General features: G+C 45.2%; 6 protein-coding genes and 2 long non-coding RNA genes across 29 annotated transcripts; 5 read left to right on the forward strand and 3 right to left on the reverse strand.

The window, feature by feature from the left end:
• Nucleotides 1-839: 839 nt before the first annotated feature.
• On the reverse strand, nucleotides 840-9,206 carry UBE2B (ubiquitin conjugating enzyme E2 B). Its single transcript, XM_055812737.1, has 6 exons — nucleotides 9,042-9,206; nucleotides 5,475-5,555; nucleotides 4,725-4,750; nucleotides 3,583-3,672; nucleotides 2,221-2,309; nucleotides 840-1,410 (listed from the first exon to the last, which is right to left on the reverse strand). Exons 1-6 carry the CDS (start codon nucleotides 9,083-9,085, stop codon nucleotides 1,282-1,284), a joined length of 459 nt encoding a protein of 152 aa, XP_055668712.1. The 5' UTR covers nucleotides 9,086-9,206; the 3' UTR covers nucleotides 840-1,281.
• Nucleotides 9,207-13,238: 4,032 nt separating this feature from the next.
• On the reverse strand, nucleotides 13,239-36,809 carry LOC106112818 (uncharacterized). 6 transcript variants are annotated; one of them, XR_008748393.1, is made up of 6 exons: nucleotides 35,833-36,680; nucleotides 32,415-32,486; nucleotides 30,982-31,131; nucleotides 18,419-18,816; nucleotides 16,010-16,106; nucleotides 13,239-14,683 (listed from the first exon to the last, which is right to left on the reverse strand). It is a non-coding gene; the product is annotated as an uncharacterized LOC106112818 (long non-coding RNA). The 6 variants fall into 6 exon arrangements; XR_008748392.1 differs by lacking the exon at nucleotides 16,010-16,106 and having other exon boundaries at nucleotides 35,833-36,677; XR_008748390.1 differs by lacking the exons at nucleotides 13,239-14,683; nucleotides 16,010-16,106 and adding an exon at nucleotides 36,722-36,809 and having other exon boundaries at nucleotides 18,002-18,816; nucleotides 35,833-36,068.
• A 73-nt stretch (nucleotides 36,810-36,882) lies between these two features.
• On the forward strand, nucleotides 36,883-53,477 carry PPP2CA (protein phosphatase 2 catalytic subunit alpha). The gene is made up of 7 exons (XM_055811809.1): nucleotides 36,883-37,207; nucleotides 49,465-49,674; nucleotides 50,179-50,352; nucleotides 50,544-50,633; nucleotides 50,953-51,114; nucleotides 51,880-51,998; nucleotides 52,734-53,477. The coding sequence occupies exons 1-7, from the start codon at nucleotides 37,106-37,108 to the stop codon at nucleotides 52,804-52,806; spliced, it is 930 nt and encodes a 309-aa protein (XP_055667784.1). The 5' UTR covers nucleotides 36,883-37,105; the 3' UTR covers nucleotides 52,807-53,477.
• A 6,472-nt stretch (nucleotides 53,478-59,949) lies between these two features.
• Nucleotides 59,950-75,364, forward strand: SKP1 (S-phase kinase associated protein 1). Of its 4 annotated transcripts, XM_055811428.1 has the most exons (7): nucleotides 64,823-64,975; nucleotides 67,647-67,743; nucleotides 70,241-70,314; nucleotides 71,504-71,647; nucleotides 72,299-72,439; nucleotides 73,221-73,282; nucleotides 75,156-75,364. In XM_055811428.1, exons 2-6 carry the CDS (start codon nucleotides 67,647-67,649, stop codon nucleotides 73,254-73,256), a joined length of 492 nt encoding a protein of 163 aa, XP_055667403.1. In that variant the 5' UTR covers nucleotides 64,823-64,975; the 3' UTR covers nucleotides 73,257-73,282; nucleotides 75,156-75,364. The 4 variants fall into 4 exon arrangements, with proteins under 4 accessions (XP_055667407.1, XP_055667403.1, XP_055667402.1 ...); XM_055811432.1 differs by lacking the exons at nucleotides 64,823-64,975; nucleotides 75,156-75,364 and adding an exon at nucleotides 59,950-59,971 and having other exon boundaries at nucleotides 73,221-74,473; XM_055811427.1 differs by lacking the exon at nucleotides 75,156-75,364 and having other exon boundaries at nucleotides 64,824-64,975; nucleotides 73,221-74,473.
• Nucleotides 75,365-76,219: 855 nt separating this feature from the next.
• Nucleotides 76,220-149,975, reverse strand: TCF7 (transcription factor 7). Of its 8 annotated transcripts, none has more exons than XM_055811426.1 (11): nucleotides 149,501-149,975; nucleotides 149,336-149,402; nucleotides 148,857-148,963; nucleotides 98,810-98,942; nucleotides 95,598-95,688; nucleotides 89,865-89,975; nucleotides 89,436-89,598; nucleotides 89,115-89,222; nucleotides 85,843-85,891; nucleotides 83,942-84,014; nucleotides 76,220-80,059 (listed from the first exon to the last, which is right to left on the reverse strand). In XM_055811426.1, the coding sequence occupies exons 1-11, from the start codon at nucleotides 149,696-149,698 to the stop codon at nucleotides 79,759-79,761; spliced, it is 1,401 nt and encodes a 466-aa protein (XP_055667401.1). In that variant the 5' UTR covers nucleotides 149,699-149,975; the 3' UTR covers nucleotides 76,220-79,758. The 8 variants fall into 8 exon arrangements, with proteins under 8 accessions (XP_055667401.1, XP_055667397.1, XP_055667399.1 ...); XM_055811422.1 differs by lacking the exon at nucleotides 83,942-84,014 and adding an exon at nucleotides 91,960-92,046 and having other exon boundaries at nucleotides 76,220-79,922; nucleotides 148,857-148,966; XM_055811424.1 differs by lacking the exon at nucleotides 83,942-84,014 and adding an exon at nucleotides 91,960-92,046 and having other exon boundaries at nucleotides 76,424-76,549; nucleotides 148,857-148,966.
• Nucleotides 149,976-156,590: 6,615 nt separating this feature from the next.
• Nucleotides 156,591-190,031, forward strand: LOC114013686 (uncharacterized). Of its 5 annotated transcripts, XR_008748608.1 has the most exons (6): nucleotides 156,591-157,020; nucleotides 160,235-160,310; nucleotides 178,258-178,457; nucleotides 179,403-179,510; nucleotides 188,395-188,467; nucleotides 189,791-190,031. It is a non-coding gene; the product is annotated as an uncharacterized LOC114013686 (long non-coding RNA). The 5 variants fall into 5 exon arrangements; XR_008748604.1 differs by lacking the exon at nucleotides 156,591-157,020 and having other exon boundaries at nucleotides 160,078-160,310; XR_008748605.1 differs by lacking the exons at nucleotides 156,591-157,020; nucleotides 160,235-160,310 and adding an exon at nucleotides 176,846-177,193.
• Nucleotides 190,032-223,299: 33,268 nt separating this feature from the next.
• On the forward strand, nucleotides 223,300-239,400 carry VDAC1 (voltage dependent anion channel 1). 3 transcript variants are annotated; one of them, XM_055812564.1, is made up of 9 exons: nucleotides 223,300-223,440; nucleotides 230,111-230,180; nucleotides 230,739-230,788; nucleotides 231,590-231,742; nucleotides 231,834-231,886; nucleotides 233,608-233,835; nucleotides 236,927-237,077; nucleotides 237,547-237,604; nucleotides 238,424-239,400. In XM_055812564.1, exons 2-9 carry the CDS (start codon nucleotides 230,114-230,116, stop codon nucleotides 238,513-238,515), a joined length of 852 nt encoding a protein of 283 aa, XP_055668539.1. In that variant the 5' UTR covers nucleotides 223,300-223,440; nucleotides 230,111-230,113; the 3' UTR covers nucleotides 238,516-239,400. The 3 variants fall into 3 exon arrangements, with proteins under 3 accessions (XP_055668539.1, XP_027650153.1, XP_055668538.1); XM_055812563.1 differs by lacking the exon at nucleotides 223,300-223,440 and adding an exon at nucleotides 226,308-226,488; XM_027794352.2 differs by lacking the exons at nucleotides 223,300-223,440; nucleotides 237,547-237,604; nucleotides 238,424-239,400 and adding exons at nucleotides 225,873-226,049; nucleotides 235,654-235,786 and having other exon boundaries at nucleotides 236,927-237,064.
• A 1,146-nt stretch (nucleotides 239,401-240,546) lies between these two features.
• Nucleotides 240,547-247,728, forward strand: C8H5orf15 (chromosome 8 C5orf15 homolog). The gene is made up of 3 exons (XM_055812787.1): nucleotides 240,547-240,697; nucleotides 243,728-244,362; nucleotides 246,155-247,728. Exons 1-3 carry the CDS (start codon nucleotides 240,598-240,600, stop codon nucleotides 246,284-246,286), a joined length of 867 nt encoding a protein of 288 aa, XP_055668762.1. The 5' UTR covers nucleotides 240,547-240,597; the 3' UTR covers nucleotides 246,287-247,728.
• Nucleotides 247,729-285,351: the final 37,623 nt, after the last annotated feature.

Raw genomic sequence — 285,351 nt, forward strand, 5'->3', positions numbered from 1 at the left:
ACATTTTCTCTTCTAGCTGAAATAAACTTCCACTGATTTTCAGGCAATGCTGAGCTGTATTTTGGTACAGGGATTGGGGTTTTAATACATATGTAATGCTGGTTGGAATTATGACAAAGGGATTACAATTCTGCTGCTGGGAGGAAAAGGAGAAAAAAAAAAAAAAAAAAAAGGGCCTAAATCTTTACTCTAGTTATCCAGCCTGGTTTACAGAATACAGTAAGAAATTACCACATCAACACTTACAGAAACAAGACCAAACTTCTTTAAAACTGGCAATTTAAGAGTACGTGGAACTGTTGTGAACAGACACAAGACCTGACCACGTGGTGCACAGAGCCAAGTTTGCTGCCATTGGTTATTAATTCTTTCCCTACCCCCAAGGGAAACTAATGGGACACCTCTTTAATTATTAGAAGATATTAAAAACAGTATTACAGTATCAGTATGTGAATATAGGACAGATTTAGATGACAGCATTTCACAACTTGGTAAAATACAATCTCCCTAAAAAAATAAGTTATCAGAATACATCATCATTAAGCCTGGTCACCCAGGTCCCGTTTGCAACTCTGTCGCTGGTTTAAAGTGGGACTTTTAGCAAAACCGTTACATCTGTTTCCCCATTTGTAAGTTGGCAGCTACCAATACTTCTCTTCCTCATACAACTGAGGACACAAAGAATCAAGTTAAGCCCTGGTGCAGAAGCAAATATCCAGTAAAGACAGCTACATCATAGGTTAACTTCTGTTTGTAAAGTGCATGGTATCATCAGCATGTACCAAGAGGAAAAATGGAGTAAAAATGAGCCCTTTGAAAGAGATAGAGTGAAAGCAGAATGTCTTGCACTAAGGTTATGTATTTAACAGTTTTACATGAAATATTTATATATAAAAACTTTGTTAAGTGCTTTTCTCCAATTTAAAAATCTAAAGAATTCAAAAATAAGGCATTCAATATTTGAAAAAGTACAGATTTACAAAATGTGTATATTCTGTCATGAAAACTCCACACCAACATTATACACTTGGGAAAAAAAATACAAACAGGATATATTACAAATTTATGTAGCAATAACTTAGTTCATACCATGCAATAAAAAGTACGTTAATCGAGATACACAAGCTTTTAAGTTTCCTAAACTGGAGGGCTTAATTTTGTTTGCAAATGAGTTTTTATGCAAATTCTTAGAACTGTGGCACTTGAAATTTCTGGTAGCCTTTCTATTGAGAGTTAAATTGTACGTCATGATTATGAGGATGGAGAGTAACAAAGCAGCTGTTACGAATCATTCCAACTTTGTTCAACAATAGCTGAAACTCTTTTCTCATATTCACGTTTGTTCTCCTGATAAAGTTGTGCCGCCTGACTGTTTGCTGGACTGTTTGGATTAGGTTCATCAAGCAGAGACTGCAAAAAGGGGAAAACAAAACATGAGACAAACCAACACCTTTTAAATCATGGAAAAATCAACCTACAACTTTCAAATACTGTGTTTCAGGAGGCACACATGACTCAGAAGAGCCCAACTGAAAAAAAACAACAGTTAAACTCATGGTTAGGCACCCATAATTACACCACTGAACCTCAAATTATACACTGTGAAGCAGTAGCACTGCATACACTTCGAGGTTCTCAAACCTCACAGGTACACCGTCATTTGTACCAGTTAGCAGTATGATGGTAATTGATTATTTGGCAATTACACTACTATTGTCATTCAGGACTGAAGAGGGGCTTAAGATGCCTCCTACAGAACTTCACTATAGACAAATAAAAACAATCACACAGGAGAAAAGAAAATATGCATTTTTGCTGAGCCACGCCATTTTTACTTATTCCAAGTAAATTAGGTTTTAGCAGTACTGTCTCCCCGAGGACTTCAGTGGGCAAGGCTTCAGGATAAAGGTTAGTGTTTCAAACACTAGGCAAATTTCTACCATCTGATGTCCTGTCTTGACTAAAAAAAGAGTTAAAAAGGAACCCAAACCAGTAACTTTTCCTGCAAGAAATACCTAACAGCAGTTTTGTAGCTCAAAATTAGTCATTACATCAGACAACACCTTAGCCTTTATTTGATCAGAAAAATTACTGCTTAGCTCACAAGTATTTGAAGTCCCCTTTGATACAGTTACCTGGTTAGCCCCATCACCGAGCTGTGTATTCTGGAAGAGAGACTAACAACAACAGAATTATTTGCTAAAAGAGATGTGAAGTTACCTGAATTGAAGTTAAAATAGATGAAACATCGTATGTTGGACTCCAGCGATTCTGAAGAATATCTAAACATATGCTACCATCCGCATAAACTGCAAATACAACAGATATTTGGAAACAATCAGATTTATTTTATAGTTTGTTCATTACATACTGTTCAAGGCAGATTTACCATTCCAATTCAGTCTATGCTTAAATTAATGCTTTAGGGAAGAAGACAGCAGTTACGCTTCACAATCTTCCGTCATATGACACCTTGTATTTTGAAGATGTATTACTGGAAGTAACAACACTTAAGAGGAAAAGGAGGAAGGTCTAATGATGATGGCATTAGCACAGGAACTGGTAGACTTGATTCTTGCTCCTCTTGTGTGACTGGCCCCTATGCACACAGTGGAGAGCATGCTCCCAGAGAGCAGCGAGACATTTACTGCGGGAGCAGAATCCACTGCGCCAGCTGAGGATCTCACAGCTATCACACACTCCACAGCAGGAGTTCTTGCCCTCTTTTCACATACTCTATGCTCACTATGAGACACACCAAGACAGGTAAGAAAAAATACTGGAAAGTGTGCTTGAAACACTGCTTCTGTCTGGATACCTACCAGTTGTCTTAATATAGCCTGTGTGAAACAAACTCACCACTCAAACTCCGAAACCCTTGTCTTCAGGCTTGTTTGTACCAATAAACCCCAACAGATTACTAGCAGAGGCACACTGCCCTGCACATTACGTGACATATTGCTACAGAGGGGCTTGGAAAAGCAAAAGGCATGGTTTGTGTTTTCTGCATGCAAGAATAACTGAATAAAACCTATCAAGTGCTGGAGCAGGAACCACAGCACTTTCTCATCACTGAGTTGGGGTCAGCCCTCCTCGCACTTCCCTACGGCTGGTTATTCTCACCTTCTTCCTTGTGCTAGCACAGGCTGGTACAGGGAACCAAATGAAGGCATGGACTTGGCTGAAATCTCATCTGACAGAAATAAATAACATCTGGCTTGATCACTTCCCTGCTCCGATTCACAATGTGGCTGCGCATACACAATTGCTGTTAAATGGAAGAGGGCAGGAATCTGCAACCAGAATTGCCTCTTTAAGCCAACCTAAGTGCAGCTGCTGCTGAAAATGCTCACAGGCTTTGCTACTGAGGCTATCTATCGATTAGAAAGAGACAGATAGCTGCTTCCTAATAGCATCATAATTCTTAATTTTTCATCAAGCAGTTGCTGTCCCAGACATCTACTTAGGAGGCAGCAATGAAGAGAGATTGAGAGCTGTTAAGCATTCTGGAGCTTCACAGAACACATGACCACACCACAGTATTTAATGGGTATTATGCCTAAAACAAAATGATTTACTCACCATTTGGATGGAACATTTTTGATAAAAACCTAACAGTTGGAGGCTTATTTGGGTATTCTTCGGAAAATTCTATTACTAGTTTAAAAGTACCTGTCCAAACAAAAACAAATACAATCAGATTAACTGACAACAAAAGAACACCTCCAGAAATATATACAACATAGGTTAACCTATGTGCTTCGTGATCAGTATTTCTTCTCACCATTGTATAAGCTAACAACACTGAGTCTGGTTTCTTTTCATGTATTTCAAGCGGTAATGGAACTACTACTTAGTGACAGTAATAAACCCAACAGCAACAGCTAGGTAGAAGCTCGGAGACTCACTGTGTACATGGCAAGGACAGCTAGATCCAGCACCAATTGTCCCACTGCCCTCCCCCTTTTCTGTGACCCAACACGATGGTTGGTGACTTTAAGGTGTTTCATTAATTTGGCACTGCAGTGCCAGCAAAGAAACACTGGAATTTCATAATCAGCAATCTCAGTCTTTGGAGTTCATGACTGATTCACTGAAAACCTTTATTATGGATCAGTGAATAATTTACTGTAACTCCTCCAACCCAACACAGAGGAAAACCCCATCTGCTGCCAATTACTGCAATAATACTATAATTATTAAACTCATTATTCCTCATATGCCTAAGGGAGGTTCATTACACACTAACTTTCATGTTTATGTACAAATTCGGTATTGCCTCCCCCTCACTGAGTTCTATATTCAGAACAAGTCAAGATTTTTCACCTGTTCTTCATTAGGAGAATGGAGATGAATCAAACATGCCACACAGATGAAACCAGCAAAGCACACTGTCTTGCTGAGCTTAGCTATGGAGATGTGAAAACACATCTGGCACCATTAGACCAACTTCCCCCATTAAAAGCTCTAGCGTATATGTATAAACAAGTCTTGATATAAGCATTGCTTTGTAGCTTTCTAACCAACCACCAACCACTATGACAAGACACTGCGTACATCAATAGACGTATTTTTATAGCCAACAAGACCTTACTCCTTCACTTGCTTGCTTGGTTTGTTCCAAATTATATACAGATAACGTCTATTATTTTTTCAAAACAGAACAATGTTAATACTGGCAAGATTTGTTATAGTGACAGAGAATATAAAAGTTAGCGGCTTACCATCCTCAAAAGGCGTCCCTTCTGGCCTGAAAGGTTTTAAAAATAAACTCCAGTTAAAAACGATCACTACCTACTTCTAAACAAGCACAATACATTTAGATCTTCTTCCTCATCCTCCCCAAGACACAAGCAGAGGCGACAATTTAAATATTTAGGCAAGTATCCAGAGGCAACCTCCGAGAGCTTTGTTGTGCCTAGGACACTTTCCCATAGTCAATCTGCTAGTCAAGATACCTACTTTATCATCATCTCAAATGATACATACACCATTATGCGACTAGATTAGAATTAACGAGCAAATTACTAGCAAGCATACTTCAGTTTTACGAAAGGATACAAAGCCAGTTCCTGTTCTGTAGGACTTCTAATGTTAACTTTCTAGACAGAACCTGTACCTCATTCCACTGGGAATCAATCCAATCACCGCTAATACATCTGGATTTAATGGCCAAGAACATGCAGCTCTTAGGTTCTTTAGAGAGGAAACCTGTTTTTTCGTAACTCCTACACAGCCTAACCTATTTATTCAGCCATTAAGCAAGCTTTATTCAACAAAAAAGATGAACAAATGTTAATTTTTTCTTTCCTATGCATTCTACATTACTCCTGAAAACACTGCAACAGTACACTTGGTCATGTTTCTAAGTTTGCTGACTTTACGTACACAAAAGAAGAGAATAACTGTAAAAACAAAACCCAGGTTTATTTAGTCCTTTGATACAGGATTTTATAGTCATCACAAATGCTTACCCAAATATAACTGCATTCCATTGCATTATGTTGTTCTCAGATGGTGCACCACTGACACCCACAGGAGGGTCTTCTTGCAATCTAAGAATTACAAACATAGAATGACAAGCCTTACATAATTATACTTGCAGGTGGAAGTATTCAATTTAACAGTAATATCCATATTTTGTAAATATTTTATCACTCTAAATCAGAGAATACACAAAGCATTACACACATTATCAATACTCCAAAAGACAAACCTACAAGACAACACACACCAAGATTTTCTCATGTATTATACCAACACACTACAATGGCCCAACAGGTTACATTAAGTGTGCAGGGAGCAAAGCATTAAGGGCAAGAATACTTTGAAGCACCATGTACAGCTGAGATTTACGGTACTATGTAGTGAACTATGAAAGAGCAACTGCTGCTGGCTGCCACCAATGAAGACAAGAACAAACTGCAGCCACAAACAGGAGCCAAAAACCAGCCAGTGAGACTTACACAGCACACTTGCTGGGACTAAGCACAAGTGACTGTCAGTGCAGCTTTTCATGCATTCCCAGATCTGTGTGCATGATGTGGCTAAATTTGGTATAAGCCTATTTTGACTGGCAAGCTGATTGCTTAAAAGGGAACAAGGGGAAAAACTGTATAGTGCTTCTTCTTACCAGTTCAACAAATGTGTTTATCTCTAAAGTAATCATGGAAGCATTTTTAATTCTTTTTAGTTACTTAATCCTTAGACTAGGCAAAGGCACGCTCACTGAAAACCACATAAACTTGGGCCACACAGAAATATGTATCGCAACCGGAGAACAGGATCCAGTTACTTTCCTTCTGCCCATGGTTCTGTACACCAGTGTTTCTGCTGAAGATCACATAAGACCCTGAACAATGGTCAGCAAGCCCTCATCACCTGATGAGCATTTTCCTGGTCAAACCTCTTCAGTGGCAGCTCCTACCCACCTCACCTACTTGGCCTCTCGAGTTATGCAAGAATAAAGAACCTGCCCCCAGTGACTGCCCTTGCTTCAAAAGCAATCCTTCAGTGTCAACATGAGGCTTGATCACAGTACGCTTACGAATGAGTCGCTACCAAAAGCCCTGCAGACCAAGGGACAAATTCTAACTGAACATCAGCGTGTACATGGAGGTTTGTTCAGAGCTGACACTGGTATACAGCCAGTAAACTCTCCTGCATTTGCACTGCCCAAGTCTGTGATAAGCCTGCATGCATACGTGGATGCTGAGCAATGGCACTGCCCCACAGAGGCAGCCCAGGAGCAGGGCTTGCTGTTTACAGCTCAGATCCCTTCTGAACTCTGTGTTTACACCCTCGCTCTCCAAGCACACGCAGTTCAGACAGCTTAGTATCAACAGCATAAACCACCTACTATTTTGGTCAGGGAGAACAGGAACATGACAGCCAGGCTGCAGGCCAACAATAATGCCTAAGCATTCAGCCTGACAAGTGCATCTGAGAGATGGCTTTGGTTTTTAGATCAATTTAAAAGCTCATGTGCACCCTACTGTCAAAGGGTCTAACTACAGAAAGGTTGTGGCAAGGACTGGAAATTAGACTGATCCAAAAAATGCCTGGAAGTCTTAAATAGCTTGGGAAAATGCAGCATTTGTACCCCCTTTTTAAGAGGAAAAAAAACCCAAAACAATCTAACCAAAATGAAACAAAAAAAAACCCCAAACAAACTAATTTTTTCTATTGGTTTAGTCAAACAAATTCAAGGAGATACAAAATCTGTTGAACTATTCTCTTTGCAATTGCTCTTGACAATCACAGCATGCAAAAGAAGTTTATATTTAACAAAGTGAATCACAGCTCACAGCACACAGTCTGCTGAGGTAGAAGTAACATAAGGCTAAACAAATATATAACAGTGGGAAAGAGAAGAATAAAAACTGACATGAAGAAGTTACGTAAGTTTGGGGGTATCAAAGTTGTTGCATATTTGATACATACATTTGATTACTTTGTGTTTACTTGGTTATACTTTTCCACAGCTTTAAAATCTTTACTCCACCTTAAATTTCAAAATTATTAAACCAGTTATTCTAAGATTATAAAATCATAAAACCCACATCTGGCTGCAGTCTTGAAATATTACTTAGTCCCTCACCCTGAAAAAAAATCACTGGTTCACGTCATCTGTGTAACTGGATACAATAAAAAGGACTGAATATCCTGTTTTGATTTGAACAGCAATCAAGCAACACCCGCTTAGCTAACACCAACACCCGAGTACAAGAGAAGCAGGCTCCACATCTCAAACACACGCAACTGTTTGTAGATCCACAGATCAGCCTCTTACCACTGTAGTTTTACATGCAGTCATGTAAAGCAACTACAATACATGTCAACTGTTTCCTGATGTATTTTCAGGTACTGGTATAACATAGCTACGCTAAAAAAAAGAGATGCTATCAAAGCTGACTCACTTCCAACAACTTATGAGCGACTACAGTCCAGTGAAACAATATGACATATTCTAAAGCTAACAGAAGATCCCCCCACCTTCTTCCACACTCTCTTAAATGCGTCTACATGTTAGACTGGAAATAAATTATTCTAGAGCCTGTGGTTCAGCCATTAATGTTTAAAAGAGCGCAACTAATAACTGCTTCTTTAGCAGTTTGTATTATACAGAAGATGCCTCATGACTGAAAGCTTTAGACAGAATAGCATGTGCATAAAAACATTAAAGGGCGTTTTGTTTATTGCATACAGACAAATTAAGCGTTCTCTAATTCTTTGGGCTTCATTTTTTAACGTCTGTCCCGAATACTCATTTTCGGAGACACCGTCGACCCAACAAGCCTCCAACACACCTACATTCTGCCTGCTCGCTTCAGCAGACTGGGCCAAACCCCTTCGGTGTGCCAGAGCTCGGCTGAGGCGGGGGGCGCAGGAAGCAGGGCACAAACAGCCAGCCCCAATCCGCTCCGCACCGCCGGGCACCCCAGGGCAAGGGCACCCCGAGGCACCGGCCCCCAGCCCGGCCTGCCCCGCGACCCGGGCCCTCCCCAGCAGCGGGGGCTGCCCCTGCCTCAAGGCACCGCTTCAACTTCTATCCTCAGACGCCCCCAGCCGTCGGCGCAGGGGCGAGGCGGGCGGCCGGTGCCGCGGCGCCCGGCACAAACAAAGCCGGCCCTGCCCGGCAGGACCCCGGCGCTCACCCCGGCAGCCGCAGGGGCGGCCGCCCCGCAGGGCTCTTCCCTCCCCCGCTGCCCCGAAGCGAAGGGCGAAGCCGCCGGCTCGGAGCGCGCCCCTGCCCGCGGCACCCCCCGGGGGAGGGGGCTCCGGGCCAGCCCCCGTCCCTCAGCACAAAGGGACGCCCCGGGAATCGCCGCCCCCGCCACAGCTGCCCACGGCTCCCCCCTCGCCAGGGCTGGCCCGGCCCGTGCAAGCCCGAGCCGCGGTTCCACAAACTGCCGGGTCAGGCCCGCGGCCGGGCGGCTCTGCCCGGGCAGCCGCCGCGGTGCCTCCTCCGCTGCCAGCCAGCCCGTGTCACGTAGGGGCCCGGTGCCTGCAGGCCCCGTACCGGCGGGGGCCTCGCTCACCTCTTGAAGTCGCGCATCAGCCTGCGCCGCGCCGGAGTGGACATGATCGCCGCGGGGGGGGAAATAAAAAAAAAAAAAAAAAAAAAAAAAAAAAAGTCCGCGGCCGCGGCGCCGCCACCTCCCTCCGCGCCTGCACAAACAACCCGCAATGGCGTCTCCCTCCGCGGGGGGCGGGCTGCGCCGCTGGGCCGGCCGACGTCGCGGGCGGCAAGGGGGGGACGGAGGGACGGCCCGGCCCGACCCAGCCCGGCGCGGGGGTGGGCGCCTGCGCGCAGCTCCGCGCCCGCGGAGCCCCCCACCGGTGCCCCGGGTTGCCTCCGCGCTTAAAGGCGTTTTGGGGGAGCCAGCGGGATCGGCCACCGCAGTGCCCGGCTTCGCTGGTCTGTCACCAGAACTGCCTCACCCCCGTGGAAGACAGATTTAATATTTTTTTTAATTACCGTTTGGGGCTTAAAGCAAGCAGATTTTAGCGACGGAGAAGCAGCAAGCTCAGCTTTTAATTTGGAGCTGCTGAAGAACCGTGAACCGGCTCAAGGAGCAGGGCGCCTGCAGCGCGGAGCATCCCAGGCCAGGGGTCCGAGGGCTGGCACGGCCTTGCGGACAAATGAGCACATGGATATTGCCAGAAATCATTTTAGGAAAAACATTCGTACCCACTGGCTTCTGCTCTATGGGAGGGTAGCGGGGAACCAGGGAAGCGGTTTGGTTTTCTAATACCATTACTCCAACGGCCTAGAGCAGACCTCTTTGAAGTCATGACCTAATTCTTACATGGCGCCTCAGAACTCAGCCCTGGAGCTTGGGTTTGCCTGGTGACATGTGCCCCCTTGCTTTTCTTTCACATGATTTTAAGGAGGTCAGAACACCCTGAGACTCATAATGAAGGGACAGATATAAACATCTTCATCCTCTGCCCATTTCTTTTGCCTCCGGCTACCCATGTGCTTAACAAGCATCGATCCTGGTTTAATTAGCACAAAGCTCCTAACTGCTTTTTTGCCAAAGCTGGTGCCAAGCACGTGCTGTGGCTGCTCCGCTGACATGGATTATTTTAGAAGTGACTGACCTGAGCACTGCTCGGAATCAATACCCCACACGGGTCAGGATTTTACTCCACAAGGACTTACGCTCTGCACACTTTTTAACCCAATGTCCCATCTCGGTGAAAATACTCAGACACTCAAAGCAAGATACAAGCATAGGAATCCACACAAAGCCTGATGCTGCAAGGGAGTGAGCTTTTCAAAGAGGCTTGGTAATAAGAAACTATCATTCCCCAGCCACTAAAACACTATTCCCTGCACTAGCGCAAAATGGATCCTGCCAAGCAATCCTCTTCTGGATTTTCCTCCTCCCCCCATCACACAGACGTTTTGATTTTACATTCCACTGCTGCTCCTCTAGCTTTATACAGTTTATATTTAGCCCCAGCTAATTTGTAAGGAAGAAAGCAGACCGCAAAAAAACAAGTGCAAGCTTGGACCTGTATAAATAATTAACATCGGTCTAGCACCATTACTTGTTTCACTCTTACCATGTGCTCTGCTGCAATGGCCCCAGCAGAGCAGCAAGAGCATCCACTACCCAAAGGCAGCTCTCCAGCCCCTGAACCCCCCGTCACTCCTAACGTACCCCACACTCAGAGCTCCACGCAGGGCAACAGTCATGGCCTGCACAGGGGAACAACAACAAAAAAAAACCCCAAACGAGCTAAATCTGAAATCCTGTCTTGTTTCCACCTGGCTTGGAAACTTTTTCAACACTATCTCAACAGTGACAGTGTTCAGTCTCCTCTAACACCATCAAGAAACGGTGTTATGACGTTACCTAATAAAATGTTTTCTTTTTAATCCTAGCTGCCTGTTACACAGGTGTGGCCAGGAGTCTTATTAATAAATTGAAAGCTTTATTTTTTTTCCTATAAAGAACCAGCTGCGTTTCTGCTCTGTTGATTGTACAGCACATGTAGGTTTTTAAATGAAGTTAACTATATCCCAAGCTGGTTTCAAAAAAACAGCCCCAACTAACAATAGAGAGGCTCTACCCTTGCTAAGGTAGTTTAATAGGTCTCAAATCTGCACTAAATAACCATCATAGCATTATATCTGCTGATAATTATTTCCAGTACTTCCTTGCTCCATGAATTTAAATGCATCACTGCCAGTACTGTTCAATTTCACTACAGGCATTTCAGTTTAAAAGTTTTCAATTTATCATATACTTGTAACCCACCGACTTCCAGAGCCAGGTGGAAACTACAATTTCAGAACTAAACTTTTTCATTGGGTGTCTGGAGAAAGTTTTTTTCTGTGCAACCGTTAAAACTATCCACTGTAACAAGTGCTTCAAAAAATGGGAAAAAATCCTTACAGTGTGCAGTCTAGAGCATGAATGTTTTTCTTCTACCAACTTCTTGAATAGTACTGAAATAGATACAATTTCATATCTATTATATGAATTAAGAAAAATAGATAGTTCCTGATCAGAAAGCTGTTTTGAGTTCCATGTTTCTCCCAACTTTTTTTCCCAAAAAATGATAGTTAATAGGGGATTACATTAAATGAAAATCACATTTTCCAGCATAGTCATTCTATATAAATCTTGAGTAAATATTACATATTTGTGTAGCATTTTGCAAAAATGAAATGTTTCTAAGGTAGATTTGTCCCATCATAAAATGAGAAGCTTGAGAACTAACAGTGAAAGCAAACTACTTGCCTCTCTGTTAAAACAATCCATTCTTCCAATAACTTTTTTTTTCTTTTTCAGGTCAGTCTCTCATTTTGCAGTGGCCTCTGGGAAGAGTTATCTGTACCAACATCAGCCAAGCCCAAGACTCCAAAGTTAGGGAAACCAGTAAGCCAAGTCACCTGTTAGAAACTGGTTTTGTTCTCTTTCATTCCAGTGGCCACTGAGGAGCAACATGAGGAGACTCTGCCATGCCAAGTGCCATGCCATGCCATGCTGTTCTTCAGGAGAGATGATCCTTCTTCCCAAAGCAGCCAGGAACAAAATATCATGGTTAGTATTCTCATACCAAATCCAAAACACAGCACTGTACCAGCTGCTAGGAAGATTAACTCTCCCAGCCAAAACTCTCCCAGACACAAAGGTAACCCAGAAGGTCATGTGGCAAAGAAATGATTGATTTGCTCATCCTTTACTTCAATATTGGAGCAGGTGAGCAGAGCCATAGTAAAAAGGAGAATGGAGTTTGTTTAACCCACACAGCAGCAGAGGTAGGAGCAGCCTCTGCACCCGCACAGCCTATTTCTTTAGGAATACTACCTCAGTGTACTCCGACTCCCAGCCCATCTTCCAGACTCCCTGAGCCCCCCCCCCCCCGCACAGCACTGCCTCCACCCCAGTGCAAGTTTTCAAGAAAAACACATCTTGGAAAAAAAATCCCTGTATGGACCTGCTCAACCTACCCTCTTATTTTACCAGGAAATTATTAAAGATTCTCCTTTGACTGTACTTGTGAGGTGTGCCCTTATTTACCGAAGGGCACCAACCTACAGGAACCATGAGCACAACGGTGCTCCCACACGGCCTCCCTCTCCCCTCTGAACCAGCTGGCCATGCGGTATGTGACACTTGTTCCAAGCGCCCCCACTTCTCCACAGGCTGAACGCTGCCACCTGCTGCAGGATTTTCCAAAACTTAAAGGAATTCCCTCAAATTTTATGCGTGTATCCATTTACAGCTGCAAAGCCGTGAGCTGGGGGATGGCAGCTGTGCCTCTGGGGGCAGTAGCTACCCCTCCGCCAGCCCGGCGATGCCCTCTGGGCGGCAGCACAGCCCCTGTGGGACTCACACCACACTCCCTCGCCCCGCTGCGCGCCCGCCGGCGGGAAACGCCCTCTGAGGGGACGCGAGGCGCAGACCGCCCCGCCGTGCGTCTGACGTCACCGCGGCCCCGCCCCGCCCGTTGCCGTGGCAGCGGGGCCTGGCGGCGCGGTCCGGCGGGCTGAGGCCAGCTCCTGTGCCCGGTGCCTGGCCCGCTTCGCCCGTCATCCCCCCGGAGCAGCGCCCTCCGCAAAAAGCGGGTGCTGAGGGCCGCTCCTCCGCAGCCCCCGGGACACCGGGCCGAGCCCGCCGCGCCGCAGGCCCGTGGCAGAACCACCATTGAGCCGGTCCTGGAACAGTGCGGCAGCCCAACTCCCTGGGCCCTCCCGCGTGCGCCGGTCACACCTGTTTTTTCTAGAAGATGGGGCCGTATTTATTTAATTTTAAATTTTCATTCCGCATTTGAAGTGGTATGCATTTAAAGGTGGGCGTTGGAGAAGCCTCTAGGAATGTGTATGAGTGTAAAGCTGGTTCTTGTCTGTCGCTGTGTATGTTTAAACACAGCTGGGCTGAGGGGCTGGGAGCCTCCGGGACTTGCAGAAACGTTTAGGATGGTGTGAGTGCTGCTGTCTGCAGGTGTTACTCCTCTTCAAACACCATCTGTAAGTACATGTGTGAAGAACTGTGTGCCTCAAATGAAATAAAAATTTTGTCCTTCCATGAAGAAATAAAACCAAATGATGATGTACAAAATCCTTGACAAAGTGGGAGGGGAAGTTCAGGAACAGCAGTGAAGTGCAAGCGTAAAGACAGGGGACAGACAGCAGACATTAAAATATTGCATGAGAAATCAGAAAAATCTGTCAAGCACAACAAGAGATGTAAAGTTTCTACAGGCTAGCATCTTTAAATGTGTGAAACAAAGCAGAAATGGCTTCAGAATTAGACCTGCAGGGTTTCCAGGGTATGTGGTGACCTGTAGGCTGCTTTGTGCACACAACAGCATGAAAACAATTGTTTCTTCAATGGTTTGATGTCAAATTAAAATAAACATTTAAAATTTGGATACGACGTTTGAAAATTACATTGGCAAAATCAGTCTGGATTTAAACTAAGCAGTGGAAGAATATGTATGGGTTCTGGTGAGTTACTATTTATCCTGCGTGGGTGTTGCTGTGGGTGCTTCTGGACCAGAGCTCTTGCCTCTTCTCAGCTGCATCAGGCCACGGGAGAGGGAAAGCAGAACTGGCTTCCCCTGCTGCGGCTCCAACACAAAGGTCAGCGCTGTGGCTCACTGTGTCCTGTCCCAGCTTCCCCAGGTGGCCTTTTCTGTCAGCTGTGGATTACCTCACTCTGCTTTGGCTCTCTTCCCCTGATCCCCAGTGCACATTGGCCACAAAAGGGGTGGTGTACTTATTATACCAGTTCTGTGTCATCCCTAAACAGAAGAGGGATCATCTACAAATACTTCCTCGTAAAGATATTTCAGCATTGTTATAGTGCAGTGGGGAGATCTCCCCTAAAAGCTCCGTGCTAATATTCGAGTTTAGACCTAAGTCCATTAAAATCCTGCAAGAATTTTAATCTGGATGTAGGTCATGTTGGATTTTCCTCTAGCCAGGTCACTGGTTTAATTGGACTTCTGCAAAGTATGGGTACAATAACTTGTAGTCAGACTACAAGGTTATAAATTTGGATTATTACTTTTATTCTGTATATTCAGCCCACTTCCACTCTATGTTAGTAAGACATAATGGCACATTTTGCCACATGGGTTCCTCGACTTCTCTGGAAGTTACTGTACGTGGAGGCCTTACATCTAAATGCAGACTGATGTCCTGGGTCTCGGTGGCCTTAAGGAGATGTGGTATACAGAGTGTAGCCCCCAGGTAAAAAAAAAAAAAAAAAAAGGGAAGAAAAAAAGGTAGTTAAAAGGACAGATACTTTTGTACTGAGTTAAAAATAGCTTTGGTTTTAACTTTAAGCTGCTTCAAAATACCAACAGATAGTAATGTAAAAATTAAACAGTAAATGCACCTCAATGTGAAATAGTACATGTTTTAAATGTGATTCTTTTCATATGTCAGTTCTTATCTATGATTTATTAGTATAAGTAAAACACATCCAAGAGGATATTTTTAAAGCTAATGAAAAGAGCTGTTAATTTTTTTGCTGTATTCCTGGCTCAGCAGTGTTCATAGCCTGGAGAGTACTTTATCCAGCCCATTGTGTTACTACCTTAGCAGCTTTCTTCCCTGCTGTTGCAACAGCTTGCTTATCCTTCCCTGCTCCCACCTTGTCCTTCATGCTGTCTCATCTCTTTTAATCACTTTTGGTTTGTCCAGCTGTTGATGGGTGGGATGCTGTGCAGAAGTCTGTAGTGTACTGTGCAGAAATCCTGCTCTCTTTTGCACATCACCCACATTAAGCAGTTGCTAATTGTAGTAGGATCAGGACATTGATGACTTTGGGAAATGAGGGCACTGTGTGCCTCACAGAGTCAATTCTGAAGTAACAGGAGTTTTTTTTTTCAGTCCATGCTTTCATGCCTTGAGAACTTCTAAAGCAAACAGAACCTGCTTCTTATAAACTGTTTGGGGTTTTTTTTTTTCCTTTTTCTTTTTTTTCCTTTCCTTTGTTATACACCGTGATCTCACCTGAGATTATTTTGTTAACACAAAGTGGAATTACTATGTGATTTTCATTTTGCTTAAACGAGAGCTACCCCTGATGGTGTTTATACCTATTATGTGGTTACACGATGGTACAGGGCTCCTGAACTGGCTTTAAAAGATCTCACATGTGGAAAATATACGTGGGGCTTTTTTCTGGGGCAGGTGTGGCATCTGTAATTCAGCTGTTATAGGAGAAGCAGTCTCCTGCACATGAACTTCTGCACGCAATGCAACATTAGCAAAAGGAATATAATCATATAAAATAATTATATAAAAGCTAAATTAAAACAGTGACATATAATGTGCCTACATATAAGGTCAAAGATAGCCATTGCACTCTGGTTCGTGATTCAGTGAAAGCAGGGCAAGGTTTATCTTTAAAAACAGCACTGTTACTGCATAAATCAAACAGATCATTTGTAATTTTTTCATAAATCTCTAGAAGATGTTCCTAGGTAACCTGTGCCTGTTTGCCCTGCAGATGATTTTCCATATTATCCATACCAAAAATGTCCAGTAGTGTTGGCACTGAGCCCCTGTGTCAGTGGCAAGGGCTGTCTGAAGAGCTCCAAGGACCAGTGCAAGAGAAGATGCTGTAAAACTGAGGGAAGAAAGATCCACATGGAACTTTGGAGGTGTAGCACACATGGTTAAGAACATGGTAACTTGGAAGTTTTACCAAGTGTGTAATTCCCACTAAAGATTTTATTCTGTATTTTATAAAATTCTGTTATTGTCCCCCTACTATTATGAAATTCTGTAGAAGAGGTTTGGAACAGCAGAGGAGTGATAATTCCTGTCTGTATGCCCTCCTTCATGCTCTTAGGTATTGATTGCTGTTATTCTTAGTATTAACAGTACACTGCAGTAGTTATTCTGGCAGTGTTGAACTATAAACATGGAGGTAAATAGCTTTTTAACAAGCCAGGATAATTCCTTTATTCTGAAACCTCAAATACAATTTACAGAGCAGAATAAGTCAGCGGGAAGGACCTGCTTTTACATATCCTTCTCTGAGAGGAAGCACAGAGAGGAATACAGCAGTGTTCCATAGCTGGATTCATTTCAGTTTTGAAGATAGCAGGCTTTTTGGTGAGGGATTTTTAATGTATTTTAGCCATCCCCATGTGGATACAAGAATAAGAATACGGTATACAATCTTTATATCTGTTTTAAGCAGCTGATTTATTATCTGTTCATAATGTCCTTTTTGTCAAGCAGCCGGATACCTCTTCTTCAGAGTATTTTATAGAGCCCAGGATTTTCAGGAACGGTAGTTCCTGAAGTCCAGCTCCTAAAAATGCAAGGAAAAGGTTTCCCCAGCTCACTGCCTTACTGGAGTTGCCTTTTCCTGTTAGAAACCCCATTTTCTGTTAGAAACCCCATTGAGTTACAGTATGTCACCCTAACTCACATGAGGAGTTCAGTGGGTTTAATTGGGATGGCCATGCATGAAGAAAGTGGCACATCAGAAATCGGTAATTAGAGAAGTTGGGATTCTCAGAAATGCCAAGGAGATTCAGACATGTAAGTGCCAGTCCACAGTCTCCTAAGTGTTTAATTTAAATTCACTTATGTTATGATTACTATATTCACTGAGATGCAGTTGCAGATATTAATTTTTTTTTAAAAAAAAGTGTTCTATTCAGACATTGAATCTTGCTTCCCCTGATGTCAGTGGGAACGGGAATGGATTTAGGTTTTGGCATTTCCATTAAGCAGAATCAAAAATCCAATAGGCAATTTCCTGTCATAAAAAGATCTGAGAGAGCAGATGGAAGAAGAATAATCTAATTGAGATGCATTTTCTTTTTTATTAGCTTGCTCTATATAATTTTTAAGAGCATACCTAAAATGTCTTCTTGCCCAAAGAGAGCTTGTTCATTAAGCCTTAAAATAAATGGCAAGCAAAAAGCTCTTTTACAAATGCAGAATGCTAGTGGTGATACCAGGCATTTCTAATAACCTATTAACACCAGGAAAACTCAAACAAAAAGTGTGAAGCGCTCTGCTGAGTAAAGACCAGGGAAGCTTTCACCAGCAGCAGGCTTTTCTGACTCATTCTTTCTTTGGCAATAGAAAACGCAGTTGCTGGAGGGAAATGAAGGATCTCATTCATTCGTGGGGGACAGGGAAGAGTAAAGACCAGGGGCCAAGCCTTCCTCTCACGGCTGAATTACAGCATTGGAGAGCGTTACTCCTTCCTTCTCTGGTTCTGTTATGCCCTTCCAAACCTCTGACAGTTGTAGTGGGAAATGTGTGTAAAACTCCAGTCACTGAATTTGTTGATGATGGGTTGACTTTGTGTTACAGATGTATTTTCAGAAGGTGTTGAGTTATGACAACTAAGTTTAATACTTCAAATGAAATGGAGCTTGGAAGTGTATGACAGAAGAAAGGGAAAGGAGTTTATCCACTAGGCTACTTTGATTCCTCTGAAGTCTTTATAACCCTTCAAAATCCTTTCAGAAACATTTCAAGAGCTTCCAGGAGGGCTGATTTTATTTTTTCTTAGTGTGTTTATTTGGGTTTCTTTTAGGTTTCCCATGTTTAAGATTAATCACACAGAGACAGCATAAAGGGATGTTATTCAGAAGTGGCCACCATTATCCAGCTGTGGTAGCTGGAAGTGAAATGGAAATGGAGGGACAGAGGTTGTTCTTTGAGAATAAGACAGGAAGTCAGTGTCATCCTATGCATTTAGAGGGGCATTAGTACATCTATTTCAGACATCCAATTTATTTTTTTTCGGTTAGAAGCACCTGTTTTTCATCTCAACAACCAATGAAGAGAAGCAGAGATTCTCAGAAAATGCTTCACATCACCCCAGTTAGGCAATAATTAAACTCTTAAATCAGATGTTCAAAACTGCTTATGGAAGAACGTCTCTATTTATGGGGATAGGGATCCTACCTTTCTCACCCTGGCGCTTTAATTTAAGAAGCTCCAGGCAGGCAGTCTTAAAAGTCAGGTGATATCCCTCAGGTATGCAGAAGAGGGACGTGTGAATGTGGATACAGTAGAATCAGCTCTGGAAACACTGCTGGCAGGAAGCCTGAATCCACCTGGGCTGGGCTGCAAACCTGTTGTATCTTCTGGTATGTTCAGGGAAGACATTACATGTTGGAGGAAGAGATGCTTCATTTTCCTGGCTGGCCAGAAGATCTAAGTTGATGATCTTATGGTACCTGTCTCTTGTTTCCTATTCCATGCTCAAAAACTGCATGACTGTAAGAACTTCAGGCTCTGTTTGTGCACATGAATCACATCCACAGAAGCATAAAGGGTAGGGCAGCATGCATAAATGCAATCTGGAAATAAAGATATAAGGACAAATCATTGGTTGTAGAGAGAATAAGGCAGCATGGGAAGTGAAAAAGCCTTGAGTTGCCACAGCTACCCTGATAGTCCATTCATAACCCCTATCTAACAAATCAGAGGAGTATTTTGGGCCAGTCCTCAGCCAGCAGTGCTCCTAAAGGGAATATTTTCTCCGGTATAATTTAGGTAAAACTCTGGGGCCCTTACCTACCCTAGAACTGGGAACTAAAATAATACCTCACCTTCCACCCACCCGCTGTGCCAATTCAGAAAGATGAGCCAAAAATTGTGAACTAGGTTACACAGCAACAGAATAAGATCCAGACATCCTAGATGTTACTGAAGTAGGTGCAATGACAAAAAAATTATGAGATAATTTGAGAACAGACACCAAATAGAACTAGATGAAAAGATTCTTAATAACCTAATGATCTGAATTTATGAATAATCTAATTATATGAACAAAGTCATAACTATGCACACTCTGGTAAACTAGTCACACCTGTAGACTGCAAACTGCCCTTGGTTTGTGTGTGTGTGCGCAGCAAAGTAGAGATATTTAGAGGAGCCTGAATATATCCTAAAAAGTCCCTAAAAGTCTCTGTCTCCCTAAAGTTCCATAAGAGCTCTCACAAAATGTTAATTATATGTTCTCCTACACAAGAATGAACTCAGAGACACCGGCCAAGTCTTTGCTGTGCTGAGCCTGCTCCTCAAGAGGCAAAAATTTATCACTGGATCTGGTCCTTTGCACAGTGAGGAGAAATGACACAGTGAACAGTGAAGAAAAAACATTTTGCTGCCACTCATACAGAGGCTGAGTAAAGCAAACTGTCAAAATAGCAGAAAACATGCAATAACCTTTTAATGCATAAAGAAAAGCCAATGGGTTATGGTAGCTTAGGAAATGCGATTTTTAGTTTTTAACTTGGTGAACGTTTGGCTTGGCCACAAAGAGGTTTTTACAAGAACCTCCATACAGCACTTTGTATAGTAAATTAAAAAAATGCTTAATATTTTTCTTTATGACATACTGAGGGCATCATGGTGTGATAACAGCACAAAGCATTGCTTTAGAGTGATTTCTCTAAAAATGACTGTTCACTCGGTCCGTGCTGTGCTGAGCCCGGCAGCCAGCAGGTGTGGCTGTGGAGCCTTTTGAAATCCACCGGATCTCTTCCATCGGTCCAGAGGCTGTGGAGAGATGTCATCACTGTCCCCCTTCTTACAAGGACATTCTAACAAGCTATGTGTTTGCCTTCACCCTCAGAAATCTCAAGGTAACTGCACACACGAGTGCCGTATGGACGGATGTCTTTTACACAGACGTAGTGTCAGTATCTTTTGTTGCCAAGGACTTGAAACTATCAGTTGCGTCCTTTACTGACAAGCTCCATTTTTAATGTATACAGCTGGTATTCTCCTTGGAACTACTCCGGAGGTATTTGGCTCTCTGAGTTGTTAAATAACAGATTATCTTTAGATGCCAGCATATAATTTTCAGAGAAAATATTCTTTAATACAACTTAAAAGATCATTTCACTTCTTGCTATGAGATTCCTACCAGAGCTGAAAGCCAAGTTCTTACAAGAAAGAAAATTAAATTCTCCTTCAAAGCACAAAGAGAATAACAAAGAACTACTAAAAAGGTGAGAAGTGCTGTTTTAAACGCCTGTCAGAATGGTCTAGGATTTGGGAAGGTGAGAACTGCTTTTCTTAAAATATTTATTGCTGCATAGAACTGTTACTGTAATTACAACACACTGATGCTGGATTAGCTATGTCTTCATGGGGTTGAATCTCATCAGTATCAGTGCAGTGAAAAACTGAATGTTGATTTTGAGTGAGAAGTATTTCCGAAATTAAATAGAACAAAGTTAGCAGATTCTTAATCTGGTGTCTTCTCTTTTGGTATTTTAAATTGGACTTCAATCCAGTGGTTCATTTGTATTTAACAGAACAACTGAGCACACATTCAACTACAAGTGCTTTGGAGTCAAGCATGTACACACCGACTTTCATAGCAGGATGACCAAACTGTAGTTTAATGCCACTGCTGAACTGGAGACTACACACCTGTAGCTAGAATAAGTGCAGGGAGAGGAAAGGCATGTAGGATCCAACCTCAGAAACTTCACATGTTGATACCTCCCTACTTTTCCTGTCTAATGGTGTTAGTATTTTACAGGAGGTTTTAAACGCCAGCACCAAAAACTTCACTTGTTAAGGATCTCCAGCTAGGGAGTATGGGACATCCTTTGGGGGTTTGTGCATTATTACAGAACATTTCTCTGGCAGATGGTCATCTGCCGTTTTGTTCCAGGTATGTTAGGAAACAGTGAACTGAGTGCTCTGTTTGATGTTTTGTCATAGTTTCCAAAAATAAAAGAAAGTAAATGAAGATTGTACAAAACCAGTCACTATTGTGGAGTCAGCAATTGCTGAGCCCACTTACACTTGGAATAACAGCCAGTAAAAAAAACAACAAAACTTGGCTCATAGAAATTTCCTGAACTGGAACAGCCAACAGGATTATTTTTAGTTCAGGTTTTTTCATGTAAAGGGAAAACAGTCGGCAGATGAAAAACAGTTTGAACAAAAGGTATTTTTTTATCTGCTAAACTTTAAATAATGGATTTTTACAGGGTATAATTTCTCAGCTACCTCTGTTTCTTACGTTTTCCAGCCCCAGCATCATTAACAAAAATAAAGCTAGTGTGGAAAAGTGAGAAGGGACGTTTTAGCCAAAAGCTGGTTTTGGTGTACTTTCACAGTGATGTGAGAAAATCCTAGAGTTAGTGGTCCACCATTGCCCAGGAAACCCCTTTACTTCTAAGCAGTGGCGATAGGCTGTAGGTTGGTGGACAGGATGACAGGCATGAAGGATTTAAAAATATTTATTTAATGCTTTTTATTGTTAAATATCTAACTTTTAAATATTCACTGTGAAATTATCTTTTTAGACTTCATAGAGTCTAATTTTGTATCTGTAATTCTGTAAAATTAGAAGCCAGATTTAACTTTTGCTGTAGCCTTTTATCCCAACAACTAAACATGTTTCATCTGCATGTGTTCTGAAACTTTATTTCAAAATTGTTTCAAAACAAGTATTCAGTACAGCTTGATGAATGTTTATTTTGGCAGCAGCTCTGCTTTCTGCAGCCCAAAGTCATGTTGTTTGTTTCCAGTTCCACATCTTTCCCTAGGCTGTGCTGGCATAATTGCATATGGGGTTGCGGAGTCAACCTGGTCAAGGACTTAATCTGGACTAAAATAACCTGACCAAAGATGGCTATTTTGAACTTGGATCCCTTTCCTGCATGACAGCCTCATCAAGATGTGGTGGCATCACTGAGACAGTAGCAGGGGAAGGGAAGGCTGAGAGGGGCACAAGGAAAAGAGGGGCTGCTTCACCCAGGACACGAAACTGCAGCCTTCGCTTTACCAACTGAAAACCCCTACGATGACTAAGAAAAAAAAAAGAAAAAACGAAAAAAAGAAAAGTAATTGCATAGCTATGATACTGTAGTTATGTTTTAATTATGTTTCTCTAAACTGAGTGTACTATGAATTAATGGCATGCTACAGGGATTAGTATACAAAGATAACATATGAGGAATCTGCATAATAATGTAAGATTAAGGAAAACATGCAAACATGCATTTCTGGGAGGAAGATCTACTTAAAGAATATAAATTACATACAAGAAAACCTAACAGAAAATTCATAGTATTTTATACTTATCTTGCTGTTCTCTGTTACCAGCCTTGACTGATGATGGCTTTGCAGCAAGATGAACAGTTACTCATTAACAGCCTCATTCAAGAGGTATCAGTATCCCTGACTCTTTGTATTCCCTGGGTGCGAACTGGGGATAAATTACCTGCAGAGGCAGTAAAAGAAGCTGGAACTAGAAAAATACCTATGGAGGCGAGCTAAGCTGCCGTTCCACATGTTGAACTGAAGCTGGTAGGAGTCTGGGTTATACAGAAACTGTATTATTTGGACTACATGGAAAGTACTGTTGAGGCTCTCTTGTCCATCCTGGCTTTTTTTGGGAGAAGCAACTTCTGCTTAATCATTACATTATCTGGTATTGAGAAGTGTCTGTAAAGTATTTGAAGAATCTTGCTGAGCAGCAAAGCTAATGCAACAAGGAAACTGGAAGAATTCATGAGCTGTGAAGTCTAGAAGCCTTTGTTTATTATAGGAATTAGGAAGCAAATTCCAGTTCTTATTGTGATAACCTTTCCTGTTTATTGTCACGTATATAAAATTTTTCATAGCTTTCTTCTGTTGTGTTTTCCAGGCGGTCACGGTCGTTGCTAGGAAAAAAGTACAAATTCCCTAACATAGATAGTAGGACATGGTAGAAAGCTATGAAAGGTCTGGAATGTAAAAAAAAATATTTGATTAAAAGAGCGCTATTGTTATGCTTAAGTTTTAAATAAATATTTCTTTTATGTTGTGGCTTTATAGCATGGTAACTATTTAAATTCAGCAATTACGGTATAAAATCTTGAAATACGAACAAAGTTTTGGATAACATTTCATGGCAACAAAATGTCACACTATCAAAATTAGGACAATTTGGGCACATCTTCATGTCTTCCTATTTAGTCTTGCATTGTTTATTAAAACTTAAGCATGAGAATAGCACAGCCCTTCTGATTTTGCTCTCTGACTTGTGATTTGCTGTCAGCCTGTTTGTGCAGGAGCGATGTCCCTGCTGTGGCAGGATTAATAAAGCATTGACTGACAGATACTAACTGTACCAGCTGGTTTATGGGTTAGCACGTGTGGGTGTGAAAAAGCCACACTAGCCCTCTGAAGAAAGCAGATTTACAATAGATAAACCTTTAATGACATCACTGGGGTGTGACCAAACTTTAGAATGCTTCATAAATTTGTTAGTATTTGTAAAGTGTATATCCTACATATGGCTCGTCCTTGCCATCACTCGGCTAGTACAGCTCCATGCTCTGCGCTCAAATACTGGGACAGTTAGAAGAGATTATATTGAGATTTAGATGCTAGGCTATTTTTAAAATCTCTTCCTCTCCTAATGTGTTTTCCCATATAATCCTATCTAAAAATGTATTTTGAGGTTAAGTAGGGAACTGGGGGCTTAAAGTCACCAAATCCAGAAAAAGCTTACAGGGGCTAGGGGTTAGTTAGAGCTCAGAAAAGCAGATTTCATTCACTACATCCCAGCTCAGGAGATGGAACAACATACCTTGGAGATCCCAGAAAGAAAAAGAATATCTACGAGGGTCAAAATAAAAAAATTGTGAAAGGGAGGCAGAGCTCGCAAATTTTCCAAGAACACGTAATTAAATATTGTCCATTAAAAATAGCCAACTAGATCTGACACTAGCCTAGAAGACATCTGGATTGTGTTCCTTCCTTGCTGTGCTGCTGGCTGAGATGGTTTGGGGTAAATAATCTCATTCTTGAACAAGTCAGATTCCTCATCTGTGAACTGGTATTGACTTTGCAAAGCCCACTGAGAGCTACTGATAGACAATGCTATTCTAGGGTTGGTATTAAACTGGTTGAATTCTTTTAGAAATGTGCGCAGTTTTTTCAGATACAAACAATTATCAGGTTTTAGAAGGGTGGTCAGAGAAGACCAGATAAAACAATTTATCTCTGCTGTTAAATGTTTTGCCCCTGGAAAATTAGTAATTATCTGCCTATATGCTGTAATGCCTCCTGCCACTCTGTGGAGTTAGCAAATATAACACTACTGAAAAAGGAAATCATAACACAAGCAGGAACCTCCTTTCTGGAAAAACACTGGGGAAAAAAAGGTGCTCCTGTAAATAATATGGAAATAACTACTGAATTCAGAAATATCTATTGCACTTCATGCTTCAGCTGAAAGCATGTCCAGATGGCGGCACCACCAGCCATGGGGTATGTAAGAAGATCTAGCACAGGCAGACCAACCACGCAGCCATCACTTTCTATCTACTTGTTTTTAATTTTTTTCTGCAGAGGATATTAAAATCATTAAGTATTTTATTGCATATATGGATAAATGTTTAAGAAACAGATCAGTTCCTCAACTGCAGAAGTGTATTTTCCAAGTGAAAAAGACTGATTGTCAGAGAGTGTGTTAGACAAAGCTTATATTAAGTGTTACTTTTGCTTCAAACAGATTTCCTTTACTGTTAGTTGTGGGGTGTTACTGATAATAAAAGTTGTACTTCTTAAACCTCTATTCAATGGCATTCTTTAGACTTAATGGAGAAGAAGTTGCGCCAGCCGTTGAAACAAAATAGTTATTTTCCTAGTGTATGTATTTTGGACTCATTGGTTAATTCTTTCCTTTGTTCTGCTGCATAGAAAGCTTATGCAGACTGTGATGAGACAAAATTACATCAGATATACAAACATCTTCTCAAAATTCAGAACTCGAATTTTCCCTTGAGACACTTGAATACAGCTGCTAATTATCTCATAGAATGCGTTTTGCTGCAATTAGAAGAGCACATGATGCCAAAGGAGAAACTGCTCAGTAACACCATAGGCTTTACTTCAACTGCATGAATGTTTCTCTGAACCAGAAGTCCCTACCTTTTGAAGGGGAGGAAGGATAAGCTAATAGTTAAAGTTGAGAAGCGAGAAACAGCCAGTGCAGGAGCCATTCCTCCACTGAGAGCTTACAGAGGAAGTATAGTGAAAGTTTTCCTTCCCTAGCAAGAGGAAACAGGGAGGAGAGAGTGATACATTTCATCTCATGCAGCAGTAGGCAAAGACTTAAGCACCACATGTCAGGTTCCCTGGCAAAACCCATTGCCATTAAAGCAATGTTCTGCTTTGTTCCGAGAGAGGTGGGATGTGTTATATTCTCAAACTATTAACCATCCTGTTTTTCATTTCCATATACCAAGTAGAGAAGCTTCAGTATGTCTGAAAAGGAGTTTCAGTAGTTGAATGAATGCTGCAAATTTGAAAACCTGAGATCAATATGTGCAGTTAATAAATGTATTATTCTTTAAGTCCCAGAAGCAAATGCAGCATTACTGAAGACGGAAACAATTTTGTTGATATCACTGGAGTTGAACACACTTAAGACAGAATGAAACATAAATGCCCACATAATCCTCTGTGACCTCTCAATTATTCCCACGCAGCGTAACAGTGATTTCACAGATTACACTGGAGGGAAGTGTAATTTAAACTTTCTATGGAATGTGTGCTCATCCCTTTAACTTTCTTATGCAGTAGTCTTATTGAGGCAAGTTAATCTGTAGTGTATTTTAGCTGGAGGAAGGGCTGCAGCAGAAACACTTAGGCCCATTGCGACTCTTTCTGTTCTTTCTAGTACTATTTTCCATAATGATTTCATCTCTATCCCAGTGTCCGATTACTAGAGGAATAGCCTTTGTATGCAGAAAACAATGTATTGATTGCTAGCCATGGTGGAGCTGCGTGAGAGACGAGTATTATGTATCTACAGCTGGAGCTTGCTGGAGTAAAGAATCACTAGTACAAAACATTTGCTGTAACTTTCCATGGATAAAAACCATTTCAATAATAAAACACAGGGTTTCCAAAATGTAGCTTAGACAAGTTTCACTCAAATGTTTACAGTTAAGTATAAATATTTTCTGAGATTTAGGAAAACCTAGCAGTGTCCACTGCTGCTTATAAAATTTCACGCCTCTGCTTTTGGATTTTCTTTCTCTATCTTAACTATAGTAATTAAAACCCCTGTCTCAACAGAAACAAGGAAGTTTGTTCTCTGAACTTTTGAAATTGGTTGCCATCTGAAGAGTAGCATCTTTGTTCCTGGAACTAGCAGAACATTCATTGCTTTTACCAGTGGATTGTCTGCCTTAAGTCTACCCCCGAAATCATGTCAAACACAACCCCTCTTGTGACACCAATACTAGACCACCTAGCTTGTGCTTGTTCCTGTCTACTCTTTTTTAAACATATGCAGTCTGATTACATTGTCCCCCTTTGGCATTACATAAAATCCACAGGTGTATAGTCAAAAAAAGATTGACTTTAGGGTGGCATGTGAAATATACTGGCACGAAGAAACACCCTTTTTTAACAGGGTTGGTCATATGATTGGTATTTGGCAGAGAGTCACACCATGACTCAGTGAAATCTTTTAACAGTGAAGGTTCTCATATAGTAAACATTCCCAAGCACTAGACTGTATAGTTTTATTTCACTGAAGTAAAATCCCATTATATTAAATTATAATGTGGAGACATTCTCTACATTAATTTAATGGATGCAGCTCTTCAAGTTCTCACCATCTGTTCCACCCTTTAATTACAAAAACAAAAAAGTACAATTCTCAATTCCATCATAAAGAAAAAAAGAAAAGAGGACTAGAAGTGATTTGGACGCACAGGTATGTATTATACTCAGACTGCCAGCATCTGTCACATACACCGTTTCACTTGACAGTAAGTTGTACTTTGCTGGTAGCACACCTACTTTAAAAATATGTATTGGTAGTTTTAAGTGGATAAATTGTTAGTCATTCCTGCACCTACAAGTCTTATTGTCCAGAACTGTCGTTCTGATTTCATCTTAGATATAGCTGATTTTCAGGATAAGTGAAATTACCTTAATGCCTAGAAGCCACTGAACACTGCAGAATCTTTTGGGGCAAAAGAGGGTACAGAAATGCAGTGAAAACCCACATTATAAATATCCTTTGTCAGTATTTTTTAGAGAGGCTATCCTCTCTAAAAGGGATTTTTTCTTCTTCTGGATGATATGTAGAAAGCATTTACATTTAAAACAGATGGACAAAATGCAAATTTTTGCATTCGGTAACACTGCCCAGAAGCTTTTTCATTCACAGACATAAGAAAATAATGAGCTTGCTCACCTAATAATTATGACTTTTCTGTTAAAGGTATATTTTTAAGAAAACTGTGTTTAAGTCTAAAAAATCTGCTCATTTAACTAGCAAAATTAATAGTAGCTGTAATACTTTACAGAAGGAGAAGCGGGAGTTGAAATGGCCCTGAAAATCTTTAAACAGATAGAAGAAACATCTCCTGTCTCCAGATCTGTTCACCAGCCCATGGCGCCTCCTGTTATACTGGTTTAATAGTACAGAGTAAGAGCAAGAGTTATTTTCTTGAACACAGAAGTGTATTAAATAGTCGCATAAAACCAGAAGAACTTGTTTTGAAAGAAGTCAGCCCTATCTCAAGGCTACTATAATGTACACACCTTTATTGTGGAAATTCTTTCATTTGGTGTATAATCTACATGAGTAATTCTTGATAGATTTTAGTACATTGCCTGACTGTGTCCAGTTGGACACTGTCAAAAAATTAGAGCAGTAGTAGCTATACCAATAAAGTTTTTTGGTCTACTATGAGTATGAATTATTTACTGCTGTAATAAGACAACATTTTTTAAGGGAAGTGTAACTATAGTCAGGACAGACCGGGCAATTTATGAAAAGGTACACTGAGTGACTTTATCTAGAAACAGCTGCAACAGAAGAATGGTAGGTTTCACACTTAAGCTGTTGAGGCTAATTTGTATTATAGCTTTGGTGCCTTGAAGGTGCTGTTTCTGAAATAAACATTCTTCTGAGGAAGCTGAGCCAGGCTTTTGTAAGATTATTTTTGATACTAAAATGTGAATCAAAATTAAACTTGCTGTGCAGTGTCCCAAAGCACTGGGCCAGTAATTCTGTGACAGAGAGCTCCCTTGTGAAGCTGAAAAGCTCCTCCCTCTCATTCGGCACAACTGAGATCAGCTACTGTTGTAATAGACCTCACATCGCCTCTTTACTCATTCAGTCCTGTAACAAATATACATTCATTACAGAACTGAAAAATTCTAATTGCTCAAGTTAATGACAGTTTTCTGAAACCAGTTCTTCTCTCTGATAATACACCCAATACAATTATTTAATTATGGAGTAATTTTTCATCCAATAACAACAGTCATAATTTCATTGATCTTTTCAGTTTGTAATCTGAGGAGGAAAACCACACTGGTGAAGTGTACAAATTAACATTATACTTGTACTAGATACGCAGTCCTGCAGGAAAGTCTCTGTGTACCACAGCAGCAAGCAAGGTTAGTTCCAGCCCCTGTCTTTGAACACATAGAGACTGACGGCTTTTGAATGCACTGCCCACCTGTGAGTGAAATTCAGCTAACACAGCTCAAGTTCAGTGGGCACTTGGGCAGCCCAGCACAAGCCCAGCAAACTTTAAGGATTTATTGGCTTGGGCTTCTAACAGCTGTGTGCATGTAACATCTGTATGACAGACATGCAATACAATATAGCTCACTCTGGAGCCAGTACTAGGAGTGTGTCACCTTGCCTGTGAACGCACTCAATAGCTACCACTAATGCTACATAGGTCAAAAAGGAAGTTAGATGCTCTGTCAATAAGATTTCGGTTCCAGCTGAAATGTTGGGACTTCTGGCATTACCATCTACCAGTGAAATTAACCGGTCACTCTTCACGGTCATTTCTCATTCTTTTGCCAAAAGCAAGATTTTTATTACTAATTTATAATAGTGTATTTTTTATTTTCATTATATTTATCTTATACACAGCCTCAGGGAGAAAAGAAAAGCCTCTCAGTTTTGCTTTTGACATTTCCAGAGCTTATGAGGTGTTGTGGATCATTTGGCTAAATCTGATCCAGTGAGGCTGAAAACGGGGAAGAAAGGAAGTTATGCACAGGAAAAGGGATAGAGGAGAAGAATGGCCATCAGGAAGAACGATGCCAGCTTTGATGCAAAGAAGATGTCAATCAAGGAAGAAGGAGGTCACAGCATGCAATGAAACAGGAGATGAAAAAAATAAAAAGTATTGTGCAAATAGAAGAGATCAAGGCTTGTGATCACCGGGATTGCTGTGGAGCTTGTTACAGCTGAAGGGGGGTATCTAACGTCCTCAGGATTGACCACTGCCTCTTCCCAACTATTTTTCATCCTTCCCAAGTCATACAAGTTTGATGGATATGATGAGGAAAGGTGGGGAAAGTCAGGGCTGGGAGGATAAATAGTCTTAGTCCGTGGAAACAGACAGTACTTTGCCTATGAACACAGTGTTACTAATGAGGAAGCTCAGCTTTATCAAGCTGAGGAAACTCAGGTTTATCAAGTGTAGTTCCATCCACCTGGGGATATTCTCTGTCCAAGTAATTTACCATTGTTATTTCATTTTGCATGTTTATATATTTACTGTTATTACACTCACAACTATTTTGACTGTCATTGAGTTGGCATGACTAGTAGTTTCTGCTTAGGCAATATAGGATTACCAAAGATGCTTATGCTCAGGACGAAGGTATGCTGACAACACAGGACTTTATAATGCCAAAGCTGAGGCAGTCATGCATTTTTATTTTCATGAATGTTAAACTGACTGTCAAGGTTTCCTCAAAAAAGAAGAGACAGTTCCATCCAGGCTCTGTATAACCCAGCTACAGTAGTGCAAATAATTTCAGGTTGCTACAGCATGTTCTTCCACTCCACCCTTAAAATAAGGCTTTTGGTGAGAACACTGTTATGTAAGGTTGCGAACAAGATTTGGAACAATAATAATTATCCAACTTGCCACCTATTTTTAATACCTAAGATGGAAAGCACTGAAATTCTGAATGATAATATTCAAAGAGCAAAGCACAGCAGTGAATCCATCTATTACAATGAAATCTGATTCAGTATTAGGATAAAAATAAGGTCAGGTTATTATTTGTAACTAGCTATTACTAATAATACACTTGTTAACCACAGTGAAGTGAAATCATGATCTAAGAATAAGTGTGCCTGTGCAGTGAATATCGTGGTTCTCCTTTGTCCTTTAGTACATACACAAATAGATTTCAAAAGAAATTTTCCTTCCTCGATCTCTCTATTCAGAGGATGCATTTAAGTGGTGGCCAGGACACAGCACTGCTTGGAACTGAGCTTGAGGGCTAATGCTGAGCTAGAGGGCAAGGCAGCAGTTCAGCTAAGCCATCTTTAGCAGGTTGTGTGTAGCAGTTTTGTCATGCAAGACATCTGTAACATCTCCAAAGCAATATGGATATTATATTAACACACTTCCAGAACTTACGGGCACATGCCAACTGGGTTCAGGCTTCCTTCACTACAAGATACTGGCAGTGCTATGAAGGAACCATGTATTTACCTGGCAGGAAAGCATGGGATGAATAAGTCACATTTTCTTGCTGCAGTCCTTTTTTGCTGTCTTTCTATAGCTTAACTCTCTAGTTGCTTGGCCCAGATGAAGGTCATTAGGACAGTAACTTTGACATAGTATTAACTGAAGAGTATACATCTGGAAAAAAAATAATGCAGTAATTATAAGATGCAGAAAATCTCATTCATTCGCTTAAATAAATAGGCTACAGAATGGCTATGTCAGTTGGGGGTTGCCTGGCTTCAGTGTAACAGGATCTCCAGGACAAGACAAGAAGAGACACAGAATTACCTAAAGGTAAAAGTCCTACTTATTGGTTGAACCGCACTGTGTGCTACTTTACAAGGGCACAGTTAAAGAGCAGAAATTCTATGATAAGCATGGCAAAACGTCTTGGAGAGCTCAGGCTTAATATCCTTAAGTCTTCAGGTATGGCACTCAGTCCTCCTGGATTTATAGGCATTTAATAGGATTGCAGTCCTGTTCCAAGGAAAACGATCCTCATTACGGCCCTGAAGCCTCTCCCAGTTACATTAGCCAGCTGCTTTTTTTTGGATTAGTTACTGCATTTTGCCCTAAGTCTATGCACCAAGATGACGAGAGAAAATACACCCTGCAGATGTTTTAGCCATAATTCAGCTGTCACATTGTGTTTGAGATTTCACAGAAGTGAGGAGTGCAGCCCCTTGATAAGATGTTATGACTTGAAAAAAAAAACCCCACATATCTTCAAGTCCCACATTTTTCAGATTCCTAAAGCCAACCATCTGAAAGCCAGGAACAGTGGTTTCTCCGTAGTATGCTGGCATGAAAAGCAAAGATATATATCTATCCTATGTTTAACCCAGGAACAATTATGTAGGAATTGTCTGTACAAGGCATGTGGGATGTGCCAAGTTTATGCCACTTATTAAAAAAACCCACTTTGGATCATATTATCTCCATGACAACTGCTTGTATGTATTAATAATTTGTTGTGTCCTTAAATGTAGCTTATGGAAAGGACTGAACAACGGGAGAGCTTTTCCAAAGTACTTGTAACCTGAGCTATGCTGATGGGAGCACCACACCAGCAATCAGCAAGCCTAAAGCCGCCTAGCACAAGCTTAGCAGGACATCTCACAGACGCTTACGTTATTTATTTAAAAGGAAGGAATTTAAGCATTTGCCCAAGTATCTATTGAACTGGGGTCTCTACTCTCTTGACTCTAAATGCGCCTGTCATGTTTGGAAAGTTAGTTAACTTTAGTATCTGTTTCCTCAACGGGGCTGAAAGCATGTATTTGTCCATCTGGCCACGTTAGTGGTAGTATTTGTCCTGGCAGCGGTAGTATTTGTCAAGTGCTCTAAAGATTAAAACTGTTAGATGATACATAACATTTTCAGAACTGAGGAGGAATATGGCCATGTGCTATACTTACTTCACCAGTGCTCCTGCCCAGCCAGCTGGGCGACAAATGCACAAGCTGAAAACAGCATTCACTGCCACACTCCTGCGGGGAGAGGACACAAAATAGTTGCAAAATATTAAAACCTCAATGTTTGAGATTGAGCACTCTTTTCCTAGCTTTTTAAAGATTCTCGACTATGAAATATCTGTATCCATAGTGATTTGAAAATGTGATTTTCAGTTACTTTGTAACTTCTTCTTTCAATAAGCCTGTACACTTCCTGCTTTCTCTACACAACCAGAGTGAATTATGAACTAGTAAATTTCAAGTAATATGTTTTGTGGTTTGTGAGGTGATTAATAATGAGATTCCACCCTTTACAGAAGCCATTTGTCAGCAGCCCTCTGTTGATAGTGGTATTACTGATGTCACTAATTTTGTCAGTGGAATGAATCAAATACACAGAAATAATATTTTTTCATGCTGATTTAAACACGAATACCTGACATAAATAGCTTGTCTTCTAGTTCCCATCTTTTGCAATCATTCTCCTAAAGATCACGGGATCTACTGGACTGAATGGGACTATAAAGACACAAAACATGCTATAGTTTGTCTCAGTGGCCAGTATCTGATTATGCAAGAGATTACATGATGTGTACTTCTGACTTCATCTGATCATGAAAACTCCCCTTTCCTCATAGGGGCAGTTGACTTCTATACTGAAGCACCAATGTCTATACTCTTTGCTTACAAAAAAAAGGCAGCTCTACATCAAAAAGTGGCAACTCATTATTACAATATTGTATAGCCTTTTAATCCTGCATTTAGTATTAAAACACCATAGCAACAGACATTTCACACATGCATTGGCAGATAATTTAGAACCGGTAAAATATTCAGAGAGAGATAAGTGTGAAGAAAACTAATATACGTGTTCCTTACTCTACAATGCTTAATCAACACTACATTCACATAGTTGTACAATGCGCAGCAATATAAATCTGCATAGCTTAAACACTGACTGATGTGTCATACTATGATGGAAATCGTGGTGCTGCGGTAACCGATAAGATTATTGCAATTGCTAACACACACATCAATGAGTTTGAGATCCATTTAAGACTGTTACATAAATTAGTTGGCACTATAGATGGTTTTGCGAAAAAGCTGAGAATCCTACCAACTCCATGAGTGTAAACATTAAGTACAGTCAGCTTGACTAGTTAACCTTTTCAAGGAATACCATACATACAAACACCTGTCACTGACTCTAGTGTAAGGATCATGTACAGCAGTACAAACCACCCTTGACTCATCATGGCAGTCACACCCAGTCGATCTCCTTAGTTACAAACCACACACACAAAAGCGTGGCTTACATTCACATACTAAATACAAAGTATTATTACTGCCATCTCACAGTTCACAGTTTAATCTCACTGTATATCTGACATACTGACAAACCCCCAACTTGTGCAACAGAGCAGGTATTCTTTCATTATTTCCTTCTCCTTTGAAGGCTCAGATAACTATCGAAGAAAGAAGAGAAAAGCAGCCATGATTCTCTAAACTATTGATTACGACTCTCAAGTAGGAGGGAGGAATGAGATCTGATTTCTGATTCACATACAGACTATTCAAAACAACATGAGGATAAAATACAGAGCTAATGCTTAGGATGGAGATAGAAACCAAAATTTCGCCCTTCTCTGTGTGTGTACATAACTGAAGCCTGAATTTCCTGTGCAGAGTCCTGAATTCTCTCCTAGTCAATGACAAGGCTTCAGCTGCAAGCAGGCAGTGCTTAATCACCTACCCCTTCCAAAATGACATTTGTCCTGGCAGTTAAGAACTACAACTGAGTCTATTTAAACAAAAAGGGTTCCTTTCTTAGGTGAGCACTTCAGCACTATCCTGACCCAAGGGTGGGTTTGGGAACCATCACAACTGCTCTGAAGACAGCAGCAATTGTTATTGTAATCTGTAAGGAGCCCTGTCTAATCCACACTAGCTGTGCTTTCCCCACACCTATCAGATAAAACATCACAGGACTCTGATTGTAGTTTTATAAGCAAATAAGTCAGGTTAAGTTTCCTGCTGCTGCTGAGGTTTTGCTTCTCCTCTCACTCCATCTTTTCTATAGCAGAAACAGGGACGGGTGCAGGCAATGCAGTCCTGCCCTGTTTCAAGCACACGCTCTTTTCTCAGCTGGATCCACTGTCCGCACAGAGAGGCCAAGAGTTACAGTGATCACCCAAAGCAAGGCCCTGCTTTCAGCTGAAGGCTGGACTAGCCTGCCTCCGCAGCTCCCTCCTCACCCAGCCCCTTCTCTGAGCCTGACCTCACGCACCCCTTGCCATGCCACCTCAAAACATTTGTATATCCATGTGAAGAAGTGGACAAGGGTACAGATGCAGCAAAGAACACTATTTTTCAAGTACAAAGGTTTTTTTGAACACTCATTTTTGCTGGCAACAGAGGGGGAATAATGTTGAGAGGGGGCTGCCACCAGTGCCAGCCTAGAGCAGAGACCACCTTGTTCTGGGTCACAGTTAGACTCTGACAAGGTGCTGAAGCACTCTCTTCTCTCGAGAGTAAGGCGTAGAGTAGCAAAATTGCAGGTTCAGATCATTCTGAATGTTGTGGGAAGTAAAAAATAACGGTAATTAGCTACTTTCTGTAGACAGAAGCATAATTAACAGTAAGGTTGACACCATGAGTTCAAAGATGTAACCTACTCAAGTTTCATCAAGAATTTCACTATCTCTATGGAAAACTGAGCTAAATGTGGTCTTAAAACATCTGACTATGCCAGGTCAACGGTTATTATGGAAAATAAACTTCAGCTGGGCAAGTTACACGAGAGATGATGTTTTGCTTCGTGTTCTTTGCATTTATTTATTCAAGACTATTTTGGGAGTACTAAGGAAGATGTGTTACAAAGTAAATTCTTGAAACCAATAATTCTCCCATGAACACTTTTCTTTCTACAACTTTAAGCACAAAACTAAGACCTACATAAAACCAGAAAAAACATGCTTGCGGAAAAATCAAAGCACCTGGGTTAGGTCATTCAAACAAAGTAACATCTAGAAGGAGAGTATGACACCAAGAAACCAAGACTGACCTACGGAAGCAAACATTCTTTTCCCCTTGCTCACTACGTAATTGTTAATTTGCTTCAATAGTAGGCCAAGAATGTAACAATTTAGACTCTGTATTAGGCAAACTCTGAGCAAGACAATTAACACCTATTATCTAGGAAAAGTCCTTGTTCATTTGGTAATTTCAACAGGGCACATTTTGTCCAAATTTTGACCCATTTAAATGAAAGCGCGTTTTTGTAATTGATCATTTCATGTCTTTCGGAAGTTACTCAAGGGAAATCCTGCATTGACTAGTACTTCTATAATTTAAGATGCAAATCACAGTAAAATACACAAACCATTACAGATCACAGATGCATGTCTTTCATTCCTTTTCATTGCATCTTATTTGTCTCTCTCTCACTGACATATTTTCCTTTAGGTAGAAAGGAATTGTGCGAGGACACTGAGGCAGCTAAGGCCCATCACCAGTTTGCTGAAAGCTTATGCTGTGCCTCACTTACTCCTTTTCTCTTAAAAGGTTATAATACATCATCTTCCAAGAAGCGTTTAAAACAATTCATAACAATTTAACCTGAAAGAGAAGAAATGCAACACAGTCTTTTTAATGTAAGCACTATGTAGTGGTACAAACAAGAGAATGTTTAATGGTCACGCTTGGCCTGAAAAGACGTATTCCTAAGCACCCAACCCTGCGCTGCTTTGATCCCGAAGGGTCAGGGCACCGCGCTCAGGGTTACAGGGAAAAAATCCCGTCAGCCCGGACGAAGCCATGCCCAGCAGCCCCCCGCCGTGCCCGTGCGCCCAGAGTAGACAGCGGGGGCGGCCCGCCCCACTGCCCTCACGGCCCTCCCAGGCCGCAGGGGCTGGCGCCGCCATGCCGGGCCAGCGGCCCCCTCACAGCAGCGCCCCTCGCTCCCGCCTCGGCTGCGGGCGGGGCCGCGCCGGCCCCACCAAGCGGAGCCCCCTGAGAGCGGCACCAGCCCCCAGCAGCACCGCTCGCCTCACACACCACAGGCCCAGCGGGCTGCCGAGGCCAGCCGTCCCCCACCACGGCCAGGACGCGGCACCGCGCCTCACCCGCCGGGCGGGAAAGCCGCATCCCGGCAGCGCCGCTACGCGCCTGCGCCGGTAGCCCCTCACCCCGCGGCGCGAGCACCATCCTCACGCTCACGCCCCCGCCCCCGCCCCCGCCGCTTTGTGCCGCGCGGCGCCGCGCAGGCGCACTCGCGTCTCGGCACCGTCCCACCGCTCGCCGTCCCGCCGGCCGGGCTGGTCCCGCCGCGCCGCGCGCCGCGCGCAGCTGCAGCCCCGCCCAGCGCCCGCGCATGCGCCGCCACCGCCCCCCGTGGCGTCTCCCCCCCTCCCCGTAGTGGAAGCCGAGGCGGTGACGTCAGGAGCGGCGGCCATTACACGGTCTGGTGCGAGGCAGCGGGCGGCAGAGCTGCAGCAGCGGAGGGCGCCGCGCCGGCCGCCCCACTCGCAGCGCTCAGGGCCGCTTCCGCACTCGCCCGCCCGTCCTGCCGCGTCGCGGCCGCTGTCGTTGGGAGCGCGGATCGCAGGGGCCTCCGGGGTGGTGCGGCGGCAGCCGGTGAGGCGGGGGAGAGCGGGATGGAGGAGAAGGTCTTCACCAAGGAGCTCGACCAGTGGGTGGAGCAGCTCAACGAGTGCAAGCAGCTCTCCGAGGGGCAGGTGAAGAGCCTCTGCGAGAAGGTGAGGGGCGGCGAGCGGGCGGCGGCGGGGCCGCTCCCTGCCGGCGAGTGAGGGGCGGAGGGTGGGGGCCCGGGGCCGGGGCGCTGCGGAGAGGCGGCGCCCGGCGGGGGCTGCCCGCGGGGCCCAGGCGGCCTCTCGGTGGGAAGGCGGGCGCCCGGGAAGGTGCTGCCGGGCGGGGGAGGCGCCTCTCGCCCGGCCGGCGAGACGGGCGGGCCGCGGGATGAGGTGCCGGGACCTGGCGGGCGGCGCCGCGGGGCTGGCTGGCGCCCGAGCCGCCGGCGGGGGTAGCGGGGCCGGGGCGCCGGGCGAGCCGCGGCCCCTCCGCGGGCGGATCCGCGCCCCCTCTCGCTGCGCTGGGTGCCTGGCTCCGCCTCCCGCCTTTTCATCGCCTCCTAAAATGGCGCCGCGGCCGGGATTGTCGGGAGAGACCCCCAGCGGGGCCGCTATCCCGGGGACGCGGCGGGCGGGCGGCCCCGGCCCTTCCCCGCCGCCTTTCCCTCCCTGGGGCCGGGGGAGCTGTGCCCGCCGCAGGGTCGCGGCCGCCCGTCCTGTGCGGGGGGTCGCGAGTGAATCAACGCGACGCGCTCTCATGATACGGCTGAAATGTTAAAGCAGTCCAAAAAGTGTAAGTTATTACAATGAAAATAAAAGCTCAGGGTAATCGGTAGAAGATTACACGGGGTGAAGAGCTGCTGCTTGAATGTTACGGCTTTGATTTTTCATTTCTCATATAAATAAGCACAGATGCATTTATAATCAACGAAAAGGTAGGTTGCCTTTAGAACTTCGGTTTCTGTGAATAAGATTCTGGGTTTCAGGAAATTCACAGGATAGACAGTTGAGATCCCATGCCACCAGCTATTTTTGTGATAGTGGATTGAAAATGTTTAGAGTACTGTGTTGATTGAGACATCTATAGTTTAGGAAGGTCTCAAAATCAGCCCAGGATAGATTGCCTTCTGGAAATTGAAGGAAAAATTTGCCCTAGTAGCATCCAGCTGCATTTTGCAATTGGTTTCTAATTCTGGATGTAACTTAATAGCTGAGCGGTTTTTTTGGTTACTAGAGGTTTTCTGTATTCCTGCGTTTATAGACTGAAGGAAGTAATATTTGTGGACTGTTCGGGGACTGGAAATTGAAGAATATGGGAAGTTATTGATATACTGGCTTCTAAAGAAGCCTGCGTACCTGCCACGAGAAGTAATTAGACTATTTTAAATTTGGCATCATGCCTTCAAATACTACAGCACTTTGTTTTGGAAGCAAATTGTTTCCAGAGGACTGTCCATGAACTTTATTAAAGAACTTCCAGTGTGTTTTGGTGAGGCGGGTGCTTAGGGTGAGTGCAAATTTTAGTTCACTGATATTTCAGTAACTTAAAATTGTTACCATTTGATACAGTCTGTGTATTTTAAACTGTGTTGCAAGCAAGTGGCAATGTCACTGCCTGACTGTTTTTCATGTGGCTGTCTAAATGACAGCGGTCCAGCTTCTTCCTTGTATTACTTTGTTGGAGAGGTGAGCGTTCCACTCACCATCATTTATAAACTGGTGCTGATGCAGGGTCCTGAATACCATGTGAGTGTGGGTGTTTTGTAAGGTTGCATGGTAACTTGCAGGAGCATGAGGAATGTACAAAAAGCTTTCAGTTTACTGGGAGTTTAGATAGGTGAGTAGGCATACCACTAGAAATTCCTTACAGAAGATACTGTAGTCTCAGTCATCACTGTTGTGCAAGATGATATTTTCATTTTTTCCCAGTGAGGAATGGAAATGAGCTGCGTTTCTGGATGTGTGATGCTCGTCACCAAAATAATGGTAGAGAAAACGAAAGGTCACAGAAAGTTGTGTGTCTAACTGCTGTGTTTTGAGATGAGAGACCACAAGAATGCGTGAGAGAAGTCTACCTGAAAAATACCATTTAGCAGCAACCTCAAGCTGGGTGGATATGAGCCAGCTCCAGACCAACAGTAGTATTTTTCTGGGTAGCACGATACTGTGCTTGAGCAGAAATTCCCTTTCTGGCTGATCTGCGGTCAGCACTTCACGGAGTACAGCCTCGTAGCTGTTTATGTTAACAAAAAATGATTTGTGCTGGTAACTACAGGTGGATTTACTGGGACTCCCTGCTAAGAGTAGTTAAGAGTTTCTGCATGGTTGCTGATGCAAGGAATTGGAAGTAGGCCCCCTGAAGTCGAGTTTTCCATAAAGTTGTCTCGGCCCCATCAAGTGAGAAGCTGTGTTAGTGGAAGCATTAGTTGAATTCTGTGTCTTCCTGCTGAGAGGGCAGCGTTTGCTTTAGTGTGTTTCCGTGCTTCCAGCACTGATTCTCAGAAACTTTGCAGAGTTGTGCTTCGTGTTCCGATTGTCTTGAGTAGTTTCGTGGACATAATCACACCCAAAGGTTATGTTTTTCTGTAAATAGCTTAATGTGTTAAGGACAGTGTGAAATATAGCTATTGTTCCTAATGACAGATAAAGACCCTACTTAGGTATAAACTGTCATTCTTCACCACACTGAGTTGTAACTAGGGCTAGTTAAAATAAAGAAATAAATAAAAATATCTTTGCGAGGGCTTTCCCCCCATAATACTATCTGATTGGATGATCTTCCTGACTGGTATTTCTTGATCTGCTGGGACATCATGTGTGCAGACTGGTGCCTGTCTAATAAGAATAAGCCTAAGGGCTCTCTTGTATTTCAGTATTGATACCTAAAGAACAAACCAGCTATTTACAAACATGATAATTAAGTGTGGCCATTCCTGCATCCCAGTTAACTTTCTTAGTGCATCCAACATTGTGCCTAGTTACCTGGGTGATGGTGGTGGTTAACAGGCCAGAAATGTCTTCTAAGTCTAGGAATAATTTGTAACCATGAATAATACATAATGCTTTCACTGATGATTTGAAAATATAGGAGCCTCTGAGTGGCAGTTAAGTTATTCTAGGCTTAATATGTGCTATTTTATGGCACACTGGTTATGTGACCAATTGTGTGTGCTTTGCTTAAGGATTTGGTAAGCGTAATTTTTGAAGACGTGGTCAAAATGTACACCATATAGTCACTGTTACGTATCCCTAGTGTTTGTCCTGTTAATGATGAATTATTGACTGTTGTCTGTGAACAGAGGAGAGGAAGTCCTTTATTGTCAGGTGAGGGTTTTTCCACTGGCCATTTTGAATGAAAGGATGCTGTTTTGGAGTAATGTTCTTTTCCATGTTTGTGTGAAGGTAGAGGGAAATGATCTTGTCTCCTCACTGGTGTATAAATACCCTTTATCACAGGAGGTGGAGGTGTGGTGCATTGCTCAGGAAGGTGGGATGACAGTCTAAAAATGTTACAAAAGAATGAGTTGAGTTTGTGGATAGAGTCTCCATTGGTTATTTCAGAAGGTATCCTTTTTTAAACCGTGTGAAGGGCTGATGCTGGTAAAGGCACTTGAGAAACCTTGTTTCAAGCCTTGTCTCCTGCAGCTTTTGATCTGTAACAATGATCTTGGTTACATTTGTGTTTTGATTTGTCATCACTGCTAATCTATAATTATGTTTCCAGGCCATACTGATCTCTGCTATGTACCTTGTTAATGGTGTGTTTTTCTAAATTTTTTTTCCTGTTGCAGAACTTTCACCTTTGTTTAACACCGGATCTTCCAAATCACATTTTCTGAGACTAATTGCAGATGACAACTAACCAAACATGCATGTACCTACTGCAACCATTTGAGCTGCTTGTACTCTCATTCAGCTTACATTAAGCGTCTTAGTTCGGGGAAGGCAGTATGCTACTGATGAAGCGTCCTTTTGGGTTAAACCCCTGTCCCTGTAATCAAAGTTCAGTTCCTGTCATGCACAGGACTGGCAAGTTTTGTGGATCTCACTCCTGTGTTTTAAGCTATTACTGCCCTGAGATGTTGCCCCGTCACTTTTCAGACACAGGCACATGTTGTCTCTGTATCCTCTGCTGTTGGGGAGTTACTTTTCTTCAATTATTTTTGGCCAGAAGTGAATATTTTAAACTGTTCCCAGCTGCATCTGCAAGGGCTTTTCCATAAACTAGCTTTTTGCATTCCTGTATCTTTGCATGCAGCCATCACATACAACTAGTCTTCAGACTAAGTGATTGTAAAAATGAATGTTCCTGTCTGAACTTGCGGTAAGTCAACTGAAAAAACCTGCTTCAACAGAAATCCCTGCTAGCGAGAGTTTCTGTGTGGTGGGCTGTGTATTGGACACATTCTGTGTCCCTGCACACCTATCCCCGGCAGAAGAGGAAGGAACATGGGTCTGGAAGGTGCAGTGTTTTAGTTCTTTCTTACTACTGCATTGGCTTCTGGATTCACTAACCAGGGAACCCTTGAACTACTGCCAGCTTCGATTGTTCCAGGGGCTGTGGGAGACGAGAAGATGGTTTAGGACTCCTTTGCTGCTTTGTTGAATGTACCCAGGGATCGAGCCATTGATGGTGCGTACAGTTACACCTTCCATCTCTGAAGAGTTACAGGTGTATTGTGAAAAGCTTTTTGTGACATTTTAATAATGGTTTTAGATTATTCTGGAATACTTACACAAAAAAAAAAAAATCCTTTCACTCCTAGTGTTATGTGGGTTTTTTTTGGTGATGGTTGGTAACATAAAATGGAAATTGTCTCTTTACACAAAATGCACTTGAAGCATCTACCTTCCTAGCCTTCTCATCTAGTTCTGATAATATTTATAGCATTTTGACGTGCATATGAGAATTAAGTCTTGCATGTGAGCATGAGCAGCTTTCTAATTTTTTTCAATTCTAGGAAATTCCGTAAAATTGAGTTGTGCTGGCAGTTAGCCATTCAGGTTTTCTTTTTTCAATTACGTTAGTTGTGATCGGATAGGAATGAAAGATTTTGTGTGTGTGTGTGTTGTTTTAAAAGCTATTTTGGGCATAGCTTAAGATAACAGAAGTGAGCACTCGTAAGTCGGACAAGTTCCTACTTGAGTTCTACCAATTTAAGGCTCAGGACATAGATGAGGCTGTAGATTGATGTCCTCTTCCAAATCTACCTGTGGTGAGGCTGTTGCCTCCTTAGATCTGATGACAGTGCTGCTCTGTGATTGCTCCCTAGCCATTTTCAGTTAGTCATCTGGGTTGCCTTAAACAGGGTAATAACCTAACCTGTCTGGCTGTGTCTGGCACGAGTTAAGGAGGCCCTGTACAAAAGGCTGTGTGAAGGGAATCAAAGGAGCAGTGACTGAATTTCCATCCTTGCTTAGGGACTCTTAAACACTACACCTACATTTAGTAACGCAGTTCTTGCCCTCTGTTCCTTTTCTTTAGGTGGTGTGTTAAGCTGGAAAAACAGCTTATTCCTGGCTAAAGAATAAATACTGGAGCTCAGTAATCAGGTTTCCAATATTTCTGCTGGGTGTATTGAAAATACCTTCCAATATAGGTCTTACATGCTTTTGATTTTGAATTATACTTCTTGAGTTTTGAGACATGTGCCTCACCCCATCCTCCAACAGGTATCCTGACCGTACCTTTAACGTGACTGTATGTAGCTGTGGTTGGAGTTACTTGAGCAAAAGAGTTAAAAAACCTTCTGAGTTTACTGCATGAAGCTGGACTTACAGATATTGGGCACAAATAGCTGGGGAATAGCTTTAGCCTCTTTCTTTTTTAATGACTGAATGATAGAATGCGGCTTGTCTACAGACAGGACTGAAGGCCATTTCTGTATATGTGGTCAGCTTCATGCATTACTGCTGTTGCAGTGTTTTTCAGAACTCCATCTAGAGAGGAAGGCATCAGGATTTCTTCAGCTATTTGGCCTCCTGTATTTTTTAAAAAAGACTTCTAGACTTTTTTTTACTTTTAATTTATAGTTAAAGACATGAAGGTCTTTTGTATGAAGCAAAATAATGACATTGAGTTCCTTCAGAGGAGCCCCTTTCTATTCTCATTTTCCATCTGATCTTGTCAAGCACTGATACTTAAATAGTAGTTCCCCTTTCCTTATCCCAAATCTGCCTCTGGGGGAAAGAAAACTCCTTTCAGTTATGCTGAGTATGCAAGACTGCTAATGATTTTTCCAAACTGAAGCATTGAGGGGACTATCAAGACTGCAAATGGTGTCAGTCATTACTTTGTAATACAAAGGAATAGAGGGTTATTTGGCAAAAGTTTACTGCCTGCATGCTTTCTTGTAGACCTTCTAGGATTTGCATGAGAAAAAGGAAGGTGGTTGTGTCATTTAATCTTGCATGCAGTACTGGCATTAGTATTGGTCTTTTGGTTGGCTAACATCTTGTGTTTAACTGTCCTCTTCTAACCAAACAAATTACTGGAAGAGTAAGGGCCCAGTTGTTGCTGAATTGCAGAGCAGTGAAGAAGGGTACTTTGTGTGTTTTGAGAGTACAAAGCAGATCATATTTTATGGTTTTTTGGCTACTTAATTGCCTGTTCTTGTTCTCTAACGAATACATCAGTGTATATGACAAATACTGTCAGTGATAACATCAGCTACTAAACTTTTTATAGCTAATTTGGTGCACTTTGAATTGAAATGATACTTTTAAGTTAATTTGTTAGTTCTGTTCACCCTGTCCCAAGAAAATTAAGGGCTACGAATGTAGTGACCACATCATGACACCCATGTTCCCAGGAGCTACACTGTGATTCTCTGACCAGGTATGCCTTGTTTTCCTTCACTGACTTTGAAACCTTCAGTATCACTGGTAGTGAAAGAGCTTAGAAATAGAAGCGTAGGCACTAGTCATGAAACCAGAGAAAGCAGATTGGTTATCTTCTGTTTCAGTCCTGGGAAAAGAGTATTTTTCTGCTGTGGCTGCTTCTGTGTGGATGGAAATCCTGGTTTTACATACTTCAGAATACTAAATAATTAAATGTCAATGAGGAGCTTTGTGTTTTAATTTTGTTCCTACTTATACATTCATATTGAACTCCTTAGTGGATTCTGAAGTGCAGCATAAATCAGTTTCCCATTTGTGTTATATGTAATCTGACTGCTGTTGTACCTTCTTCACAGAAGGGTGATATTGGAAGCCTCATTTCTCTAGTTTGTTTAAAATGTCAGACAGCGAATGAAAATACAGTTTGCCCTAAAAATGGTGAGCCCATCTTTTGTCTGAACATGTACTCTTCCCTCAGCAAGTAAGGGATGGGGGGAACCCTTAAACTGAAAGAAACAAATGTATTCCCTCTGCAGAAGACTTGCTGACTGTAATGGATGACTTTGCTTGGAATCTCTTCCAGGCCACGATATTTGGCCAGGCCAGCTAAAACCAGTGTTCATCCCAATTAGCTGGTCATTGTGCCTTTAGTCATATCCTGTGCATCTTGATGACAGGAAGTTAGGGGTGTGGTTGAAGTCTTCAATTTCGTCAGAATATCTTTATGGTAACTACAATTACCTTTTTTCCTTTTTTTTTTTTTCCCTCCCTTGGTTACAGTGGATGCTTCTTAACGCACACTTTACTAGACAGCATGGTGGGTTGCAGGTGTGAATTCTGGTCTGCCAAGAATGACACGTTACCATCTGCAACCATGACTTTGGAGCCATGTTGTCTAATGAAAATAATGGTTGTGTTTCCTTTACTGAGTTAGTGGTAATCTTTTGATAAGTGCTTTATAGCAGTGGTTTGCTGCTGTGCAGCAGTTTCAAGCATTGATCTACAATTCTACAAAGCCATAGTGATGTTTACTGCCTTTTTTTTTTTTTTTTTTTTTATGTGCCCCAGAATTTTTCAGGGTAGCTACTTGGTTTGAGTTGTCAGAGCTCCTGCTAGAATGTATGGACCTAAGAAGGAGTAGGAGAAATTGAGAAATACCTGGTATGTTCTAGAAACACAAAGGAATTTGGGTACAGATTAATTCAGAGGATTTTTTAGAAATGGACTACTTGAAATTAATTCTGTGAGGCGAGGGTGATCATGTACTCTCCTCATGAGGGAAACTTGCTTGTCCTTAGCGTAGAGTGAGTTGAGAAAGAGAACGGATGGATTATAGCCTTTACGGGACTTGACTCTGAGCCTTAAACTGTGGCATATAGGATAAAAACATGCAGGGAACAAGGGAAATAGGAGATGCCTCTGGGTACAAACAACCCCTGCATCTCATTAAACAAAATTGTGAAGATCTAAAAATCGTATGGTCGTACAATTTAATTCTTATCCCTGACTGTTCATCATAAAACACAGTTTACACTTGTATCTCACATTGTCTCAAAACAATGAAGCTAATCTTTGTATTTTAAGAACAGTGTTTTGCACAAAAGATGCCTTTTGTAAACAAAGGCAACAAAACAGTGCTTTACTGTTCATCTGGCCGTTTAGAAGATGTGCAGCAGTCCAGGAATGTTTTAATTCTTAAATACTAGGTTGCATTTTTATGCAGTGCTACTTGCTTTACAATAAAGTGAAAAATTGTTGGTTTCTTGTGTGTTGAAACAAATACTGGTTTTATTCTTGTCTTTTGGGTGTTCTGGGATTGTACAAGTTGCCTCTTTCCAGCGAAATGGATGAGTAAGGCAATATTTCATGTATCAAATAGGAATGAATGCCAGTCACTATGACTAAGCTGAAGTGTATTTTATGTGTGCTGGTTTTAACTTTGAGGTTGCTTTAAGTAAAATTTGTGCCTTTCCACCTCAGCACTTGTACATGACAGTATTTTACTTGGTGGTTCTTACGCTCTTCTTGTGCAACTAGGTCTTACAGCTACATGTTTTCTCTGCATTAGACTTTACTGGTGTTTGGCTGTAAAATTAGCATTTATCAATTTGAAGTAGTGGGTTCTTTTCAGTCTTAATCTGTATCTGTTATCACTTTGAAACCCAAGAGTGTGTAATGCTGAAAAAATAGTTAAGCTGATTTGGAGACAGGGTCTTATAACTGTAATGTAGTAGGCTGTTGATAGCAAGCTTTTGCTGAAGTTAATCTACTTCAAATCTTAGAATACCACCACAAGTTAAACTTTTTGTCATGTGGGGTACTTACAGGGACTGAAGGCATAGATGTTCAGGGTTGTCTTAATATTAAGAATCGGTAAGAACTGGAAAAAAGACTGAAAAACAAAAGCACTAATAAGTGTTCAGAAAAATGTTTTTCAGAATTGCATAATTGTTTATCCTGGTGATAGGCAATGAAACCTGGCTCTTTCAAAACGTTGATGTCAAAATACTACAGAGTGTTGCACTATTATCCTTTGAATAAATAGGTCGCTGGGTTTTGGAAGTACAAGGAGTCTGGTGTGTGTGTGTCTCTTCTTGGTTCTCCTTCATCAGGTGATTTGCCCAAGGAGGACTCTTGTCTTCTGCTGAAAAATGCTTTACTGCTTCCTTTCCATGAGGAAGTGTAGGAGAGCTGCTGGTGGGAAATCCAGTTTGTGGGGGGCAGAGGATGGACTGGGAGGGAGTTGTATGACGTGGCTGAGCAAGTAGCATCATTGTGGATCTCAGGGAAAGGATCAACAAAAAGGGAGTGGAACCAGATGAGGTTACACATGGTGGTGGGTAGTGCAGTACAAAGTTAGGGTCACGGGTACTTCAGTAATAGTGTTAGTGATAGCTTGCCATTGTGAAATTGTAGCATTGCACATACTGTTGTCTTGCCAACTTGCGTTTTTGTTATATTACAGAATATTAAAACTTTTTGCTTTACCCTTTTATAAGAATGCATTTAATGTGGAAATTTGGGTATGGTTGATGGACTGGGGACCATGGGTTGGTGGCTTGTTTTCAGGGTGTTACTGTTTCCACTTTCAGCTCTGCTGAACCTCTTCTGTAGCAGGAAGTACACTGCTTAAGCAGTTCAGTATATGCCACTGTTAATGCTATGGGACATGGTAAGACTGTAAATGGACTAAGCAGTTCATAATGCAGTATTTCACAAAACCTGTTTCAGAATGTGGAAATACTGAAATCCTTGCAACAGCATTCCTCCATTGCAGGATTTAAATAGAGATTGCTGTTTTGCAAGTTGACCTGGAACAGTCTTTTTCCATCAGAGTAGCTGTTTGACTTATCTAGGTGTTTGGTCATGTGCATATTATCTGAGTGATTTAATATTTCAAAAACTGAGGAAGCAACAGCTCTGATGCTGAGAACTATGCCATTTTAATCTCAGTCAGCATAAACGTTGCATACCTTTGATGAAAAATAAATGGTGTGTTCTTTGTGCAGTGCTTCCATTGTGTTAAGAAAATATGGTGGTAGAAAGCATTCTAATAAAAGGAGTACGTCATTTTGTATCGAAGCACTATAAGCATCTGTAACGTTTCCTGTCAAAAGGAGAATTAATATGGCTAATGCTTCAGAGTTTAACAGTGTATTAAGAGGCTAAGTCTGTTAAAACACCTTCAAAACATCCGGTGAGCTTCACTGCATTAAAATGAATGTAAGTCAGGCTATCTTAAAATAAATCTACACTTTTAGCGTCTACCACAAGCCAGCAATGACCTATCTTTAGTACTAGGCACAGCATGAGTGGAAACTGTCATATGAGATTGACTTTTGATGTAAATATGTCTGCAGAATGATTTAACTCTGTTGCTCATGCTGTAATATCTAAAGCTCTGTGTTGTGCAGGGTGCTCAACCACAATGGCATTTTTGCAGTTCTTGCTGGTGTTGAATGAAATGTTGGATTTCATGAGTCTCCATCATTAAACTATGTGTTGCTGGCACTTTCCTTCTATGAAGCAGTGACCGTGGTGGTTAGCCTGGACAATGTGCAGCAGCAGTGAGACACCACTTTTGGGGGTGGGAGTGTCAGTCAGTCTCCTGCTAATGGCTTCATGAATAGGGTGGAAACTTGGACACAGCAGCATGTTTCTTAATAGTTCGGTTCATGTCAATACCCAATATTTAATGTACTGTTTAGATTTAAATTCAAATCTTTTCTTTCCTAATCTTTTAAAATATGATGCTCTTCAGATTATGATGATTTTTTTCTAGCTTCTCAAACTACTACTTTGCTGAGCAGAAGCCCCCAAAAATGAGTATTCTGCTTTAGTTGTCAGGTTAGGTTTGAGAAAGTTAAGAAAGTGACCCTAAAATGAACACAGTGTTGCACTTCTGTCTGTGTCTCATGCTGGTGTGTGCTTCAGAGTTTTTTTGGATTGTGTGGCCTGTGCATAGGTGGTATTTAGTGCTGTTTCTGCAAGTCTTGTAGACACACTGGGTTATAAAATACAGGACAGTTTTTATATATTCTCTTGTTGTTCTGGGAATGAGGTAAAAAGGGATCCTTTCTGAATAGGAACGTTAGCAGTTGAAAGGCATGGAAATCTTTGTAGATGGGAATTTGTAAACTTGTTACTATATATATTTTTAATACCCTCTTGATTTAGAAAATTATTGTGGCACATGTTTGGTGACTATTCTGAGAACAAATTGTAACAACTGGCAGTGTGATGGCAGTAAGGAATTCTTGCGTTATTTCAAAATCATCTTTCTAATGCTGTTTTTAGCTTGTGCTTCTTCATGTACATTGCCTTTTCCTGCAACTTTAATGTATACAGTTTTTGGAAAAAAATGGTGGTGTCAGAGATGTTTTCCCTACTTTAGTTTATAAAGACACGACTCGGCGTTACTCATGTACTTAAACAGAAAACTTGTTCAGGAAGCTTCTGCAGGTAATCCACCTGCTCTGCAGTGGCTGGTACCACTGGATGTTAGTTACGTTCTTGCTTCTGCTTCATGTAGAACCTTTGCCATTGCATTCAAAGATGTATGTATAGATGGGTGGCAAACAGTCTTCTGAAGCAAGGTGTCTGCAGTGTAGAGCACCCTGGGCGCTGATATGGCTGTGCTCACCTCCCAGAGGGAGAGTGTTAGTTTTGGCCATGCCTGAATTCAGGCTTTTGAAGGGTTGGAGATAAGACATTAACATGATTTTTAATTTTAATTTTTCCAAATACTTGTGAACGTCTTCAGTTCCAGCAGTGATAATTGCTGGTTTATGCTTCACAGAACCGTTATTGTAGAAAGTCTGATGTTTTTCTTATGCTGGAAATTAATTCTGAAATACCCTCCTCAAGGAGGGGGAAAAAACCACCAAACCAAATTTTTGTTACTAATACAGGGTTGCATAAAGCAAAATCTTATTTTAAGTAAAGATAATGTTTATCTCAAGCACTTCAGACAAGCAGGGGACAGGAGTTCATAAAGAGAGCAGGTAGTAGAGAGCTGGAAGTGGTAGAGCGTACTTTGACTGTTCATAGACAAATTGACAATTTATATGTGTTTTGTTTTATAGGCTAAAGAAATTTTGACAAAAGAATCTAATGTACAAGAAGTGCGATGTCCAGTCACAGTCTGTGGAGATGTCCACGGACAATTTCACGACCTCATGGAACTTTTCAGAATTGGAGGCAAATCACCAGACACAAACTATTTGTTTATGGGGGACTATGTTGACAGAGGCTATTATTCAGTCGAAACAGTCACATTGCTTGTAGCTCTTAAGGTAACTTTTCTTCTCAGCTGTATAGTTCTGTATGAAATGCATATAATTACTATCCTGACTACACTTAATATCTGTTATGATTTGCACTACATTGGTGTTCTAGGTACAAAAACTGAAACGTTGGCATAGTTTTCGAAGATACTTCTGAAAAAATCAAATGTTCATATGCAAGCCTAATTTTTTTCTTAAATGAGTGCTGTATTTATTTGCTACCTGCCGAAGTAGTGGTATTTAAGAATTTGCTTGTAGATATCAGTTTGATGCAGGGGTGTAGTGAAGTTCACTAGGAATGATGAATAAAATTTGTAATTAATTTCAAAATTATTTGGCAGCTGAAGATTTGGCTGAATTATCCCTTCTTTTCTCAAAGGTTATAATGGAATCTTCATCTTGAAAAGTGTTTGGTATTTATTGACATGTGAAGGGGGGGTGAGGGGTGCAAACTCTGTTTTTTAGGAAGACATACATATTTTAATGCCTCTAAAATAAACTGTTAATGTTTAGGTCCGTTACCGTGAACGTATCACAATTCTTCGAGGGAACCATGAAAGCAGGCAAATCACACAAGTATATGGTTTCTATGATGAATGTTTAAGAAAATATGGAAATGCAAATGTTTGGAAATACTTTACAGACCTTTTTGATTACTTGCCTCTAACTGCCTTGGTGGATGGCCAGGTACGTTAATATTTGACAAAGTTAAATGTTACTAGTTGTAAAGGAAGCTATTAAAACTATACTATCAGCTCTTGGCTTTAAAGGAATCTTTTGCAGATTTTCTCCTAATCATTTACACTAGAAAATTACAATTGCACTCTTACAATTAATGTAAATGAATGAGATAAACTTCATCTATTTAACTCTTCCAGATTTTCTGTCTACATGGTGGCCTCTCTCCATCGATAGATACACTGGATCACATCAGAGCACTTGATCGCTTGCAGGAAGTTCCCCATGAGGTACTGAAAAATAATTTTCTAAACTCATGGGATTCATGATTCAGCATGTATATGGGGACTTTGAGTACACAGACCGAAAATGAAATTCAAACCAACTTAGCAATATGAAAGTGTCTGTCTTCCTGTTCTCGTTTAGTTCTTTGAAGGCAAATAAGGGGCATGTGCTTGCCTAAAGACAGACGAGTTTGGGGGTTTTTTAAGTCTTAAAAGACGTGCTGCAACAAGTTGTGCAGGGGTGGCTTATGTGCAGGTTTTCTGTGGTTTTGTTTGGTTTTGGTTTTTTTGCGTTCTGTTTCCGAAACATCTACATCTCTTCTAGGGTCCAATGTGTGACTTGCTATGGTCAGATCCAGATGATCGTGGTGGCTGGGGAATTTCTCCTCGAGGTGCAGGTTATACATTTGGACAGGATATTTCAGAAACCTTTAACCATGCTAATGGCCTTACGTTGGTTTCAAGAGCTCATCAGTTGGTAATGGAGGTAAGCAGGATAGCCTGTGCCTTTAAACTTTTGATTGTATAGTTGGTCCATTAATACCGTACTCTGCATGTCAGAGAGGTGCATATGCTGCTGTGACAACTCATGATCCAGCTGAGAGTGTTCCAGAAACTCTGACAGTGTTCATGTGCTACTAAAGGAGATTCTCAGTTTGACAGTAGAGTAACCTTTATTTTGGCCTATTTTCTGAAAATTTACAGTCATGTTCCAAAACAGACTTCAGTAGTGGATGTGGTACTGCATTTCTGTGTAGGTAAAAGGGTTCTTAAACGTAAATGCTGAGGCCCTCGGTAAGGAAATGCACATAAATGCTTGTGCTTTGAAAAAAAGATGTATTTTTCCTTTTTACCTTGGATGACTGTTTTTGGTTCGTAGTCTCTAGTTATCCCTGGCAGTTAAGATTTCTAAATGTATGCCTTGATTCTGGTTTTGGCAAGCACAGCTGAAGGTTTAGAATAGATTGTGTACTGCTGAAGTGCCATTTTAATTTTTTAATGCTAATGCAATGGACAATTCTTGCTGGTTTTCTTAATAAATATCTTTAGCTCATGCTTACTAGTAAGCAACACATGAAGGCCAGAATTCCTTTTTACCCTTTTTCTCTCAAGAAGACAAAGATACAGCCTTAATCTTACTTAAAATGACACTACAAATGTCACTTAGGGTTTTGTGCATTACTAGTCAGATGTTTATATGGGGTACAACAAATTAACTTGGTTGTCATAAGTTTTTTTTTCCCTTTTTCAGGGGTACAACTGGTGCCATGATCGGAATGTAGTAACGATTTTCAGCGCTCCAAACTATTGTTACCGTTGTGGCAACCAGGCTGCAATTATGGAACTTGATGATACTCTAAAATACTCCTTGTAAGTATGTTTAAAAATGAGAACTGCATTACTTATGATTTTAAGATAACTGCTGTAGCAAGATCCCACTTAATTACCACGTTAAGGTATGGGGGGTTTCCCCCTATATGCTTTTGGGAGGTGAAGTGAATGTTGGAATTGTTGGGTTAGTTGCATCTAAAATCTTGCAGTCAAATATCTGGAGCAGTTGTTGCATTCAACCAAGATGACTCCTCGGTTTTGTTTTGTGTAATGAGTTTAATGAAATACTGTAGAGGTATGTGATTTCAGAGTAGGAGTACTGTCACGTCTGAGATACTGCCCTCCTATCAGTCTAGGGCAAGAAACTTGGAATCTTTGAATTCTTCAGATATTAGGTTGTCTGCTTTTTTATATGGGATTTCTAATTAACTACCTCAGCAGCAACTTTACTAGTAAATGAGGCAAAAGCATTGTGTAAACTGCTCCCTTTCACAGTTACTGGAGACTTTATCTCTCTAAAATATGCTAAAGTTTGACCAGTTTGAGTCTTAAAGCTAAGGTTAATTTCTCTCCAGTTCTTCACAGTAACCGTAAGAGAAGTTTAAAATATGGGGGTTATAAATACCTGCTAGGAGGAGTGGAAGAAGTTGAATGCTCGTTCTAGAAGACTTTAATTGTACCTGTGTTAAGACTGCTGCTGCTGCGCTTCACATATAAAACATACTTGCATGTAAATGGGACTCGTGTAGTTTCATTAATGTCTGTGCTTTTCAGTTTGCAGTTTGATCCAGCACCGCGCAGAGGTGAACCGCATGTGACTCGTCGCACCCCAGACTACTTCCTGTAAAGAGATTTTAGACCTGTACAGTATTGCCATGAACCATATGTTGACCTGAAGAAAATGGGAAGAGCAACAGTAACTCCAAAGTGTCAGAAAATATTTAACATTCAAACTTGTTTTCACATGGACCAAAAGACGTGCCATATTCAAATACAAAGCCTCTTGTCGTCAACAACTGTGACCACTTTAGAATGAATCAGTTCATTGCATGCTGAAGCAACATTGTTGGTCAAGAAACCAGTTTCTGGCATAGCGCTATTTGTAGTTACTTTTGCTTTCTCTGAGAGACTGCAAATAATAAGATGTAGACATTAACACCTCGTGAATACATTTAACTTTCCATTTAGCTATAGCTTTATTCAGCATGACTGTAGATAAGGGTAGCAGCAAACAATCATTGAAGCTTAAAGAACATTTTTAAAATAAGTACCAAGGCCTCATATTTGTTCTGAAACTGTTTGTTTGTTTTATTTTCAGGGAATACTGTTTAATTTAATTGTATTGATTTTTTTTTTTGTCTGCACTCAGTTCCCTCTTCCACTCTTTGCCCTACCATATTGTCCCTTGTAATTGTCCAAGGATAGTGAATTACTTTGAACAGAACTGTTTTTTTCTGTAAAACAATGTTACTGCAGGACAGAGCTGCAGTGTTTTTCATAATAAACTTGTGAACTAAGTATGGAAAAATGTCAAATCCTAATTGCATCACAGGTCAACTTTGGTTTAATAAACTAACGTGTAGCTGGATGGGTTTTAGAAATTTGCATAGAATTTTCCACCTTAAATAACTAAAACTGAAGTGATTGGAGGTGTGCTGGAAAACTGATCCTTTGAGTTCTGTCCCAGGGAGATGCTTGGTCTTATGTCGTCATGCAGCTGAGGACAGACCTTACTGATACTAATGTGTTACTCTCTTTCCCTCTTGGTGCTTTACTGAAATATTTAAAAATGGAAGAATACAGGACCACTTGGTTGAGTGAGCGTGGCTTTTCTTCAAGTGTAAATCTAATTTTGAGTTATTTACAATGTAGGTGCTAATACTTAAAATCATTTTCTGAAAAACTAAGAATAAAACCAGTTTTCTAAATATTAAAGGAAATAACTTGAAATTTAGTGCTATGTGTATTGCCCAAGCTTCCATTCTGAAAAATACTGGTATTTTATGTTAACTTATGTTAAAATATTTCCTTTCTACTGACTTGTTTCAGAATTTGAATCCCAATTTGATTCTGTTGTTCAAAACAAATTCAAATTTTATGCCTTCTTAAGGCTTGTGCTTGAAATTTCCTGGGCATATCTTGAAAAGACGTACCTGGCTGTTGCTTTAATAGAGGACTCTTAATATTCATATTGTTTAAGAGACTTTAAATTCCTTGGGCACAATGTAGATTCTGCAACAACATGGAGGATTTTTATTTTTTTACACTGCTTGCTTCTAAGGGAAAATACAGATATTTTGCAGATGTCTATCCTACCTGGAGGCTTAGACCTAGACATGTTTTCGGGGGCTTTCTTGCTTTTCTGCTGGAGGACTGCTTAATTCTCCAACTGGCAAAGAAGGTGCTGCATTTCACCAAGCATTACTTCATCCCTTTTCTGAAAGGCTTAAGTGGTGCCTTTTTTTTTTTTCTTCAGCAAAAATTCAGACTTGTCCTGTAGGTTGGATTCCAAATGGTTTCTGGAGAGCATTCAGTCTTCTGCAGTTTGATCTCCTACAGGAAGAAGCGCATACCAAAAATAAGTGCATCTGAAGTGTCTTTTTTTAGTATCTCGGGAACTTTTGCTTTGATCACTATTAAGAAAAAATAATCCTTTGCTGTAGAGAGTAGCTCCCTTCAAATTCCTTTCTCTCTAAATGTTTTTGTAGATAGAACTTTGTGCCTTAATTGACACCATTCCTTCAAGAGTAATGACTTCACCCTATTTTCTGTTTTCTGCTACTTTAATTGGTGTGACTCATCTGCTCTGGGGGGAGCAGCCTGTTCATTTGTTCAGTGTCTGTACACAAATACAAGCAGTTGTTACTAAAGTCGGTGGAAAATGTTGAAAGTCACTCCAGCTTTTGCACTTTACCCCATAATTGTGCTGACTGGCCATTTGAAGATTTCATTGAGGATATCATGTTGCGAACAAAAAATTGTTACTTTGATGGAGATTGGCCACCAGCAGTACTAACCAGCTAAAGGCATGTTTGGAAGATTCAAGAGGAGAAAGAAAACTTCAGATATAATTACTGTCTGATTCATTGGTAGCTGATTGATTGGTTCATGTGAGCAAAAACTTCCTTTGCTGCAGACTGCAAGGATGCTGACCACAGAGCGATGAGCATGATTAGGATTTGTACTTGCTTTGGAGATGAGCGTTGATGTTTCCTCCTTCACTACAGAGACTGGTGAATTCCATAAAATGTGAAATAGGAGTAGCGGGGAATGCCATGTTGTGGCAATTCAGTGTTTTTTAAGCAGGAAAATTTAACCAGTTTTTAGTGAGGAGGGCGACGTTGGGGTTTTAAGTTGTCAGAAGGCAGCCATGAATGAAACCGGACATTTTTGTATGAACTGCTCTAAACACTTCCTCTTTTTCTTCTGTTTCTCACAATCTGGGTAGCTGGTAGAATCCTGTTGTTGGATAGATGGGAGAGGGTTTTGAGCTTACCAAATTTCATTTTACTTCAGTCACACTTAATGAGGACCTGTCATTTAGCTATTTCTCTGAATTTGCTTATCAGACAGAGGCAAGCACCCGTCATTTGTGGAGGCCTGTCCTTCTGAACTAAGGCATCATTATGTCAAAAATGAGACGAAATTACACTCGTACACAGGGAAATATTCAATAACTGCTTTTGAAAGGAAAAATGGGACATTTGAAGTACACAGATTTGCCAGGGGTTTTTTTTCCCCTTTTTGCACTCTAAACCTTTTTTCTGCCAGTTCCCATCCTATGCTGTATCTCCCTCCTGTGGCCCCCTCTGCCAGTTGCCTTCCAGGCAGCCGTCCCGGTGAGCTGCCCTGCTCAGAGCCCCGGAGCTCCCTCGGTGAGTGACGGGGAGTGCTGTGGGCATCAAGGGACCTTTTCTCCAAGATAAACCAGCGTGTGTGTTTGTCCTTGTGCCCGTGTCAGATTGTTTCCAGCTGCTGACATTTGCATACGTGTTCAGTATCCCTGCTTCGAGTGCCCGGGCAGCATTACAGATTTTAGATCTGGTAATAGCCTGGAAGGATACTTGACGCACAGGCAAGTGCAGAGAGACAGAGCTGGTTACCTCGCTCTTCCCCGGGTGTCCGGATGGTAACACGATAAATTCTGCCTTGGGGAGGGGAAAAGGTGGTGAGTGGACATTGCTGCCGAAAGCTTTGACATTTCCTCTGCCTATGTTTCAGGCTGGTTAGTTTCAAAAGTCCATCTGGACATGTTAGTAGAGAAAAGATTTCTGAGACTTACTGATGCCTGCCAGTCCACGGTTCCACATTCTGCATGAGGGGATTTTTTTTCTTTTTTTTTATAGTATGACTGAAAGTCATTTCCATAAAAGAATTGTGCGTTAAGAGCCTGGGACAAAGTCTTCGGCAATTTAGAAACACGACCTGAATCTTAATGGTAAAAGATTTTGTCACGTACAAACCAGGACTGACTGGTACACAAGTGCTAGCTTTTGGCTTTATTTTGGCCCTTTTTTCATAGTTGAATAAACCCATTCCTCTGTTTTTCCCCCCTCTCACCCCTTAATTTCCTTAGTAACACTGGAGCGCGGTTCCTGCTATCGGAGCCGTGACCTGAGGAGCAAAAGGGAGCTGAAGGATAAATGTGCTTGTTCCTGTGGCAAAAATGCTCTGTAAGAAGAAGCAAGCATGATCAAATCACAATTTTGAATTTCAAATTAAATGCTGCTCCAAATTCAATTAATTGAAGGTGTGGCTCCACTCTCACCACTTCCTTATGCACCTGTCAGACACTCATTTATAACTCTTTAATTGTTTCTTGTTTGGTCTGTATGCTGAGAACTCATGGAAACTCAAGATACGTTTTAGGGGGTTTTGCATAGTTAAAGGAAAGTTTTACATGAGAGAAATAGCTTTTTAGTATTAACGTGGGTTTTGCAACCATATGCATAGTTTATACGAGCTTAGATTTTGGAGCAAAATGTTTGCAAGCCATGGTTTTTGAAGTGTAGAGTGCGTAGGGTGTCCTCTGTATGCTACAGTGGTCACTGCACGGAGTATCGGTTCTGTGCAAGTTCCAGGAGAAGGTTGGAAACAGCTAAAGTATCAAGTGAAAATTGCACGGGACTGTAGAGATCTTGCAGTACCCATGAATACACTAAAAAAGCCCTGCAGAGTAAGCAGTTCATGAGTCAGCCTACTGTGGTTTTTAAAAAAGTTATTTTGGTGCTCTAATTCATTTGGCTGTACTCCTTTTGGATGAGAATAAAGGCGAGCTGCTCTCTTGAGCGAGGGACCAGAGTTCTTTGGCATATATACAGGAAAAAAAGGCTGAAACAACACATTTGGTTTTAAATTAAGCAGTGCTCTGTGTTTTAGCTTTTTAAAACCTGTGCTGTGGCTTAAAAGCTTTACTCTTTAAGATGGGTTGAACTACAGCTCCTGATCTTTTAATTACCGTATGGTGAACAGAAGTGCTTTTGGATGAAGATTAAATTGATTGCTGTTGTATAAAACAATCACTAATAGTACCTAAATGCTACATATAAATAAACATATAAAACCAGGCTGGACATGCAGCTTTTAAAATAGGAGGGCACTGTAGGACTGGAACAGGTTAACCAGCAAGGCTGCAGAATATTTCGTCTTGGAAGTTTTCAGGACTGGGCTAGGAAAAGCCACAGCTGAGCTGTGCTGGTGCTGGTGTTCATTCACGGGGGAGACTGAGGTCCCTTCCAGACGATGTTTCGGTCTTGAAAACAGCACCTTGCGGGGTTACGGCACACGAGGCTCGGGATTGGTGGATATCCTGTTAGCTTCTTCATCAAACGGCTGTCAAGGCTTTGGTTGTGGTTTGCAGAACATCAACTGAAAAATATAGTGGGGATGTTCCAGTAGCTGCAAACCAGTATCGGTTCCTTTCATCTGGCCTTGCCAATGGCTGCATTGTGCCACCTTCTGCCGCCCTGGGACTGGTGATGGAAGAGGAGCTGTGTCATTAGGGGTGAGCATCCTGGATAAAAATCTGTAGGCAGGTGCTTCTGATGAGAAGACTGCTCATTTTGCAGACATTTGTATTGCTGTGTGGGGTTGTGTAAATCAAACTAAACTTCTGCTGTTTGGTCATCTCGTTGGCTTTTGTATACATCTTCCTCATTAGATTTCCCCAAAACACAACTGGGTTTTTGGGGGCGGGGTTGTTTTTGGTTTTTTACATTTGTAAATTTTCATTAAATATAAAACCTGTTTTCTGGATTATGCATTTGAAAGCAAAAGTGCTGAACTGTCAAAGAGTAGTGTACTATTTAAACTGATAATTGCATAATGGATTAGGCCAAAAGGCTTTAGTCTGGCTCCCAACTGCCTTTATTTTTCAGGAGTTTGAAAAAACACCCACCACTGCCCTGCCTTAATCATGAAACTTGCTGTGAAACCCCCTTTATTGTAGCAGTCAGTGCAAGAGTGGTCAGTGACCACTGCTCTTTCTGCCTCCTTATTTTATAAAGAAAAAAAAGGGGTGGGGGGCGGTGGAGGAGCTGTGTCTGAGAGGATCCTACAGCATTCATTCCATGCTTGACCCACTTTGCAGGCAGCATCGCTCCTTTTCCACCACCACGTTTCTCCTTGGGGAAGCGGACAACCGCAGCCACCACCGCTGAAGTGGGGATGCCTGCCCAGGAGAGGGGGTGCCATGGCTCCCTGGGAGCCTGTTCTCCTTTCTTCCCTCTCTCAGCAACAGGCTGGTGATGGGTTCTCTGTTGTGTCTGGTCGTGAATTTATCTAGTTTTAGCTAATCCATCTCAAAATGTTACTGGACTGTCCTTTTTCCTCTGCAATGTCTTTTAAAAATGCTTTGAATTAGACTGCTTCTGAAACATGCTGTATTTATTCCCATGGACTTTGAAACCGTACAGCATCTGCTCTTTATCGTCTGTGGTGTCATAACCAGCCTGGAATCTGCTTTTTGGACTTTGAATAGCTCCAAGGTTGAAGACTGGTGCCGTGCAGCCCTATAAAGCTAACTGTGCTGGTTTTGGCTGGGACAGTTAATTGTGTTCCCAGTAGCTGCTACGGGGCTGGTTTGGGTTTGTGCTGGGGAGGGTGCTGGTAACACAGGGCTGCCCAGTCCCTGCTGAGCGGGGCTTACACAGAGCCAAGGGCTCTGCTGCTCCTCACCCCACGCGCCAGCGAGCGGGCTGGGGGGCACAAGGAGCTGGGAGGGGGCACGGCCGGGACAGCTGACCCCGCCTGACCCCAGGGATGTCCCCTGCCATGAGCCTCGTGCTCAGCACATAGAGCTGGGGAAGGAGAAGGAAGGGGGGACGTTCGGAGTGGTGGCGTTTGTCTTCCCCGGCCCCTGTTAGGCAGGATGGAGCCCCGCTGCCCTGGGGATGGCTGAGCACCGGCTGCCCTGGGGAGCGGTGAACGGGTTCCTCGCTTCGCTCTGCCTGTGCGGCTTTTGCTTTGCCTGTTGAACTGTCCTGATCTCAGCCCCCGAGTGAGTTTTGTCACTTTTACCCTTCCAGTGCTCCCCCCATCCCGCCACGGGGGAGTGAGCGAGCGGTGCTGGGGGCTGAATTGCCAGCCGGGGTTAAACCATGACACTAACCTAGTTCACTTAGGCTCACGCTTGGTTATCAAGGATATTCACAATTTTTTTATACATTGCCGCTTAAGACCGCTTAAAGGAAGCCTGCTAAGCGAGTTCTCCAGATCACCTAGAGCAATCCCGCTCCTCCCGCAGCGCTGGCGGGACCCCGAGGCCGCTCGCAGCGCTCCCGGAGCGAGCCCCGGCGCCACCGCCTGGCCGTGCCCGCCCCGCCGGGACCGGGACCGGGGCCGCCCGCAAGGCTGGTCCCGGCGGCGCTGCCCGGGCAGGCGGTGGGTGGGTGACTCCGTCGGAGCAGCCCGAGGGATCCGAAAGGGTGCTAGGGCACAACTGGTACAGAAATCTCTGAGTGGAGGTGGAGTGAGGATGAGGGTAGGAAGTAGATGCTGCAAATACGCATGAGGTAGGTGTGTTTCTGTTTTTAATCTTCCCCCCATCTTTAGTCTTCTAAACTCTCTTGCATCCCTGTAGTTATGTAAGGGCAATGAGAGTGGCATTAGGGAAAGAAACAGAAGCTGGTAACAAACCCCACAGCTGGTGTCTGCTCGACAGGATTTAGTTACTGGGGTTTGTCAGTCTATCAGTGTTAACTGGACTCTCATCCAACCGGTGGCCTCTGCCACCTGTTGTCCTGCATTGCTGGGGTACAACCTGGATGGAAAGCAACAGCACCTCGTGGGTGTTCCTGTAATACAAGTTTTGATCCATCATAGAACCACAGAACGGTTTGGGTTGGAAGGGACCTTAAAGACCACCCAGTCCCACCCCCTGCCACAGGCAGGGACACCGGCCACCAGCCCAGGTTGCCCCCAGCCCCATCCAGCCTGGCCTCGGGCACTGCCAGGGATGGGGCACCCACAGCTGCTCTGGGCAGCCCGTGCCAGCGCCTCGCCGCCCTCACGGGGAAGGATTTCTTCCCGCTATCTAAATCTCCCCTCTTTCAGCTTAAAGCCATTTCCTCTTGTCCTGTTGCTTACACGCTCTTGTAAAACGTCCCTCCCCAGCCTTCCTGTAGGCCCCTTTAGGTAATGGAAGTTGGAAATGCAATAATGACCTTTTTCCAGAGTTGTACTGAGAACAAGAATTTTCCTATTCTGTTGCTGCATTGTTGCAAGATTGCTTTAAACAGCACTGGCACAGGCCTTTGAGCTCAGCAATGTCTTTCTACCAACTCTCTCACATGAATAATTCTGATGTTTTCTGGTTTGACACTAAACCAGGTTGTTTTTTGTTGTTTTTTTTAAACTTGTTGATATAGCTGCTTGTTTTAAAAAAAATTCCTCACCATCTGTATTCTGGGGGGGGGGGGGGGCAGAAAGGATTTTTTGCAGCAAGTCTCATCCTCCCCTACATGTGGATTAGGTTCTTGTTCAGGTTCTATGTTCACACCTCACTTTCCAGCAAATCATTTTGGGCACTCTCTGCTAGCGCAGCTGTGCTCTCAGGACTCCTCAAGTTCAGCCCTCCCCAGCATCCCATCCCTGCAGCTCAGGGAATCCAGGCTGAGTTCTGTGAAGTTTCCCAGCTTGTTGATGGAGCAAAGCTGATCTCTTTCAAGCCTGGTTCTCATTAGGCTTTGACAATCCCACGTCACGCTTCTGGTATTGAAAAATACTCAGTGTGTTATCTCCATAGTCTCTGAATTCCCCCCAGCAACAAAAAAAACCCCAAAACAGTTTCTCTGTAAAGTGGAGAATATGAAGTGTTTTGAGGGCTGGGGGTGGGGGGGTGGGGGCACAATAAATTTTGCCTGAAATAGCCAGGAAGAGAATCCGAGAATCCAAGGTCGTGGAACAGATGCAGCAGCACTGTGTCTGGGAGGCTGCTCCCTAATGTTCTGTGTGTTAAAACCCCCTTCCCCCTGCTGCTGCATTGCTGTTCAGCTAGCTGTGCCCGCAGCCCAGGGATGCTGCAAGTATGTAGGTCATAGCTCTTCTGGATCTGATAAGCATTAAATCAAGCTTGCACTGATATTGGTTGCTCCAGTCTTTTCAGGTATTTGCTTTAGTGTTAAGCTTGTCCCTTCCTCTGGGTTCTCAGTGGTAAAAGGTCCTTAATTGTGATTTACCTATGGCTCATACGTGGTGTGATTATCTTTATGGCTCAGGGTGGCAATGCTAAGGTTTATGATTATTTGCATTGTGACGATTACCTACGTGCCTAACAACTGAAACTGGGCCACCCATTTTTTGAAAAATCTTTTTGCCTTGCCGCTTTAGTGAAGGATGGGTCTTTTGTGTTATTAATACTGACTTACTTGCAGCACTTTGGCTATCAATGCTGCAGCAGCTGCTTTTTCATGACAGATAACAGAAAGCATCTGGACTGGCTGGGGAGGTTCATTGTACGATATGTAGGGCACAGTGGGAGGTGGCCGTCCTGTGATTAGAGCCTATCTATGACAGCCGTCTGCCACTTTTTTTGGGTGTGGGATGTTTTTGTTGTTTTAACTTTTCCAGAGTTCTAATTCAACAGCTAAATTCAAAGTCCACTGTGGACTGAATTTTCTCCTTCAGAAAGTTATCTCAAGTATAAAGCTCATCAACAGTATCGCTTCAAATTAACTTCACATGCAGACCATAATTAAGCATGGAACTTAGCTTTCTGCCTGTTCCTAGATTTTATTAGATCTCTCTGGTGTAGACAGCAAATCCCATCGCCCCTTTGTGGAGCCTGATTTGAAGTCCGAGAGCTTGTGCTTGCTGAACATGAGCCAAATCAGAAACCTTGGTCTTTGGCAACATCAGGAAGGGGATTTAGGATTTGCAGATATGTTTTCCACAGACCATGTTCTGTTGTAGTCTGATCCTCTAAGCTAAGGAGTTTTAATAGAAATTAAAAAAAGAACATTATAGGAAAATAAAGGCAGTGGTGGGGTTTTTTTTTAGTGCAGTGAACGTGGTTCTCATCATTGGACTAAGAGATGGAGTGACTTAGGAAGAGGTAAATGTGATGACGGCACAATCAAAAGGTCACATTTGGCATAGTTTGGAGGCTTCACATATCTATATGTGATACATATGAATTAAAAATATGATAACTAGGTCCTCATAAATGGTGAACAAACAGCTTATCTGGTTACTAATACTAGGATCTTTGAGGAACCTCTGCTAGCATCAGTCTGTTGTATAAGCATTACCTGACATCTTTGGGTGCTCCCTCAGCTGTTACAAAGAGTTTGGCTGAAGTGCATGTTACAGAAGCCCACAGTAATTCGGGCTAGAAGGGACCACCAAGGTCCTCTGGACCACATTCTCAATTTAGATCCATCTTCAAAGTCAGATTGGGTTGCTCAGAGTCATCTTCAAGCATGCTGTAACTAACGAGTTGCTCGGCATCCTACAGCCCAAGAAACAAGATTCCCCCATCAGGCAGCTGTCTCTGACAGTTCTTTGGAATGTTTAGTGAAACCTATTTAAGTAATAGTATGTGATGTAGAGTAGCCTCACTGTCACCTGAGCTCTAAGAGATTCTTCCTGGCTGAGAATCTGCATTTGAGTTTTCCATCTCTCCAGGGAGTCAGCCCTAACCAACAGACTATTTAATATTAAATACTTCTAGTGTGTGTGGTGTCGCTAGTTATGTCATTCAGATAGAAAATTAAGGAAAAAAAGAAAGAAGACTTGATACTTCTGTGGCGAGGCTCCTGTCCTGGGCTGTGGACTCTGAAATGAGCAAAGCAAGCTTTTTAACTGAGAATTTCTGAATCTCAGGAAAATCCTTTACATTAGAAGGTATTTTCTAGTGGGTCTTGCTGTCATTTGTTCAGTAAGGTGTGGGGCACAGCCTGGGACACCCTGAGACCACAAGGAAGGGGAAAACTGTGACATGCCACTATACTGTTGTTCTGCAGTGGAATGCTGCTGCTGGTACCAGTCTGCTTACAGACAGCCTGGCTATGTACGCACTGAAATGCTATGAACACATTCTTCAGTTCTGTAGACATCTGTAACGAAGATTTCAAGTAAAGCAAATTGTCATCATCATCAGTTGTCACTGCATAAATATTTTAACTACCTAAAAGCCACTTTGCCATGGACAGCTGATGCAAAACTGGGCTCAGCAGCAGAGCACAGGGCAAATTCTGTGTGACAGCACCACGGACACCTCATGGTTACTTTGGTGCACTCATACCCTGCTCTGCCTTCCTCACTTGAGCAAAAACCTTCAGATCCCTCCTTTCCTGAAAATCCAATCCTGAAAACCTAATGCCTGTCACTATTGACCCCATGCTCTTGACCTTTCAGGAGATGTTAGGTGGGGTGCTTGTGCCAACGCAGCACTGCTTTGGCTGCATCCCGGTGGTTCCTGGCTGCTAGTCCGTCCTCGGGCCTGGTGGCTCCCTGTGCACTGGTGTCTGGAGATGCTCCCATGGGCTCTGGCCACGGGCAGAGCTGTACAGACTAAAATTCCTGGTGGGACCCGGGGCAGATGTTCAGTGGTTGCTTGTTAGACCTAAATCTATTTCCAGCAGCGTGAACTGTCCTGAGCCGTTGCTGAGGCCAGCAACCTGTTGTTGTAACAATCTGAAATTACCCAGTTTTTCAGTGTAGCCTTTTGGTTAAACTGCTTTCTGCGTCCGCTGCAGATGGCGCTTCGCTAGGTTACTGCGGGGGGGGGGGGCTGCCAGGGGCAGGAGCTGCCTGGCCCAGCTCCCTGCTTCAGGGGCCCTCGCGGGGGGCTTGGGCTGTCTCCCCGTGCAGCCCCGCTAGGAGGGAGACCCCCAGCGCGGGCTCTCGGTGACAGGTCCCCGCGACTCCGAACAGCCGTGTTTCGGTGCACAGGATGGCCGCCGTGCCCGCGGGCCGCTCGCTCCCCCAGCAGGGCACCCGGCCGGCCTCCAGCTGCCACAAGCCGCACCGGCGGGCACCCCTCGCCATCACGGGTGCTCTCCACGGGGACACCGCGCTATCCCCCCACCGGGCGGGGGTCCCGGCCCGGCCTCCCCCCGCAGCACCGGGCCGGTGGCCGGGGCGGCCCCTCAGGCCCGGGGGAGGCTGGGGGGGGGGAGGAGGCGCCGCAGCCGTTGGCCCGTGCGAGGCGCCCCCGCCCATTGCGCGGCCCCGGGGCCGCCCGCGCCGCTGCCTGAAAGACCCGCCGCGCGCCGCCCCGTCCCGCCGCTGCCGCCCCGCTGCCCCCGCTCCCCGCACCCGGCAGAGGACGGCGTGGCCAGTTCCTTTACCGTCAGCTGTTCTGGGCGCCGTTTAGGGAGGCGGGTAGGGTGTTTCGGTCAGGCGTTCGCTGCGGGCAGCCCGGCGGTTGCGAGGCAGTGAGCGGCGGGTCCTTGCCTCCTCCCCCGCGCCCCTTTCCTCCCGCCATATAAAGCCGCCGCCGCAGTTGGGCCCTGAGCGCTGCCGCCGCCGCCAGGTCCAGTCAGCGCGGAGTCGGACGCCACCGCCGCCTCACGGTGAGGCCTGCGGGGCTCAGGGGGCTGCACGGGGTCGGCGGCGGCGGTAGGGTCCGGGTGGCGGGGCCGGCTGGCTGCGGCAGGCGGGTCCGGCCTGGCGAGGGCGGCGGGGCTGCCAGGTGCTGGTGCGGGCGGGCCGCGGGGGAGGAGGGTGTGCACTGGGGGCTGAGCCCGTCCTGGACGCCGCGGGGCTGAAGCGGGCGGGGGGGGTGGTGCGGGACCGGTAAATCGGGCGGCGGTGCTCCCCCACCCCGGGCCGCGCCGCACCTGCGGAGCCCGGCCGTGCCCGAGGCGGCCGGCGGGCTGTCCCTGCCGCCCCGGCGGAGTGAGGCGGGCTGGGGCCGCTGAGCTGAGTCAGTAAGCGCGGCCCTACAGCCGGTGGCACCGGGAAGCGGAGGGGAAGGAGCGAGCATCCATCCGGAATAGCTCTGGGAGGCAGAGTTGCCCAGTAGCGCCGTGTTAGATGGCTGAGCTCTGTGTTTCAGGTTTATACATGCAAATTACCGTTGTAATTCAGGTTTGGCTTTTGACGAGCTCCCAACCTGTTTTGCTGTTGTTGAATAAAGCTTTTAGGACTGGTCTGCTTAGTCACCCAGCTGTGTTGCTGTCCAAGGCCAGTCTATTTCCAGAGCTGTACTGCAGTTTGCTAAAAAATGACTTTTTTTTTCTTCTTCCTCCAGGAGATTGAGCTCTGTGATATAAAAATAATGAAATATGGCTGAAATCCTTATCCCTTATCAATGATGAGGCAGTAGATTAGCTTCTTTCGACCTGATTCTGACCCATAACAATGACCTAAAGGTCTTGCAAGAAATGGGTTTGGGTGATACAAGGGTCTTAATGCAAATATTCTTCAGGGGCTGGCCTTGCAGCATCCCTGCCTTGCTGGCTCTGTGCTGCTGCATTATGTAATCCTAGACACAAGCACGGGAAGGCTGGCATGTGAAGCTGGGTTTGTTCTTGAGTGCTCTCAGACAATCACTGCAAGAACAGATGCATTAAATCTGAAATTTATGCCTAGATAAGTGCTTGTTTTTTTTTTTAGAGCATCACTCAAACTACCAACTCAGAACTATGCTTTAACATGGATTTTATTTGTGCGTGTGTGTATTTGTATCTTTGGAACAGTCGTGACTGTGCCCCTCCAGAACACCCATCTTAATTAGAAGTAGTGCTGTCATATCATTTCGTTACTGGGTAAATATTAACTAACTACTTGCTCTGCCAAATGGAAATTAAAGCAATGAGAGCTTCAGACTGGTGTGAGCTGCTTATTAAGCTTTGTGTGCTTTGGCTGGCCTCCACTGGACTGGGTTTGTTGCAGTAGTGTCAGGCTCAGCCATAGTGATGAGCTACTGGAGGCATTCAAAAAGGGGTAGTGTAAGTTTGCTGAAAGTAGTCTAGCTAATTCAATTTTGGTAGTTAAAGTACTGTAAGGAACTAGCATGCATACTTCTTAGGTTTGGTGGGAGAAGAACACTTGAAAATTAACTTAAATTGGTTTGATATTCTCTGTTCCTGGAGCTCCTCTTTACAGTGCCTTCTGGGTTGTATTTATATATACATGCTTTAGAGGTCCTCAAGGAGATAACTTGAGGGAAAGAAAAAAACCCACCCAAAACCTCTTGCAGTGGTCTGCTGCTAACAAACATTTGGAGTGGTAAAGGAACTCTCAACACATCCTGCCAGTTTGTTGAGAACGGATTAATAAAGTTTATGTGGCCAGGCACTTAGGATTATCATGTCTTTCAAGTCAGTTGGTTCAGGTGCAGTGATACCCAAACAGACTTCATGTGTAGTTTCAGGCAGAAGTTGTAACCTACTGGCTGCTGCATCAAGTGCATTACTTCTGGGTTTGAGTTGTAAAGTATTTGCAAAGATGCGTTCTTGTAAAATTTGATTATTTTTCAGTTATAACTTCTTTGCAGTCTGCTGCTTCTGTTTATTCTTGGTCTTGTTACAGTTTGTTTGAAAAACTTTGTTAAAATGCAGAGTCATCTTAGCCATTCTTAATGCTAACAAAGTGCTCATCTAACTTGCTACTTTGTAAGAGTAGTATTGAGTGCTGAAAGACTCTCTTGTAGCAATATATTGCTTTTTAATCTCTTCAGAAAAACAAATGTTTTTCTGAAGGAAAGCTGTTGATCCTGAGCAATCTGTCTGTCTGACTCTGGGGCAAGGGAGGCTGGACCTGGCTCTGTCTAGAGGGGTTCCTTCCAACCTCAGTTTTGTGATTCTCTTCCAGAGGCTTTCACTTAAATGAAGTCAGATCTCAAAAGTAGCTTGAGTAGTCAAAATGAATAGCAATTGTTTGGATTTGAAGAGAAGGAAGTTTTTTTTGGAACTGTTGTTGAGTTAATTCAAAGGAAAGGTAGCTCTAGTGTTGCATGGAAAAAAAGTAGTGCTGTTGGCTAATGTTGTATATTTTATGCTTTAAAATTAAAATTCTCTTAAATTAGTGTTAGGCTTCTACCAATCCTGTTTCTTAAGCATGAGGATTAATGAATTTAGGCCTGTTGATTCAAGCAGTGAATAATCTGAGTATGCTTTAAGTGGCACTGGGCTATCTGCTGTTGGTAAGAAGCAGTATAAATTAATGTATATCCTCAAGTCAGCAAAACCTGTAACATCTGCTGAATATTGTGTGGAAATAACTGTCCTTCTCTTGTAGATGCCTTCAATTAAACTACAGAGTTCAGATGGAGAAATCTTTGAAGTTGATGTTGAAATTGCAAAACAGTCTGTAACTATAAAGACTATGCTGGAAGGTAAGAGGGTGAAGCCTTGAGGCCCACTAGCTCGTGTGGAGATAGCAATGTATTCAAGGAAGCCTCTTGAACAGTAGCTGTGACCAAAGGAGACAAACTAGTACTGTGCTGAAAATGGATTCTCAGTCCTGTGAAGCAGCTCGCTGTCCTATGTCAGAGCAGCTGAAACAATTGCTGTTGTAGCTGGAACTATGTTTTGGGTGGATGTGCTCTTGCAAAAAGCTTAAAGTTCAGTCCTCTTGTTAAGAGCACTCACAGGGAAGCTAGTAAAATAGAAGCACCCCACTGCCTTGCTTACAGCCTACTTCAGTTTTGTAAAAGCTAAGCAAACAGAACATCTCATAATACTAAAAACTAAGGTTATTTAATCCTACAAACCAGCCTTATGATGTAAGTATCTTTTAAATGGGGTGGGAGATTGTAAACCAGTGCAATGAAGAAAGAGCTAAAGTGAAACCTATATTGTGGATGCAGTTGAATTATTTGGGATAAATGCTTAGTTCTGATCTCCTGCTGACATAAATTTGAAACAAAAGAACTCGTGGCGGGGGAGGGGAAATCTGCCAGATGGCTAGGATACAGTGCAAACTGTGTCTAATCCCTCTAGTGCAAATCCTCATTGTTTACTGGTGGTTTTTTCCAGTTTTTGGGTGTATTCATGAATTAACTTAGAAAACAGTCTTTCTGTAGATGTAGTTAAAATTATGTTCTTGGGTATAAATCTGTCTGGTTGTGACACCTTATTTCACCCTTATTTTTACTGGGTTTATGTATACTCCAAGCATTGAACACTTTCATTCTGTTAGTAAGATGCTGTTGAACATGACTAGCAACACGAGGAGGAAACATAGCAGTTGGTTGGATTACGTTAGGAAACGCAATTCTTCTCAGTTTTCTCATGCAGAAGCTGTGTCACTGCCGGTGTTTAGTGACACTTGGGTGTTGATGAAAGGGAAGTTACACGTGGTAAGTGTTGTAAGCTAGGCAACGTAAACTAGCCTCTCACTAATCTGGGTGAGACCTGATACTCTAGTACAGATGAAATGCATTTGCAGTACAGCTGGTTAAGCATCAGTTAATAAACAATGTTTTGTGTGTTGCCTGCTACAGTTGAAAAGGGAGGAGCTGAAAGGTGGGGTTGTCGAGCATCATGGGACCACCAATGAAGTATTAATTTTCTGATAACAGATGAAATTGCTGTTTTGGAGGTGGTGGGGGCAAGCTGAGCAGAGTTGACTGAACTTGAGATATTGCTTGAATTATTTCCCCATACCAACAATTTTGGACTGGTTGCTTGTTACTCTAGTATCCGTCACCATGTTCAAAGTATGCATTTGAAGTTTCCATTAATTGATGTACGCAGTACCCCTTAATGTCAGTATTTTAGTTTCTGAATCTATGAAGTTAGTTTTTCCAAACAAAAGGTAGTACTAATTAATATCCCATTAATAACAGTAGTTGACTTGCCTAAATACAGAAGTACATGCTATTTTAATTGTGCACAGATTTGATCAGTGATGCCTGTGTGACAGTCATCTGTTCTTAAAAATGAATTTCCTTGGTGATGTAGAATTGGCTTATCTGTGCATATAATGAGTGAAGGTCTGCATAGTTACTAGATTACATAACTAATTACAAGATGTTAATCTTTGACAGCTAGGGTGTCATCCAACTATTCGCATTTGTGTAATAAAAAAGCATATTCTCTGATCAAAGATGGGTAATGTAGTATTTGTTCTGCATATCAAGTACAGATTTTGTTTTTCTCATTTTTTACTTTGATTCCTTAATCATATCAAGGGGTCAAAGTGACAAAGTTTATCCAAATCTGTCTTGAGCATGCTGGCAGTCTTTGAAAGCAAGGAGTATTGGAAGCGTACTTTATAAATGCTTTTTTGAGTGAAGGATTTATACCGCTGTCTTAGCATGTGAACTTCAGCCGATGAGAATCGGTATGAGTGCTTCGGAGGCCAGATAACTGGCATCTCTGCGCTACAGTGAAGTATTTACTGCTCCTGTAGAAGACAAAACATTGTCTCTACTTACCACAGTAGATCTGAATTCTTATTAAATAAGAAATGGAATGGGAGATCTCAGTTGGAACATTTCGGTTGAACTTGCACTTTGAACTGTTGAAAGTGGTAAAAATCCATACATGTGTCTGATTCCTCCAATGTCTCCTCTTCCCAGGACACTGAACTAGCAGGTTCTGCTCTGACAAGTAACTGACCGCTTAACTGGTGGTTTGTTGATGCTCTCATTTGATGAGGTAGCCTGATTAGCCACTTAGCCTAAACTTGGTATAACCTTGTATGTGTAATGCAGCTGTGGCTCCACAAACTTTCTAAAAGGTACTGGCTTCACCAGTTAGAGATCCTTTGCTACCAATCTGTTCAGCCTCACTGTTAGAATAGTGGAGAATTGGTGAAGCAGCCCAGTTCAGAAAAAGAACAAGTGGCTTTGCCTGCTGATTGCTTAGTCATCTTTCCATTTTTAGATCTGGGAATGGATGATGAAGGTGATGATGACCCAGTCCCTCTTCCAAATGTTAATGCAGCTATCTTAAAAAAGGTAAGATGCTGAAAACAGTAGGGTTATGTGGCAGTAATGAAATGTGAAATTCATGTTGGAGTTGGGTATTATGAACTATTGTATTAAAAATATTCTTCCTGTGCTAGCTACAAGCTTAACCAATTTGGGGTGCATGAACCTAGGCATCTAGAGTTTCTGAGAACTGGGATGAGGCTGGTAGGCAGATAATGGCAGAAGACCTACAGAGGTGACCTTCTGGAACAGCAGCTGGAGGCCAGACAGGCTTCCTAAGGTGCTGAAGTGGTGCACACTAGTATTCTGTGGTATTAAAGCACTGATTTTTTTATTGGATTCTGTGAACTGAGGTGCCTGTTCATGAGATCCAAATGTTCAGAGTAAGGATTAAGGGATTGGCGGTGGTGAGAATACTGGCAGTAACCTGCCTGTGTGGTAGTCACTGTGTGCACTCAATGGTATTAAATTGGGTAATAGACCATGATTACTGTTGGGTCAAGGGAGAAAAGCAAAAAAATACGTTGCTGTCTAAGATGCTTTTTACTCTGAAGTAGAAAGTGTTATGCCAAAATAAGCACTGGACTGTTTTGGGGTAAATAAATGGTTAGGAATTATTTCCTAGTGAAAGTGCACATAAATAACTTGTGAAGTCTCTTGGGTTGGCAGAATGGGACAGGATTTTACTTGTATTGTGTGATGAAATTGCATGTTCCCAAGCTAGTGTTTGGTTGTGTGTGGTTTTTTTTTTTAAAAGGCAAACTTTTGCCAGGTGAACTTTGCACTAGGGTGAGCATGTTCTGCTGATAGCTGTTACCAACCACTCTATGCTCTTCCCCTGTGTAGTGTTCTGTTTAATAAAAATTGTGTCTCTGCAAACAGATTAGACACTGCAAAATGAGGTTTAGGTTTTCTTTGTGCAGTCCTGTGTGTGCTAGCACAGGGTTGAATAACTTTAGAACACCTGCAGCTGGCTTTTAAGATCATGAGTAATTAACTAGCTACTGTCTCAGATGGGATTCTTGAAGGTTGTACTCCAGGACTGGGGATCAGTTGTTCTAAAATTATAATGTTGGGTATTGGAGCATGTTCCTACATGATTCTAATACGAATCTAGAGGAAAAGGTGCATTTCTTCCGAAATGAAGGTAAGTTATAGTTGGGGCCCAACAGGAGAATCATTTGGATAAAACTCTTAATATCAAAACTATAATTAGGTGATTCAGTGGTGCACCCATCACAAGGATGATCCACCTCCTCCTGAGGATGATGAGAACAAAGAAAAAAGAACAGATGACATCCCTGTGTGGGATCAAGAGTTTCTGAAAGTAGACCAAGGAACGCTTTTTGAACTTATCCTGGTAAGTTCGTTCATGAAGCGTAAAGGCTATGCCTGTGGAGTGTGCTCTGCGAGTGCACTTCACAAAGTCTTTATGCTTCTTGAATAATTTCTTCATTGGGAAGGGGATGTGGGGAGGGCAAGTAGTTCTGGCTAATACTGGCTCAGATTGTTGAGGAGGTTGGAATGCTTGCTAACCTAATGCTAGGCATTAATCTAGACCTGCTCATTTATCAATTAATATGCTTTTCTGAATATGGGGCTTGTTAATAGATGATGTTACTGGAGATCCGCATACAACTTAAGACCTAGCTTTGACTTCTTAAATCTGTCCCTTGTGTGGTACTGTGGGGCAGCATTAGTTGTCTTGGCTAGTACTAGCTGGAATATACTTCAACACTGAAGATCTTGGATGATTGTAGGCTTCTGAAGCTCTTTGTAAAAGGGGGAGCAGGGCGGTTGTATCTTCTGTGGTACAAGTAACTTTCCCTTCTGTTTGGCAAGCAAGTTTTAGGCATTGTTACTTCAGAGTTAGCTAGAAGCTTCTTAAAGTGGAGATGACCTGTTTGCAGTTACAATATTCTACAACTTCAGTGTAACCGTAACTCTGGTAGTACATCTGCAGGGGCAGAACATCGATATGGAGGCTTTAAATTTGAAAACTCTTCTACAGGCTGCAAATTACTTGGACATCAAAGGTTTGCTTGATGTCACATGCAAGACAGTTGCAAACATGATCAAGGGGAAGACTCCAGAAGAAATTCGCAAGACATTCAATATTAAGAATGACTTCACTGAGGAGGAGGAAGCACAGGTACTTGATCTAGGTTTAATTATAATTTAGCTGGGGTTTTTTGTGCTGAATTTGTGTGGCACTTCATGATTTAATGTGTGGTGCAACTGACATTTTAACAATAAAGGTGAACTAACACACCACCCCCTGGTAATTGGGTTGCTACTAGTGGAAGACCTTTTGGTGCCTACAGTGCTCACAGTCCATTACCTGAAAAGGTCAAAACAAAGCATATTGATTTCCTGGCTCAGAGGTGTGTCTGGTAAGGAAGCATGTAGGATTGTTTTTGGGAGCCCTAGTTAGCCATTTTGGAGCTGTGCTGGAGATGTATTGTTGCGTGTGGTTATAAAGGTAAGATGTTTGGATTCTCATCGTTAACTAATGAACTCATTGATCTTAACTTGAACAACAAACCAACTGCAAAATAGCAGAGTTGAGAAAGATTGGAGTAAGATGCCTTGTTTAAATATGAAAGTAGTGAATCGTACACATTGGTTTGCCTTCAGTGCTGTGCCATGAAACAAGCGATTTAGTCTTAAGCTAGTCAGTTTCCTTTCCTTGGTGGGAAAAATTCTGTTTTGATCAAATCTAGGCATGAGAAATACATTTCTTGGCTTATATTGATAAACAGGTCAGTTTCTGGAAGACTGACTTTCTAATTGCAAATGCTACATGAAAAATTAAAGCTGCTTCCAGGTTTATGCCTTCCTGCATAATAAGTAAGTAATCCTGAATGCTTATGGCAATTTACAGTTAACTCTTAGAAGTTCACTGCAACATATTAATAGTTTTTTTTTTTCAGGTACGTAAAGAGAACCAGTGGTGTGAAGAGAAGTGAAGTACTGTGCCTGACACTCGAACACTGTAAGGATTGTTCCAAATACTAGTTGCACTGCTCTGTTCATAATTGTTAATATTAGACAAATGCAGCAGCAAATGAAGTTGTGTTAGCAGGATATTGTTCCCTTTGCATGTGTAGTGTTTTTTGAGTACAAATTTAAATCTTCTGAGTTTTTATTAGTGTAATTAGATGTCTTTTTACTTTACTCTGCAATGAATAAAACTGAACTAAGTGTGGATTCTGTATGGAAAGTAGCACTTCAGCTGTTCAAGTCCAGTTACAGTGCTAAGGATTGACTCCATTGTAAATAAAAACACCTATGACTTCTCCCTCAAGAAGAACAAAACACTTGTAATTACAGGGTATTGATATCTTCAGAAAGAAAAACAAACTAGAATGTGTCTTGGGGCTTGGGGAGCTAGGTAAAGTTAAGTTACTGGATTTTTTCCAAAAACATTGTGGGGAAAATTAGTGTTACTTAAAGCTATATAACTTTCAAGATGGTTCTTGTCCTGCATTTAAAAAAAAAAGGAAAAAATATTTGACCACTTTCTTGTCCTGTTAGTCTTGCCTTATAGACAAGTGAAAATGTGATCTAGCACTAAGCAAGCTCCTGACAGTTAAATTTTAATACTTCAACCATGTCTTGAAGACCTGCCTCTAGCTGGTAGCAAGTGAAAAGTGTGTTGCTTTATGCACAGGATGGATGTGTTTTTATACATGCTACTGTGGAAAGTGGAATCCAGATTTGACCAAAAATGACTGACACTACCAAAGTTAATATTATTGACCTGTGCATGTCATTAGTGGCTGGTTTTTAGGCAATTTTAAACAACCCTTGTGATGTAGCTCTTTAAAACATGGTTTCATGTGTCCACAGGAAATCTTACGCCTCTGTATGCGATACTTCAGCTTGTAGAGACTTAACTATTGCATACAAAGCTAATGCAATATCAAGCTTAACTTCTTTGGACAAAGCCACTTGCAACTAGTTAAACAGTAACTGGTTTTCTGATTTTTTTTAATTTTTTTTTACAGTTCCCTTATAGGGAGTAGGGGATGGTTGTGTTAGATCTTTGAGGTGTGCTCTTAGCTTGTATTGCATTCCATTCTCTGTATAAACCTTAGAGTAGAGTGAACCTTAATAAACATTACTTATCTCACTTTAAATAACAGTGTTTCACTTCTGAATTAATAAAGGGCTTTTAAACTTTTGTTGGCAAGTGGTTCTAGTTGTTTGTAACTAGACAATCTTACGGTCACTTAGTGCTATCGTACACTCAGTACTAAGGCAGTGGTTAATTGAAATAAAACGGATGTAAAGACTTTGAATGACTTAAGCAAGCCACTAGTCACAGTGGGCAACTTCTCAGATTAGGTCGGAAGTTAAATAGCAGGCAATCCAGATGGATAAATTTTTGATGGCTTACCAGCTTTTAGGTAATCTTTGATGTAACCATCAATGAAAGCATTTATAACTCTCTAAAGCAGCATTCAAACCCATGCTTTGGATGCAGCTGCTGCTTACATCTGCTTATTCATGAGGTTGCTGGGCCTGCCTTTGTGCTGGTGGGCATATTATATGGGCGTATTAGATACTGTCAGTGGGCATAAAATACTCCAGTGCTAGACTTGGACATGCTGGAGCTTTTACAGCATCCTGTATTGCAAACAATACACCTCAGTTTAAAAGTGCCACTAGAGAAAATCTGATGATGATTCTTTCTGTGGCTGTATAATATTCAGCTTCTCTTGTATTCTTATGAGAAATAAGTCAGTCTGTGTGAAATTAGTGTTTGAGAACACGCTAGTTCATCCTTGGAGTGCTGCGTTGCTAATACAGAAGCCTGTACTGTAATTGTGTTTAATGATAGAAGCCTATATAAATTCCTTCAGGTGCTTGTCAGCAGACTAGGATCCCTGTTTGTCAGCAGCCACTGCCTCGCATGATGCCTTGCTGTGCTGTAGGATGAGGAAGAGACAGACACCTAGTTTGCCTTCCTCATTACCTTGCTTCTACTTTGCTTGCCATACCTGCATAAAACACACACCTGTGATCCTGTGGTAAGACTTGCTAATTATTAAACAGCTTGCCTAAAACATCACCCTTGGTGGTCAAATGCTGTAATGGTGGAGCTTCTGCTGAAGGTCCAGGGTTTGCCAGGTGGCTGTTGACACTGATGCAAATGTAGAGGGAGGTACAGCATAGCAGTGTGCAGAAGAAAGGGCTAGTCTGTGTGGTGAATGCATTGTATAGCTTTGACAGATTTTTAATCTTAATAATCTGGTAGTTTGGATTCCATGCAACTTACATTCTTCTAATTGAAGTCCCCCTGTAGTACTGTCTCAGACTTACCCAGATTCAAAATCTGTAGCTGCCTGACACATATGTCAGTATGAGAAAACACCTTTTTTTGACCTTTTTTGGTCTCTGGAGGTTGTGTTACCTCTCAGTTGTTACCCACTCTAGCAGTATGAGTGCTGGGCTGTAGAGAATGATGCCCTTCGTGAAGGTGCTGAGGCAGCTTGTGTACCTCTCTTGTGAGGCTGCTGTGTGTGCTCTCTAATTCAGCTGAACCCAATAGTTGCCTGCTGTTGTAATAGACACCAGCTGTGTACTTGGAAACTCTTACTTGGAAATTCTTGAAAGGGGGAGAGACTGTCCAATTTCCCACTGTTAAACTCTGTTACTGTTTAACTTGTACGGCGCTGCCTTAACTTTTTTTCTTTTTCTTTTTTTTTTTTACAGTCCCAGCATGATCAGGGACAGCTCTTGGCCAAAGTGATTAACAGTGGGGGTAGGGAGAGGGAACCAAGGTGTTGGTAGGGACTGTAGAAGAAGGTATTTTTTCTTAGTCTTGGCTTAGTATTTCAGTCTTACCCATTGAAGATTATTGGCAATTACTTTAAAAACTATACACACAAATGCAGAAGGAAAAAAATGCAGGAGTCCTCTTGAATCAATTCTAAGAAATAGTTGTTTGAGAGTTTGATAGGATTATAACTTCCAGTGGCCTATTTTGAATAGCCAGTCTGGCAATTACTTTATTTATAAAGCTATAAACATATTTTTGAACATAAAAGCCAAAAAATACAAACTCAATGAAGTAAAAAAATTACAAGTGATGGGTAGTCATTGGACAAATGAAAGTACAGCTGCAAAACATTTATCCCTGCTACATACATACAGTGGTTTTACTTGGTTTAATGAAGTGGTACTTCCATGACTTCTACATTCAAACTGATTTCAGGAATTCAAATATGGAAGTGTTGAAATTGCTGTAAGAGAACTAAAAAAAAAAATCTTGTTGTGATAAAAACTTAAGGGTAACGTTTTCCTTCTATTAAAAAAGTATTAACACAAAATAGTAACACTTCATAAAGCATTTCTAAAGACACTTTTTTGGTATTAATAAAAGTAACTTTGTTTTGGCATTGGTTGTCAGCCATGGGACATGTAACAAGTTGGTCATGGTCACTGTTTTGTTTTGGACATGGGCAGCTTAAAGGTCTCTTGTGTGTTTTGGGAAGGAAAAAAGAAATGAAATTTTCTCAGTTACACCAGTATAAATGGAACACGGTGCAGCATACTGAGCAGATATTCAGAGTTTATACTGCAGTAGCTGAAAGCACCAGGGTAAGGTCTGGCTCTAAACCTGTCCCTGTAGAGCAGAGCACAGGGTCAGAACAACGCTGTGTCAGAAAATGAGTGTAACCGCTCCAGCGGTGTGGCTGTGGCAATGCTGCTGTGCCCGGAGCGCACAAGGGTGGGCTCCCAGAGGCGGGCCAGTAGGTTTCACTAAGATTTGCAGGAATTGGATGGAATAGCAGTGATGGGAGGAGGGTGTAATACAGACAGGCCTTTTGCCGGTCAGTGTGCCCTGAGCCGAGGCAGGGGTCCACAACACCATAGAGGGGCTGAAGTAACCTTGAAATAATAAATGGGTGAAAGTCCTGGTGAATTCTGAAATGAATGATGGCTGGTCTGTGTACGCTGGTACTGTCTGGGCATGTGGTTTAATACTGTCCAGGACTTTCCCCTACATTTCCTCTGGTGGCATTTAGATGCATCTACTTTTTCTTTTATACCTGCCTTTGCTTTGCTGCTAAGTTACGTGTTTGATCCAACCACAAAATACCAATCGGGTATTAAGTGATGCCAGCTTTACACCCAGTGTTGAGTTATGCTAGGTCACTGCGGCTTCGTCATCTGTGGTGTTTAGAGTAGCTGACACTTGTACGGCACCTTAGTTCAGAGGGGCTCAGTGACAAATGGTAGCTGAGACATAGCTGGGGGTTCTTTTAACATTTTTTTTTTTTTATCAAGTGATAAAGAGACTATGTCAGAGCTGGGAAGAGTCTGCTGAGTTCCTCTGTTTAGCACTGGAGCATGCTGTTGTCTAAGCTTGCTAAAATAATTTAAAAATGAGCAGATTGCATGTTGATCTAGTGCTATGTAATTAACCCTCTGAGTGCAGTAAGTACATGACTAAGTGTACAGTTGGCAGTCGATTCAGGTAATGCTACTTCTCTAAGGGTTAAAGTGATTCAGACTTTAAAATCTTCAAATGTTTCAGGTTTGTACTCATAGCTTTCATTCAGTGCTTCTGAACTTACTTTTACACAGGAGAGGAATAAAGCAATAGATTGAGATCTAAACTAAAACTGGAATTAAAAAATCTACAATACTATAAGCAAAGCTAGCTAAATAAAGGGAATAAACCTAAAGCTGCTCTACAGACTAATCAAGTTTTTGGGGTTTTTTTCTATTTTTTTAAATTTTCAGTCTTTGAAGCATGAACTTGTCTAAAAAGTTATGTTCAGTCCAATGTAAAAAATTAGGGTTTGTGTTTTTGCATTAAGAAAAAATATAAAAATATTTTGTACATTATAAAGGTAATCTTAAATCTCTTGCAGTTCTACAATAATATTACTACACAATTTGTATTCAGTACTCTGAAACCTATTCTAGGAAGTAGAAAAAATAGGACCCCCCCCCTCTCCCTCTGTGGTGTTATATTTCTCTTCAGCAGTCTAGCATGTGCAAGCAGGAGGAGATCTGCACTGGACTAGATTATGGTCTCTGTGACAAGTCTGTAAACCTGAAGTAAATTAAGAACTTGGATTAATTTGGGATTTACATCAGTTTGGGGAGATCGCAATCTGTCCACAGTGTTGTTTTGTTTATCAAGCTCAAAATATAAATAAAAATACCAGAAACTAGTAAACTTTTATAAGCTGGAGAGAATACATTAACATTTGGCATCATGGGGGTAGAGGGAGGATCTTTTAGAAAAAGCTAGAATAAGGGTTTTTTTAAAAGTTACATGCCAAATAATGAAAAAAAAAAAAGGTTCTGATCTTTCTGAGGGTACGTACGGATGAATGCCTGAAGCGAAGAGCAGGGTAGTGTGCCACTCTGCTGCCAGACTGCCAGAGGGAAGGAGAGAGCAGAGCGGGTGGCAGAGCTTGCATCTCTCCTCCAGCCTGTCTGCTCATGGGCCAGCAGGGACCCCTGCCCCGTGTCAGCCTGCCGGGGCTGGGGCCCCCTGCCCACCGCTGCGGGTGGGTCACAGCTGTAGTAGCAAACTGATTTGTGAGGCTTTGCCCAGCCTCTGGTGAGGTTTCTGGCTGTCCATGTCTGCAGTGGGCAATCCCTGACAGCGAGGGAGACCCTGCACCTGACACGGTGAGCAAGCGACCGTCAGAGCCTCCAGCGGCCTGTCCAAGCTCCTTTTACCATCTGGTTGGTGCTCCCTTTTCCTCTGCCGTGCCACATGCTCGTGGCATGGGATGTGTCTGCGCAGAGACCTGCTACCTGTAAACAGTACCTTCCTGTTCCCAAACAAGAAGTTAAAAAAAAATTGGCCTCGTTGGTTTAAATATTTCATTTCTCTATTACCTGGTCAGATCAAAAAGCTAGCATGGCTACATTGAATTTTCAGAGATAAGGGCTTTTAAAAAATGCTCCTAGTCCAGCTTTTCCAGCTCTGTGGTATCACGGCTGTGAGAGGTGTGTGAGTGGCTACACGTTAAAGCAGCTGGGAGGGCAGGCAGGGGCAGCCGGCGCTAGAGCGATAGCACCTACCATCTACTGCGGCAAGCTGGGGAGCTGTCTGCTTTCAGCCATAATTGAAGATAATGCAGTAAAAAAACCAAAACAAAAACCCCAAACAAATGAAAAAAGCAGCACAGGCCAGGGACAAAAGGCTTGTTTACTCATCAGCACTTTAAATTTTGGCAAGTATTTTTTTTTTTTTTTTTTTACCTTTTCTTTTGAAATCAATTTCTGTCTTTAACACCACCCACCCCCCAAAAAAACCCCCACCAAAAACACCACCAAATGAGTTTTCCAGCATCCTTAAGTCATCCTGTTGCCTAACTTTGCACATTTTACAGTGAGATGGGGAATTTGGATGGGCCTCTGGTCCTGTTGGGTGGAGCCAGGTGGGAGAGCACGGAGCGCCCAGCGCCTCGGCCAGCGCGGCTGGGCGTGGGACTATGTCCCGCTGGAGGCCACGCTGTAGGCTGGGGACTCTGCGGGCACAGAGGAGCACCTGGCAGGCAGTCTGGAGGAGCAGGAGGCAGTTTGGAGGTGAGCGGAGCCAGGGAAGGGGTCAGGCTGTTCTCTGTGTGCGGAGTCAGCGGGGGCTGCAAGCTTGTCTGAAGGAAAAGCAGAGGAGATGCATTGGAGTGTGTCCGGAGGAGAGGGAGGGGAGTCTATAGCACTTCCATCGGAAGAAACTGGGCTGGCACAGCGTCCTTCTCCTTGTAAGTACCGAATGCACTTCTTTTTCCTCCTGAGAACAGTGGAGAGAGTTACCTGTGAATACGGGCCGAGGCCACGGTTGCAGCGCTGGGGGCTCGGTGGTCCCTGTGCGTTTCCCACCGTGGCCGCCAGGCGGCGCCGTAACGGCGGCCCCGCAGCCGGGACCGGGGGCGCAGCGCGGCCGCGCAGCAGCGGCGTGGGAGGGGGGGGGGGGGAGGGCGGGGAGCAGCGGAACGGCGGTGGGAGGCTTCAGCCGCGGAGTGCGGAGGGGAGGTCGTAAAAACGAGCTTAAAAATGAAAAAACGGGGGTAAAAATCTAAATAATGAAAATGAGAGTAAAGTCAAAACAGTAATAATGAAATCAAAGCAAGAATAAAAATAAAGTAACAGAAATGAAAGCAATAAAAATCAAAATAGTAATAAAACAATTACGAAAATATTAATAAAGTAGAAACAAACGAAAATAATAGAAATCAAAATGAAAAAAGCAATAAACCAATGAAAATAAATCATAAAATCAAAACAATAAACAAAAAACAGAAACGGTGAAAGGTAACCAAACAATGAAAATGAAAACAATAATAAAAAGTAATACTAACAATAATAAAAGTACAAGCAATAATAAACAAAAAAAATCAAAGCAATAACAAAACGTAAAAGGAGGAGGGCATTTCTCACCAGCTGCTGCCCCGGCTGCTCTGCTGCTGGGAGGGTGAAGCAGCTCCCGCTGGGGTCAAGGCTACGATGTGTCCCCCGGGGCAGAAGCCCCCTCGCCTGCCGCAGGGGGCACAGGGGGCACGGGGGACACACATGGGACATGCTGGCAGCCACGGCGTGGGCAGGGCACAGGGGACACAGGACCTGCTGGCAGGCCGTGGCACGGAGCTGCCATGGGGGCAGCCAGCCCTGGGCTGTGCCCCGCTGGGCTGTGCCCCCCGGGCGGGCAGCCCGGCCACGCTCAGGGGTCCGTGCCGTGCCCCTGCCGCCATCTTTGGCTGTTCTCCTCAGGCCGCACAAGCCAACTCAACATCCGAAGGTCTCAAGAGCCCGTTCCCAGCGCCTGCCTAGGCCCTGCGCAGCACCACCGTCCGCTCTGCCTCCTGCAGCAAAGCCCCCGGTCCCGCCAGCCCTGCATCGCCCAACCCTTCCCGTTTGCTCCCGCCGCCGCGACCGCGGAGCTGGAGCGCCAAGCCAAGGCTGGGCAGGGAAGGGACCGGCCTGGGGGGACACGGCAGGTGGCTGCCCACCAGCTCGACCCTGAGCCTGTCGGAGGGAGCCCACCGGGCCACTGGCTGCCCCGGCAGAGCTCCCGCCCGTGGCTCTCCCGGACAGCTGCCGGCTGCGCCCGCTGCCTGGGGAAGCGGAGGCAGCGGTACAAAGCGTGCCATGGGCAGAGGCTGGAGCGCCAGCTCCGGCGGGAGAAGGGCGCCTGAGCAGACCTGCAGCCCCATCAGTGGCCGCTCTCCTCCCCTGGCCCTGTGCTTCTAGCAGAGACCAGGAAGGTCCCAAAGACAGCAGCACTGGGGCAGCGGGGACCAACCCAGCCTTCACCCCCCAGTTCCCCACTTGTCCCTGTTACGACTGGGGGGGTCTCAAAAAGCCAGGTCGCACACCGTCCTTGCTGTAACCGCCCCCCTGGGTGATGCTGCCAGTCAGCTCTGCCCGGAGCCCCAGCTGCCACCTCTGCCACCACCCCGGCCAGCCAGGGCTCCTGTGCCCCTTCCACCGCTGCTCAGCAGGTTTTCCTTCTCCTCCTGGGACACAGCCCTAACGCCACCTGCCACCGGTCCTCCAGCATCTCAGCAGAGTTTTAAAGGAAAGAGCTCTCAGGATGTCACCTTAATGGCAGCGAGGGAATAGTCCCTCTGCTGTGGATGGCATTCATGACTTTACAGCTAAAACAGCTCAAAAGAGCCTCCTCCCCCCCCCCCAGCCCCCGCCCAGCTGCCTCATTTGAGGCAAATGGATCAGCTGGAGAACTCGCTAATGCGGGCGCACACCTTTCTTTGATCTTCCTAATGAAAAACTAGACACTGTTAGAATATGTATTAACTAGTCCAGTATTAAACATGACTTCGCATTGGATGCGAACAAGAGAAGTGCTATTACTGCTGTCAGTGTCATCATTAGCCATGGTGACCCAATTAGTGCCATATGAAACACGACAGCCCTGCTTTAACTCAGAGGTTGTTTTACACGGGCTGTGACTCCCCAGAGCAGAGAAGCCCAAGGAGAAGCTGCAGGACAGAGAGTTTCAATGACCTGTTTGTGATACAAATCTATCCATCGATTCACTAATTTGATTTAAAATAATGGGGGGAGGGGAAAAGCAGATCTGATCCTAACAAAGGGGCCAGGGGGCTCGCTGCTGTGGTGATCACACAGCCAAGGGGCTGTACCCCTCCCCCTTTAGTTGCTACAGCACCCTGGAGCTGTTTGCCCCGGGCAAGGGGGAGAAGGGTGAAAGCTCTAGAGCAGGAACACCCAGTTTCAAGCACTTCACTTCTCCTGTGGGGTGGAAATCCTCCGGGGAGTTGCTCTCCGCATGGCGAGCAGAGCACGCAGGACAGGAGCCCTTGAGGCAGTGGCAGCGCATTAGTAGGGGGAACCGCAGAACGGCTGCGACCAGCCAGGGGTTGAGAGGCAAAGGTTAAAAAATAAAAGCATGCTAAGGTCTCCGAGCACTTCAGCAGCCTGTGTTAATTGGGAAGCAGCGCAGAGGAGAAGCTGAATTCAGAGAGTTCAAACGAAGGCAGAGCGAGGTTGGGGGAGCTGCCCGCAGAGCTGCAGTCGCGCTCGGGGCGCTGGGCTCGGTGGCACTGCCAGGTGAGGGACGGAGGCCACAAAAACCCCTCTCTGGGCAGTCGGGATAAAGTATTAATGAGACGTTAAGTGAGCTCTGTCTGGATTCTTAATCAGTTAAAAAATGGTGCTTGATGATGCTGTCCAGTGTATAAAAGGCGAGTGGGGCAGTTTGCTGTTGCACAGCACCCGAGGTTCGGGATGCGGCTGCAGGGAGGGGGTATATACTCACTCGGGCTCAGCGTGGGGACCCGAGCTCGGGTGCCAGCAAGGGCAGGGGCCAAGCACCATCAGGACTCTGCAGGGCTGTGCTTCAGGGTTCATGTTTGGGTAGGCTAAATGAGTTCAGTCACTTGAAGCTGCACTTAAGCACTTCAAGCAACACTTCCAGTTTTTGCTAGAGTCCTCAGTGCACTGGTATAAAAAACATGCTATGAATCGTAGCCCTCTGCCCAGGCTGGAGCCTCTCTGTGCTTTGGTGCCCAGGTCCAGGGCCCCCCCAGGAGCTTTTTCTGCCTGGCTGCATTTGCAGACCCCGGAGCCAGGTAGCACTTGGCTCATGCACTGAGCTTCTCTATCACCTGGCCACATCCACTCTCTAGAAGCCCGAGGCACAGGGCACTTGCAAACTGTCTTGCTGCTTGAGGCCGTCCCACCTCGCCCATGGTGGCTACTGCAAAATTTCAGGGCCATGAAAAGCTGGATCTTGAAATACCCAGCATAAACAGGAAAAAAAAACCAAACCATTAACTACTCACTGCTGGCCCTAGGGTGCTATTTATGCGATAGGAAATCTCTAACAGGGGAAAAAAGCCACACATCGGGGTCACAGAGGTCACCACCCTGGAAATAAGCTTTTAAGACCAGGGAAGTCCATCAGCTGAGATACACATAAAGCATCACACCAACGTCGCCCCAGGCAGGGGTCAGAAACCCAGGCAGGGCGCAGCCTGACCCTCGCAGCTCAGACAACTGCTGAGGACCCAGGGAAAACCCCATCCCCGCCTGGCTGGAGCGGCCACCGCCAGCGCTGGGGTGGCTGCAGGGGATGCACGGAGCCGAACCCGCTCGCCCAGGAGCACCCCAGCAGCGAGGAGATGCTGATACACACCTGCACGGGCCGCACCAGTCCGTTTGTTGGTTGAGGCCAAAGCGAGCTCTGCATTTCTTAGGAGAGGCAGGATCTGAACACAGAAGCATGCGTGGCGGAGAATGGGCAAGGCAGAGGCACAAAGAGGAGGAGGAGCAGGAGGAAGAAAAGAGGCAACATCATTTTAGCCACTTTAACACACTACAATCCAATTTTTTTTTTTCTCTAACAGAACAGTGCCGGCACCACCTCTCCTAGAAAAAAGTGATGGTTAGGCAAATATCAGTGATCACTGCTGGCAGCTGGAGAAGAAGGAGGTTTGGGAAACAGCCTCAGCTCTGGGAAATATGGGCAATTACGGGGAAGTTCATGGCTTTTCAAACTTCTTAAGTTTGGAAAAGCTGCGAAATCCCAGAGGTGCTGCCTGCCTCCTGTGTCTGCATCCTTACCTGCTCCCTGCCCTCCCAGCAGTGACTAACCAGGGCTGCCAGCGAGCTCGGACTGCGCATGGAAAAGAACAGGAGGAAATGTTGCAGAAGCAGGCTGAAAGCGTAGTTAGCATGAGGGAGACCCAGGCCCAGGTTATTCTGCTCTGCCCCCCATCATTGCCCCTCCAGTTTTAACAGAAAAGCTATTCTCCGTGGTCTTTCCTAAAATGTGGCCGGTTTACTGGGTAATTATGGAACTCAGGAGGGGGAAGCCCTGTTTACCTTCAGGAACATCATGTTTTTCCTGTAGTGCTGTAAACGGGATTTGAACAGCACATTTCTGTGCTGGATTCATGCTCCCTCTTTCAGCCACCACCAGTGTCTCCTGTTGTGTCTGACCAGCAGTTGATTTTCAATCCATAACAGGTGAAATTATCATTTTTGTATCACACAGACAGGACATATATATGGATATATAAATATATATATATACACACACTACATACAAGCCTAAAAGCTTATAGTCCCCTTATCAGAATGAGATCAATAGCATTAACCAAACCAAAGATATTGCTAGGACACAGTCATGGAATTGCATTTTATGGACAATTCAAAGAGATTGTCCAATGGTGATTCATTAAATTCATGAGATGATCTGAACTTTATGAATTAATGCAGGCTATCATCTGGCTGACTGATTTTCACCCAAAAGCAAATAACAGCAATGAGCAGTAATGAGCTGGCTGGAGAATGGGAAAAGCTGTTAAGTCTACAGGCACTCACAGGCTGGATGTACTGAAAAAACCCAGCTGGCTAACTTCATGTATGCGTGATGCCACCGTGGGCAAGGACAGGCTCTTGATGTTTTATAATGAATATTGAATGGTACAGATATTATTTATTCCCGATATGACAGAAATACTTAAGAAACCAGCACAGGAATAGCCCTGGATGATGGGAACATGTGCCACCTGCTGAAACCTGCCCAAAGGCCCTCTTCTAACCAACACCGTGGGGCCGGGAGGCAGCTGGTACTCGGTTTTAGCATGACTTCGCTTGAGCTCTAGGTTCCTTTGAAATGAAAACCAAATTTGGGGTAACCCCACAGGTGATCTTCAATCTTGTCACTGCATTTAGTCCCACACGCAATACTGATGCATTTGAGAGGAGTTTTCTTTAATTAATGGTATCTGTAGGGCTGATGGGGACATGCACCCTGCACGTTTTGAATAGCGCAAGTTTAGAGGAAGTTTATATGAAGTTATGCACTTGCCAAAATCTAGTCTTGGTTTTCACACACTAACCAAGTTCTAATTCAAATATGTCTATGAAAAGGTCACAGAAATGTTAATTTACCATGTATTAAAAAAAATTAATGTATTTCTTCAGTTAAGCTCAGGAGAATAGAAGAAAACACAGTAAAACATGACAACTGCTTCGGATTATCCCCTCCAAGAAAAACAGAGGGACAGCCACCGAGTCGCACGCATTTACCTGAGTTGGAATCTTGCTGCTTTTCCCGTGTTCGTCTCTTCTTTTTCCCCTAGGGAAGCAAAGGAAAGGCCATCAGTCCATGCTCCCCGGCGAATGAGGGTGCTGTGCAGGGGCTTTGGGGCTGGACTGGGCTGCTGGTGGAACTCTCAAAGCAACCACCCAAATCTGTGTTCACACACGTGCCGATGGCTGCCTTTTACACGGCACAGATTTGTTCTGGGTATATACCTTATCTCAGGAATAACCCCTCATTTCCAGGATCCCCAGATCCAGCACCATCAGCATTTTGACTCACCCCCAAACCACTCTGCACGAGATCTGCATATACATTGAAACAGCAACAGAAACTCAAAGGCAACATGGCCCTGTTACCCCCCCTGCATCTGCTGCACCTTCCTCCCAACACGCTGCTCCCCTGCTCTGCTGTCTGAGGCCACAAGCACACTAGAAACACAGCCCAGACCCTGATTTATACTACAGCCTGTGCAAGAGAAAACATCAGTGTGTGCAAAACAGCACTAATAAACACAGCACCCCTACCTGTGCTGCTCAGCACCTCTGCTAACTCCTGCCAGCACTCCTCAGCCCACCCTTATGTGTCCTCACCTGAGAATCCCACCCATTATTGCTTTAGTTAATTAATCGATAGATAATTTAATTAATATATTTAACTAGATTAAAGAAGTTTTACCACATGCAACGGAGGCATTATGCTCAACAGCTGATCCTCCTGGTGTATTCTTATTCTTCCTCCCTTTTCATGGTTCTAAAAAGCACTTGGCCTATTTTGGCACCTTCCCTATTTCCACTATGTGCTCTAATGCGATGCCTTACACCTGAACAGAAGTTGATCTGTAATGTGTTACCAGGAGGAGCATCCCTGATTTCAAATAGGAAAGAGAGTTTTAGGAAATCCCCAGAAATTCATTTGTAAATAATACTTCTTTATTTCAATGTTTGTGCAGCTCTGGACCCATCCTTCATTCTTCTTCCTTCCCTTACTAACAAGAAAACCCAGTTTTATCCCCAAACTGCCTCTCTGATTCTCAATATGCAACAACCCCCCGCATCTTCTGATGAGCTTAGTATGAGGGCACAGCAGCAAATCTGGCCTGTGGGGAGCAGGCAGCTCGCAGGGCTGCCTTTGACCTGTGACTTTTTATATGACTCCTTGTGGTTTGAGTGAAGGTGGAAAGCTCTGAGCTGTGGTAAGCTTTTTCTTCAGTGTGGGAGCAACTGTATTTCCTGCCTGGTATCCTTATCACGTGCTGCAGAAGTGACCTACATTCCTCCTTCTCCTCCCTGCTCAGGCTCTGGAGAGAAAAGCATCTCTTGCAGTGACCACAAGATCCAAAGCAGCTGCTGCTGAGGGAGTCAATGTGTGCCTTTGGAGCCCATCATCTGCTCCATCTTCTGGAGCAAGGAACCAGCCCTTACCCAGGTGAAGGATGCTACAGGATTTAAGATTTCCAGGGAGGATGCGCTTGGCCTTGGAGGAGGATGGTGCCTTGTTCTCAGCAAGGCTGCTGCCCTCCAGATGCTGCTGCCCTCCAGATGTGTGCCCACCGATGGTGCTGCCCTTTGGTACTGCTCTGGTTTCTCTAAGGGTGGCTCCAGAGGGCAGCAGCGTCCAGCACTGATCCTGCAAAGCTGCATATGGATGCTGAGCTCCTCACCTGTGCTTGCAAGGAGGCAGGGATATCTGTGTTGCTGCAGGGAAACGCAAGCTGGGGACTTCCCGCAACCTCTGCTTTTTCTGCATCATCTCTGCCCTTGGCTTTTGGTCTGTTTAAGGGTGTTCTTTCACCCTCAGTGGAGTTTGGGCTTTCTGGAAGGAGGGTTTGGGGCAGGGTGGGCTGGATGGGTGCTCACTGTGCAGCTCCCAGGGGAAAGAAAGCAGTTGTGAGGGAAATGACAGAGCCTCAGATCAAAGGGCAGAGCCCTGGAGTGGATGGATGGACATCTGAAGACTTACATGTGATTTGCTTCGGGTCTCTAATGAGCTCGTTAGGCATGTAAGATCAAAACGGTCGAGAAGGCCACTGGAAAAGACCTGAAGTGTATCCTGTGCTTCTGGGGCACCGCTACACCTATGCCACCTCTTTTAACACGGTGCTGCTGAAGTGATTAATATAGCTAAGAGGAAATGAATATTTTTTTTAAGAGTAACCTTTAAATGTTCCAGAGAGTAGCCCAGAGGCTTCCCAAGTGCTGGCTCTACCACCACAAGCTACAAAGCAGCTCTGTCCCTCCAGCTAGCCCAGGGGCTGCCGCTGCTTCTCCCTGGGGAGTGGGGGGCTCCGGGAGCCCTGGCCGTGCCAGCCCACCACAGCCCCCTCGGAAAAGAGCCTCTATTTCGGCCGTAGAGACAAGTAATCTCTCTGTGAAAACCAAACACAGTTTTTCTCTGCTCAGGCCTCAGCGACTGATTTGGCATCGATTTGCTGCAGCAGTGTACCTCACTACAGCCAAAACTGGGGAACACCAAGGCGGGAGCTTCCCTTCTCTCTCTTGTACACAGGGAAAGCTCTCCTGGCTACAGGAACGCACAATCCCAACCCTCAGCGTGTTTCAGGGCCCTCTGGACTGATTTTTATTGCTGAGAACCACCACTATTTGCTGCATGGCTCAGCTGCTCCGCTCAGCAGCCGCTGCCTGGTTTGAGAAATTTTTTTTCTTTTCTTTTTTCAACCCAGAAAGGGTTTTTTATTCCCTAACAGCAACTTTGGTTGGGAAACAGGCTCACCAAAGAGCTAGGCTGAGCTCACCAGCTCACAGAGCAAGCAGTGCTGCCTGCGTTTGCTCAGATTGCATTGGAATCCTTTGAACACGGTTGGCTTGATTTGCTCAGGGTCCTCAAATAATGACTGGTCAGGGTGGGATCAACATCCCTGAGGGATAAACAGAACCTCAGTGACTGTCATACTTTGAGCGCTGCTTACCTGCCCTGCAACGCTGCTGCTTGGGATGCAACCCCACAGAGCCTGCAATTAGACCTGAACAGCCTGCGAGACCAAGGTTTGCACTACAGCTCACACAAAGCAGCTTACACTTTGCTACTTTGCCTTTTAAAAAATTATCTCCCACTATTACACTCCTGTGAGCGCAGCTCAGACAGCTACAGAGCTACAGCTACTGTGCTGCCAGGAACAGTGTCACCAGGGACAGGCGGGTTGTTTGGCAAACACCAGTTGTCACCCCCCATCCCCCCCCCTCCCCGGTCATTCTCGGCCATGCCCTGGGGAGGGGTCCGAGCCACCGCGGCCACTCACGTAGTTATCTCTGGCAGACCAGCCGGGGTAGAGCTGCATGTGGAGCTGCCGTTCCTTGCGAGCCAGTTCGTAGTACTTGGCCTGCTCCTCCCGGGACAGCGCGTGCCACTGCAAGGACAAGTGCGGTGGTGAGATGTGGCCCCACTGTCCCTCCCCAGCCCAGCCCCCCGTGGCTGCCCTGTGCTGGGGGGCACGTGCTGCGTGTTCAAGGGATAAGAGCACATGGTTTTGCAAGCAGATGCTTGTTACATGCTTAAAAGCAGCTGCAAGGGATGGGGATGCTGCACTGGGATGACGGTGCTGAGCCCCGTGTGCTCTTACCCTTCTGCCCAAGATCTGGTTGATGGCGGCGCTCTCTTTCAGGGTGCATTCGGCAATGACTTTCGCCCGCATTTCTTTCATATACAACATGAAAGCGTTCAGGGGCTTCTTGATAGTGGGCTTCTTGGCTTCCTTCTCTCTCTTTGGTTCTGGTTGAGGTTTCCTTGGTGGGACCAAAGGAGGAGCTGTCAGCATCACTGCCAGCCTGGTGGCACCAAGCTCAGCAGAAGACTCGACACCAAACCAACCCGATGGTACGAGCGGGTGGAGGGGCCCGAGATCTGTCCCCTGGATGCGTGCTGCTGCCTGATGCAAGCAGAGCTCGGCGTTCATCCATCCTCCCCGCTGGTGCAAGCATTAATAGTGATAAATGAAATGGGTATTAAGGCGGTAACGCTGTTGAGCCCTGCCCTGGCACTTCCAACTTACATGTTTCGGTCATAGTGCTCCATCTCTTGCTTGCCGGAGTGGGGCACAATGGCGGGGTGCGGGATGCCGGTGGTGTGCATGCCAGAGCCCAGCATCAGCGGGTGAGTGAACCTGCAACAGAGAGCGGATGAGCCATGCCGGGAGGGCTGCGCTGGGGATGCTCGGGATGCTGGGGCAGCCGGAGCGGCGTGTCTCATGAGATGGCACTCTGACGTGGCAGAAGCAGACGGTAAGCGGAGGACACGGAAAGCAAACCGGCGGTGGGTGCTGCTGGGCTGGTGCGGGGCAGGCAGTGCCCACCACCCCTGGGTCAGCCCTTGCCACGCCGGCAGTGGGCACGGCCAGACGGGCCGCAGGCAAGCGGGCAGAAAGGGTCCGGGTGCCGCTGCGAGGAGCCCAGCCTGCAGCGGGAGCCTGACCGAGGTCAAGGGCACTTTCAACCAGCAGTTCCAGCTACTCAGATCCCTGTTGTTGCAATAGCTTCTCAGCACTGCAGAAAGGAACAACAAACTCAACCCAGGGTTTGGATGGGAGAGATTAGGACCACCCCGCACCTTTCTTTTAACAGAAATAGCGTAAGTCTGAACGTGAACCGAAGTGCAACTCTAGGAGGTGCACCTTGCCTAAGCAATGCTCTCCACCACCAGGACTGAGATCAGGAGAGGTCTCGCTAGCTTTCAGGCTTCATTAGCACGCTCTCGAGATTTGGAGGGTAAAGCCAGTGCAGTCAGCTTTGCCAAGCTTGCCACTTTATGTCTGCAGCTTGAGATGGCAGAATTGCCCATGGGAGATGAACTGTTCATTAGATATGCTGGCACAAAAAGAAAAGCTGTTTAATTTAATCCACCAGCACAGTCTGATCCTTATCTGACCAGGTGTACTTTCTCGGCTGCAGCAGTGCTGCAAAATCTGCCCCAAAATCCTGCAAGCACGAGCTCCTGCGCCGGGCTCGGGGCAGCTGCCGGGCCTCCGCAGGGAACCGTTAGCTCCTCTCTCGCCTTCACCTTTGAGGTCGGACAAAGCGGTGCCTCGGCAGGCAAGGAGGGCTGGCAGCGCTCCCTCGCCTCTGCTGCAGGGCTAAGGGGTTGCATGGATCGAGGTTTTTGCATGGCTAAGGGCTAGCATGGATAAGGGTTTGCTTGGTTTTCCTGTGGGAAACCTCCGCTAATGGCTCTTCAGGACAACATGAAGCAGAAGCGAAAGCTGGTGCACGAGCACATGCAGCGTGCACAGGTGTCCCCGTGGTGCTGCCGGCCTCGCTGGGGCCATGGGGCTTTGCCCACCAGCACGCCCAGAGGGGCTGGGCTCTGCAATTTCCATCCACAGGGGATGTATTTTGCTCACGGGGACATCGCTGGGGTCTGGGTGTATTTACAGAGGGCAAAATTTGGTCCTGGGTGACCATAAACTTGCAGTATGAATGGCCTGGGAATGCGGTACATTGCTCAACCTGCTCGATATTAAAGATGGGTCACGCTGCAGGGCCAGGTCCTCGCAGGGAGAAGATGGGCAGTGACATGGCTGGCTCTGCCGCCCCCCTCCCATGTGCAGGGTCTGGCCTGGGGCCATGCCAGCCCCGTGCTGCCTGATGACAGGATGGGGGAGGCAGAAGCTGTGCTTATGTCTCAGAGAACTGACTTGTGCTGATGGGATGACAGCAAATCGCTGCCTGCCGCCTGTCCGGCTTTTAAGGCTGAGACCAAATAAAGCAGATCAGTCTCTGCAGAGCGAAACTCAGCAGTGGTGGCGGCAGGGATATATCCAGGATTAGGGTTAGTGATGAGGAGCAAGATCCTGAGCAATGGATTTCACCCCGTCTTCCCAGTGCTGAGCTGAAGGCAGGGGCTTCTGGCTTTGTTTTGACTTCTGCTGATTAAAACCTAATCATTGTGCATCCTCCTGGGATGCTCGCTATTCCCCTGACTACCCTTTGGAGCAGACACTGCCTAAAAGCACCTTCTCTTCCCACGGCTGCCCCAGGGAGGGTGCGTGGCCGTCCCTGGGTGGCTGCGGTCTGCTGCAAGCTCCTGCCGCACAAACTGCAAGCTGTGAGACCAGCCGAGCTGCTGCCCTGTCTCACACAGCTCATACTCACCTGGAGAAAGAAGCCCCAGCAGAAAGCGCTGACGAATACGGCTGTCTAAATCCACATGACGGGAGCGGATAGACAGACTGGCTCTGCCTGGGATCGGGAAGAAAGAGTCTATAAAGTATCCACAGCTATGTGGTATTTCCCATAGATTTGCTAAGGAGACTCAGAGCACTGATGCCCCAGGAGCTCTGCCTGGTGGGATGCTCGGGGTGCCCCTGGGCTCAAGAGGCAGTGTGGGACCTGGATTTATTTTGTGAGAAGCTGGGCCTCCCTGCAAAGGTTGGATCCAACTCTGACCCCCCTCCATCCCTGGTGTTGAGTAACGCTGCAGCTTTGAGTTTATAAAACACAAAATGCAGAGGTGTGCTGAAAAATTAGGAGATGTGCTATTGCACAGAAGTTGCTTTAAAAAGCGCAGTTTGAGCAAAAAACTAAACCCTGGTCAGAGGCTCCCCCTGCGGTGCACAAGAGGCTGCCCAGTTTCAGGCTGTGCTGGGGGGTGGCTGAGCACGGCAACCTCCCAGTGCCTGGAGAGAAAGCACCTACTCTGCCCTTGTACGTACTTCAGAAATGCTCTGATTTCCCCAGCGCAACCTTTTAAGGATGCCTGTCGTTTCTAAAGAAGCCAAAAACTCAGTCCTAAGTTTCTTTTGAAAGTTGTTTCATACGGGGGATGGGGTGTGTACCAGACCTGGAGCTGGAAATTATTTTTAATACTGTAACATAAGTATGCAGGAAGTTCCTTGTTGTTCCCAGCAAGGGAAACCCCCCCCCCTGTTTCATATGGAGATAGCTCAAAAATACCTTGGCTTGCCCTGCAAACCCGCCAAAAGATGCTCCCAGCCTAAAACTGTGCATGGAAACCGAGATGCCTGAGGAGGCCATGATGGGGTGCTTCAACCTGCACTGATGCTCATGCTCCTCCAGCCAGGCTGCACAGAGCTGTGCGTACGACCAGCACCTGGTATTTTGAGCTCTAATAAGCAAAACAAAACCCCCAACCCATTATCCTTCAGTGCGGTGCCCTGCGAAGGACCGAGCTCCTGGATTCCAGGGATTTTCAGGGCTAAAGACAGTTTCTGCTGTGAAGAGCAGTAACGGCAGTGCTGTGCCATGGCAGTGGGGCCCTTGAGCTGTGCTGGGGAGGAAGGAGTTTCTGTTTCTGCCACTCAGGGAGCTGCTGTGTCTCGGCTTGACCGAAATCTGCAGGATCTGTCTGCAGGAAAGGCAGCCGAGGCGGCAGGGCTCTGTTTACACCCTGCCAGGCAGAGGCCCTCTCCCACCCCTTAGATGTCGGCGGGTATAAACACACCAACAAACAGCCAAGTGCTACCGTGTATCGGGGAGCCAAAAACACCTTTGAAGTTGAAGGCGGCTGCCCCAGGGCCGAGAAAACACTCGGAGCTAATCCAGAAGCGACACGCGTTACTGCAGAGGCTGAGATACCAGGATAGAAAAGGAGCCGGGCACTTGTGGCTCCATCCCAAGTGATTCTGACGTGCAAATTAATGCAATTCCAAAATCAGTCCCTGAGGGTTGGGAATGCACAATTACAGCCCGTATCACCCAGTGGTGGGAGGGCGGCTTGGAAAAAAGCGCGGGACAGCCACGGCACCGCCACGCAGCACAGCTCGCAGGCTCCCGCCGGCGTTCACTGCCAGGCTCCCGTGAGCAAAACTCACTCGACTGGACTCTCGGAGGCTTTTATCTACTGTCGTCCCAGGTAATTACAGAGAGAGCGATTGCAGCTCCTCCTCCCAAAGCGCTTGGTGAGAACAAAGCCCGTTTCTGCCCAGCTCCTGCCCACCGGCTCGTGGAGGGAAAGCTGCTGCCCGCGCGTGGCTGCCCCGGCTCCGTGGCACTGGCACAAGCATCCCTGGCACACGGCCCCGCTGCCCGCCACCCCCTGCACAGGGGTCCGTGCTGCCGCAAACCTGCTGGGCTTCGGTGCCTCTGCACCCACCCACGCCCATCTGCTGAGCCTCTGGGCGCTTCGGGAGTGCTTTTGGGGCTCTTTCCATAAAAAATGGGCAACAAAAGGCTCTGGTACAGACACGTGCTTCGAGGTGCTGCTCCGCTCTGTCAGGCCGTTTGTTGCTTTATCGTATCTGCTCTATTAGTCACTAATGAATGCGTCTGGCGAGGTCGTCTGAGGATGCCAAACCCCGCAGATGCCAGAGCAGCTCTCAGCACTGCAAACTCCCTCCACCACCGACCGACCAACACCACCGCTGTGCAAACCAGGTTGCTCTCCCCCCGCACACCCAGGGCTGCCCTTCGCAGCATCCCACCCCAAGTGTGGACCCTGCATTTGGCAAGCAGGCTCCCTTCTCACCTCCAACTACTTCTTTCATGTTCTAGCCCAGTCACCCCAGTACTTGTTTTTCCTGAGGATGAATCACATCATATGAGGAGTTAAATCATCACCCAAGAGTAGCAGATTTAGCACAGAAGGCAAACTCTGTATCAGAGGCCTCAGCCCCTGTTTTTCCTTGTGGTTAAATATCTGGAACATGAAATTCATAATCAAACCAAAACAAAAAGCTAACTTTTTACTTTGTCTCTTAATATGCTTTGCCTCTCCCATTTTGCAATATGGTCTTGTACCTGGAGGTCTCTGCTGGGCTTTGCTGGGGTTTTATCAGGTGGCACCAGGGGGGATCTGGCTGCCTGCAATGATGATCATCCTCCCCGCTCTCCCCCTCATCCAGGCCACCCCGACCCGCTGCCTGCATCCACCAGCCTCCCCACGAGCCTCTGCAAGGCCCCTGCATCACCGACGGGGATTAAAAATTAATTTGAAGCGTGACGATGCCCGCACGGCACTGCCCGCCAGACCGGCTCCCGCGGCGTGCTTATGATCACTGTGACAAAAGCCAGTGGCAATGCCCACGGAGCACGTCCAGGTGTATTTTTAAGTCCTGTCCCTGGGGCAGGTTTCCCAATAGGCTCCGCTTAGTGGCATGCTCCTCAGAGCTGGCCCATGCAGGAGAGACATTTTGGGAGTGCTCCAACTCACCGTGGTCCCTCCTTCCCCATTCCCGCTGGGGCAGTGGGTACCACTAAGCCGGCTGTGCTGTGGCCAGGCTGTGGGTACTGGGGTCCTTTGCCAGGGCAGGTCTCTACCACACTGGATTTCTTCCCTGTATGTCAGACCCCAAGAAGCACTGTGGCCTGGCAGATGGAGCATCCCACGGGATTACACTGCACTGGTGGCATGCTCAGGGAAAGCACTGTTTGTACCGAAAACCCCAGTGAGGGAGAAAATTACCTCCTACTCAAATAGAGAAGCTTTTGTTGGTATTAGGAGAGGTGAGTAGGAAGCTCTCTCTGGGTTTTTATTCCACACAGGCAACTTGATGCAAGGCAGGAGACTGGTTTGAATCAGGCAGGTTGTAATCCTGCTCCAGGGATGCCCCAGCTGGGACAAAGCCTTCAGCCTCTCTGCAGATCCGCTCCCCATCTCTAAAGCAGGGCTAAACCCTCCTCCCCATCGCACAGCACAGCGGAGGGATGAAGGCAGGGCGTAAGCACCATAGAGGTTACAGAGGACGGCTGCACGCGGTGTGTTCAATAAACCGTCCCCTGTATGAGCAGCCAGCGAGTTGGGGGCTGCAGGGGGCCGAGCCCTCCACACTCACCATCCCATCGACGGCGTGATCTGTCCAACTCCACCGGGAGGGAGGGGGTAGAAACCGGGGATGTCTGACGTCTGGGAAGGACGGTGCACTCCTGGAAGAAGGGAGAAGATGAGCTGGACCCAGCACTGCACTCCTCGGCTGACCCAGACCACTGCTGACAGCCTGGCTGCTCCATCTACAGGCACTTGTGGGCACCAGGGAATATATCTGAAATAGCTGTCTGCAAGTGGCAGGATATTATAATTACCCTTTTTATTGCTGTGGCTCTCTGTGGGGATGTAATGTGTTGTCTGTGTTGCTGCAGAATCAAAAAAATTAGCGTAATGGGCTGGGAAAGGCAGCTTGCTCCTGCACAAGCACCATCCCTGCCCTGTGCCACCCTGAGGCCAAGCAGCAACTTGCTTTGGTAAGGACTTGGTGGACTCCAGACATCCCTCTGCCCTTCCCAGAGAGCCTGTTCAGGTGCACAGCTGATGGTCAAGGCCATTCCTACATCCCCTTCCTGTCAGTCATCCCCGTGACCTGCCGTGAGCAGCCAGTGGGGATGCTTTAGCAGGCATCACTTCTATCCTGATTTTAAACGCTGCGAGTCCCTGTTCAAAGCAATCATTCTGCAGGTTCTCTGGGTGCCAAGGAATGGCGAGGTGGGTATGGTGCCAGCTGGGAATTCACCCTTTGCACGGGGAATCCCTGCATGATCTTCAAAGCCACTGGCAGGGGCAGCATGGCCAGAGGAGACAGCCGCAGCATCTATCCGTTTCTACTTGGACTTGAAAACACCCCGCAGAGCCCGGGGCTGCGGGTGGGACTCAGACAACTGCGGCGCTGCTGGTAAAAGCAGCCTCCAGCTGACCCCTGGACTGGAAAGCTGGAGAGGAGCTGGGGCTGAGCTCTGCTGCAGTGCCATGTAATGCCAACTGCGATCAAGCCTTGGAATAAAAATCGTGTACAGAGGTTGTCCAGCAGCTGTCCTGAGCAATAAATAGATTGAGTAAATTGGTGATTAATTGCAAGCGGTTTGCAAACTCAGAAGTCTGGATTATTCTCCTAAGTGTACTAATGATAAATTATTAATTAGGAATGACACCAATAGGTTCCAAGCATCGTATTAGGAGTTAGCTAAAATAAATACCTAACTGAACTGAAAGGAATACAACTTAGTATGAGATTTACCTACAGCTGTGCTCAAGTGGGATGCAGCAGCCCACTGAAGGTCAAACAAAACCAGTATCTGCATTAGGCAGCTGCCAGGATTTCCTGAGACTCGCACCTCCGACAATACAAGTTGCGTAAGCCAGAGCACAAGTTATTCTCGCTGGCCCAGTGGTTGGGGCACCAGCCACTGACTCAGAAGATCCTGCCTGTATTTCCTTGTCTGTGTGTCCTTGGGCTACTGTGAAATACTTTAAAGCGATGCTGTGAGAATGAGTACGATGGTGACTCTCAAGCGCTTACACTAGGTGATAAAGGGAGATATTTCAGTGATGAAAATAGAGATGGGACACATCCAGAATGAACGGGGAAGGAAACCCTCACCCCAGCCGTGTAGCGATGGGGCATGTAAAGCTGATCACAGCTGCACCACGCAGGCAGGTCCCAGCTGAGAATGATGGTCTGAACCTCTCCACAAATAGGACCTCGAGGGTCTCTGGGATGGACAGATTCCCCCTGCCACTGACATGAAAGTACAGCACTGGGAAGTGCCTGCAGTGAGGGTGCAGGTGGGTGTGCAGCCAGAGGACAGCTTCCCAGAATCACTGACCCACCACAGAGAGGAATGCTTAGGGAATACTCCAGTGCCAACTGTAGCCTCCACGAAGGGATATAACCAGCTCATTGCCTAGGCGAGCTGCTCCCGTAGTGCTTAAGGCTTTCCAGGCTACCAGGGAGTCCCTGGGGGCAGCTCAGAGCGAGGGGGGCTTGGAGGGGGCAGTGCTCTGTGAGGCATCTGAGAGAGCAGCGTGAAGGAAGGTGTGTCGGGTCGCCCTCCCTGGAGACGCAGAAATCTGCACGCTTCCTCTCGAGACTCGGAAGTCTGCCATTAGCTGAGCTTTTAATAGGTTTATTTTGTTAACTCTTCATATTTTTTCTGCTGAGTTTGTTATGCTCTGGTGGCTGACAAGCAGTGTGTTGGCTGGAAGAAAACCAGGATGTGCCTGGGTATCTTTTACACCAGATCTCAATCTTCCCCATCAGCATCCCCGATGAGTCCAGAACGCGGTGTCTGGGTTCGGACCAGGGGTAATTCAGCACATCCTCCAGCCAAGAGCATCCTCGATACCCCATCGTTTTATCAATGACGTTAACTCATCAAAGCCGATGTCTCTGGGACAGTTTGGATCACACCTGGGTGGAGGCCTTTGCCTAAATCACAACAGTTGGTTTTTGTGCCTCTGTTTTCTCACTGATTTCTGGGCTCTGACGGACCCTGAATCCCTTCCTAAATGGTTTCATGTGCTGGTTTTCACATGAAATCAAGACCAGGATTGTGTAAAAGTCCAGGTAATCTAAGAGATGTCGAAAGACTCTTGCACTAATGTAAGGTGGAGAAAAGTTTGACTTTACACTCAGCTTGCCAGTAACCCACAGAGAATGACGGGCTGGGGTGAATTCCTGTGCACATACCTATATTTTACAGTTCAGGGTTTAACCTCTACCTACTGTACTTTCCTCCATAGCTCACAAGCTAATTGGCGTGTCCTGGATTCACACAGGAACCCAAAGAGCCAAACCACATGACAACCACATAACTTGGGGCTACGGACACACACACATGTAACAATCCAGTTAGCTATCAGGCACCAATCCTATTTAGTCAAAATATTTCATGTTTCAAGCATTTATTTTCTCAAAATGACAACTTGATAACAGTTTGGGTATGAGTCAAAGGAAAGATTACTTTCCATTTTCTGGTTGACTCTTACGCATCATCTCGAGGCTCTGGTCTGGTCTCAAGCTACAGGACAGCTTGCACAGAGAATTGAGCACACTTGATCAGTAGGGACGGCACTTTTGATATCAAACTCCTCTTGATTAGGACTACAAAGCACTGCCAATAAGCTAAATAAATTCCTACTGTTAAGCAATGCCCCAGCTGACCAAAGCTCTTGACTTTTCCCATTGATTTGGGACCAGCAAGGTGACAGCCCTGACCTCAGTGGTCTCCAGCACTGTTGCCCTCCCACCACGCAGATGCCCAGCGGTGCTGTTACCTTGTTTCTGGTTGATGTCGGCGGGCAAATGGGGCGAGTGGGAGCCGTGGCTGAAATGGTCGTTGCTGTAAGGGATGAGTGGGGTGAGCGGGTGGACTCCGTGGGACGGCTGCACGACGGGAACTTTGTTGGACTGCAAGACATAAAGAGAGAGAGGGCTCAGAAGTCATCAGGCTCCATGAGCAAGGAGATGCCCTTTGCAGTCCCACCGTTGCAAGCGAGGCTGGGAATTGCTAAAAGTCCCCAGTGACTCTCAGGGGCAGGGCAGAAAAAGCCCTTGCCTGCTTAAATAAATGCTACAGCATCCTGCAAGAAAAATCCAAAAACCAAGCAGTGACAGCAGCTGAAGACAATTGCGTGGGTAGGTGGAAAACAGCTCAAATCAGCATGAAGTTTTCAAAACTCAGAACGTTTTTTTGTTTGTTTCTGGTATCTTTTATTCCAGGATAAACGCTACAAGCATGTCACCCAATGCATTACTCTTGGTTTCTGCCTTGTGCTACCACAGGATCTAAATCTGTATTTTCACATCGTGCATGTTCACTCTGAAAGCCATGCTCGGGCTCTCCTAACCAGGGCTCTCCAGCAGGGAGATGCCGTTGAAAACATGGCATGGTCACCAGCAAGCCCTCGGGCTGAAACCCCCCTCGGTCTGAGCTCCAGCACTGGGAGAAGGACCAGAGGGAGCAGAGGCAGCTCTGGGGATGCGACAAACTCAGGAAAACTGAGCAATGAAAAGTCTGTCTCCTCTGGCAGCTACTCCTGGTTACGCACAGCAAGGCCATCAGAGCCCAACGCCTTTGTAAAAGGCGCTTTTTTTGTGAACAGGACGGGGAGTACTTCTGCATGTTGGAGCAGAGAGAGGGGAACCTGTTCAAAAGAGCTGCGCAGCTGTAAGGAAAACACACACACACACACACGCACACGCTGCCGTCTACCGCCAGCCTCCTCGCCTCGAGCGTCTCAGGCTGCTCCCTACATGCCCGGTTTCGCCCATGGTTGCCTTTAAACCCAAACTGACTTTGCCTTGGTGGTAGAATGTTAGGATTTGTCCCAGATAAATCCAGAAAGAGAACTGACAGCACCCCAAAATGGGGAGAAAATGAGAATGGATTGGGTAAGACAGCTCTCCAGGGGCTAGGAGCTGGGTACTGCTAGCCAGACCTCTTGTGTCCCACCAGGACATCTACAGATGATTAGCTGTGTGACTTCGACAAGTAATTTACAGTCTCTGGACTTGATTCACCGGCGCCTTTCACTTTGGTAATGATTTTGCTTAGGCACAGTGAGCACAAAACACCAGTCAGCTCTGGTGGAGGTGGCACAGCCGGAGCTGATGGCTCTGGAGGATCTGTCCTGGACTTCTCCCTGCCACTCCGAGCTGTTTCCCTAGTGGTCCAAGAGCCCTGGGAAAGTCCTGTTTTTTGCATCCCTGCTCCAAGGAGGAAACCCATGAAGCAGAAAGGAAAGCAGAGTGATGGAGACGCTGCTTTACATCTGTCTTTCCCACAAAGGCTTGCTCATGCAAATAAAAACCAAGAGGCATACAGGTTTGCATTTAAGAATGCATGAAAACCCTAATTCCTGGCACTTACCAGGTGTAGATTTACTATGTACAGCGGGATACTGGGAATATAACTGCCCCCCCCCCCCCTCCCCCAGCATAAACTGGTGTGGTACAGACATTCCTGTCCTGCAGCAGGGCTGTGGGCTATGTGGTTTTCCCATCGAGAGCAGCCCTGGGCACTCTGAGCTTTTACTGTTCTTGTCCATGAAATGAGATGAATGGCTTTTCAGTGATATTTCTAAAATTAGCTATGGTTTAGCTTATTTAGGAGCCAGAAAGCCTAAATTAGGGCTATGCAGTTGTACGTGTACATTTGAACATGACACTGGAGCAGAACAAGCTTGATGCCGAGCCGTTTTGAAAACCTCAACTTGAACACTTCTGCTGTTCAAAGTAGGACAGATCTTTCCTTCCCATTTGCACCTACCCAAAGCACAGGGCCATCCACCAGCCAACCTCGCTGCCTGATGACTGTTAACAGCTTTCAGAGCAATGACAGAAGACACAGACCACTACAAAGGCAGCTGAACAGTCCTGATGCTGATCCACAGGATACCTCATCAGTGAAAAGCACAGAGCACATGTGGTTACAGCAAAGGCACAGCCTGTGCTTCTCCCCAGACACGGGAACATGGTATCTTGGTGGTACCATAGGTTGCAGTTCAGTTACTCAGATTTTTCATCAGTTCAGATGGGAAGCAAGATGTTGCACCAGTAAGAATAGCTGGTGATCCCCATGTCCCTTCTACATCTGCACTTGCCTCGCTCTAAAATTCTTCTCCTATGCTTTAAACTCATAAAAAGCTGGCGGGGAAGGATGCTTAGAAAGGAGGTAAGGTAAAAATTTCTGTAAGCAGCTACTCATCCCCGTCCCGCTTCCTCCATTAGGAAGTTCCATACAGGAACCCATCTCCCAAACTGAACCAACCAAGGGAAGGAGGAAACGTTGCACAATGATCTGGAGAAACAGAGAAGACTCTTTCCGTGTTGACAGCCGGTTTAAACATGGCAGCTGCTAATGGTCACAGTCCGTGGCCATGTCTGCAGCTCCTGGTCTCCATCAGATGCACTGCGGCTGCCGCACGCATCTTCGCTGTGAAATCATACCTCGTTTATAGAAATCTATATGCCAGAGAAATGGTATCAATTCCTCTTTTTTACAAGGTCTATATTTAGTGCCTGCAAATCAGCTGCAGCACATGAACCTCGAAGAGGCTTTTCAAAGCCAGAACTTATAAGACGACAAAGTCTTATACCGTAAAATTAAGCTGGTGTAAGTTTTCTGCCGAGCAAACTGATTTAACACACGGGCAGTTGGCTTGGTGTCCTCTCAGCAGATCCCCTCGGAGGATGCGGGGTGGTGCTGGCCAGGACATTACGGGGATGTGCTGTGGTTTGGTGAAGCATCCTGCTGCATCTCCTCCTCAAAGCCGTGTTTCAATACAGCTCAGAGCAGTGGTGATGGAGCTGCTCACTACCCACCCATCTAAAATGACACAGCCGGTGCCCAGCGTCATGGCCCCAACCCCAAGTCATCCCAAGTCACCTCCGATCCTTTGGCAGCTGTAGTAGGACAGGAAAGGGCTCTGAGGACAGCTCTGTGTCGGGGAATGAGCTGTGCAGCCACGACCTTGCCACAGAAATGAAGAGGTGCATTTACAGCAACACCAGAATGGTATTTCCAGAGGGGACGGAGAAGCAGAATGGGTTTTGCAAGCCTGGAGGGCCTTTTTCCCTCTCAAATTTGGTAAACTGCAACTCTCCTGAGTGGCCACCTCCCCAGTGAGTGATGCCCACTGGGTCCCCGTGTGCCTCGTGCCAGCAGCCGGTGCCACTTGGCACTGGGGCAGGCACTGATGCTGCAGCGCATCGCCCTACCAGCACTATCGGCCCCCATCAACCTTGCTGAAAATAATTATAGAATCCCCAACTGTGAGGGAAAAAAGCCTCCCACTTCGAAGCCGAGAAGTGACTTTCATAACCAGAGGTAATTGGACGAGCAAAGAGAAAACAGTCACATTACTTATTAAGAGAGACTAAATGCTGGCAAGGCGAAATTAGGAGAGCTCGCCGCTCACGCGCGGGTGCCTGGCTGCGCTGGCAGCTCGAGGCTAGCTTGAAAACTCTGGTCACTGAGCACACACAAACCCAGCAGGTCTTTCGCTTGAGGATCACCCTCTCGATCAGACCTGCAATGTCGTGTGGCTCCGAGGTGCCTGACCAGGCGCAGCACCCCTCGCCTCTGCTCCCAGCCCACAGCCCACATGCCCCGCCAGGGCTGCAGCCCTGCATTATAGCTGCCAGGGTGGTGCTGCTTGATCAGAAATATAAAGGAGGTTTTTTTAAACAAAACGTGGGTTTTTCTTTAGAAAATGGTGAGAGATTGTAATCAAACATTTTCTGGAAAGCACCTTGTGTTAGGAAGTATTTTGACTCATATTTTTAAGACTGAGCTATTGAGTTGTGACACGCTAAAAATGAGTAGTTTTACTTTGCTGGCTTGACCGGATTTTTCTTTTAAACTTTAAAGCTAATCTTAGCAAAATGTAGCACAGAAGGTCAAAAAGGCAAAATTTGAGTGAAATGATGAAACCAAAAAACGTCCATGGCTGGCAAAACTCTTAGGGTTTTTAGCTCTGTCAAAATATTAGAAAAACTTGTAAATATTTTTTTTTTTCTGCTTGGATCAGTTTAGGAAAATAAACCAACAAAAACCCAGAAGTCAATGTTTTGTAACCTGTGAAAACTATTCCTTGCTACAACTGAAAGCAGCTATTAAAAGCTGCAGTCATCACACCAAGCTGCCTGGGTGGCTGCTGGGGATCCCAGCATCCCACCAGCACCAGGCTACATACAGACAGGAATTTAATTAATTTTCTGGTAGAAGAAAATTCATAACTAAAATAAAGCAGCTTAATTCTACTGCCCCTTCTGACACATGGTGCCTAATTTAGTGAAAAATGTTTTGTTATAATTTGATGATGGCTGCAGCAAGCACGCAGGATTGGTCCTCGCACGGGGCGGTCGGGGCTGCGTGCCTGACCTGCACCATGGCGAGTTGTTTAATGCATTAAAGGAGATGAGTAAACCTGTCTGCCACAGTCCAGGTTACACAAACAGAATACAGGAGCTCATCTTACAAGGCTGATCCTGATCTGCCCTGTCGCACACAGGCAAAAAGCATCCTCCTGGGAACACCCCCTCTCGGTTTTGAGGGCTATATTTCAAGTGTTTTGATGTTTTCCCCAGATTCTGAACGCAAAACCCCTAAGTGAAAAGCTGGCTTTTTCATAGCTTGTTTTTATGGCAGTTGCATAGATGACGCTGTTTTGTAGGAAAGAAACTTATATTTTACAGATTTCCCATATGTTTGAAATAATAGAATGAATTTAAGAATTTGCTCTCACTTTATAAAAGTCAGCCCTAAGCCCCCAGGAGCTGTGCTGCGTCACCAGCCAATTCCGACCGTGCCGTATCGCCTCCCTGCAATACCAGGCAATCCTTCACAGCATCACCCCGCTCCCCACTCCGTGTGGGGAAAACTCCACTCAAGTTTCATCCACAGGACTTCTGGATATCTTAATCCTGCTACACCACTGCTGTATGGTTCTTTTACAAGCTGTCCTAACAGCTACTCCGAAACGAAAGACACTGTGCTTGCAGATGAGCCAGCTGGGGCTTCACCATGGGAAAGTGGCTTCAGTGTTCAGGCTCCAGCTGACAGCAACTTCTGCAGGGTCAGCATCAGAGGGGGGGGGGCTCGCAGCTGCCAGGGACCCTAAACAGAAAGGGGACCCCACAGGCATGGGGACTTCACACACATGGGACCTGAAACACATGGGAGGCTGCAGGCACTGGGGGTCCCGTAAACACAGGGGGTCCTGCGCACATACGGGGTGCCCTCCACAGAGGGGATCCCGTGCACATGGGGGACCCCACGCACACAGGGAATGCCATGCACAAAGGGGACCCCATGGGGACCCTGCAGGCCAGGGAACACAATGTCACAGAATCACTGAGGTTGGAAAAAAACCCTTAAAGATCATCAACCCAGCACTGCCAAGCCCACCACTAACCCATGGCCCTACGCGCTGCATCTACAGGTTTTCTGAACTCTTCCAGGGCTGGCGATTCCATCACCTCCCCGGGCAGCCTGGTCCAGTGCTTGACCACCCTTCCAGTGAAGCAGTCAGGACTGTGCACAGCGGGGGCCCGGCACCCCTGGGGACATGACTCCAAGGGGTGCCGTGCTCCCCAGGCAGGATAACAGGGTGCTGCCTGCCTTGCACGAACCTCAGCTTCCAGCCCCCAAACACACTTCGCTGGTGCAAAAGCACCAGCCAACACCTCAGACAGCCAAACCCCCTGGTCAGCCCAAAAGCAAAAAAGCAGGGAGAAGCCTGCTGGAAAGCCCCGCTCTGTGGGAGCTGCCGTCCGTCCTGGCGGCCCCTCCATGGATGCAGGGGGGTTTGCAGGGAGAGGAAAGCCCTGCCACCCCGCTGTGGTGCTTGCAGCTAGGTGCCCCCATCACCCAAGGCTGTGCTGGTGCTGGCAGCAGCCTCCTGGGCAAGAGGTGACTGGAAGCACCCTGGGGGTGCAGGATCCATTCCCTGTGGCACAGCGGCACGAAGCGCCCTGGCACACCAGTCGGCGGCCGGGGAGAGTGCTGTGGTTTCCAGCCTCACCGGGGAGCCGAGCCGCGGTGAGGCAAGATTAGTCACGTCACTTTCAAATTTTCCCACATCGCTGGGGAAACAAAAAAGCCATGGGCCAGCCCAGTGGCGGCTGGTGTGGCGCGAGGGGCCTGGCCGAGGGACGGGAGCTTGGGCTGCAGGTTGTGCCATGCAAGTCCGCATGCAAGACTTGTCACTGCCAAGGCAGAGGGGTTTTGGCAGCCCCAGAGCCCCATGCTGCGGGCTGTGCCGTGTGTCCTGTTCCCGGGAGCAGCCCTGGGGCTGGTCCCGGCTCAGAGCAGGCAGATGGATGGGGTGAGCTCTGAGCATGTCTCCGTGCTCCTCTGCCCTGCTCGGGTGCCGCCGGGTTGAAAGCCCCGGGCGCAGCACACGTGCTGCAGCCTGCAGTCCAGCCCCGAGCTGCCCCGAACGTGTTTGCTTTGACGTCACTTCTCAGAGAGGACAAGATGAGTCGATGTGCCGGCTATGAAAAACAAAACCTACGAAGTTTTGCTGTGGCTGATGCAATGAGGAATTAATTCCTTTTCACTGCAAAATTAGTCATCATGCCACAGAAAGAAAGGTATAAGGTCAGGCTGCACCGAGCATGCACCGCTGCCGGGGAAGGTACCTGTGACCAGGGGACTGTGCCTTTTGCTCTTTATCCAACAATCAATCCAAATTACCAAATTATTAGGGATATACGATAAGGGACATTATTATGTACATCCCACAGCATCAGATCTGCTCCTGGGAGGGCTCGCAGGGCAACGCTGCCATTTGGGGTGCCTGGGGACGCAGAGTCTGTGCACAAACCAAACCCATCTCTGCCGAGTTTCAGGTACCTCCAAGTTCTGATAAAATCTCCAGCTTGGGGCCCCAGACTGTGTCAGCAGACACCTTCACTCCTCATTTCCCTGTGGTGTTGCACCAGGAGGTGCTGTGATAAAACATCACCCCAAATACCCACGGCAGACTGTTTTCGGTGCTGACTGCAAGCACCGGGGCAGCCCGCGGGTGAAGGCAGCGTCGACTCATTTCTTGTCTCGGCACACTTTTTTCTGTTTTCTCACTTTTGCTGCAGTCACATCACACAAGTCCGCTGCCACAGCAGAAAGGAAACAGGGAAAGTTAAAGCCACCCACGCTCAGGTGCTGCCCTCGCCCAGACGTGCACCCCTCCAGCAAAGCCAAATCTTAGCAGCAGCAGCAGCACCGAGGGCTGGGTCTGGCCCTTACCCTCAGCACCACCAAGGGTGCCTCCAGGGACCAGAAGACCATGTCTCCCATGACCAGAAGAGCTGCCCCATGTACACCATCCCTGGCTGGCCCAGAAGTGTTTGCAAGCAGCAAAGGGGAAAGTAATAATTTGCACCTATTAATTCTTGCACCAATTCTGCGTATGAATTGCAGCAAGGAGCCGAGTGGTTTAAGATACACATCACACAAACAGGCAAATACTGTCCGTGGTCAGGTTTGTATCCCTACACTCTACATTTTGTGGTTGATGGAGTGTTTATTCCCTTTTCCCTTTCCCTCTGATTTCTTTCAGCCTCTTTAAAATCCAGCTCTGCTTTGAAAATGCTAACGGGGCACCTGAGTAACCCTGCTCCTTTTCGCACATTCAAGGGGATGTACTCGCCTTAGCTGAGCAGCAAAATGCTGCTCCTGTGATGCTGACTCTCCCCTTCGACTCAGACGTGCATCACAGCTGTGTTAGGGGACTGGGTGTCAGGGCACAAGTTCCCTGGCATTTAACACCTTCCATGCCCCAGCCCTCGGAGAGGTGCCCAAGCTCCAGACACGATGGGGACAAATACAGGGAAAGAACTTCAAAACCTTTTACAAGTTCTCAGTGACCTTCTGTGCTGGTGCTGCTTTCTGGTTTTAAGCAATGATGGTTATTATTTTTTTAAGTTAAACTCTGCAGGGGAAATAGCTGAGCTTTTCACCGTTTACAGGCACAGGAAGAGCCATTTCACTTCTCAAGTATTTATCTTCTAAGAGAAAGATGTAGGTGGTTCTTTGTTTAAAAAGAAAGAAAAAAAAAAAGACATGGAAAAATAAAGATCAAAAGTCCCTCCCAGATGCTGCGCTCTTACAGTGACAGGGGGCAAGTGTGGAGGCAGTCACACCCCACACCAGAGAGGAGAAACCCCCTGAAAAATAAACCTTTGGCATCACCACCCGATGTTTACAGTCACATTCAGCAAAAGAGCCACCTCAGTCCAGAAGCCTCCTCAACTTTGCAGAAAGTCCCCTTGCACAACGCTCGCCTTGCTTGGGAACCGCTGCTGCTGTGACGCTGAAAGCAGCTTCACGGTGCTGCGTCTGCTGAGGAGGGGACAGCAACACCCCCCGGCCCCAAGGTGCCAGCTGCCACAAGGGGCAATGGGGACATTTGGCTTCATGGAAACAAATGCTGGGGCAATATAACCCAAGGGCAGCGGCGCAACACCAAACCTCAGCTATTTTCTCCCAAATGCCAGGGCAATATAATGGTGAGGCTGCATCACGCACACACACACAGAGCTGGTTCCCCTATTCTGCAACATCCAGCTCTAGTTACTGCCTCTCGTGCTCTGGGCTATGAAGGAAAAACCCCTCGGTCCTCTCTGTGCTACGTGGTTCTGCGAATTTGAATCAAAAGCTGCAAACCCTGGAGTTACCAGTAACGCTTGAGGCTTAAATCAGAAGGCGCTTACTTGACCCGTGGAGGCTGATAGTATCTGACCTCCTTTATTTCGCTCCACTTCTCAAAGACAAGCGGTTGGTCTGATACCCAGAATTAATCAGGAAAATGTCCAAGAGGGCAAGGGAAGAAAGCGAAATAAAAGTATGACAAAGTTTGCCCTTCGGTAGGGCTTGAGACACTTGTTTCTGACAGGACCAGAGGCATCAGCCCCCGCGTGCCTGGCTCACGTGCAGCACCGGGACCGGCTGAACCTCGGGGTGTGAGGGCTCGGTGAAACGCAGAGGGTTCGCCCTGTGAGAGCCATGTCCCGGTCTTGGGGGATTTTCACCGGTTTTGAGAAATCATTTGCAAGCCCCAGCCCCAGCTGGGTCTGGGATCTTAACTGAGGTGGCTTTGGCATCTGGTTGTCACATCCCTCCCCGCCGAGGACGCGCTGCCGCAGCAGATGGAAACACCTCTGAGATTTCTGGGTGCATCTGTCAGCAAATCAGCCCAACAGGAACCCTCCAGGTGTCGGTGCTGTGCTGTTTTCTCGAGGCAAATGTTTGCTTACACAGCTCCATGGCATCAGGAAAGGGCTCCTGGCCATTTGCCTGGGGTTTTTCTTTCCATTTAAAACAAAAACAAAACCAGCCCATGTACTTGAAAGAGCGCAGAGGAGTTAACAAAGCACAAAACCCCCAAAAAACGCTGATGTGATTTAAGGCGTTTCGATTCAGCAAACATCAGAGGGGATGAAACCTGCCCCTTCACACCACAGCAGTGCCAGGGTGCATGGCCACCGTGGGTGACACTGTCCTGGTGCTGTCATCACTGTCACCCCAGAACCTGGGCAGGAGACCCACAACAGGACTTTTGTCCCTGTCTCTAGGCTTGGGATGGGACAGCTGCCAGCATCGCCCGGCAGGCACTATACTTGCTGTCTTATTTTATTTTAGTCTACTTTATTTTATTTTTATTCTACTTTTTTTTTTTTTCTTCAATCAGCTAGTCTCAAAGCTCAGCTTCGGGGGTGGTGGGGGTGGTGGTGTCTCACTGTGCCAGAACATCACTGGTTGAAAAAAAAAGACAACAAACCAAAAGTGTCTCACGCTGTTTGAAAGCAAATCCCCAACTGGGTGACTGTGCTTTGAAAAAATAATAGTAATAACAGTAATAATAATAAAAATAATAAAAATAATACCTGTAATGCTGCTGACTTGCTCAGAGAAAGCTTTCTCCCATAGCATAGGATGGCCAAGGCCACGTGCTCGCACAACATCAGATGACACCAAGAGATCTTTTAACGTGTTGGAGGCGGCCGTGCCCAAGCACATGCCACTGGCTAATTAACAGATAAGACGGAACAACCAGAGATGATAATTTGTATTAGTTATTGTCGTTCTCGGGTACACATTTCCTTGCTATGGTGAAATCCTTTGATTTTTACACGGATGTCAAGCACATTTCCAACACGGATGGCCACGAAGGAATGGACTGTGGCTGCTCTGAGTCTTTGCCGGGGTCTCCCCGAGACCTTTCAAGCAGGAGGGCACAGGGACAGCCGGCTGTGGCACGGGGTGTCCCTCCCACCCTAACATTCATTCTGCCAGCCAGCTGTGGAGCCCAAGGGATGAGGGCTGCGACGAGAGGCACCCCTCCCCACAGGGATCCCCAAAATCTATCGGGAACCCCCGGGCAGGAGCGGGGAGAGCTGCCCACTGCCTGGAGCTGCCTCTGCATTATTCTAATCTGTGCTCACATTTATTTCCCAGCTTCCATGATAAACGGCTCTTTGGAGGACGCGGAGGGAAGATAATCCCCTCTGGAGCTGAAGGGATGCTTTATTGACACCCTGCAGCTGTAAGGCGATAGCAGCTTTCCTTGTTGCTCACTTTCAAGGGTGACATGTTTACAAAGAATGCTACAGCCGCTAATCCTGGATGATACCCTGTGTCTGCCTGGGAGAAATCCTAATTTTCTTGATAGGAGGAATTAGTTCCTTTAATGCTTAATACCCCTTTTTTCCTCTGAAAGCAAGCAAGCGTTATTGTGCAGAGCGGAATAAACATTTTAATTAAAATGTGGAATTTATCTTCCAGTCGAATTCGTACGAGCCCCCGACGATACATCAAACTCCGCTTTCCCATTTTGCATCTTTCTCTGATCTCTTAATGCGAATGGCTGAATTAAAACCTGGGCTTGGTGGATTTGCATATAATTAGAGAGCAAGGGAAATTAATAGGGAATTGAATGGCTTTCTCCTCTGCCCATCTGATGTTTTTACCAGATTAAAATGAGTTGAATTTTTTTAATGACTATAAAAATGTATTAAATATTATTTAACCTTTTTTTTTGTTGGGGGAGGGAAGCAGACAGACTAAAGAAACAAACATACATATGATAATGAACGCCTCCTATCCTGGGAAGCAAATATCATTGTAATTAGGATTAGAAAGGAATACTAATTAATCTTGTCCTGCCACTTGACTTCTAGAAGTTCCTTAAATGTTACCTCCAATGAGATGTAAAACAAGGCGCAGTTTAAAGGCTTGCCAGCTAATCCCTGTGGCCGTCGGTGGCACGGGCAAAGGTTCCCCGAGCCTCCCGGCCGAGATTTAGGACTGAGTGGTCTGACCCCGGCACATGAGCTGGATTCAGTGAAGAGAAACAGGCGGCTCTGCTCCTGTATTTCCTAATTCCCCACGATGAACTAGGATGAATAGACAGCAAACCAAGAGAGATGGGATGCACCAAGTACCACAGCAATCCCTGACTCCGTACAGGCATTTTTTCAGATTTTTGATCACGGGTTTTTTTTCCCCAGTATTGTCTGAAGAGTCTATTTAGCAATACTTATTGGGCTCATTTTCAGAACGGGACCCAAGGTAAGGGATGGGAATAAATGAGGTAACCTTAGCACTGTGCCATCCCCACCCCATGCCTCGATTTCATCTTCTCTGCTCTGGTGATGCTGAAGATTACCTACCGTGCTGGTATGAAGTCATACATATTTTAACTCGGCTCTTGTCATGTGTCATCAAATCCTGTTTTTCAGGTATTGAGATTCATAGATTTAATTGCGTAAGATTTTACTATGGGAGGGGATGGTCATGAGATTATTCTCCTCTTTGGGTTTCAATATGGAAAGCAGTTTTGAGAGCGCTGGTTTCCAAACTTCAGATCCTGGCTGAAAGTTTCGTTTTCTAAATCCAGGTAAATACAGTGGAAGGAGGTGCCATAATGGGGGGTTGTAACCTGGACTGGTAACGAAACACAGCAACCTTCATGCTTTATGCTAAGCAATAACTAATCAATGAATCATGCTACGGCTAGGTTGGCTTCTCAGCATATTTTTTCCAAGAGCTCCAGTAGGTTTTTGCCTACAGCTTTATGAGGGCGACTGTGAACAACAGCCCAGGAATAACATGGTTAGTACAGACATGAAACATTTTCACTTCGAAACCAGAGACCACACAAAATGTGCCCGGTCTTGGATTTCATTTTAACCCAGCTGATCAAAAGTTCACAAGGCAGGACTGATCAAAGGCTTCACGTTGAAAAAATGAGAAAGTCACAATTTCATATGGTTTTGATGAGAAAAATAATTGACGAACTTTTGCTCTTTCAACTTGGTTTTGCTTTGAGTTTGGGGTTTGTCTGAATATAGGAAGCAACGGGCACAAACCCGCGGAAACCCGAGTACAGTTGTAATGATCTGGTTCTTACTGGGAGCTCGCCACCTGTTCCAGGACTGCATGGGGTCAGGGATTTTAAGCAACATTATTTACTTTTGTCAGAAAAAGCACATTATGGAAGCCACAACTCTTCGTGGGGTGTATCTTCACCACAGTTTTGTTGGGAGAAGTTTAGGTCTGGCACAGAGTTTCAAGCCATGTCCTGGTCAATGCACTCGCCTTCCCAGGAGGCAGAAGATCCAGATACAAGACATGCTCACCCTGAATTTTCATTTTCATTTTCATGCTCTGAAATCTTCAATCTTCTGCTGGGCTGGGCTGCTTTATGTGAACCACCCTGACCGATCACGAAGAGGGTCCCGGTGGCCTGACCCTGGCCAGGCAGAGCAGCACGAGCGTGGCAGCTGGAGGTGTGCGTCCATTCCCATCATCACAGACTTTAGATATCACAATTTCACGTAGACAGTGAAAGGGAAAAATGTTAAAATACCAACTTTTCTGGCTGAGGTTAGACTTGTTTTCCAAAACAGTTTGCCCTGGGAGCTCGCCCTGCCCCACGGTCAGCTGCAGCACAGGACTTCATGAAAAAGGTTTTCCAGAAATGTTAAACAAAGCAGAACTGAGCAAACAGAGGGGTGTGTATACAGCAGTCCCACGGCAGGTAGAGATCAGAGCTGCTGCCGTGCAAGCAGGCAGCTCCATCCCAGCACATCCCTGGTGCACAGGTCCCTGCAGAGTCTGCCTCTGCCTACGCTGGACCTGCCCGCACCGTGAGACCCCAGCACCGACAACATGCAGGACGCTGGTGCCACCAGAATTGTCCCCAAGGCAGATGACTGTGCTCCTTTAGGAAGCTCATTTTCAGGATTTGCTGGGAAGTGGAGGGTGGCTTTTTAGTTCCTCCTGGGGGTCACCCTGGGAGAGCATGGGGGCTTCAGCCCTCTTCCGACACCAGAAAAACCTCAGGGTTTCCATGGAGGCATTTGCTGAACTTGCTGATTTGGGTCCTATTCCATGCCATTTGTTGTCATGAAATACAAACTGATCCACTACAACAGCATTTACCCCATTTAGATGAAAAGAAGAAGAAAATGAATTAAAGAAGAAGGAAGAACAGATGATAATCCAGGGTACCATCATGTATCAAGCTTCTGGCACAGATTATTTCCTAAGCAGATAATTAACTAATTTATCCCACTAGCAGGGATCAGCTATTTAACTGTACGTCATTTTGTAACACAGACTTTTTATTTTTAACTTACTTGCAATGCCCTCTGATCTATTACAACAATTGCCAGCTGTATTTGCTTAATGATGAAACTGAGGTTACACAGAACATCAATTATACTAAAAAAATATGTATCTACCACACCTGTATGCATACAACCTCCACATGCCTACAGTGCAATTTTTTAGCTTAGGTATTACTTAGGGCCTGAGCTGAAAGTCTGTGTCCCACATCTGCTTGCTGACAATCTGGAAGTGAAAAACTCTTGCTATGGGGACAGTGATCCACAGGCAAAAAAATCCTTGCTTCAGGACATTACTACATGATCAAAACCTATACTAGTATTTCATTCTTCAAAGTAGAAGTGCTCTTCATAATCAGTGGATTGTAAATTTGCTAAAAAATCCAATTAAAACAATATTACCATTGGGTTAGGATTTACATTTTTCCCTGCAAAGTTTGCAATTAAGAAAACCAGCCCATCTATCTTACAGCCATCATCTAAGCTCCTTAGAATGCAAAAGGTAAAAACCATATAGATTATAAAGGATTATGCTTTTTTACTCCTCTCTTGGTTTTAACTGAGGTGCTACACAGAGAAAGCAATTTCTTCTTAAAACTCATGCTTAACATAATATCTTCCCTTTAATTTTTTGGCTGTCTCTCTCCACTGTTTCAGGACATAAAGCAGCCTGGGACTTGCTGAAGAAAATAAATCCCCAAACACAGCCAAGACCCAGCTGATGTGATTTAGAAGGAAACTCCATCTCAGAAGAGGCGAGTTCGTAAGTGAAGTGTCTGGGGCTGACCCTCCCCAGGGCAAAATAACGTGCTCACGTGCTCAGCTCGCTGCTCCCCAGGGCCATGGGTTAGTGGTGGACTTGGCAGCGCCAGGTTCATGGTTGGACTTGATGAGCTTAAAGGTCTTTTCCAACCTAAACAATTCTACAATCCCCGCACCAGCCCCTGCAGGGACACACCAGCCACATCTCCAAACGGCTTTTAGCAGAAGTGCAACAACTTAGATATTAGATTTACAGGATAGAAAACAAGATTCAAACCATGCCAAAGTCAATATAAGTTTTCCCAGTGATTTATCTCACCTAAGGCCAAAGACATGCCATTATCTCCAGTGCTGGCAGGCGTTCATTCAGGCTTTGAGAGACCATAAAAGTGCCAAACGCCATACCTCACTGGCCTGGGAGATTTCAGGTGGTTTATCTGCTGCATTTGCTTTTTGCAAATGTGCATGAACAACACGAGGTGCCTTCAGCTTGTCAGGCACAGCAATTCTGCAGCACCATGCGTGGCAGACGTGCAGTATATAGGGAAGAAAATCACTCTTAAACTGTGAGTTTAACAAGAGCAGGAAATTTTAGTCTGTTGAGCTCTGCAATGTTTTAGCACCTCTGCTTCAACTCGAATTTACTCATTTCAGAAACCCGCTTCACTTCCCGGCCGCGCTCCTTGGTACGAGGAGGTACCTGGCTGCACCGGCTCTGCAGCTGCAGCGCTCCCTGCAATGCTCCCAGCTCCGGCCCCACAGCAGAACCGCCCCGATCCCGGTTCCCAGCCCCACCACATGAAAGGCGATGGGTTTCGGAGGGGCTGGGTGCTGAGCAAAGGCCACAGCGCTGCATCACCGCTTATCTCCGGCGCGCGGGGTTCCTGCGAGAGCCTCACCAGCCACCCAAAGCTTCCCACAAGACAAATACTTGTTTGTTGTGTTACGAGGAGGCTGGTGACACAGCCCGTAAAACGTTGCCTTTAGTCGATCTCTCTTATCTCCACATCCATCTGCCTCAGCGTGACTGTTTCGTATTCGTACGGGGCTATATTCAGACCAAGGGTTTAACAGTAACTGCATTTCTTAACTGTAAAGTATTTTTTAGGGCGGAGACCTGTTATCTCCCACATCTGAACAACATTGAGCTCAGCAGACTCACTTCTGGTTGTGATCTTCACCATGCAAACAGTAAATATTGCTTATAACAGGAGATTTTATATAAAATCTTTCTATACCATAGTGTGAGAATAACTACCAGCTACAGACCAAGCTCTTACATGCAGCTTGCTGGCATTTCTCCGTTTGCTGACGCCAGAGAGCGAGGAGTGGGGAAATTACCGATGAACAGAGAGGCTAATTAGCATTTTTCCTTATTTTGTCTTTATGACATCAAATTTTGCCACTGATTCCAACAGGAGTATGGTCTGGCGCTCTACAGCCATTAGCATAAAAACGTTATTAGGATTAGAAATTGGTTAGAAAGAGCATAGATACATGCACACACACACACGTCAAGGCAAACACGTGCACAAACACACACGTCAAGGCTCTCTGGAGCACACTCCGCACGCCACCGGCCATCCCAGCAGGAGCTGCAGCACATTGCCAGGTTGCAGGCAGCAGATTTGTGCAGAGAGGTCTTACACCCTGCAATCCACGCGCTGCAGAAGATGCAACACTGGCACAGAGATGCTCAGCTCAACTGCTCGGTGGGCTCCTTTCCAGATGTCTGCAGCATCACAGTCCGACTGCATGCTGGGGACCGCCTTTTCCATGCTAACATAAAACATGCAGCCAGCACAACTGCAATCCAGCCCCTCAGCCATGCCAGAGCTGCTGTACACAGTGTGTCTGTAGGGTGCCTGCACCACGGAAGCATGAAATTATTTTGAACCAGTGAGAAAACGGCAATAAATCACCTGGTGCTTACGGACAAGGCACGGTGACCCGCCAGCAGCACAGCTCCAGTACGACACCAACCGTGGCCCCGTAGCAGGAGGCGACACAAAGGCAAGGTCTCGATGGCCCGTTTCCAGCAGCATGGCATGGGAAGGGATGGCCCATCGCTGCCCAGGCAGCGTTTGGGTGACATGGCCAGGCTCTGGGATGGTGCAGCTGGAGGGTGATCTGGCCATGAGTCTGAACTAGCGCTGAGGCTTCACCGGCATCAACACAACTGTAACACGGGGATGTGCAGGAGTTACCACGTCCTGGAGACCCAGTGGAGAAAACAAAGGAGGGAAGCCAAGATAACGTGTACTGGCACTGAGTGCACCCCGGCCCCTGGCACAGCCCCCGGCCCCGGGTGCCACTGGCCCTGAGCCCCCCGCTCACCTCGGAGGGGCCAGCGTGGGATGGAGCACCGGAGCAGTGGGCACAGAGCGTGGCACGGGAACACGGGATCACAGAATCACATCCCATGATGTGAGGGGCGGGAGGAAAAGGTGCCCTGCATCCCCAGCCAGGCACGCTCGCCCCACCGGCCCCCAAGCACTATGCCCAAATTTACTGTGACGCGGATTGGGGCCCCCTGCCAGCCCTCATCACTAATTTCTGGGCTTGTCAGGTTATCAGGACTCAGCTATCCCCATTAAACACAGTGCAATTGCGTGTTCCCTTTTAAAAAAAGTATTAGTATTTTAAATTACTATAATTTGTGCTTGGAACTAATAAATCATAATTATTCAGCAGAAAACAAATTGTAGTGTGGAATTTAATCCCTCATATCTACTCTATCTACTATAAACTAGCTACCAGTGATCTAAGCATGAGCTACCTGGCAATCAGAGATTACACGATTTAATTTTTTATTTTCATTCTCCATCGGGTATTATCCGAATACCTAGCGTGCTTCTGCTCTCACCCAACATGTCCCAAGCTGCGCTGGCTGCAATGACATCTGCTGGTGGTTACAAACCTTCCCAGCTGGGATTTTTATTCACCATAGTAAAAGAAGCAGCTATGTGCTCCTGCCACTTTCGGTTTTGTTGTTTGGTTGGGGTTTTTTCCCCCAGCTCAGTGCAGAGCTATGGAACAGTTTTTCAAGGCCAGGCTGGACGGGGCTTGGGGCAACCTGGGCTGGTGGCCGGTGTCCCTGCCCGTGGCAGGGGGTTGGAACCAGGTGGTTTTTAAGGTCCCTTCCAACCCAAACCGTTCTGTGGTTCCATGATTTAATGAAAAGGAATAATTACGCTACATCTGAACAAGCTCAAGAGGTAAAAAACTCACTGACCAACCCCAGCAGTCCCCAGAGCACAGCGCTGCTCTGAAACTTCTTGGTAGTTTCTCTAAAAAGCCTGTGCCACGGCTAAAAAAGGAAAGGGCGGGCTTCACCGGCATGGAAGAGTCGTAATTATAAGTTATGGGATCACGGCAAAATCCAGAGCAAAGGCAGGCATTTCCAGTGGCAGATCTCCAGCAGTTTCAAGGAAAGATAACCTCAGTTCTGTCTTTGGGTGGTAAAGACACGCATTGGACACGGTGGCAAAGGACCACAAGGACTTGAGTTTTGCAGGACTCCCGAGCCTGCAGACTAGCAAACATTTTCCTTTTTCTTGCTCTGGGGGGTCTGCTAACGCGCATCCCCAGTGTCCTAGTGAGGCTGCAGCAAGCCCGCTGCTGCGCTGGGTATCATTTCCCAAAGCACCGGAGCCCCCCAGGAGCCCCCCAGCTCTTCCCAATGAGGCGAGGCTGACCTGGGTGGCACGTGTGCCGCCGGGGCTACGGGGCAGCAGGGCAGCCACAGCTTCCCTGCTGTGCCACACCGTGCGTTGGGTGCCCAAGTATCTTTAAAAAATTTTCCTCGTAAGGTTTAGGTCTCACTGGAAGCTAATTACCTTTACACTAATGTCTTGAGTCTGAATCCTGGTTCCCTTTGCATCAGGATACCTGCTACCAGACCGAAGGTGCGCCAGGAACGCAGAGGAGGCGGCACACCACCAATGCCAATACGTTTCAAAATCTAGAGGCATGCTGCAGATGCCAGTACGTAAGGGAATTTGTCATAAACAGTGCTTCAAACAGGGCAGCAGTCATGGTGGGTGGTGGTTGATGGTGTCTTTTTGCTGAGACTGAATTCCTCATGCTTCTGCACCACAGACTTGAATGCTGATTGCAACAGCCCTGCCCCGACCAGGGTAAGGCAGCTGGCACCCAGCAGGACACGTAAGGAAGTATTTACAGTCATCCCTGCTACTTGGGATTTTCTGCTAGAAGGTACGTTACTAGAAGAAAAAAACTGTAATATAATTTTTAAAATTTCTACAAAAAGTTAGTCCCTGGAGTAGAAAGAAGGAAACAGCCTGATACCACAACTACTCTACATAAGGGAAATACTTCTCATCACTACTTAGCACATGTGATGGGACCTCTCTCTTCCATGATACTGCAATAAGTTAAGAGTAATTTAAACTCTAGAGACAGTCACTTAACGATTTTAATGTGAAGGGGTTGCAGGCAGATGTCTTGCAGGGAGAAACTTCTAAGTCCAGCAGCCATCCCACGCCACAACGTGACCCAGCCACAGTCTGCGGGCTCCCAGGCAATGCCAGAAGCGAGACGATGGGTGAGATCAGGGCAGGATGGAGACTGAGTGACACAAAAGGGTATTTTGCATAGCACTGAAGACTGCCAGTCTATGAGCTTGGGAGCTTTGAAGAGCTCGATTTGTAAAATCGAAAGAAATGAAAATAAAATAATTAAATAACTTAGATGGCAGCCAACAGACTGCTCACCTAGCATTTTCCCACCTCGGGCAGGAGCTCTGATTAATGCTAATTAGCTTATCTTCACATTAGATCCTGATGATTCATCACTTACTACCCCAGGAATTATGACGCACTGGGGAGAGATATATTTGTAGATTCCATGGGTGTATGCCATGTCTGGAACACTTAAATGATTTTGGCATGAAAAGGGACCAACCACAAGCCCAGCTAATCAAACCAGCATTTCTCAGCCTACACCTTCCAGTAGTTATAAGAAAGATTCAGAGCAAAGACAAGACTATGGCACTGAAGACAAATTTATCTGCCTCATCAGTGGTGTACAATCTCTGCAGAACAAAGGGCTTTATAGGCAACCTGCCAGGAGCCTGTGGCTGCTCCTCGTTTGCATATAAATTTAAAAAGAATTTTAATAAGTGTTAAATGCACATGATTATTTCTTATTTATAGCTGAAAGTAGGTGTAAGCAGCACTTTATAAAACAGAGAGAAAAGAAAAAGTACCTTTGGAAGTCTGAATGGAAATCAATGGAAAAACCTGTGACTGCTTCTCTGAACTAACTCCTGGGTACGCGGCTTTATTCTCCCGTGGCCACGGGCACAGTGGGGATGGGTTTGAATACGAGCCTCCTCCTTTCGTACGTGATGCATCAAATCAGAAAGGATGCCCTCACAGATGTGTGCACCTCCCCGGAGAGGTGTGCAGATGGCTGGTCCCCCCGCACCGCCAGGCCATCGCCACTCCACGCAGGTTTGGACATGGAGTGGTGTATCCTCACACAGCTTTGATGGGGGGAGGAGGTCCCGCAACATGGGGGCATGCAGTCTGGGATGGAATTCAAGTTCTTTTGCATTTGGTTGCCAGCAAGCATGCAAACAGCCTGGAGCTTCTCTTCTTTTGATAGTTTTTGAACTGTTGATTATGTAAATCCCAAACTCACTTTTTTTATAAGTAAAACAGGAGTAGCTGTCATACTCCTTCGAGCTGAAATTTCTATTCTATTCTATTCCGTTCCATTCCATTCCTATTTCTTGAGCATTTGTCACGGAGCTACAAGGCAGGGAAGGTCATTCCCTCGCACTCATCGCATCACCAGCACCTGCCACCTGCCTGCATTTGTTGTAAGCAGGACAAGAAAAAAAAAGCTGAATTTTTCTGTGGGGGTTGAAGGTTCAGCTGTCTTTCAAAACCAGCATTGAGTTATGAAACAGAAGAGATCAAAGACTTATTTGCAAACTTTAGAGCTATTATTGGATACAGTACCTTTTCAGTCAAAGCATCTTTACCTCTTCTGGAATTCAGTAGAATTTCCTCAGAAATAGATCCCTGCACTGCTGCTGAGCTGCAGTCCATCAAAGCACCTTATTTACAAGAGGTTAATTAAGGAAACAGCTCTAGCCCAGTCATCTCACAGTGACGACATCAGATACTCTTCCTTGGAACCTGTTTTTTCCGAGGAAGACTTTTGTCAGGCTGTGCACCTACGGTACCAATTTTTACTTTGTCCACGTGACAGCAGGCAGCGAAATCTGGGACAGGAACTCCCTGACCCACTCGCACAGGGAAGCAGCACCAGTGACCGGAGGCACGCCGCACTGCAGCACTCTCCCATTTGTTCCTAGCTCATGGCTCCTGTGAAACATGAGCCTAAACTAAACCCTAAACTTAATTTGGAAAATTATATTAACCCCAGACCCAACCCTAGTCCCAACTCATGGGGCTCTAGTTCTTAGTGCATTTCCTACTTAAAAAAGCATTCTAGCAGCTCCACCTGGACCCCGCTTTGAGGCAGGCTGAACATAGCTTGCATCTTTACGGCTTGCATGAGAGTTTTGGCTAGGGTTAGTATCTGACAAAGGGAAAGAGGTGGAATTGAGGTTGGAGGAGGTGTTAGGATTATAACCCAGGCCAGGATGAACAGATGAAGTCAGGTCATGAGAACGTTCTGTGGAGACAAATCAACAAAGAGGACACAGAGCTCTTTCTTTGCAGCCTTTTTCTTCTGGGACTGGTGATGGCTGCATGAGTTTGGGAAGGTCCAGAATTACAGTTTTATCAGAATAAGCCGATGTGCTAGGTTATGAAGGGATTTGCGGGAGACAGCAGCACCAATACTGAGAGCTCATGTTGAGTGAATCTGTGACTCCTTTGAAATCTGGGGTCACCAGGAGTCACTGGAGCAGTGAAAGAGCTGAGGTTGAGGTCAGGGTTTGAGTCCAGTAGATTATATGGTGGACTCTGAACATGCTGCCACATCTGGAGCCATTACATTTAGTTTGGGAAGTGGGAGACATTCCTAGGCCTGGGCCACTATTGAGTGTAGGGTTAGGGCTTGAACCAGGAAAAACCACTGAGATGGCACTACAGAGGTTGCTAAAGCAATCTGAGAACTGCTGGGTGCCCCTGGGCCACATGTCCAACCACGGCCACCAAGGCACTGCTGACCAAGGCTCAAGGTAAGTAGGTAAAGTTCAGAGGGAATGTGCCGATTAAACAGTGTATCATGGGAATTCAGAAGCAGCTACGCTGTCTCACGTATTTTCTCAGCCAAATCTTAATCCTAACATTTTCCCCTCCTATCCAGTGTCTCCAAGCAGCCCTATCCACCACGCAGGTCAGTGCTCTGTCCTGGTCACCAGGCTCACTTCCAGCTGTCACTTGTGCTCATTTAGTTCATAGGTCTCCACTAGCCCAAACCTTAACCCTAACACACAGAATCACTGAATGATTTGGGTTGGAAGGGACCTTACAGATCATCTAGTACCAACTCCCCTGCCACACTCAAGCCTCATTCTAACTGAAAACCAGATTTTAGGTTTTTTCCCCAAGTTGTATGTTCAAGCCAAATCCTAACAAAATTCTTGCCATGCAAAAAAGGATCATGTCTTGGCTCTCCCAAATTGTGCCTCATGTTCTCCTCAGCTCATTCTGGGTCTTTGCACCGCTGAAGAATACAAGGAGCAAACGAGAATGAGAAACTACACCTGAAATCTGTTTCCTCCAGGGTAGGTCGACTGACCTGTGAAACCCACACATGTTGTGTTACAGACTGTAAACCTTCCGTACTGCAGGAGGGATCAAAAGTAAAAGCAATTATGAATGTGGAAGGTAATTTTCTCACCCACCCCATTAATACATAATGATAAATACAACCAAGAATCCTTTGCATAGAGCCTATACCGGGAGATCTCTTTTTTCCCAGTTCCAAAGTGGAAACTTTCCATGTCAGATCACGCATTGTAGATCGGGTCAATCATCCTTTTCCCTTTGACTTTTTGAGTAACAAACAAATAATACCACCCCTGAGACTCACATCGTGCCCTTCCTTTCACAGGCACAAGTCACTGGAAAACAGGCAGCAGCTGTAACTGTGCTGCTAAGGCACAAGACACAAAAAAAGGGCTCCTGACCTTCCTTTTACTTTCAGGCTTTACTCCCTGGATCTTGATCCTCAGCACGTTTGGAAGCAGAGCAGAGGCAGCCTAGATGAGTGCTGTGCACAAGGAACTCTTCCCAGCTCTCTCAGCTCCTGCGGAAGGGCCGTACCCTGCCTTTCCCTGCCACCTGCAAGCTGGGAAGCTAGCCACCCACATGGGATGCTGAAGCATATAGGTTTCATGTGTGCAAAAGCAAGGAAGATTTTATGCCTTATTCCTGGGAAAGCACTTATAAACTCAAGACTCAGAAAGACTTGAACTTGCCTACAAAGATCCAGAGAGGCTAAATGCCCGTTCAGGTTGGTACAGAATACGGCTAAGGAAACCTCAGTGAGTGCTGACTCCCTCCCAGCGCTGCCGTGAGCTCCTGCCACGCAGACCCTCCCCACGCGGCCGGGGGGCTGGAGCTCTGCTCGCCCGTCGCTCCCAGTGGCCACAGGCTGCTGCTCCCTACAGAGCACAAAATCGGTACGAGGAAACCACCCCACAGCGGCGTGCGTGTGCATGTGTGTATCTGTAGTTGTCTGTATGCACACCAAGGAAGTTAATTTTACTTTCACGTCTGAATTTCTTCACTGCTCGAGCTACAGTCTCCTCTGCCTACAATCTGTGTGTAGCAGGGTTCAGGTGAAAAACACCAAGTCTGTATTTTCCACGGTAAACCACAAGAGGTTTAAACTCACATCACTGTATTTGCAAACAAGCAACTTCTGCATGCACAGAATCCTGTTTGATTTGAAACCCTCACCCCTCAAGTGTCTTACGTTAGAGCGTGTTCAGAAAAAAGAAAGTTAAATTCTCGACCACAAGCAAGAAACCTCACACTGGCCCCACTGTATCCTGTGTACCATTAGCGAAATAGGAGCCTGTGTTTTGATTTCCATGCCATGTTGTCTTTCTGGTCTGGCTAGGGTTGGTCTAGACTGTATTCTGAACAGAAGGAGAAGCTAATCCTTCACGTCCCTCCCCTGTGCATCCCTGTGATACAGGATGAGCCCAGGCATTCTCAGGCACAAGAGCAGGAATAATCACCCTCCAGGACCACACATTAATTTGTTCTGCTCTGTTCCTAAATTCAGTCTCTCTGCTTCAATTATTGCTCTCGTTTTCCACCCAACTCACAGCATGAGATTTTGCAGGCTGGGTATTTCAGGCTTTAGGGCCCAGATCCTAATTCCCCCATCTCTGCTCCTGGCTTCGCATGCTATGGGAGCCTTTTCTTTGCTCTATACATTGGCTGAAGAATGGGAAGCAAAACCAGGGCTCTAAAAACACTTTTTACCACCCAGACACTTCATTATATTGCTCCCTTTTTAGCAGGTGCTTTAAACAGAAACATTCGGCTGAGGGAAAAGAAGATTAATCTTTGTGAATGACCAGATACTCTCATTAGCACTGGCTGCTAGTCTGCAGAAAGTTGCACCACTGAATCTGGCTTGCCTACATTCTTTGTAGGTAATAATCCTCATTTAAAAGAGAGTTTGTGGCTATCCAACGACACTTGTTACCACTCCTCCACAAAGAGCAGCGGAAGGCAGAAGATGCAGAAATTAAGACTTTATCATGGCCTTGCACTCTATGGCATGGTAGAGGCTTAGTTTACCTTGACAGAATTGAACTAAAAAATGGAGAAAAAATGAGCTGAATTCCTTGTTCCCAGCTTCTGCAGCATCAGCAGTGCGGCAGCTCCAGGCAGCGATGCCCAGCGTTTGGGGACAGGATAAATTTGGGATACACCCGGCCCTCGCCACGGCTCCAAGTACCTCCCTGTGCGCTCCCTGTGAGTAATGAGCATTATACCCTGCCGACTCATCCATTACTCACGAGTAAATCCATGCGTGGTGGCTTGGAAATGAAACATAAGAGGGTTTTTTATATAAATATCTATCTAAACATGTTGCTGAGACTATTAGCTAGACTGAAAAGGAAAGTACTGTGCAAGACCACATTAGCACACATTTGCTGGGATGGCACAGGAGTTACTCCTGCTGTTTCCAAGGAGTGGCCCACTGCTCAATGGTGGATGGTTTCCAGGCATTTCCACTCCTACCTGTGATTACAGCAGCTCAAGTTTCTCCCCTCCCTCTCTCCAGGTATGATTTTGGGTGACCCAGCAGTAACCTGGATCTCCACAGCTGGTGGTGGCCCCAGCACTTGTGGAAAACACCACCCGTGCTCTCTCCATCTGATAGCAGAGCTGACTCCCTCTCCTTTCTAGCTGATTTTACCCATCCTCTTTGCAGGGGAAAATCCAAATCTCTGTGAACCTGTTGTTTGTGGGAGCAGGAGAGTAGAGACCAATACCCAGCAGCTCTCAGCAAGCCCTGCTCATCATTTAAGAAGCAGAGTTTTAAAAAATACATCAGAGTAACAACATTTTGCTCCTTTTCTGCTCTCTCCTGATCCAAGGAGAACGTGTTACGTCTTAACCAAACGCACCGACGGGCAGAGTGATGCAGCCCAGTGAATCACCCTAAATAGCACACTAAGTCCTTACAGCCAAAACGATGAACCCAACAGCCATTTCTGCTGTGTATGGAAGTTGGGACATTCCACATGCATGAAACACAGAGGCTGAAACAGTTGATAGAAAACAGTCCTTTCCATAAAGCTGATCAAGAATATGCTAAACTACAAAGCAGGGCAACAGGCAGTGCTGTGGAAACGGCAGAACCCCAGTGCAGTACCCGAGGATGCTGCTGTCCTTGGGCACCAACTTCATGCGTTCCTCTGGGAGTTTGGTACTTGGGACGCTGGTGTCACTGGATTCCTGTTTCATAACATTCCCTGTTTCATAAGCACCACTGTGCTGCTGCACCTCCTCCCTTCACGTGTGCTCTACCTGGTGTCATCACACCAGGAATGGGAAAATGGAGAGGACAGAGTGACCTGGGGAGGCACCTGGAGAGCAAGGGCTCATCACTAGGTGGTACAGAGATGCAGGAGAAAGATGCACTGGAGACTCAGTCCTCTGCCCCAGGAAGAAGCGAATAAATACCCCCACTGTGACCCTGGCCTATACCTTCCCCCAAGGGGGGAATTACTCCAAGGACTGGGGCAATCCCACAGCATCACCAGATTTTCTGGGAAGGTTGGAGGACAAAAAAGGCACCTGCCTCCTTTCGAGTCTCTAAAACTTCCGAGGCCTCTCTGCCAGTGGAACATCAATGAAATAATATGAAGTGATTTGTGGGATTTGGATAATTTTATGTAGAGGTATTTCAAAAAAGCAGGATCACCACCACCCAGAAGCAGTGTGAGTCAAAGGTACATCTGAAATCCTCTTCAACTGCAGAAGAGGTGCTCTTAACAAAGTGAGGTGGTTAAAAGGAAATAAATTTACAGTTGCTGTCCAAAAGAACGCAGTTAACTCTTTTTTTAATTCAGGTGGGTGAGCATCAGTAAATGGTTCCAAAAAATGCCCGCATTGGGTGCCATGGTTGTCAGCTTGTGATTTCATGATGCAATTCCAAGACTGAAATTAAATGGCTGGTTTTTAATGTTAGTCATGCAACCTTTCTCTGGGATCTGAATGTCAAGCTGGGTCAAGCTCTCTCCTTCCTCCACACGGTCACCATTCTGAGGAATATATAGGTCAAATTCTACGCAGACACTCCTGTAAAGCTATTATTTCAAATTATATGTCAATTATGTACGTTGAATTTAGCAACTCTTCCTTTTAAATGCAAGCTTGCTTGAGGACTTTAAAACTCTTGGTATCTGCAGTAAAATATTTTGCTTTGCAGTTGCTGCCCTGAATCCAGACGGGACCAGCAGGCAATGGAAGCTGTCTTCTTCAAGGAGCCTTTGAAATCAGATGGTCTGAAAAACTCAGAAAATCTCAGCACCACAATTACTCCTAACACAAGGAGGGAGGCAGAGAACTGAATGGCCAGAAAAAGTAATGATGTTTGCAACCTAAAGGAAGAGAGATGTTGATTCAGGGCTTTCTACCTCTTTAGCAAGAACCTTTGCCTTCAACAATGCAGAAAAACTGTACAGCGGCAAAGGCGATGCTCACAGTCACATAGGTGGAGCTGGGGAGGCTGGATTAGAGTTAGGATCTAAAGAAAACATTAAAGAATCATACTCCTTGTTTTGCATAGAGCAGTACACATGAAAAAAATCCTAAAGCACAGAAATAAGCATAATTCATTTTCTTTCACCTAATCTGCAAAGAGACCTGGATAGCATTACAAACACTGCAAACCAAAAATGTAAGAAGCCCAGTGCAGCCAGTGATTTAGTCAATTAAATGAAGAAATTCAAGCAGAATGAGATGAAGATGAAAGAGAATTTCTGTGTGACACTGTTTGGAGTCATTTTGCAGGCCTTTGCAGCATCGTGTACTGGTTGGCTCCAACCGTATGACATGAGATTTTACCATTTCTATATTTTTCCTTCATAAACTAGAGATTATAGATTTGTGGGGTAATTAACTAGAACTAATTCTCTTTTATTGTTGAAGCACAATACTGACAAAATGACAGAAATCTGTGATCGATCAAGCAAGAAAAAACTCATTTGAAATGTGGACAGTCAAACTGGGCAGGGGGAAAGGTGCCCCTGACTTTCCAAAGCAAGATTTCATTTAGGCTGATGGTCTCACTGCCCTACACTTACGAGCGCAGCAGATTGCAGGCCCCTGGTGAATCTGGAGAATGCACCGTAAGCCCTGCCAGCTCCCAGACCACATGAATCATGCCTTAGGATTTTCAAATGCAAAACATGCAAGAAAAATGATCCCTTTTGATACCACGGAGGTCCTAAACTGTCTTTGGGACTGGGATTTTGCTTTCACTACTCTGTCTGTGGATGAAGTCCCCTCACAAGTGCCAGTTTGCAAGGTCTGGAAGAGCCTTGGCCCTTTGCAGTGATAAGGTGCACCAGGGTTATCACCTGGGAACGTTTCGGACACATAATGATAAAGAAAACGACAACAGCACTCGGAGTAGGTTTTCTCTACATCTGTCAGAGGTGGAGGTGTTGGGCATGTGAGCAAGTGGAGAATTCAGGAGCTAATCTAGCAAAGAAAAGGAAGTTTGACAGGCTTTGAGGTAAAGCTGGTTAAAGTAATGGCAATGGTGCCGAGGTAAAATAACCAAAGATACGAACCCCAAATCACCCTCACCTCTGTTTAATCAACTGTATTGAAAGAGGCTGAGAAAAAAACTTATACTTCACTCTGTTAAAAATACACATTTTTTGAGTCTAGATTGCTGGCAACACATCACTGGAAATGTTGCATCCTACAGGGAGCTGACCTGCTGGGATATCCTCCAGCTGATCATAAATTTTAAAATTTTGTGAATACCTAGGTGTGCTCAAGAAAGGCATATGAGTGGTTGCTCTTGAGATTCAACAGGACTGATGCAGCAGAGACCTCTGAGTACCCAGTCAACAAAGCTTTTACGTATCAAACCAAAACTATTTACAAATTAAATCCTTGATCTTGCATGTATAAATCTGACACTTGCAAATATATACAAGTAATTTTATGCACAAATTGTTAGGCTGGTTTCGACGAGACCATCCATATATGTGAAATCATTTACGTACATGAGCATCTGCAGGTCCGAGCCTTACACACGGAGAAGACTTTGGGCACGCTGTCCACAGAAGAGGCAGTAACCACCCATTTAGCAACACAAGGCATTTATGGCCATAAATCTTCAGTGTCAATGCAAATCGGACAGGACCTGAGGTTTTAATAACTAATTGTTGTTATTATAACTAATAAGCTTGTGCTGCTTGGGCTCTGGTACTCTCTCCGTGGGACCCTTACGCACCGATGGTGAAGCTGCACCAGTTCAGACCTCTCCTGTAGACAGGTTGTGCAGTGTGAGCCACAACTTGTACCACAAGCTTATCTCAGATAGCCTGTATTCATTATTTAAGAGAATTACAGAACTGAAAAGGGATTAAACCAATAAAATACGCAGACATTAAACAGCCGTCTTTAGAATTTTATCTAAAAACCTACACTATTTTTAGAGAATGGTACCCTTTGTGATGAGCATGTTAACTGTGGTATGGAAAGGAGTGAGGAATTATACCTCTGAATTGTATTAGAGAATTACATTCCCCACCATATAAATCTGTAGGCTAGAAAAAAACACCATAAAAATATGATCTTGGATCCCCTGGGAGTCTTACACAAGGGCACATCCTATCTGGCAGTAAGTTTCTTGAGAGTCTGAGGACACAGCTCTTTTTGGGAAGAATTCATAAGTGACAATAATAGCCAAAAAGTAGGAAGAGCTGCTGCTGGAGAAAAAGAGCAAAAGTGGATCACAGAAACCAGGGGAAAAACACGGAATCCCGGGATAATGAAAGCTTCAGGGCTTTCCCAGCTGCTGACAGTACACAGACCGTGCCCATGTCAGCTCACACCAGCTGAACATCCAGCCCTAGCTGCAAAGGTAGGGAGGCATCCAAGGATGTCACATTCCACCTTCGAAGCTAAAGAAAACAGATTACCCACCAGCACAGAGATAATTTTTGCCACTAGCGTGTTTTGCAAGTGTGGGACACAGCACTCCCAGCCTCTGCCTTTACTTGTCGCTTTGCGTGCACAGCAGCAGATCCAATTCTTTCCTGATGAGATAAAGCACTTCTGCGCAGCACTTGTAGTAAAGGCACATTGTAAATGCAGGGCTCTAATTTATTTATGTACATTAGAAACTAGCTAATTTGCACTAGTGACTAGATACCCTATTGGAGGTTTTCATATTTTATGAATCAGCAAGCGAGCTAATGAACAAACAATTAAGGAGTGAACAAAGAAATGTAGTTTGTTCTTTACTTTTAGTGAGCCCTAATAATATATTATATTGGTGCATACATTTGGTTTGAGTGATGCAGTCTAGACAGTAACCCACACCATGCGCTAAGGTATTTTAGAAAAGAAGTGAAATGTCTGCGCAGGGTGCGATAATGAGAAGGGAGGTAGGGCTGCTGAGCGCCAGTGTGTGAACTAAGTGCCGGTGGGCGAGAGCAACAGGCAGGCAGGGAACTTCTGTCTGATGGGATGAGCAGACGCCAAAAAAAGAGGAATGCTGCCTTGAAAGGTCTGGGTTTGTATCCTTAAATACAGCTGTGGGTCAACAAACATGCAGCGGCTATTTGCATAGAGAAAATCAATATATTTAGAGGTAGAAATTAAAGCCATTTGCGCAAGGTGTTGTTGCACTGCCATGGGTGAGCGCGGATGCTGCCGTTGGCTGATGATGTGCAAGGTGGTGGGAGGGCTGCAACTCTCAGCTCCCAGAGAAGAGGCGAAGGGAGGTGCTCCGGCAGCGCATCCCCCCTGCTTTCAGACCAGCCTGGTCCTCTCCACCCCCGCAGGAAGCGTGGCACATCTGCACCCCACCGTGCACCCTGCGGCCAAGGCACCTTGCCTTCCGGTAGGGTGCTGCGGACGTGCAGGCTTCACACAGGGTGGGCTCGGCAGCTCCGGGGCGGCTGGCGATGGGGCAGCCCGGCCACCCCAACCCTGCTGCTGAAAACCGGGGCCACGGCTGCGTGCCGGCGGCTCTGCTCTGCTGCCAGCTCCTGCCACCGAAATACCCTTCCAGAAAACAAGCCCAGCAGCTCCACTAGCTACCAGCAGCTACAGCTTGCTGGCTTTTTTTAGGCCAGCTATAAAGCTGGTAAACACTTGGACTCGTCTGACAAAACAGTCGAGCAGGAGGAAATGGGGTGTGTGCAGAAATACTCTATTACATATTGTAATGGCAGACATTAATTCAATGTTAATAACACTTTGCACTTTTCAATCACATATTCTAAAACCCTTTAGATAGGTGGGGAAGCATTTGGCTGATGATTACTGGGCAGAGCCCAAAGCTGTATTCTTCCCTGAGGCACGAGGAGATGAAGTGACTTGTCAAGAGTGGCAGAGCTGGGAAGAGAATCTACATCTACCCATTTCCAGACCTACATTCCCATCTAGTTGCCAGAAAGAGGAGTTAATTTAAATATTACCGTTTGCTGACCTACTTACAACGCCACCATCAAAACTTGGAAGCCGTGATCAAGCCTATTCCCCTCTATACTTGGGCTTTTTTAGGATAACACTATCTTTGAAGTACGCCTTTCAGCTGCATTAAACAGATGGATCATTATTATTTGCTCCACTTTCTTAACGAGTCCCTGTATGCTGCGATTCAGCCGCCGCAGACTTTGGATAGACTCTAGCTCAGCCTCGCAACCCTGAAAAACGCCTTCCCAGCGCAGCGATTGCTCGCTGTTACTATCGCCCTATGGCCATCGTCACACCTTGCCAGGGAGCCAGCCGTACCTAAAGACGCAGCGCCTGCGCAGAGAGCAGAAAGTCTGCAGCCGTGCCTGTACCTGCTCCTGTTTGTCCTCTTGCCTGCGGTTTTCTTCCTAAACAACCTTCTCCTTCCTCAGCCAGCCCATCTTCGGTATTTAGTAGGCCACTTCGTCATCTTTTATTGTCAGCCTTCCTCCCCTTCACCAAAACCCCAACCCCTTTCCTGCTTGCAGAGAGAACTACAGGCATAAACTGAACGTCAACAACCACAGCATGCAACGTGAAAGACGAGTTCAAAACACACGCCGTCTCCTTCCCAGTGGCCAGCATCACCCATCACGTCTCCCCTCCTGCGGTTTCTCGGGTCCCAATCCCGGCAGCTGGCCGGGCGTCCCAGTGCCGGGCAAATCAAAACCGCGCCGGAGGTTCAAGCCACTGCACTAGATTAAAAAGCTGATAGTGAAAATTTGCAGTAAGAGGACAGAGGAAATGGTCAGCGCTGTGCCCTGTTTTGAGGGCTGACCAGTGCTTCCTAAGGAGGTCACATCATGCGGAGGGGAAATCAGTGTTGTCTGAGCCGCTATGGCCGAGCTGGCACGAAGAGCCTCGCCAGGTACGGTCACCCCAGCCATGCTCCGCTCGTCCCACACACTGCCCGGAAAGCCGACTGCGGAGCCACCTACAGCCGTGGAACGGTGAAATCCTGATTTTAATCCCCCAGGAGGATTCCGCCCTAACAGAAACGCCATCCCCCAGACTCTGTGTTTCTCTCCCTGTGCTTGCCTGGGTGGCTAGGAGCCGTTAGGCATCCTCAGCCTGGCCGTAACCTCCCTCTATACAAACTGTTTACAGACATTTAATCGAGGTGCACCAGGTGTGGATGCGGTTACCGACTTTGAGACTGTTTACCTCATCCTCCTTTCTCATCACATTGTCACAGACTGTATATAAAAATCAGATAACAATGGTACTTCAGTCACAGCCAGCTCAGCCTCTGCACACTCAAATCACACATGCACTGGAGGACGCGGTGCATGTACAACCCTCGCAGCAAACCACACACGAGCTGGTGCAATCAAGTATCTGTCTTATCTCATTTTTTGCTGAAGTAAATTACACTAAATTTTTTTTTTTTACCCTTTTCAAAGCTAATACACAAATGACAGGATGTTGTTGAAGGAAAATATGAGCTTTCATAAGCTATTATTATTAGCACATGTGCACCTCTCTGCTGCTTTGATCTTACTGTAGGTTTGTGTTTATTCCTCCTGACTCTGTACTGGCTGAACTCAAACCCGATGTCTGCTCCGATAGAGATCACGAACAATTAAAGTTGGATTTGTTAGCCACAACATCGTGGAGCCAGACCTATGGGATAATTACAAGGGTGACATTCGTCCCAATACACTATATATAGTTTTCCCAAAGTCTCTCAGCCGTGACAAGGTGTTTGCTGTAAAACGGAAGGGTGGTAATGTGTACTGAATAAGCGCTCTTTGATATTTCTCATGTGAGTTAGAGCATGTTCAGGTTTTGTTTGCAGCGGAACTGTGCTTCTTCCATTGTTTTCCCAGCAGAAGAAAACCACCCACCAAACAATGTTCAAAAAAGCCACTACAAGCTGCTTTAAAAATGGTGTGAAGGATTTGCAGCCATCTCAGCTGGTTTCAGTGACCAAAATAAGTTTATCTACATTATTATACATAGGGTTTTTACTTCTGCTGGTAGTGCAGAGTCAATCCCATTGCTGAAAAGTAATTCCCAGGGTGTTTCTGCTTTGGTCATGAGAGGAATAGTTTGCTGAGCTCCAATCAATTACCTGTCCACAACCTCACCGAAGGCAGGGGAGTTGTACAGACAATACTCAGGGCATGATTTGGTGGTGATGCACAAAAAGGAAAAACTAACTTGGCTCTTAGTCTCTGGACTAAACGTGCAAGCAATCAGAAACAAGCAAGTGGCTTCTCAGTGAGCAAATATGATGCTATTATAAATAAAGTTCTGGAGAGTCCAGTACCTGGCAGGATTTATTTCTGTTTGGTGCTGTACAGGCTTGTAAGAGCAGAGCCCTTGAGCTGTAAAGCCAGGTGAAAACAACCCCTTTTAATACGGTAAATGGAGGGAATGAGTTGAAGGGAATAAAGTAACAGGAGTGGGAAAAGTGATTCTATCAACGGGCTTCATGCACAATTAGACAATAATTTAGACAGCCTGTGTGCAAAGCCCAGCCACGCTCTAACACATCAACAAGCCACGGAAGGCAGCACGCAGGGATGAAACACTGCGGTGGTGGGAGACTCACATCTGGAGGGGGCACTTGTCCCTCTGTCCTCCCCTGCACCTGCTGCTGCTTCACCCTGTGAGCCCCAGCTCCCCCTCCTTTGTCCCCACGGGGCAAATGGACACGCATTAAAAATATCCCTGCAAAATGGGAAGTGTGTTTCAGAAGCCCTGCTCAGCTCATTGACCTCAGAAGTGCCCCAGCAGCGTCTGTGCCACGCTGGTGGCACGTGAGGGCTCATGCAGAGTGATGCCACCGAAGTCTCCGTGAATGCCACCAGGTTTGGAGGTGACACACAAGGTGGCTTACAGCGTTGGCACAGGTCCACTGCAAAACCAGATGGTATTTGTATTGAAGGGCGATGGGAGGCTGTGCAACAGGAGCATCGGGGAGGCTGGAAAGAGCTATGTGAAAAATATATCGGGGAAAAAAAGTACACCAGGGAAAGAAAAGATGTTTTTGATGAATGTTTTTGTGAAAATTCTGACCTGGTGAAAAATGTTAGCTATTCAACAAACAGAGTGTAAAACTACAACTGAATCAACCGAGCACGGGCAGTTTTTGAAAAATACCAAATACAAGAAGTTTGCAGAACTCTGAAAATTTCCTGTCAGCCCTAACGACTGTGGAAAGGGAACTGGGAATGGCAGCAATCACAGGAGACTGCCGCTGCCAGCACTGCTGAGTGATATTCACATCAATGTCCTGCCAACAATACCATTACTGGATTATCAGGGTGGATTAAGGCTTTAGCCAATTACCCCGACTGGTAAATTGTAGATTGTCTAGACTTTTTCATGTTCAACAATATGCATGAAGTTTCTCTTTATCGCTACAGCATCACACGATGCTCTTGTGGGATGTAATCCTGCGCTTCCCCAGGAGGTTCAGGTGAGCCATGCCTGCAGCTCTGGGTTGACTTAGTGTGGCCCTGCGCACAGACAGATTTATTTCAGACAGGATTCTCATAAATTCAGAATGACTTCCAAATTTCTTGACTAGGAGATCAAAGAGGCAAGCATTTGCTTCATGCCATCTGTGGAGCTGCTCAACAGGGCAACGCAGTCTGGGGAGGGGGGGAGGAGAAGGGAAAAAAGAAAGTCTTGGAGATTATGCCCTCAAAAACAAGCTCAAATGCCACCCTCACATTAAAAAGCACTGGTTGGCAGTAACAATTAATTTCTTAACTGAAACCCGCCCAACTGTGTCCAAGTGTTTTAATTTGCCTATTGCTACAATATGCAAGGAGCTGGCAGTAATGGATTTGCAATTAAAACTAAAACTGGCAAAGAAATCGCAAAGCTGGCAAAAGAGCTAATCTGCAAGCCGTGATCACAAGATTACAAAGTGTTTATGCACATGCTAATTACCCAAGTACATCGTTGAGAATGACTTGCAGGAGAGAACACTGGGCTTGCGTGATCTAAATCCCTGGATCCGCATGGCCAGCCAAGCCAGCATCCTACCTACTTCCCACAGCTCCTGAGAGCTGGGGAACAAATGGGGAATCACCGCAGTCCCTGGGTGGAAGCAGGGAGAGGGACAAGGGACAGGCAGGCAGGGTTCCCCAAGTGCCACCCGGCATGGCAGCCGGGGAAGGACAGCAATCGCCTCTCAAGCAGGTAAATGACAGCAGTCACTGGGAGCCATGTCCTCACCTGGAAGATGGAGCCCATCGGTGTGAAATTAAAATCACCCTGAATAAACTAGCATCCAGTTATTCACCCTATTTACTTTCATCCTGCTGTATCTTGGCTCTAAAAATAGTTATTGCAGCAGGACCCTGGAGATCGGCAGCTTGCACAGCACACGGCCCGGCACGCCAGCCACCGCGGGCAAACAGGCACCTACCGCCACGAAGGGAGCACGAAACCTTGATAAATTACCTGCGAAGGACAGGATGGGAAGGGGAAAGGACTTAAAAGTGATCAAACACCCATGCAAATAGCTCATAACAGAAAGTGACAGTGGTCAGGGGCACCATGAAGAGCAATTTTGAACCACAGGAGAGAATTTCAAGGAGAAAACAGACTGGAATAGTAGTCCCAGTATAAAAGGCTGCTGAGAAAACTGAGATTCTTTAATATATAGGATTAAGGATTGCCAGTATCCTCAGGGAGGAAATGCAAATGGGGTTCAGACCATTTTTTCCATAAAAATTAGGAAGGAGAAAGAATAGACTTTGAAGTTCAACATGTTAGTAAATGAAAGCAACAGCAAAGGAGACACAAAAAGAAAGCAGGCCCCGGACGCCTAGAATTATGTCTTAAACACTTGGTACTGAAAGACAGAACCTGAGGTGATGAGGAGACTTCCCTTCATGCCATGTAGAGATCCCAGAAAATCTCCAGATTAGAAACTGCCTGAGAAAAAAAGTATTGCACAACAAAGGTAGGACAGAGTACAGCATTCAAATGGGATTCTTTGTGCCTTATTCAGCCAGCCTGGGATGATGAGGCTGCGAGGAGCACAGCCCTGAAGGCCTGGTGCATGCGCCAGGCTGTCCTCCTGGATGCATGGAGCAGGGAAAGAATTTCTGGACAGTGCTCTTTGCTCTATGAAACGGTGGTTGGAGCTGGTGAAGAAGGAGGTGGCAGCTAATGGACATCTACGGAGAAGTCAAGAAATCCAGCGTGAGCCTCTACAGAGATTTGCAGCTTCGGCGGCGCCGTCAGGGCTGGTCATTCCCAACACCCGCATGAAAGCCGGACGGTTAGTCCAGGCTGCACAGAGGTGGTGGAAGGACCAGAAAGACATTGTAAGGATGCACAGCAATAGTCACTGCTGGGTCTGGCAGATGGATGGATGGTCTTTGTGGTGACTTCTCAGAGGTATCAACAGCCTTGCTCGATTCTGGTAGCTGGCTGAGGTGGGAAATTTGTATTTGGCTGATGGTCATTCCAACCTGTGTACTCGGGTAAGACAATTACAGAGTGAGTTCAACCCATCATTACCGGTGGCCATGGAATGCCATGTGTCAGGAAATGGCATCTGACCATCACCGATGCAGATAAGCGTTACAGAGTTAATCAGTGCTATGGAAAGGGTAGTTGAAGGGAGCTCCCAAACTTGGCCTGGAGATTAATTTATTCATCCCTACCTGTAATGTGCTGTCAAGCATTTAATGATGTGTCCAGCTATTGGGGTAACTGAGTGAAATTCAGGAGTCCATGGCATAGCAGAGATGATACACCATGATAAAAAGGAGATGATATAATGTTGGGTCCTTCAGACTATAAACTCTACCAGTCTACAGCTGTTCCTTGCTCAAAGTGAGATGTGTGGACTGTAGGAATTTAAAGAATATAACACAACCACAAAATCTTTTGTTAGTTTGTTGGTTTTTTTTTTTAATACATTTGGGAGAAATTTTTCCTTTCATCCAGAGATTTGGTTGGCTTCTCTGTACTCCTTAGCCAGCATCTAAGCCAGGCTCTGCTGCTGGGGTCTGCCATCCTGCCTTTTGCAAGGAAAGCCCCAGATACAAGATGTTGCCTATTTAAAGTCATCTACAAACCAGTTTAATAAAAGCTGACTGCATCTGCTTCCATGTTATTAGTTCTGCCCCAAAACTCTGTTCCTGGCAACATAATGTTCCATGCTAATGAGCCAAATCTTCCCCTCCCATGGCAGTACTCCTAAACCTCCACACCATTCAGTTCACAAAGTTACCACCCTGTTTTTCCCTCGGGGGAGGGAAGGATTGCAGCTGCAGAGGGGGTTCTTCAAATAATATGAAGGCCAAAGATCTGTGGGAAAATCTGCTCTCAGACAAATAGCACTTGGGGGCATCTGCAGAGAGAACCAGCCCCTCTTTACTTCTGTCTGGGTCCCACGTCCTTCTGGCAGCAGAGTTTTTTATGAACCAGGCTGCCATTAATCCCCTGCCAGTTCCTACACCCTACCATCCTCTGTGGGTAGACAGCACAGAGTGGGAGATAATGCTGCAGGGAAGTGGTATTTACTTCAGCTGGATTTTGTGGCTTCGTAGGAGAGTTTCTACTTGGGGCAGTTATTTCTCACCCGCTCCCGCTGCAAGAAGGAGGGATTTGGTGTAGACTAGGATGACTTTTCTCAGCTCTTTTTCCAATGAATTTTCACCCATTCTTGCCACTTTTCTCCCTGCAGCACTGAGCACAAGATAAACAGTGATTCGAAGTTATCGCACCGTAGTGATGCTGCTCAGATTAAAGAGAAATCAGATAACTCTCATTACCTAACTGAAACTCACTGCTAGACTTTTATAGAGAAACAATAATGTCTGAGAGCTGGAGGAGTCTCCGCTCCAGCAGACACACACCCCCAGCACCCCAGGTGAGCTGGGGGTGCTGCACCATGGCTCTCCTGCCCGGCTGCCCCCACACCTGGGATGGGGAGATGCCTGGGGTGCCTGCAATGCAGAGATGCCCGGGATGCAGAGATGCCCGGGGTGCCTGCGATGGAGGGATGCCCGGGATGCAGGGATGCACAGAGCACAAGGCAGAGCCCCAGCCACCGTGACCACACGTGGTTTTGGCATCCACACACACACCTGGAGCCTCCAGTTAGGAGAATTTAGGCTTAGAAGTTGACACGGGCACAATTGATGGCTTTAATATTTTACAAATGGATGAGTTAGCAAAACGGTCGTCTCTGCCCTGTCATGCCGAGTTTCCTTGTGTTTCTAAAAGTTGGACTGAACTCATCTGACCGCCTCCTCTAATGCTTTCTGTTATAAACCTTTCTGCACCACATGCGACAGCAGCATCTCCTGGAAAAGATTTCATTCACTTTTGACTTCGCCTCAAGCCATTAACTGACAAACTGGCAGCTAACTACTGTTAACAAATGATTTCCTAGAGATTACTGTTTAAGTGAAAAAGGTTCCAAGATAAATAGACTCATTCTTCATGACAAGGAATTTGAATTATGCATCCAGGGGTTTGGTACATGTGTCCAAAAACTATGCCGTGCAACAGTGGAGGTTGTTCTCATCAGCATATTACAAGTCAGTAAATAAGAAATGACATTTTGTCCTCAGTGTAGTAGCGCAGTTTGGTGCAGCATGTCTATTTGAGACAACGTGTTGGACCGTCCGACCATCGTTCCCATCCAACTAACGCCACTGTATGAAATTCCCATTTGGGCTGAAAAGGCAATTTGTTTTTAAAGCGAGAAAGGATGCCAATCGCCTTGAAGGAGTTGTCGTTTTAGGGCCACCTGCACTTTGCTAAAAGATTATGAAATTGCAATTTGTTTAATATCTTGAAGTAAATGGTCTAATAAGCAGCACAGCTTACTTTTTTTGGCTAGTCCTTCTCTGATCGTTTCTGAAACACCCCCTCTCGCAGCAGCCTGTGCTGGATTTTTTGGGTTTTTTTCCAGTATTAGTGTGGCTTTCCCTGCAGTGCTCTCCAAACGTGGCTTATACATGAAATGATAAAGCTTCAAAACGCTCCTGGGGGAAACTGAGTCACAGAAAAACAAGCTCCTGGGGGACTGGGAGCAGAAGCTGGGATAAAACCACGCTTCCTCCACTGCAGCCCTGCACGGCAGTTACAAGACTATCCGGTTCCTCTGCTATAAAACTTGGTAACATGCCTCACTTCTTACCTGATTTTGAGAACATCCTGTGTTAACACATAAACAACTGGCGCTACTAATGCCTATTTTGTTGGCTATTTACATGCGTCTGCCACGGCACCTGGTGCTCTCCAGTAAGAGGATCGCTCGGCTCTGTATCAAACGAACTCCCGGGGCGCAGGGAGGAGAGAGGCAGCTCCCACCCACGGCAAACAGCAACATACCCGCCCGGGAGTCTGACATTTACCATGGCACTGGTTTTAGAAGAGAATTTGGATGAAGCGTGATGCTTCTGGATATGGGAGCTGATCTTTCAGGGATTCACTGCAGCCTGCCTCATCCCCCAGTATGCATTTATATGCAGATCCACGTACCAGATCAGTACAAATAGTATATTGTAATTCTAAAACATTGTATTTTGCGAAGTTTAAATATACACATGTAGTTATATACTATTTCCAGTAAATGCCAGTAACCAAGCAACTGGCACTAACATACTAAGTAATTTTCTGTTGTCTTGAGTGAAGAATTTAAATTTTCTCTACAACAGCTCTTGTGTTCAAGTGCTGCCAGAAGTCCCAGCCAGCACACATTTGGTGTTTTCACCTGAATTCTGCTCTTAGCAGGAAAAGCGGAGTTCACCAGATTAGTAAAAATCTTACATTGCCAGATATAACCCTGGTTTTATCCATTACATTAATTATGGAGAACACAAAAGGGCTTAGGCATGATGTTAAATTCAAGGCAGAAGTAGTAAGAACTTTTTAGCTTTTTCTGAACAGCAGTATCTGTTGTATTATACAGAGCACATATGCTAACATGAGCCAAAATTTCTTAGCGCTTAGTTGGAAATATATCCTTACATTACTGCCGAGTGCGTGTAGGAATGAATGCATTTTCTCTATGATGTTTAGTTAAAATTATCGCATTGTCAAGGTGTTCCCGTGTTCCCCGGTCCAGCTGTTTTAGGGAGCTAAATCTGCAACAGCAAACACGCTTCTCTCATGTAATTTTACAGCATTTCATTCTCCAAAGTCGCAAAAACTTTGCAAGAATTCAACCCATTGATCTGAACACTTGAGAGCCTGTTTCCATTGCAAAAGGACGCCAGATCTGGACAAGGGACAAGAGCCGCCCTTACACTAAAACTAAAGCCGGAGAGCAACTGTAAGTCTGGCAGTAAATCACTCTGAGCTGCACTGCTTGAAGAGTTTGTGTCCTGCCCCATCACAACCACAGCTACATCTGATTTGAATGAAACTTCAGACTGAATGATTTTCATGCCAGCTATTTAAGAAGCAATGTCATTTTCTTCAACACCCTATTATTTCACTCGCTATCTCCAAAGATTTTGCTCCAATTCCCAAAGCAAACTTATTTTGAGGAAATAAGACAGTTTCCAACTGGCTTTAGAGGGGCCACACACAGGCTTAAACCGCAACCTGCAGACATCCATCCTCACGTCTGAAGGTGTACATCTCCAGCATCACCAGCTCTACTTAGAAAAATGCAGGCAGAGATCAGCACTGAAGATTCAAACGTCTTTTAGAAAACCATCCCTATAGTAATGATTTCAAACAAATAACAAGCTAAAACTGAAACACAACAGCAATAAAATAAAATCTGATGAGCTCTTCAAAAAGATCTCGCGCGATATCAGTTGGCAGGACTCTGTTGTCTGTCCCAGAGCTATGGCAGTTTATCCCAGCCAGGGCTTTGCTGCAAACACACCAAAGCCAGGAGGCTGCATCCTTTCGTACTTCAAAACAAAAGCCAAGTTCTGATCGCTGGGACGAGGAAGAAAATTTTTTGTTGTGGATACATTACTGTATAATTACTGCAGATTTCATGTACTTTCTTTTGAATACCACAACAGATACAAGGGCTGGGTAGACGTGGCAGCTCTTTGTGTTATCTAATGCTCTAGGTTTACATATTGACAGTTAGCCCTCCAAAATATCAGGGATGTGTGTGTCTATTGAAGGAAAAAGAAAATATTCCCGTTGATAGAAGACAGCAAAATTACAACTGATACTGTCAACTGCTGTCATACTGACAGCAAGGAAAGAGTTTCACATAAAACTAAAAAAAAATAATTACCCATTTTCTCAATAAAATCAGGGTTAGAAACATGGGGATAAGATCAGACAGGAACACCACTGTGCAAGGGACTATTCATGGGACCAGAACGTGGAAAATTCCATAAAGCACAAATGTTGCTAAGAATATTCAAAAGTCAAAGCTTTCTGTGGGTGTGCATGCATAGAGATGTCAACACAACTATTTCATGATCACCGAAATTGCTACTAGCCTGCATCCTCTCTGAACGGCTATTTTTAGGACCCAGCCTTTCATGTGGTATAATGATGTGGATTTTACAAGAGCATTTATAATGTGTTTCATATGGTGTACAGTCCTGGAGAAATTGCTTTGTATCAGAGAAAGTTAAACAAAAAGGTTTGGGTCTTTTTTTTTTTAAAAAAATAATTCTTATTTTATATTATTGCTTCTGTTTTGGATTTACGTTTACTATGCATATTTTAATTTATCCTATGTGACAGCACTGGCTGTCCCAAAGGAATACCAAGCACAGCACGATGTGATCCCGCAAAACGTCACCTGGATTTCTGAATCCGCACATCCCTTTGGACGGTCGGATTTCAAAGCTGGCAATGCCACACTCCGTAAGTTATAGCAGGAAGCCAAAGCTCAAAGGCCGAATTTCGACCTCGGGTATGCTGGTGTCAGGGGTTGTGCACTGTCTCCCACGTTAGAATCGGCCTTTCTTCTTTTAGGGCAAAGTCAGACAAAGCGAGGTTTGTCGGAGATGACAGCTCCTCCTCACTATCTCCGCTCCCGCGCCAGTAACTCCAGGGCTGCGGCACATAACGAGAACCAACTCATCAGCCTCTCTGTGCTAAGAACAACAAATTTTCATGTGGTAGATCTTACGATGGTTTATTTCCTAAACATGAAAGCAACCTCCACAGTGCCATCTCCTCACAGTTAGAATAAAAATTCCACATTTCTGATCCTTTCTGAGCAGTGTGCTGGGGAAGAGTATTTCCCCAGCACTTCTTCCACAAGCGTGTTTATAATTGCATCCCCCTGGTGCCAAGTCAAGCGTGCCTTATGATCTCGGGCTTTCACATTTTACTTTTGTGTATGTCTCATCAGAGGAGAACCTCTGTTTATGCTCGTGTATGCTATTCCTCAGAGCAAACCACAGCAGAAAACAAATTCAACATACAGCATACAAGTTGAATCAGTTAAAAAAAAAAAAAAAAAGTCTTTTTTTGTTCAATCCATGATTACTGTGTAGCTCTTCAAGGCAGGCATGTACTTTGTATATTATAGTTCCAGATTCTCAATGGAACAAAGGAGATACTGTTGAGACTTTTTTTTTTTTTGCCTATCATTTAATCAAATGTAAAGTTGTTATAACCGGAGGGGAAAAGTGCTCTAGATTCTAGTATCCAGCTTTACTTTGGTTTCAAAAACTTACCACAGCATTGTTGAGTTTATTGTTTTGTTTAACAAAATACTAATTTTGGGACCCCATGAAACACAATGAACCAGATTCTTTTTGCAGCTGAGCTGGGTTTAGCACAGACACAGTGGATGGGAGAGAAGCAGTGGTTTAAAGCCACCTTGGTGACCTCTTGCCCAGCACCTCCAGCCAGCAGGATGCTCTGGATGGGTACTGCTAATTCTGTCAGGCTTTACTAACCCTCCTCATCCTCAGTATTGACCACTTCACAGAGGCAGTGGTGGTGGAATAGTCCTTCATAACTTTGGGAATGGTCACTATAAAGACCCAAAGACAAAAAAATTCAGAGAAAGCATCACAGGATGGAGCAGTGATAAATTCTCTGTAATGAGGTAAAGGCGAGAGGGCTCTTTGTCCGAGATCATTGGGAGGTGACCAAGAAAAAGATCCTGCCATAATCAAGACTCAGAGGCGTACATTGTTGCAATCTGTTCCTTTAAGAAATGAAGTAGGTGGGTTTGTGAGCCAGCAGCATGTGCTGAACTGGCAGTCCCACGATGAGAACGAAGACCTCAGATGACATTCACAGAGGGTTTGGTACAGACTTTGCAGGTTCCCAGGACATCTCATCATTCACACCATGAAACACTCGCCCTGCCTGGGGGCTGGAGGGAGCCATGCCCTCCCGGACAGGCTGCTGGACAAACTGGCAGACGGAACAGGCATTTGGCCTTTACTGATTCAGCTGGATTAAAACTGGAAAGTAGGAAATGAACAGCTCTGTATCCTGTTACCAACCCTCTGAGTCACCCGTCCTCCTACCAAACCTTTGTTTCATCCTCTAGACACAGAGGCTAATGAGCAAGTATCGTGTTATAGCTTATTTTTTAAAGGGAGATTTGGAAGAATAGCACATGAAAAAGTCTGGGGGGGGGGGGGGCGGAACTCACACATCCCAGCTTGGCACCAGCCTGGGATTTGGTCAGGCTGAGCAGCTTTCCCTGCTGCAGTGGCTCTGCAAAGAGTTCAGGAAGCAACTTGTACCTACCCTCCTATTTCTGTGCCCTCCACCCACCATTGGTAAATGATGAGGTAAGAGCATGTATACATCAGGCTGGGAGAGATGCTGATGTAAGCCATCTTCTGGCACCAAGAGCAGTGAGCTGGAGTGGCAAAGGCACAGGAAACCAAGGAAGTGAGCAGCAAACAAGAAGAGAGGCGTTAGGTGATGGCTGCAGGCAGCCCATCAGTGGGGTGGGATGGAGAGAAGCTCCCGCAGTGGCAATGCCCTCTCCAAGAGGACGGTGCTGGGGATGTCTGGCATCTAGTCCCTCTTCACATCAATGCAACAGGCAGAAGACAATCCTTGAGGATTTCTTGAGGAATTTGTGGCTCACACATGGTGCAGGAAATTTTAGTAACTGAACAGCAGCACATGCTTATCTGCCCTGTCCAGCACAGCCTCCCCGTGAGCATACAGGATGCTCACAGATGCACAAGGTCCTTCCTTCACCTTCTCTATGGTAAATTAGTGAGGGGGATCAAAGGCCAACCCATACAGAATGATGACTAAATCTGGCCTTGCTTAACCACTCCTGGCCAAGGGGCTGACAAAGAACTACAGGTGTGAAAATAATGGCAAGCTGTAGATGTTTCCTCAAAACAGTTGATGTTTCTCAGCACTTGATTGTGCTCTACCAATGACCATCCTATCATGTATACACAGACACACGCAGACCGGACCAGATCGCAATCTTAGGCATGCAGCTCACACCACTCGTATCCTGAAAACCTGATTCACTTGCAGATCACGCTACAGATAGCGAGGGATCCAGCCTGTGATTAGGATCTGGCTCTTCACAGATTGTCTACGAGAGCAGGCAAGAGAGTCATCCCTACGGAGCTGGCAATGTCTGTTTAGTCACAGGAACACGTGTTGTTACTTGGTACCTTGGAACAGCAAACGCCAGCACACCTGACTGTACGGATTTGTCAGAGTTCCCACCTGAATGCAGGAATGTAATAGTTATGGCAGGAGAGGGACTGCAAGCTGTGAGGCGACACATGAGCGTGTTGCAGAGCTCCTCGCTGCCTCCTCACCACTCCTTGCTCCTCTCAGTTAAAGCCTTGGATACCAGACTAGCTCTGTTCTTTCATCTTGGACATGTCGTGTGCTGCTCACCCCCAAATCACTTTGTTCTTCAAGAGTTAAAATTCCAAATATATTAATCATTAACATGGATGAGCTTTGGGAGCTTGGGTTGATGTTCGGTTTTTGCTTTTCTCTCCAAATTCTCAACTGGTTGAGCTAATAACTTTTCACAAACAGCAACAGTTGGAAGCTTGCAGGAACAGTGCCTTTATCATACATATCTCGTACCAACTCCCCATCAACAAAGCATCCCGTGCTTGGGAAGCCAGTTCCAGGGTAGCCTGCAAAGGAATCCCAGTGGGACAGTAGATAACGTTGGACCATCTGAATCACGTGCACCCTCATTCACATGCATGGATTTACATAAAACTTGCTTTTGTTTCCCTGTGACATTTTTCTCTTTTTTTCATTCCAAACAATTTTAAAAATAAGGTTATATTAGACCACACACAGGCAGTGCTGTATCATGTCACTGCTTCTTAAGCAGAACTCTCTAATTTATTTCAAAGGGAAGTTCTGCTTCAAAATTGAGGGTGTGATATGAACTCAGAAATTAACACAAGAATTTTCCTTGGGGGGGAACCAAGGCTGAATCAGACATGCAATAAATGACCTCGGAAGCCCTGTGCCTTGGTACATCCACCTATCCAACATTATGTTTTAATATAAAAAATTATTTTCACCATTATCCTATTTCAAGCCAGGTAGAAGAGCTGGAAGAAGTGGATTCGCTCTTGTCAGGAGGGAACAAATTACTCATCTGTCTGCCTGCCAGGACATCCATCAGCAGCCACCGCACTCCTAACGCTTTCTGCCAGGAACGTAACAATTTATGGGGACAGAGTACTGTCCTGGTGAGGTCCCATAGCACAAGCCCTTCTGCCAGGGAACCTGGCTGGGATGCTGCTGGTGATGCTGCTCTCCCACAGCAGCAGGCACTGCTGGGAACGCACAGAGCCACTGCTCACTTGCAGCTGCCCTCCCTCCATGCACAACATCTGGAGGGAGATGCAGCAGCACAGCAACAAATCCCATCACATGGCAACTCCAGGGAGTTTTCCCACTGGTTTCAACAGGATCAGAACTCGACGGAGGAAAAAGCAACACTAAACTACTGCCCTGACAGTGCAAGCTAGGACAGAAAGACCTCTAAACAGAAGCAGCTGAGCTGCAGATTTCCTTCCACCAACTGCTGCGGGGGCAACAGCCTCCTCCCGCAAAGGGATGGGGCAGCCTTCGGGGAAGGGGGCTGCAGCAGAAGTAGCCGTGTCCCAGGGCTCAGCTGCTGCTGCTTCAGCTTCTGTCCGGTGAAAGGCAGCAGGAGACTTTCAGCTCCATGCTTTTTGACCTCATATTAGACATTTGGGACCTGTGGCCCCAGGCCAGCAGTAAAAGCACTTTCATCCTGCCCTGCCCAAGGGGATATTTCGAACTCTCTGAACAGGAACCAAGCCCAAGGAGCCTGGCCAACCACAGGGACCAGGCTCTGAACACCAGCATTATTTGCTAGCCCTGCTGTCTCATTCAGGGACCTCAAATGCGCGGAGCTTGGGAACGTACCACCACCCTCCTGCTCCTATGTGAGCTCTGGTTAGACAACTCAATAATTAAGAAAATGAGGTAGTGTCTGTTTTCCAAAGAAATAGAGGCTCTTGAACCTCTGTTTCTCCCACAGACAGAAAGTCCAGCACCTCAGCTTTATACGTAGAACATTCTAATTCTGCCTTCAGACAGCTCACACGCTCACTACACGCACCAGAGGTGTGCCGAAGGTGCAGAGAGCTCTCCCTGGGGCTCTCACATCGACTGGGGTGGGGAGAGCTTGTGCCTTACACACAGCACAGCTCATTCCCCTATTTTATAAACCTATTTACAAAAGGAACGTAAAGGAACTTGTAAGTGCTCCTTCTACCATTTAACTACCACATGGTACAAGACATAACAATGTTCAGAAAACCCCCTCGGGTCTAAACTCAATTATACAACTGTAGCAAGAAAAATATTTTAATCTGATCAAAGTGTTAACATGTTTGACCATGTCTGACCTCTAATGTTTGTAACCACCTAAAAGGCTGATGTTCTTACTAAGGATGTACCTTAATTTGATTTAAAGTCATTTGTACTATTTAAAAAAGGATATAGTTTTATGATTTTATATTTCATTTAGAAAAACAGTTCCTCAACTTGTTACTGTTCTGTGGAAGTTTCTTGCTGATTTTTAACCAGCAAATCCCAAATACCCCACCTTGGGAAAAGCCAGGAGAGTCAAAGCACAGTCATGAACCACCATGCATGTGACACCTGAGAGCCGGGTGAGAAACGGCTCTCCTGGTGCAAAACTTCGTGATTTCAGAGGCATGTACAGTCTGCGCCGAGATGCTCTTAACACACTTGACAGAGTGTGCCTGGCCAGCCGACGGGGGTTCACAGCACACTTCCAAAACGCGAGACACCCGGGCTCAGCCTTGTCCCCAGCTCCAGGAGAGCCTCTGCCTACATGCCCCGGCCACCCCCAGCCCTCCTTTCTCTCTTTGATAGCTCACCTGCCAGTCCAGGCTACTTGTGCATGCTCAAACCAGCATCACTCCCGCTGAATTAGCCTAAAGCGGTGTTTGCCACCTGCAGCAGAGGTGGGCCACCCAGCCAAACGCCCAGGATCTGTCTGCTGCGGGGGGGCTCTTGCCACATCCTGCTGTTTGTGGGGGACATCAGCTATGCTTGGCGCTGCTGCTGATGTCAGGTACCCAGACATGTTCAGTGCATTGCTCTGGAGCGACATTAGAGCATGTAAATAACACAAGTGGGTGTGCTTTGGTTAAAAAAAAAAAAAAAAAGACAATTTTAGTGGGGAGATATGGGGAGCGTAGCAGGATGCTGGGGTGAGCAGCGTAACAGTTAGCGGGCTACAACCACCTTGAGGGAGACAAAACAGAAGTGATGCTGCTGAGAAAATAAGAAAGGAAAAAGGAAAGCAACACACCGGTAACGACACACCCACCCAAGCAGGCGCTCCGGGCTGGCTCCAGCACTGCTCGCAGCACCCTGCCGGGGTTCGGAAGGAGCCCACAGAAGAAAAAAAAATGTGGTTTTACGGAGCGTCGCAGGGTGGGGGTTCAACCTGCAGCCTAAGTGCTGGCTGCCCTTTGGCTCTCAGGCAGCTGTATTTTATTTTCCAATCAGGTAAATATAAAGCCCTGAGAGCTTGCCAAAGCACTCCTGGGTTAATTTTTTAAGGTTTTTTTTTTTTTTTAAGATTCTGAAATTAATCTTAGCTGCAAACAACTGTTTCCAGGAAGCCTCATTAACCAAAATACAATCTCCACTATCAAGTGCACACATGACTGTGATACACAATCCCATTCACTCACACAACCCTCCTCTCCAAGTCTACTTGTGCTAAAGTGTTAATTAAACACACTTTTATGGATGGTTAAGTATCTGCAATCTTCGGTCACAGATCTGACCTCAGTTATTGGAAGCAGCCACCAGATTATAGCCCGCACTTTATGTAACATACACAATAGCAATAAATCTATATGAGAGCAATACATAATTGACTGTGATAACCTTTGCATAGTCAATATAAATACAAGACAAAATTGCCCAGAACCATATATTGGAACAGCTATGGTACCAACTTGAAAAGCCAAAAGGCCAGCGTTTATCTGCTGAAGTCTGTTCAGCAAGAATTTTTTTAGCTGAAAGCATCAAATCAGCTTTTTAAGTCACGCAACATAAACCACCACAGGATCTGAACAGGCCTAAGTAAAGCTGGTTGAGGCAGCGGATGATCTCTGTGGCTGTCAAGAGGCTGGGATCGTTCCTTCCCTGCTACTTAAGTTTTCTCCCCTTTGAGTTCTGCACAGTCTATTTACTCCTGTCTGTTGCTCCAACAGTAATCACTTGGTTTTTATTACATTATCAAGGGGAAAGGTGATTCACAAACCACCATCTACTTTTTAGCTTAATTGCTAATTAATAGACCATTGCACTTTGCTGCCCATCTAATAAGGGTTTAAGATTAAAAGAAATACTTCTACTACAACAAATAGTTGCTGGGCTAACGGAAGTCTGAACTTAGACAGATTCTATACCAGGGAGCAACCTAAATGCGTTTAAACAGAGACAAATTTAATACGATTTAAAATTTATAAGGAAGAGAATAGCTTAGTATTTTAGGAGGGCGAGGGGGATACCTGGTACCTGGACAAAGGGAGGCAAGGTGTGAAGAAACAGAAGGAATGCGTGTTTGGGTTACAACAACATACACTGGCCCTGCCTTGCAAGCGCATCTTTTCTTGCTGTAAACTGAAGGAAGACTTCAAAATGTAGGGACAGATCCTCAGTATCTGCAAACTGACTTCAGCAAAGTTACAAGAGTCTGCAGCCGGGGAAATCAGCTCCTCCGAGAAGGGCTGTGCCGGGGTATGGGCAGGCTCACGGAGGGACCTGCCTCCTCCCGCCGCCCAGGCCAGCGGCATCAGGCAGGAGGGTACGACACCGATTCCCATGGACAATATTTCATCACACTTTGAGTTCGATATCCCACAATCCATCGATTTTTCACGACACCAGCTTAACATCCTACCCCTCCAGTGAACAAATGACTGAAATTAAGGACAGTATGATATATTCTTTTAAACCTTATCCCTTTAAAGGCTAAAAGTTTAAACTGAGATAAACAAAATTATGTTCTTGTTCTCATTCACAGACTGCAAATGCAGAACAACATTTGAAATGAATGCAGCAATGCCGGCTCCCCAGGAGCGATATGAGCACTGTCTGTCTGCTGCAATGTCATCACATTATTTTCTGAAGTTCTGATAGAGATGGTAATGGGAAAAGATGGCTTTAGTAGAGAAGCCTTTAGTTTAATTGTTCAGATAGTAAAACTTATAAGCATTAGAATATACACAATTACTAAAGCTGATTTGACCTGAGAGGGGAAAACTTTACAGAAAGAAAATGGGAATAGTCATCCAGCAGCATTAAGCCTTTTCCTAAAAACCTCTATTTCCATTTTAGAAGCACAACATCCACTTTCTGGGCCATCATCCCCAACACAGCCCTAACCGAAGGCAGGCCATTTTACAAGCAGATTAACGCCGAACTGAAGTTAAGCTGCAGGACACGTCCCTGAACGCAAACACCAGAAGCTGCTCCCCTCCAAAGCCCGTGACCCAGAAAAAGGAAGGGGCATTCTTACAGGAAGCGTTAGGATTTGGTTGCTGGAGGAGTGAAGGCGAACCTAGAGGATGGGGAGACTGGAAAGGCACTCCTCCAGCAAACTGGAAGCGAAGCAGGCACTGGTGCCGAGCATCTTTCTCCCTTCCCACTCCTCCCTTGGCTTGGACAGAAGAGCGCCCGGGCATTTTAGAATCCAGGCTGCAATTTGTCAGGGGAAAAAAGCACGTGTAGGTGCCTGCACGATAACTGCAACGTACTTCAGCAGTGAGAAAGGCCATGAAACTTCTCAGTAAGGAGGGGGTGAACTCACCAGAGGTGACATAGATCCATTTGGCAGATAAGGATCTGAGAGCATTAGGAAAGGGTAGCCAGAATACGCAGATCCTTTATACATCCCTGGGTCCTGATGCTTCATACCTGCTAAAATCAAAAGTTCCCCATCAAGAGTTGCCCTACGACAGGTGATTCCTCTGCCTGTCGGGGGGCCCGAAGAGGCTGCTGGGTGTTTCGGGAGTCTCTTTGCCCCATGCTCCTCAGAGAGGGTGCTGGGCGGTGCGGGGTCTTCACGGCAGGGGGGCACTGGGAAGCTCGGCTGCCGGCATCGGCAGCCTTCCCGGGAGGGCTGCTGTGGCAGCCAGGCCGGCATCCCTCCCTGCGGGGGGGAAGGGGGGGGGGGGCAGGGGGGTTCACTCACCCCGGGGACACTCACCGCTTGGCCGGGGCAGGCCAGCAGGCACCGGGGATGAGGGGCAGGGGACGGGACACACACACACACACAGAGCGACTAACCATCATCCATGTGGTCCGGGAGCTTCTCCTGATACACCCGCTGCGGATCCTGCGCCCGCCGGATGGCCTGCACGGGGGGAGAGAGACGGGCAGCGCGGGGTGGCGGGGCGGGGGGCGCGGGGGGGGCGTGGGGGCGGCGGGGGCGGCCGGGGCGGCCGGGCTCACCTCGGCATCGGCGGCGGCGGCGGCCGGGCTGCCGCTTCCCTCCGACTCGTTCACCAGCGAGGACTTGAGGTCGGCCAGGTCGCGCTCCGTGAAGGCGTTCTCGGGGATCTTCTCCTCCTGCTCGCCCTCGTCCTTGAAGGCCAGCATCTCGTCCGTGGCCCCCAGGTCGTCCCCGCCGCCGCTGCCCAGCTGCGGCATTTTCCTCCCGCCGCTCCCTCCCGAGCCGCGCAGCAACTTTCCCGGCGAGTATTGTTCTCCGCCGCCCGGATCAAGCCCTTCGCAATTATATATATATTTTTTCTCCCTCAATTTTTTTTTCCTCTTGAAAAAAATAAATTTGCTGCCTCTTGAAATTTTTCTTTGCGAAGTTTTTTTTGCTCCTTTACTTTTTAACTTTTAAACTTTTTCCCGTAATTCTGTCTCCCCTTTTCCAAATTCCTTTTAAATCCTTCCTTAAAAAAAAAAATAAAAAATGTTTTTCCTTCTTAAACGTCCCCCCCCCCTCCCCTCCCCTCCCCTCCCCTCCCTCCCTCCCTCCCGGTGGCTCGCGGGGGGCTCGGCAGGCTGCGGGCGGGCAGTCGCGGGATGCCGGGCTCCACGGGCCCCCCCGGGCCGCCGCCGCCGCCCCCCCCGCCCCGCTCCGAGCCCCGGAAAGTTTCCCTGGGAGCAGCGGGCGCCGGCGGCAGCCAAAGGCACGGAGCGCCCGGTGCCTGTGTGCGAGCGCGGCGGCGCGGCGGCCAAGGGCTGCCGACATCAAAGCGCCGCCGGGTGATTGGCAGCTGCGGGGAGGGGCCGGGGGCGGGCGCACACGCACATGCACACACACACACGCACATACACGCACACAGAGAACACGCACATGCACACGCGCGCGCGCGCACACACACACACAGGGCACACGCACTCCGCCGCCAAGTGCCGGCCTTAAAAGCACCGCCAGCACGCCACGGTCCCCGTCCCCCCTCTGCCGCCGCGCTGTAGGGGGGGGACTCCTTCCCGGCGGTTGGTGGCCCGAGGGTGGGCAGCTGGGGCAGGAGGGGGGAGTGTGTCGGTGCAGCCCCCCGGCTGTGCGCGCACATCTGCACACATACGTGTATGCACACGCGTCTCTGCCTGCGCAGCTGTGGCCACACCTGTGCCCACGCGTGCACACACCTGCATGCACTCACACACCTGTGCCCAGATATGTACATGCACATCTGTGCATGCACACACCTGCGCGTGCATGCACACACCTGTGTGCACACTCAGCTGCACACCACGCAGCTGTGAGCACACTCAGCTGTGCACACACACACCTGTGTGCACGCCTATCTGCACACACCTGTGCGCACACATTTGTGCACATACTCAGCTGCACACACATCCACAAGCCCACATCTGCACTTGCATGTCTGTAGGTGCTCATTTGCACACACAGGGCTGCATGCATGCATCTTCCCACATGTCCACATATAGCTCTGTGTGCACACACCTGTATGTGCATCAGCACCCATCTACATCTGCGAAGCCCCATGCACATCCCTACGTGTGTCTGTTGTACATCTAGCTACACAGGCAGTTGTGCACACACATCAGCACACAGCTACACATCTGGTACACATGAGCCCTGCAGAGGACTGAAGTCTGGACACAGAGCTGCAGGCACACATCAGCACATATATGTGTGCACACACTGAGATACATCATCACGTGTGTGTGCACACACAAAGGCCCATCAACACATATATGTTTGCAAATGCTGAGACACATCAGCATGTGTACATGTGCACAGAGGCACACATCAGGATGTGTACATGTGCATGCAGGCACACATCAGCACATGCATGTGTGCACACCAACACACATCAGTGCATGCGTGTGCACACAGATACATCAACACATTTACGTGTGCACAGACAGACACACATCAGGATGTGCATATGTGCATGCAGACACACATACCAGCACACGTATGTGTGCATGCAGACACACATCAACACATGCATGCGTGCACAAGGACACATCAGTGCATACACGTGTGTGCACACAGATACATCATCAGCACATACGGTCCGTGCGCGCACCGAAACGCACCAGCACATGCACGTGTGCGCGCAGACACACACCAGCACGTGTGTGCGTGCCCCTAGCGGCTCACAGCAGCACACACGTGTGCGCGCACAGCAGCACACAGCAGCACACGCGTGTGCGCACCCCGGGGCACACAGCAGCACACCCGTGTGCGCCCCGGGCGGTTGCGCCCCCCGGCTGCGGGTGCCCCGGGTGCCGAGCGGAGCCCCCGCACCCCGCTCCCCTCACCCCGCTCCCCTCACCCCGCACCCCGCACCCCGCACCCCGCGCGCTCAGCCCCGGCCCCTCCGGACGCGCAGACGTGACGTCGGATCGCAGAAAATTATTAGTTTTCCTCACCGGCCCCGAGGGTCAGGAAACACGAAATTACCATCTTCGCAGCCAATTTCGAAGACACTAGACACTTCTGTGTCGGCGTCGGAGTGTGGGTTGTTTTTTTTTTTTTAAGCAGTTCCCATGGAAAAGGAAACTCCCCATCTCTTCTGATCACATACGACAGGTCCTGTGCATGTCTCCGGTAGCTTAAAACAACACACCGATATTTATTTTCCTTAATTAAGATTGCATAAGATAGCCCTGGGTCCTGGAGACTTTTCTACAGACTGTAATGACGCCATGTAAATTGTTTTTTATGACCCAATATACTACATATTGTCACATTCAGCCCTTGAATAGGAAGCTAAAAATCTCGGTCCCTATTTTTCTTGTTAATGAGGGTATTATTACTAGGGGTATAATCTCATTACTTTTTGGGGAGGAGAAGAACTCGTTGGAGCCACTTTGAAAAGTACTGAATATATTTAAATGAAGCAAAATCCGTCTTTCTGCTAATTGCTGATTTTGCATGACATAGAATTATTGTTCTGATTTCGGGGGCGCAGGGTGTGCGGGGCTGAGGGCGGTGGGCGAGGGAAAGGGTGCCGGTGGCTATTTCCCCTGCTCAGCTCTCCCATCCAGATGAATGAGCGGGCTACCCCATAGGAAACTCCGATTGCAAATTTCCATTCTTTTAAACATCACAAAAATAAAATAAGCTGCAGCCACTTTGAGTAATAATAATTTGAATGAAATATTTGCTACTTTAAGATTTTTTTCCCCTCTTTCAGATGATCCTCTTGTTTTGCATGTGAAAAAAATCGTCTGAGATTTACAGCCCTCCCAAATGGAGATAAAGCCTTGGCAATGAGTTGGAAACCTGTTGTAATCTGTGATCCAGGAAACAAAGAGCCTCATTAATGCAGAGACTTTGGTGAGCCTTTGATGTTAGCTAGCATAGCATTCACTCTCAGTTCCATTTGCATTTAAACATTCATAAAAACATCATCTCTGCTTCCTTTGCCTTAAGCAATTTAGGAGTAAAGTATAGCTTCTATTTAAAGAAACCCACTGTGGTGAGGCTTAGAATACAAATATCACATAATCTTCAAGCAGAACAAATATTTTATCCTACATTTCTGGTGGGCACATTTAATAATATTATATTTAAGACCCAAAATAAAAATTCCATCTTATTTTCATTAACCTTACACCATATATTTGAGTGAAAAGAGAAAAGGGCCCCTGTTAATTCTAAATATACAACATAGCAATTTGTGAGAGTAAGAGAATCCAGAGGATTTTACATTATTCGCAGGAGCTGGATTTCTGAAAGCTGGATGCCTACAGCAAGGTGCCTAAATCCTTTTTCAGGTACACAATGCTGAAATTTTTGAACAAGATCACTTTTTTATATATACATAGTTTTCTGGACTTCAGAATCTTCATCCTCGTTTTAGAATGGAGTAAAAAAATTTTTAAATTTTTTTTTTTAATTTTTGTTTTTAACAAACAGAATCGTTAAAAGTAAAATACTAAAGAATCAGAATAAGCCTAACATGTGGAGATTTACTTCCAAGAGAAGGCACTGTTGCTCCCAGATGGCATCCTGAGGGAATGGCAGCATGTGGGGAATTTGGGGAATCGCTTAGAAAACAAAGGCCTATCTATCTGATTATTTTCAAAAATATTATTCACCAACACACCTATGAGAAGTGGCACAGTGCTAAAAACATTGAAGTTGGCTTGACTTGATGTTTAGAAATATTCAACTCGGGTTGCCCATGCTCACTGTACCACTAAAAATAAAAGAGTGAGTTGAAATTGATCCCATGTCACATTGGGAGCTCTTTATGTTTTCACTCTTAGGAGCAAATATAAGGAAATCTTTATGTTTGGTGCTGTGAGTCAGTTCAGCCAGACTCATGTTTTAAGCATTATAAGCAAGTTTCCTATATGGTGAATATCCAAAATTAAAAACTGAAATGGAAAACACTTAAAAACAACTTTACCTTGGATAAAATATTTCTGGAGCTTGATCAAAGTAAAACAAAAAGCCTGGCTTACTTGTCAGATCCTATCTGCACTGAACTTCAAGGTTTGATTTGTATTATTTACATGGAAAAGGTCCCAAGAAACCAATTTGGCACTAAATATCTTCATTACGTTTTTTCGCTTGTATGGGTGATTAAATCAATCTAGGGTTCCTATTTTAATTTTTTTTGAAAGGTGCAGCCATCTGTGAATTGAGGAACTTTTCTGATGTCATCTTTGTGCTTCAAACATACTTTTTTTCCCCCTCCTTTTTTTAATTTTTTGTTTTTAAAATAAGGAGACTGTTAAAGGAGCACGTTTGTTTCACTATAAGAGTTTCTAACTGTTCTTCCAGTAACTGTTTAGAATTAAAGTTGTATAATAAATTTTTAGACCATTTTAACTGTAACACCTGCAGGTAAGAGTACACCAGATTAAATTATAACCAAGTCTGTCTGTCTGTCAGTCCGTCTGTTCCTCACCCTGCATTTATCAGTGTGTTCTCTGAATGCTGTGTGTGAAACTCAGCACATGTTTTTGCACCGCGCTACGCACCGTGCATTATGTGGCTTCCCAACACACATTAAGTGAAGCCTCTTTTTTAATGTCAGTGTAAATGTTGCCACTAACTTCTCTTAGGCTAGGGTTTCACCTTCTGTTCTTTGAACGGGGCTTCAGAGTGAAGCACTTGGATTTATTTAATTTATTTGGTTTTCTCATTTTTTTTGTTCATTTAATAGAATCAGTTTGAAGTAGATCCCATTTTACTCTCTTTGGACACATTTCATCCTCTCGTACAAGTTCATTTTATGTGGGTAAGAGACACGTCTATCCCTGGAATGTTGAACACTGTACATCTGCCTTCCTATTTCATTGTATTTGCAGCAAATATGTTTCCCTGGTAGCCATACACAAATCAAAGTATGCTTCAATTTAAAAACAGATTTATTATAGCATGGGTTTTTGTAGCCAATTAACCGATTTTCTACTAACAGAGGAACCCTTTAAATATTTACTGTTCTTTGGAGAAAAACATTTGCATGATCGTCCCATAATGATGGTTTGATTGATAGATTGGCAGCGCCGATGTTTGGGATGAGACGGATGAACACTCCAGTGCAGGGTTCCAGCTGGGAGCAGGAGCTCCTGGAGGATAGGCTGGTACCAGCTGAACTAATCCTGGCAAGTGACCAGAGTAAATCAGGCCACTGAAAGCTCTGTTTTGCCCAAAGGGGTTTACACTGGTGTAATTACCTCAGCATAGTCATAGCAGGAACATTTCCTTAGTCTAGACAAGCTCTAATAGGTAAAATATATTTATCGTTTGCAACTGAAACATCTCGACCCAGCTAAGGCAAGGGCAAAATCTCATGTCTTCTTTCTACCTTGCCTTTCCTTCACTCACGTGCGCCCGGGTAGAGCAGCATTTTGCGTTGGTGTGGAGCATGCTCCAGTTTTGTTGGTCTGCGACAGAAAAAAGGGTCAAGCAGTCACTCAGCCATTTCCCTACTCGATTCACTCTGCCCATCTTAATCTTGCACCATTTTAAGTGTTTATTTGACTTCGTGCATTGATCTAAATGTACTTAAAGGATTCACTGGCAGCTGCCAAAAGATTGCTTTTAAAATACCAACAGAAAATTGACTCCCTGACGTTGCAATATTTAGGTTGCTTTTGAATGTCTACATGCTTTTCTGGAAATGTTTCCAGCTGTTAGGACTGGAGACTCCCTTTTTCCCCCTTGGGAAGCAAGTAGCGAAGGCACTGCAGTCTGCTGACTGGGGCCAACATCCTGCTTTTTCCAGGAAAAGAGGATAATCTCTCTCGAAAGCCTTTATCAGATGTCAGGAGCTAGAGTGTGAAATCCATTTTGGAGGAGACTGGGCTCTTTGGATAACTCCCTGCACATACGGCACAAGCCATCGCAAAATCTCCCAGAGCAGTTTTTGGTTTATCCTTTGTTTGGAAGATACCCTCTCCTTCAATTTTTGTCAAGTTGTAAGACCGTCTCTTCAGGCCATTTTCACTTAAGTCTTTTCTTTGTTCCTGATACAAGTAACAGTTCAGATTACTAAAGGACTTTAAAAGATACCTATTTTTCAGTCGATGTGTTTTGTTCACCTCTTGCTGTTGGAACTGGACCAAGAAACTGGCATTGTGTTTAATATTTCTTATTACTTTCACTGTCAGGTTCTCAGGCGCTTGCCCAATGCTGAAAGATCTGAGTTTCAAACAGGAAGGAGCATGTTTATTTGTTTACAAAAACACTTTTCCAGGGCTGCATCCTGTGGTCATACAATCATCCAAGTAGTCCCTGCTCTGATGAGTCATGCCTCTAAATTAAAAGGACCTATGAAGACGGATTTGCAGAATCACACTCATTGCTTCCACAACCGTTTTTCCATAAACCACAGGGAAAACGATGTTGATTTTCGGGTCCATAAAACTTCATTTTTACCAAACAAAAGTGCTGGGTACCTTTTTTCTTTGACAGCGTGCTTTCCATTGTAACAAAATCCTTACAAGCCAATAGAAGTAGCCCCTTGCTGTACATTTTGTACAATTCATATAAAGTACACTTTGTGCTGGAATTCGTGTTTGTACATTGGATGGAACAAAGTACAGGAGAAATCCAAATATTGTTCTTTTAGCTCAGGCCCTGCTCAGACATGCTATCCAGGCTGCAGCTGAGCCTGGTTAAGAGGTTGTTACCCAGAACCAGCTTCCAACTACTTCTTCCCTTCTTGCACATCTTGCACCGAATGTGACTGCACTCCATCAGACAGGGCAGCATAATTCCACACGTAGGCACTCCCAGCCTGGTTCTGTCCGAATGAGCCAGTTTCTGAAAGACAGCCTGATTGTTAAAACCGGACTAACAAAAATAATTTCAAAAAAACTGGGTTAGATAGATCTGAATGAGTATCATGCTGATAACAGGGCTGGATGGCAGCAATGAGCTGCTGAACTGAGTGACAGGCTGAACCTGGTTTTAGTTGCCGCGACCTGGGACATCTGAATGGAGAGCTGCTGTCTCTGGATGCTCAAGAGGGCAGTGAAAGGACCCAGACTCAAACTAGAGGCTGCTTTGCTGAGAGGTACCTGTGGGGCTGGTGCTGCTGGGGAAAAGAGTTTAGGATTATTGTGACAACCTTGGCTGCAGCTCTTTCTGTGATGCCCACATTAGCCCATCAGACTTCTGCAGAGCAGAGCCGGAGGCTGCAGCAGTCTCTTGCCTTACACGAACATGCATTTGAGGCCCATGGCAGGAAGCCCTCCCTGAGTCTCTGCAGCCTGATCACCTCCTTCCCAGTGCCAGAGCTGTGCAGAAAGAAAGGGGGAAAGAAATGGAAACAGCTGGTGAGAAGTGAGACTAAAAGGGAATTGTCAAGATAATGGTGGTAGAATAAGGTGGCCAAAGGAAAATTATTCCAGTGTCTAAAAGCCACCCATATCATGTGGGGCATACTGACCGCTTCTGATACACACAGCATCACCCCAGACCCATGGCAAAGGGTGTCTTTCTCTGCACTTACTAGTTGTTTTTTTTTTCTTCTGAACTTTTTTTTTAGTTTAATATTGTTGCCTGCTGTGAGAAAGAAGAAAAATAACTAAATAACTGAAGAGTTAAGGGGAAAAATGAAGCAGGGAAAAGAACATGGGACTAGGAGGGGAATGCTGAATTTATAAATGTTCACACCACAATTATTGAAAGGAAAAGGAGGAAAGAACCGAACATACTTACAAATCTGAATTCAGCAAGGCAGAGCTTTCTGCTAATGAATGCAGAACACTTCAATTTACTGCTTGGAATAGATTTTTATTTATTTTGCAGATATTGTTTCTTTCAGATCTTTACTGATGACTTTCTTGAGACACACTGACAAGCCAGGGTGAGCTTGTCAGCATCATACTTCTTTGTACTTCAGAGTGAAAAATGAAAGAAAAGTGAGGAAAGGTAAAAGCGGAAGGGAGGCTTGTATTCCTGCATCGTTTATGCCACCCCCTTTATCCTTGCCATTTCCCTCTTGCCAACAGTTTCATCACTTCCCCTAGCTCAAATGGATGTGGGGGACCTTGTGCGAAGAACAGAATGGTTGCTCCTACCTACTTCCTTGCACTTCTGAAGTGGCTACAAAGAAACCAGATTAAAGCAGCATTAAAAGCTGTGCTACAAATCCTACCATATTAAGCCAGACAATTCTCAGAGTTGTTTGGGGCTTGCTGAACAGAAGGGGTGCCTTTGAGTTGAACTACATGTTTCAACAGTATGTTGTTCTGAAAAGTGTTGTATATGTGCCGACATCCGCTGTTGGCATGTGTACAGACTGAAGCTTGCCAGCTCCTCCTAATCTGGAAAGAGGAGACATGCAGTGTTAAATACATGTGTCATCACTAGTCACCCCCCCTCCTGCCTTCCCCCCATTTTTATCATTTGGTTGTGCAATATACTTGAACCAAGTCAGCCCATTTAGTTTAGATGAACTTAGGCCAAATAACTGTACTGGAGCTGACTTCAGAGGCTCGAGAGGAGTTGCTGGAGCAGCTCTTCCATAAGTAAATGCAAACACTCTGTTATGCTCCTTATTCTGCTCCTTAGACAAAGGGCCTTTGGTAGGGTTGCAGTAGGGGGGAAGGGAGGGAGAGCCCCTAAGAAAACAAACAGACTACGCAGCTCATTGCATCACGTGACTTTTGACTCCCATCATTTTAAATCTTACAGGCAAAACAGCGTCAGGCTTAAGCAGGGCTTACAAAGGGGACTCCAAGGAAACCCACGCTGCAAGGGATGGTTTTGGTGACTCAGTAGGTGACACGGGTTCTTGTGAGTCAGGACTGAACTGGTGTTCTTGCATGATGTTAGTACACTCAAACTTAGGAAGTTTTTCAGACTGAAAGCCTGACTACTTATGCCGTAAGGGTCCTGGGAGATTTTTGCACTCATACAGATGGCGATTCCAATCTCGTTCAGTTCAGTTATATTAATTGTGTTTTCCCTCAGTAATTGCTTTGTGTGTTGTCAGTTATTGCCCCCTTCAAGGCTTTGACCATGCTCTATACCACAGCCCTGAAGCGGGACTGTAGCTGGTTGTGATGCACCTTTAACTAGTTAGCTGGAAGCGAACACCTGGGCAACCACAGCACCAGCTGCTCAGTATTTAGGTGGAGGTCTCACAGCTCCCTCCTTTCTCCTGATGATGGCTGCAACACCGGTGTTATGTGAGCTTGCTCATTTACAACAAGCCTGTGTCTGTCTGCAGGGGCTGTAGGCATACCTTTGGGTTTCAGGGCTGGCTTAAGCTGCCTTGTGTGGCTCTGTGCTGTGCCCCCAGCACTTTGCTGATCTTGGGGTATGCTCAGGAGTTACACGCAACTCTCTTTTGTGTTTTTTTTTGGGTTTTTTTTTTTTTTTTTTAATGTGGCTTTGGTGTTCCTTATCTTGTCCAACAAGTGGGCTGATAACAGAAGCCCTGAATACAGCCAGGAGCCCAGGATACATTTTGATGGATCCTGGTCCAGGCTTCAGCTGTTGAGACCCTCAGTTTTGGACTGATGTGTATGGGAGTTTGTGTCCCTAATTCTGTGGTGAATCTGTTAGTTGTCTGCTCATGATGTGTGTGGATCCAGGAACAATGCAGTAGTAGCAGATGATGTGTTTCTGAAGGCTATGGCGATGTGGAAGGTGTACAGTTGCAATAGGTAGCTTGGTAACAGATAAACAGAAGTGGCCAAGAGTTTTGGAGACTAGAGAAGAAAGTACAGAAGCAGAGACTTTATAAGGACAAGAAGAAAAAGTACTTAAAAATGTGATAGTCTGTTTTAATGGCTAAACATGAATTATGTTATGTGATGCTTTCATCTTAGTGTAGGTTAGCATTCCCCAGCTTTTTATATTTGTATATAAATATTTTTCTTGAAGTAAAGTCAACCTAATTGGAAGTAAGAGCTATTCTATGCCGTTTATTTTAATACTTTAATATATTTCCCCTAGTTAATCATTGCTATTTCTAAATATAAATTTCCTTTCCTTTTCTTTCAAGTCACTTAAAATGAAAGGGCCTGCTTTACTCTTTGACCTTCTCTAACAAGCAGACCCTTGAAATGCAGCATTTCCAGAAAGCAAGCTGCAGGAACAACAGATGGGTTTAGTAAATTACAGCCTGCAGATGAATTGTATGAGGAGTCAGTTTGGGATGGAGGCTTAAAATACACAGAAATTTTCTATGCTGTAGCTTGTTTCTTGCTGTCAGACACTGCCTGGTAAATGCGTAGCTTGTGTGATGTTGGCTTTCTGTTCTGATTGATTTGTAGAAGCCGTTCCATCCCAAATTACCAGCTATTTGGGTCTCAGCCTGCAATCCTACTCAGCCAGGAGACTGTCCTCTAGGTACGTTTCAGTATTTTGCATTTCTTTTATTTGCTAAATCTTTTCTGACAGACTACTTATACCAATCAGCAGATTCTAAAACCTGTTTGTGATTTTCCAGGGATTTAATAGACAAATTAGTGCATGTGTATTTGCAGGACAGGTGACTCCTAAATGATAATAATGTAGTTTATAATCAAAGTGCCTTTCTTGTAACAATAATCTCAAGCTAGACATTTGCTTATCTTCCAATGTGTTAATCCTTTTCAGGATTAACAACTTTTACTATGTTTTTAATTTTTTTTTTTTCCCCAGAAGCATGGTCTTGGTTCTGCAGACCTTGCTGACATAACTAAGTCTTACTGAGTTCATGAGGTGTGATTGTGGGAAGGACTGTGGGAATGGATGTTCACCTCAATAACTTTCCTCTATGTGACTTAGCTATTGCTCTGAGGTTTGAAGCTGGTACTGAATTTGATACAGAGCAGCAGCAGTAAGTTGTCATTGTGATCAAATACAAAGCTTCTGTGGGGAAGAATAAATTATTTGCATGGGTGTGATGAACGCTGCTTGAAGGGAATTTGATAAGTTGCATGTTGAGCACTGGGAAAATTTCTGCAGACTATCTATGCTGCTCTTCACGGTGTCAGAAACTTAACGTTGAAAGGAGATCATCGTTGGCTCTGGTTATTGCACAGTATTATCAAAGGTCTTCTGAAATGAATATATCTAAGAGAGCATGGCAATCAGTACAAGATCGGGTAGGCTCAGGATGTTTTACATAAATAAGGATTTATTTCTACTTTCATATTCATAAGATGGTCAACACATTTTACTACCATTTCCTATGCTGTGTCTGAGTTTGCAGTCCTTGAAGTCACTTGCATTTAAATTGCTCGCGTGACAGACTTCAGTGAAGCCCTGCATCGGGGTTTTGCATGGAGCCAATGTTGTTCAGTATGGGACTCGCAGGAATAGTGTCTGCTTGAGCTAAAATATGATTCCCTTTTGTAAGGAAAAGATGCATAATGGTAATAATGAGGATGGTAATGACAAGAACCTTGTTAACACTTGGGAAACTTGCGTAAAATATTCTCAGGGCTGCTTTCTGCTTGCCCGCTGTGGTATCAGCAGCTGCAGTTCACTATTTCCCACTGCCTTGGTCCCCAGCCCGTACCGACTAGGGACCTCTTGGCGTGCAGCTCTGCTCCCATCCCAGGCATGCCCTGGCTTCCTTGCAAAGGGAAGTAGTGCGCGTCAGGGAGGGCTGTGCATGCAGCTCTCCTCCTGAAACAGCAACGGTGTGGGGCAAGGGTGTGTACCCAGGGACAAGGATTGCAGGGAGCATCTGCCCAGCAATGTAGATACTGCCTCTAGGGAACCTTCCTAAGGAAGAGTGTCTGGCATTTTAAATGCTCTGCTTGCAGAGCAGGTCTCAGTGCTACAGTATTTAATGTGCTGGTAGCATCCAGTGGCCAGGCTACAAATGCCATGCTTACGCTTGGTAATGGCATTACAAGACTCCGCAAAATTTCCCCATAGCTCACAGATCCAAGCCGGATTGCTTCTATGAGAAACAATGACACAATACAAACTTTAACAATTCCAGTAAAACAGCAACCCCAGCCTGTACATGTGTGTTTTTTCCAAGGCAGACACTGTGAGTGAAAAGGCAATCTCTTTTTTTCTTTTTTTTTGTTTGTTTTGTTTTCAAAAGATCCATCCCACAACAGTTATCTCCACAGCAGCATTCCTAGGGCTACTCACGTGTGAAAGGGCTGCAGCAACGCACAGTAACTGGAATAGTTTTTCTGTGACATGATTTGTTACTGCTCTAAGATTGTGGCTTCATAATACGAGTTGTTGATGCAGAATATCAGTGAGTTGTCACAGTGATCAAACAAAGTCTTTTTCTTAAGCCACTCACAGCAAGGCTACATAACGGTTTAAGATCTGAAAGGTCCAGCTGAAACTCCACAGAGAACTGCTTAGGGAGGCAGAATGTAATTACCGATGTTGGAGTCTGGCCAGGTTTCCAAGGTTAGCACCTTTCATCTCGACATCAAATCTTTAATGACCACATGTGGTAAAGACATTTGTTCAGCATCTCGTTTGGGAATATAGCATATCCAGAGTTACTGTGCCCCTGTTGTCATGCTGGAGTATTGGTTCAGTATTGGTCTAAGGGAAATTTGCTCCCAAAGTTGCCAGTAATTCTTCATGGGCAACGACACGTTTCCTCTGGAGACTCCCATATGAGTACAATCAGGACCTACTGGTCTGATTTTTTTTTTTTTTCCTTCCTCTAAATGATCTGGTCCTCTGTCCTTCTTACAAGCTAATAGTGAGCACTATAATTACCCTTATTTTCAGGTTGCCAAATAAAGTAATTAGAGAAGTAGGCATTATGATTTTGGAAAGATACATTAGAAAATGAAGGGGAGTGATGACAGCATGTTCTCGCAGTGCCAATTAAAACACTGCTGAGGAGATTCAACGCTGCTTCCGGGAGAACCAAGCAGGCGAAAGAGATTCACAGGGATTCACTCAGAAGGACTGCAGAAAGGCTCCTAAGCATATGGCATATGGAAATGCAGCCAGGGGAATAACCTATAAAGTGACTTTCTTGAGCACGGCATACCATTTAGAAAGCAGATGGAACAATCTGAAGCATCTTTAAAGAAGATACTTGTTGTGACATCTGAGGTGGTCTAGCTGAAGCAAAGGATCATTAATTGCATTTACCTATTAATTAGTCTGTTTAGACTCTATCAAAGACTTCTTTTTATGACCATTGAACACATTAAACTTTCCACTCTAATTTCTGTTTAACTGTAACTTTTGCTTAAAAAAATAATCTAGGCTATGAAGGTTTGAGGCACGTTGAATGAAAGCACAAAAAGAATGTGTGCGTGTGGGCCAAGGAGATCGTGAATGCCTCATAGTATAGTGAATACAAACTGCACCCAGGCTGTAATTCTTAATGGATGTGGAGAAATAACCTCTTCCTCAGCAGCAGTTTTAATTGCTGAATGAACAACTGGTTCCCAGTATTCTCTCTTATAATGAACTATATGATCCTCACCATGTGCCAAGGTGGTGCACAAGGCCTTGGTCTAAGTCTTGGAGTTTTTTCCCTTGATTGTACATCCATGATGTGAAGGTCTATTCCAGCACTTTACACCCACTGCCTTTTAGGTACTTTGCAGTGAAGGTATGTAAGTACTTCCATTTTACACATTGGAAAAGTGAAGTCTAGATGTTTCTTGTACAAAGTTAATCAGGAACTAAATTTCTTAGCTTCTCTTCCAACACTGATATTGGAACACATCACTTTAAAGCAAGGGGAAGTTGAGTTTGTTCATTTCTAATAATAGCACAGCATCTCCTGAGCTCTCTGGTGAACCTTGCTGGGTTCTGTACAATATATTGTTGTTCATATGAAATAGCATTTAAAGTGCAATAAAATTCTGACTTGTGTACTTAAGCCAGCCAGAGCTAAACGTGAGTTAAATTCTTTCCTTCAAAAGGCCATTTTGTTTTCGGATTATTGACCTGTATCTGTTTCTTATCAGTCCAATTTGTAATCTGCTAAACAAGTCAGTTCCATTTCTGCCTGGCATCTGTCACATTCAAGCATGTATCTGCTATAGAGAGCTGTAATGCTCACAGGTGTTGATGTCACTCGCTATGCAATTTTGCAATGCCTCTTTGACTATGCCTCTGGGCTCAGTCTGTGATGGTGTTTCTCCTTAGTGGGTGTTAAAGAGCAGGAGTTTGGTGTTTTCTTGCGTAGAGTGTGACCACGTGCTATGGCAGTTTTTTTACAAATAAGTGTCATAAGCCAAGACAGAAGAGGTTTCTAAAAGCTTTGGCTGTTTTCCTTCAGGTATGTACATCCCATTTAGCCAAAGAGAAGCTACAGTATTATTAGCAGCAGCTGTAACCACTGCGTACCTCCCCTGATGAAGCACACCAGCCTTGCTAAAGAGGAGCAAGAAGACTTCTGTGTTCTGTGCAGGTTTTGCTGGGAATGTCAGTAACTGTTCAGTCTTGATGTATTTTGTAGCAAGACACCATATTTTTTAGGAAAATATGAGCACAATGACTCTCTAGTACTAAATATACCAAATACAGAGGTGAAAATAATGGAGCCTGGGGCATCCAGGGCAATAGAGGTGATAAATCACAGAGAGTTGACCATCTTGAGATACATCAAGATCATCTTGTCTAGTATAATAGAAGTATATGCTATGAGGCAGTTTTCCTTCCTTGTGGGTAATAAATGCATGCCTGTATCCAGACAATGTTTGGGATGTGGTCCCTTACAACCTCCACCAGAATCTGGTCATGTGCTTTGTTTCCCATCTTTCTGTCAGTGGTACTTCAGCATTTCAAAATGTCTGGGTGGGTACATTCATGGCTTTTTTTAGAAGTGATAATAAGAAGCACATGCTCTTCTTCAACTGGTGTTATTGCTACAGCTCGTTATGATCTCATGAGCATGCTTTTGATGCCATGAATAGCTGCGAGGCAAACCCGGAACCACTACTTTAAGTCCCCAGGAAAGGGGAAAAGTCTTAACCCTTTTTGTTTTAAGGTACTGGAAAGCACAAAGTTTCCACCTGATTCTCATTCCTAATGCTGAAAGCCCCTCAGCAGTGGGGAGGCAGCTGGTATGCCAAGACCCATGCTGGCTCCAAGGCACGGCTCTCCTGTTCCCCCACACTCCTTGCTCTGCCTTCTCCGGCACAGAGTATTTGGGGCTAAAAATGTCTGTTTGCTCTTTGCAGTCAATATTTTTGCCTTGGATTAGGAGGCTCTGGATGGGGTCTGGGGCAAGCCTCGCACTAGCTGTGGCCATGACATGGCAGCAGCCCTCTGCCAACTCCAGACTAGTCTTGTGGTGGGGCTTGAGTACCAGGCATGACCTGCCTTGGGCAGGCTGCCCACAGCTGCGCGGGCTCTGGCGGGGGCACTGCCATCTCGCAGGGCCTGGCGGGGGCTGAGGCTGGCGAAATGGCCGCCCTTCCCCTCCGGGGCAGTGCCCACCACCCCCTCAGCAGGAAGGCAAAATGGCTGATGGCCAGGCTGGGAGGAAGACTGCAAATACAGTGGCTCGTGGCGGCCCTGTTTCTCAAAGCCTTTAAACCTGAGAAGGTTAAATGCAGAAAAGCAAGGTATTTCTTGCTGGTTTTGGTGCTGCAGGGTTGGCTGGCAGGGCTGTGGGCACTCGCTGGGAGGCTGGCTCTTGCTGAGGAGCCACCTGTCCCTGCAGGGCCAGCGGAGGGGGAGGCCCAGGGACAGCCATGCCCCTCCGTCCTGCTGCGGGGTGAGCCGAGCCAGCCTCTCCCCCTCCTGCTGCCCCTACGGTGCTTGTGTTGGCCTCCTTCCATGTCCAGCGGGCTGCTGAATTGCAGTGTGGCGGGTGGCGTGGCTGGCAGCAGCTGCCACAGGAGGCCATGCCACGGAGGCCGTGCCATGGCAGACACTGTGCCTTGCTCCCTGACGGCCTGTGCCTGCTCCTGCACGGCTCCCATGCTCCAAATTTTACCCCGAGTCTTGTGAGAATCTATGAAGTCCTTGCTCCTGCAGTCCCAAGGTTTGGCTTGCTTTCTGTCCTGTTAAAAAAAAAAAAACAACCCTACAAAAAATTCTAGTTTTCAGGACTCCAAAGAAAACCTTGGGGGGGAAAAAGGGCCCTGAAGTCCCAGCCAGAAAGGAAGAGAAAGCCTGAACATCTTTATCACTTTTGGGGCTTTTTAAATCTCATGATTATTTTTTTTTAATTGAATCTTTTTTTTTTACTTTCTGTGTGCAGTCTGACTAATGACTTTTGTAAACTTGTGTTGGCAGAACTAACAACAGCTTAAATAAAATGACTAATTGTTTTCATTCATCAGCTATTCATTGCAAGAGCAATTACAGTTTCAGCGTTCTGCCCCCAAATGATGGCCGGATCCTGCAGTCATGTATTATTTATATTACCTGTCTCCCTATTTACATTCTCTAGCACATAGACGGATCTATTCAGTGTCCAGGCCCCTTCTTGTAAAACCTGGTTGCTTCGGATTTGGGTCACAATTTAGGCAATCTAGTATACCTGCTGCTTCTCTTGATTCCAAGCAAGAAATAACTCAAGCTACGAGAATAATTTGTAATTTCTTCATATGGTGGTAGGTAGCTACTAAAATGTTAAGATGTCCTTACATTTTCTGTTAAGCTGAAATTCAGCACCAAAGGCAAGTTGCCATACTATCGCCAAGACATCAGATTCATTGTGTGAAGCATGCTAAATATTTCAGCTTGTTAGTAATTTTACTTTATCTTCCCATGTATAAGATTTAAGAATAAAAAGCCTCACAGCAAACCTCAGGTTTTCTAGGCAAAGCACACCCAGTCTGTGAAAAGAACCAGAAATTGTTCAATCTGACACTGTTAAATAAAAGACTAAACTTTCACCTACCTGCCTGTTTGACATGAGTTGTTGGACAGACTGAGTAAGCTGCTCTGGGAAGGAGCTCGCGTTCCCTGGTGCCCTGGGTAGGGGTGAAGGATGAGTCTCTAAAGGTCTCATCGTCTGGGATTTTGTCGTAGTTGTGTGGTTAGAAATCATACCAGGATAGAACAGCTCAGCAGGGATTCAAGTCCTCTCTTCTCCAAAGGTCCACCTGTGGTCGCCTACACTGTCTGCCTGGAGCACAGGGAGTGTTCAGCCTGCGGGAGCGGTGGGAGAGATGTGTAGGAATGGAGTCATGGTGCTATAAGCACCTCCATCTGTGAATCTTTATTGCTTTTCGTGCCACTTCACTGCAACATGGAAGAGGCACAGAAATTATCTACTTTGGCTGTAACTTTGAAATGAAATTGAGACAAAAGCCCAAATAAAGACAGCTTTACTGGATTCTGTTGAATTCTGGACGTGGATTGGAAATGGGCAAAAGGAAAACTGAGGCTTTGAAAATATTAAAATCTAAATAGGGAATTACTCATCTAATCCAAACTTCATCGCTTGATCCTATTTCTGTTACTTCAAATTACATTTGTGTGTGTGATACCATGAAAGGTACAGTATTCATTCCTGAGCCCCTTATCTGCTGCTTGTCCACGAAGCAGCTGTAGTTGATAGCAAGTAATTCATGGCAGGTGTGTGTATGTGTAAGGAATCAAAGTGAAAATGGCAATCTTAACACTATATACATGGCAGATCTCAAAACACTTCACAAAGTGAAGGTGCCTAATTTAAAATCCTCCCACCACCCAATGTACTAGTTAAGAGGAGGGAGGTGAAGCATTTGTTTGTAACTGAGCTATTAAATGTAGGATTTGTGTCTCATAAAGTGGCAGCATTGCTTTTCAAGGCTGATTAGGAATGGTGACTAGATTTGGGTCCCACAGCCCTTGAAATGAATGTAAAACTCACTCCACTTCAATGGGAGACGGGTAGAGAAAGTTGTTCCTATTCCAGTATCTTCCCCTATGAGTGTCACAAGTAGTGTAGCCTTGAATTGCATAAATATTGTACCTAGGTTTTGAATATTCTGGAAGTAATCCTTAATGTTAATGGTAGCAAAGTGATACAAGAGGTATGAATCTCCTAAGAATTTAATTTTAAACACTGCATCTGAAAGTAATGCAGTTCTATTACAACATCAAAACTACTTTGCATATATATATACTTCTCTTTTTCAAGGCTGTCAATATGATTTATGAGCAGCAATTAACTAAACCTTTTAACGCCATGTGACAGAGGTGTTGCTGGGCCCACTTATGAGCTAGGCAAGCTGAGGCACAGAGGTGTCAAATGTAGCTTGGCAGCGATGCTATTGCAAAACGAAGACCAGAACCCAAGAACCCTGAATCATAGCCCCTATTCTAAGAGCTGTCCATTTATTGTTAGAAGAGAAGATCATTAAAATCCACTCCGCTTGCCTGGGAGACTTTAGGAACTTACACATGCTTTTAAATGCAGAGGGGTTATCTTTATTAAATGATGAATTTATTCGTCATTATACATAATGCTGAAGAAACATATCTAAACCATGGTGGAATGAGAATCAATATGGGTCAGTAAAAAAACATTCCTGCTGAAACAGACTTTTCCTGTCATTCAGCAATGTTTATATTCTGTGCTCCCATTCTGCCGCTCTACCTATGTAACATAAAAGCATTTTAAAAAGGTAAATGGCAGATGGCTTGTAGACTACCGTACTTTAGTGCTTGTAGACCATGAGCTTCCTTCCTCTGCTGGTCAGCAGGACTGAGGCTGTATCAGCCTTCACTGTAAGGGGCAGGTGTGGGCTCTGTGTGCTTTTTGCACTTACAAAATAGTCTGGATTTGCAAATCCCTGTTGAAAGACTGGCCTCGGTGCTCTCGTTGGAAACCTCATAGGATCGTATAATGCTCCTGATGGGGGGAAAAGGTGTTTGGAAAAAGGCACTCCAGTCAAGGCAAAATTTCCCCCTACTTAGCTGAGGGCACAGCAGCACACAAACCTTGCAGTGTCCCTCAGACACCATGTTCGCTCTCAAATGCACCACTACTGCTGTGGCTGTAATGCTACTGAGGCAGTGCTGGAGTTACAGCTGAGTATCTGCTTGCAGTTGTGGTCCCAAGAGGGTCTGCAAGGTGTTCTAGATTGATAGAAGAGGTGCACTAAGTATCAGCTGATGCTGGAATCTGGATACGGCCAGGTATTTTGGAAAAAAAAAAAAAAAAAAAGAAAAAAAAAAAAGAAGGATGTCAACCTCTACTTCACAGCACTATGTGTGAAAGAAGAAATTTATATCTCATAGCTTCCTACCTGCAAGTACATTCACATTAGTAATATGGTAAAAATTCCAGAAGATCTACTTTGCTAATTGTGGAAGGACAGAAACATGTGAAAACTTGATAAATACATCATGGGGACTTGCCATGTGTTTAAATCTTGGAAAGGGAAATGCTTTATTCACATCTGAAAGTAACAGCTATGTAGTAGTGGAAATAATACTTTTTTGTTGTTGTTGTTGTACAGAGGTTTCTGCCGCATGGCAGATGATTTAATCAGGGGGATTTTTTTAATAAAAAAGGAAAGTAGAATATAGATGTGGGTAATTAATTATAGGAGATCCTATTTCTGTTTTTAGCATAAATGCATTTGTTATTTGTAAACCTGACTCATTTTTAAAGACACACATACAAAAGTGGGCCCACATTCAGAATTATCCAGTTCCTTGTATGAGTGGTGCTTCATAAGCTGGTATCAAAATGTTCCCTGGTAATGGTCTGGGCTACCATGACAGTTATTGCTGCGACTGATACACATCACCTTTATGTTTATTTTCACATGCAACAATATCAAACTCAGAGCAGTATTTAACTTTTTGCAGATAAGTATTCAAAAGAGAATTAGGTAAAGAGATAATATTGCTGAAGATAACCTCAGAGATATAAACCTCATTCTCAAAATCAAAACTAAAGGCAAAATAAGTAGCCTTTTAGGACCCTGCAATCCAGCACAAACTTTGCAGCCCATAAGACTGGATGGTTTGACTATCCTTATGTTGTTCTGGACACCTGATTCAACTCAAAATTCTGCAAAATTGTAAGGCAATCCCTGCCTATTGTTTGTTTGGTGTGGGTTTTTTTGCCCTTTTTTTTTTTTTCTTCCTCCTCTGGCTGAAGGTGCAAAGCAAAATAGGTCTGTGGTCCTGCTCTCATTACAGCCTGTGAGAGTTTGCTTACACTGAAGTCACTGACAAAACCCTCAATAGCTTTAATGGGGGCAAGAACAGGCTCACCGTGATTTAGTCTAAACTGTTCAGCTCAAGGCAGAGAGACGGGGGCTCTTTGAAAATGACAACTTGTGGGTTTTGGAGAGGTCATTAACATATTTGTCATGGGGGAAAGAGGGTAAATAAGGAACTTGAAAAGAAAGACAGATATTAATTACGCTTCAGACAACATTGTTGTGTGCTGATGACATACTGTAGCTCTCCAGACAACTATAATTTGCAAGTGAACCCAACGAGTATGAGACTTTACAACAAGCCAAGCAATTAGTTCTTCCTGAGTTGCAAGAGTGACATCATGTGTGCAAAACATGCCTTCGCCTTCAGCTAACAACACGTACTCATTTATTCTTCCTGTAGGGTCACTGTTTGCTGTGAAGGCCATTAAATCATACCTCTGATGGATGCGCTAAGATTGAGTAGTGAATAAGGGTCCCTAAAGTGCAGATAAAGAATCATGTGTCCAAAGCACCAACTATCAAGAAAGGCAACTCCAATATCCTATAGCTGGCCTAAAAAAAGTTTTGTGTTCTTCTAAATGCCTTAAGTTATTTTTCCAGGGTCTCAAAAACTTGTCCTGTTAAAGGGATCTGACCTGATAAGTGGGGTTTTGGGGTTTTTTGTTTTGTCTGGAATTTGTCAAGACTTTGTCAGAAAAGGTGAGTGGTTGCTTTTATGAGGTTTTTATACAGAGTTCTGAAAAAATCAAGGATTTTATTTAACTAGGAAATGTAATAGAAATTAAATACTTGAATAGTGATAATACATATCTGGATATAGATTTCCAGTAGAGTGTGTGTGTGGTTTCATAGGCTGGATTATGTAATGTTTTGTGCTGCATGAGTTTATCAAAGAGACTATAAGGATCCATCTGGTACTCAAGGAGGAATAAACCATCTCATTGGTCTATAGAGACAATCACTTTTATTCTTTAATCAGATTCATAATCCCACTGGAGTCACACATACTACTTACCTGCAGTAAATTAAGCTCCTGCTTAAGTGCTTTGTAGAATCAAGAGCCAAAAAAAATCCCATGAACATTTTTCACCTCTTTTGTCTGTTTAGAAGAGTGATGCAAATTGGCATGTAGTGTTTGCTATTTTTGCTGGATTAACGAAAAAGAAAAATGGGATGTGAACCAGCTTGACTTTAGAGATATATTTCAGTGTGTGAAAAGCTGCTTTATCTTTTGAAGAAAACTGTTATTACAAATGCAAAATGAGCATTTCACCACTACAGCTTTTTCTAAACAAGGCAGTGGGCACGAAGATTTGCCAGAGCAGATGCAGAACAGGGCCACAGCTAGCATGGCACAGACAGCTGAGGCATCCTGCAACAAATGGGAGCAAGTTTCAACTCCTGCGGTGAGGTGCCAGACAGGGCTGTACACGTATCCTCGTTGCCTTTCCCCAGTCCTGATAGCATTTGATGCTCAGCGCTCGTTGCTCTCAGTAAACCTCTCTGTCCCAAGTTTGCTGTCCCCTGGCAAAGTAGATGGGAAAGTTCTTTTTGGCAGCAGCCCATCCAGACCCCTGATATTCTTGTGCTGCACTTTGTTCTGCAGAGCTGTGAAAGTCCAGGGCAATGACTTCAGTGCAGCAGGATATTTGGATCTAAACACCCATCCCAAGCTTTCAGCAAATAATCTATATGGTTCTCTTGTGTGTTTCTATCTCACATGTTTATATAGTCCCCAGAACCTTCTAAAATTTGAACCTGAGGAAAATAGAAACCTGTTCTCTGAAGCTAGCAGGATGTCTTAATAGGAGATGTTATTGCTATTATTAAGAATACTAATAGTCTTATGTTAACCAAAGGCAGGAACGAATGTCTTGCTGGATGGTGCCTTGGATTGCAACATGTCTTTATGTCCTTAGAAAGCTGTGGCAAAAACCATCCGAGAGAACTGGTAAAGTTGATGATGGCTGTTACGTAGAAAGCTATACAGCAGAGAGCTGTGTGGCCTTTTAGTCCCTGCTGGCACTGAAGTTTCTTGGCATTTTTTCTGTTTGTGATAACTCATTCCAGCATAGAGAGGCAGATCACGTACAGCATTCAATTTACAGTTTTCTGCAGTGAAGTTCCTGTTTTGATCATGGCACTGAAGGAAGGTAGACATCCAACAGTGTGATGGTAAAAGTGCCAAGTGGAGCCCAAAGGGAGGAAAAAAAGAATTTAATTCTGTGAAAAAGTTTGAACCTTGTTCCACAGCTTCAACTGCAGGGGCTTTCCTCTTAACTGTAACCTGAGGATCCCTTCATCCGAGCCTGCTCAGTTAACTTTTTTATCTGCAGCTGCCAGCGTGGCCACAGATGTGACAGGGGGAAACCATTGGTTTTGGTGGTGTGGTCAAAAGAAGAGCAAGGCAAGTTTGCATGAACTGCCTTTTTGCTGCACAGCCTGAAGAAGTGAACCTCCCAGAGAGCCAGAATCTGCCTGCTTTGTGGACCATTCTGCTTGAATTACTCCTCTGGCAATGCACCCCCTGAGCTAAAGTTTAATAATATAAAGCTGGTGACAAGCTGGTTTAGGTTTTAAGTGAATGGTTTAGATTAATGTGCTACATTTCAAGGGCAAAAATGTGTAAACTTGGTCTTTACTGAACGCTGCGCCACGTTCCATGTGTTGTTGACCTACCAAAATTGTACACCTTTTTTTTGCCTACCTGACATGCTTCTCCATGTACTGGAGAGACAGAGCTGGGGCACTCCACATGTAAATGAACACTTCACAACCTACTTGAAGTCTCATAGCAAAACTGAGGTTGTTCAAGAATCGGGTTGGAAGCCTTCAATCTCAAAAAAAAAGCATGTGTGAGCAGAAAGCGCAGCTATTACAAAATATACATTCTTGTCTCCTGTTTGCCTTGCCATATTGACACATGGTATATGGAAGAGGTGAAAGTTGTCTCTCCTCTCTTCTATATACACACATACATGTGTGCCTGCGTGCCCATGCACATACCCGCCAAGCTCCCCACAACAGCATGTAAGAGAGAATCTACTTGGTGGTTTTAATGAAAATGCAGTTTCATAGCTCTAATGATCAACAGCTGGGAACATGCATGCTCTTCTCCTTCATCTCTAGACTTATTTGAAAGATTTTTGTTTTGTGGCTTTACTGGGTGACTTTCCTGATGAACTGATTTTAAAAAATCATTTAATTTCTTCGAAGACCATAGTGGTTACCATAGAAATACGTTAGCTGCAAAACAAGGAATAATTAGTTTATGTTTGTTCCTTTGTGTCTCCTAATTTCTTCCATTCAGGATTTTTAAGCGTATAATTAAAGGGATTATTCAGCTTTGTGATTCCCCCCCCCCCCCCCAAATTAATTTAAAGACAAAACTCTGATGTCTGTAGAACATAAATAATAATGATTATATGTGGTAATTAGTCCAACCTGTTTGTCCACATAGCAGAAAACAATGTGTTTTCTGTCGGAAGGCTGCAATGCTGACTAGTGGTCACTCTCAGCTTGGACTGGCATTCCCAGTTATCTTTCTCATCCCTTATGGCTACTTGACTAATTACCCTTAACAAAACATGGTTTGGAAATGGGTCTCTCGAGAGCACTGCTGGCGACCTTCTTGTGTCATTCAAGTTCTGGGGCAAGCGAAATTTGACGAGCAAGGCATCGGCAGGCTCCAGAAGTCCCTGAGGTCAGGTGGCAATTGAGCAAGGATGGGAAATATTGCGACATGGGGTTTAAGGTAGTGATTTAACACCTCTGCTTGGCAGGATTTGCCGAGTAGGCAAAGTTCAGCCTGTCTGTGCAGAAGGGCTGAAACTTGCAGGACTTCTCCAGCAACACTTGCGATGGATTGGGCTTTTGCAAAACGGCAGTTTTCCCTGAGCACAGGAAGGGGTGTTGGAGCCCTTCAGTTCAGAGTCATTAGAGGTTAAATCACTTTGCAGCTATTTTCTGTTGGGAGAAATGTTCTTTCTTTAAACCTCCAAGGTGACTAAACAGGAATGAGAGTCTTATCCCAGAGCCACACACTCCTGTTCCCTTTCTCCAGTCCGCTCACTCTAGAAATATTCCGTACTAGTTAAGGGAAAAACATCAAGAGCAGGGTTTGCGTGCAGCCTTGTGTTGCCCATCAGACCTGCGTGCCAGCTGGGATACTGCCTGTGCAAACCAGAGCTGTGGCCCTATGCTCCCAGCATCCCGAACCAATGTCCTAACTTCTGAATTCTTCCATGGAAAAGGGAATATATACTGCCAGTACCTGATCTGGTAAGTGTATTTGATGACTCCCCTGAACAAAGCTTTCAGGAAATAATAACAATCTGTGTCACGGCTGTCGAAGGCTCAGATCTGAGTGGGGCTCAGAGATGCTTTGTCCTGGAGTGGGGGGCTTTGGCTGCGTGTTCGCTTAGTCACCTCAGCGGGATGGGAATTTTGAGCGTTACAGTTTCGGGTCTTGGGCTTCAAGTGGGACTAATGTTGACATCAATGCATCTTGTTCCTTATTTGAGCATAATTTTCAAGCTTGTCTTTCTATCAGGCATTTCACATCCCCCGTACCACCTAGGGACAGAAGCACCCAAGCTCACCTGCAAGTCCTGGAGCACTGTCCCCCCCTGCCCCCTCCAACACGGCTCTTTATTTCAGGGCTTAAACACCGTCCCGCTTCACTGCAGACACCAAATTCGAGCGTTCGAGCCACAGCGGCAGGCTGTGAAGGAGCGAGCTGGGGCCAGCCCGAGGGCTGCAGCCGCCGCGAGTGGCACAGCCCGGGCTGCGTGGGCTCGCTGGCTGATGGCCACCCGGGCCGCCCGCGGCTGTGCCGCCCGTGGGTGCCGCTGCCCGCCGGGTCCCGGCCGCAAGGGGCTGCGTGCGGCGGGGGCGCTGTGGCGCCCTCTGGCGGCGGCGGCGGGCGCTGCCTCTGGCGGGGAGGGCGCGCCGCGCTGCGGGGCTGCGGGACGCGCCGGTGGTCGGCTTCTGCCTTGCGGAGCGACCCTGCCGCCCGTCACCGCTCGGTTCCCACGGCTGCTACCGGGGCCAAGCGTGTGACGGCTCCCCGGGGTGGGCGGGGGGTTCAAACCGTGGCGGGGGCGCTGCTGGCTGCCGGAGCGCTCTGCTCGGTGGGGTGCAGGAGCCGCGCCCGCCTCCGGCCACCGAGGGGCGAAGCGCAGCCCCCTGGTTCGGGTGGTGCCCTCGGTGAGTTCTGAGCTTGCACCAACCGAATGCGCGCTTGGACATCGCCTCTGATATTCAGGACTTCATTTCCAGTCTTGTAAACATTTTTTTACACGCATGCATTGTCTGCTTTAGCTTCTTGGAATATAAACTGAACTTCCTAAAGCAAGGGTGATTTTTGGTAATAGAACATAATGTCCAGGAACAGGCGCTCAGGATAGAACATTCCACTTAATTCAATTCTTGCACAATTATGAGTTGTTTACCTTAAACATTATTCTGAAGAGTAATAAAATAAAAAAAAAAAAAAGTAAAGAAAATTCTGGTTAATAACCTGGGCAAAACAATTATCCTCCTAAGACTCTTTATTGAATCATGTATGCAAAACACAGAAGGTTTTCATAACAGATGTATTTAATCTTGATGCAATGCTTGGTTTTAACCCCACAGTGTCTTGCAATTCACTCAGAGCTGGACTGGTTCTGGTGTGTTTCAATAGAAGAGATGGAGCCCGAAGCCTCTGGGATGCCAAACAAGACTGTGCGATTGTGGAAGCCCCTCAGAGTCTTGTTATTGTCCAGTAGTACCCGTAATAATGAAGGCCTGGAAGATCATTTATATAATAGTTCAGTGGTTTGGTTAGTCTTCATAACAATCTGCAACGGGCTTTGGGAAGCTCTTCCAGTGTTTATTGAAACAAATGTCGGGGCAAGACTATTGTGTTTGTGTTTGTGTCATAGATGTAACCTCTGGCACAAGGAGAATAACCTAGTGGCACGTGTTGCTCCAGAGTTCTGCCTTCTAGGGGGTGGGCAGCATCTGGCGGCGCTTTGGTTGCTATTCAGAGTAACGCTGCTTATACTTGGCCGTTGCTGTCCCTAGTAGCAGTGGTCAAGTGCCCTGGAACATGACAACAGCTTGAGTCTGTGGAGCTGCATCAAAGACTGGCCACGTGGAAACAGAGTTACCAAGAAAAGGCTCCCCTAAAAGTGGGTGTGTTAGATTTTATTGCATTGCATCCCATGATGTAGTCAGGTATAAATAGAGCGCAAGATCTTGGAGCTGGCAAAGTGTTAGCGGGTCACCTAGACAATTTCCCTACTTCACAAAAGATGATTCGCCTCACCGAATATTTATTAGGGCTTTATCGTGCTTGCTTTTGAATGCTCCATGAAGGAGTTTCTACAAATGACCCTTTTCCCCCCAAGTATTTCATATTCTAATTTTCTTCTTTAATTTTCTTTCCTCATGTTGAGAAGAATAAATTTCTTTTTATTCAGTTTCCTATAATTGCTCCCAGTTACCCATCCTATCCTACCCCAAACGCTTCCCTCCCCTTGGTGAACTGGATAGCTGTCAGATATCCCCGGACTGTTTCCTTTGGTCAAAGATATACATAAGCAATTCCTCTAATCTTCCCTCTACAATCCATTCCCTCAGGCTCTTCATTATTTTGCTAGCTCTGCTCTGAGCTACTTCTTATTTATCGATATTATTTTATGATGATTTCTGCACTGCTCGTGCTGCCTTGCTGGCATTCTTCTCTCTCCTGCCCATGTACACGCAACCCACAGAGGTCACGTTTTGTGGGCAGACCTGGCTGATCCTGCTTTCTCAGCTAGGGAAGCTCTCACAACCAGAGAATGCCCTGCCCCACCATGTAATCATATCCTCTGCAGACGGGAGTGTGGCATGTCAAATAGTACTTGCAGTTAAATGTCTACCCAGAATAAAACATCAGTGGCAAGCATGACTGATGAGGGAAGAGGACAGTTTTTCCTGATCTCTTAAAAATCCTTTTTCTGAAGAGTCCTCTAGTGTCCGAGATCTTTGCCTGCCTGCTTTTTTGCGGGCAGGAGCAGAGAGCAGGAGCAGTGTTTGAAGCACAGCTGTAAGTCGTGTAACTTGTTTTTAAAGTCACTATTTATTCTCCACTGATATTGTCTGCTGAGTGCAGAAGACCAGAGTCTGTGCTTTTGGTGAGTCTGTCTCCTGTGCACTGGGATTCTTATCATGATATTTCTTGCAACAATAACGGAATGTGATGCATTTCTGATGGGGTGTGGTGTACGTGCCTGTGTTGTTGTTTTAAAGGCTTTTGAGCTTATCTGGAAAATAAGCAGTTAGAGTCTGCAAGTGGAGTTGGTTTTGGGTAAGAACATTTTGAGACTAGACTTTGCCTTAGCCTCTTTGATATAACATTCAGGTTTCATTCTGTAATGGACAAGGAAGATTGTACAAATATATGTTTAGGAGTCTTTTTATAGTAAACAAATTATGTTAATATGCAGAAGAGAAAACAACTTTTAAAACCACTAAATGCTAGTAGTGAAATATAGTGACCATCAAGTATCTCATTTCTGAAAATAGACCACCAGAGAATTATATTTCAAACTGTTTTGCCAGCTGAACATCTTTCTAAAAAGTTAATCTTTACAAGAACAGAAGAAAAGGCTTGAACAATAAGTCTACATAAAATAATTGTACAAGTAAATATCAAGCTAGTCAAGGGAGCAAAATTTGAGTGAACCTCATGCACACAGCGTGTGTGAACAATAAGCCAGGGTGGCCAGACCCTCCTTTGGGATAAATCATTAGCATAACGTGAGGATTTGGCCCAGAGTTTATGATTGCAACGTCTTGCTCCTGGTTGAAGTGCAGGATGTTCTGTTGGTTGTTTACCTTTGCCTTGACCAATGCTGAGAAGAGCATAAAGGAGGCATGGGGTGGAAGGCAGGAACTCCTGGGACTCGCTTTGCTCAAAGAATGTCCGGTTCTGCTGCCCATGTGGCAATTGCTGTTACTCATCTTTTTCCTGCTTCATTTCTTCTTTTCTCTTAGTGCTTGGGAAGGCTGATCTCAGAAATGACCTCTCCATAATAGGCAAAATCCTAATGTTCTTGTCGATGCCCAGATGTTATGTTGATGGAAGAGCTCTGAGGGTGGTGGGAGAAGGGTAAGGAACAGGCAGATGGTGGGTGGGAATGAAAACAGGATGGCACAAAAGCAGAGAGATCTGACAATGCTTTTATTTTTGTTGTTGTTAGACAAAGACTAAGAAAATACGAGCTCAAGTGTGTCATGGAAAAGTGCTGGAGCTCCATCCTTCTCTCTCAAGCCAAGCCAGTTCCTGGAGAACTCTGGATCTGCAAGTGAAAAGCAGTCAAGGTGGACTCTTCCCTGTTCCCACCATAGACCTCTGTCAGCAGAGTGGAATTGCATCATCTGTGTGGACTTTCTGGGCAAGGTTGGCCACTAACTGTTGTTGAGGGTTTAAAAATCCAGAAAATTGTATCATTACAACATCCATGAATCTGCAGTTGCATTGTGCTTGGTTAAGGGTTCGCTTTGATCTTCCCAGAGAACCTAACCATAGCTAGCTGTTTAATAAGCAAGGAAAGGACTTCTCAAGTCTTCTGGCCCATCCCCTGAACCACTACAGGAAAAACTACCTTTGCCATTGCAGTGAAAAGCTTTTTAATCTGCTTTTAAAGACTTCCCATGATGGGAGCTCCATAGCTTCTCCAGTCAGCCTATTCCAGTGCTTTCCTTTCACTAGAGGGTTTCCTTGAACATCTAACCTGAATCTTTCTTGCCAAAATTTAAGTCCATCCTCTTCACTATCATCTGTGGATGTGCCCCGTAAACTATTTTCTTGTTTGGATACCTTTTAGGGACTGTGATTGTGTTGTTCCCTTGCTGGTGGCCCATTCTCTGAGCTCAGCAACCTCAGTTTTCTTAGTCCTCTCCCATAGGCTGTATTTCCAGGTTGTCTGGTCATTCTTCTCTTTGGCTTTTGCACTCTCTCCAACTGCTCCATATCCTTCTTGAAGTTGAAGGCGCAAAGCGGTTCGGTGGAACAGCTGAGGCCACGCTGATACTGCACACAGCTGATGCATTTTGTTGTGTATTCTACAGGAAATATTGCATATTCACTCTTTTGGAAACAGCCTGCAATTATAGATGCCTGTTCACTATAATCTTTTCACAAGGCACATTTGCAGGTGCATATTAGTGCTTACTCCTTTCATTTATGATACTTGTCCATGTTGAACGTAATCCATTTTTATTTCTGTTGTAAAGATCATGTTAAACTTCAGTCCTGTTCTCTGATATGTTTGCAATGGCTTCCACATTCCCATCATCTGCAAAACTAAATGTGCTCTTTCTGTTTTATTATCCCTGATTTTAGGGAAAACACTGAACAGAATTGGATCTGAGACTTCCCTGCAGATCTCTGGTGAATCAACTTGATAATGCGTTGTTGGTGTTCACCTTCTGGGTGCGGCTGGATACCCAGGTACCTGGCAATGGGTAGCCACTTTGGCATCCATGCTGAAGAATCACTCAAACTTTCTGAAATCGATAGGTCTAAAAGTGGCTGAGTACCCTCGTTTTTTAAAATCTAAATCTGACCAGATCTGAGGACTTTTTATGTCTGAAAAATTCTGTTTGTAGCCAGTTCAGAATGGGAGTTACTAAAACCCCTTGAGGGCAAAAAACATTGCCACCTTTGGGAACTGGAAACAACCTGAGAGCCACAGTCTCATGAGATTTCCAGCTCATACAAACTAGTTTCTGTGTGGGTAGGAAGCATTGCGGTAAAGGGATCTGAAGATGAGAAGGGGCAGAAAACTTTTGAACGTGAAGTGTGAACAGAAGCTCAGTGAAGTCAATGGAAACTCTCTGACTGGTACCTCATGGTCGTGTGGAGGGCTGTTAAAAAAGAAGAGCACAGAAAGATAAAGTATACTGTTGAACCAAAAAGATTGTTAAGATAGGAGAGGAAAATAATTTCGGTAGAAACTCTGAGGGCTGTGGAAAGATATCCTTCCAAAGGCTACTTGGAAATGTTTAAAGAAAGCCCTTTCCAGTTAAGTAGTAATGGTAACACAGGACCTGAAAGAGAGAAAGGAGGTGGAACAGAATAAAACCAAAACAGAAATACAACAAATGTAGAAAAAATGAACCAAACAAACTGCTAGCTTTCTGAAACTCCAGGTGGTGTGTACCACCCTTGCCACATTTTAGGGTTTCTTCTTTGAAATTTTTCTTTCTCCTGTCTGGGTAGTGAGCACATCTCCTTTTGTTGCGGGGAAAACTGCCCAGCTGCCTTCAGTGCAGGAGCAGCAGCTCCAGCAGCAGCAGCAGCAGCAGGGATGATGGAGCTGTGGCTCTGTGTGTCTTTGGGACCCAACGCCACGCAGCGTCTTTCCTGTTCTCCTCTTTGCTTGTGTATTTTGCTCCTGTTCAAATAAAGGTGCTGTGATGTTGCTGGTTGGATGCAGCATTTTTCTCAAACAGATAAATACTCTGCCTCCTGTCTTGACATGCTAATTGCTATAAAAAGCAGTGATGTCAGTGCCTTTTGTGGGCCTGCATGTGTACAAGCGTCTATATAAAAGTCTGGGGGCAGAGTTTGTCTATGCCATAACATTTTATCAGCAGCAGGGTAGCAACTGGAGGAGAATTGGTCCCTGGCTGCTGTTTGGTTTCTAGAGCCTGTAGACCGCCTGCTTGTTATAATAATGAGAAATGCAAGTAAGTGGCATTGCATCAGCACTTGCAGTCCCACTTTCTATTGCTGTCATCAAAGGGTTTAGGAAAGTTTGCATTCAGAGGAGTTTTTTTTACAATGCACATATGCATTTGCACAATACTGTCTGGGAAATCCTGTACTGTAGAGAGCAACTTACGGGTAAGGCATGATTTGGGTCTGGGTACTCGATTCAGTGGTCATGGCCATGACCAAGTGAGAATCAGGATTGAAAGGAGAAAATCGAGGTAGGTTCAGGTGGCCCAAGAAAGAAGTGTGGCTGGGAGCTGGATCATAGCCAGAAAGCTAAAAAAGTGAAGTTGTACCACCCTGGTGTATGAAGCTGATGTGGATTTTAACCAGAAAACTGGAATAATCCTGAGTCCCAAAAACCACTTAGAACAAACACACTTGGAGTATTGTAGATGATTTGAACACACGCTTTGCAGATGATTCTCATTCATTTCTGCCTTTTTTTTTTTTGGTTTGGGGAAGCTGAAGCTTTGTATGAGCTAAAAATAGCAGTACTTACAACCACTTGGATACTTACATTGTGTGGCAGGAACAGAATTATTGCTCTGAGCCTGGATTTCTAGCTACTGAAGAGTTAGTGTTGAAATCTGAAGGTAAAATTCCGTGGTGATTTCCTAGTGTTGGATGTCATGCGGTGCTTTCAAGTTTACCAGCCACACAATAGGTGGGATAAAACTGATACTGATAAAATTAGCACGAAATGTGTTGCTATAGAGAATCCTGAAATGGCATCAATAGGAGCCCCAGGAACACATAAATGGGTTATGAGCGGCCTCTATTGTGGTCAAAAATAAAATATTTATACAACACAGACCCTGAAAGTGAAAAATCAAAGAAACATTTGGTGGGAGCGAGAAATTCATCAACTGAAAAGTGACATTTGCAACCCAAGAATTATCTTTTGCTCTTAAGAGCAAGGATTTTCTTTATTATCCCTTTATGAATCCTTTTGCTTTATTTTTCTCCTATTAAGAGCAAGGATTTTATTTCTTTGTTAATCTTTTTGCTTTCTTTCCCTCCTTTTTACCTCCCTCCAGCCTAGAATAAAATAAAGTGAGGGATTGTCACAAAATCTATGCAGCTTTTATAGCTCACATGAAGTTTGAAGATATGAGCAGGAGATACTGAGCTAGCCTCATCTCAGTGCCAACTTTCACTTCTAGTGAACACTCCAAATTCGCGTAAGATGAAACATAACTGTATGTTATACTAAGGGATCTGACCTTGTTACTTGTGCACCTAGCTGTATGTTAGATTTTATGTCCTGTACTTGGAGGCTATTTTAGACATCCAAAAAGTACTGAGGATTCCGAGCAGTGCCCCAAACCTCCAGGAACACTTGGGTTAAGGAGCTGATAAACTCCCCGTACCACAGCAATGTCACTGCACCAGGCACCGGGGAGCATTTTAGCATTGTCACTGGGCTTTGCTTATCACTAGATTTTAGGTTTTTTACTTTTTAAATTTTATTTTTATTTTTTATTTACCCACTGGTAAGTTGCTGACTTTTGTCTTTTAGATCACATACCCTTTTTGGGGCAGTTCTCCAGGAATATCTTTTTTGTTTTCCTTTCCCAAACTCACTGCCATCCAGCCCTTCCTGAACCTGGGCACCTGGGGGAAGTTTGTAGGAGAATGGAGTGATAGATTTGGAAAAGCCTTCAGCCTATTAATTGGTGCCTGGTTCACATTCTGGTTTTACAGACAAGTTTTATTATCAAAATTGTACATTTTAATCCTTTGTTATAAGGACCAAGAAACCATCAACTATAGTTAAAATGGAACTCTATTGGCTGTCAGGGGAGGAGAAGGCTCTTGAAGCCATCGGATTTCTTTAAGAGAGCAAAGTTAGTCAGTCATCATCTGGATATTATTGGATTTATTTATTTCACTTCATTAATTTTTAAAGTTTGCTTGCAAAGAAATATATATCCTCTTTGGAATTGCATAAGTATTGGGATGAATATTTAACACATGATTCCCAGAGACATGGGGTTTTGAAACACACAATGTTGTAGCTATTACAAATTAATGAATGTTCTCTTAAATATTTCTGTTTTATATCTTTGCTTCCTTAAAGCCTTGCCAGTATATGGGAAAAGAAAGTTTAATAAAAATAAGCAAATTGCTTTTCAGTTTGCTAGAAGTGATTGATTTCTGCAGACACTTGAATGGCTCTTTCCAGCAGTGCTGGGAACCCAGCGCATGGATCTCATGGGCTTCTGAATCAGGTCCTGTGGTCTGAACTGAATCTTGTGTGCGTAGTCACAGTCCTGCTGAACTCTCCAGAGCTTTAGTGATCCCTGCTAGCCAATGATACAGTATCTCTTCCCCCAAAATGTGTGCTTGGTTCGTTGTAAACTGAGGCATTAGGTGTGTTAGAGGAGCATCATCACCGCAGGCTTAACCTGAGTTCTGGGATCTGGGGCAAACCCTGCGTGTCCTCTGGGCTGACAGGGACGTGATCCCCAAAGCCATGGGGACAAGCGATGACAATGTCCAGCCAAACTACGGGTAAAAACATCTAACCTGACTGTGGCTGTTGGTTTCATGGTATATAAGCTGAGTTCTGTATTCAAGCATCTTGCAGCAGCAACGGCTATTGCTGGTTACTGGCAACGAGCCTGGGGCTGGGTCACAGCAGCAGCACGGTAATAACAGATGGGGAGAGGCAAAAAAAGAGAGAAACGGACTGGGTGTGTGTGGTTTGTGATCTGGTATCTGTTTTTCCCAGGTTTGGAAAATGTTTGACTTTTCCCATCTAGAATTCATTGGAGAATGATCCCGACTTTGCTGAATATTCATTTGGTAGCAGTGAGAAAGGGGGGATGGCCAAGGGGGAGCAGCACTGCTCCGGGAGGTCCATCCCTCACCGAAGGTCCCATGTGGGACCCTGGTTATTGCACCTATTACAAACCCACATTTCTCAAATTTTAGCTTGCTGCTTTAGTTCTGCTTGAGGTCTTTCATGTTGCAATTGCCTCGGTAGTTCAGAAATTATTTTTCTGCTAAAAAAAAAATAAATGTTAAATGCCAAAGAAATATTTGAATCAAAGATAATTATTTCACTTGGATGTGTTTGGTTGTTTAGTGTGGGCCAAAGCTGGGTCCAGAAGCCCACAGTGCTGTGCCGTGTACCAGCAGTGCTGGATGCGCTGTGATCAGCTGTAATGCACGGAAAGCAGAGCAAAAATTATTACTAAAGAAGCAAACGAAATACAGAGTTCAGTACACTCAAATGGAGAACTTTAAAAGTTTCCATTGTTTACTTATCTAATTAAGAATCTATCTCCATATAGGCACCCAAACGGCAGGTACAAATATATCTAGATGTCTATCTTTGTTCCACTGTACGTTTGCCTGCAGGTCTCTATAGATAGAAACATAAAATGGCATGTATATCCTGCTGGCTTTTGAAACTTACAGAAAATTACCAACAGTTTCTTTTCTCTAGTTTGCTCAAATGCTTGTGGTTATATATTCTGAAAGTATAGAATTAAAAAAAAAAAAGAAAAAGAGAAAAAGACAAAAACATTTAGACACTTTGAAAAGCAGTCGCTTTGTTAAAAATGCTTTTTTTTTTTCTTCTTCTTAACAAGCCAACACGCTATTTTGATTCTCAGCCTCTCTGTGTCCTATTTGATAATGTAAAATCGGGTAATATTGCTGATAAATATTAATTCAGAGCTGGAGTCACGTACAGCGTGTGGCACCTGATGTCTGGAATTCCAGTGGGATTTACAGAGCAGGGCTGGATCGCGTGTTTGTTACCAGGAACGTCTGGATATAATAAATGAAGCTTTTGCTCAGAGCACTCAGAGCCCTATTGCATCTTATTAACTGTCTCAAAATCCAAACTAAAAGGAGAAGTTGAAAAGAAAAAAATTTAAATAAGATCAAGAGGACTATTCCTTGTAATTATTTTATTCCAATAAGAATCAAAACATTTGGTAGCAGCATTTAAGCATGAAGAGTTAATTAAAAAGGGAAAATGCCTTAATGAAATTGTAACAAATTAATGTAATGAACATAAATAATATTTAATAATTGAATTAATCTGGCTTTCTTATCTCTTGCTTAAATTTGATTATCTTCTTGATTGTCCATTATTATTCAAAATCTACAAAGAGTATGAGCACACCTGGCCTTATTATTTGCTAAAACAAGACAGCAACAACCGGGACAGCACTTTGAATGTAACAATTCACAGCAATACTTGAAGACAAAGGAACACGGATCTGTTATGTGCTATTTTAAGCAGTTTCACTTTGAAAGTTATTAAAAAATTTGCTATAGATTAGTATTCAGTTAAACCCTTCACTCTGGTAAGTTTATGATGCTGTAGTGCTGTACATGAGCAGCCAGTGCCCCTGTTTTTAAATTTTTTTCCACTGCTGTGTCATGTAATACTGAATTAATTCAATATTATTTTTAGTTATGAATCTACTGGGTTTTCTTATTCTTGATATCATTAGGTTTTACTTTATGCATTTTTAAATTATACAAGTCCATTTCTAATGACATTGGTATGAATTACTACAAAAAAGTTAATGGCTTAATCCTGATATCCTCAAATAAGTGGTGACTGGGCAATGATTTCAGTGACATGAGGATTCCTCCAGCTTTCTCTTGTGATTTATAGCCCTGAGTCAGGAAAGCTCTTAAGCACAGGTACTAAGTTAACTACTTACTTAGGTCCCAGTCATTTCAGGGGGATTTTGGTATCAGACCATTGGGAACATATTGTTAATACTGCATTTGTGTCAGCTGCACTGCAACCACCACCTAAATCCAGCTGGCAAAATCCATCCAGACTTGTAAGGAAAAAAACACTTCACTAAATTTACAAAAATTAGTATAGAGAATAATGAATCTGAAAGGGTTCTAGCTCAGAAATGAAAACAAACACAATACTTAATATTTTAAGGGGGTAATTATTTGCTGAGTTTCTGTTCCTCCAGCCGTGTGCTCTGAGGGGCTGAGCTGTGCATCAGCTGTCTGGGGAACCTGCAGCTTTTTTCCTGCTTCGAACTTGCTAGTTATTACAAGTAGCTGAAGAAAGGCTTTTGCAAGCTAAGTGAATTTATGACTAGCCCAGATCGGAAATCCTAACTGTTATTCAGCTGCCACTGGCTAGCCCTGTTGTAGGGAATTGTTCTGTTCCTTGATTGAATGGTTTTAATTTTCACTTTACTTCCATGTGTATTACAGCCTGCAAAATGAAAACTTGCTTTCCGTGAGCGTTCACTATAGCAGAAGAGACTCACACATCAGCTGGAAAAATTAAAAAAAACCCCAAATCCATGAGAGCAGGCAGAATCAAACAGTAACAGATCTGTACAGCGTTGCCTTTGGTGAGTCTCCGTAGCTGTGACCCATTCCTGCGCCTGAGTCTGCAGCCTGTAAGGAGGCAAAGCCTTCAGCTCTGAGGGGCCACGGGTGTTTGAGAGGAGCTCACTGCCGCTGTCTCATCAGCTGCAGGTTTGAGGTTAGTGATGTGCAAGTAGCTCTAAAATTGATGGTTTTGAAGGTCTGACCCTGTGTGGTGCTGAGCACTGTCCCCCATCAGCTGGGGACCCCCGTCACTGCGCAGGGCACAGCCCAGAGGAGAAGTTCCAATAAACTCCTGGTGGTATCTTGGCATGGTGGTTTCATGGTAATGGATCAAGGTGTCGATGCTCTCCAAGAAGAGTGTTGCTCCTGGAGGACTGTCCCCTTTCATCGGGTGGGCATGCAGACCTGCCTCTGGTTTTGGTGGAAGCTCCTCGTGTGGACTCAGTTTGGGCTGTGAGAGCGCTGATGGTGTGAATTTGGGACCCGCAGCTTTGAGGAGAGCTCTGCTGGATGGATGAGCTGAAGCCGCTGTAGGGAATTCCCTTACTGAATTGCACCATGGAGCTGTGAACTAGCTGTATCTCCTGACATGACTTGGGAGCAGCAGAGCTCGGGGAGGCCTTTTAATAGAGTTTTGAAAAAGATGTTTTGCAATAGAGTGTAAAGAAAATTGAGGCTTAGTTTTGTGTATACAAAGGCACCGTGATGCAACGTTGGGGTGGTCGAAAGGAGAAGGCATCACAAGCATGTGAGTGCAGATTGGGTGCCGGAGTTGGAGATGTGCTGGTCACAAGGAAGGGACCAAGCAGGGCCCTTGGAGCCCTTTATTTATATATCTACAGGGCGAGTGCCAGCAGGATGGGGCCAGGCCCCTTCCAGTGGCGCCCAGCGACAGGACAAGGGGCAACGGGCACAAACCGCACCACGAGAAGTTCCAGCTCCACGTGAGGAAGAACTTCCCTGCCCTGCGGGTGACGGAGCCCTGGCACAGGCTGCCCAGCGAGGCGGGGGGGTCTCCTTCTCTGGAGACATTCAAACCCGCCTGGACGTGGTGGGTCCTGCTCTAGGAGAGCTGCTGCAGCGGGGGGGACGGGGTGAGCTCCAGCGGCCCCTTGCCGCCCTGGCCCCGCTGTGACTCTGTGATTCACATCGCACCAGGAGACCTGGGCTGGAGGGTGAGTCGCTGGTCTGGGGGCGGCTGAGCTCCTCGCACAGTGTCTGACAAACCGCTTAGACATTGTCCACAGGTTTGTAGGGGCTGATCTTTGAGATGGGAGGAAGCAGCGCGCTGTTGGCTGGCCGGCTGTGCTGCCAGGGAAAGAGGCTTCCAGCTGGGATTTTGGTCAACTGCTTTGGCAGAGCACTTTGGGAAGTCTCTTACCAACGGTGCAGCTCTCACCAGCACCTCTTAGAGCTGGGCAGGGTGTCGCCGTCTGGCCCTGTCCCCTCGGCTCGCTGAGGCGTCTGCCGGCAGGGTTCCCATCCCGGTCTGTCTGCTTTCCCTCCTGCTGCAGAACGGTCTGCACCGCTCGTGTGGGACCCATCCTGGCTCTCCTTGCTGCAGGTTTCCCTGTCGGGCTGTGCAGCTCAGAGGAGATGCAGGCAGCTGTGCCAACATGACCCCCCACCCGCCCGGCAGCATCACCGCAGGGGAGAGCATGGCACGCAGCCGGCGCAAACCAGGGTGTCTTAAGCCATTTTCTCCAGCATCTAGTTTCCTTTGCAATTGTTTGGGTAGTTCTGTTAGTGAAAATCATAACGAAGGAAAGTTTTAATCTGAGCAGTCAAAAAAAAAAAAAAAAAAAAAAAAGAAACAAGAATGATCTGGAAAAAAATCCCCCAAACTCCTTTCGCCTGCCGCAGAGTGAGAAATGGAAATAAAGGTGGCCACTGCCTGTACTCGACAACGCTGCGACATGTGATATTTTCGGAGGTATCTCGGGAGCATCTACCACATTTTACAGCATGTGAGGCATATCATCTGGAGCCGTTTTGATCTCCTGTAACCTGTTCACAAATGCATGTATTTCATAACAGGTCCTGCGCCCCGATAAAGATCTCTGAGTTTCTTCTGCGCGGTATCTGCAAACAATTCAAAGCTGTTCCACACAAACAAATGTGAGAACCCCCTGACCACAGACTGCCTTTAGAGCAGACCAAGATTTGATGTTACTCATATCTTCCAGTACCTGTCAGAGTTCAAACAGGAAACCTGGTTTTTCCTCTCATGTCAACAACTTTTTTTTCTTTTTTCTTTTCTTTTCTTTTTTTTTCTGAACAGGCGTTCGGCAGCAGGCTCGCACTCGAGCAGTGGAAGTCCTGTATTTCTTCAGGACAAACAAGTACTTGCTCTGGTACGTCATTGCTGACATTAACAAGAGCTGAATATGTGGTTTTCAGTGATCCTGTGGGTGCTTCTATAGAAACGGACATACTGGCTTTGAACAATCACACAAAAAAGAAATTCATTCATACAGGATATAGGTAACGTGCAGCCAAGGGCTTGCCACAGAGAGTGCTTTGCTTGGGAAACGTCAGAAAAAAGCTGGGTACTCTTTCTCCTGGTACCGCTGTATTTTATGCTTACACAGTAACACTTTATCACTTCAGCCTGTTTGTCATTTATATGATATCCTGCTTGCCAGTGCCCCAGTGGTGTCACGTGAAATGTTTAAACAGAATAAATATTCATATTTACCAATAAGGAAGTTTCATCTGAGCATCTCAACTATTAATTAATTAAGATGTCCCCCCAAAAACCACAAAAAAGTCTCTTGCCCAGGTCAAAGATTTGGCCGTAGCCACTGCTGTATGTTTTGGCACTGCTGGGAATAGAAATTAGGAATTATAGCTGACAGGCATCTCCCTTAAGCAGTGCTCATTACTTACCTTTCGTAACGCTGATCAATAAATGTAGTCAAACTGAAACTCTCAACACTTCCCAGTCCAGGCTTGGAAATGCTTTAGTAACATTGAACTTAATCTCCCCATGAAAGTGGGAAGTGGAAGTTTATAATGGAGATTAATCCTTGATGTGGACCAATGTTTGTGACAGAAAACACTGACTCTGTCAAGGAATGGGCTGGTCCCGAGGATCGTTTTTCCCTGTTTGATTTATGCTTGACAGATGTAAAAACCGTCTCAAATGCAGCTGCGTTAAGAAAAGAACACACAGGCATTTCCATGACTTTCATCTTGCTTTGTATTTATGTCATTATAAAACACGCTTTTGTGGCATGCATAATCAAGGGGCAGAACATCTGGTAGAGTCTTGTTACAGCAAAATGTTCATAAAGTTAAATATGATAGTCGTCTTTTTTTATTATTATTTTTTATAAAAACAACAAGCAGCTGGATAATATTACGATGACTAATAATACTGACTGTGAGTGATACATGCTGAAATGATGGTTACAGACTCACAAGATGGAGAGGCAGAGAAGGTCAAGGATCTTCTTGGTCCTGAGCGGGGCAGGGGAGCGTGTGACGGCCGGTATGGCGGGGCTGCCCCGCAGGACACCGGCTAAAATGGCCTTTGTGAACCACCAGCCACCTGCAGAACCACACTGGCCATTCCGGTAATAGGCTTTGTTTGCTCTTTATTTCTGTTTCCAGCAGGTTTCTGCCCAAATGATTAATTTTGATTTTATTTTTTTTTTTTTCATTTTTCCCAGTAGCCATTTATGGTAACCAAGCTCTTCACCTAAGACCTGACATATCAAGGCTCCCAGAAAATGGCACTGCTGTGCTGTTTGTAGCCCGGTGCTGGTGTTCAACGTGCTCCTGTTGATCAGCTGCAGACCTGGGAAGACCTTCACCTCTTGCTCCCTCAGCCCATCTCTGCCTTAAATGCCTGTAGACCAGTAGCAAGAAGAAAGGAATTATTTGCATTCAATAAAAGAAATATTTCCTTTCAAACTTTCTTTCTAACTCTTAATATTTCACAAAACTTCAGTGGAAAAAAATAATCAACTCCAGGTATGGACTACTTATAAGCCTGATTCGGAAAAGAAACATGTGCATAGTGTACATGGCTAAAGTCAAGTACGTGCTGTTACGTCCTGCTGAATGAATAAGTACCTGTGGGTCAGATCAGCAGCTCATATCAGAAATGAGTATTAAAGCATTGACAAGGTCTTAATTATTTGCCTTCTGCTTTATGAAACATCTGTATGTGTCCACTTGGTGGACGCCCCGTGTTATCCACAGGATCTTCACCTACTGATCGCGATTCCCCGGGCACTGAGCCTGACTGAGGATGCTGGTGCATGAACGTGGGTCCTGTAGATGTGGCTGGCGGGGCTTCCCTGGCCGCAGGGCGACGTTACAGGGTGGCAGGAGCTGGGCTGACTCGGGGCTGGCGTCATCTGGGTGCTGATTAAATGGGTTAGTCCTTGGTGCTCACGTTCCCCCAAGGCAATGCCTGCTCCATGTGCACCACTGCATTCAGAGGTATGTTCATGAAAGTGCTGCTGATCCCCGCTTAGTCAGGGGTGTGATGAGCTGCAATTAGGTAAGTATAAGTAATTATAGTCAACTACTGTTTTAAGGCAAACTGGGCTTTACTCAGTAATTGTAGGTATTACTGTTACCAGTACGCATACAGTGGTATGTGTTTTACAGTTATGAAAGCTTCCCAGTAATTGAATGATAGATTATTGCTACCAGCCTGTGCATGTGGAAGAAAACAGAAAATTCTGTTGCTTTTTCATGGATTCTGTTACAAACAGGAAACTTAATCACCCCATAATACTTAGGAAACAAATGGGTTCACCTTGCTGGTGATTCACACGTGCATTAGGAACATATGCTTGTGCAACCCAGCATCCATAGCAGTTGTGATGAACATACACATTTGGATTTATGGAGGGTTTTAAACTGATGAAACAGGCCTATGGAGAATGTAGCATCACACCCCAGAGAGCGGTGTAGCTTACTGACCCGCTACGACGCGCGGTGGGTGTGCCACCAAACTCGGCTCCCACCAGCACAGCCAAGCCTTGGGAATTCGGTTGTTACAAAAACTCACTGTTTGTAACAACGCTTCAGGCTTTCCCCTGGTCATTACACGGTTACCTTGCCAGGGCCCAGCCTACCACCCTGCCTGGGCAGTGGTCTTACTGGTGAGCCCCGGCAGGTCCGACACGGGTCGTTGTCTCAGGTCCCCTCCCCGTTAGCACAGCCAGAGCCGCAGCGGGCTCAGCTGTGTCCTGATGCTGAGTTTGCCAGAGAAGGAGCTAACTTGGTACCACAACCTCATTTATGTTGGCAGTTCTTTTGGACTTGAGCTGGATTTTACCTGTTTGAAATGGAAAACTCTATACCAATACCCTTTTTGTTCAAGCTACCTGTAGTATTTTACAGAGGGCGAAGAGACCAGCTGTTTGAATTAAATCACATGTTTTCCAGATTCTGCTCAAGAGTGATAACCAAGAGCCTTTGCTTAGTTTCTCAGACTCCACAGGGTGACAAAAAGTGATTTTCCGGGGACCCTGAAGCCCCCGAGGGAGCTCAGAGAGGGACCTGGGCTGGTGTTTGCGTGGCACCTGCCCCGTGCTGCGTGGCTGCGTTGGGATGCGCTCCTGGGAGGCTGCAGGGCTGCTGCCCGGCTTCGCGGCCGTAACCTGGGTCTAAGACGTGCGGTGGGGGAGCAGGTGGCCCTGTCTTTCCCTTCCAGCTCCCAGGTGTTCTCCTGTGCATCTCCAGCCACTGCTGGCCAGGCTGTCTGCGACGTGCAGGGGTCTCCCTGGAGCAGGACGAGCATCCCTTGCTGCTGTGCCAGGCGCCGTGGGGGCTAATACCCACCGTGGCCGCCACACTCCGCTGGGGCCAGTGGCAGTCTGCTGAAAAACAAAGGGTTCCTTAACAGTCGAGATAGGAAGATAAGGCACTGCCGTGCTATTTAAAGCACGGTATTTATGCCTGAACAAAGTTACTCCAATTTTGGAGCAGGGTGTTTGCCCGGAAAGCCAGTATTTACATTCCACCCCAGGGGCTGAAGCGCCCTTGCACGCTTTCATGTATCTCCTTTCTTCAAAGTCATATGCCTTACCTACAGCTGCGTTACTGCCTACAATTACAACGTACACCTCCCATCAATCGTTTTGTAGCTTTTCTTGATAAACGGTGGTGGCATGCAGGGAGACAGACATAAGCTGAGTCTGTACCTCATTACCCCACTCAAATAAAACGCTGTGCGCTTTGGGCCAGCCCCGTGAGTTGGGAAGATGGTGTGCTTTACAGATGGGGAGTAGAGACAAAGAGCGGGTGAGCGCCTTGCCCAGGATCCCACGGGACGCTGGCAGCAGGGAGCTGTATTTCTGTCTAGTGCCCTAACCACTGAACCATCCTGTCTCCTGCTTTCGGGCAAGAGAGTCTGAAAATGCCATTGATTAGAAAGCGCTGGTGAAGAAAGGGAGGGCTGACTAGACTGTACTGGGAGACATGCAAAAATAAACAGACAATAACAGCGTGGTGTAAATTAGCTTTGTGAAGCTTCTTTCTGCTTTAATAATCTAAGACGCTATTCAGAACACACAGGCAAGGAGATGCCTGTTTTAAAAAATAAAAACCCCACACAAGATATGATTTTAACCAGATAAAAATCCCTTTAATTAGTCTGAAATTTTTGCTTATGTTTTATAACAACGTATTTCCATATGTGTGCCAGAAAGTCGGGGAAACATGGAAATCATTGACAGTTTGCAGTGCTCACTGCTGGGATACAGCAGTTTATTTCAATGAGACCTAGATAAATTCTGTGCTTGTAGAAAGCATTTGTTTGGTGGTCCCTTTCCTTTGCTTTGTCATCTTCCACGGCACATCTGTTTTGAGATGGAATAACCGAGCCCAGGCTTGAGAATCAGGTTGTTTATATGATGAAATATTCAAATGATTTTTGTTTTTCATAGGTCTGGAGAAGTAATTGTCACCTTGGAGGCACGGGTTACAATAACGAAGCCCTCTTGTTGTCGCGGGTGAGCTTGGGCCACTATGGAAAGCAGTTTTCTCCAGACCAGAGAAGTTTGCACTCCATTGAACCGATGGGGGACAAGGCTTCTCCTGCGGCCGCCTAGCCCCAGGGTGGTCCTGGAGGGAGTTTTGGAGTCTACCATGGGTATTATTAGTTGAATTGCAAAACCTCTTCATTCATGCACGTCCCTGGGAGATGGGCACGAAAGGGTGATGGGGAGGCACAGGGCCCTCTCCTGCCCTGCCGAAGGTGTGGGGCACGGGAACAGCTTGGCCCCAGCTGCAGAGCTGGGTTCAGGGCAAACACGTACCGGGGAAGGGAACAATCTTGCATATTTTCCATTTAACTAACCACAGGCAGTTTGTTTTTAAGCACTTTGGTTACTGCACTGCAGTGGGAATGGGCTGCATGGCCACGCACCTCCCATGGCCGCCTCCCCGTCTGACACCCCAGCGCACGGCGGGGCTCCGCGGCCGCGGCTCGGCCCTGCCGGGGGAACCATCTTGTGCCCGGCTCGTTGCGGGCCGCGCTGGGGAGCTGCAGGCGCTGAGTGCCTGCTCGCTCTTCCTGAAACCCTGCCTTTAATCTTGAAAGACTAAAGGTATTTTCCCCAAAGCTCTGGTTGCCTCCATGAGGTGTCTGCTTGGCCCCCGCTTGGCTGCTACCCCTGGGGACACCAGCTCCTTTCCACCCCAGCTTCTCCGAGAAGGGGGTGCAGCCTTGACCCCAAGCACTAATTCCCCACCTGTAAGTTGGGACGATGTTTTCCCTTCAGGTTTTGAAGCTGCTGTGAGGTTTGCACCGACAGTTGGCAGGCTCAGGTGGCACCTCTAGCAACCAGACAATTTGCCAAGGTCTAGGAGCCGCAGAAGAGCGCAGGGAGAACGGGGGGCGATGGGGAGACCCTGCCCAGGGAACCACGGCTCGGGATGCGTGCCTCTCGCCCTGCCTCCCCCCTCCCAGCCCCGCGGCCCACAGCGTGCCCCAGGCTGGGCCGAGCAGGGAACACAGGCAAAATATTATAGCAGAGGAACTCCCCACACCGAGGTCCCATGATGGGAACACAAAACAATTTTCTTTTCTTTCTGAATTTCTTTGCTGTCTTTGTTTTCCAAGGTGAGAGTGGGTGGTTGTGTACATGAGCGGACTGGTTTTCACAAAAATCTCTGTACAACTGGGAAAAAGCCAGAGCATCACTTTGCAGAAGAATATTTTTTATTTGCACCTTCTAACATGGCATTTTTCCCACAGCCATGCTGCCCACAGCTTGGTCTGTGGTTCCACTAGAGGAACTGTCGGTAGCTGAGGACACCTCCACCCTCAGGGGCTCCCCCGGAGCACCCTCCATCCCTGTGCAGGGACCCACCCCTGCCAGATGTCCCCTCAGGAGAGCTCTGGGTCTCCCAGCTAATGCCGAGGAGGGCACCCCAGTGCTGAGGCTCCTGCTCTCAGGGTTTATGTGGTCTTGGAAGGGGTGAAACCTTGAGTTTGCAGTCGCTTGCTGGCCTGGCTAAGAGGAGAGCTGTGCAAATAAATGCAACATATAGGAAAAGTGAAAAGTGTCAGAATTGGGTATTTCACACTCACTGTAAAACTGAAACCTGATTATTATTATTATTTTTTTTAATATTCACTGGCTTTTTTTTTTCCCATTTAGAAATGAGTTATTCTCAAATAAAGAGATGAAGCTTTGTTTAGAAATGAGTAAAATTAGTCCTATCTTTAAGCAAAGGGGATTTGCAGTGGGAGTATCTCAGTCTGCACAGTGACACCCGTCTGTGTGCACCTCGGTGAGAACTCTGCTCAGCAAAACAGAAAACTGAAGCTGGGCAATGGCATTTGCAGCATCCCCCAAAAAGGATGGTGAAGATGCTTGGCAGATACCCTTGCCAGCTGTTTGCCACATCACGGAAGATGTCCTTTTCTTTCTACACACTCTTACATGGTGTTTTTGTAATTGTTTATCCTTTGGACAGTTGGGCAGCAGAGGTACTCCATCACTACAGGAATGCTATTCTGCTACTAGTGACTGAGTGTGGTTTGCACTAGTGGCCTGAGTGATCGGGTTTGCTCAGGATTTGTGCCGATGCTGGGCTTGACAGCAGCTCTGCTCTGCAGTGTGTGACTGCGGAGCCCTGGCCTGCAGTGCCCACCAGATCCATGGCGCTGCTGCTTGGGGGAGACGAGGATGTTTCTGCTGGCTTAAGGAGAGCCAAACAAAGCCCGAAGTCAGATATTAATTACATGTTAATAGTCTTCTTATTTTTCAGAATTACCCACAGGTTTTTTATCTTTCCACCTTCAAAAGATTATTTATTTACCATACTTTTGCAAATCTCGTCATTGTTTCTGCAAGCTCTCTGTTCTTTCCAGCAGTTCCCCTCTTTCCATCACCGTTGTGGCATTATTTAACAGAATTAAAAAAAAGTGGATTTGCTGTCTGCTCAGCGGTAACGATGGTGGTGGCTTCAGCCTTGCTCAGCGTTGCGCTGCAGCAAGCCGAGAGCTAGCACAAGTCTGATAAACAGCAGGTCACAACATGCATATAGATTTTTTAAGAATCTGGGTATTGTGTTTTTTTGTTTTTTTTCAAGTTGGGCTCCTTCTCATGTTTTAGCGGGTGTTTTGGATGAAAGAGCTACAGTAACAAGATAACCAGCCAGATGTAAATGAGCCCTTAATTTCATTTGATCAGAGATGACAAAGATTATTAAATGCCAGGAAAAAGTTTCTCTGCTACTCATTGGAAAACTTACATTTTCTTGAAGGCATCATTTAGGTGATTAATACAGAATGAAAGACAAATCCAGGGTCTTACAGTGTCACGCTGGTAGGTGAAATAGGTGAGCGAACCTGTTCGTTTTCGCACAACTCTGACTTCCAGGAGGTGGCTGAGGAGCCTTCGCAGGCATAAAGCATCCCCTAATGCCGGTGCTTGCACAGGGAGCAAACTGGTAACCAGTTACCGTCCAATTCCTGCTTATCAGCACTGGTGCTTACAGATTTTATGGATTATCTGTAACCACCTTTTTTTACTGAATTCATCATTATTTAATGGACTGCCAGAGTCCTGCTGAAATGTTGCTTTGAATGTGCTGTAAACCAATAGCTTGAAACAGGAATGTGTGATGCAAAAGAAAGCCGGGGAGGGGCTTTTTACAAGGGCAGGTGGTGAGGGACAAGGGAGGATGGCTTTAAGGTGAAAGAGGGGAAGTTTGGATTAGATATTGGGAAGAAACTCTGCCCTGTGAGGGTGGCGAGATGCTGGGATGGGCTGCCCTGAGCAGCTGTGGGTGCCCCATCCCTGGCAGTGCCCGAGGCCAGGCTGGATGGGGCTGGGGGCAACCTGGGCTGGTGGCCGGTGTCCCTGCCCGTGGCAGGGGGTGGGACTGGGTGGTCTTCAAGGTCCCTTCCAACCCAAACTGTTCCGTGGTTCTATGAAAAGCAGCACAAGGGCACTATCCAGGCAGGTGAGCAGTGATAGCTCTTACACGTGTGCTCCTGCGCTGGGGACAAGGGCAGAGCAGCTGAGGTTGCCCGGTGGAAGATTATCAGCTCAATTTGGGAATGACGGGTGAATCCCACAGCCCAGATTACACTCGATCTAAGCCCGAGGTCACCAGAGATGCAGTGGAGCCGCATGGGGAAATGAAGATAAATGGAGTTTATTTCTGATGTGGGCCACACCGAGATAGCTCATTTCACACGTACACCAAGCAGGTGAATTCACTCACCTCTTCATAACCACCGCCGCCTCCCGGTGCTTTTGACCATAACACCGACTAAATTAATTCTCATTCTTTACAAACAAGAAGTGCTAACCTTTTATTTCCAAATAATGCCTTCAGTGCACAGTGGCCTCACACTGGAGATGGGGTTCCCTCCTGGGTAGTTCAATTTCTGTGGGCATTGTCACCATCTAGTGGCACCTCGCTGCTGGCTGGTGGGGGCAGCTGCTGCGTTGTCCTCCCTGGCGTTTGCCCACGGTCACTCCTTTCTCCCACCTGCCAGTACTGAAGTGACCAGTTTGGCAGTTAAAAGCCTGCAGGTGCGATGGCAGCTTTATCTGGCAGCTTTACCCCTGCCCCTGCTAGGGAGCGACTCAGCCTGGCTGGCCAAGGAGGAGTTCCACGGTAAGGTGCCTCTGGGGGGCTGGGGGAGGGGGGGTCTCAGTGCAGGAGGAACAGTTGTGGGAGAGTTTTGTGCTCGGGAAGGTTCAGCTTATTGCAAAGTGGAAATGCTGTGAGTTGTGACCAGCCAAAATAATCTCTGACAATAGCACAGCAGGGGTGGGTGGGTGTGTTAATTGTACAGCTGTGATTATGTTATTTAGTGGTTTGCTGCACAAAGGAAACGTACAGTGAAGACACCCCCTACTTACTGCTCAGGTCTCTGTGCCATCCCCTCTGGCACAAAACATCGACTTCTCATGATCAAAGACCAGCTCTCACTTTCCTGTCTAATGCTAAAAAATTCAAGATGAGCAATGCTGTGGGTTCATCCTGGGTTTCTTCCCCCTTGCTGTATCCTCGACAGCCCTTAGTGGGTTTCTGTGATGTCCCGCGGGTGGGTGACGTGTTCACAGCTGCTCCTGTGCTGGAGGGTGACACCACTCGCTGCATGACAGTGCCCTGATTTTTACAGGGTTGTTTCCATGCAGGAAAGCAACCAATGGACCCATAAATCAAAGCAGTAATTTCCCTTGCCAAGGCTGAGAAAGGACAATAAGCAGGATGAGGGTTGTGGCACTCTGCCTAGTATTGTGGGTTTCTCAGAAATGATTTTCAGCACTGTAGATCCTACTCACTTTACATAATAATGTAACTTTTAGGCGTTTCTTCCCCATGTGCAGCTTTGGTTTGAGTTTTCTTTGGTTGTGAGTCACGGGTGGCCCGCAGTGTGTGCATCGAGAAGGAATAGGGTGATCAGCTCTGTTGCAAAAGCAAAGCCTGGGCTGGTCAGGCCAGCTGGCTCTGCCTCTCCCACAGACACCGGGCAAAGCCCCAGGGAGCCCAGCTGCTTGCAAGGTGCCCTCTGGCTCCGTCGCTTGGGCCGAACTCTGTAACTTCTCCTCCTCCCAGCGTCTGTCCGCGCAGCTGAAGGACTGAAAGGTCTCAGCTCCGGGAAGGCAAGAAGCGACGTGGTCAGGTCCCCTCCACGGGGAGAGCATCAGCCCCTCGTGAAATGCTGTCGAGGGGCCTGTGTGCTGCCCTGCTCCAGCCTAAAACAGCCTTGCGACCTCAAATAGCGCCGCTGCTCGTGTCTTGTCTGTAGCACTGACAACTTCATGGGGCTTTGCAGTTTCCTATTTTTAAATTGAAAAGATACCTTCCCCTGCCCGTCTGCCTCTCCAGTTAGCAAGTGCCCTGTGAGCAGGGGAGAGAGGGCAAACAAGGAGCCGTTCTAAGAAAAATGAAGGTAACCACATCTGAAAAAAAACCAAGAGCATAACCCTCACAAAGAACAGAAAACGAAAACGACTGCTTTTAGACCAATTAAGCTAACTGTTGGGCTTTTTTTGTTTTTTCTTAATTTTTTGAAATTTGTCATTACTGCTGTCTGGAGCTTGGAGCTAATGAAGCATAGTGAAATAGCTTCCTTGAGGTACCTACTAGCTCCTTCTATGAGAACTTGATCCAAACTACTGAAAGAATTGTGTGAGTTCTGGTCAAAATTTGAATTAAGTTATAAGAGCTGAGCTATTGTGAATTTTATGCTGTATTGTATATACAACCTACAGGACAGAGAGCTGGAACCTATGATTTATTTTTTTATTTTTTTTTTTTAATTATTAGATGTGATTGTAGTAGCATATCTCTCTCTATGGAGCAGCAATACATTTCTGGCATTAGCGTATCTTTAACGGTGAGGGGAAAAGTACAGGAATTCATAAAACTGTTACTGAGGAAGGTAAATAATTCTGTAAAGATCTTTTATAGGGGAGAGTTACTGGTGTCTCCCTGGGGCCAGGGTCAGATAAGTAGTTAGCAGTTTGTCTTAATGGGCCAAAACACTAAATGCCAGGTCTTTCCCCCAGGGTGTACATACAGTTTCTCTTCAGCCAGAGTGGGATGTATGCAAACACAGCAAAATTTTTGGCCTCGACTAACTTTATATTGTGCTGTCAACGCTGAGGCTTTGCAGCATGTTAGGTGGAACCCTGTGAAATCAGTGATAAAGCTGTTGGCTTCACCAGGGCCACCTCCTGCCCCCTCTCCTCGCCTGGGAAAGGTGCTGTGCATCAGCGTGGGGAGGGGACGGGACCCATGCCCGGGCAGCACACGCACATGGACCTGGAAAACAGGGGAGGGCCGTTGCCGTGGTGTTTGGGAGGAATGTGCATCTTAACACCATTGATAGCACATTGATATTTATTTGCCTCGAAATCTCAGCTTCAAAGGCAGAGCTCGCCGTTCGTTTTCCCTTCGTTGTCGCACTTTAAAAAAAGCGTCTGTACTCAGGAAACCTACTTTTGGGGTATTGCCAATCACAATATTTAGCAAGCTGAGCCCTGATTAAAAGGCAGCAAATGGAGGTCGGTTTATCTACAGGTAGGCTCCTCCGCACCGGGGGTGTCTGGGCATGGAAGGGGGAACTCGTGCTCACTGAGCAGGCGGGGGGTATTGATCCTCAGTGGCAGCTTTGTTCCTGTAAGGTCCAAATCCACCTACAGGTTGGCTTAAGTAGCTCCTAATGAGCTGGACTCCGATACCTACCCCTTGCACTGCTCCTCACCGAATGCCAAGTGCCAGCAAGGGTTGGTGGGGCTCTCTGGACCTTGCAGAAGAAGTTCCCGTAGTCTGTTCACACAGCAGAGGATTCTTAAAGCCAAAATGTAATTAACTTATTGGTATTTCACCAGGATGCTGTGGTCAACTCTTGTGAGAGGTCATGAGGTCTCCACTGACCACAGGAACTTGGTTTCACATCTTATGGCAGGTATGGTAAGCCTTCAGTTAATGCCTCTGTATAATGCGTCAGGCTTTGATCTCTCGCTGTAGCAATCGTTTACGCCCAGCACAATAAACCATGTTTAGTGCATGGGGAAAAATCCACTTACCTTTTCTGCTGACTGTCCAAAAGATGAATTGGACACCTACTCAGATACTTGCTTCCAAGCTTCTGATTCTTCTCGCTGGTGTGTTTTTTGTGCTCGCCTATAGAGAAACCATGACTTAAATTTTGCCTTCCCTCCCCAAGAGAAAGGCGAAGAGGTATAATCTTTTTAGCCAGGTGTTCTGTAGAATCTGGTTTTTTGTATCTTTTGTGAAGGGAAGTTTGGGGCTTTGGCTTGGTTTTAGTTGACATCTTATTACTGCAGAGCTGTGGTACATCTCCTGGAGAGCTGGAGCATGACGGGCTTGGTTAGGACTTGCACAAATGGGTAATGGACCTAAACCCATTAAATGCAAGTTCTGACAGCGCGGGTCAAACTCATATATGTCAGTCTTTGGGTTCCTCCTTTCTCATTCCCCTAATTGGGCTCATTTTCTATTTAGAAATAATTGGCAGAATTTTATGATGTGAAAACAAAAATAAGACAACTCCTGCTGAGATCTGGGAAGGCAAAATGTTTTCATGTGCTTTGGAGTTCATGTAACAAACCTTTCTGTCAAAAGATGTGTTAAGAGTTGTGTTTTGCTGTGACCTGCTTTCAGCTGGCCGCTGGGAGTACAAAGGGCTGCTCTCTGCCACTGGGTGACAGAAATATGACTTTTAAGTTTGGATCACGTAAAACAACATGTGTAATGGTGCCCTGTGGATCAGTCGGGACTGAGCAAAAAAAACCAAGGGCAGAAAAACCTGATCCATTCTCCCCATTGATCTCTGAAAGCTCAAAAAATAAGGAAAATCATTCAAATGTTCTTCTTTGTCGTGTTTTTAAAGAGCTTTCTTGCTACAGCATTTGTGAATGGGGGATGACGACAACGACCCCCTCCATTGCCCCCCCAGTGCTTGGAGACAGAATTTTCATACTGACCAATTCTCTGCTCATCTGTTAAGCTGCAGTCCAGCCTTTTGCCAAATGTTTGTTTAAAAATAATCTGCATGGGCTTGATCTCTTTTAAAGAAGACTTCCCAGCAATTTACTGGGAAATTAAAAAAGAGGGGAGGGAGGAAAGAAAGTGGGCTGCTTGGACTGCAGCCATCCTGGATGGGATCATCACCTGGGCTGCTGCAAGACTGGGCACAGGTCCGTGGTGCTTGGTCCTGCACTGGGGCAGGGCTTGGGCATGTCTGCACTGGACATCCAAGCGTGTCTGAAAGCAGGCAGCTGTCTCCTCTGGTTGCTCTTGCTCCAAGGCAGGAGCGAGCTGTGCCACAGCCGTGCACGGGCCGGCGTGCCCTGTGGCGGGGGGTGCGTGCCCCCGGGTGCCAGACCCGCTGCATGCTCCCCAGTCTGTCCCCGGGAGGAGGCACAAGGCAGGAGCCTGAGTCGGCTTCTGTCAATCCTCTGCACAGTGTTCCTTTTTCCACACTGTCCGCTAAATCAGTTCTGTGGATGATTTATTTCTGAGCAATGTATGGGTGCCTTTGGATTGTAAATCCACGTTGTTTCCCACTGGGAGAACACGTTACGTGACACACTCCTGCCCCCTCTTTAGGAGTAGGTATTTCTGGGTTTCAGTGTCTGGTATAAAGCTCAGCATGATGAGCTGAAAATGCGTTCTGCTCTTATCCTGAAACACGGGAACACAATTTGCTGTCTCGGTGACTATTCCCAGTGGTGGACTTAGGCATTTAGGCTTGGCATTTCACGGGGACTTAATGGAGCGAGCTCCCCACAATGGAAATACTCCCCTTATGCATCCCTGCTAGAATCAGTCCAAGGGATAAGGCTGGGTAATTCCTTGAGGGTCCTCTAAAAACTCTGTCCAAAACATTTGGATTAAGCCAAGGCAAATGGCTGTGAAACTGATGGAACAAAATTAGGTTAGCGATGGAAATAGCAGTTCACATAGCTTGGGAGAAGTGGGGAAACAGTCACCAGTTATTCCACGGGCTGGGCTAGGCAATGCATTGGATATGCCTTAGCTGGTGGTGTTACCTCTGTCGGAGCGAAATTGGCTGCTTTGCCGAAGTCTGGAGCAATACTCTTTTCTTTTCACACTTTAAGGGGGACTTAAGTGAAATGCAGACCCTGCGCTGACTCTGTCTGACCGTGAATTGCAGAGGGAATTGCTAGAGAGCCCTTATAGCTAAAGATTTATATCACATGAAGAGAGGCATCCAGAGACTTTGGCCACTCCTGATGTCCAGTTCACACCCTCGAGAGTCCCTCTGACACCCAAGTATTGGAGGGAACTGTAGAATTTAATAGAACTACAAAGTTTCTGCTGGTTTTATAACCATCACATGAATAAGGATCATTGAGTCCTATAGAATTCAACAGGATTTGTCAGGGGAGAATATAAACAAAACTCCACGTTTTTGTGTCACTTTATATAAGCCTTGTAATGTTTTTATAGCTCAGCACCGCTTCCATCCCCGTCGCACAAGGGTTTCTTACAACCAGTGTTCTGGCAGCCAGGCAGTGACTGGCTGAGGCATGAGTTTATGGAGTTGTTGCCCCTCTGTCTGTGCGCTGTTGGAGCTGCCCGTGCATTTGCACTTTCAGATCTCTGATGCTGGCGGCACAGCAGCGGCTGCTGTCAGAGGGATCAGCTTTTAGCTGAGGGAAGAGGAGAAAAGCTTGTGGGGTATTTTGTCAGGTCTAGATCCAACTTCAAACTGCAGTAGCTTTGACGATGGCTTGGCATTGCTCTTGCTCTGCACAGATATGTCAACTGCCAGGTTTGTTTTTATCCTATGAGGAAGCAAACTGTTTAATGAATGAAACCAGATGCTCAGGATTGTGCTGAAAGACCTACAGTCACTTTGTAAAGAACTCAAGCCAGAAACCTTGGAAAAAAGGCGCATAAAAACATTCATGGAATTTATTCTTGGCAATTAAAGGTAAATATGCATTATGCAGATATTCTCTTTTAACTGCACTATACTCATTCCTTGCATTTCCACACAATCCATGTGGTGTGGGACTCCAGCACGGTCTATCTGCTCCTCATCATCCTGTGTAACTCACTGTGGGATGCTGAGGGCTGGGATAATTCCCTGAATGTTTTCTTCACAGAACAGGACCCAGAAACACAAGTATTTGGGAGAAGAGCAGATCCTCTGACACGAGGTAGAGCAAGTGCAAGTTAATTCTTGAAATGATCCAGGCCAATATAAAAGCTTGCACAAGCAGCTGGTTCCAGTTTGGACAATTCCCATTGACCTGAGTGGTTTCTCCAACGGGACCCACATGGATTAGTCAGTATAGACTGCCTGTCATCCACCATGCAGCCAGCACGTGTTGCAACATGTTATTCCATGAAACAAGCTGGTTAAGGCTTCCTGAGAGCTACTGAAATGCTACTAAACTGAAAAATAAAATGCCTTGTTAAAAATGGATCGAACCAGAAGACATCGTACAACTTCACTGTACAGCCCAAATAAAATTTTAACTTCTTTGATACTTGTTGGTATTAATACCAATCAGATGACAACTCCGTTGTAACCCGGGTGAGAGGCCAGTTCGGTTTTTCTCTTTTAATACCTGAAGTTCATTATTAACTTCTCCCCAAGAGTCCTAATTTCACCGTAATACAGCCAATACCTGCTATTAGTGTGTGCTGTGGTGACAGACTTGACAGTTGGCCAAGGCGTGGTGCCACCAGCCCAGGTTAGCAAACAGGCAGCGGTGGCAGCTGGGACGGAGGTAGGATGGGCAAACACAGCGGCTGCCATTCCCATGACACGTGGGGACCAGCACAATAAATGGGAGAGCCAGAATTTTCCAGGTGAATCTGAAATGAAATTAAATCATTTGTGTTTGCTTTAATATAGGGATGTCTGATATTATCTGTCTACAGCATTAGTCTGTGCTGCTGCCTTTGAAGCTAATAATTGGCATTGGGGTGGCGTGTTAGTTTCCATGTTAGGCATGATTTTGGAATGAATCTCAGTTATCCAGGCAAATGGGCATTTTCATGGTATTACCCACTACCACATGATGTTACGTATTCCTCATCAGTGGCTGTGTTCAGGTTTGGGCATCACTGGGGTTTGGAGTTTTTCCTTGGCTAATTAAAAGTTGTGAGAAGGGCAAAAATTTTTGGGGTGTTGGAGAAGAAAGGTTAAACCAGCCAAATACAGCAAGCTTAGCCAAGCGATGCTTAAGGTGGTCACGGCTTACGATGCTGAAGGGGTTCAGCATTTGGGATGCCACCATTATTCATTAGCACAGTGTGTGGAGCAGCAGTTAAGGGTGGGGAGAAGCAAACTACAGATGAAATAACAGGATGTGCCCTTGGAAATGAGATCTTGAAAACTACATTGCTATGAATCTCAGGGAGGTTTTCTAGAGAGTAATCCCAGTGGGAGAAAGGCAGGCTGGAGGAGCCCAGGAGCTCTTCACAGGCTTTGGTTCTTTTGTTTTGGGTGTAACTGTTGACTCTATTGCAATGGGCTTACATTAGGTATGAGCTGGATCTGGTTTGTGCAATGGCTTGAGTTTTCTGGATTATGAGTTCTTAGATGATGGCCACAAAAGAATTTTAATTAGGAAAGTAAGAAAGGTTCTGCTGGAAGGCGGGCAAACCATGATAATTATTGGTAGTGAGAAAGTCAGCAAAGAGCAAGTAACCAGGAATTTATAGAGGTCTTATTGAGAATTGCCTAAATGTAATTTTTAAGGATACCTGTGAAAGAATCTTTCATAAGGAAAATGGCTTAAAATGACAGTAATGTCCACTGCTACGCTTTATCCAGTGTTCAGCTGTACTTACAAGCTTTAAGGAACACACTGACGAGGGTCAAAGTAGCTGTGTGGCAGGATCAGGATCTCAGGAACAACCCACCAGGGGATGCCGATTCTGTGCTGGTGTCTGTGGAAGCTCCCAGGCTCTGGCAAGGTGACAGAGATGCAGAAGAAAGCTCGTCTGTCTCACTAGGCAGCAGATCCAAAATCCTTTCACAAATGGGGCGAACTGCACAGTTTAAAAACAATTCTGTAGGAGCCTGTATTTCCTAATGCGTGTCTCGAAAGCCAATACTGAAACATCAAAACAAAACGACCCTTTACATTTTTCTTTAGGAAATAGTGGGTAGCTTTGCTCCCCTCTCCAAGATCCTGAATACCAAGTAACCTGGCAAGGAGATCGTCACCGTGCCAGCATAACACACCCCTGGAGCTGTACTTTGAGCTGAGACTGATGGCCAACCTCACGTGAAAATTCTTTTGGAGGAGCAAAGTGATTTTCTTTGGCAAATCCAGCTTCCCACTTGTGTCTGTAAAAACAGACCTGCACAAGTTCTCCTCTGCCACTTCTGTGCATGAGAGTAGGGTCCAAAAGTGTCCCTCTGCTGTTACTTTAACTTTTTTTCATAAGTGGTCGGTTGATAGGATAGGCAGAACTGCCACGTACACAGCTGAAGGCTGGTATGAGCATGTGATACCTTTACTGGACAGGGAGTAACACCCACTGCTTGACCTAGAAGACATGCCTGGGCTCAGCAACACGCACACCTACGGTCTTCTCATGGGAATAGTTCTTCCATTGTACATAAGGGCACTTCATGGCTTTTGTGGTATCGCGTGTTTCCATCCTGCGGAAGTACCTCAGTAGAAGTGTCTAAAAAGATCATACCCTTCTTGTTCAAAATGCCTTACTCTGGCCCTGCCTGAGCTTTGAGTAAGACTGTTGGAGCAGTGGAAATGGGTTGGTTGCACTTCTAGGGTGTATTCAGAGGATCAAATCTGATTTTCTTAGACTGTGTGACCTTGTTCTGCTCCCTGCTACGGTTACCTCTCTGTATATCAGCAAATGTGCTTGCTACTGAAGATATAGGAGGGTTGTGTCTGTAAGAACAAAACCAGTATTTGCAGCAGATCTCTTCCTGAGAGATCCTGGCTCTGACACAGCTGCCGCACAGCCTCACGTTAACTGCTCAGGGCCAGATTGCCAAAGTATTTAAGTGCTGGTAACCTTTGAAAGGCTGGTCTCTAACCTCTTGATCTTGTACTCATAATGAAATGGGAGGGATAGCAGGAACTTGCACTTTCTGATGTGGATTTTGCTAATTAGTCCAAATGTTTCTATAACACATATGGATGTTTAAGGCCATGCGCACCATCAATGCAAACTGCTTGCTTGTAACGGAGTAAACAGCATTGGGTAGACCACAGTGCTAACAGCAGCAGACTCCTGACTTGGGAGAACGTAAAAGGTCCCTCACTGTGCCCAGTGCATCTGGGAAGCAGGTTTTGTGATGGTGCAACTGTGTATTTTACTTATGTCTAGCGGCTGCAAAAGCAGCAGTGGTAGGGGATCACAATGGAGACTATCTCACGCTGCCGCTGCTCGGAGGGGTATGGGGAACCCGTGCCTATCACTTGGAGCTGCAAAGCCCTGCTCTTCCCTGGCTGTCGCGTGCGATTTTGGCATCGAGGGGCAAAGGGGCAGCCCAGGAGGTGGTGGTGGAGTTGATACTTTGTGCCACCCTTGGGCATGAACCATGGAGCCCTGGCTTTGCCCAGGGCAGAGACCCGGTGAAGCCGGTGTTATCCCACTGACGGATGCTGCAAAGATCAAACCAAAGCAAGTCCCTCTGCAGCGGTGCCCGGTTCTTGGCCCTGTACTTTTTCCTATGTGAGCCTTTCACACACACTGAAGAGTTGAACCACTTGGCCCCTGTCAGTGCCACGCTGGTAGGTGCTACCTTTAGAAAGAAGGTAAATGGCTTACCAGAAGTCATACGATGAGCTGGTAGCTCTTGACATTTATTACAAAGCGCATGACTCATCAGAAAAGGGCAACGAGACCTACATCCTATCAGTGCAGAAAGCAGGTGATGCAGTGGCTATGTCCCAGCTGGTGAACGTGTGCCAAGTACCACAAGCAGACCCTAGCAATGCCAGGAAACCCAGCAGAAGCTTTTATTACAACAGCAGTAATTTGCAATGGATTTGGGATGTCTGGTTGCGGTTCAAGCCCATGTGTACCCACCGCCAGGAGTACTCTGGCTGTTGCAAGGTATAGATGCAGAGATGACAAGAGATGGGTGGGGGTGGGGGGGTGTGTGTGAAAGACAGTGAAAAAGGAGCTCTTGTCATCTTCCTGCTAGCACACATGTTTTGAGTCGGGTGAAGCAGCTGTAGCCTGACACACAGCCACGATTCTGTAAAGACTGTGGTTTTGTCCAGCTCTGCCTAAATATTTCTTGATCAAATTGAATGGAAACTGCTCATTAGCTCCTACAGCCTGCAAAGACCATGTACCATTTAAGTTTCAATTAAGATCTCTAATCTGACTAAGGTAGTATAAAAAGGCCTCAGCAATTCACAAGCTAGTTTAAAGGGAGACACGGATTTGTTTTATGAATAAGGTATGTGGTAGATGTCACAGACCTGAAAACACAGTTGATCTTTGAAGCTTTTTTGCCATTTCATTAGAGATTATATTACTGTTAAGCACAGAAAAGCAGATAACTCCTCTAAGTAGTTAATTTGAATTTACAGAAGCAAAAGGAAGAGTAGGAGGAAGATGTAGAGCAAGTGCTTCAGGAAGATGCCAGGCACATGTTCAAAGAACTGCAGGGTTGGGTTTTACCAGTGTCGGAAGTAGCTGCATGCACTTCAGGTTTTGGTATGGCATTAATGTTGCTCCTAAGAGAGGAAAACTTAAAAAAACAGGCAAATAAGTAACCCTCTGTGGTGCTGCTGTGCAATACGGAGGCACCTTGCCAGAGCTGGCTGGTGTTCCTGTGCAGGAGCCGTCCCTCCATACGGTGTCACACTCGTAACCCGGGCTGTGTCTGTCCCAGCCTGGCTCGCCCCATCGCCACTCCTGCTTGGAAATAGCTGAGGCCAGCAAAGAGCTGGAGGGAGAAATTGCTTTCATGTCCTTTCTAGTACAGTGAAGGAGGAGGATTTTATGATTGATTTCCCTTATTTCAGAGGTATTAGAGGATGTTTGTGAGTCTCTATGAGATTGGGGAAATTTGGGAGGCTGCCATTAAATATTTTTTGTTTTTTTTCTGAGAGGCTGAACAAAAGGGCCTTTAAATCTTGTGGGACTGTCACTGACCCAGAATAAAACAACCAACTCTACTATAATGGCAAGGGTACGGGCAAGCAGTGCTTCAGCTTGGCTGCTCGACCTCCTCCAGCCCTGCCAGCACCGGCTGCTTGCTTGGTCACAGAGCAGGGTTTGGATCCAGTGACGCTCGGGCCGTGCTGCTGCCACCCAGCTCACACCGCTGGGGCTGGCAGCTTGGCCAAAGGTGAGCTTTGCCCATGCAACAATTGTGTTCAGGGGCTGGAGAGATCTGAGGTTTTTAAGGGAACTCTGCATGGACAGTGCTGCCTTTTTTGAAGAAACCCAGTGAGCAGCCATCTTTTAAATGAATTATTTCTGCTTAGTCAGGCTTAAAAACCAACTAACACAAACCAAAAAAACCCCAAACAAAAAACCCCCAACACGCCAACCAAAAAAAACCCCAACACCAAACCAAAAAAACCTCAACTCATTGCCCTAAAGCTAAAAGCTTTTAGTCTCTTTAAGATGACACCATTCCTGAAAACAGTTGTGAACGTGACTTTCGCCCAAGCCTGCCGTACAGCACAGCACAGCACACTGCAATAGCTGCTTCCACCATGTGCTCCTTGCCCACGCGAGGAGTGTGATTCCTCTTTCAAGAAGACAGTGTGGCATTATTTCTCCTGTGGCCTGCTTGGGTCTGAGAGGCTCCAGAGCTCTGCGCCTTGGCTTTGATGCTTTCCTGGTTGTACGGCTTGGAGAAGTTTTGGGATAGATTTTGGGTGGCTCTCGCCAGCTGTTCAGCTGCTTGGTCTCATCCCAGGCTGTGCTTGTGGCTTAGTGTCTGGCTTAATGACTGCTGAGTGTGGGCAGAGGTGTGAGGAGTCGGGGCTGGAGATGTGGCAGAGCCAGCTCCATAGCTTGAGGCTTTGAGCTGGATGGAAAGGATAGTGGGATGGGAGGAACAGGGCAGCCTCGGCTTCACTGGGCCACTCCAGAAGAGCTCATTTCAGCCCAAGGAACTAAAAGAAAGAGAAAGGAAGACCTAAACTAGGTCAAACTTTGATTTAAAGAAGAAGCCTTGTGTGTGATCTGTACCAGGAACGTTCACAACCTGTTTCCACTTTGGGGTTTAAACGGTAACGTATGTGCACTGCACATGTTCGTGGCCAGCCACTGCTGCGGATGATCTGTGAGAGCCTGTGAACAGGGCACCTTCCAGGAAGGCTAGGGCATGAGGGCTGGTGTTGGTGCCCATCTCCAAAGCTAGGCTCAGGAGGTGCCTTTTCCACAATAATATGAAGAAAAAAGAAAAGTGAATTTAGTCTTTCTCCTCCCTGGTTGCCCTGCACGCTGCAGACTCAAACAAGGAAGAGCTTGCAACCTGGGAAACACCATCCATGGCTTTGGAAGTGATGAACGTTGAGTTTTACTCTTAGGGGAATTTCTAACTTGTCATCTCTGAATTATGAGGTTAAACTCACAGCAGCTACGGGGATACCCATCAAATGTGGGCAGCTGTCAGTGCAAATCCTACTGGTCCTAAAATGGGAACAAATTAATTTAACTCATGCCTCCATCTATGAAGAACTTATTGAGGGAGAGCTGTGACAACCGATCTCCCCAAGGGATGCAGGAGAGCTAAAACCAAGTGATATTTTTCTCCCCAGAGTGTTAATTGGCAGGATATATGGTGCTGCCCATAATTTATGACAGCTCTGCTCATTTTTTTTTATGGCTGCTCTTAATCACCTTCTTCCACTTCATATTTCAAATCTTCTTGCTGAAGTCCTGAAATTGATTTATAAGGGGACAAGACCTAATAAAATCTGGTGACATAAAAATATCAGCGGGCAATCACAAGTTCTGGGAGTTGTTCTTTCTTCATCCCACTTCACACTCCACTGGAGGTCTGGTTTTGCCTGCTTTAAAGCATTTCCTATAACTCAGAAACAAAGGCAGACTGAGACTTTTTTTTTTTTTTTTTTTTTTTCCCTGCTGTGACAAATCTTAGGCTGGGACATGTGTGGTGGTGGAAACCAGGGAGAGGACTGCTGGAGCTGCAGGGGGAAGCTCTGAACTGGGTGGGAGGGAAAGGAGCCAGGCAACAGCGCTGCTGGAGGCACATCTGTTGAGAGATGTGGCCTGCAGGTGAAGACAGTTGAGCAATATTCTGCTCCACAAGTGGTGGGTGTTTGTGGATGTGGAGCCAGCCAGGCCATGCCAGGCTGTAATGTGGTTGATGTATTTAAAACCTTGCAGCTGACTCGGAGAGTGATGCTGAAGGCACCCTGCTGTACAGCCCTCTGGGGAGCACCAGCTGCCGCTGGAAACAGGCAGCATATTCACGGGAACATACAGAAGGAAAAAGAAACCATCTCTGAGTTCACGAGCAGCCTACCAACACCTCCCCAAACTTGCAGTTTTATGGGGACGCCAAGCTTTTCACCAGGAGATGAGATTTCTGCAAGGGAAGACACCTGAGGCAGAAGAAAGTAAGGCTCCTGAAGTCCAGGCCAGGCAATATCCTCTGTTCCTCACCGAGCGGGCAACTGTCACGGCTGGAGTCCTCTCTGGTGGAAAGAGGAAAGGTGTGATCCCAGCCTGGGCCAAAAGGATAGAGACAGCCAGCCTTTTGGAGAGGGAGAGACACCATCGCAGCAGAGATGGAGGGGCTATCAAAATATGAATGCAAATGGGATATTTAGGGCTTTCAGGTTGGCAGCTGATGAGCCCCTTAATGTCTTGCCAGAAACAATGCTCTTAATGTTAAAAGAAAAGCTGCAGGCCATGAAAAGCGAGCAAGAGGAATTCAGGGCTTTCAGGGATAAACTTAAAGAAAAGTAAGAGTAGGTGTGTAGGGAAACGAGAGATAAAATCTTCAGTTCTTTCAGGGAAAAGGGCAATCATTAGGGGGTTGAAAGTGAGTAGAACTGTTCATCTTATTACTGAAGGAGCAGGGCATTAAATGTTTTAGGAAGAATCTGGGGGTGTCTTCCAGGTTTCAGGTAAGGTCTCAGCAAGCTGCAGAATTTGAAACAGCCAAGGGAAGAGTTGGGTCCTGTCCCCAAGAGCTAACTCCTCAAGGTGGCTGGAGGCACGTCTTGCAGAGCAGCTTTCCTTCTCAGGGTGCCAAGGCTGAGCACTGCCTGCAGCGAAGGAAAATGCTGATCCATTCTTCTCCCTGTGCCTTGCGCTTGGAGAAGGTGTTTCTTGGAGTAGTAGGTGGGCTACAACAATCCTGAGTAGATGTAACTGCCTCGGTGGAGGTTGAAAGTATCCTGCAACAGAGGACAGCATGTGGGAGCCTGAAAAACAATGCAGTTATAGGTAAATATGGGAACTTGTTTGGACAGATTAAAGCTCAACACAAGCACTTTGTCTGCATCTAATGAGGTTTTGGGATCAAAGGAGCCCTGGGCTGTGCCCTCAGCACAGTTTTACTTCTTCAAGTGACACTGCCCAGCCTGGCCATGGATTCAGGTCTGAGCAAATGTCTCAAGGTGGCAGCTGGATTTGCACCCCTCTAATATCCACCCCAAAACACACTGGAGCCTGCCCTCCTATGTAGTCACTCTCTGCCCTGACCTTCTTGGTTTGCTTTTTGTGCTGTTAGGTGCTCTGGAGCATGTTGCTTGTCCCATTGTTTTTTTTTTTTTATTTTTAATAAGCTTTTGAGGAAGAGCTTCTTTGCCAGCACTTAGCAACGAGTGCCATGGTTCTCCATCCCTTGTTGCTGTGACATAATATGGTCTCAAGCCCATCAGCACGGGAGAGGCTGCTGGCTCCACGGCATCTCCCTGCCCACCTCCTCCCCAGCCTGGATGGGAAACTGCATAACTCGTTCTGCGTCCAAGTGACAAATGCAGCAGTAAGCCTATTGGCGCAAGACATTTTCTTTTTTTTTTCTATAATGGTTATTCCCACATCCTCCTTCAGTCCTTGCCCTTCAAACCCACTTCCAGTAATTAAAATGGTAATCCCAGTGTCTGCTGGTTGGTTGCTGCTTTTCTTACTTTGCCCTTATAAATCCTACACAGCCCTGAGGCTTTGATCTGCATGTATGTGCTGCCCCTGGATAATGGTCCCAGACCATCTTTGATTAACACGCTCTTAAAAAAATCTTTGGTTTTCTTCAGATTTAAGCATTGGTGCCTTCTGTGCTATTTAGTTCCTAGCTACTAGTTATTCTGGTTATAGAATAGTTAAATTTATTTAGTTCTTAGATATTTAGTGATTCTAGTTTTGCCAGGTATATTTTTTTGTATGCTTGCATGGAAGAGTGTGTAGATGTGAATGCAAGCCTTGCTACTATATTTGGGAAATTTGGTTTGGGTTTTTTTGCGGGGTCTGGGTTCATGTCGCTCCTAAGCCTGTCCACACGGAGGGCTGTGCTGGCAGCCTGGGGCTGTCGGACGTGGCTGCCTGCGCAGCCTTGCTGGTGGCCGTCCTCGAGGCTACAGACCCTCAAGCCTTTCTGAATATTGTTGATCCTGCTCAGGGAACTCGATATATGAAATATCAGCATCACTAGATGGCACATGCGAGTTGCTCTTGCCTGACTAGCAGAGATTAAGCCAGGCAGTGAGGTTTCTTCCCTCAGCATTATTTTTTTTTTTTTTTTTTATACTTCTGTGGCTGCTTCTGCTGTCGGAGTAGATACAACACACCCAGACCTGCCCTGTAGCCCCATTAAATATTGTTCTGCTTTCTGGCGTGGCTCTGCCACCTCCTGCTCCTGCTCTCTCCATCGCAGGGATGGAGCAGGGTAGGGCAGGTACTCTCCCTTCTTTTGCAAGCACTAAACATAAGCCCAAGAAATACCATATAATAAATAAAACAAATGCTTTATCTTTATAAGGATTTTCTTTTAGCATATCTTACAAATTCTGTTTTTGTATAAATAACTGCCTCCAAAAATATTGGTGAGTGAAGTCTAAAAGTGCAGAATAGCAGTGGTCTAACGGGCGGTGGCGGCAGGGGACAGGGTGGTGGCTGTCCCACTGCATGGTCCTCAGCAGCTGGTCCCCTTCCTCTGGGACATCTGTCCCTCCGCTGTCACTACAGGGGTGATGTGCATCAGAGTTATGGCCTGAAGTGGCTGAAACCAAGTGTCAAAAGTGCTCCAAAACTGCCCCCAGGCTGGTGTTAACATCTGCTGCTCAACAGGACCTCTGCAGCGTCCGCTGAGAGGAGCTATTCTGTTTATTAGGTGCCTTGTTCAGGGCTTGGCGTGGTGAACTCATGGAGGAATTCCTGTCACTAGAGTTTTCAATCAAAGTTTAAAACCAAAGATCAAAAAGAGGCTTTTGGACAGACAGAAATAAACCCCTTTGATCAAAAAAGAATAGAAATTGGTAGCGCTAATTATAATCAATGAAATAGACTGATGAGTGCGTGCATGTGTGTGTATGGAGTCAGTGTTTATTGTCAGCTTCTGCCTTATTCTTTCACAATAATCTAACTGTATTTCCACACTGTGACTGATGTTTCTCAGGGCTGAGAGGAAAATTGCCCTTTCCTTCTCTTAGGTGGAGTAGATCAAAGAGCAGAATTTCTTCCAAAAAAGAAACCCACATCCTTACAGGATGCTCTGCAAGCAGCTCTTACTGTCCTGTGTGCTGGACTTAATCCAGGCTGGATGCAGAAAGGGAAACAAATCTCTGCCGAGCTCTCTCTCGAGGCCAGCATCCCCGGGAGATGGGCTGCTCCCAGCCTCAGCACGAAGTGCCAGACATCGGGTAATGCTTTGGCTTGTGTTCGGGAAAAAATGTCTGCTCCAAACTCCGTTGGGATCCACGAAAAGGCTGCCCTGAGCTCAGCTTAGTGTAGTGAAGCTTCTGAACTATTTTCTCATCTACATCTGAGCAAGGAGGTGGAGGTTTTGCTCTGATCTTCCCTCCAACGTGGAAGGGAAGCCCTCCTCACCTCTCCCACATAGACCTAATATGCAAAATCTTTTGCGCCATCATTTTGCAGCATTTGCACCTTGCACCTGCCTTTATTTTTATATAAACACCAAACCAGAAATTTTAAGGATTCTTGGCTTGAGCCACCCACTGATCCACCCTGCAAGGCTCAGTGGGGTGACCCCAAGGCAACCAGCAACACTCATCACCAGCTCTAGAAAATATTTCTTTAAGAACGAATCCTTTTTTCAGGTGCTTTCATAAACATAAAGCAGGCTGGAAAGGAAAGCTCCCAGCCAGCACTTTGCGTGCGATCCTTGGCTGGAAGGTGTGAATTGTAATGACCACAAAAAGCCCCTTTCAGAGGAGCCTGGAGCAGATGTGGGGACAGACTTTTTCAGCAACGTGGCACAGCCTGCTCCCCCGACAGCAGGATCTGTGCCCTCTGAGGAATACCCCTTTGCAGCTGAGCCATCTTCTTTCATCTTCCAGAAAAAAACAACACCCACCCTCTTCCCCAGAGCAGCCCCCAGCCTCAATTGCGAACGGCAATTTGTCTTGTGCTAATGCTGTTCTGTTCCTGCAAGGGATGGGATTACAAGTGCACTTGATACCCAGCTTTAATCTGATGCCAGGAGTTGCTCAAAGGGCTGTGAAAGGTCTTTTCGCTTGCAGGCTCCTGACCATGTAATCCTTCCCCTCGAGTTTCTAGTATTACATCCCTACTATTCTTGCCAGTCAGTTGTTGGCCAGTCCTAATATTTTGAGTTTTTTTAAGAGAAAAACACGTGTGTTGCGGAATTGAAATGAACTCTGGCTATTCCTGTATAACACCCAGGGCGGGTCTAAAGCTGTGGGGAGTTGAGGAGGACCCACTGGGCATCTCTGGTCCCCTCCGTGTGTGCTTTGCTTCTCTGCAGGGCTCTGTGGGAAGAAAACTGAAAAATGCAACTCATTGGTACAGGCTGTTCTTTCCTGAACCAGAGATATTCCTTGCTGCCTTAGGAAGAAGTAGCTCAAATGGCAAAGCTGTATATAAAATAATATATACTCCAATAGAAACCCTGTGCACACCCTTCTGTATGGGTGTACCTCTTATTTAGGACACCCAGTAATTTAATGAATGCTGCTTATTACACTAAACAGGTAAAATTATTCTGCTGTCCAAGTCTGATGGTAGTTCCCACCATCCTCTTCAGTGCTAATCACAGTCATGTCCACTCAGCAACAGCAGGGACAATTTGTGACAATGCTTAGAGAAGATCTCATTTATATACTCAGTTTTATCTGAAGGAATTTAAAGACCTGAAGTCTAAACCTATGTGTCCTGTTCTAGAGGATACTGAAACTACAGCTGCATTTAAAGCTGGGGATGTGCACCCATAACCCAGCCACATTTGATCTCATGCATTTGGTTTAACTGCACAGAAGAAACACTGTGGCTGATGAGCACATGTTTTTAGTTTTGTTTTATTTTTTAAAAAAACGTGTTATATTTTTTCTGTATTTGCAGGATTATTCAGTCAGGCATCCTAAATATGACTTGATTAAATAATCACTTAAATAGAGCTGAACCACTTGCAAATTTTATTTTTTTTGCAAATGTCAATCCAGCATGAATATTTTGCTGCCAAGCCCCTGTTTGCTTCCAGCAGTGTTCTAGTGCTTAAACTTCATTTGCGAAGATGACAAAAACAAGCATCCTCTTAGCTCCAGCAGTTCTTGTTTGCCAAGGTGGATTTTCCTCGAACATTTTACATGGCTGTAAAACCTGCTGCTGTGCCAACAGCGGCAGTCAGCGGCGAGCCTTGGCAGATTCTTCCTTCCCTGAATCTCTCATCCATCACTGCAGCTCCCTGGTAAATGCCCCACGGATGAGCCACGATTGCAGTTTTGATATCTGCTGATTGAATGTGTGAGGGCTGGTTTCTCTTGAGCCAGTTTTCAACGTTGGATGCCGGATATCTTAATTTTTCTGACCACGTTCTTGCCTGGGAACACCTGGCAGAGAGGTGCAGGCTGTGTTCAGTGGCTCTGGCCATCAGCTTTGAGGTTGCGTTTTGGGACGGTGCCTGCAGAGTGACCCACCTGACTGCACCTGATCCCCTCTGCGATCCAGCCCCGTGGGGCTGGGCTGGGCTCACCACAAGGTGCTTCCTGTCTCTGTGTTCCCTCTTCATTGCAAACACGTTTCCTGGTGAGGCTGGAAAGGTTATTTGCACTCTGCTTTGCAAATAGGTTCAGTAGCCAGTGGCCAGAAAAATCTCTAATCTAGGGGCCAGCTTCTGTCATGCCCACTGCTTGTACCTTATTTGATGAATCGTTTCTCTTCCAATTCTGTTCAGCAGTCTGGTGCTGGGCAAGTAAGAGAAGCGTTATACTGTATTGCTAATAATTGTGTTTGCAGCTCTGTAACCACAATGAGGAATACTTATGTGCCAAATTAATGCCAATGCTTCCTAGATTTAAATAGCCTACAAATAACATTTTGCTTGGCCTATGTTTATCACCTATTTATCTTACATACCATATCTTTGCCGCTTCTCTAACTTTGGTCTCAAGACAAGATAATCATGTATATTTAGAAAATACTGTGGCCTGTGAAAACTTTCATTTTGATTTTTCCTTTCCCTGAGAGACGAAGAACGCTGCCACATCCTTTAACATCTGCAGAAAAAAATGTATGCTGGGAGGGCACGACTTTAACTTCTTTCCTCCTTTCTTCTTTGAAGATCTCTTTGGCACCTGCAGTCACAGCTCCTTGCAATGATGGCATGCTTGATGCCTCTGAGTCACTCACCACTTCCCCATGGTTACTGATATAATTCGTGCTCTGTCCTCAGAGACAACTGCTCCAGCCAGCCTCATCTGACATATTAAGTTTCCAGCTCTCCCCAAACAAGTTGTAAAAGCCATGACATCTGTTTTGACAGCCCGCGCCCAAGGCTGAGGGTGCGTACCTGCCTGGGGAGGTGCAGGTTTGCCTCTGCAGTGTGGAGATGAGGTTACCGAGACCACGGGAGCTTGTGCTCCTGCAAACAGCTCTGTTTGAAGCAGATTACTGGTCCAGGACAGGCGCGAGAGAAAGCGTTGCAGCCTTTGCAACTTTTGTTCAGGGTGAGAAGGAAAATATACAGTGATGGAAAAGCTCTTGGCTTTGATCATTGCTGGTTACAGGAAATGAAAACATAACCCAAAGGGAGTGAGCGAGGGGCGTAATAATGTCAGGTCAATCTCTTTGTTATTCTTCAAGATCAAAAGAAGCTGGGGGAGTTTAGCTTTTATTGCCATTCCCTTTTGTTTTCTGCTTTTTGGCTTTCTTCCTTAAAAATCAATACAGCCCTTTCTGGGCTTGTAACACCCCCATGCCCCCCACCCCTGCTAACCCCAAGCCCACTGCAGACTGCACGGCACAATGCTGGGGTAGCACACCGATCAGGGATGCCCATCGCTGGTCAGCCTCCTGGGTGCTACTTCAGAAATATGAAAATAAGCCTTTTTCCTGTGCTTTGAACTGGTTTTTATTCTCTCAGTGGACCTCCCCTGCTGGGTTGATGAAGGGTACTTAGGTGCAGCCAGGAGAGAGCCGGAACTGGGCTCCATCGTGCCAGAGATGTGCTGATCCTCACAGCATCCATCTGCAGAATTCAATTCATTACATCTCTTTTCTTCGTTACCAGCTATGGTGGTTTTCTCAGCATCAGGAAGGACTGAGCCTGGTGTGCTGGGCAAAACTAGGCTCTGGCTGGGTTTATCTTGCTAGGGCATAATATGACTACTGTGGGTCCTTATCTTGATTAAGTAGCTGAGCAGCAGCTGGAAATTCCAAGCAGGTGGTGGACTGGACAGATGGAAACAACTAGTGACCTTTCCAGCCTGAGCCATCTCTGCTGGTCATCCAGAATCCCTGCCACTGCACAGCCACATTTGAACCTGCTTGTCCCCCTCCCCTGTGCTTGCCCTAGGGTACCCACAGCCTGCCTGTCCCGGCTGCTTCTCCCAGACGTTACGGATCCTCAAGGAAAACTTGCACCATTAGCTGGCCCATACTCTGTTTTGTGAAAATAACCAGTTTAAACCACTCAACCATTTTTGAGAAGTTTAAGGAGTTCAGCTCTGGGGGCCCCAGCATAGGAAGGATGTGGACCTGTTGGAACAAGTCCAGAGAAGGCCGCGGAGACGGTCAGAGGCTGGAGCCCCTTTCCGATGAGGACAGGCCGAGAGAGTTGGGGTTGTTCAGCCTGGGGGAGAGAAGGCTCCAGGGGGACCTTACAGCGGCTTCCAGTGCCTACAGAGGGCTTATAAGAAAGATGGGGACAGACCTTTTACAAGGGCATGTAGTGATAGGATGAAGGGGATGGCTTTAAGCTGAAAGAGGGGAGGTTTAGACGAGATGTTAGGAAGAAATCCTTCCCCGTGAGGGCGGCGAGGCGCTGGCACGGGCTGCCCAGAGCAGCTGTGGGTGCCCCATCCCTGGCAGTGCCCGAGGCCAGGCTGGACGGGGCTGGGGGCAGCCTGGGCTGGTGGCCGGTGTCCCTGCCTGTGGCGGGAGGTTGGAACTGGGTGGTCTTTAAGGTTTCTTACAACCCAAACTGTTCTATGTTCCTGTGATCTTGAGAGCCCAGGGAAGGAGGGAGCAGTGACGCTCGCGGGTGTGAGGGCTGTGGAGCAGGGCTGGCGGTGAGAGTGCTGGGCACATCCTGGCTCCGCTGCAGCCGGCGCAGCACAGGGGTCTGTGCCCGTGGTGCCTGCCCGTGGCTCCCGGGTCCCAGCCAGCAGCAGTGCCATGCTCGGGGTGAGGGGTGAAGCCATGCAGCCCTGCAACCCCCCACAAGTGCTTGTTTGCTGATGCCCACAGATACTTGGCTGGGCTGATGGTGGCAAATAGCTGCTTGTGTTCATTCTTAGAGACCAGAAGCAGCCCGTTTACACTGGTCAAGGTAGAAATTGTTTATTACGATACACAGATGCCCCATGGAGCACTGGACCTGTGTGAGCATCCCCGCTGTAATGTTTTCTGTGGTGGAAACAGCCTGTCCTCTGACCTGGGAACAGCAGGCAGCAAGGGCTTGCCTCTGAGCAACAAAACCTGCTTTGAGTTTATAAGTGTAAGAGGCATGAAGATGTGTTTAGATAGCGTGATGCTGAACAGCGAGGCGTCTGCGCTTATTTTATCATTCCATCAGCATGTTCTTCACTGATTATGAATTAATTCCTTGCAAGTTAACAAGCTGAAAACATTCTTGTTATTAAAGAGGGCCAAATCAAACGCTCCCAAACAAATACATCTTGGATCTATGGCTGATGAGTTTTTCAGCTGTTCAAACATGTTACATGATATGAGTGAAGCTGAGGCTGAATTAGACCTAGCTGTTCATGTAAAATTCACAAGCTGCAAATGAACAGCAGGGCAATTTTTTCTCACAGCTTCATTTTAGGCAGCTAGGTTCTTTTGGGAGGAAATGACAGTTTTGCATAGTTTAGCTATATAAAAGCGATTAACGAAAATAGTATTTACTGATGCCATTTGATGAAGGAATTGAATCAGAAGCATACTTTGAGATGCAAAGGGCTGATCCTCCCGTGTCTCCCACTTTCCTACCACAAACTGCTGTGCAAAACAGGCGTAGAGCTGTGCCCCACCAGCAGGAGTCCAGGGCAGAGCCGGCGGGGAGCCCAGCCCCACGGCTGGAACCTGGTGGTGTTGGTACCTGCAGCAAAACGCTAGTGACTTTCATTTATTCCCAGTGCAATTGGTATGAAACAGTATCAGACCCAGGGTGAAGGCTATATCCATTAGTGATATAGGACACAGCTTAAAAATAATCCTTTGGCTGACACGCAGATTTATATAACAAAGGGTGGGGCAGTTCCAGATTTTCCAGCAAACTGGTGTTAAACAAGCCTCCCTTGAGCGCTCGAGACCTAAAGCTTGTGATGGCAAGGAACATTTAGATGGACCTTGTATCTGAACTATGTGAGGCATTATTATTTGTTAAATCTATTATGATGGATTCCCTTTTACTCCATTTCCATTATACCAATTTCACCTGGTAAAATAAAGGAAGGTGTAGCATTACCAAAACCTATGGGCTGCCCAAACAGAAGAGAGAACTGACACTTGGAGCATTTTGGTGATTTCTTATACAGTTGAGGGAGTCTTTAAAATGTAAACCGAAGTCACAAGCACAGATTGTTTCCCTCGAGACCATCTAGTGTAATCCTTCAGTTCATCTGGCACTCGACAGGATAATCTACAGCTCACAGCCAGTATAAAGCACAGCCCGACAGAGCAGATGACGCCGATGCCCAGCTCCATACGAGGAGATTTGCTGCCATCTTTTGGTAGATTCATGCTCCAGAAAGGAATGAAAAATTATCTCTGCGCAGGTATTAAACATCTCGTTCTTAGCCCACCTGCGGCATCGCCTCAGCCTCTACTGCAGAGGCAGCTTGTGAAAATTAATCTCAACCCATGGCACCCTTCCAAGGAGCCCCTGAGCACCCTGAGCGTGCCCGTGGGGCTGGAAGGGCTGAGTGTGGGGCCAGGGGTCTGGATGGTTTCTTCTTGGTCTTGCTGGTGGAGGGAAAAGGCTCAGAGACTGCCGGGAGTGAAAGCCCTGAAGGAGGAAAACCAGAAAAGTCAAAAGTGGGGTAAATAGCAAGTGCGCAAGATGGATTTTCAAAATAACACGGTCAGGGCTCAGCTGCTGCCTTGTTACTGCTGCTGCAGGTGCCAGCCGCATGTTTCCCTGTGCCCACCGCAGAGGGGACATCCCATGAGCCGTCTGGCCCCCCACCTCCGTCAGCACCTGCAACAGGACCAGGCAGGCAGCAGGCTGGTCATGCCACATGCTGGCTGCGATGGATCTCAGCCCGCGCGCGGCTCTGGCCACACTGCAAGTCCTTCGTGGTGTGAAAATCTCCTGAGCTAGAGAAAGGCTGTAGGGAACAGGCTGAAATCCCTGCATGCCTGCAGGCACTAAAAGAACTTTTAATGCTTGGAGGTAATAAAATAATGTATTTGAGAAGATGAGGCAGCAGCAGGGATGATGCCAGGGGAGGGAGCAAGGCAGGGAGGCAGAGCTCTATACGTTGCGCTCGTTATCATGTGATGTACCTTTGCAGAGGGCAGAGAGCTGGGGTCACGCTCTGGCAGGGGGCAGGGTGAGGAATTGCTGCTTGGATGAAAGTGTGCCCTGTGGCTGAGCCAAAGGGATGGTGGGGATACCCCGTGCTCCTGCTCCCCACCGGGGACTGGCCTCTGTGCTGGCAGCCCCCTCTCCTCCCTTGCTCCTCTGGCGCTGGGGTGATGGGGCTCCATGTGCCCCAGCAGAAAGCTGCCCCGCTGTTTTTGCTGGGGTAGGTCTTTTCATGGGACTGGGAGTGAAGCCAGCCCTGACTAGGCTCCAAGAAGCCCCAGAACACAGGGGAAGAGGGAAGGCATGGGCTGCTGCGAGCGGGAGAGCTGAGAGGCTGCCCAAAGCTGACTCTTTACCCTGTGCTCTGGTTACAGAACCCATGCTTGTAGGGTTGCCTCGGAAGCTGGATCAACGAAATGACTGTGGTTAGAAGTCAGTCTCCAAATTTGAAAGAGACCTCGTTTCCATGGGTTCCTATCCTGGTGGCAGGCTGTGCACTTTGTTTTAGGGTTTATTTTATCAGGCACAATCACTTCAGCCTTTGCTGCCACCACTGCGTTTGCAAGGTCTGTGTGTGGCTATATGCAACCCTTTTCCCTGCCACCGCATCAGGAATGCCAAGAAACGCCAGAGACCTCACTTAACCTCTCACACCTCTTCAATTACATGTTCAACATGAAGTCCTTCACAAGGTTTGTTTAGTTTGAACCCTGATTCAGAGTTCACCGGTACCGTGTGTGTGCGTGCTCCAGTCGTGTTTCTGAGGAGGGTGACTCTGGCCTGGGCGGCCGGGGGTGCTGGGGCACCCAGTGGCTGTGGGCACAGGGAGTGCTGCCTTGGTGGGGAGATGCTGGGAAAGCAAAGGCATGAGTCAGGTGAGGGCACAAGCCGGGAAACCATCTCTCGCCATCCCTTCCCCCTGCGCGAGGGAGGAAGAGTAGGAAAGAAAGAATTATTTAATAAATAAATAATTAAAAAAAGCTAAATAAGACTTCACGTGGGTGGGATTGTGAGCTGTTAGCAATGATTTCTTTTTCTGACACAAGTCTCCCCTGGATGCCCAGGCCAGAAGGGTGACTATCAAGGCCACCAGCAGTTTTCTGGGTGGGATGATGCTCCTGTTTATCTTGGGGGTGATGCCCCGAGCACTCCAGGAGCCTCCACCAGCCAAGGGCTGGTTTTATATCTCACCCTGAAAGCGGCCCAGCCTCAGGCTCTGCTGCCTCTGATAGCACTGACCTTTGTCACCGGGGAAAATGTTATTCCCGACTCAGCTCCAAGTTCCCTGTAAGCTGTGTGGGCTGACTCTGGCTCTGAGCAGGAGCCGTGGGAGATGTAAAACCCCTTCTTCGGGGGAGCACCTCTGCACCCCGTGGATGGTCCTCGCCTGGGGAGCCTACCTGCCCACAGCTCCTTGGGACCCTCGCCATCACTCGTGGCTTCATCTGCGCAAACTTGCCCCCCAAACTCCCCTCCTCCTCTCTCGCCACTCTTGACTCAACCGAGATACTGGGAATGAGAATTTTAACAAGCCGGGGAGATAGAATTGCGCTAAGCCTAGGTAATTCTAATTTAACTAATTGTATCTATGCAGGGAGTTTCTGCCGGAGGGGAGGATGAGTGCTGGTACCCAGGGGGGCTGGAGGCGTGGGGGTCGCTGCAGAGCTGGGAGTTGGGGCGTGCCGGGGGTACTGCGCCCCTGGGCTGGGAGCGGGGTCACCCCGGGGGTGCTATACCCCGAGGCTGGGAGCGAGGGCCCCACGGGGATGCTGTGCCCGGGCCTGGGAGCGGGGTCACCCCGCGGGTGCCGTGCCCCGGGGCCGGGAGCGGGGTCACCCCGCGGGTGCTATACCCCGGGGGTGGGAGCGGGGTCACTCCGTGGGCGCCGTGCCCGGGGCTGGGAGCGAGGTCATCCCGGGGGTGCCGTGCCCGGGGCTGGGATCCGGGGCACCCCGTGGGTGCTGCGCACCGGGGCCAGCGGGGTCTGGGCTCGCAGCTCCGGCAGCCGCTCGGGGAGGGCGGCCCAGCCCCGGTGCGGCGGCAAGGCCCGCCCCGCCGCCCGCCCCCTGCCCGCCCGTCCCCACCCGCCGGTCCCCGCCCGCCGTCACGCAGCAGCCGCCGCAGAGCCCGGGGAGGCGCCGGGCAGGGGCAGCAGCCGCCGGAGGAGGCCCAGGCGGCACCGGCAGTGCGGGGCGGGCTGCGGGCGCCGCGGCGGGACCGGTAGGGCGGGCGTTGGGGGGTGCATCGCCCCCGGGCCGCCCCCTGCGAGCCGTGGGGCTGGGGCGGGGGATGCGCGGCGGGCCGGGGCGGGGGGGTGCCGCGATCCACGGGCACGTCGGGGTGGGGGGGACTGGCCGCTTACATAATGCTTGGCCGTTACGGAACTGGGGCCTGTTTCCGAGGCGGGGGGGTCGGCAGGGTGGCGGTGACACGGCAGGGTGGCGGGGGGGCATGGCAGGGTGGCCGGGAGTTGGTGCTGCCCCGCAGCCGCCTCGCCCCGCCGTGCCGTCGCGGTGCCGAGCGTGCATGGCCATCCAGCCGGGCGCTGCCCCCGCCGGGGGGGTTAAAGGCGGGCGGGGGGCTGCAGGAAGGCTGGCGCCGGTGGGGATCGCCCTTGACGTTCCCGGGGTCGAAGGTGGCAGATGGCCGTGCCTGGCCGGGTCCGGCATGGCTGTGGCGCTGGCATCCATCCCTTCCACCACGCCTGGACGCAGTCGAGTGGCGTTTTGGCAGGTTGGCAAATTCATCTTGACAAGGCCAGGCTGGACGGGGCTGGGGGCAACCTGGGCTGGTGGCCGGTGGCCCTGCCCGTGGCAAGGGGCTGGAACTGCGTGGTCCTTAAGGCCCCTTCCAGCCCAAACCGTTCTGTGGCTCTATAACTCTGTGCACCAAAAAAACGACTCCAGGCAGCCAAACTGATTTTTGTTTCGTTTTTTCCTGCTTGTTCTCACGATGTAGCTCTTCTCTTGGAGCAGGGGGGAATAATGTCAGTTTAAAAATCGTGAGGACTTGGTTTTCCACTCCCAAACCAAGCCAGGAGCACAGTGCGGCCGCAGCAGCGGTGCAGCTGCCTCCATTCTGCCTCGTCACAGCCCTCAACAGGAACGACTATTGCTGGAGGGTGAAAGACTTATTCCATCTTCAGGCATTTTTTTTAAAAAAAATAAAAAAAATAGTAACAACATTTTCTGAAAGCAAAGTGGAGCTGACTCATCCCTACTGACCAGCGCAGGGCCGTTTCTCTGGGGGATATTACAGTGGGAGTATTTATAGTGGTACCGGTTAAAACATATCCCATCTCATTTCTCAGATGGTCTAGGAGGGTCAGAAGTGTGTTGCAGTTTGTTTTGTTCGGTGCACTGGATGGCTGAATAATCACCTGCCTCATGGCATTTCATCTACAAAATTTCGTCAGAATTCCTGCAGAAAAAGGCATTTGCACTATTGAAAAGACATCCCAGAATAATGCCTCCACCCATCGCTCTCCGTTGAAGGTTCATGCTGAGCCACAGTCTGCACCTTTTCTTTTTTGGGGGTGCGATGGTGTGTGGGACACCGCTGTTGGTTGCCATGGCAGCGGGAGCGGTGTCCCCAGCCGGGGCTGTCTGTGGGATGCAGTCAGGAACACAGCTCAGGCCCTCTTGGCATTTGGCATCTGCTGCAGGTAGAGTAAAACCCATCCATCCGCCTTCGTCACTGCGCTCCAGTGCGGTGGGTGCTCGTCTTCTGTGTGAGGGGGGCAAGCTGTCAGACTGCGCTGGAAGACAACACGCCGTTTTAGTTAGTCATCCCCATTGATCTGGTGCTGGGTGTTCCTGCAGCGGGGCTGGGAGCGAGGGACATGTCCCTTCTTGAGCGCTCTGCTGGGGCGTGTGCCAGCCTTGCCCCCACGCTGTGCTGGTGGCGCAGGGTGGGACAGCAGTGCTGCTCACCCCCTCCTCTGCAGGTGTTTGAAAGAAACAGGTAATTAGCGCAAATGTTTAATTTAACATATAGGGTATGTAGTTCTTTGTTCTTCCCTTGCAGTTTTGGTAACTACAGTAGCTACAGCACGCTGCAATATCCCCCAACTTTGTTTAATTGATACTTATATGTGATAGTTTAATAAGGGGTTGCCATGCAGCATTGCCATTCTTAATTTATAGGCATACAATTAAGAGCAGGCTCTTTCTTTAATTCCATAAATATTAGTATAGACTAAATAATAATATTTACATTTGCTTTTAAGGGGTTTATCTCCTCTGTATATTTATTGGCTGCAGAGATACTGCATAAACCAATCTTTAGAAACAAAATCTGCTCCATCATGTACGTAGTTCAAAAGCAAAGCTGCGGTAGGAAGGCTGTGATCTGGCAAGTGTCAGAGGGATGCTGCATGGGTTTACTAATGCCTGCATGAAAGAGATTGTGGATTCCAGAGTCCTGTATTTTGGGTCATAATTAGGGCATGAATTACATGATGTCGGCACAGGAGCAAGTTAGGGCAAAAAGTCTTGTTAAATACTGTGTCCCACAATGCAGGGTATTTACAAATCCCATGCTTATACTGGCTTCTCAAAAGACTCGTGCATGTGCCGAGCTTGATGTTTGACCTCAGTGAGACTACTCATGTATTTACAGTTATGCGTGTCTCTAAATCTCATCACAATTAGGCTTCTGAACCTGACTCAAAGCAGACTGTAGTCACGACTTGAATGGATTTGTGATCTGGATCATAAAACCCAAACTGTGGAGCCAGCACCGTGCTCACCTGGCAGCCCGGGATGTTGGACGGTGGGACAGGGACATGGGTGCCGTGCGGACCTGGTGACCCCAGCAAGCCTGTCATGGTACACGGAGAGAACTGCGCCCTGTTTTTCCCCAGAGCAAAAGCACCATCCTTCGTGGTCTGTTTATTGATACAACATATGTTGGTTGTGAAATGACACTGCACAGGCTGGGGTTCCAGAAAGGTGCTTAAAAGTTGCTTCATACCAAGGAATATTTTTTTCTTTAAAAAAATTAAGGACATAAATGAGAAATAAATTAATCAGTTGGGTTTTTTTTTTTTTTTTTATCTTGAAGCAAGAGAGCCTCGTGTACTTTTTTCCTCTTGCAGACAGACTGTAGCTGATCTCATGACCCGATGCAGTCGGTCCCTCCCAGCCCTCATGCCGGTGTCCCCGGCAGCTGTTATGTGTCAGCTCTGCAGTTACCGTCCTTTCAGGGGTGCTGCTTGTGGAGATGGGGAGCTGGACTGTTCAGATCGGCTGTTACCATCAAGAAATGGTACACGGATTCAAATTTATTAGGAAAAAATATGGCTAGAGTAAGGTTAAATCCAACCTTTTTATTTTCTTAGCCTTGCATCTGATAGACTCCCATTGTGTTTCATGGGAATTTTGTTCATATTGTGGACTTTGTTCTTATCTTAAATTTTTATATTACTCCTTTCCCTCATGTAAATATCATAAAGTTGATAAGTCAGTGTTAGGGAAACTTTAACTTAGGCACGTAAGAGAGTTACCGAGCAGAGGTAAGATTTCATTTGTCGGCAGCCAGTCCTTATATTTGCCAAGGGCACCCCCTGGGGATTTGCTGCTTGTTAGGCTAATTTTGATTTAATTGCCCAGAACTGCATCATAGGGTGAAAACTTTGCCATCTGTGACACTGGAAAATATTCAAATTTGGCCTGCTGGACGTGTTTGTCTTTAAATGAAATCATCATTAGGGTTGGCTCTTGGGTCCTGCAGCTCCAAAGGAAACTTCCTATTTTCTCCCTGTGGCAGTTCCAATGAGGCATTTGTGGAGGCTGTGCTTGCAGCAGCACCTGGAGGTAACTCCTCAGCTCAGGTTTTTTTCAGTCATGACTTGCGCTACAGTATTTCAAGGTATTTTCCAACTTAGAAGGTGTTAGGTATGTTCTGCATGGCCTGCTTTGTGTGGGTATTGAGGTGCGTAGTCACTGAGCTATTTGCACAGTTGGACAAGGATAAAAGCACTGAATGCATTTCAGTCCCGACTAATCTGAGTTAATGTGCTGGGGTTCCACTGGTGAAAAGCAAGGGCACTTGGCCACGGCCATTCCTTGATCCTTTAAGAGTTTGAATCCCTGTTAAGCATGCTTGTCTTACAACCTGCACTTGCACAGGATGTAATCAGTTTTCCTTTCCATCTGTTAAACAAGAGGCTTCCAATTAGCCAGTGCAAACAGAAATAATTATTTTTGCTCTGGCTGACAACAGCAAGGTTAACCGCCAGGTACATAGTTCGTAGTCATTTCCACACTCAGCAATTTTAAACACCACACTCTGTGTGCATTACATGATTTGCCTTACAACCGACAGGGATTTGGCTTTCAATATTGTCCCCTAATTATAGTAATTGCCTAAGTGGAGATCTTGACGTCTCCCACTGTTCCACGGCCATGGCCCAGGCTCAGCAGCGGAGCAGCCTGTCACAGCTCGGCCACAGCCGGTGGGGATACACATGTGTCAGCGGGAGCAAAACTTGGCTTCGTGGGCTTGGATAAGGGAAACACTTAACCTACAAAATCCAAACCAAAAGTACACAGTATTCAGTCTTCAAGAAAATATTTTGATTTTATGAAGTGACTCAAAAGGGCCTGTTGATAAAATAGATCTGGTGGATTCCGTAGTGTAGCTGGCAGAGCAGTCATTTTCTTCCAAAGCAATGCTTGTTTGATTTTCAAGTGTAGGGATTTTTAACGTTTTTAATTTTTGATGATGCCAAATGGAAATACCCATCAGAGGGTTCTCATGAGACCGAGCTGCTCTGGCCAGGAAGAAGTGTTTCCTGAACACATACAGCCCTCTGTGAATTCTGCCATCCCTCTCCTAAGTGCTGCCTTGGCTCTGACTTTAAGGGATGATCCCCAAGCAAGGCATGGTCCTCTGCTTCTAGTGACTTGAACAAGGAGCAGAGGAATTAGGTAAAGAAATCTTTTAATACTTGGTATTTTTTTTTGTGCGTATGCTGTGGGGTTTTTTTTTGTTTGTTTGGGGTTTTTTTGTTTTTTGTTTTCCTAAAGGCTGGTTTTGTGTATAAACAGTAAATCCCTGCTTTCATGTTTGTACAAAAAAATGGAGGGAGACATTTAAGTCTAATATAAGCACCTGAAACTGCTTTGGAATATGGAATACTCCCCCCCCCCCCCCCCCCCGCCTTTTTTTTTTTTTTTTTTTTTTTTTACATTAACTGTTTAGCTGCTTATGTATTTGGGGCTGCATCTTATTACTGAACTATAACTGGAAAGAGATGACATGCTTCCAGGTAGTCTCTGCCACTGAAACTACATCATAGTATGCACCTTCGTATCCTACTTTATTTGTGTTCTGAGAAGACCGTTTGCTTGTATTTAGCCACCAGATTTGTTTTGTTCCCTCTAGGATAGGGATTCTTCATTTATGCAATAGCTATATCCTGCTTTAACAGGCAACAACTTGTTGGATTGAGTGCCTGAGGCGTTGAGTGACTGCTGAAACTCCCTATCTGGCGTTCGTGGGGCGGTGTGCTTGCCCAGAGAACTGCACCCAAGCTGACAGCCAAAAGCCTGCTAAGAGCCCCCTCACGCTCAGAGCTAGCTGTTTTGTTTGTGGTTCAAAGGAATAGTTTTCTGCTGACATTGAGTAGGTTGGAGGAAGGATTGGCAGGATATTTTTTAAGCATTTGCATGCCTGTATAATAAACTGCTTATTACTTTTGCATAAGCGGAAAGTTTGGGAGTATGGAATTTTAGTGCAACGTCTGGTATCGAGAGGAACAGCTTTATAAGTGTGATTTATCGCCTTTGCTTTTTTAAAATTATGAAATCTTGTCTATAATGACAGAAGGTGTACGCCATTTCAGATTGTTTGACATTGCTTCCCTAGAACAAATGACCACACTTGGATAAGAAAGTGGATGTGGTTGCTTTGTTCCTCTTGGGATCCTATTTTCTTCTCTGTATACGATAAGATGGTTTTCTCAGTGGCTGAGAAAATGGGATCCATTCCTGTCTCTTGCAGGAGGCCACTGAACTAAGAATGGTCAGGGCCTGCTGCAGATGGGAAAGTGAGGACCTACGTGGCAATGTGGGCATCCCTACCAAACAAAACGTGGTGGAGAAAGCTGCCCCTGCAGCGTGCACGCTGGTGCCTCGCTCTGGGCTTTGCAGGGAACTCTGGTCTAGGTTTGGCTGCTGCAGTGGGGTTGTGGCTGCCCTCCTGACTGCCTGACTTCACAGCATAGCATCCATTCAGCCTTAATTTTTCTCAGCAAGCTCATTTTTTTCCCAGTTGATGAACAGAAGAACACTTAAAGGTCAATGTCTAAGGAGACTTCTTAACCCATTAACAGCAGTAGTAAAGTCAAAGAGTGAAGCAGAAGAATGACTGTCCATTTTGCTAACACAAGTGTTAGCCGTTTGCTGCTCTGAATTAGGGGGAGAGAGATGCTCGTGGTGCTAGATGCTTGTCCCAGATAGATTTCCTGAGTGGATGACTTGGGGCCCTAATCTATGCATCAGAATGTGTAGATCCATGGAAAAAACGAGATAAACGTTTCCGAGAAATGCCTTTAAAAAAATGAAGTTGTTGATGCAGTTAACACTGATAAGGGAACAACAGTTAAGTCTTTGGAAAAGCATAGACAGTTTCTTTCTCTAAAACACATATTTGTTCAGCAACCTGTTCCTCATCCTCAGTGGCAAGTGCATGGTAATTGCTTCTCCTGGCTAATGAACAAAATCAAATCACACTATTTGCTATAGCTACTTTCTTCAGGCTGTATTTAATTAATAGATGGTGGATAGAAAATAAAACTGGCTGAAATGGGCATAAGTTTCTTGTTACATACATGAATTAAATTTCTGAACACTGTAATGTCCCTTTTTTTTTTCCCTCCCCCTAGAAAATGGCTGTTCCACCTGCTTACGCTGATCTTGGCAAATCCGCCAGAGATGTTTTCACCAAGGGATATGGTAAATAAAGCAAAAATAAATGTGGTCTTTCACTATCTACTTACTTCGTGAAACTGTTGGGATTTTACTACTTTCCCCTGATAAATATTCCAATAATTTCCATTAAAATCCAGGGAATTTTCTATCACAGCTTCACATTGCCCTTGCGGTCTGGAAAGGGAGGGTAGCTTACTTTTCTTTGCAGAGAATTCTTCTGTTCCCCATAGGACTGCTGTCTGTTTGGAAATATAAAATTGTGTGTTTTATTTTGACTGTTTCCTTGTATCATGAATAAGATCACTGGTGTCAGTAGTCTGCTTATGAACAGAATGCTGCTCAGTGTGAATGAAGATATTATTAACTAATTTGGTCCCAATTATATTGCTGAGGTCAGTAGGATTAATCAGTCAAGTGCTATCTTAAGTAAGTATAAACTGCATAATCTGCTTCATAAAAACACATGGTTTGACAACTGTACCCTTAGTTAATTTTTTTAGTAGTTCAAGGTGATTTAGAAGGGAGTTTTATGAAGTAACTTGGAAATGCTTTTCAAATTAAATATAAATTTTTTACTTCTAGGTTTTGGATTAATAAAACTTGACTTGAAAACAAAATCTGAAAATGGACTGGTGAGTTTGGAAACAAATATTTTGGAAACAAATCCAAAACACTGCAATGTTCTTGTGTTTATTGTATATTGCTTTTTAAAAGTTAAATATGTATCACTTACTCCCCCTTTATCATTTTTTAGCTGTATTATAATCTTGCAAGTTACTTTGCGTTTATTTGTTCTATAATATACAAGACTCTGCACAAATCAGAGTAGAAAATACAGCGAAGGGCTCCTTTGCAGCCGTGGTAATTGCTTACTATGAAAATGATGTTATTTGAGGCCACCGCCGTGGCCTGTGCTTGGAGGAAGTGTCAGTGTCTCCCTCTTGCTTCACTGGATTGAACGAGCAGAAATACGAATATGCTGGTTTCTAAATGTGCTGCACTTTTTTCTTAAGTCACTGAACAAGGATAGCTGCAATGTAACTGTGTATTAAAGTGTATTCAGAATACCTCTGCAAAGCGTTTGCAGACTTGCATGCTGATGCACAGATCCAGCTGGTATAGCACCTTAGTCTGTGTGACGCTGGTGGCCAGAGTTGTCCACCTTCCTGTCCCGTATCCATTCCCTGCTTTTTCTCCCTGACGTTGACATTTTGGGGGGGCAAGAGTGCGTTGATGTTAATGACTAGCAAACTTAAATCTTCTGAGAACTCTGCAGTATTGAAAAATACCCCAAATTGTAATGACTGATATATTCTACAAGTGTAAGTATTTGCCTGCATGTAAATATATATCTATTTGCAAATATATACACGTGTATATATATAAAATGTGTGTGTGTATATGTATATATATATATTTTTTTTTCCTTTTAGGAGTTTACAAGCTCAGGTTCAGCAAACTCAGAAACGAGCAAAGTTAGTGGTAGTTTGGAAACAAAATACAAATGGGTGGAATATGGATTGATGTTCACAGAAAAGTGGAACACTGACAACACGCTAGGCACTGAGATTACTCTTGAAGATCAGGTAATTATTGGCTCAGAAGAGGTAATTTGCAAATTCACTTAATGGCAAACTCCAATTATAAATCCAACCAGTGAATTTCTTTTCTGTTCAGCTTGCACGTGGCCTGAAGCTGACCTTTGACTCCTCCTTCTCTCCTAATACTGGGTAAGAAGTGAGTAAGCTTAAGTGACAAAAAAAGGCATTTTTTTTTTTTATTTTAAGTTTCCCGGAATGCTGTCTTACTTATTTACTCCTGTCCTAAGATATCAAGAGGGTTAATAATCAGCCTGTGTATGATGAAATCATGTACATCTGATTTAAATCTTAGTATTAACAATCCCCTTTTAATCCTAAGCTATAGCAAGCAGACTTTCACATACAGAAACTTGAAAATTTCAATCAGAATTAGGGTGTGAAGAAAAGGTTTTGTTTGCACTCCTGTTGTGTATTTCTGGCTGTGTCAAAGGATGAGCTACTGTCTGAATAAAAGCACTAAACAAGTCAGCTGTAATGCAGAGCTTAACAAGCTTGGGGAGCCAGGTGGTCATGGCTCTAATAGTTCAAAACAGTAATTGGGCTCTTCTCCCGAGCTGAATTTATCATTGAATTCTTGCTGGCCGCAGCGTGCCTTGGTGGTATGTAAGTATTTCTGACAGGGCGACTGGACGCCACGCTTTATGTGGGCCAGAGGGATTAAGCAGCAGCTGTAGGTCTAGATGTTGGTTTATTTTTTTCCCCTGATTATCTTTTTGCAAGCAGTGCTGCCAGTGAGTCAAAATATTCTGCACATTAGCTTCCCAGAGCAGTACGCTGCACTGCAGGCTGCTGGGGTTACAGTCCCAGTGGAGGTTTCACCCTCTCTTAGATTTCGTGTCCTGGATTGTCAACTGGTTCCAGTGCACTTGTAATTCTAGATTAACTACATATTTTTGTGTGTTTGTTAACCAGAATGATCTCTAGTGTTTGTTGATAATTATTTCTTAACTGGTAGGATTCTTAACGAAATAAAAAAGAAAAAAGGTTGATTTGCAATTTCAGATTAGCCTGACTTTTTCCGAAAGATTTCAGTAAAAGATTTGGTCAAAGGCAGAAGACACTTGGAAGGTAAAAAGAGAAGAAAGACATCTTAAATAAGAGTAGCTGAATATATTGGACGCAACTGTCTTGCCTTGCGAGGGTCTGCACCCTTGATGTAAACCGACCTGAAGACACTTGAGAAAACACTGTTCTGGCCAGTAGTATAAAAAGAAACAAGTGACTCCGGAAAGTTTATTTCTGTATTAACCTGGCAGCCTTGCTAATGGCTGTAACCATTACACTTCGTAAAGCATCCGAAGGAGAAAAGAGGATGTCAGAGCCACTGAAGCAGACTACTTCCTTAGCAGCAGAGACTTTCCCTCAGGAAGCTGGAGACAAAGTAGTGATTTCTTGACATCTGTCACAGTAAATGAAATTACCGAGTTCATTAGGATTGTTTAAAAGTTGTTTGGCACAGGCCAACCACTGTTGGTTTTCTACGGCAAACCTGAAACTTTCCATTCCTTACCCGCACCTGCCAACCTTCCAAAACCATCAGATTAGTTGGAGATGAGGATTTGTTTTTGTCACCTCCCGTCTGGTTTATTGTGCTGCTGCTTTTCAGAGCGCAGCCCAGGAGTGTTTTTTGGGGCACTGTGCCACATTTTATTGCTTGATTGCAAATAATTCACTGTAGCTGAATTAGGGTTCTGCAGACGTGAAAGGTAAGGTGACATACCATGTTGCTCTCTGGAGGTTAGACTTTGTTTTCAAGAACTGTTACACTGAATTAAAGCAACTGATTTGATTGAATTGCTACCTATGAATGTAGCTTTTCAAAGGTAAGAGATTCTTTCTTTTCTCTGTAGGAAAAAGAGTGCTAAAGTTAAGACAGGGTACAAAAGGGAACACATCAACATCGGCTGTGACATGGATTTCGATATTGCTGGTCCTTCGATACGTGGAGCCCTGGTGGTTGGCTACGAGGGGTGGCTGGCAGGTTACCAAATGACTTTTGAGACAACAAAGTCTAGAGTAACCCAGAGCAACTTTGCTGTTGGCTATAAGACTGATGAATTCCAGCTTCATACTAATGTGTAAGTATTGGCAGACGGGCATTACAAAGGAATTTGAAAGGGTTTTGCTGCTTACTAGCACAATGAAAGGGACAGAGGTTCAGCAGTGGTGCAAGAGGGAATGGTGGATTTGAAATTACTTCTGCATTTAAGATGGGAAGCTGCATTTTCTTAGCTCCATTAGCTTTTCTTTGAAATATGTGGGTGAGGGAGTGCACAATGGAAGGAACTGGAACACACTAAGCACCCAAGCATCCAGTGTCTGTCTTTCTAACAGATAAGGGTTGTTAGAATCTATTAGCTGAATAATAGAAGAGGTGGGTTATCAAAATATTCTTTGTGAAATAAAAGCAATACCTTCCATTTGCACAGGTCAAACTCAAACAAAAATGGTGGTTTTATCTGTAGATGAGTTAATCAGAGGATGAATGAGAATAAGCAAAAGGGAATGATTGGAAGAAATAAGAACTGGGTTTGTTTTAATACTGGAAGGCATATGGTTATAGTGTTACAACTAAATAATCAATTTACACAAGCATTTGTCCTTTCTGAACGTATGAACAGTGGGAAACCAGGACCAAATTCCATGAAAACCTTTATTTCTCTGTCTCCTGTTCCTCTTAAAAAAGCAATGTATGCCTTTGGGGAAGACAGATTTTAAAGATTAGACAAACCCTAATCCATTCCCCCCGCCCCTGCCCCCCTGCCCCTGCCCCCCGTGTCCCCCCCCTCTTTCCCATTCCATTGGGTAATTGGATATTTTGCATGTAGCAGAGCTATTGCAGGCTGTTCCCATTTGGGGGCTGAACAACTGTTCTGCCTTCCTGGAGCTGCTTCTTCAAAGGCTTTCTGTTCTGTTTCATGCTGTTTTGCAGACATGTGGTTTAGGAAGCTCACACTGCCTTACAGAACAATTGGACTTTCACAGCCCAGACAGTATGTTTGAAGGATTGCCAAAGCAAGAAAATGTGGGCAGAATTTCATCAAAATTGTTTAATCAAAACAATATTCAGGGTTCCCCCTTCACTCAGGAGTTATTTCTTCAAGCGTAATGACTTTCAACTTTGTTACACTGTAGACGTTCAAAACAGTGGATTATTGGCTTTTGCTATAAAATGCTGTAATTGTTATTACTCTTGATTGAAGCAACAGCCGAATTTAACTTTATAACAGCGGCAGGAGCTCAGATCTTACTGTATGGCTCCTTGGATTCCTGAGGGTCTGTTTCTTAGGTTGCTATTACTGTATGTGGATGATAAATAAACTTCAGGAGGACACCTTCTTTATTTAATACTCGTACTCCACCAATTGACAGGCAAAACCATAAATGTGTGATATGAATAGAAATCTTATTTATTGATATTAATAGATCAGTTAGGTATTTGACGTTTCAGCTTTGAAATGTGTCAGTGTTTATATAATCCCGGAAGCAGCTGTGTAGGGAACGCCCATCGCTAGCCTGCTGGGTTACGTCTGGACAGCTCAGTGTTTCACGGGAACGCTGTGGCAGGGTTGATAATTTAACTAGGTGGGGCCTGAAGCATTGTAGTTTGTTCCTGACATTACACAGACCAGCTGGGGACTTCAACAAGTTGCTTTCCTTGATGGTGCCTTGATATATTAATTTTCATAGGGGGATAATGTTTTTGGGTTTTTTTTTTAAATCTACATCTGAAAAGTGCTATTATTACTATTAGAATTAAAAAGAGGTTTGGCTTTATTATTATTTTTTAATAATAATAACAATTAAAGGGAGGTAGGGCTGGATAATTTCTAGTTTTAAATATGCCTTTCCTAATTTTTTAAGCATAGCTCAGACCGCCCCCCCTAATGTTGCAGGTCAAGACAGAGCTGTGTGGGAACCTTGCACAAAATCTGCCTGTATAACCAGCTCTCCTCAGTCCTTTTTAATCCCTCCTTTTCTTGAGAGCCAAGCACATGCAGTTATGTGTCAGCTTCAGTCTTATCTGAAGTAAGTATTGTAGTGTTTTTCTGGAAGAATTGCTCTAACAATTTAAAAGCCTGCTGCTATTGCTTGAACTTTTAAATAGGCATATCACTACTGTTTCTGCAACTGTTGTGAACTCAGGAACATCAGGCCAAAGGGGTGAAAATGGAAAGATTCTGAATCTGCCCCTTTTTTTAATCACTGAAGGTTTGGTATACTCTTAATAATTGGAAGCAGATTATTTCATAGTTTAGAAATATTCACAAGTATTTTATTTGTAGAAGCCTTCCTGTGGTTAAAGCCCATTTTGTGCAGTAGTTTATATCCTCTTTTAAGAAAATAAACAAAAATGGATATTCAGATGCTCACTGGTTTACAAGGAGTGTAAGGCTTTTAGAAGTCTTTTGCTCTTATTTTTATGATCTGCATGCTCTAACGTTTTGCATTTTATTTACCAGACTTTATTCCCTGTGTGACATTGGTGTCAGTAGTAACTGGAAGCTGTACTACTCGGTAGCAGTGCTAGAAGGCTGTCTTCGTTCAGCTGTTGGCCAGTGCTCTCTGCAAAGTAAAACTAGTTTCATTTCGGTTTCTAGTACAGACATCAACAGTCCAGATGTACCATAAGGACAATTGCAAATGGTATTCATTTGCAAAAGCCAATAGACTTGGACATTAAATTGGCATCTTCCCTTCTGGTACGGTCCATCTGTGTCTGGTAAAAGCATGCTGACGAGGCAGTCTTAGGATGACTGCTGAGGCTCTGTGAGCAGGGTGCAGCCCTTTCAGGGCACTTGGGAGACGATGTCTGGGAAAAATAATTATTTCAGAGGTATGCTCGGAAGAATAAATCTCTTCACTACAAAGACTGCCATTCTACAAAGGAGGGAGATTTGGAAGCTGTCATCACTGGTCTATTTTTGACAGTTTGTCATGGCTTTTTTTCAGCTTCATAAGTTGTTTGTTGAAATACAGTAACCATCAATGAATTTAAGTATTTAAAAACGACTTCATAACCAGTCTGGCCTAATGTCTCTATCTTAGTTGGTACAGAGATATTAAATGAGGTGTAAGTGAATGTTCTACAAATACAGATCTTACTGGAAAAAAAGAGATTACTGTTTTGGGGTGCAGTCTAAAACTAGACTAATGCATTCCTTCCAGGAATGATGGAACGGAGTTTGGAGGCTCCATTTACCAGAAGGTGAATGATAAACTGGAAACTGCCGTTAATCTTGCTTGGACAGCCGGTAATAGCAACACTCGCTTTGGAATAGCAGCCAAGTATCAGATTGACCCAGATGCCTCTTTTTCTGTGAGTGCTATGCATGTACATTTATAAGTGACTTAAGAATGGGCTCTCATACTGGAAATGTGAAGCAATTTTAAATCATGAAGTGTGGTTTTGATGCAGTTCAGTTTTCGATTGTGCGCAGTTGGCATGTGTATCTATTTGTCTTGTGTATGGCAGCACGAAAGCGCAACTATTGGATTTTCTTTAAAAGCAACACAGAATGTTTTATGGTTGGGCACTGTTTTGAAAATTTTTTCATGTAAGTCTTGAAAAAATAAAACCCGACTTTAATAAACACATTATTTTCTATAGTGACTGTAAATTTGTTGAGATTCTGGATTTGTGTTACGGCAGAACTAACTCTAGGTTTTTTTGGGATCTAAAACATGAAATCCTTTACATGCTGAAAAGGTGTTACTCAATTTTCAAGTGGGAAGGACTTTGAAGAAAGATACTGAGTTATTTACATATGGTATTTTTTCCCTTTAAGGCTAAAGTGAACAACTCCAGTCTGATTGGATTAGGCTACACTCAGACTTTAAAGCCAGGTAGGTCTATGCAGAAGAAATTCAGGATCAATGAAGTGATACTTTTTTATCTTGAAATACATAAGAGTTTTTCTGTTGACAAAATGTGACTGATTTTGTAAGTTTGCTGCTGCTCTGCTTGGCAAGCCAGTGATGAACTTTTCCAGGGACTGCTCTGTCAATTTTGGATGTCTGCTGGAAGCAGAATTACCAGACCGCCATCCACTGACCAGTCAGATACTCTTTTATGTTGGCACAAAATTTATCTACAATTGGGTGTTTCACAGATAAGTAAATGCATTTTTAGTACTTTCAGAGGCTTCCTGTTACTGAGTTTGTTTTGCTTAAAAATGTGACTTTCTCAAGGTCCCCTGGTCCAGGACGAGGACAGTCTTACTGCTGTAAAATCATTTTGATATAAATCTGTTGCCAGAATACCAAGCAGACTGAAATGAGGTACTACAGTAGACAGGGCTTGGGCCTTTTCATACCTAGATTTTAAAGTGTTTTAGAAAGGTGGGTATGTATCAAGGTCCCAGTTTTTCATAACACTGGATCTAATCAGTAGACCAGCAGCAGTGAACGGACTCAGCTTTAATTATTTGGAGTGATAAAAAGCAGAATCTATCACCATGGTTTATTATAACTTCTGTAATTCAGAAAGATTTCTTATCTGCACATTGTTTTAAAACACCCAATCCTTACAAGGCTAGCCGCCAAATGACATTACCCTTGTTAGCCAGTAAATTAAAGCAGTTAACACAGACTGCATTTACTGAACATAAAGCTCAGTCCAGGTGTTAAGAGTTGTCTTTTCTTTCACTTTTCTCTATTTCACAGGTATCAAACTGACGTTGTCAGCTTTGTTGGATGGCAAGAACGTCAACGCAGGTGGTCACAAACTTGGTCTAGGATTGGAATTTGAAGCATAAGGAGTGATTCTGCAATCACTAATTTGAAAATACAGCATAGCTACCTTCAGAATATAGTGTACCTTTCAATGTTTTGTCTGGGATGCAAGTATTGCTCAGTATCAGTATCAGTCCTGTTAGTCCTGGTTAAAGACAGCTAAGCTTTAAAAATGATGTTGTTAAAGAAATGGAGACAAAAGCATTAAAAAATTCCCAATTCCAGGCTTTTTTTCTTTTCTTTTGAATGTTACTGCCCATCATATCTGTCAGCTGCCATGTGGTAGGAAGGAGGAAGGTATTGATTACCTTTACTAACACATTGACTGCACAAGGAATACGTTGATGTGGTAAGAAACTGAGTTGTTCAGAATTGCAGATCACTATATTGTACTGTAAATTTTATAAGCAGAATGTTCCAACCTTAAGGTTTCAATTCATGATGGGATGTGCAAGCTTGTCTGAAAAAGGGATTTTTTTTTTAATTTTTCTTTTTCTTAGATAGGTATTTCATCAATGGTTTGTCGTCTTTGGTTATCTTACACCTACAGCTGTCTCCAGAATGCTTTAGGTTGTCCACCTCGTCTAAGTGCGTTGCAGAGGAGGTTTGATGTGACTCAGCCAATCCTGCCTGTCCTGTGTTGTGGTTCCTTTCCCTTGCACTGACTGGAATGCTTGTAAGACAGGACCATAATCAGGGAAGAGTCTTCGTAACTGCAATCACATAGTTGTATCACTAAATTTCAAATGGAGTTTTGTTTTATTACCACTTTTTTTTAGCGACTAAATGGGTACATTTTTAGACAGTCTTCCATTTTGTGTGGAACTAGACCCCAAAATGCTGTACTTGACACTGCTAAAAATGGATAAAAAACCCAAACCCAACTTGAATAAAATATTGAAACGCCACCTTTTACTTTGTCTTTGTATTAATTGTGAAAACAATTTCATATTAATTCTTGGTTCCAGAAGCAGACTGGCAGCATCTTAGTGCATGTTTTGTACCACACAAATAAAAAACTTTGGAGATACAAGTTCCAGACATGGCCACGTTCTTAATGCTCGCTTAAGCTCTGACAACTGCACATCTGCATGTGTTTAGCTCACAAAGGAAACAAGATAACATGACTTGTTTATCTTTCTTTCACTGCAGAATTCACTAAGCTGAATTATCGTTCTGTAAATGAATAGGCGCGAGCAATGAACAGCTATCAGTTGGGATAAACTTCAGTGGCTTTTCATTAAGACTGTTATTTTCTCGTATGTAAGCAGTCAATGTGGGTGGCATGCAGACAGCAAGAGGCTGTGGTACAGGAGGATGTGCCTGGTGAGGCCATGGCGTTACGACATTGTGAGGCTGTGTATCTGCCTCAGCAACAGCTGCAGATTGTGCAACGCTGGCCACCTTCCCTTGAACCACAAGCTATTCCTGAGTACTTCCTACTATGCCTTAGGTCTAGGGAAAAGTAGGCAATTAGCCTTCACTGATCAAAACGCACCATGTACAACCAGCTTGCAGTAATGTGGCACATGCTCACAACAGGTTTACGTTCCTGTATGCTGTGTGCATCCTGTGCTCCCTCAGCATCCCCGTGAGCCTTTGAAGCCATTGCTCTGGGTTTTCTCATGCTTGAGGCATCTTGTGTTTCGGAAATTGTGCTCTGGTGATCAGCTTCAAGCCCTCTCCTGGAGCCTGAAACGCCTCACTGAGGGTAAGAACGAGCAAGCTTTTTTCCCAGATCTAATTCTGCCAAATAGCATTCTGTGAGCGCCACAGCATGAAGCCGTCACGCAGCATGCAGACGCTGGTGAACAGTTTCCCAGGGCAATGGCTCTGTGGGGAGGCTTCAAGCCTTAACGCCAATCTCCGTCTCAAGGAAGGAGACGGAAACCGCCCCATTTTCTGTCAGGCCGCGCTACCAGCGCGCCTCACGGCGCCATGCCAGCCCGCGCCGCCGCGCTCCCCTCAGCTCCTGTGAGGCGCTCTCCCGCCCTTCCCGCCCAGGCGCATGCGCGGCCACCGCCCCGCCGGCGCGCAGCTCCCGCCTTCCCGCCCAGCGCCGGGAGGCGGGGCCAGCGCCACGTCGGTGGAGGGTGCCTGGCAAGATGGCGGCCGCCGGTGAGCGGGGAGTCCCGGCGGGCCGCGTTCTCTGCCTTCTGCTGCTCTGCGGCTGGGCCCTGGCGGCCCGCGGCCAGGAAGCCTCCGGTGAGCGCGGCGGGGGGCGGACCGGGCCCTGGCGGGCTGCCTGGGTGGGTGGGTGGGTGGCGGTCTGTGGGCGCTGCGCGGCCGGCCCGCCGGTCTCTCACCGGCCTCGTCTCCAGTGGTTTTGGGCCTAAAGGTGTCTGCGGCCGCCGGCGGGGCCCGCCGGGACGCCCCACTCGCCGGCGGCCGCCCTGCCCGCCTCGGCCATGTGCAGGGCAAGCCCGGGCCGGCCGGCCTCGGGAGCCGGTCTCGGCCGGCTGTTCTCTTGTTTTTCTGAGGGACTTGGCGGCAGGCTGGCCGGAGGGAGCGCCGTTTAAAGTGCTGCTCCTTGGCGGCCAGGCGCTCGCCTGGGTTTGGTCTGTGAAAATCAGTTTAGCTGACTACTTCACTCATCAGACTAAATAGTCTTTTCTAATTATTCTAGTTGGGTGTCTGTTTTTAGCCTCCCCCCTGCCCCGAGAAAATCTGTTGATGTTTTTCTATGAGTTGACTCTTCGTTAAGTCCATTTTCCTTCTCCTGCATCCCTTCAACGTACAGACCAACTAAAACCGCATGCTAATAAGAAATAAGGTATTTCAGGTGCAGTGAGTTCCTCCTTATTTTAGGTGGAGTATTGGTTGGGCAGTGAAAAGAAAGGGAATTATTTAAGGACATGAAGGGAGCTGATTTGAGGTGTGCGTTCCTCTCTTGCTTGTCAGTAAGTATATCCAAACCAGCTCTGCTTGTGTTGCCCCTCACCTCGACTAATTGGTTGGTAGTAATGAAGGAAGAGGTTAAGGATGTGGGACACAAACCTGTAGGAAACCAGGAGTTTTTAACTACAAAAATCATGGAATAGCATGCTTTCTAAAAAGCAACTTTACCTGGAAGTGAATTTTGACCCGATGGGATGTTTTTATCTACAGCATTTACTCACAGGACTGCGTTGTTAGTTCTGTCACCATGATTGAACGTTGATACCTATTTCTGAAGCTGAGGCATCTCTGGAGTCCAGGCATCTATGTCCAACGTCATCTGACAGTGTTGTGTAACTACAAACAGTGCAACCACCGTTTATAATGCCAAATAATTTTGGGTAGATATAAATCAGTTGTAATGTAGTTGCTAAACTTGCTGCTCCTATTAAAACAAAAAATAACTTCTTTCAGGAATAATAGGAAATCATTATTTCTCATTCTGAAGCTGCAGCATTAGTTAGTGGGAGTCCTTTGCATTTAAGCACATACCCTTCTAAAGCTTTCATGCTAAAATGAGTTTAAGAATAATTTGAAGTGTAAGGATACATGCAGTGTGTTTCTCTGGAAAAATACGCTTGTTTGTATTTCAGACAGTTTAGCTATTACTTTTGAGTACTTTTGGTGTGTTTGGTGAGGGTAGCAATGAGGTTTACCTACCTCACTCATATCATGCCAGCTAGTTACAAATGCTAAACTATCTTGCAGATACCTTTCCTTATATTTATCTCCATGTATGCAATTTGCTGGCTTGACTCCTGAGGGGAGATAAGAATTCTCTAAACCTGTCCTGTACAAGAACTGAACAAGTTAATGTTGATATGGTAATTCAGACTAGTAGTTTCTTCAACAACATCAACAGTGTTAAATGTAAAGCAGCTGACTTCAGACTTTAGCAGAGAGGCACCATAATGTCTAGTTCATATGGGATTAGTCGAGTCTCCTCTGTTTTACAGTTGGTTAAAGGGTAATTCATACTGGAAAAGTGTACCATGTATACAAGAAGTCTGTTGTAACTGATCCTCTGTAAATATGTTTCATGAATAACATGATTCAGTGTCCCCTGTACAATATTTTACTTATGAGTAATTTGACACAAGCGGTTGAATGCTTCATTTCTAGAATCTGTAAATTTCCAGTGAACCAGGGAGCTCCTTGGGAGTGCTTAATGAAAGTATTGTTACTTTTTTAAAATAAAAATTTTAAAAAGTTTGGCATGCCAAAATACAAGGTAGGTATGGTTCCACTATTTAAATTACGATGTGTACTGAAAGTCTAAAATGTGTTCTTTGTTTTTAAGGTGCCCCATGATTTGAAACTGGATGTGACATGCTGTAAACATGAATAGTTTGCTCTTTGCTATTTTTTTTAGGATTAAAAAATCATTGGCTATTTATAACCTCCCCCTGCTTTTTTTTACTTTCCTTTGGGTAGAGGGCAGGGATGATGGGCCCTGCATGTGGTTTTAATGCTCACCTTGTTTTTTATGTAGATTCTGCAAAGCCATCCTAGCATTGGAGAGATTCTGAATTTGCCTGAGGGTGCACTGTTACATAGCAGTGCTGCTGACTTCATTACAATAATTTGCTGCCAGCAAAAGGCTTTCCTACAGGAGCGTGTGCAGTCAGATTGTCCTTTCTTCAGCTTTGTTTTTTAAGCTGTGATTCAGTAGTTTCATTTGAGTTAACATAAGGATGGAAATCTTTTTCTGTGTGTACAAATGCAATAAAAATAAGTGCCTGGGAAGAGATGCTAGGACGTTGTGTCCTGACTGAAGGGGACATTGTAGCATATTCTCATTTTTTGTTGGTGAAATAAGTAATGGTGAAAGATTAAAAACGTGTAACTGCAGGAGTAGCCTTACTGAGAACTTCTTCCTCTGTAGATTTCAGCAAATTCTGTGGGAGAGTTTGATGATGGAGAAAAGACTAATCACATATGATTCTACAAGAGTTCATAAATCCATAGAGGGAGGGAGGACATGTTTCTGAAGTTCTGAGTCTGGAAATTATGCATGCTAAATTTTTCAGAGACACTCTAGTTCACTAACCTAGAACACATGTGCTTCCAAGCTTTAATTCTTGTCCCACTCAGGACTTAGAAATTGCCAAAGTACAGGAGTGTGTATGTCTGCATATGAAGTCTAAAAAGTTTGCAGTGTGAAATATGCCCTGTTCATCGTATGATTTCTTTTCTGTGAAGTCAATGCCTTGCAATAATTTTTATTTATAGCTGAAATATCACAAGAGAAGTTAGTGCCTTGTGCGTAGTATTGACTGTTTCTCATCCTTTTCTCAGATTCTGTGAAAGTGGAGATGCTTGAGAAAAATATTTCGTCTAAAAGTGAGAATGAAACACTAAGTAGATCCCAAAATTTGACAGACAGCTTCCAGAGTGTAATCCCAACAGAAAAAGAGGCAAGCCCAACAAAAAAAGAGGTGGTTCCAACAACAGCTAAAATCAATCCGGTGACTGCAGTAAAACCATCTACAGCAAAAGGTGATTCTCCACCGTATGTTCTTTCTCGTGCGGTGACTGCTAGTCCAATATCTCAAATGGATGTTGATGCTTCTGAAGATACTAAAATTGAGGAAGAGGATCTTCTTACAGATTTGAAAGACACAGTAAATAGTTCACCACCCATCATAAAAGAAACTATAGAGTCAGATGGAGGAGATGATTATGGTCCTTATGAAATGACTTCAAATTCCAGATACAACCCAGATCTTCTAGACATGCCAGAAGATGATGACTCTGACACCATTAGTAATTACAATGAGGATATCAAGACCCTTGATGAGAAGATAAAAGAAGTTTCTGCCACAGGGTTGGAAGAAGAAGAAGAAGAAGAAGACGGCCATTTCTTTTTTCATCTGGTTGTAGTTGCTTTCTTAGTAGCTGTTGTTTATGTCACCTATCACAATAAGAGGAAGGTAGGTGTGCTGTGAAAAGTTGAGAGAAACAGTTTGTAAAATGAAATTGTATTGCCTTTTACACTTTTTTTTAATAAGAGGAACTTGGCTTTTTGGAGAATGAAATCTTTGACCTTTTAGCCTTGTTGTGGTACTAATATGCAGATCATGATTGTTATTTTTATCTGCATGATGAAAATTAACTCGAGTCAAACATTTTAGGCTAGAAAATCAGTTAATTGATAACATCAGTGATCAGTCAGTGCATTAATGGGCACTGGCAGTATACAGCATGAGCTCTATAAATGAGGCCTGACCCAAGTGGAGTGAAGGTGGCTGATTAATTTTGTTTCTGCGCAGGATTATAAACAGCACATTGAGGAAGGTTTAATCCCAAATGACATGGGAATGTTCTTATTCTAACTGTGATAATCCTTGTAATAAGTACTCACTTTAAGGTGGTCTTTGTATCATAGATGTTCTGAGAACTTAATTACAGACTTTTAGGAAATGTTTAACACTCTGTAGTTTTACATAGAGAAGGTCCAAGTTAGTGTTTTCAGGTAGCTGTTTCTTCAGTACAACCTAAATCTTGGTTATCTCAAAAGTAGCCTGATTAGTGTTGTGTCGAAATATACTGCTAGCATAGGAAATTAACTCCAGCCCAGCCAGACCCAGTACAGATGCATGCTCAAATTTGCAATTAAGCAAAAAAACCCCACCAACAAATAGGTTAGTTTTTAGATACGAGGAAAATGTAGGGTTTATTCTTGTGGAGTGCACTGATTTGGTCGAGGATTTGGGGGGCTCTGAAAAGAACGGAGCTAAAAACCCCCCAAACTTCTGCTTTATACAGTGCAGTGGCCTATCTGGAACGCGCATTGCCAGTTTTTTATAGGGGAAAGTGTTGAAGACTGTTACATTTGAAAATTTTACTTTTGAGTGAAGTTCAAATGAATGATTAAAAAATGCCTTTTCTTTGCTACGTAAGTGAAGTAATGCTTGTAGTATCATTTGAGTAATTGAAAAGCTGTCTGTTGGTATTACTTTTTAGCACTTAAAAATAATTTGGGGAGCAGAAAATACACTAGTACTTTTTAAGTATGTAGATAGTGGCATGTATTTGTGTGAGGCACCAAATTGGTTTAGGTTTGCCTCCTTCTTTCCCTCTGCCCACTTATATTGTCCCATTTCCCCTTTTGCCCGTATAGTTGCGCTGTCTAGTAAAGTGGATTCTTTGATAATGTCAGTAAGAAAGGAGGCTAAATAGGGTGAAGGTAATAGACATTTAAAACTGGTTACTTGAGTGCTGTAGTTTATCATATAGCCCCTTTAACTGTTCTTGCTCTGCTGATACTCCTGAAGGGGGCACTGAGCTGTAATGAAGGAACAGTTTATCACATTCCAGTATTGCTGCTTCTGTTGCCTTTGTTCCAGCACCAGTAATACAGTTATTTTTAACAAGGTTGAAATGCCAGAATAGGCAAGATGAATAAACTAAAAAATGTCACCATCTGGAGATAATTTAATAGCCTGTATATGCAGTGCTTCTGAAGCTGCACACATCATCTGCTAGAAGAGTTACGGGTTGAATGCCATGTTATTGCCAAACTGCAATTGAGGTTGCTGGTAAGTGACTCGATGGCAAGGATGGTATGGAAATGGTTGACTGCCAGTGCCGTGTTTTAGAGCAACAGTAATGCCATTGCCAGGGTCAAGGGGTGGAAAAGGTATCAATAGAACTGTTAAGCTGCCTTTCACAACCAAAATGTTTCTCCATAGCATTACGTAAATCGGCTGCTTTTTCTTTCAGATCTTCTTATTGGTCCAGAGCCGAAGATGGAGGGATGGCCTGTGCTCCAGGACAGTGGAATATCATCGTTTAGATCAAAATGTTAATGAAGCAATGCCTTCCCTGAAAATAACTAATGACTATGTATTTTGAAAGCACTGTGATTTGAGTTTGCTGAACTTAACACTCTTTGCCTGCCTAGTCATGTAATGATATTCAGGTATTCTAAATATGCTGCTTGTGCTGAAATGAGATGTACTCTCTTTGACCTGGATGTTTTTGAGATTAAATCTCATGGAAGATCAAGGGCATGATACATCTGTTTGCTACTTTGGTCAGGTTTTGTATCAACTGTAAACATGCTGAGTTTAATAATCAGTGCTCTTTCCATTCATTAAGCATCATTCCTTCTGTCTGGAGCAGTCGTAATAGCGGTAATACAAAAAATAAGCATAAAATATTTTAGGTCTAATAAATTAATGACTTTGGCATCACTAAATCAAATTAACGATCTCTTTGCTAATCACTTATGTGGCTCATAAATCCCACTGTATTGCAAACTTAAAATATGATTACTTTTTTCTGTGCTTAAATCCTGATGCTGCATCTTGGTTTTTTTGGTTCTGATTTGTTGCATAATTTGATCCTATTTTGGGCAGAATAGCTAGTGTGGCAATTTCATAATTTCTGTGTGTGTTCATGCAGTAAATAATTTGAAAATAATTACGTATAACCCATTTTATTTCAGAAGTTATATACCATATATTTCCTTAAAACGTTCAAGATCTTTGTAAAGGTATGCAGCTTCATGTCTGTCCATGTTTTTTCTCTAATGATATTTATGACTACTTCATTGTCTTTAAAATTAACGAATGGAAAATAAACCTTGTGGAATAATCCTACTAAAATATATATAGTTGACAGGCTTTCAATACATCAAAGCTTTCTGTGGAATTTTAAGACAGATGGGAAACGGTTATGTGGTTTGCTGTATTATAAATGGAAGAGGCCTGAAAATGTGAGAATAATTTATTTTGTTGTTATTCTGACCCAGGTAACAGGCAGATGGAAGTAATGATGTGTGGGACTGCCAGTCTGTGGACAGTGCACTCTTAATTTTTGACAGACATTATGCATTAGTGTAAATCAAGTTACTGGTACAGTAGGGTATTTTTTACATTGTCTTTTGTACTTCCATTATTTATGTTTTCATGAGTTGTAAAATATAAAATCTTAGTTTTCTGTACATTGTATTTGTGATTTAGTTTTCAGACTGATAAATATGTAAATAGCGCTGGATCAGAACCCCATAATTAATGACTTGGTATTCAAGTGGTTATGTAACATTTTGAAAAATCAACTTTAGAGCTGTTGGCATGTGGAATCTGAAGGCATGATATGATCTTACAAATCAAGTGCTAAAAGTTCTAAATCCTACTGTTAAATGCATTATTTTCACAACCACAAGAAGTAAAGCACAAACAAAATACCCCCAAACTCTTTTCTTGCAGTAATTTTTAACATATTTGGACTTGTATCACATAATATTTTGAATAAGGTTTTTAAAATAAATGACAATAATAAGCTTGTGTTTATCTTAACCGTTTCACTGCTTTTATACAGTACCTTACGATAAAGAGCTTGCTTCTGCTTGGGATTGTACAACCAGTTCAAAACCACCTTTTCTGTTACTGATGAAATTAGCTCTGTGTAGGGGTGCATGGAATTTTGTTTTATGCATCTGTTAAATGGCATGTAAACTACATAGCAAGGCTTAAATGAAATCTAAGCTGTAGGAATTGCTGAGTTGTGTAACAAGTAATTTGTTACTTAAGTTGTAGAATTAATAATTCTTGTGGAAGATACTTGAAACTCTTACCTGAACATACCCACATTAAAGCGTAACACTGTTGTGGTTAAGATCCAGAGGGAGAGATTACTTTGCAAAGGTATTTAGGATGTTGAAGCACTGGAATTGGAGGAGGTGGCTAATGTTTTCGCATCCAAGAAGTTCAGTAGCTTTCTCCTGAAATACTGTTCATAAAGTGTAGTGATTTTGACAGTAAATAATTGTATGTTCACACTTTGCAGAACACTTGTGTTTCAGCTTAGTGCCACTGGCCTTACACAGGCACTGACTGAGGAACTGAAAGTGCCTGACTGCACAGAAGTACAGCGATACCCACTTTAAAAGTTTTCTTTCAAATAATTTCAAAATTGCCCCTTCCATCCAGTGAATTAGGCCATCAAGGCAGATGTTACATATTTAGCCACTTGACGACAAAACCAGAATAGTGTTTTAAAAATGCAGAAAATTAATGTTGACTGACTTTAAATCAGTAGAGATAAAGTGTATTTTGTTGGTTTCTGGAGTTCATAGATGTGTTACCTTATTCCATCTTGGGTGTCTTCCAGAGCTCTTGAAACACAGTTCAACTAGCTGAATCAAACCAGTCTAAATGTTTTTCTTCCAGGCTTTCTGCATGAGTAACAGTGTCCTCTTGAAGACTATATATTAATATGTTGGTGGAAGAATCTTGCATTTCCTTGTCCTCCCTAAAATTGTTTGTCCTTTTGAAAAGACTGTCTGTAGGGAGAGAAATTTATTAGCTTTCCAGCTTTTGAGCTGTTCTTTCCAACAAACCCACTCTTTCAAAACCCAGTAACTTTTGCTGGAGGAGTGCACACAGCTAATAGCAACATCTGTGAGTTTTTAGGGAAGGCTCAAAAGCCTCACATCAGCTTGGTTACTAAACCTGTTTCTTCGCAGTTTGTTTTGCAGTCATCACATTTTAAAATGCTCTTCTGTTCAGCTGTGCTGTGACAATACCTGTCCCACAGATTTAGTATTCATTAGCTGCACCTGACAGTATTTAGACCTAATGGACTGCAACTCACTTTGGCTGTAATGCAGATGTTAATAAATTTTTTTTTTGAAAAGTCCATTTAGCTGTCTTTGAAGATTCTCTTGCGTGAGGCTACCTTAGAGGAGGAAATCATTCCTTGAGCCTTTTGCTCTATAGTTGTATCAGTACTGAGATACTTTTTGAGTTGTTAGCTGATGTTTGAGGTCAAGAAATCACAGCTTGCACGCGCATCTTCTTGAGCAGAGTGCCACTTTGCCTCACTCTGGGTACTTCACTCCAAGCACCTAAGCTGAGCAGTTACTCTTTGCTTGCTCTAGATATTGTGCACATCCTCTTTATCTCACAAATAAGAAAAAGTTCTTAGAAATATTTATGCCAATATTTTTTGGTAAGGGCTCTTTACTAATGGTACTAAGGGCAGTTTATTTGAAAGTAATGTTTTTAAATTCACAGAGAATTAACATAGATTTGAAACCCTTGAAGTTCTTTAAACAGTGGGTTTCTTTTGGGGAATTGTCTGAGTGGATTCTCTTCTAGGATGCTGATGTGTTTTAAATACCAGGGGTGAAACTTTCCTCATCAGGTTGACAGCCATTGTAGCAAGTTGCCCCAAGAGGTACGTTTGGTCATACTGAAGCAGAAAGTTTGTTTATGCATCTAAGCGAATTAATTTGGGTAATGATGTTTGTGGAATATCATTATTCTTAACACCTGTCTGCTGCTGATCTGCTCCAGCATTCAGCTAATAATGGCTGCATAGCATAGAGGCTGCAATACCAATTAATGCTGGTTATTTGTGTCCTGAAAAGGTGGATGCTAAATAATCAGCCTGTTACCAAAGACGTCTTGCCATCCAGTCCGTGTGACATGGTGTATACTCGCTCACCGTCACTTGTAGTGAGATGATACCGGAAACAAAGCTAGAAAATAGAGAAAACTATCACCTCCACCCTGTTAACGCTGTGCTAAATTGCTTCTCCAGCACACTTGTGTGTCATTTTGTCATCTTGGTATTGTAAAAAAGGGACTGTGCCCTTGTGCAGATGAAGATTTGAAATGCATGCAATGACTTTGCCACTTCCTCCCCCCCCCTCCCCCCGGACATTTTTGCATTCGCAGTAGCCCTTGGATTGTTCCCTGAACAGGGTAAGTGCCTTGCTGAGTTGAGTAGTTGTTTCCTAATAGTACTGGTAAAGAGGGAAAAATTTCTCATGATCCAGTTTTATAAGAGCTGCAGCAGCACCAGGAGAGTGGGGCATATGTCATCTGTTGTGCAATAAAAGAGCCATTTGCTGATGAGGTAATCAGAATTGAGCACTGGTTTTTAATTTCTTTAATTGAATTTGCTTGTGGAAAATTAAGAGCAGGCAATCAAAAAAATTCATAAAGTGCTGAGATCAAATAGAAGAAAAAGCAAGCAGATTTATGTCAGATCTTACCAACAAGAAATGTCTTGATGAATTTCTTTACTGAAGAAAGGAAACTTTCTCACATTAAGGTGAATTATGAGTTCCATCAATATTCTGATAAAAGGAATAAAATATTCCTGAAGAGCTTTCTGATTAAACTTCTCAAGATGAAAGTTGAAGCTCTATTTATGTAGGTTCTTGTTAGTGGTTGGGTTTTGTGAAATAAGGAAAGAAAGAATGAATAGGATAGTTTAAACAAATGATACATTTCACTTTTACTATCTGGGAAATCAGGTATTTTAAAATATTTATAGTTTAATTTTCATTTAGCACCAGTGCATATTATTCAGCTAAGTCAACTGTCCTTGGCTGCGGCTCAGTTGTGTACAGGGTGAATAGAGAATAGTTTATCTAAGCAGGGTGGTTTGAGTTACAGGAAATTAATTTGCAATGTGGAGATGAAAAATGTGGTATCTCTTAAACAAATTTAAATGCTACAAAAATATTAGAAAAGGGAAAGGGACATTTTTGTGGCTCTAGCACAGACTACTATTAATACTAGAAGGAGAAGGGGGATGCTTTTGCAGCTGTGACTCAGGCTTGGGAAATCTTTGTTGAGTTTCGTAACGGGGAGCTGCACAGCTGCAGGCCAAGGTGGGCAAAACCTTGGTCAGGGGTTTTCCAGGTCACGGTCAGTTTAGGAAACTGCCATGAGCCACAGGGGGCGAGATTTTGTTAGATTTATTGTCTGTGAAGGGCTGGTATGCAGAGCAAGGAGAAATCTGGGTGTCAGCTGGAACTTGTTGGGGCCTCAGTCGCCTGCCTAGACCTGGAGGCAGGTGCTGCCCGGGCTGGGGTGGGGGGCAGGGTGAGCAGCAGCTGTTCTTGCTCTGGGAGGGAAGGAGCAAGGAGCAGGGCCTCCCAGTTTGCTGCTGGGGAGATGGAGGCTGTAAGGGGTGCTGAGTGCCTGATACCCTGAGGTGTCAGCTCCTGCTTCTCGCCACTCTGCCCTGCTCGGGAAGGTAAGTAGGTTCTAACACTGTAAAAATTCCTCTTTTTTTTTTAATCTTTCTGCTTTTCCTGGTTTGATTTGCAGTTATTTGGGGCACTGAGCTGGCTTACCACTGTGCTGGTTTTGGCTGGGACAGTTAATTGTGTTCCCAGTAGCTGCTACGGGGCTGGTTTGGGTTTGTGCTGGGGAGGGTGCTGGTAACACAGGGCTGCCCAGTCCCTGCTGAGCGGGGCTTACACAGAGCCAAGGGCTCTGCTGCTCCTCACCCCACGCGCCAGCGAGCGGGCTGGGGGGCACAAGGAGCTGGGAGGGGGCACGGCCGGGACAGCTGACCCCGCCTGACCCCAGGGATGTCCCCTGCCATGAGCCTCGTGCTCAGCACATAGAGCTGGGGAAGGAGAAGGAAGGGGGGACGTTCGGAGTGGTGGCGGTTGTCTTCCCCGGCCCCTGTTAGGCAGGATGGAGCCCCGCTGCCCTGGGGATGGCTGAGCACCGGCTGCCCTGGGGAGCGGTGAACGGGTTCCTCGCTTCGCTCTGCCTGTGCGGCTTTTGCTTTGCCTGTTGAACTGTCCTGATCTCAGCCCCCGAGTGAGTTTTGTCACTTTTACCCTTCCAGTGCTCCCCCCATCCCGCCACGGGGGAGTGAGCGAGCGGTGCTGGGGGCTGAATTGCCAGCCGGGGTTAAACCACGGCACTGTGCAGCCAGGCCAGTGCCAGAGCTGGCTCAAGGCAAGTGATGGGAATGTAGGAGAGATGGAGATGTTCCCCGTCCAGTAGCGGCAAACTCTTGATTTGGTTTGTTGTAAAGCTGTTACTAAGCTGTCTTGTGAAACCAAACCCAAAGAAGACTGTTTTACCTTGTAGAGTCCGGGGGAGCGGCTGGTTGCTGCATAGTGTTTTTTGTTGCTGAGAGGCCAGGTCAGCCTGAGGATCTGAGGTTTCTTTTGGTTTGGGTGGTTGTTTTGTGGTAGTTTTCTTGGAGGGAAATCCCTGAGTGGGGAGGTGAAGGGGTGGTGCCGCCCTGTTGCGGTGGTGCTGTGTGCATGGTCCCTGCCGCCCACAGCGCCTGCTTGGTGCTTCCCTCTCCTGCCCCAAATCCGAACTGAAGCTGCATTTCGTGCTCCTGCAAAGCTGAGTAGCTTTATGGGAGTGCTAAATCCTGATGTAAGGCTGATAGAGCAGTAATCTTCAAGGCCATATATCCCAGCTGCCACAAAGCAGCAGAACTAATAACATCATTCTTACACCTTTTCTTTTACAATCAAGTGTCCTTTAAAGACGAGTCCTTATACTGTTTTTTTTGTTAAACTTTTCTGATACAGAGCATATGAATGTCCTCGCTGTAATAAAAAATGGATAACATCAGAACTTCTCAGCTTCACTGTTTCCAATATATTTAATTAGAAAGGGAAGAATGACATCTTTTCTGTAATTGGTCCTTAAATCATATCAAAATCATTTAGCAGCCCCCTTAAACTTATTTTTAATTACAAGGTCTATTGCCTTGTGAAGTTATTAACACTTAAAACCACTAATCCTGGCAATTTCCCATCTTTATTAAAATCAAAATACAAAGGTCTTGTTATCCTTATTGAGGTGGACTTCTTGAGGTTTTATTAAAGATTAAGTGAAACCAGATTTAATCACTTCGTACCATTCTGTAAACAATGTTGAAACAGATGCGATTAAGCTATTTAAGGAAGCTGATGGGGTTAAGAACTGAGGTTCAGGTTCACAGATGTACCAAGCATTCTGAAATATTTCAAATTCAGATACCGTGAGTTGGGAGACTTTTGCATTTGTTGATCACAAAGATGATGCTTATTATCAGCTGGTGCTGCAAGGCAGTGGAGTCATGTTGGATAATTTTTTTAGCAATTTATTGCCTTTCGTCTGCCAGTGTCACATGGTGACTTGTGACTGATGGAAGTCCTTTTTGTCCCTGCATTTATTTGCGGGTGGGGGACAGTGAATAAAACTTTCAAAAGTACCTACATGGCATAGTTTTTGCATTACAATTGGCTGTGATGACTCACTTTAGGATGCATTTTTTAAGGATAACTCATGCTTATTCTTAATAGTTCTGTTAAATTTCCAGATTAAATTATAACAGGGTGGCTGTTCTTGAGCTGCAGTCAGTCCAGCAAGGAACAGCTGATTATCCTTTATAAAGATGCAAAGTGTTTTCAACATTTAAAAACTGTCTTTTTGGTATTAGCTGACAAGTTCTACAAGTTAATCTAGAATAGATTTTAATTTCTAATGCATGCTGCCTGTGAATCCCAACAGCTGGAATACCAGATGTTCAGGAAAGGAGAATTGTATTCCACTTTGTTTGGGGAGGGAAAGAAGGTGGAAGTAAAGGGTGTTACGGCATAGTATGGAAATTAAGCCACAATCATCCAAGCAGTGATGTCATGTTTTCAGTATCATTTATGGGAAAAATCCTCTGCATTTAAATAGGTGCTTCCCAGAGAAGGAAAACTGTCCTTGATCCTATCGGAGTACAAAGGGTTTGGGCTGGGTCGTACCGCAAAATGACGGAAAGGCTCTGTGACACACTATCTTAGCAGTGTTGGGGCGGTTTGAGAGGCAGCCTTCTTTTGGGCTCTTTGTTGTTTGGCTTAATAAAGGTGTAGAACTGTGTGCAGCGGTGCCTGCGGTGTGCTCCCACGTGGCTCGGTCACTCCAGGGGAGGTGGCAGCATGTTGAGTCCTTTGTGGTGGCTGCGTGGTTTGTGATGAGGTGTTTAGGTGGTGGTGAGCTTTGACCAAAAAGCTTGCTGCATTGTCAGCTAACGGGCTGTGCAGATGTGCCTGTCTGGGATCTCGTTTCCTGCCTGGAACTGAGTGAAGAAGGTCCTTCTGGAGAGTAGTGAGATGTAAAGATTTGAGAGTCCCAATATCACACTGGCTCTGGAAGTGGTGGAAAGCCCTGGAGCAGCTATGTATACTTTATATACTGCAAATTCCAACTGTTTGTGGCTGAAGCTGGTGGGACAGGCTTTTCTGCGTGAATGGCACAGCTGAGAGTATGATCTTGAATGTGACATTGTAGGAATCCAAACTTGCTCCTTTTGTCAGCTCCATGCATGATTGCTCATTCTGGAAGTCAAGAGATTGCAGGAGGTTGGATGCGCATGCCTGACTCCCGATTCCCTCGCAGTCACGTGCCAGTGCGGCAGGTTTAATGGGGTTTTGCTGATTTGAGAGGTTTCCTGACCATCCATGTTGGAGGGTCCCAGGATCCTGAGCCCTGGGTGTGCAGGAGAAGCTGGGAAGTGTGAGTTCAGTGGCCTGTCTGTGGATGCATGTTAACAGGCAGCCTCAGAAGCAAGGTTGGTCCTTCCACGTCAGCCTTGGTCTGCATGGGACTGGTTTGCAGAAGGAGCTGATTTTTAAGAGAATGTCAGGACAAAACACTGGGTGGTTTCTTTATCTGCTCACCCCAGGAAAGCCCTACACTCATCCTGTCTCATTTCAGTGTGAATATTATGGGTATCACAGTACAAATGAGAAGCATTCTGCTGCTGGGCAGGTGGTGGCTGTGAGAGCAAAAGGATCCTTCTGTCGTCCATGGCGCTGGCCTGGAGCGCTGCCTGCTCCCTGCCCGGCCTCGGCTGCTGGGCGAGCAGGTAAAGCGTTGAATTGAAGTTGTATTACAGAAAGAATTGCATGGCGAGGCAAGCAGAAGAAGGTATTTTAACTGGTGAGCAAGCTTACCTTGCTGGTGCTGTGAAACTGTCATTGCTGAGGACAACTTTTCTCTAAGTAATACCCAGAAGGAAAATAATCATCAGTTTAGGTATTAAAATAATTTATTTCCCCCCCGCTTTTCCTGATGCTGTCCTGCTTTCAGAGAAGCAGCCAGCAGGGGGGAGTGTGACTGCGCCATGCAACGCAGCCTTCCAGTCAGGAAAAAAAAAAATGGAAAAAGTGCAAAATAAGTTCAGAAATCGGCGTTGGGATCCCTTCAGACACAAGCTGACGCGGTGAGACAGCCGGTGTGATCCCTCAGGCTTGCTGGGGGAGGAGGGGGCCAGGGCGGCACCCATCACCCAAGCGCAGCCCTGGGCCAGCGGGTGCTGGTGGCACCTGTGGGTGCCGATGTGGTGGGATGATGCTCCGGGACCCCCCCGCTTGGGAGGCAAGTGCTGCTGGTAAGGAGCAGGTGAACTGAGCTGCTGTTCTGTGCCAGGGCAGCAGCGATATGGAGGGGTGCTTACCCACTTTTTTTTTTTTTTCTTTTAAATTAAAAAACCCTCTGGAAATGGAGTTTTTTTCCTTTGAGTGTGTTGGACTTGATCTTAAGGGTCTTTTCCAACCTAAATGATTCTATGTTCTTCTTTCACTGCATCCCCAGACCTTTTATTTTTTTTTCTCCTGAAAAATGTGGGTCTCTAACATCATGAGCTCTTACGTATTAATCCACCTGAGCTGTAAGAGTATGTTTATATGAATAGAAAAAGTCTTTACTTCTGTGGGACTGGGCAAAATAAACTCCAACTTTGAAAATCACAGAGATCTTCTCTAACCTTGGGCAAAACAAGTCTGTTTTCTCAACTCGACATACATTCCCATTATTGTGCAATAGGAAAACAATCGAAAAGAAAGGCACCACTCTCCCTAAATGTTACTGCATGGTAACAGAAATAAATACAAAGAAAAAATGTTGCTAATTATGGGATTATAATATGATGAATTTTACCTGACATCATCTAACCCTTTCCAGAGCAATATACGAATGATTGCTACATGCTTGAGTAAATACAGATTTAGAAATACATTTCCAAAACACTAGTTAATAGATTAATTACATGGATGCTGCTACTACCCATTTCTTTGTTGAACTTGGTATCTGAAAAGTGGTTATTTTATATCTGTAAATAGTTTGCTTGCCTAATTACTTGCTTAGCCGTTTCTTCTTCCAATTACACACATGTGCAGTTGTCATACGGGAATTGCTAATGCCTGTGGAGCTGCAATGTTGGGCCATAATGTGTCTTAGAAGCTGTGGCAGACTCACTCAGAACAGGGAAGAAACATTTCTCCGTCTGGGAGAGACATAACGATTCCCCAGCTATTCAACAGCTGCTTTATCTTGGGTGATCTCCAGTTGAGTCCGTCCTTCCTTCCTTCCCCAGCGCTAAAGGAAATGCAGTGCCTGGTGCTGGAAAAGAGCCCAGACCAACGAGCAGCACTGCAGGAACTGTACGTCACCTGCGGTATCCAAGAGCCATCCTTTTGCCTTCCAGCCTTGCCCTGCTCTGTGTGGGTCCCCGATGGCTCTGAGCCATCAGAGGCCGTACGAACCCTTCTGAAGGCTGCAGAAGATGCTCAGGTGATGTGTTCAGTGTGTGATTGCTGAGAGCAGGAGAGGGTCTCCCATCCCCTGTCCTCAGAAACCCCAGTCCCAGAGTGACTAAAGCCAACCCTGTACTGGAGATTCATGTTCATGTTTACAGCAGCAATTAACTTCTCTTAAAATCAGTGGTAACTCCCAAGAGGGAGTGCTCAGAGCAGAGCTTTGCTGATGTTCAGAGGAGTCTGATGTACCTCCGAAGCCTGTTAGGCGTTGATACTATTCCTTTTTATGCTCCTGCAAAAAATAAAATTGAATATGAAAGATAAAACACCCACTAAATTGGTGCAGTCATTAACACGCCTCTTTTCCCAAGATTAATGTGATTGATTTCCTAACAAAGGTTAATAAGAACTATTAAAAGGAAAATGACCGCCATGGCTCCCACCACGCCTCCTGGTTGAGTTCCAGCTTTATTTCTTTGTAACATGCCAGTTCTAAACCATAAAGCAGGATCCAGAGGTGGAAATATCAGCAGCAGAAATGGTTTCTCATTAAAAATATGCCAGTGAGACTTTGGGATAGTTTGGAGATGACACATAGTTTAAGAAGTGGTGGTTCAGCAGCAGCACCGGAGTGATGTTGGATGGTGACTCATGATTATTCTAGTGCTTGTCCTAAATATTTGAATCTTCTCTGCATAAACTGAATATCCTTAGAAGTTTTGGACTGAAATGAATTAATTTCATTTATTCATTTAATAAAAGCATTGTAGCTTCTTTAGGCTTCTCTGTTTTCCATCCAGTGATGGATGCAGGAGTGATGTGGTGCTGCTTTCCCATGGTAAGGTTGGGAATGTTTTAGGTAGTCCTGCGAGGAGCAGGGAGTTGGACTCGGTGGTCCTTATGGTCCCTTCTACCTTGAGATATTCTATGACCCAAAGGTCACATAAAGCTTCTCAGGTCCTGATATTAATAGTGGTAATGAGTAAAGGCCCTACCAAAGCTCTCCGCTGATCTAGCGGTGGTGCTACCACCTGACCCGAGACAGGCTGTGCTCGAAAGGCAGGGCAAGAGTGTGGGTGACTATTGCAGGAAGAGTTTAGTGCCAGGAACACAGCAAGATTGAACAAGTCTGCGTATTTCTGCTCAGCTCCTTGTTGCATTGAGTGCTGTTTAATTCCTTCTGTACACTGAACTGCAAACAGATGCTTGGGTAATTGAGGGCTCAGACTTTAGAGATGATGGTCCAGGCTCTGATGCTGTTACTCAAGCTGGATTATACCTGACTTCGTAAGCAATCCCACCAGCTTCAAGTATTGAAGGGGGGGAAAAAAAGCGCCTAAATTAAACAGAGCACTGCGTGCAGCACTGTAAATGAAACCTGTTCCTATTGAAATGCCACTGACAGCTTGTGCTGGAGTTGCAGGAAGGGCAAAGTGGGCTTTTAACAGGCTTTGCTGCTTTTTGCCAGATGGTCTCATTCTTGTTTGGGTTTACAGAGCTTTCCCCCCCTCTCTTTAAATCACTTCTGGGATTAACATCAGCGGTTTCTGCAGGAGGCTCCACTGAGGGTGAGGAGCAAAGGGGAAACATTTTGCCTGTGTGATAAAATAAAAGAAAATGCAGAAAACCAGGGGGTGGTTTGGCTGCTTGGCCCTGGTTTGAGAGCTGGGAGAATGTGGTTTCCTCCCATCTCCAGGGCTTGTGACTGCAGCTTTGCTGAGACCTTGCCAAGAGGAGGGATGCCCCGTTAGGGGTATGGGTGGGAGCTGCTGCCTATGAGAGGAGCAAAAAGATGCCCCTTCTCTAAAAGTAAACAAGCCTTTCTCTTCTATTCATGGCATTTGCTGCAAGGCATGGCTGAAGATGCCCTGTTGGCTCAGGGAAGGGCTTGGCTGTGTTCCCCTTCAAATTGGGGAAGCCTTCTTGGGAAGATGGAGCCACATTGCTGCTCAGAACAGGAGATGGCCAGGTAGCTCTTGCATCAGTACTCAACAAGCAGCTGACTTTGGGGGTGCTTATGCTGTACCAGCAACCCCCCCCAGAATGTCACCACCCTCCGAAGCCCGGTTGTATTCTCCTCCAGCCCCAGGATTACACAGCTCCACCGGTGTGATCATGCTGAACCTTAGTTCTCTGTTAGGAACCCAACGGTGATGGCAGCGTTCAAATATAGTAGGTAGTTTTTCTATTTCGGGACAAGATTATCTTGAAATATTTGCTATAGAGGTATTGATGGAACCAGCATGTTCACGTCAAGATGTCCAACGGGCACGCTGGTTTTCAAATAACCCTTTGCTTTTGAGATACTTAAAAGCTTTTCCAAGCATATTCTCCTGTCTCTGGGGGTGTAATCTGCTTGTTTCCCTTCTGGTCTGCTGAAGACTGTCTTTTTGCTCTTGGGTGAGAATATTTGAATGTCACAATTTCTTCTGTTTGGCAAGTGGGACATTTACAGATTTTTATACAAGCATTTACCATTTGTTGTGGGAGTCACTGGTCAGATAGAGGTCTTCATTACAAAAATGATATGTGTAACATAGCACCTTTTACCATCAAACCTCAAAAAAAAAAAAAAAAAAAAAGGAAGAAAAAGCAAACCCTCAGGTATTTTCCTCTATTGAAGATACACAAAAGCCTGTTGCTTCTAGCAGAGTTTTGGCCAAAAGAAAAGTGCAAGAGCCAACAGTTTTCAAAGTTATTGTAGCTGCAATAAATACTCAGGTACTACAGTTGCATGTGGAAGTATGCAGGTGTTGTACAGAAAAATGAGAACCCTTACCTCACTACATTTATAATCGTAAAGAAATTTTTGAGCCTCTAATGCTGCAAAGTGTACCAAAAAGTGGGGAACATTGCACTTGGCTTTACGTAATCACAGCTAAAGTGTGTCTCGGTTGCAGTCTAATAGCAGAGCTTCCCTCCCCTTCTGCACTCAGGGCATGATTCAGACCCCGTGTGCTGAGTAGAATTGTTACAAAATTTAGAATTTCAGGAACATGTGGCATTTGAAAGCTGCAAAATTACAATTGAATCCCTTCCTCTCCAGTTACTGTTTTCTTTATTTTACTGCATTTTATGGCTTGCATTTGAACTTTTGTCTTTCCCTTTTTTAGGCAGGCTAACACTTTATTTATAAAGATATGAGAATTATGAAAACTCTGGAGATAGACGGTATTTGTGGTGATAAATTATGCAGTAGCCCTGCCAGTGATGTGTGTGTTCATTAACACACGTGACGCGACTTGTATTTTATTTGATGCCAAACAGAAAGATGAGCCTTCCTGTGCCTGCAGGACTGATCCACGCACCCTCGTTAAGCTGCGGGATGGTGACCCTGCCTGGAAGGGCAGCCTGGCGTGGTCCTGGGGGGGTGTGAGGGCTGGGACCACAGCCTGATCCTGTCAGTGCAGCTGCCTTTAGGGGTTATTTCCAACTTCTGTGCCTAATGACGGCCATCTGGGCTTGGGTGTGCTGCCATGTACCTAGATCTACTTAAAATAACACAGCAATAAAATTGCAAGATGCCTACAATATGTTTGTAATTTTCTCCAGAATATCACCACCTGCATCCTGCGACTAAAAGATGTAAATACTTCCTTCTGCGCAGAGCGGCTAAAACTTTCCCAGGGCTCAATTGCTGAATGAGTGGGTTTAGTTTTGCAAATGTTGTAAAGCCTTTTTTATTTTTTTTTTCCTTCAGGAACTCAACTTTTGCCTTTTTTCTTTCCCTTCCTTTCCCAGGAGCCTGTTGTTCAAAGCTCAGCCCAAGGATTTGCTGAGCCCTGGGAGACCCCAGGTTACGGCTGACCTGGAGGCCCTAGAGCAGACGAGATCTTTGCAGCGGAATTGTGCATAACACTTGACTTCTTCTGTATTACAGAGGTGGAGAGAGACTGTTATATTAGGTATGTGTTTTCCAGTCCACACAGGTGTCTTCTCTGGCTGTAACACTATCTGAATCCGAGGCAGGGAACTGGTATGAGCTATGAATACATTTATTACTGAACAATAGCAATGGGATATGTAGCGTGTGCGTGCAATAAGAACATGGACACCTTCCAACTCCTGTTGGCAGCACACTTGATTTGGTTGAGATTTATTGTAACAGATCATCTGTGCTGGAGGTGGGCTTTCCAATACAAAGGTGTTTGAAAATACAGAGGTACTTGAAAAGATATACAAAGGCATTCCCTCCTGAAGAGCAGCAGTGACAGCAGCAGGGCTGAACTTGTGACAAACTGCAGAAGAGCTCATCCTCTGACACTTGCAAAGTGGCAATGTGCCTTTCCTTTGCAGTTCTATAGTTCCCTGCAAATAATTTTATTACAGCACTGTCCAAAGTCCTAAACCCGGCTCAGAGCTGTGATGTACTGAACATGCTTTCGCACCATTAAAAAAAAAAAAAAAGTTAAGCTGATATGGCACAGTGCATCTCTGTGATACATCTCATGAGTGTTACAAGGCTATCTAGTCTGTGCAAAATATTGCAGCACTTCGCTCTCCCTGCCTTCAACTGTGATCTTTGCATGGCAATTTGTATTTTGGGGTGGCTGCAGCATCTGATTTATACCCAGGCAGCTTGCTCTTAAAAGAAAATTAACACTTCCATGGCAGTGTCATTTACAAGGAATTGCATGTTCCTTGTCTAGAAGATCATCCTTGCTGTAACTAATTAGCACAGCATGCTTAATTGCTTTGTGCAATTGAGGGTGGAGTTCCATTTACCTCCAGTTAGATGGGGGGAGCAGCCCCACCACCCGGCAGAGTCACCCCTGGGCTGTGCCACACCTTCAGGTGATGGCAGAACTGCCCCAGGGAGCCTGGCATCTGCAATTATTTCCTTCAAAAACTCTGCCACAGCTGAGCATTCAGAATATTCAATTAGCTGAAAGCCGTGATATCTGTCAATCACGTGTTGCCTTGGATTTCAGGTTTAAAGGGCAGAGTTATTCCTGAAGACTTATTATTAAAGGAAATTACTAGTACGGTTGGCTCAGATCTCGCTAAGGAACAAGATTATAGATGGGTAATGTTACCATGGAAAACCAAACACTTTAATCATACCCCAGCATGTAGTAGCAGAGTTTTAAAAACCGTGCTACCAGAAAACTTAACAAAACCCAGGTGTTAGGAACTTTTAAATGGTTGAATTTGTCATGGGGCTTTGCAGCCGCAGCAGCAAGTCCTCACATCTGTCTGGTGTGTGTTTGACATGTATGTAAATGGCTGCACAGCTTCACAGGGCAACGAAGAATTAAATCCTAGGGGTAAACTCCCACCCAAACTATCAGATTTCCCAAGATTATGAAGTTCAGGAACACGTTGCCCCACAGAGGCTGCTGTGTTGTCAGCTGGTTCCAGTTCACAGCTGCAGTGTGTGTACTGGTTTGATGCTCTTCTCTGAGGAGCAGGGCTTGAGTGTGTGCTGGTGCTAATCTAAATCCAGGCTGGACAAGACTTGCAGTGTGGTGGGAACCGTGAACATGTCGTCTTCAGAAGCCTCTTCTGAACAATTCTTTGAAGTGACAGGGTTCACTCGGGGAGGCAGGGTGCACGACTGATGTCGTCAAATGTCTTTCTCCTGTACAAATGATATCTCATCGCTCCTTTCCCATGTGAAATCACAGGTTTTGTATTCAAGATGTGCCAGAGATTTCATGGAGTCTGTTAGGAATAATGCTCTGAAAATATGACACCGGAAAGGAACCTGGCTATTGAGGCAGTTTTGCCTGTTCTGCGGTCTCTGGGACATTAAGTTGGACACCTTTTCCTGTACCTGGGAGGATTCACATCAAGGACAGACAGCAAATTACAGCATCTTCTTCCTTGCTGGCACAGCTGATGGGTCTCTTAACATCTCCCATGAAGGACTTCTGCCAGGACCTCCCCAGAAGTTGGGCGAACCCCATGTGTTCTGACCTCTCTTGGCCCTGGTCAGTCAGGTGTGGGGCAGGCTGGCCTTGTTTGCTTCCCAAATTTGGGGCTTTTTGGAAAGGCAGCCCGAAACTGCCATGACAGGTCCCTGCTCCGCAGTGGTGGCTCTCAACTGAAGAGCTGCGGTGTGGGGGTCTGGATAGAAAGTGGTTGGATTTACTGAATGAATCTGTTTTATCCCATAATTGCTGGAAAACACATATAATTTGCCAACAGTGGCTTATACCAGGAGATTCATTGCTCCTTTTTTAGCCAGAGGGAAAGGGAAGGAGAAGGATTACTCAATTCCTTATTGCCAGGTGTTGGGAAATGTTGGTGCTCATGTTTGGGCAAGGACAGGCAGAGGTTTTGGCCATGCTTTGGGGCAAGAAGTCACCCCAGTGAGGTAGCAGCCAAGAGGATGGGCTAGAAATCTGTGCCTTGTTCTAGTGGAAAAATGCCCAATATCCAAGATGTGAATAGATGCAAACCCATGACAACCTGCAGTCCCTGATCTATTTAGGACAAAACAGTCTCGAGTGCTCCAACTTCTGATGCAGCCAGGCTAAGCTGGCTTTTACTGTCCCCGTAACTCAAGGCTGAGTGAAGAAGAAATCACATCATTTGGGATTTCCTCATGTTGTGGCGAGACAATGAGAATGACTCACTTGGACATTTTATTATATCCACTGGGAACGAAATGTAAATTATATACTTAAAAAATGAAGCCGATAAAAAGCAAGGAGATTTAAATAGGGAAGTGGCACATGGCAGTCAGATTTAAAGCCAGCTGGAGGTTATGTAGTAGCAATGAGATTAGGGAAGCCAAAGAGAAAGCCTGGGGACATAATAGAGCTGATTTGTTATGGGTATACGGCTGAAATAATAACAATAACAATAATGATAATAATAATAAAAATTCTATTCTGCCTGTTGCCACACTCTTCCCCGATCTCATAATATTAATAAGATCATAATGAAATGCTGGCAAATTTTGGCCTCAGTCATAAAACTTGAAGGGCACGCTCTGGTCGTCGTCTCCTGAATGTCGCAGGACACCGCCTCTCCGCGCTGCAGGCTGATAACAGTTTCTTCTCATGCAATCAAGTTATGAATATTTTGATGCATGTTCTCTTAGGCAGGATTTAGTGCCTGAACTGTGATCAGTGTCAGTAATGAGATAATACCTTGCTTTCCTCGTCTCCTGTCTGTGCATAAAGAACAAGTATTATCAAATACAGTGAAAGAGTGAGTTTGATGCGAGCCAGGAGAGCTTTTTGATTGTCCTTCTTTGAAGGAAGCCTGATGCTCAGACCTGTCTGTGGACATGTGCTGATATCTTATGGATGTGTGCTAGTGATTTCTATGATGGAAAAATATATTAATATGTTATCTGGGAAGACGTTTCTTGGTCTGTTTGAATCGGGTTAGCATGTTTCCTGAGGTCCAGTTTCTGAACCTCGTGAATCTGGGAAACAAAATGAGTGCTGTTGCAAAGGGATCAGCGCAGAAGCTGGTGTAAAGAACATACGGACAAGTTCCTTTCAAAGAGTTAGTGTGGTCTGTGAAATTGGATTCACGGCTCTACAATGTGAGCGAATGCACGAAGAGGCCATGCCTAATCCCAAACGCGCTTGGAGTCCGAGAACAGTCTCTCATGGATTTCAGGCTTTGCGGTCAGACAGTGACAGCCTCGCCGATGCTTATTAGTGGTCCAGTTCAATCATTTTCTTATTCACTTCTGAGTAATACCCGTTAGGTTACAGCATAATGATTTAGCTTTTAATTGCCTATTTTAATTCCAGCCTTGGAGGGATGCCTTACCAAACCGTCCCTCTCTCTCCCAGGGCAGGATTGCTACCTCCTCCATGGCATGTGCCTGCCCAGGCCACACCATCACCTCTGTGGAGCAGATGGCCACAGCCAGTCTCATTTCCTCGCTCCATTCTGCTCCTGCTTGCAATTACACAGATTTTTCTATTGCTTGACACTTTCTCAAAATAAGTTAGCATATTCTGTTGCTATTGCAGCTCAAGCTCATCACTTGCTAGAATAGCAAGAAGGATTGTGCATTTAACTTCCAGGCTTGTTCAAGGGGAAAGCCATGCTGCTGCAGGCGGTGGTGATGGTTGCTGGTGTTTATAGTCTCCATCTGTAGCTCCGCTCCAGGAGAGGCTTGGTTAGACGCCAGGATCTAATAGAAGCTCCTGCCTTGCTGGTACCAATGATGTTTTTATCAGGTGCTTTTGCAACCTCACTCTGTCATACATCCTGTATTGAGTGTGGCCATAGACATTCCAGCTGCACAAGTTGATGATCTTACACCCATAAAAAGTTCTTAAGTTGGCAGCATGATAGCTTCAGAGACAGTTTAAACACTTCCACTGCTTTTCCTTTACTTTCTCTCTAACTTTCTGCACCTTTTTTCCCCCTTCTTTTTTCTCCCCTTCTTTTTTTCTTCCCCCCCCCCCCCCCCCCCCCCCCCCCCCCATCTTTTCTCACCTCTCTCTCTGAGTTATTGAACTGTTTGAACTGTGGACTAATTGTTAAGCAAAGTAGGGGCCCTGCCAGGGAAGGGACTCTGTCCCCACTCCTCTTTGCCTTACAGCCAGTTTGCACACTGTTAGTTGGTTACGTACGTGGCATCGCATCCCACTGGGTGAGCACCTAGTGACTGATTGGTATTTCAGGTTAGGTATTTGTTTATAGGTAAATGAAGTAGGTAAGTGTTCTTCTTGACCCCTGAAGATAAGACCAATAATATTTTGTTACTTAGTTGGATGCACGTCCAATTTCAATGATTTGTTATGCCTCAGACATGGCAGAGGGAAAGAAAATGTGTGACTGGGGAATAACCAAGCCAAAAGCTGGAACTCAGCTAAGAAAAAGCTTGTCCTTCTTGGATGTAGCTTTTTAATTATCTACGTAATATTATCTCAAGGAAATCTTAGTTTTTGGCTCATTAGTTAATCCCTGTCTGGTGCTAACAGGAAACTGTTTCAGGGAGGTTTGTTGTTGCACAGCTGAGGAGTAAGGCAATTAGTAGCAACATACACTAAAGCTGAGTCTCCAAATGAACACAAAATGTTTAACGAGACAACTGGGATAGTTACGATCGGGAGCCAAACGCATTGCAAGTTGCTTACTGATATTAAATGGAAAGCATGTGGTTTGGAGAGATCCTTACATCCAGCCGACTCCCCCCTGTGCCCTCTTGGCCGGGTGGTGTCTCTTGGGGCTGCTGGAAGTGGGGTGCTGTGATCAGAGCTCCCCATCCAGATGTTTCTCAGAGCTGTTGAGCGCTTCCTCTGGCTGCCAGATCTCCAGCAAGGTGAACAGCTTTGTTGTAAGCACCAGATTGCAACGTCAATAATTGATTTTTTCAGTTCCTACCGAGATCTTGGCAATTGAATCCCTGGCAGCTTGGAAAATCCCAGCAGTGAGGTAGAAGATCTTTTGTCTTGGAAACTTGTATTTTCTGAAGTTGTATGTTTAATTGATGAGGCTATTATTTCAGTTGGAAGAAGGCGCGTTACCAAATAAACACCCTATCTGCTGCTTTAGTCAGGAGCCTTAGGAATTCCTGTAATTCCAGTTGTGCAGGAATCAAAAGAAACGCGTACCGTGTGGATCTCGACCTACAGCTGTCACTCATCTAGCTGAGCCCCAAACACACTTGGTGGTAGGAGGACACTCAGGTGGCTGGTAGGGTGCAGACTTATGGACTTTTTATTTTATTTTGGACAAGCTGGACAGGACTTGGAGGCACAGGATGCTCTACATCTGTGTCTGGTTCATCTATGATCATTACAGGTACTTAACAGAAAGAAAACATCCTTATTTTGAATGTCTCCCCCAAGCATGCCTATGAGGTCAGGATTAACCCCTAATTTATCTGTGTGACAGTCTCAAAAATGACTTAAAATTATTGCTGTCAGATTCTTTCTTGTATGCAGCTTTCACAGTGGAATAATCTCTTTTTATTTTATTTATAGAGCTGGGGTTAAGAAACAGTGCGATCCTTACAGCCACTACCATCTTTCTGCCGAACCTCCACCATCTCCCCCAGCTACCACCCAGAAGCATTATTATAAAACTCAAACAAATAATTTTCTTGAAAAAACTGACACGCCAGAGTGAACTCCCAGGGTGTTTGTCTGGAAAAGTGGTTGCCTCCCTAGCAGTAAATTGCGCTGTAGTAAAATAGAGAGGCATTTCATAACTTCAAAATTGATCATTTTTTAAATAAATGTTAATATATTCAAAGGAAATTCTGTGATCCAACTGTGCCAGCCAATGCAAGCATTAAGGCAAAGAGTCAATCAAGACACAATTTTGTGATCATATAACTCAGAATGGCTGTGTATTCTTTCTAATTCACTTATTTTTTATTGCTGCAGCTCTGTTATGGACAGCCGTAAAATGCTCTTTATGCCTATTCATTCATTCTTTTGACCCTTATTTTGGATATAGTTTTTTACAATTGATTTTAAGCTGACAACATCTCAAACTCTGCAGGTAATAAGAGTGTTAACAGGAAAACACTCTGTAACTGCAAGCTTTCTCAATGTATTACGCATCAGTTGCTAATTGGACTTGGAGAAATTGCTGAAATATCTTATGAAAGTTGGGTCTGATCCACCGAAGCATTCCTCTGGATCTGTGTCAGTACAATCAATTGCCTGACATCTGGTCCCTTTCCAATTCCTGAAGCCCAGAATAGCCTCTGTATAGTTTGGATTTGCAGAGTGTAGAATTAAAAACTGGCTAAAAGTTGGCAGAAGTGATACAGGTCACAGCATGGACCAATTTATATTTTTAGCTTGGTTTCCTAAAGAAATGGCACTTGTGTTATCAGGCTGCCAGGGTACATGCTTATGTGAGGGTGGATCCTTTCATCTTGCAACTTCCGAACCAGTTAATGTGTTTTAACCCTATTTAATAATAGTCGAGACTTTGAAGGGATGATATTCCTACAAATTTAGCGAAAACAGACAGCAGAGAAAATCCTTTTCAGAGTGTTAGCCTATGGGGCAGGCTGACATGTTACCTCCAGTCCTTGCTACATGCCAGGGGATCAGCAGAGGAGAGGGATCACCTTGCGGGATGCTGCAGGCGAGCAGAAAGCTTCCCCAAAGCTCAGGCAAGCAGGAGCTGCACTGGCTTTTGCTGAACTGCTTATTTAGATGAAACGGAGGGGAAAAGCTGGATTTTTTTTTTTTCTAGCCAAGTCACAAGCCCTGCTGTTTTTCTTAATTGCTGTAAGACATCTTTCACACTCTCTGTTTTATCTTTGGATCCTTTGCCTTGGAGCAAATCCAGAGAGAAAGCAATCCTGAGATTGCATGCGTGCACATTTTTAATATTTACTGGTCTGGTGTGCAAGGTTATATTTCTAACTGTAATATTGTATTGGGTACACATATTTTTTTTCAACAATCCATCTATGCAGCACCCTTGCAGGGGTTGTGTCAGGCAGTAGCTTGCCTTCTTGTTCATCTGTTGGGTTTATTGTTACTTATAATACACTCCCAAGGCTGCTGGTTGCTTTCATCTTGCCTCTTTACTGCCTTGCTTATTTTTATCTTCATCCTGTTGTCTCTAAAGAGGTCTTTATAAAACAGTGTCTCTCTGCTATGCACGTCTCTCTTTTATTAATAATTCATTAATCAATTTAGACTAGAGAAAAAAGGCACCAAACCCAACAGCTACAAGTGATCACAGCTCGGGAGCTGTGCTGTGCGTATTTTGCACCTCAGGCTGCATCATTCGCTAGCGTTACCTGCAATACCCCTGCCAGAGAGATCTGGAGGTCTTTCTTTGTAGATCTGCTTTTTAACAAAAAAAATTTTCTTTTTTGTTACATGGAAAAATGTTCCCTGGGAAATTGATTGATATCGAGCAAAAATGGCACCGTGTTTCTGGAGCTGGTGTTTGATTTTTGCAGGGAAGCAGACATTTGCCTGTGCACTTACCAGAGTCTGCCGGGCAAAGCAATTACAGGTTCATCAAGAATTAAAATTCACCAGTGACTGCGCAGTCGTTTCTCTGAAGCTTCTGGTAATAAAGTCAAAATTGTTTCAATGACATGTAGGAATTAATGCCTAATTCTGAGCAGGCAGCTTGTTTTTTTCAGCCAATATCATTTGCCAGTTACTTTTACTACATCTTGGAGAAGGAGATTTCAGCTTTGCCCGTGTGGGCCTGAGGGATTCCTTGGTCTGGCTGGGTCTGGAGAAGCCCTGTGCCATGCCTGGCCCTGGGCACAGACCCCCGCGCTGCCCCTCGCCCTCCGGAGCCGGTGGTCAGATCACCCGACGGATGGCGGCTGGGCGGCAGCTGGCAAAGAGAGCGTGGCCGCTGCTGTTGTGCTTCTATCCAATTGCTCCCTAATTAGTGCTGTTTAAGACCTGCCGATGCTCCTTGAGCAGCTTGTGTGGGGCAGCTTGCTGCTGCTCCTTCTGCCCCGAGCCCCTCCTCCTTGGCGTTTGCCACAGAGTTCTTCCCAAACCCCGTTATTTTACCGTAACCAAATCTGCTCCATGTGCCTCAAACCTTCATGTTAAGATTCACCTTTCCTTCTGTCCTCCAGGCAGAAGATACACAGATGCGCTCATTTTTCCGATAACCTTCACTGGGTTCGGTGCTAATCCTGCAGTGTTAAGGCAGTTTAATGCTCCATTAATTATTTTGGAGGCAGCCCAGGAACTGCGCGTGGTAACGCCTGTGCTGCTTATTCAACGGGAGGTAACTCCTCAGCAAAGCATTAACCCTCGTTAATAAAGCTCTCTGGTCACCAAGGAGAGACTTTTGCCTCTCAGGAAAGTTAAAGCCTTTCCTTAGGCTGCTGCTGGCCGTCAGCTCGCCTCCCGCAGCCCCGGCTCAGCAGGCACAGCGTGGCGCCCTGCCAGTTCACAGAGCTGGAGCCACCCTCTGCAGGCAGATGAATCCCCAAATACACAAGACGTTACACAAGTTCCCATGCGTCATCTGAGCTTCTGCCACTAAGTCACAGGAAGGGATAACATTATGAGTTTGTAATTTATTTCCATATTCTTTAATCATATTTCAGTGGCTGTTTGGTTTATGACCTTTAAAAACCACCTTAGATTTAGATTGATAAATGGGTAGCAAATAAATTTAGCAAAATAAGCAATTTCAGCCTATGGAAGGTCAGCAGAGGGCTGTGCAATCACCACTTCCATTAATATGTTATATTTCAGTCAAAAGCTTTTAAATGCTGAAGGTTTTCAGAGGGAAAACCTATAGCTTTGATGAATGGGTTTCTTCTAATAGCTGAATGGGAAATGAAAATCAAAGTAAGGGAAAAGCTGCCTTGTTTCTGAGGCAGAGGCGAAGTCAGGCAGCGGGTTTTCTTCTGGCACAGGGGCACAACAGTCGAGTGGGCTCGGTAACGAGCAAATTACATTGCAGCTCATAAGGCCATTTGAATAGTCTTGTAGATTAGTTAATTGACAGAGATTATTCATAATAACTCTTATTATTAATGACATGGGGCTTGAGCAGAGGAGAGCCACACAGGACAGGTAAACTAAATAGGCGTCTTTATTAGCAGATCTTAACAGGGAGAGAGATGAGAAAGCTCTGTGGCGTTAACTCTCCATTTCCCACCAGCAGCTCTGCCAGCAGCGCCAGCCAAGGTCCAAGCTGGCCGGCTGGGGGATTAGGTCTCTTTGAAGAGGAAAAGTTTGTTAAATTAATTACTTGTGGCATATTGGCTCGGCTACATTCATAACCACGTGCAGGGCTCCCCTTTTTGCTGGGGTATAAGAAGTCAAATTAATGGAGAAAGCAATACAAAAGCTTCTTATGGGACCGAGATGATCTTTTCTTCGTGTTTAAAGCTGTGGAGCTTTTGTGTGGAGTAGGAACTTGGATCTGTTGAAAGCAGCGGTGAGGGAGAATCATTACAGGAGAGGTCCAGGAGATGCACGAAAAGTGGCATATTAAAAGCTGAGTTAGAGCTTGTTTGATTCTCTCAAAAGAGTTTTTTCACCACAAGTGGAGTTAAAATTCCAATGTAAAATGTGTCTTTTTTTTTTTTTTTAATAATGAAATACAATCAATTGTTGCTTCTAATAGCTGTGGATCAGATCATTGGCCTGGATAAAAATAACTTGAAGGACTCCCATGAGTCAAAGTTGCCTTAGAGGTGATGTGGCTTGTGGAGCTGGGGCTGGTGCGGGACAGGGAGCGGGGACCGCTCTGTCCCCTGCACGAGGCTGCTGGGCTGGGCTGCCTCTGCCTCTCTGAGGTGATTGATCGGGGTGGCCTCGGTCTGCTCTGCTCTAGGGTGGGCAGGAGGGGGTCTCGCAGCCCACGGCCCTGGGGAAGAGCCAGCAGAGATATGCCATTGCCCCGTTCCTCTGCCCCTCAGGAGGCAGGGCTCAGCTGCAGCCACTGCCAGCACCGGCTGCCGACCGAGGGAGAGACGTGGGGCAAAATGCTCTTGGGGGGAACGAGGAGAGGTGGTGGCTGTTCTCCAACACAGGTGCCATTGCTGCAAAATGCAACCTGCCTGTTACACTGAGCTGCTAAAATGGAAATGCATATGACAACTGAAGCAAAGACTTGCTTGTGGGACCGACGTGCATGGCAGTGGTGATGTGGGACAGGATGGCAGGAGCACGTCTGGGGCTGGCTTCACGGGAAGCCACGAGGTTTATGCTGGCAGAGGACCTGTTGTCTCTGGAGCAGGGGACTAGTTATTAATGCTTGAATTGCCAGCGGTGTTTGCGTCTGATTTAGTATCACTTAAGTAAGTGATGTATGATTTCAATTAGGAAGCAAAGATGCTTACTGCATCTCCATGATATGTTTGGATGGAGAAAAGTGCTTTGCACAGTCTTTCTGTTTCGGGGGAGGTAAATGGAGCACGAGGTGCCTGTGGGTTGCTTGCTGCAAAGTTATTTCAATGTCGGCTGGGAAAGCAAACTGCATCGAGTTCACCCCACATGTGCCAAAGTCAATGTAAAGTCGCTGGAGTGGACTGGAGGGCTCTGGAGCCAGGCTGGATAGTGCCACGGGGGGATGCTTTCTCTTGGGGTTGGTGCTCTCTGCCAGCTGGAAGAAAGGCAGCTGCACTGTGTGTGCTGAGAAAGCAATTCAAACCATTGTTTTCATTGCCTCCTCGCTGGTGGGAGTCGCACTGGGTCTGCTGTGTAAGCCTCAGAGACCATCGGCCTGACACACCGGATAGTTTTGCTCCCATAGCAGTATTTCTTCGGAGCCACAGCATCAACTAGTTTAGTTAACTGCATCGAGGGCTTGAGGTAAGGGATGCCCAAGAATTACAGGCTCCATCCCTGGGTAGCAGCTGGCATATTCATGATGGTTTCTAAAGCCTTGCCTGTCCTTTCAGATCACCGACTGAGAGCAGAGGGGTAGGAGTCAGGCTGTATTTAGGACTAAGTAGCAGAGTATCTCTGACACAATAAAATTTTAAATTACAAGAGAGAAAATGTACAGTGCCAAGATCAGCCAAAGCCAAAATATGTGATTTGGTGGTGCTCACACACTGCCCAGCATTCTTGCTGGGGTCAGCTGGAGACCTGCACTATCCAGGTAGCTGGGCTTCAGCTGTAAAACACACAAGGTGCGGAGCGTGTGTCAGTGTGGGTTTGGGTACCAGAGCTATGCTGGTGCTGCTGGGAAAGTGAGGTTACATGGCTGACACACAGGGCTCCTCGCACTCTCCGTGCAAATATTACAATAGCACTGTCTGTCTTAGCAAATTAGCTGGTACCAGTACTATTATCCTTATAAAACGAACACCAATAGTGATTTAAAATGTTGTTTTCAGAATCTGGTTGCTACAATCTCTGCTGGTGAGAGATGTTCCTATGTTTCAGCCATATGAACTTTCAAACTGCTGAGCTAAACAAAAGAGGTACAATTTTCCTTTAAAATAACACAGTGAATTGCTTACAAACAAATTAGTTACCTTGCGCTGATTAGAAGAATCATTGGAAAGCCCCTGTAAAGCAATAACAGAGATCACTTAATTGCTCAGTGATGCATCACCAGTTGTGGCAATGTTGTGTTTCCTACCAAATCCCATCTGATCTGTAAACGGAGCGAGCTTCCTAGAAGAGGAAAACCCCAACTTTAGTGCTTTCCTCTGGTAGCCAGGAGCCTTTCTTTCTCAGCAAGAAGCTGGAAGGAATCTCTTATGGGTGCTGGAGTGACTGGAGGTGCGGGACAGTGGCTGCTTTGCTGCCTACTGGAATATCCTCTAAAAAGCAACATCTTTTCTCTCCTGCCACCTCCTACCTTGTGTGTCACCACCCCTGCTTTACCTGCACAGTCCATCACTTGCCTGCCTCACTCCAGCATGCTCGCTCCAACTTCGGGAAGGGTTTGCCTCTCAATGAAATGTGGTTTACATTGTGCTGAACTGCCAAAGGGTATGAGAGCCCAGCCCCTTCCCAATGCATGGGGTCAGCTCCCAGGTGTGTTGTCGATCCCCAGCCAAGGGATCCTGCAGGTCCTGATTCCCCCAAGCCACATTTTCAATTTGAAGGTGAGGATGACAGCGAAGCTCTTCAGATTCATGCACTATTCATGCAGTCCTCTAGGCTCCAGTGAAGCCCTTATAAGATAATAAGAAATTAATGAAACGTGGCAGTCTACACCTCCGCTACAGTTTGCATCCAGGGATCTCTGCGTTTCACTAATATTTATTAACTGAGTCTTGTAACAGTCGGGCAGGGTCTGCAATTCATTTTAGATTCAAAGGGCGTTCTCCGTTAAGTAAGTCCATGGCGGGGTTGGGGTAAAACCTCAACTCCTGCTTCCACCTGCTGACTACTGTGTGAGGACACGGACACTGTATTTCAGCCCTATTACTGTCCCTAGGGTGTGATGGGGCTTCCTAACGAAGCTGCTTGCACCTTTGGGGTACCTCTGCCTTCTGCACGGTGGGAACGAAGGAAAAGCTTTGGATCCAGTGTCTAAGGAGGGTGAAGATGTGGTATGTCAGCAACATTAAACACAGCGGTGAGTAGCGTTAGGTAGAGTGGAAGGATAAAGTGGGTGCTGAAACGGAGGACAAGGTCAAAAATGTTGTCCCACTTCTCAGCTCTCCTGGGGCAGGTGGAGGGAACTGACGTGTCTTGGGACAGAAAGTTATGGATGAGAAAGGGTGGGAGAGCAAGCAGGAGAATTTAGGGAAGGACAGACCTGAGTCAGAATGGAATAGCAAAGGTGGGAGCTGGAAGGTGACGACACAGGGGCAGGAAAAATGCATTCAGAGGAGGACAAAAACAATGGGCTGGGAACATGAGAGTTACTGGGGTGGATTAGAAAGCATCTGTGAGCGTTCCTGTGCCCCTGTGTCTGTAGGGTGGCTGTGGCTGGGCAATCCCTTGCACAATTCCTGTTTTCACAGAAGTCTAAGAGTTCTTTCCAGCTAGGCTAAGTGTGATGTTGGCTTTTATTTTCATTGGAAGCTGCCTGAGATCACCCAGCGCCAGGGGCTGTAAAGCCCCGCTTTGGCATTTAGAGCTCTGGGCAGGGCACTGTGCTGACCCCAGAGATGCCCCTGGCTGAGGAGGCAGACCCCTCTGCTATATCCTTGAAAAGAGATGCTAAAGAAAATAAATGACTGCAATGACTGATGTGAATGTATATCTGCCACGTATTGTATGTAGCAATGAATGAGAAGGAAAAAGTCCATCATTTTTCAGGTTATTGAATCTGTGTAGCCTACAGATACGAGGCAGTTGACATTCTATGTTTGCTTCAGAAATCAGAATAATCCCAACCCACGGGCTGGCTCCCTTTCACAGACATTTCATATCCTTTGTTCCTTTTTTAAAAAAAAGGAATTGGACAACTAGACTGAAAAATACCTTTTTATTCTCTGCGCTTCCTAAGCAATATTTGAAAGTAAGCTCCTTCTATACTTGTACCAATTTAATTTAAAACTATTTCTTTAGATCTGTGATGTTAAGGAGCTGCACATCTTTCACCCATAGGTAATGGCATCAGTGTGGAGGCAAGGATGTTAAAAACTGCCCGAGTGACTCCACTCCAGCCCTTGTTGAATCTGATACCTGTGCTTCGTATGGTGGTGGATACCAGATGCTGTAAGAGCCCCATCATAGGCAGGTGTGACATAATCTGCTTCTGCCTCTCAATATCTGATCCTAATCGCTAATAGTCAGCAAGTGTCTTAGTCCCAGAAAACCCAAGGTTTGACATCCTTTGCAATGTTTCCTCCTGTTGATTATAAACCTCAGTCTGTTAATGTCCAGTTAAATGTCTGCACCTTCAGCTACAACCCTTGAACAAAACCTCTTACCAGCAATTTAAAGTAAGACTGGTATTGTAATTTCTTTTCTCTGCCTACTAAAATTAGATTTCCTATATATTATTTACAGTTGTTTGCTGTCTTCCTGCTGTGACAAAGACAACAGCTTTGTGGTGTTTCTGCAAAAATCTGTTGCTAGCTTGTTGTGACATCCCCTCACATGACTCCGTGTGTCAGCACAAGGATATTCCTCGTGCGGCAAGTTGAAAGCCAGAAACGATTTACATCTGCAGAGTGTCACTTACCACTGAGGTTACTTTTATGAAAATCGGTGCTTCCAGCAGCTGCTTCGGGTGAGTTGTTTGTACATTGCCTTTTTTTTTTTTTTTTTCCCAGTATCGTGTCGTCTTCTGTTGGTTTCTGCTGGGGGAGGCTGATCCTTACAGGCATGAAGAAACTTGGGGTCACGTGGAGGTATTCCTCTTCCCTAGAGCAAGGTGAGTCCCTGTGATCAAAGCAAGCAGTGACGGTGACAGAACACTGCCTGGCCATACCTCTCCTTTTGTAGCCCCAGGGCGCTGGCAGCAGCACACCTTGTTGTTTCACAAAGGTGCGGGAGAAGGAAGAATTTCAAAGCGCTGAATGTGATCCTGCAATGAGAAGCCTAAGGGAGGATATATACCTGAAATCATGAGTTACTGTAAAATGGCTTTTTCAAAGGAATGAAGCGAGGGAGAGAAGGTGGTGTTTGGCTTCTGTGAAGGACATAAGGTGTCTGAACAAAACTCTATAGCTCCTGAGGGGAGGACCAAGCCAAGCATCTCCATCTTTGGGGTACATCCATCATTCAACTCAGGACATTTGTTGACACAGATCTTACAGCTGCTGTCTGAGGTGCTCACGGTGACCCAGATGTCCCCTGGCACGGCAGCAGGGCTGGTGGCTGGGGCTGTCTCCCATCTCCCTGATGCAGACCAGAGAGCAGCTCTTTGGGGCACACCTCCATGCAGATCTGAGTCACCAGGCACCGTACGTGCTACCTAAGATGCAGAGTGGTACATCTCACCCGACAAGGTGCTCTGCCTTCTCACTTCCGTGTGTGAGAAAAGGATAATTTATTTAAATTTATGATGGCTAACGGGCTTATCTAACTACAGTTAAAATAACTTGCTGAATTATTCGAGTGATATTTGGAGTCATGATTGTGGGAACAAATTAGCTGACTGAAAACTGGAGACTGATGCTGCTCGTTAATAATGCATAGAGGGAGGCCAGGTGTTGGGTGGGCTGGCTCTGAGCATACAAATGGGGTGTTTCCATGTTAGAAACATTCTTCCTGGGCAGTGGTTGTGTGGAAAAATGTCACCAGCTCTGCTGCTGGCTGAGTGGTCGGATGCGATTGCAGAAGCAGGAGTCTGCGTTGTATCGGTCAGGTGTTCTGTGCCTGGTGCTCAGGGTACTTCTGAGCTGAAGGACCATGTCCCAGGCAAATGCATTGTCATCCCATGGAGAACTTACACTTTTTGAAATGTCTTCAACAACTGTCCAAATGTTGCCAGTTTCACTTGTGCAAGTGGTCCCAGCAAAGACCTTTTGATTTTAGAGCTTCCTTTTAAAGATCGGGTGGTATCCTAGGTCACTTGGTATTTAGCAGAGTGATACTTTCCTTCTTTTAGGTCTTGTTTAAAAGGTCAGATAATGTGTTGGACGTGTAAAGAAGGCCACCTTATCACCTGGGCATCATCTAATGGGCATTGCTCTACACAGAAATCAGTTCTTGCAGCACCAAAGAACTGGAATATATTAACGCAGTATCACATTAGCTCTGAGGATTTGCCGGATGGTTTGGTGTGCCATCAGGTAAGGATGATATAATACAAACAGGGCACGACTCGGATAATGAGGGGCTATATGTGAAGTGACATGATTGCTTGATTAAGATAATAGTTGAAGCATGTGGAGAAGGAAATTATAATTTATATATTGCTGATTGTGAGGTTTATTTTAGGGACATAATTTAAAGATTGTCAAAATCAGAAAGAAAGATCCTGAGCAAAAGGAAGTCACTGAAAGAAAAAAGAGAAAGTGCTACCGAACAATAAATGTCTGAGGCCAAGCGGGAGGGGGGCAGCAAGGGGTGGAGGTGCTGGAGAAGACAAAGACAAGAGCTCCTGTTCTTAGCAAAGAACAGAACCAGGAGCCAAACACCCGCTGGGGTCAGAAAGGGCATCAGATGTATCTACCTCATCCTTCCAGGGTCGATGCTTCTTGAGTTCAGCTGGATGCATGGAAGCTCCTGCTGCCGGTTTTCCAGCCACCCACATCCCCGCTGTTGGGGATGCCGGTGCATGGGGTGGGAGCTAGCCAGCCCCCCTGCGTGCCTGAAGCCAGCTGCACAGTGCCACGCATCTTCAGCTGCTGTGAGATATCTGGAAAAAATAATTGCTTCATGATCTGGGGGAAATCGTGCTGTTTTCAAATCAGGCCAAAACATTTAGTGTGGGTGTAATGCCACCAGCTGTTAGCATCTGGGTGATGCTTCGGTGATGAGGGATGTTGTTGGTGATGGCGAAGCACTGGGTGGTGGGAGACTAGGGCAGGGGATGGGCCTGTAGCTGTTCAAGGCCAGGTTGGACAGGGCTTTGAGGTGTCCCTGCCCATGGCGGAGTGGTGGTGGTGGGTTGGAACTAAGTGACCTTTAAGGTCCCTTCCAACCCAAACCATTCTGTGATTCCATGGTGGCGAGATGCTAGCATGGCCCACAGCTACCTGCAGCAGCAGATAGGCATCCCTGTGTATCCAGTGTCAGCAGCATGTGAGGACTTTCTCCAAGGCAGCCAGTTTTCTGCCTGCACTGCTGATTTGTTCATCTGCAATGTCTTTAATATGATTAATGTAGAAGAGTTTGCAAACTGATCAAGACAGACCTGGTCTGCCTGTAATTTCAGCTAAATTACAGTGATGTTCAATTTCAAACATACCTTTGATACGGTAATAGAAAAAGCTAATTTAGCATATTGCACAGACTTCAGGTAAAGTGGAGGTGATACTGAATATTGATCACATCTATACCCAGGTAGCAATATTGGGGGATAGCGATAAATATTTCTGTAGAGGCTGCATAGATTTATATTATCCCCCTGCAAGCTTGTACCTTAACTCCTAATACCTTTAATTAGAGCTCTTCAAGGCAGGCTTTCAGCTTGCTTCCATTGTATTCCCATTATGAATCAAAAGTTTATTTGCTTCTCTGGTTGATGTGTGCGAAATAATGATGTGGCGTATAAGCTCACAACTTGCACAGCCACCATCAAAATGCCATGGTGAATGAAACTACCCATGTGTTATGACCTCGATGCACAATTTAAATAGATGATTTTTCAAGCCAAATAAAACCTTTCACATTAGGCAGTAGATGAGCCACTTGTATGTGCCACAAATGCAGCTCCCCCTTCTCCTAATTAATAATACAAAATAGTGGTGGAATAGATTTATACTTGTCAGCAGAGCAGTTAGCTGTCACGCCACTGATGAGTCAATGGCTTGTTGTAGCATAAATGCTGATAATACCCAGATCTGGGCTGGGCACTAAGCTGTGATACGGCAATTTAGTTTTCACACGTCATTTAGTTATGCTTTTATTTCAGATTAATCTCTGTTTTTTCCCCTTTTTATTTCGGTTCTAATGCGATAGGCTCAACAGTGACCCAGGTCACAATGTGAGAACTTGCTGTCACAGGCTGAACTTCAGCTGTGCCTGTGGGTTTTGGAGAGAAGGATGCTCGGCAGAGCCAGGGGAACAACCAGCTCACGGGCACACCAGCACCCGGTGATAACAAAGGACCAAAGTCCATGGCTGCAGGGATCCTACAGGCAATAGGAAAACACCACCATGGGTGGTAACGGAGGTTGCGTTTGCCTTTCCGCAGCAGCACTGAATTAAAAAATTCAAATGAATTGCAAAAGGAAGAGGTGTCCTGTTCCCAACCATGTGTTTTTTAGAGGAAGGGCAATGTAAGGGCTCTTGGGCTGGTGCTGCATCATTGGAGGGTTATTGCTACTCCATGTGATTCCAGGTGGGCTTCAAGGTGGGTTTAGGTAGCGCAGGAAGGGCCTGAGTCAGAGCTTGGTGGAGATGGTGCTGCAGTGGTTTGGAAAAGGGCTGCAAGTCTCTCTTCATTAACCCACAGACTGTCCCTAAAACAGGGGCTTCTGTCTTATTTTGAGGCTCCTCAGCAAAGATTCTCCTTTTTCAAAATACATGAATGTAAATAATCAGAGATCATCTCTGTGCAGCCACCCATGTGGGATTTTCCTGCATTTGTTCTGGGCTTTGTGGCACATCTCTGGCACATCGTCTTCCCCTGAGGACTGGCACACTGGGAACTTCCTTTTGGTTGATAAGATCTTTACCTCTGTTTTTCTCAGGAAGATTCACGTGGATTCCCGATGAACCCAGTTTGTTTTACAGGTGACTGCAGCCCCTGGCATGCTGCTGTACTGCTCTGTGCGAGCGTTTGGCCCACAGTGTTGCAGTGTAAGGAGTGTGATGGGTTTAGGAGATGCTGGTGTCTGCTTCTTCACAAAGCTCTAACCCCACCTTGCTGGCCCTGCAGAGACTCTTTGGTAAAATGGTCTTTGCAAGCAAATTTCAAAGCCTCTTGTGCAGCTAAAGGTTTTCCCTGCAGACATGGAAACACTCAATACTGTGCAGAGCAGGAGTTCCCCGAACCTGTTTTTAGCATTGCTCTGTTGACATTTCAGCAAAGTTGCATTTTATGAATTCAGCTGGGGAAGGAAATCTTGTAACCTTGCACCCACCCTTATGTGTGGGCTCCCCAGTGTTAGCAGGAAAATGTCACTCGAAGCTATGTACCTGAGATAGACAGGGGTTATTTTTTCAGTAAGTGAAATGACAAGTAGAAAAAAAGGAAAGTCAGCCTGCAAATAATAACACACCTCTCAAATGGCTTTTCAATGAAACAAGATCTATTATATTAAATGTGTGTGTGTTTTCTCACATGGAATAAACAGCTCTCTTCGTGCTAACTTGAAGCTCTGTCAGACTGACCCTGAAAGGGAGAGGAAGATCTGTGCACAGGGGATGGAGGTGCCTGCAGCAGAGCAGAGGGCTCTCTGCCCAAGAGCTCTTGGCTGTATTTTATCACTCCTGGTGGTATTATACGGAATTCAGAAGGAGTCTTTATTTCTGCTGCCCCAAATCTCAAAGCTTTTGAAGAAATTCAGTCTGACTGTTCTTTGTTGCTTGTGAACATCCTACACCAAGGAAGGATTGTAGTCCACGTGGAGCAGGGTCTGGAAATTCATTGAAAAATAAGAACTAGTAAAATTAAAATGTACCAGGATCGTTACTCCAGCTTGGTGATGGGAGGCGGAAGGTAGCTGGCTGCTTTCTGACAAGCCTGCTTTGAGAAGGACGTATCTGACACCCAGGTTTTGACAGGGTTCCCACACTGCTCCTCCCTTTTCCTAGGTGGTCACTGTGATGCTTGGAGTGAAGTGTTCTCGAGGCATCACTTCCACACATTTGACTTGTAAATTAAGGCGGTTACATGCTTAAATGTGTGAAAGAAATTGCACTTTATATTCTTTAACCCTATGATAATAGGCTTTGGGTGGAAACCTTCGTCAGTAATTTCAGATCCTGATTTTGCAGCTGGGTTTTCATGGCTCATCCTTCCCACCCAGCCAGCTGCTGGTGGCTTCAACATGACTTCATGTGGCTGTAGGGATGCACATGCCGCCTGTGCAAGCCTTTGTAACCAGGCTTAGTGGCCCCTACAGTCAGTTCAGTGAACATCTTTCCCCATCAACGCTGTGTTTTGTTTTGTTTTGTTTTTCTTTTATCTTCAACATCTCAGTTCAGAGTCCCTGTTGTTTGGTGCAGTGTAAATTAGGGTACGTCCCCTGGTGCTGGGAATTCTACCTTTCTGAAAGCAGGCTTTAATGTTACTATGATTATAGCCTAATGCAAGTTTCTCTTAGGGCATGGCATCAATTTAAGGATTTATTTTTTGGAAGGAAACTAAGTGGGTTAAACTGAATGCAACCCAAGTGTTCAAATGTCAATGCACTGTGGAATTTAATCACAGTGAGTAGCTAGTCAGTAGCTTTTGAGCTAACGTATTACTTGGGCAGAGGAGGTCAAAGGCTTTTCTTAGTTGTTTGTTTCAGTATTTTTGCATATTAAAATTTTTGGACATTTTTCTGCATGTTTGCTGTTGAATGTTATGAATTATAGACTAGATAAATTTTGGACCATGCAAAAAAATGAAGAGACAACCCCAAACAGACATACATGCCACTGGTCATCCTGTGGTGTTTGCATTTGCCAGGAGCATCACAGTGCTAGAGAACAACCCCCTCTGCCGCTGCAGCGAAGCTGAAGACTTTCATGCCATTTTTGCTCTTGCCAACACGCTGCAATCTGTTGGGAGTAGAAAAGTTTGCAAAGGTCACGTATTTTCCCAACAGCTGTTTCTGATACATTTTCTGAAGATCTATGGGTAACTGTAAGAAGGCGGCATTCAAAACAATGTAAAAACTGTAATTAGGTGAACTACAAGACCTAGAATTTTAAAAGTTGCTGTTAATATGTCTAAAAGCAACAGAAATACCATATAATTTTTGAAATGGGTAGGGGGCAACAAATCTTTAAAACTAGCTGCAGAGTGTTTGGGTGGAGGGGATACTGGAAAAGCGAATACTGGTCGAGGATATCTTGTGCATGTGTAAGTAACTGCTAACATGGTGATACCTAGCCTGCTCCTCTGAATTATTAATGATTTATTCTACATACAGTGGCAACAGATGTTACCAGAGATAGTTCTGACCATTTCTTTATCTCAGTGCTGAAGCAAACAGCTTGTTTAGGGCCAATGTCCTGCACGCTGCTATTTCCTCTGCTTGCACAGCTTTGAGCAGAGGGACCTGCAATCTCAGCAGTAATAAGGAGATTTCCCCCCCCCCCCCCCCCCCCCCCCCCCCATTCCTGCCTAGCAGCATCAGCTGTGGAGCCTCCAAGAGAGGGGAGACGTGCACTGTGTTGGTCTTTGCTGTGCTCCAGGACCAGCATGTGAAAATACAAATGCTTTGCCTAGATGACATCAGTAATGTCTACTTCATAAAATAAAGAAGCTTGCAGAGGCCCTGAGCTGGGGCTTGGCGGAATGGCAGTGATACTGTCCTTGTTTAACGGGTGGAGTGTGTAAGTGTCTAAAAGTACTGACAAAGTAAGGCAAGGCAGATCCTGGTTAGCTTCAAGCATCAGGTTGTCCTTCCCTTGGGCACTGCGCTGAAATTGTGTCATACACTGCATGCACTTTACGCTGAGGCGGTTCTGCTCAGGGGAGCTGAGCTTGCCTTGCCTGTGGCCAGTTAGAGCTGGTTTATATTCCCGCTACCCGTCACCTTTTTATATTCTTTGTTCATATACATAAGATAATAAGGCTGAAAGACGAAAATGGGTATGGTGATAGAGAATATATAAAGAGGCAGATGATGCTAAGTAATGACCGTTAAACTACGTAATAAATCCTTGGCGATGGTACAAAACCTTTGCATCTGCTCACAAGGTAGAATTATTTCATTGCTTCCAGGCCCCGTGCGTGGATATATAAGTCAGTGCATCAGCATCTTCAGGGACACATCCATAATAAAGATAATACTAATTTTCATAGCAATGTTTTTTCCTGTCAGGCAAAGGTAATTAAGTGGTTAAAGGAGAACTCAGTTTGCTACCTAATGTAAAAAATAACTCATGCGTTTTATGTCTCCTAGTCTTCTAACTTTCACCAGTGTCAGGCCACATTGGTTTTGCATTTACTGTAACAATCTTTCAGTAGGTATGAGACAGAGCATGCTAAACGTGGGGTTTCTAATAACTTTTTCTTTTGTGACTGATGTCCCAGCTATCCATGGACCTTAGGCATGATCAGATCATGGCTCTGAACTAAACAGATTTAATGTTGAAATAAAAGAATGGATCCAAAGTGAGGTGGAACTAACAAATGAAAATAATAAGAAAATTAAGTGTCAGTAATTGAAAAGGTTTCTAATGTCTTAGATGTGGTACAAGAGCACTCCTTTACTCATTATTTGTTTTTGAAAAGTTTTGCCAAGGTTTATAGGTTAATCTAAGTGCTGTGTTTTCTGTACCTGCTCTACCTAGACTAATTGAAAAGCTGTCGTGGAGGGTAAATTGGGTTGGTGTTGGGAGCTCATGCTCGTGCTCTGATCTCCAGGGAAGTATAGAAAACCTCCAGAAAACTAATTGTTTAGGCTTGAAAGTGCTCTCTTAAGCTGAGGTAATGGGCAAATTCGGCATTCCTCAACTTGGGTTTCTTCCCAACCTTACTACACTAACCATCATTTCTGCACCACTCAGTCCCGTGTTTTCTAAGTTTGCATAGCATATATTGCCAAATCACCCTGCAGCTGACAAGGCATCATGGCAGAGGCAGGTACATTTTAAGTTACAGTAAGTTATGTACTGCCTGTTTTAAAAGCTAAGATGATCCCAGGGCAGCAGAGTTCCCACCACCCCAGGACTAGAAGGGTCATTAAAGATCCCCATAAGAGTAAACACACATGTTGAAGCTTCATTTTTAATGTTGTTTATGTATTTGTATAAAAGGGAAATTTAAACCTTGTTTGCCAGTCAGGCCACCATGAAGTCCATCCCCCTGAGGACCACAACCCTCCTGTGCCACAGGTCCCCAGCCGTCGGACACTCGCAGCTCCCCATCACTGGGGACATGTCCCGTGGTTTCATATCCCTTCCGACCTGTGGTGCCTTCCGAGAGCAGGAAATATTTTCTTCTCTTCCCTTTATTTGCTTTTTATGCTTTTTCCTTTTAACGCTGTATTAGTGGCAGAGAAGCCCATAGAAATAAAAGCTCTCCGCAAAAAGGCTACAACTTGATACCAGGGAGGGATGAATGAGACCTTGAAATTACAGCCTGCGATATATGGCTCAGTCCTGCTCATGGGTACTAAAGGCATTAATTTCTGAATACTGTCTGCTTTAGTAGGTAATTTTTGTGAAATGCCTGGAGAGGCTGGTGCATTTCACCATATACTATAATGAAGTATGGCAGGTTTTAGAGATGAAGGACTTTGCAAAGGTGCAGCAGCCTGACATCGGGATTCATTTTGAGCATGAGCTGGTTCCTATTTTATCTAAGCCTGATTCCGTCACCCTTGGAAAGGAGGGTGCTTGCTTTTGATGGTGAATCTTGTTATAAGTACTTATTTGGCATGCCAGTGAATAAGAAAAGCTATCATGATTTGACATGTGAAACGTGAAGTCTCAATTACTTTTATGTTGTTTTTCCTTCTGTAGATGGGGAGTGAAAAATATATTTTAATTAAAAAGTGAAATATGATATCCAGATCTCAGCATGCCTCATGGAGAACAATCTGAATTTTGGAGTGCTTCATAAGTCTTGGAGCAGAGCTTACGCTGCACTTCACAGGCATGGGCAGCAGCCGTGGCTGATAACGCTGACTGATTTATTTGGCCATTATCTGACAGTTTCTTTACTTAAGGGAAAAGGAGGCTGCAGATGATGTCCTGCGTATTCAGATAGCTGTTACTGTAATGTTCCTCTACGTATTTTATATTTTAATCCTTTTTTCTTGCAGGCCTATTGTTTTTTAAGGAAGTGAGGGTGATGACAGCGTGCTTTCTGCCTGCCTTCATTACCTCCTGCCCAGCCACTTCTGAATCCCTTGACCAGCCTCACATGAACTTGATCTTGGGATCAAACCTCAGAGATGCCAAATCTCTCAAAGTACTGCAACAACCAGTGGTGAAGCAAAGGTGTTGCTCAGGTAAAACCAGGGAGAGAAGTTGGTTATTACATGTTTTTGCTGGTAACATGTGGGTTATTAGCTGGCATCTAAGATGGACTGGCTGCAGCGCGCGCTCTTGGCCACGCAGCAAGCCAAAACAAAGCCGAAAGCCATGGGAAAAGCAAGGGCATTTCTGAACACGTTGCGGTGCTGTGGTCGTGCTGGGACAATGGCTGCCTCTGTACTAAGGAGCTGAGCCTCTATCCCCCACATCACTATAACCCGGCATTATGTTTTCCACTGACCAGAAATATAAGCAAGTTAGCTCTTTTGCTCAAATTAATGCCTAATTTAAAATAAAAACGATAATTCTTGGCATGTTGGGCAAAAAGTCTCTTAATGCATTTTGGAGAGCTATGTCTGAAAATGTAGAGGGTGTTTCTCTCGTCTGTGTTTCTTAATGGTCATTAAAGGCACCTCACTATTAATAAATAGTAACACGTTCCTTCAATCAGTCTAAGATACAGACCTTGGCTCCTCCTCCATCACCGTAAGTGGACTAAACCAAAAACCTTTTATGGAGCTTCCTCTAATTTCCAGATGTAGTGCACCACTTCACCA

Source organism: Falco peregrinus, chromosome 8 (assembly GCF_023634155.1).
Source record: "Falco peregrinus isolate bFalPer1 chromosome 8, bFalPer1.pri, whole genome shotgun sequence".
NCBI classification, from domain to species: domain Eukaryota; kingdom Metazoa; phylum Chordata; class Aves; order Falconiformes; family Falconidae; genus Falco; species Falco peregrinus.

Bases quoted from the DNA above. Each gene is read 5' to 3' on its own strand.
- UBE2B (XM_055812737.1), bottom strand. From the start codon at position 9,085: ATGTCCACTCCGGCGCGGCGCAGGCTGATGCGCGACTTCAAGAG. The intron at 4,751-5,474 runs GTAAGCATTTGT...AAAACCTTTCAG, and splicing joins TGGAATGCAGTTATATTTGG to GCCAGAAGGGACGCCTTTTG. The intron at 1,411-2,220 runs GTAACTTCACAT...CCCTTTTTGCAG, and splicing joins CTATTTTAACTTCAATTCAG to TCTCTGCTTGATGAACCTAA.
- PPP2CA (XM_055811809.1), top strand. From the start codon at position 37,106: ATGGAGGAGAAGGTCTTCACCAAGGAGCTCGACCAGTGGGTGGAGCAG. The intron at 49,675-50,178 runs GTAACTTTTCTT...GTTAATGTTTAG, and splicing joins CATTGCTTGTAGCTCTTAAG to GTCCGTTACCGTGAACGTAT. The intron at 51,115-51,879 runs GTAAGCAGGATA...TCCCTTTTTCAG, and splicing joins CTCATCAGTTGGTAATGGAG to GGGTACAACTGGTGCCATGA.
- SKP1 (XM_055811432.1), top strand. From the start codon at position 67,647: ATGCCTTCAATTAAACTACAGAGTTCAGATGGAGAAATCTTTGAAGTT. The intron at 67,744-70,240 runs GTAAGAGGGTGA...TTCCATTTTTAG, and splicing joins TATAAAGACTATGCTGGAAG to ATCTGGGAATGGATGATGAA. The intron at 72,440-73,220 runs GTACTTGATCTA...TTTTTTTTTCAG, and splicing joins CTGAGGAGGAGGAAGCACAG to GTACGTAAAGAGAACCAGTG.
- TCF7 (XM_055811419.1), bottom strand. From the start codon at position 149,698: ATGCCGCAGCTGGGCAGCGGCGGCGGGGACGACCTGGGGGCCACGGAC. The intron at 92,047-95,597 runs GTGAGTGTGGAG...TCCCGATCCCAG, and splicing joins ATCACGCCGTCGATGGGATG to GCAGAGCCAGTCTGTCTATC. The intron at 89,976-91,959 runs GTGAGTATGAGC...TCTCTGTTGCAG, and splicing joins GCTGGGGCTTCTTTCTCCAG to GTTCACTCACCCGCTGATGC.
- VDAC1 (XM_055812563.1), top strand. From the start codon at position 226,444: ATGGGGAGCTGGACTGTTCAGATCGGCTGTTACCATCAAGAAATG. The intron at 226,489-230,110 runs GTACACGGATTC...CCCTCCCCCTAG, and splicing joins GCTGTTACCATCAAGAAATG to AAAATGGCTGTTCCACCTGC. The intron at 230,181-230,738 runs GTAAATAAAGCA...TTTTACTTCTAG, and splicing joins TGTTTTCACCAAGGGATATG to GTTTTGGATTAATAAAACTT.
- C8H5orf15 (XM_055812787.1), top strand. From the start codon at position 240,598: ATGGCGGCCGCCGGTGAGCGGGGAGTCCCGGCGGGCCGCGTTCTCTGC. The intron at 240,698-243,727 runs GTGAGCGCGGCG...TCCTTTTCTCAG, and splicing joins CCGCGGCCAGGAAGCCTCCG to ATTCTGTGAAAGTGGAGATG. The intron at 244,363-246,154 runs GTAGGTGTGCTG...TTTTTCTTTCAG, and splicing joins CCTATCACAATAAGAGGAAG to ATCTTCTTATTGGTCCAGAG.